Consider the following 272,551-nt stretch of genomic DNA (forward strand, 5'->3'; position numbering starts at 1 on the left):
TTCAGGATATGCAATGCGAAGAAAGGCAGAGTAAATTTACCTGAGTTATTTCATTTTCCCTAGATCTTTCCCTGCCTTATACTAATAAGATCACCTAACAGCTGATTTCTATTGTCTCATTTTTTATGCTTGTACAATTTTATTTTTCTTTATGTTCCATCATATGTATTGGCTTATACAGGTGTGTATATGTGCACCTTACCTAGCAAAAACCCCTTATAAAGTAATGAACAAATACATGGTGATGCCCTTCTATGTGCCTAGGTTGAGACCTGTAGTCCCCTATGCTTCAAAATAGATATTGTGAGAACCAAGATACCTTTTATGTATGTTCTAGGCAATTTTATTTTCTTCTGAGAGACATCCAACAAAAAAATGGGCAGAGGTCTTATTTTAGCAGACTCTTTTCATAAGATTGTTAACCTATGGGACAATGTTAAATCATCATTTGCCTTAAATTCCAAACGTTCCATTCATACAACTTTCCGAATTCAATCAGCAGAAAGGCTCCGTATTCAGTTAGGACAAGTGGGCAAGCATCTGAAATTAAGTGAGCACAGGAGCAGAAAACATGTACACAGATGTTAGCGCATCGCCACAATTTCTCTGGTAGGAAAATGGTTGCAAAAAGTTAGTTATCAAATTTCACAGGAGGGGAACCTAAGAGGCCTCGAATGTGTGTGTTCTGTTGTGAGTGTCCCAGGTTGCTTTTTGCCACTTAAATAACATAGGTTATGGTTTTTCTACAGTCCCTCAATTGACTTTTCTGAGACCCATTATATGCAAAGCATAGTGCTAGGTGCTAAAAGCCAAAAGAAAATTAAGATCAGATCTTGCCTTCAGGAGTTTAGCTGGGATGACAGTGCCAGACACTTGCATCAAGAATGCTGTGTTGTGTATTAAAGATGGGCACAAATTCTGTTTTGCTTCTCCCACCAAGGGGTGAAGTCGTTTTCCTCACTCCTTCAGTCTGGGTTGGCGTCATGGCTCCTTTGACCAATAGAATGTGGCAGAAGTAACTCTGAGCTGGTATCAGCTAGGCCTTAAAAGTTCTGGAAGTTTCTGCTTCCTTCCCTTAGCACCAGGGCTCTAAGCACATGAAAGAGGCCTGCTTGGACCTTCTGGCCAACCCAGCCACCAGCTGGGGAAAGCTTCCTGAATGACTCCATTAATTACCAAGTAGAACAGAAGAACCATCTAGTCAACCTACAGAATTGTGAGAAATAAGTTATTCTTGTATTATTACGTTAATTCCCTGGGGATCATTTGTTACACAAGTTAACTGATACAGCTTACAAATAAACATACACAACGAAATTAGCAGAGAGCCATATTGGAGTGCCAAATGGGTTTATGCAAGGAATTCTGAATTGACGTGATCAGAAGTCATAGGAGGCAGTAGAGTCTGATAGCTTTGGTAGTAAAACCTGTTTGAATCTCTGTCCCACAACTTACTGTCTTTATGATCTTAGACAAGTCAGGACCTCCCTTGTGATTCCATTTCTTAATCTATGAATATAAATAATGGTTTCTATTTCACAGCAGTGGAGTAAAGAGCATACATTTAGCCTCCTGTCCCTTTCCTCTACAGTGGTAAGTATTGGAAGATTCTTCTTCCTTGGTTTTGCCCAGGTGCCAGGAGAGAGCACGCCCACCTAAGCACCTTGCAAACAATAGATAAACTTCTGTGGGTGCTATCAGCACCACACCCATCTCTTTGGCTCTTCTGACTTCAGTGTGCTCCAGCCATCCTCCAACTCCCAATATTTCCATTTCTTTGCCCACAGCCATTTTCTGAAGCTGCTGCAAGACACCCTTCCTGTACCAGTGGCAGGACAGAAGTGCTGAGAAATTATCACTGAGTAAAATAGATCTTCAACCAATAATTGGTAAAAATTGGTATAAACATACACTAGCCTCTCCCCCACACTCCTTAGGTGGGGAACCTCTGAGCCCCACGTGTTGAAGCTTTTCCCAGAGTGGCCCAAGGTGGTATCCCATGTTGGTATCTTTCCCTCCTATATCCAGCTTCCTTGCACCTCTAAATAAACCCTTTTCACTCAAATCCTTCTCTCAAGGTCTGCTTTTGAGGAAATCCAAACTAAGATGATATTCAAAGGAAGGTGAGAGGGATAATTAGAAAGAAGGACAGACTTATAATACTAAAGACAACCAATATTTATATACCATTAGATTGTGAACTCCTTGAGACCAATGATTGTATCTTAATCTCCTATCCCCAATGTCTGGCACATACAAGGCATGTTTTACATGTTTTAACCTGTGTTTTACATAGGTTATTCCTTTGATATACCAACAATCCTGTTCAGTAGCTATTACTGCCATTTTTCAGCCAAGTATATTAAAGATCAATAGTTTCAATGAATCGCCCAAAATCACACAGTAAGTGACAGTGCTCAACCTGGTCCAGGGCCTCAGACTCCAGGTCCTATGCACATCCCTGTAGCTGGTGATGCTCACATGCTGGCCATGGTATTGACTTGGCTGCTGGCCTCATAGCAGCCCTCAGCAATGCCCACACACGCTCTGTGCACCAACCTCTACCTGACTGAAGAGGGTGAAGTGTGTTACTTATTTCTGCTCCTGGTCCATGTGATAAGTGTGTATGTTGTTAACCTCATGCAGTGGTTTCTATTTTCAGGGACCATGGCTCTTTATCTCTAGGCTTGATCTTCAGGACAAAATGTGGAGAAGAAAACAGTGAGTTCCTGGTTCCCCACCGTCTAATTTCTGCAAGTCACCATCTCTCCCAGACTTGCCCTGGGAAGCTCAAGGACATACATTATCATATTCTGTGCAGGACTTCCCCAGCCAGGCTGTGCCAAGACTCTGGAACTATCAAAAAGTGGGAGGAACTGCTGTACCTCAGGGATCACTCCAGGTTCTGCCCCTGCTCTCAATTTTTGAACCTTCAGTTGTCTGAATGTTTTGCTCAGACTTTGAGCTTGGTCCTTGATTAGGATTATTTTGGGAGCCGGGGAATGTTTTCCATTTATGGGATAGTGTGAAGTTTTGATCAAGCTGGTTGGTTCTGGAGAGAGAATGCCTGGATTAGAATGTATTTTGTAAACTTTACTAGGCAGTGAGTATGAGCCTTGGGCTAATTATTTTAAATTCTCTAAGCTTCAGTTCCTGATGAGTGGAACACAGATGATAATGAAAGTACTCACCCATTTTTTTAAAAAGTACCCGGAGGTTATGAGGATTAGAGGCGATAATCCACGGGAAGCACGCGGTACATTGTAAACAAGTTATTGCTATTAGATAGTATTTTTTATTGGCCACCCCGCTGCACGTGTCCTCCTTTCCCTCACCCTCATAAGTGCAATTTGGACCCCAGAAAACCCAACCTGTCATTGAAGGGCTTTATCTAGAAATGGGATTTAGATCAGTTTGCTTCCTCTTTCAGGATTGACAGGAAGTCTGGGTGTACAATTCCTCAACTGAAAGACATGCATTTTTAATGAGAGCCATCTAGGAAGAAAGCCCATTTTTGAGCAGGGTGCCGCAAGATGTAGGGACATTTGCCTCCACGTTCTGTTCAACTCCCAGTTAGTCACCAGACTGTGCTAAATGCCTGGTGTAGGTTAAACAGTGTGTCCTGTACATGGAGGTGGCAGACACATTCTGACCAGCATGAATGCCCATGCTTTTATAGCTAAACCTGGCCAAAAGGTGGGGGCGGGGAGGGCTTCTTCAAATAGAATAATTAAAGGCTGAGAGGCTTTTTAAAATAAAGTCACCTTGTGAGCTACATTATTTCTCTGTATGTGCTTAGCTGGGGGTGTAATACTGATTTCTTCTTTACAGACTTTTGTTTTTAAAGTGGAGATCGTATAAATCTATGATATCATGTTTCCTGAGCCAAAAATTTGGGCCCAAAGTCTGACATCAGTTTCCCCCAATTTTTATATTCATGTAAGCTGTCACTATTACAAATTCATAAGAATTAGATTCCACTTGGCTATATATTCAATGAAGCACTTAGTGAAAATTCATAAACATATGAAGCTGGACAAGCCCTGGAGGATCCGGGCACCACAGTAGAAAACCTCCTGTGATGCTGCCTTCATCTCCCTTTCTAGGCTTTTCCACAGCACAGCTCACTGCCCAGCTCACAGGCACTTTCAAACTGGCATGATTTCAAAGGAAACTTGGCCACCATCTTTCCTATATCCTGTGATAAACTATAGTCTCAGGAAAACAGGGATTTGGCCACACAACTGGAGTTGGCAGAAACATTTTTTCAGCTTCTTATTACCAAACGAGATGGAGTCATACCCCCTCCACAGAAAAGCGTGCCTGCAGGAGCTTGCCTTTCAGCCTGGTTGGTTTATAAACTTTTAACAAGCTGTCCTGAAGGTGGCGCCACGTGCTTAGCTATGCTACAACCTGTATCATGCTGTCATTGCTTCTGAAACCATCAAGTCCCTAAGAGCTACATAGATTTACAGAAAGATCTATAGGAAATAATATGCCTACACTAAAATATAAAAATCTTAGTCACTCAGGGAATGATGGGATTATATCATCTCTACATTTTCAGCTAAGAACAGGAATTAGAGGAAAAAATACAGCAAATGTTATTTGAGTTAGATCAGTGGCATGTTCTGAAAGCCCGAGTCCCTCTCTGAGCTTGTTCCTTCTCCTTTGTTCCCTGTTTGCTGTCAGTGGCCCCACTATCTAGCAGGTTACCAGAGCCAGAAACTTGAATGACACCTTTGATCCTTCTCTCTCCTTTGAACTTCCCCACCAGCAGTCCCACATCAATCAATCTCCCAGTCCTATCTATTCTAGTGCATAAATATCTTCCAAGTGAGCCGGTGTCCCTCATTCCCCTGCTAACAGTGAAGTCCAAAACCCCCTCACCTCTTCCCTGCATCACTACAAGAAGGTGTTACCTGTTTTCCCTTTACCACAGCTTCCTCCTCCCAATCTGCTCAGCTGGAGGGATCTCTCAAAAGACACACTCAATGAGGTAATCCACCTGTTTACAGTCTTCCATGGCTCCCTGGTACTCTCAAGGAAAGTCTGAACTTTGACATAGCCTACAATGCTTTTTATAATCTAGCTGCCCCTCAAAACTCCTTGTACACTTCTTCAACTTCATCTGGCCACACTGGCTCACTTGTTCCTTTGCCTTAGTCATAATAGATTCCTTTTCAGCTCTGGTATGTTCACCTCAGGGCTATTTATTCTTACTGTTCCTGCTTTTGCTCCCAACTACAGCTGCAACTCACCCCTCCCCAAACCCCGAGCCATCACCACCTTCACCCGTCTAAACATGCTCTTCCTGTAGGTGTCAGCATGAACGCCATTTCCTCATAGAAGAGGCCCATAGAGTATGTTAGGGCCTCCACTCTGATTCCACAACACCCTGCATTTTCCTACTTTTAACAGTCATCTCATTTTATCATAATTATTCATGCATTTTCCGCCTGCTAGATTATAAACTCTGTGACAGCAGGAACAGTGTCTGTCTGTCCTTACAGCACATTCTCACAATGACCTATAAGGCCTTTCATCATCTGCCTCCCTCACCTTATCTGTCAGCCCTTATGGCCTGCAGTTCTCTCTCATTCTCTGCTTCAGCCTCCTTGCTTGTTCCTCTAACTTGCTTCCTCTCACTTGGCCTCTTTGCTGCTTCTCTAACTCTCCAGGTACAATCCTGACTCAGGGCCTTGGCACTTACTAATCCCTCTGCTTAGAATGCACTTCCTCCAGCTTTCTGTGTGGGTCTCATCCTCACCTGCTTTAGATTTTTATTCAGTGGAGTCTTCTCTGATCATCTGGTCTATCACACAGAGCCCTAACATTCCTCTCTCTCCCTGCTTTACTTTGTCCTTGGCTCTCATCACTATCTGCTGTACTTTCATGGTCTATTATCAGTCTTTCTCCACTGGAACGTAAGCCCCCTGCAGGCAGGGCCTTTGTCTCTGTGGTTCATCACTGTGTTCCCGGCACCTGCATCTATGCCCAGCACAAAGGAGTCAGTCGAACTGTTCATCCCAGTGGGACTAAACTTAGTCTTTCATAAACTTTGTCTTTTCATCATTTTCAGTACTAAATTATTCCGGTTTATGGGTGGGGAGAATTTTATCTTCACCTGGAAAATCTTCCCCTACCTGATTACCATAGCTTCCTATTTCCAGGACTAGTATGTCTTTGTCAGGAAAGAGATGGAGAAATCAGAACTTGAAGTAAATATTCTCATTAAAATACAAAAGCAGAAAGTTATTGAATTCCTTTAGATTGCAGATGTTTCCAAAAAAAATATGTTTTCTGATAGCTAAGAGAATATTGGGTGTGAGGCCATAGCTTCCAGTCTTGTTAAAAAATGTCTCCACCCAGACAGATCCTAGGCTTATGGTTCCTTGTCATTCTGTTAATTGATGAGATACTCAGAGAAGAAGTCTGATTCCCCCCATCACTAGGGTACATTCTATATTGAAACCCACGGATATGCTGGCTGTACAACCATCTTGATCATTTGGATAAATATGTGAGGTTGCTAAAGGCAAGCCAGCTGTGCAGTCAGATTAAGTCCAGTTAGGATTTTCCTGAGCAGGAAATGGCAGAGAAGAATCAGGTTAAGTGACTGAAATAGGGGTATATGGTCATTTTGTAGAATTCCAACACCATGCAGTGATCAACAACTCTGGGGGGGAACAACATCTAGTCCCACACTATGTAGGGATGACTCATGGCTAAGGATTTATCACGGATGTTTGAGTCAATGTCCATTTTCAGAGTTCTAAGATGAGCCAACAGATGCTCACCACCCTCTAATTTCAAGGGACTATTATATTGCAATTAAGCACAGTTTCTATATGAACATGTGAAATACTGTTATGGAGAAAACTAAGAATACAAAATATAAGTGGAAGTAAATATCTTTTACCAAAATTTGAATTTTTGACAGAAGATAAAGATCCTAGTTAATTAAAGCCAAAGAAAAGGAGAAAATCTAATGCCATATTTGATTGGGGGTGTAAATACAAGATTGAACAAGCAGCTCATGCCATTTCAAAATAACTCGACTTAGCAACAAAAAGGAAATCATGTGGATTCAGTGATAAAAGAAGGCTACTATTTAGGTAGGCATTCTAATAATGGTTAGGGTTTGGGTGACAATTAGGCTGTAGATGGTGACGATAAAGATTGAGAAAAAAAGGAACAAGAAAACAGCAATCATCAATTGAGTATTTCTGGAATGAAATTCAACTGAAAAGAAAGTGAACGCCTGCATGGTAATTTAATTAAAATAGGCATCGAGACCAACAGAAACGAAGGGAAAAGAGAGAGATGTGGAACTAGAAAAGATGATTTCTGGAAGAATCTATACTAATAAAAGGGTAATATGCTAATTAGACAGGGAGATCTTCCAGGAGACCTTCTGGACGTCCTTCCAGACAACGCCATGGTGGCAGGACCAAGGCAGAGGTGGTTAGAGGCGATCAGGCCAGGAGGGGAGGGCAGTTGGTGGTGATCAGGCCAGTGGGAGGGCAGTTGGGGGCGAGCAGGCTGGTGGGGGGGGGGGCTGTTGGTGGCAATCAAGCCAGCAGGGGGGGCAGTTGGGGGTGATGAGGCCGGCAGGGGGGGGAAGTTGGGGGCAAGCAGGCTGGTGGTGGGGGGGGCAGTTGGGGATGATCAGACTGGTAGGCAGAGTGGTTAGGGGTGATCAGGCAGGCAGGCAGGTGAGCAGTTAGTAGCCAGCGGTCCCAGATTGTGAGAGGGAAGTCTGACCGCCCTGTGGGATGGGGCCTAAACCAGCAGTCGGACATCCCTCGAGGGGTCCCAGATTGGAGAGGGTGCAGGCCGGGCTGAGGGGCATCCCCGCATTCCGTGCACTGGGCCACTAGTATACCATAATTGAGAGAGATAAGGGTAAAAGAGCAGAGGCATAGTCAGGGTTCAAAAGAAAGGATGAAAAAGTGGCCAAGGAATGAGTGAAATCACATAAACTAAGCTACATAATTAGCTTCTTCATTCCAAAGGATGGATCTTTGAAATTGGTAAAAGGGGCTATATTTTCAAAGTTTCTTCAAATGAACAGAAAGGTAAAGATCAGGCAGAATGGAATAGACCTTCTGGAAAAGAAATGTTTCTTGAAATTCCAGAGGACATTCCACTCAACACACCCCTAAATTATAAAAGAAAGACTGTAATTAATAATAGGGAAATATACAGCCCCTCCCTCCCCCTCCCCCAGCGCTCAAAGGCATATATGAGTCCTAAACTTGGTTCAAAGACAAACTGATGGGAAGTGGAAAATCCTGAGAAAATATGGCCTGCCTAGTCCCATGTTGGAAAAACTCACCCATATATTGATACATTTTTTTAAAAAGCCATGGCAGATTTTGAACTGGAATGTAAATTTGTCAGTCTCATCAAATGAGTAGGTAATAATTTGAACATTATGTTTTTTAAAAGAGGCTTCTGTCAGCATCATTTTGGGGAGAAGGGGAGGAACTGATAGGCTATCTGGCAATTATTTTTCAAAACAACCTCTTTATTCCCTTGAGGACATTTTGGAGAGGTCCAAATAGGGCAGGCAGCTGCCGGGGCTTCATCCTCACACTTTCTGACTCTGCTGAATCCAGCCTTGCTGGTCTACTGTTTTTTATCAATGTGTGTGTTTGTTTTTGGAGCAGGGAACTGGGAGGTATGGCTCAATAATTCTTTTAATTATGACAATTTTTGCTTGAAAGGGATGCATATTCTAGTGCTTTGACTTAAGTAACAACTTTCTAGAAGCTGTTTATCACAGTTACTTAACTTATACATGATTTTGCTATGTTTTCATCACCATTTGGGGAAAGTTATTCAGAGAGAATGAACTAAGAGTTTCTGTACTTACTCTCTTAAATAAAAATAAAGAAAGAAGGAGAAGAAGAAGAAGGCTGTGTGTACTCAGTGCTCACGGCATTATACTACAAAGAACTGGGATTTTTCCATGAAAAAGATGTCTCTCCCTGGGGTGTTGACACTGCCCCACACACAGCAGACCTGCTGCTAGAGCAGGACCAGCACATGTCCCCTTACAATGGCACTGCAAACATCACCAGGCCAGATGGGCTATTGCAGGAAATATGTGAAATGTTCCAGTACAGCCAACTACACTTCTTTGTGTTTCATAACAGATCTAACATTATATTCTCTCTGGAAGAAAATATTCCTGAATCAACCAGCTCTCAGGTCTTGTGTCTTATTCAGGGCCATTGCCATTCACAGGAAGTCTCTGAATAATCAACAGGAAAGCTTGACCCTGGCTAGAGATAATTGTATAAAGTGCTGGGTCACCCGGACCTGATGAATTCTAAATCATCAGCCAGATGAACCATCCCGTAACATATTCCTCTTCTGGATTCCTACATGGTGAAAGTCCAAAAACACTGAGGAATAAATATCACTGCATATAGACTTGCTTGTTTTCTAAAATAAAATGTATCCAACCTATGAGGGAAGGTGGGGGTGAGGGGGTAAGAGATCAACCAAAGGACTTCTATGCATGCATATGAGCATGACCAATGGACAGACAGTAGAGGGGCGGGGTGAGGGCATGTGCTGGGGGGTGGGACGCCCGGGGAGAGGTCAATGAGGGAAAAAGGAGACTTATGTAATACTTTAAACAATAAAGAATTTAAAAATTAAAAATAAAATGTATCAGCAAACAGAAAAATAAGACTCCTTTCACTTCTGATTCCAGGTGTGGCTCTCCTTTGGCGCTCTTTTTATTCACATCACAATGTACTAGTCCTTCCAAGGATTTAACGGCATTTTCTGGCATGGGAAGGTCTTTTAAACATTCTGGATCATCAGTGCATTGACATTAAACCTACAATAAGTCACCCACTGGCAAATTATCACCAAAAAACGAGGAGTACATTTATATTACTTTCCAAAGTCTCAAGAGAATTTTTATAAAACATCTTCCTTTCACTGGAACAGATGGAGCAAAATATTTAGGCAGTGGACAGTTTTTGTTGCTTTCTTTCATTTTCTCTCAAGAAAATTTTTAAGGGGAAAATGCATGTTTAGTCTACTCAGAATTGAGTTAGTAGGAAAAGCAGAGGTTGCTCTTCAAATGCCACTGAAGTTGCACTTCTATAGCATAGCATCCCTTCTGTCAGGGCAGGTAAGCTCTTTTAATAACTGCTTCTTGCTGGTACCCAAGGCTGCTGGAATGCTCTAAGTCATTGCAGATGCCTTGTTTAGCTCAGAAAATTCACTTAAGTTCTGTCTCTTCTCCTGTTTCAATGTTTCTTACTCCTTTCTGGCTGCTCCCATGTGTGTCCCATGGCCTTCCTGGCTTTGATTCTGCTCATATTAGATGCTGTTGATGCCCTGCTGGAGCCCCCAGGACCTTGCCATGGTAGTACATGCTGCCTAGACTGTTAGCTGCTGGCACCTGCATCTCATTGCAGAGTCTGCTCTGCCCATGTGCATGGGAACAACCCTTACCAAGGACTGACAGAAATTGGTGTGTATAGCTTTAAATATCTGGTACTTTTATTTGTCAATCATACCTCAATAAAGCTGAGGGGGAGAAAGAAGAAAGTGGTGTACCTCAGCTCCTCACACTCAAGTGGGATATCTGAGGCATGTTCCACCATAGCTCCATCATTTCTCCAACAGTATTAAGCTCTGTTATCCACAGTAGCAATTACCTAACACGTCTTTTTATTAACTTCCTTCATTTTCCAATGCCACTTACCCATTCCCCTAACTTATGTTTTCTGGAATAACATCCCAGGCCTGCTTTTAGGAAATCTTAATCAAGATACTGCCACTGGACTTCCAAATTGGGCAGCCAGATACCATCCCAGCTCCAGCACCCTACATCCCTATATATCTTGGGGCAAGACTGAGAATTAGATGTCATATTTGTGCTTGGAAGGTATGTTTGTTTTCATATGCAATATACTTTTATTGTATCTTCTTAGATGCATTGATCTGTGATATTAATATGCTCATGTTTTATAAATCTGTGCCTACAGGCCAGAGCTCTCTCTCAATTTTGAACATGTATATGGAATGGCCTACTTGTCACTAGGATGTACCCACACCCATCACACTTAGCATAAACAATCTTTAGCCCAACAATTTCTTTTTAACCCTGTTCCACCCCCAGGCTTTCCTGCGCCATCTAATTGATAGACTCAGAAACCAGAAAAAAGTCTTCACAACTCTCATTTAGTCCAATATCGGAGAGGCTTGTGTGCAGCTACAACTAGAGGAAGTCCTCATGTAATGTTATTGATAGGTTCTTAGATGTTAAGTGAAATTATAAACAACAAAACCAGTTTTACTACAGGCTAATTGATGTAAAGAAGTTAACTTCCTGTGGCATCTCATCAACGTTATAATGAAATGATGTTGAATGAAATAGCATTATTCAAGAACCTACTACAATAGACAACTCAATTTCTACATCCTTCATTAACAGCAGCTTTATGATACTGCTTTATTTTTTCTCACATAACAAGCAGGTTCAAGATAGATGGCTGTGGTGTTGATTCAGAAACTTAGAAACACCCAGCGGTATTTCTGCAATTCATTGGTCTCCCCCAATGGAATTGAGACAGAGCTGCCTCATCTTCTCTTCCAAGGAAAACAGAAATAGAAAGCTGCAGGAAACAAAGCTTCCCCAGCAGACTTCACTTTATGGCTCATTGGTCAGGACAGAGCAGATGACAATCCTAGCTACAAGGGAGACTGAGAAAGGAGGAGACAGGATTGCTATGGCCAGATAACCCCATTATGATCCATTGACTTGAGATGGGCACATTGGCACCTCAACAACAAAAAAGGAAGAAAATGAGGCTACCACAGTGATGCAGTCAAAAGATAAAGATGGGAGCCAAAATGGGGTAAGAGAAACATGGACAGAAAGAAATGGGTTGATTTCAGGGGTACTGGGGGCACAATTAACAAGAATTTATTGGTGATTGACTTTAGTGGATTATAAGAGAGAGTCAAGAGTCAAGCTATGGCCCTGGACAACTGGGCTGGACAGGGATGGCATTGAGATGGGGAACAAAAAGGAGACAGACTTGGCTGATGCTGAGAGTGAGGGGACCTAGGGGGTTCACCTTCAGACACATTGATTTTCAGGTGCTTGCAGTGAGTCTAAGGGAAATTGTCTAACAAGGAATTGGGAATATAGGTCACTATTTCTGGAGACAGAGCTCAGAGCCACTCGCATACAGAGGATAATTAAAACTGTAGGAGTGGGATGATTACCAAGGAGAATGCCACAAACATTTATGATTTGTCTGCCGGCATATTTCCCTTGGTTTTTAGTATTTTGCACTGCCTCACTGACAGTCTGTGTACTTTGGGTGGGGGTTCCTCTCTGGCCCCAAGTATAGAACATGAGATCTAGTTGTAAGTAGAAGACCCCTACAGTGATTGGGGTATAGGAGTGGCAGCCTGAGCTAATAAGATAAATGGGAATCTAGGGACTGGTATAGGAGCTACTGATAACAAAAAGGCTTATTCTGCTTGATTCCATTAGACTGGAACCTGGAAAAATATAAAATTAGAGCTACTGGGACCATCTTGCTACCATGAGAGTGACAGTCACTGGAGGCCGTCACATAGAGCACAAGAAGGTAACTACCACATAGATTTGAGATGAAAAAAAAAAAAAAAAAAGAGGGAGAGGATTATTTTTATGTTATTTCAGTCCTGAATCTAGTCATGCTAGAAATAAGACCTAACCTTGGACTTTTCAATTATGTGAGCTAAAAAAAAAAAAAAAGCCTTTTTTTCTTAAGCCAGTTTGACTTGACTTTTCTGTACCTGCATCATAAGGCAGACAGACAGTCCTCATTTTTTTTTTATATTTTATTGATATTTTACAGAGAGGAAGGGAGAGGGATAGAGAGCTAGAAACATCAATGAGAGAGAAACATCGATCAGCTGCCTCCTGCACACCTTCCACTGGGGATGTGCCCGCAACCAAGGTACATGCCCTTGACTGGAATCGAACCCAGGACCCTTCAGTCCACAGGCCGACGCTCTATCCACTGAGCCAAACCGGTTTCGGCGACAGTCCTCATTTTGCATGTAATCCAGAACCATAACTATGGCCTTGCCAGCTGAAACCATACAACGATCTTAATAATTAATTGGTTTGTGACCTTTCAAGTGTTTTGTCAAAACATCCAAACCTCTCTTATTGCTGAGAAATGAAAAAGTGATAAAACTCATATTTATTTGGTACACAGAAATTTAAAACATCAGAAACACTGAGAATGAAAGTGTTTTTATTAAAATTTCTCTGTAATTAACTTTCAAAAGGCATTTGTTTCATTTTTGCCTTCTCACCACAACCTCAGATGTAGAGAGAGCACCTTTATTGTGCCTTTGTGACATCATACTCCTTTCAGGTTTGGACCGGCTTCCAACATTTTATCTTTTGTACTTTCCATGCTGTGAAACATCTGCGATTTCCTTTCATTTCAAGTTTCTTGCCAGCACCACTTCCTCTTCCACATCATCCTTTTTGTCACAGCCACTGTCCTCTACATGGATGCACTTCCCTTCATGAACTTCCCATGGCTGCGTGTCTAGAGTCTCTTGAATAGCAAGTGTCAACATTCCTACAGTGAGCTATTTCTTTTTAGCTCTACATCCAATTTGAATGCTGAAAAGTCTTGCTAATTTCTAGAACAATGAAATCAACTTTACGGCAGTGAAAGGTTCTTCCTGGTAATTACCATTTTCTTTCAATGCAGCACCTAACTTCAAGTGTTGGCCTAAATGCTAGCTACACTGATTGGATTTTTTTCATTATTGTCTTCAAAATAGAAGTAAACGATCCATTTCCACCATTAGCAGCTTCTGTTCTGAGTACAACTTAAACTAAGCAACATTGCAGCCACTTTGCCTTGTTTTTGATTCATTGGACTTTTTAAACATCATTCATTCAGTGGCTTCATGCAGCCCAGGTCTTGTCCTAGCTATGTCCAGCTATCTCCACCTTCAAATCTTCAAATCTTCTAACCACAACCAACTTCATTCCCAGCATCTTCACCTTTAATTTTTTTTTTTTTTGCTGCACTTTCATTTTTTCTATTATTAACTTCTGTAAAATGTCACATGTGTTTATTACTGAGAGACAAGGATTGTCTGTGCATGAACTGAATAACTGATGTGCAATGGCCAATCACCAGCAGATTTTAAAAGAAGAAGTGATCTGTTATTGATGTGGGGATTTGTGGAGCAAGCTGTGAAGTTTATACTTTAAGTTATTATAGTTAATACTATAGGCACCGGTGGGGTCCCTCGGCCTGGCCTACGGATATCCCTCAAGGGGTCCTGGGTTGTGAGAGGGTGCAGGCCAGGCCGAGGGACCCACAGGTGCAGTATCAGGGACGGGGAGAAACCGCAGGAGGGCTCCAGGGTCTGACTAGCCCATCTTGCCCAGTCCCCGATCGGCCAAACCCCAGCAGCAAGCTAACCTACCAGTCATAGCGTCTGCCCCCTGATGGTCAGTGCGCATCATAGTGACTGGTCTAACGGTCGAATGAATGGTCGAATGAATGGTCGGACACTTAGCATATTAGGCTTTTATTATATAGGATACTGTGTAACTGAAATGTGAACTATTTGGGGGGGGGGGACTGGTATTATTAAACTAAACCATAGTAAATGAATTTTGTGCGTATTAGAACTGTTCAAAGCAATGGCTGACTTACTACCTGATCTAGAGATTATATGAGAAGAAAACAGAAGAAAGCTTGAAGAAAACCCTCAGGAAAACCAAGATTTAAGGGAAGGTCAAAGAAAAGAATCCTGTACATAATTCATAAAGAATGGCCAGAGGGAAAAAAAAGGAACTTTTACCATTCCCAACAGCATGGATGGATCTAGAAAGCATTATGCTAAGCGAAATAAGCAATTCAGAGAAAGATAAGTATCACATGATCTCACTCATATATGGAATCTAATGAACAACATAAACTGATGAACAAAAATAGACCCAGAGACAAAGAAACATTGAACAAACCTCAGAGGGAAGGCAGAGGAGGGTGGGGGTGGAGGGTCAACCAATGAATTCATATGCGTATATGCATAATCCATAGACACAGACAATAGGGAGGTGAAGGCCTGGGGGAGTGGGAGTGATAGGGATGGGGGTAGGGAAAGAGGTCAATGGGGGGGAAAAGGGACTTATGTAATACTTCCAGCAATAAAGATTAAAAATAATAATCTATAATAATAAAAGCATTATATGCTAATTAGACCAGACAGCCAAATGACTTTCCTGACGTCCTTCCAGACAACCTTCTGGATGAAGTTGGGGCTGCGAGGCGTGAGCCCCTTGCACGAATTTTGTGCATCGGGCCTCTAGTAAATAAATAAAATAAAATAATAAAAAGATATGAGGCAAAAAAGAATGGCCAAAGAGGGAGGAGGAAAACCAGGTGCATATGGTATCATACAAGGCAAGAAATGAGATATTGCAATTGCATCTTCTACTTCTTTAACTTAAAATACAATTCTCATCCTATAAAATTCACCAGTTTAAAGTATATAATCCAGTGTTTTTTCATATATTCACAAGATTGCATAACCATTACCATTATTTAATTCCAGACTATTTTCACCACCCCCAAAAGAAGCAATCACTTACCATCCTTCCTTCTTCCCAATCCCTGGAAACTAGTAATCTACTTTCCATCTTTATGGCTATGAAGTAGTCTGGATATTTTATATAAATGGAAATATACAACATCAGCCCTTTGCATCTGACTTCTTTCATCCTATATAATAAAAGGCTAATATGCAAATCAACTGAATGGCAGAACGACCAGTCGCTATGATGTGCACTAACTACCAGGGGGCAGACGCTCAATGCAGGAGCTTCCCCCTGGTGGTCAGTGCACTCCCACAGGGCAAATGCTGCTCAGCCAGAAACCCAGAAGCTGGGCTCATGGCTGGGGAGTGCAGCGGTGGCGGGAGCAGCACTAAAGATGTCTGACTGATGGCTTAGGCCTGCATATATATATATATATATTTCAGAGAGGAAGGGAGAGGGAGAGAGAGATAGAAACATCAATGATGAGAGAGAATCATTGACCAGCTGCCTCCTGCACGCCCCCCACTGGGGATGGAGCCTGCAACCCAGGCATGTGCCCTGACTGGGAATCAAACCTTGACCTCCTAGTTCATAAGTCAATGCTCAACCACTGAGCACACTGGCTGGGTGGGACTTATTACTTTTAATGGCTGAATAATATTTTATTGTGTGGATATACCACATTTATTTCTCCATTCATCAGATGTTAGAAATTTGAGTTGCTTTTACTTTTTGGCTATTATGAATAATGTTACAATAAACATTGGTGTAAAAGTGTTTGTATGAACACATGTTCTCAGTTTTCTTGGGGATGTTCCTAGGAGTAGAGTGGTTAGGCCATATGGTAAGTCTAACTTTTTGAGAAAATGTCAGACTGTTTCTATAGTGGCTGTTCCATTTTGTATTCTCATGAGCAAAATGTGAGGGTTCTTTCACTTTTTTTAAAAAAAATATTTTATTGATTTTACAAAGAGGAGTAGAGAGGCATAGAGAGTCAGAAACATCGATGAGAGGGAAACATTGATCAGCTGCCTCCTGCACGTCCCCTACTGGGGATCAAGCCCGAAACCAAGGTACATGCCCTTGACCAGAATCAAACCTGGGACCCTTCAGTCCAAGGGCTGACTGCTGAGCCAAACCAGTTAGGGCTCTTTCACTTCTTATTTTAAAATCTTGTACATGAATATTACTTTCATTTTATTCTACTTGTCTAGTTTCTCATTTTATTTCACCAAGCACATTTTCTCCTTGCATCTTTGACTTCCATATTTCACATTCGTTAGTTACCTTCTAGCTTTGCAAATAATGTATCTTATTGATATGGCAAATAATTTATGGCTCCCTTATCCCATACTGTATACAATGTTTAAATTATGCAGAGCATAAGGTCTCTCACATTTCTCAAGTCATTTGTCTAAACTGCTTGTAACCATCAAAAGCATTTCCAAAGTTGGTTAACTATGGATAAGAACCATGGCTTTATTCACCTTCCCTTCCTTTTTAGTTGAATTTAATAGAATTCAAAACATTATTTTTGTTAATCCTCACCCAAGGATATTTTTTTCCATTGATTTTTACAGAGAGTGGAAGAGAGGGAAAGTCACACAGAGAGAGAAACATCAATGTGAGAGAGACACATCAATTGGTTCCTCCCACATGCACCCCAACCAGGGCTGGGAATCTAGCCTGCAACTGAGCATGTGCCCTTGACCAGAATCAAACCCAGGACCCTTAAGTCTGGGTGTCATGGATTACTATCATCTTCTTTAATAGCTTTAACCCGATTATATATTTTTTAAATCAACTAATCACATATTCCCATCTTGTTAATGTTCCATTGCCCATAAACTGCTCTGGTACCAATTACTAAACAGGAAAGGGTTTTTAATTACAGGCAGTGTAATCAACTTTATGTAGAATCCGTACAAATGAATTTCATGATGGATATAGCTAATTCACAAAAAGATTAAGAAGCCTGAAGAAACAGACTCTAGCGTGACATTCCAGGCGCAATATCTGAAACTATATCACAGAAGTAGGCTATTAAGAAAACTGCTGTCTTTCTAGAGTTGGGGGGCTAGCAAATTAGAAAGCCATCACCACATCTGCTGACTTCCATACTTGGCACCAGAATTTGTTGCAGCCAAGTAAATCCCCTGTCCTCTGACTCCCCAGGTAACCTGGTTCTGAATCAAAGCCTAATGCATCTGATTAGCAAAACATATACCACATCTAGGAAGTACAGGAAACATTTTAAATTTATTCCTTTGTGGTAGCTTTTCAGCCTGTAGAAAAGCATGCACAAACATTGTTAGGTTGGGTGCTGCATGAACTGACCCATTATATCTGCTATAAGTAGAAAGTACAGCATGTATTTTGTATGATTGTGGGTAACAGGCTAAAAGGTTATAGGAATAGAGAGGATCATAATGCTGAAAGAAAAGTGGGCCCAGGACATGGTGGGCCACAAAGTTTCCTGAACACCATCTGATAAGGGGTTAATTTCCAAAATATATAAGGAAGTCATACAACTTAACAAAAGGAAGACAAACAATCCAATTAAAAAACGGGCAAAGGACCTAAATAGACACTTCTCCAAAGGGGACATACAGATGGCCAAGAGACATATGAAAAAATGCCCAATGTCACTAATCATCAGAGAAATGCAAATTAAAACACAAATGAGGTATCACCTCACACCTGTCAGAATGGCTACCATCAACAAATCAACAAATGACAAGTGCTGGTGAGAATGTGGAGAAAAGGGAACCCTAGTACACTGCTGGTGAGAATGGAGACTGGGTGCAGCCACTATGGAGTTTCCTCAAAAATTTAAATATGGAACTGCCACTTGACCCAGTGATCCCACTTCTAGGAATATATCCTAAGAAACCCAAAGCACCAATCAGAAAGAATGTATGCACCCCTATGTTCATAGCAGCACAATTTACAATAGCTAAGATCTGGAAACAGCTCAAGTGCCCATCAGTAGATGAGCGGATAAAAAAACCTCTGGCACATATATACCATGGAATACTCTGCAGCTGTAAAAAAGAAGGATCTCCTACCCCTTGAGTCATCATGGAGGGACCTGGAGAGTATTATGCTAAGTGAAATAAGCCAGTCAGAGAAAAACAACTATCACATGATCTCACTCATATGTGGAATCTAATGAACAAAATAAACTGATGAACAAAATAAATCCAGAGACAGAAGCATAGAACAGACTGATGAATCTCAGAGGGAAGGCAGGGGTGGGGGAGGGTATGTGGGGAAAGATTAACCAAAGAACTTACATGCATAACCCATGGACACGAACAATAGTGTAGAGAAGGCCTGGGGACAGGAGTGGGGGTGGGGGAGGGGTGGAGAGGGTCAATGGGGGGAAAAGGGAATATCTGTAATATTTTCAACAATAAGGATAAACTTAAAAAATACTTGCTATTCTTCATGGTTAATTAATCTGAATAAAAAGTAAAAGAGCTCTATCTACCCTTTTCTAGATGTGTAACTTTAAACAAGCTATTTAACTTCTCTGTTTCCTCATCTATAGAATGTAAATAATAATTAAAGTAACGCCCTAACCAGTTTGGCTCAGTGGATAGAGCAGTGGCCTGTGGACCAAAGGATCCTGGGTTCGATTCTGGTCAAGGGCACATACCTTGGTTGCAGGCTCCTTTCCGGCCCAGCCCCTGATTAGGGCACATGCAGGAGGCAACCAGTGTTTCTCTTTGTCTTTCTCTCTCTCCCTAAAAATCGATGGAAAAATATCCTCGGGTGAGGATTAACAAACAAAACAAAAAAAAAAAAGAAAAAAAGAAAGAAAGGAAGAAAGAATAGTTATTTATAGAGCTATTTTGAGAATTAATGACATAATTTTCTAAATTATTTAGCATAATCCTTAACAAATAAATACTAGTTTAATGTTTGCTATGAAACATACAGTATAAAATTATTAAAATACAGCTGTCACTCAACACACACTACTGACCCTAACAGGAACAAAGCTACCTTGCATCTCTGACAGGAAGTGATGCTATTACCTACCTCAGATGTGGGAAGGAAAGATTCCTCCTTGCCTAGTAACAACTCAACTGTGGGAACCCCTTTCACGTCCCGCGTGGTTCAGGGTTCCGGTTCAGGGTTCGGGTTCTGGAGAAGGCCGCACACAAATGAAAAGAGACTTGGAAAAGTATTAATTTGGGAATATTGGGGGTCAGGTGGGAGCCCACCTCTAGTGGGAGGACTACCCCTTGCTCTGGCCTTGCAATCCCTTTTATTGAGACTATGGGATACGCCCATAACCTTTAGGCAGGAAATTCCAATAACAGAAATTTACATAGGAGAAACAGAGGTGGAGGCTGCTTCAGCTAACAATGTTTCAACTAAACAGTGAGTGATTAAAACATTTAAGGTTGTTGACCAGCCTTCCCAGTTTCCTGGCCACATCTTTCTATTAGTGGTAGAATGATTGGTTTCTGGCACTCAACCAATGGTAAATTGCCATAGCTCAGCCAATAAAAAGTCACTATACTTGAAACTTTCAGTTTCCTCCAATGGACTCTTCCTTTACAATAACCCCTCCCCCAAGACCATAAAATAGTTTCTCTCCTTTGTTTCACTGCATGTGCACCTGGTATGTCTTTACACAACATGTCTGTAATTGCAATTCTTTGTTGTTCCCGAAAAAACCCTTTTTGCTGGGGGGAAAAATTCTTAAAATACTTGTAAGTTTAGGATATTGATGGGAAGTCTCTCTTGAACATATTTTTTTAATTATTATTAATCAGGACATCCAAATCTCTCAGCAACCTTGGGGGAAAAAATGAAGTTTTTCATAGTAGTGTATCATTCAGGTATTGCTGCTTGGCAAAAAAACCCAAAACTTAGGGGATGAAAGCAATAAATATTTATTATTTCTCATGTATCTGTGGGTTGGCTGATGCTTCCGATGATCTAGGCTGTACTTGCCAGGATTCTCAGGTAGCCCTCTCTGTTTTCATGGTCCCTGGCTCACTCGCCTCCCAGAAGCTCAAAGCTCTTCAATGGGAAGCAGGTTCTGGGTCCTGTCTTTCTTTTTGCTACCTCACTGCTTACTAATATCCCTCCTAGTCCCCGGTGCTATCCTGGACATTTTTCCCGTTCTTAAACTTCCCAAGCTCCTCTTGTCACAGGCCCTTTACATATATTCTTCCCACAGCCCGAGGACTCTCCCTCAGGCCAGCCGCCTTCTCATTGCTTTAGAAGGCCACTGACTCCGGGAGCCCTCCCACATCAGACTTTGGCAGGTTCCTCAGCTTCTGTGGACTGGTGGGTTTTGTTTGCCTTCCCTACACTATCTCAAGTCTGATGGATGAGCACTCACTTGGGAGTGAATCTTATTAAAGTCTGTCTCTTTCACTAGATTGAAAGCTTTGAGTGGCAGCGACTAACGTCTGTTTCTATTTACTCCCGTACACCTGGCACAAAGTGGCACTCAATATAGATTTGCTGAATACGTTTATTACTCAGCGATTTCTGAAGGGAAGAAAATGAGGACATATGAAAAGAAACTCAATGTCACTAATCTTCAGAGAAATGCAAATTGAAACCACAATGAGATATCACCTCACACCAATCAGAATGGCTGTCGTCAAAATAAATCAACAAACAAGGGTTGGTGAGGATGTGGAGAAAAGGGACCCCTCGTGCACTATTGGCAGCAATGCAGACTGGTGCAGCCACTATGGAAAGCAGTAAGTATGGAGTTCCTCAAAAAATTAAAAATGGAATTGCCTTATGACCCAGAGATTCCACTTCTGGGAATATATCCAAAGAAACCCAAAACACGAATTCGAAAGACTATGTTCATTGCCACATTATTTACAATAACTACAGCAACTTTAGAGCCATTGCCCAGGCCTGGTCACTTCCCAGTGTTGTGAACGATAGAAAACACCGGGTGTGTTTTTTCCCCATCAGAGGATCCACCTTGTCCATCTCAAGCCATATGAAGTGGGAAACAGGAGTGAATTCGAAAAAGAAAAAACACACATATTTGACTTAAGAGAGGGCTGCTTTAAATTATATCTCCTCTTCTGACGTCATCTTAGTTCTTTAAAAAAAGTTTTCCATATCTATTGTAAATAGATAAAAGACCAAAATATGCATAACCTTTTTACTTCACCATCAAAGCATCTGAAATGTTTGGTACATGATGGCTAAAGAGAGCCTCCCTGGAGGCTGCATCTCCTCACCCCCAGCCACCACCACAGCCTGAGGACCAGTCTTGAAGGGAGGCAGAGAAACTACAACTGTAACAGAGCATGTGCCCAGCCTCCATCCAGAATACACCTCCCTTAGCCTTTGTTCATCTCTGAATGTCAATATCAAGTATTCTTCCTTTTTCCTGTATCCTGTGCTTTTGCAAGCACTCCACGTAGAGGCACAGATTAAGCATCTTTATCTTCACCGCTCTCATCATTTCTTCTCTCTTTTTCTCTCCCCTTAAAACTCATGAACTTTTTGCTTCAGTAGTAGGCATGAATCACAAAGGGCAAAAGGTTACTGGGAGCACCTGAGGGGACTTGGAAGGGTGTCACCAGTGACAAGAAAAGAAGGGCCTGGTTGGGGCACAGAAAGCCACCTTGGTCTAATTTATAATCTTGGAATATCGGTTTTAATCTGACTCATCGAATTAAAGGTTTCAAGGAAAGAGAAAGGAGTTGTGTAGAAGCTCATGTAGTTACCAATGGAGAGACGAGAATTTGTTCTATGTCAGGCAACTGTGGTGCCTGACCTCATAGTTTCTCACCATACACTAGGATGGAAGGGGTGGACAATTCCCTTCAAGGTGGCTCTTGCCATTTATACTCCTCCCCCTGATGATTTGCTGGTCCCACTTTTTCTTTTCAAAACTAGCCTGCCTGCCTAAGGAAAGGGTAGGCCAATGAGCAGATGTGATGAATGAGTCTCAGACTATCAGACCATCTCATAAAGGAGCAAAGATGTCACAGGAAGAAAATAGATGGAGGTATTTCATCCATAAACCAGGAAACTGTTTTAAAACATCTCGTCCGTTACAAGAAGATCCTCTGTTATAACATCATTGCCTGCAAAATACCCAGAGCTTAAGCACATTTGTGTCATTTAGCTATGTCTGTATGTGTTTATTTATTTGTTTATTACTGTAGTCTAACCTAATCAGACTGTCCTGGTTGGGCCCCCAAAGTGGCTTGTCACCAAGTGAAAGTAATTTCCCATGGCAGGTGCTCTCAGCAGGTGGCTGCTCACAGTACCTGCATTGGAAAGGTAGATTTAGTCAGAAATTTTATTTTAATATGAAATTCGTATTGCAGCCTGAGCCACTACTGGGTGATGTGCCAAAATTCATGTCTGCAGCATGATTTATTATGTGAAAATACCACAGAACTAATCAGTGGAGTTACTAATTAATACAAATCTGCATTTTTTGCATAAGCAATTAGTGCAAGGAGAAAGCAGTGAAAGAGGAAGTTTGACTCCTTTAATCTCAATGCCTATTCAAGCGGAAAGACCCACCAGGGCCAAACTCCAAGATCTACATTTGGAATTTTCCCCCTTTGATTAAAGACACAAAAGGTCAAATTATCAATATTTAATTCATGTGAAAATGTATTTGTTAAAGACTAACAAAAACATTTTATTTAATGACGGTGAAACTATATGAATGAATTCTTGAATTAAAAAATTATACTTTTCATTACAACAAAGTCTAAATAAAATTTAATAAGGATTCTGGTTGCTAATAATGATGAAGTTTGAAAATTAGATCAATCATGGGGGATGATGTATGGTGTAGATTTTCAAGATGTTTAAATTACCAAAGGTGCTTGTTCTTCTCAGAGTCACAACTCTATTGGACTTTTTCCAATATATTTTGTATGTCATGTGTATTAAGCTGTAATATTTTAAATCTAGTATGATTTAAATTCATTGTGTGGCTCACTAAATCTGAGTAGATGATGCCATTTAACTTTATTTATTTATTTATTTTTTGGTTTTTATTTTATTTTTTTTAATTGTTTGAAGTATTACAAATAGTAGTACATATGTCTCCTTTTTTTTTTCTTCCCCATTGACCTTCCCCCGGCCTCCCCTTCCCCCAGTACATGCCTTTACCTGCCCCCCCCCCAGTGTCTTTTATCCATTGGTTATGCTTATATGCATGATGCCATTTAACTTAAGCTGGTTTATTTCCCCCATTGATTTAATAAAAGTTGTTTATAATATGAAATAACTGGAGAGTTGATATGATGCTGATAGAAAAAATATTTATTATCAATAAAACGTGTGTTCCATAAAACAAAAGCAATATCAAAAACATGTTTAAATATGTTATTATTTCTGTGCACAGCAAAAAGAGTCCATTATGGTATTTGTGTGGCAAATACATGCAAATATTAGAAGAGTGACTCTTTGAAAGTTATTATTTCTTTTAGCTCAAATTATAGCTTAAGCCCTTCCCCCACCCCTGAACGTGGATACCTACCTTTGCAGGAAACTTATTCTGAAAAGAAGGTGCTAACTAAGTGCAGATTTACGGAGCTCTCTGATTAAAAGTTCCATTCGGTGCTCAGTCGTTTTGAGAAAGAAGGCAAACAGGAAAAAGCGAAAGCTGCTGGAAGGGGCGTGGTTTTGCTGAAGCTTACTACTGCGAATATCTGGGCTAGAGAAGGGGGAATTGTCCAAGGTGCTGATTCCTAGAGCAGCCGTTTCCCCTACAAGCTGCCTGGGGCTCTAAACCGGGCTTCCTTGGCATCTCAGGCCATTAGGAACTTTATGGATCTCCTTCCCCAGCTCACTGCAGCAGCATTGTTCGAGGGATGCCCAGGGGCTGTGGGTGTGCGTCTCTGCTCTCCATACCCGCAGCCACACCCAGCTACCCTGGATGTTTGCTTGTTGCTTTCTAAGGCAAAGGCTGGCACACACAGGACGCTTATCAGTTACCCGGCCCTTTGGTCCCCTGTGGACCGCAAACTGTTCCTCAATCCGGGAGAAAATAGGTGCGCGCCCTCTGTTTAGGCTCCTCACTTGAGAGCAGGCGCTCCCATGAACACACACACAACTCACTCATGCACACTCACACACACACACATAATCCACACACTCATTGACACAAATACTTTATACATTTCATACACATTAACAATCACACACACTCATACTTTCATATACTAGTACACACTCCCGTTCACACGCAATCTCACGTTTATACATCACTCTTGGATTCACACACGCTTGTACACTTTAGCACACTCAGTCACACACACAGCCCATCGGATGCACGAGGCCTTGGGCAGTCATGTGAGTGCTCTGAGCTGCGTGTTCACATTGTGGACCTGCGCGTTGGCTGGTTTAAGGAAAGCCCCTCCACTCCTGACCCGGATCCCAGATGAAATCCTTCAGAGGCCTGGAGGCGCCGTGAGGGGCGCCACCCAGGTCCCAGCGGGACCACGAGGACATAAATAATAAATGAAAGAGCCCGGGCAGACGGAGTTGGAGAAGCGCAGCACTAAATCATTCCCCAAATCACAGCCGCGTCGTGCTCCATCCAATAGCTCTAAGCGATTTGTGGGGTTGAGGGTTGGAATCAATTTTTTTCTGTTCTCGCAGGTGCAATATGAATCAATTATATTAATTAAGATTATGCCGCAAGCCCAGGAGATTTGGAGAGGACGGGTTTTTCGCTGGGGGCGACGGCGAGGCATTTTAATAGCTTCTCTTTTGCTCCGGGCTCTCCCCAGCCAACTGCCCGGGAAGCCAGGCGTCTCCAGCCTCTGTCCAGGGCTCCCAGTGGCCTCGCTGTAGGCGGAGGCGCAACCGCGGCGCAGGGCCGAGATCTGACGCCACCAGCAGCATCCTCCTCCGGCCTCCCGAGGGCCTGGGAGCTGCGGGGCCTACGAGGGACCTTCGGCTCTGGGCCCCAGGCTCCAGGCCACAGCGCCCTCGGTGTCTTCCGCCCCTCAGCCACCTCCCGCTCCAGTGACAGGCCCGGGCCAGGCGGGGGGCGCTGGAAGAGGAAGCGGGAGCCCCCTGGGGCAGCCCAGGCCACACTCGATTCTTTCACCGAAGGCAAACTTCCCTTTGCAAAAGCAAGCATCTGCTTCCCAGAGAAACAGGTCACCGCCGGGGACGCCGGCCAAGCCCTGCTCTTTATCTTGGCCCTGTGAGTGCGTCGCACACGCTCCGCTCCCCCAGCAGCCACACGCTTCCCAGCCCGCACGTCCCAGCCACACGCCTCCTCCCCACTTCCCCCGCCCGGGCCACACGCCTCCGCCCGCCCGCCACCCCGCCTTCCCCCCTCCCCAACCTCCCCCCCCCCCGCCCCCCGCACTCCGGCTGCCGCTCTAACGGCCGGGACCGCCCGGGCCGCGCCGCGCGCTGGGAGCGGGTACCCGGGGCGGCAGATTTGGGGCATTGCTCGAGGGCAGTGAATCATGAAAGCCGCTTTTGTTGCCCGCGCGTGCAGTGCGCGTGCCGCTCAGCCGCCTGCGGCGCCCAGTGGGGACCGGAGCTGGAGAGGGAAGGCCGCTAATGGGCGGCGGGGGCAGAGGACAGGGAGAGAATTAGGGAATCAGGAGGGGGACGTGTGCAACCGTCGAAACAAAGTTCAAAGAAAGAGAAGAAGGTGGCAGGACAAGGCTCAGCGTGGGCCTCGGTACTGAGCTGTCCTCTCCCCGCGTTCCACTACCTCCGGCCCCGGTCCCCCCGCCCCCAACCAAAAGCACTTTCATTTAGGCCTAATCTGGACTCCTGGACGCCTCCCTTCGGGGACTGACCAGCCCGCTGCAGCCCCCCAGGGTCCGGCTGACACTCGCTGCACCGGCTGCAGACGCGGGGGTTGGGGGGAGGGGAGGGGAGATAGACAGTCCCCGCACCGAGGCAGGTCGCCAGGTTTCTGGAACGTCCAGGAGTGGCCTTTTCTTTGTACAAATCCCCTGGCCTGGGCGAACGACGGGCAGTGGGGTAGGGATGAATTTATCAGGAGAGGGAGGGAACGAATCTAACAATTCCCGCACCTTGCCCGTTAGGATCTCGGCTGGTGAAACCCGGTTTACTTCCCAGCTCCAGCACAGCGGCTCCACCGAGAGTTCCCTGCACTCCACAGGATGTCGCGAACTGGGGGAGTTTCTTCTTCTGGGGGGTGGGTAGGAGGGGGTAACTCCCTAGGCCACCCTTGGGCCTGGGGGCAGCTGGAGCCCGCTTTCATTCCGCCCCCAACTTCTCCCCCGAAGACGGAGAAATGGGAGCCAGGACGTGAGTCCCACAATCCGGACACGCCGCGGGCCAGCCCGTGGGGCAGCTGCTGGGAGAGTGGCGGGGCCGGGTCGGACTTTGCCGCAACTGTCCTCAGAGGTCGGAGTGTGGGCCGGTCTCTGCAGGTTGTTCCTCTGATGCCCTTCAAGTTGTAACCCATCACTAAAGATACAGGAGTAAACACTGAGACCAGGTTCTTAAATTCTTTTATCCTCCTCTGTGCCCTTTGTATACAAATGAGAGGTCCAGAAAAGCAAAAACGCCGTACAGTTTGCTCCGGAAACTCAGCACAATTCATGCTTTGGGCAACGGGTCAAGTCACACACCCTTTATTCCCCCATCAGATTTGTGCCAGACTGGGAAGCTGCAACCTCCACTTTCCAGACACCAGCGACCTCCTTGGGACTCTCTTCGCCTCCCCTCCACACCCCACTCCTGTTCCCAGTTAATGCACCCAGCTCCAGCCCTCAACCCGACACTGTTTGCAAACTCAAGGGGCTTTTAGAGCAGTTGCCTTTAAATCAGCAGTTCAAGTTCCATGCGTTCATTGCAAGGGGCTACTGGGTCTGGGAGGGGATAAGGGGTTAGTGAACCGAGGATTAGAGGTGAAGCTGACAGAGAAAGAGTGGACAGGGAAGGGATGGGGCCAACGTAAAAAAAAAAAAAGTATCATGGTCTAACATGCCTTGCTGGAAACAAGTGAATAATGAAAGAACCGCCATTTAAACAGAAATATGGGTCCTTCCAAATCAGTTGAGAAGCTGAGTGGTCTTCACATGACCCTAAAGGTGGAGGTCACATCATGCCAGAGTCTTTGAGGTCTGAAGGAGTCCTGGCCTTTAGCTCTTCCCAGAGCTGTGCTAGTGGCCTTTCTCCAAAGAGGAGCCAGATAGACCCATTTGGCGCCGGCCCTTTGCCTCCTCCCCTTGAGAAGCCTCCTCTGAACCAAATACCTATTTACAGAGGGGATTAAAGGGATGAAGCAGCCTGTGGCAAGGAACCCGGGATGTATGGGTGAAGGCAACAATCCAATGGCCTTGGTTAAAAGGCAGAATCTACGTCAGAGAAATCGCCCAGCTCTCCAGCAAGAGAGCTCCCAGGCCACCGGGGCCAAGGCCTCAGCAAACGGACTAGCTCTCTCTGACGGTGCGCGCCAGAGTGGCCCGACCTAGTGAGGGGTCTCCAGGGACAAGGGTACCTGAAGGTCAGGGCTCACCGGGTGGGGGAGCATGACAGGTACAACATTACTATCCCGGAGGGGAGGGGAGGGGCTGGGAGTGGGCCGTCCAGTTCAGGGGGTTAGAGGAGCAGTCTCAGAGCTGCTTGGACAGATGAAGCCGTTCTAGGTGGCGAGTATGTTTGCTTCAGGGGCTGGAAGAGATTAGCAGAAGCCACCTTTGGGCGCCAACGAGCAAAGCGTCTGCCAAGAGATGGGCACCTCAGAGAGGACAGGGAGTCTGGGTGCCCAGGAGGGCAGTGCCTGTGCGAGTAATGGAAAGGAGACGGGACGCGTCGCTGTGCGCCCCAGGCTCCGCGTTTCCGACTCTCGCACCTAGGCCTTACTTCTCGCCCCGACGCTGGCTGCTCCCTCTGATCTGAACGTAGTCGGCTTTCCCGCTTCCTCTCCTCAAATCTCCCCCACCCCCTTCCCCAGCGGCGGCTCTCCCTTCTGCCGCCTGAGAGGGTTAATCTCTCCTGCGGGTAAAAACTGGTCCGCGGAGTCTCTAACTGGCGACAGATGGGCCACTTTCTTTGGGCCACAAAGGGGCCGGAATGAAGCTCTCCGCGGCATACAAATGGGCAGGTCACGTGGTTCCCGGCTCTTGGCCGGAATGGAAGGACCATATGGCGCGTGCTGGGGAGGATGGAGAAGGGGCGGAGGTAGGGTTGCGGGAGACTGGAGCAAGAGTAGGAGGAGGGTCGGAGAGGTGCAAGGCTGAAGGGGCGGGGGGTAGGGGGAGGCGGAAAGGAGCGCACAGCCTGGACGCATGCGCAGGCGCGGGCGCCGGGACCTGCTGGCGCTCAGCTCCCGGCCCCGCCCGCTCTCAGCATCACCACCTCGGCTATATAACCTGAGCGCCCGCGCGGCGGGGACACGAGGAATTCGTCCCGCGCAGAAGGCACGACGTCCGGAGGCCCCAGGGTTATGAGACCACCACTGCTCAGGACCTACTAACAACTACAGGTAATTACAATCCTTTCATTTTTGCTTGGAAATAAAAGCAGTAACTGAAGACCTAATGTCCCTGGAAATTCTGTATCTGTATCTGTGTGTCTGTGTGTGTGTTTGTGTGTTGAAACAGGCATTCCTCCCCATGATTGCTGGCACGTATACACACATTTTGACTACCGTCGCTCAAATACCTACTGCAAGCTTTCTGATTTTAAAATTTATTTTAAAAAATTGGGGGGAGGGCGGAGGAGGTGAAGAATAGAAGCATCTTTGGATTTTTAATAATGCAAATAACTCTCTGGTCATTTGCTAATGGTAGTTTCAAAGTCCTGAAAGCAATGCACTACTTTACTTTCTTACCTATTACAGTAAGAAAATAAGCCCTTGTTACCAAGATTTATTTTGTGTGCATGTGTGTTAGGCACATTGGAAGTGCCAAGTCATTTTTTCAGCGAATGAAAGGGACACGGATACCTTGGGTATACACACCCTGGAAAACAAATCGAGTTGAGAGAAAGTTTAATTGAGAGGAGGAGAAATGTGGAGAAAGGGAGCGGGACTCACTCTTACTACCTGTTACTGCTCCAGAGGCGTCCAAGTCCCCAGCAGCCACTGCAGAAACCAGAAATTCAGTTGTCTCACTAAATGCTTTTTCTTTCTCTTATTAAAAGCGCTAACTTCGCCATTGCCAATTGCTGATCATTATAATGACTCAATCTTTTAAAGGGAGGTTTGAGGAGAACTTCGAAAAGGCCCAATAAAGAGCGGGCAGCCTTTTCAATGGGCTGTTTATTAGACCGGAGCCTCCCGCACCTGATCCCCGGCGCTTGGGAGAGCGCTCTCGCCGCGCCCCCATCCCCAGCCCCAGCCCCAAACAGGCGCTTTTGTACAAGGTGGATTTTCAGGGGAGGGCCAGGAAAGAAAGGCGAGTGTGCAATGGAAGATCCCTGCCCACTTTTTCCCCCCAAAATGTTCTGTTGATGGTGAAATCATTTGGTTGAAAGTACTTTTGGTCCACCATGCATTTGCTCTTCAATCTCCCCGTAGTATAATCTTCTTAAAAATCACTGCCAGCGTTGGTAAATTACGTAATGGCTCTTCAACTTTAATCTCTGAGTGCTGAGAAGCCAGGACAGAGATGGGAACAGAACTGAGATTTTCAAACTCATTATTTTTGTGGAGTTGTGACTTTGAACTCATGCAGATAAGCATAAAGTCACGGAAATGTATACTCGTTTTCACACGTATTATCCTGCCGGGTAATCACCATAAAAAGACTTAAGTTGGTCACTAGGAAACATACACACATGAGTGTACATATACACGTAGTCACTCTCTCCCCCACCCCCAGCTCTGCCTTGTCTCCTACGTACCAGCGGGGCACACACATGCCATTATAAAACAGTGCATTTAACTTTTCCTTAGGGACATTCATTTTGTAATGAGTTGTACTTCCCATGCAAGTGGGAGCTGAAGGCATATGAAGTTTTTGAATGTAGCGTTTTTCTCCTTTTTTTCTTTCTGGTTTTCTCTCTCCCTTACTGAATGTAGGAAACCGAAACATGACCAAATCATACAGCGAGAGCGGGCTGATGGGCGAACCTCAGCCCCAGGGTCCTCCGAGCTGGACAGACGAGTGTCTTAGTTCTCAGGACGAGGAGCACGAAACAGACAAGAAGGAGGACGACCTAGAAACTATGAACGCGGAAGAGGACTCCCTGAGGAACGGGGGAGAGGAGGAGGAGGAAGACGAGGACCTGGAAGAGGAGGAAGAAGAGGAAGAGGAGGACGATGATCAAAAGCCCAAGAGACGCGGCCCCAAAAAGAAGAAAATGACCAAGGCGCGCCTGGAGCGTTTTAAGCTGAGGCGCATGAAGGCCAATGCCCGGGAGCGGAACCGCATGCACGGTCTGAACGCGGCGCTGGACAACCTGCGCAAGGTGGTGCCCTGCTACTCCAAGACCCAGAAGCTGTCCAAAATCGAGACGCTGCGCTTGGCCAAGAACTACATCTGGGCTCTGTCGGAGATCCTGCGTTCCGGCAAAAGCCCTGATCTGGTCTCCTTCGTACAGACGCTCTGCAAGGGCTTATCCCAACCCACCACCAACCTGGTTGCGGGCTGCCTGCAGCTCAATCCTCGGACTTTTCTGCCAGAGCAGAACCAGGAAATGCCCCCGCACCTGCCCACTGCCAGCGCTTCCTTCCCTGTGCACCCCTACTCCTACCAGTCGCCGGGGTTGCCCAGCCCGCCCTACGGAACCATGGACAGCTCCCACGTCTTCCACGTCAAGCCGCCGCCGCCGCACGCCTACAGCGCCGCGCTAGAGCCCTTCTTTGAAAGCCCCCTGACTGATTGCACCAGCCCCTCCTTTGATGGACCCCTCAGTCCGCCGCTCAGCATCAATGGCAACTTCTCTTTCAAACACGAACCGCCCGCCGAGTTTGAGAAAAATTATGCCTTTACCATGCACTATCCTGCAGCGACCCTGGCAGGGGCCCAAAGCCACGGATCAATCTTCTCGGGCGCCGCTGCCCCTCGCTGTGAGATCCCTATAGACAATATCATGTCCTTCGATAGCCATTCACATCATGAGCGAGTCATGAGTGCCCAGCTCAATGCCATCTTTCACGATTAGAGGCACGTCAGTTTCACCACCCCCGGAAACGAACCCACTGTGCTTACAGTGACTGTCGTGTTTACAAAAGGCAGCCCTTTGGGTACTACTGCTGCAAAGTGCAAATACTCCAAGCTTCAAGTGATATATGTATTTATTGTCGTTACTGCCTTTGGAAGAAACAGGGGATCAAAGTTCCTGTTCACCTTATGTATTATTTTCTATAGCTCTTCTATTAAAAAAAAAAAAAGTAGTACAGTAAAGTAAAAAAAAAAGTGCACCACAAATTTGGTGTAGCTGTATTCAGATCATATTAATTATCTGATCGGGATAACAAAATCACAAGCAATAATTAGGATCTATGCAATTTTTAAACTAGTAATGGGCCAATTAAAATATATATAAATATATATTTTTCAACCAGCATTTTACTACTTGTTACCTTTCCCATGCTGAATTATTTTGTTGTGATTTTGTACAGAATTTTTAATGACTTTTTATAATGTGGATTTCCTATTTTAAAACCATGCAGCTTCATCAATTTTTATACATATCAGAAAAGTAGAATTATATCTAATTTATACAAAATAATTTAACTAATTTAAACCAGCAGAAAAGTGCTTAGAAAGTTATTGTGTTGCCTTAGCACTTCTTTCCTCTCTATTGTTAAAAAAAAATTGCACAATTTGAGCAATTCATTTCACTTTAAAGTCTTTCCCTCTCTTTAAAATGAAAACCAGATCCACAACACTCAAGAGGATGAAAAAAAAGAGATGTATTCCCTAACAAACATATCAAATCATTGCTTGCACAAGCTTTTATATACATATTATAAACAAATGCCAACATACCCTTCTTTAAATCAAAAGCTGCTTGACTATCACATACAATTTGCACTGTTTCTTTTTAGTCTTTTCCTCCTTTGCATCCCACAATTTTACAGAGAATCTGAAGCTATTGATGTTTCTAGAAAATATAATGCATGATTTTATACATAGTCACACAAATGGTGGTTTGTCATATATTCATGTAATGAATCTGAGCCTAAATCAAATCAGGTTGTTAATGTTGGGATTTATACCTATTGTAGTCAGTTAGTACATAGCTTAAATAAATTCAAACCATTTAATTCATAATTAGACAATAGCTATTGCATGTAAAATGCAGTCCAGACTAAGTGCTGTTTGAGACGTGATACTGGTACCACTGCAATCGATCTGTACTGTAATCTTGTTTGTAATCCTGTATATTATGGTGTAATGCACAATTAGAAGACACGCATTCAATTGCAATAAAATAGTATTAAAAATCTGAGCAATTGCTGCAGTTCTTTTTAAAGTGATTTTTAGTATAAATAATTCCTAAGTGGAATAGTTGCTTTATTTGCTGAGTTAAGAAAGTACTAAGCAGTATTTAAAGAATAAAACAAAAAAGAAAAGTTTACTTTAGCATACTTTCTAGTCTGTTTATCTTGCTTAGGAAGTCATCAGATCTTTGTAGATAAGGAAAGGACCTACGTGATATTTCCATGATATTTCACTTCTTGGAATATGAAGCTGTGGGGGGAGGGGAGCGAGGGAGGGTTGTGGAGAAACAAATAGTTGTTTTTGCTTTTCTTTGCTTTAAGCATCTTCACATTTAGTTTTTGGGTTTTCATTCTTTTAAATTATTATGTTATGTGTTTTCAATTTTTTTAAAAGGGGCATTCAGTTAATTATTAACAAGCAAGATACAAACAAGTACCCTAGTTTAGTTTGCCAACATATTAAAAAGTATATTTAAAAACTTTACCATTTGCTTAGTGCTTTGTTATCTGTATATTTTCCTGAGCTGAAATGTCCTCTAATACAAACCAGTACTATCCCCAAAAGAAAGTTACAAACCTTTAGAAAATGCCTGGAAGAAATTATTTAATTAATTTAAAGAACCCAAGAAGTGGCATTTTGTAATTGTTCTATAAACACCTTGTGATGATTTCAACAATTTTTCCCAGAAAAAAAGGTAATGAATTACTTTTCCTGAAGAACATGCTCTTTGTACTATATTGTTGGAAGGTGCAATTGGAGCACTATTGTGCTCTTTCATAAACAAAATTCACTGGAGAAAGTTACAGATGATTCTGTCCATTGTTAAGTCCACTAAAAAAAAAAAGTTTGGCATTGTTGTTCCTCTGGATGTATTGACTGACACGAGAGATTCCTAGGGAATAACATTTTGGCACTTCTGCTCTGGCTCTACCCCGGTGCTCTGATTACTGTCATTAGTAACTCCATTGTTCCTCCTCTGATTCCGATGCCATATTGGATGACTACCTCCCTTCCCAAGCTTGTTCCTTTAATCTCCTTCTCATTGGTGATTTAGGGGTTCCAGAAAGCTGACCTCATTTAGCAAGCTGCTCCAGAAAAATGTGAGTAATCTAATGGACAGGAACAATTAGCCCTACTAATAACATTGCCAATGGGGCTCCATCAAGCTGTGACAGTAGCAGCAAGGAGTATTTCAACATCAAGAAAATGTTTGAGTGCACTTTATAATATAGTATTTTAGCTTGTTTTCCATCAGCCTTCATCACATGACAGAAATGCTCTTAAGTTAGTCCTAACCTTATCCAAAATGCAATATCTCATTCCAAGTGAATCAGAGTTGTTTTGGAATCAAGCTGTTGCTTCCCATATCCAAGATTGCTCTCTCTGCTCTTACTTTAAGAGACATAATAATGATATGGTATCTGAACTGTGCCATCCTCCCAGCCTAGGAGACCATGAAGTGAACATTCAGATCTGATGTGATCTATTCAGCAGCTCGATTTTACCTGTAATTAAAATTAGACATCTTCATGCCAACTAAAAACTGTTGCTATAGTGAACAAAAGAAATAAGAGAATGACATTATAAGAATCAAAATAATTTAAAACAGCAAGTAGAGAAATCTATTTTGTGGGGGTTGGTTTATAAGGTAAAAATGAAGACTGCAAGTTAGGTTTGATCTGCCCCCTGCTCCCTGCCCCCCCTCCCCTGCCTTTTTGGTTGTCTAACTTTTTTCTAAAACATAAGGATTCTTTCAGTCAGTCAAGGAGTAACTCACATGCCACCATCTTTTATTCAAAGGCAGGCACAGATGTTCCTTCTGCAGGGAAGGTTTTAATTTATGAAAATGATATTGTTTATGCATGAATGAACTGAATGCACTCTGCATAACACACAGCACTTCCATCTGATCAGAGAAATACCACAGAACCAGTGCCAATGTCAGGAACATATTCTGCAAATTTACTCACTTAAATGTTTAATGAATATTTGGAAGACATTTCAAACCACAAGAAACCTTTTCAATGATCTTTTTTATTTTCTTTTTGGGTTTCTAGCCATATTTAAAAGAGACTCTTGCAATTTTTATAGTAGGTTAATACCTATATTTAGCTCATAAGAAAAGAGAATGTTTTGCTAAGTGAAAAGCAACTAAAAGGAAGAAACACTGGCAAGTTTAGTTTCATTGGGAAAAATATTCCTATGAAATAAGATGCTTAGCTCTATTTATTTAATGTGAAATGTGAAAATGTTCTGAAGAGTTATTTCCAGAAAAAGAGCTGCAATTTTAAATCAGCGAATAGTTTTAAAATTGGAGATGAAATTTGGCTAAATATTTTAACTGGTGCATATTTCTTTTCAAAAAGAACACTGCATAACTTAGATAACATTTACATCACCAATTGCATTTATACATTATGATCTGTCTACTTTTAATCTTAAAAAGAAAATTAAAGGCAAATTAAATGAAGAATTATAATATTTTAAGAATGTTCTACTAATTTTAGGTTTATAATATGTTATAGTAAAATAACATTTGAAACAAATTGTGTTCTAATTTATTAATTTAAAAATACTCCCTGTTTCCACATTTGAAAGTCTATAATTCTTACAAAATTAATGCATTTCTGAATGTAACTAGCAACTACTAAAATGATATATGGATCATTAGCTAACAGTTTGAACCAAGCTGTTTCAATTCTAAAATTAAACGAGATTTAAAGTGAAAATATCTATTAAACAATTCATAAAACTGCGTTTCAAAACATAGACTGATTTTGTCCTAATGGGAATCATGAAATAGCAAAGCTATTTCTGAAACTGCACTAAAGTCTCCTGCCCTCTCCTTTCCTCTCCCTCCACCAGCACTTATTTTCTGGAAACAATCTAAATAAAATTTTTAATTCCAGGGTCTGACAAAGAATAAAAGAGCCAGTGCAACATCTTGTGAAACACCAGCACTGAGAACTCTTGTTGCCATCGCACAGAGGCGTTCTGGCGTCAGATGCACAGTGATTTGTTTGGTGGCAGAATCATTGGCTCCTGGCCAGGCATTATGTTTCAGAGGACACTATTGTCAAGAACCATTCAACTAGAAAGCTGCACTGTATGCACTCAAAAGTTGAGATCATCTGCCTTCCTATGTCAAAAAGAATTCTGTGCTGGCAATTGACTCATGGACTCTCTTCACACACACTAACACTTGGTTCAATGGCTCTGATGGAATTAGCTGTGTAACCTAACCAGTGGCATCAGCAAGACAAGGCCACAGCCTCTGGGGACTTCTGTTTAAATTGCTAATTTTAAAATATCTTAAAATGCACAGTATTATGTTAACGCTGGTCTAGATCTTCAGATACATTAAATGTGGATTTGGTCATCTGAACATTATCATGCTGTTTGCCCAGCTAATTCAGAGGTAGATGGATAGTGACAATAGCTATCTTTACAGATCATTAGGTATGGAGCAATCCAAAGGGATGGATCTGATTGTGAAATGACATCTAGAAATTAGAGAATAAGTTAAATCTCATATATGAGGTGATTCGGTAACTTACTTTGCTGTTAACCAGATTAAAATCTAACCCTGCTTTAGGCTTTGATGTCTTGAGGACAGCCAGCCAGAAAGATGCTCAGTAGGCTTCACATACTTACTAGGTCAGTGTTAAGTGCTTTCCATTCACTCACACATTTATTTCATCATCAAAGCAGCGCTGTTCCTTATTTTACTGATGCAGAAATTGCAGGACATTGGAAACTTGCATTACAGGTTTCCTTTCTTCATTCAGGTACTAGTTCAAATGCCACTTCCTCCAAGAAGCCATTTCTGATTCTTTATCTAAAGCAGCTGGCATGGCTCCGTAGTTGTGCCTTGACCCAGGAGGTCATGATTAGATTCCCTGTTGGGGCTCTATCCCTGTTGGGGCTCTATTGACTGCAGGAGGACGCCAATCAATGATTATCTCTTATCATTGACTAGAGACCAGGTGCATGAAATTTGTGCACAGGGGAGGGGGGGTGTCGCTCAGCCCAGCCTGCACCCTCTCCAATCTGGGACCCCTCGAGGGATGTCCAACTGCCTGTTTAAGCCCGATCCCACCAGCAGTCAGAAATCCCTCTCACAATCCAGGACTGCTGGCTCCCAACTGCTCACCTGCCTGCCTGCCTGATTGCCCCTAACCGCTTCTGCCTGCCAGCCTAATCACCCCCTAACCACTCCCCTACCAGCCTGATTGATGCCTAACTGCTCCCCTGCCAGCTTGATTGGCCCTAATTGCCCTCCCCTGCTGGCCTGGTCACCCCTAACACCCTCCCCTGCAGGCCTGGTCCCCCCAACTGCTCTCCCCTGCAGGCCTGGATCCCCCCCAACTGCCCTCCCCTGCAGGCCTGGTCACCCCTAACTGCCCTCCCCTGCAAGCCTGGCCCCCCCCAACTGCTCTCCCCTGCAGGCCTGGGTCCCTCCCAACTGCCTTTCCCTGCAGGCCTGGTCGCCCCCAACTTCCCTCCTCTGCTGGCTTGGTCACCCCTAACTGCCCTCCCCTGCAGGCTTGATTGCCCCCATCTGCCCTCCCTTGCTGGCCATCTTTTGGTGTCCATCTTGTGTCCACATGGGGGTAGGATCTTTGATCAGATGGGGGCAGCCCTCTTGTGTGTTGGAGTGATGGTCAATCTGCATATTACTCTTTTATTAGATAGGATAGAGGCTTGGTGCACGGGTGGGAGCCAGCTGGTTTGCCCTGAAGGGTGTCCCGGATCAGGGTGGGGGTTCCCTTGGGGCGTGAGGCAACCTGGGAGAGGGGCCTGTGGTGGTTTGCAGGCTGGCCACACCCCCTGGGATTTATTTATCTTCTATAATTGAAACTTTGTAGCCTTAAGTGGAGGCCTGGGCTGGCCAGGGTGTGCTTGGCTTCCTCCATCACCGGGGGCAACCCTAGCCTCCTGCTCTTTCCAGCTCCATGGCTGCCGCCATTTCTTTTTGGGTTTATGTATCTTCTATCATTGAAACTTTGTAGCCTTGAGTGGAAGCCTAGGCCGGCAAGGGCAGGCGGAAAGCTTGGCTTCCTCCATTGCCGGGGAAACCCAAGCCTCCCTCCTGCTCTCTGTGGCTGTAGCCATCTTGGTTGGGTTTATTTGCATATTCGCTCCTGATTGGCTGGTGGGCGTGACTGGTGGGTGTGGCTTGTGGGTATAGCAGAGTGATGGTTAATTTGCATATTACTCTTTTATTAGATAGGATGTTTCTATCTCTCCCTCTCCCTTCCTCTCTGAAATCAATAAACATGTATATAAAATAAATAAAAAATGAAGTAGCAACTACCTTCAACCCGACTAAATTCATTTATTTATCTGATGTTATCTTGCTTATTTATCTGTTTAGTTTATTTTTAAAATATCTCTCTCCATAGTAGAATGTGGGCTTCACCAGAACGGGAACTTTGTCTCTTTTGTTTGTTGCTGTTTCTCTGGTGCTTAGAAGACCTAGGAGATCCTCAATAAATATTAACATCCTAAGGGAATCAAACCACACTGATGCAAAAGCTTGTTGCCTTAACCACTATGTTACAAATCAAGTTAGTTGAGAATGGAGAGGGCCATAAATGATTCTTAACCCAGAATCTTAAATGATTCTTTTATAAACATGAGTTCTATAAAAAAAAAAAAAAAGAACAAGTGAAACATTGCCTATTGCACAGCATGACACTAAACTCCCCTCCCCCCACTCCTTTTGAGGATCAGGAATGAGCAATCAGTAATCTTTTTTTTTAATATATATTTTTTATTGGTTTCAGAGAGGAAGGGAGAAGGAGAGATAGAAACATCAATGATGAGAGAGAATCATTGATTGGCTGCCTCCTGCAAGCCTCACATTGGAGATCAAGCCCACAACCCAAGCACATGCCCTGACCGGGAATTCAACTGTGACCTCTTGGTTCATAGGTTGATGCTTAACCACTGAGTCATGCTGGCCAGACAGTAATCTTTTGTTTTTATTGATATCAATAGGTTAAATATAATTTGCAACTGGAATAAAAGGAGAACTAATATATTCTTAGCTCTTTCCAAACCATATATATTTTTTGTTTACGTTCATTAAGAACTTGAGTACACGCTTTTTTTTCTGTTCACCATTCTTCTAGCAATTGTTCTTGTTCTAGTATTATTGTTATGTAAAATTGTCCCAAACTTTCTTATCAACATTGAAGAGCTTAGATTACAGCAGATCTGAATCTAACCCATAAGGACTAAGTTCTCCAGCAAGGAATTTGGGAATTTGAACAGCATTCAACAAATTTAAAAGCAAAAATAGGCTACCTATAGGCAGATGAGTACAGAAATGGAAATCCACAATGTAAAGAGAGTACTTCATAGCCTTCTTCCAAAGTACCGGTTAGACTAGAAAAGTAGTAAGTTTATAGGAAATATGATATTCTTCGTGAATACAACACAATTAAAGAACATGGAGTTATATTTAACAACACCAGGTATTCACTTTTAGCACTACCCAGGAATTATTATGAGATCTGCTTTGGGAACAGAACATAGAAGGATCAGTATTCTTGGAAGAGCATGTAGTATAAAATCACTGAAAACTGAAGAATAACCAATGTTCTTTATAATAGTCATATTTATACACAGTATGTGTTATTGGTTGAGATAAATGCAGCTGAATTACCTAACCTATAATTTTTACTTTAAAATGTTCACTGTTTAAACTTAGCGCATCAATAACATTTCTTTAGTGTTCTCTCTCTCTGATGCCAGTTAGGAGATCATCCCCACTTTCAGTGACGTCAATGAAGGGGGATTACAATGCTTAAGAGAACTGTTAATTCCTTATCACTGGTGTCATCAACAATTGTAGGGTGGCAGGAAATCACAAATGTATTATCTGTGGTTGGTTACAGGTACATGACCAACTAATGTTCACATCAAGAGTAGAGAGGGTAATATAGTATTCTAAAAAGGAGCCTTGGGATAATATCCCTTGTCATTGTTAATCGATAACGGAATAATCTTTATTCCAACCAATGGTTAAATACACAACAAACAATAAATAAACAATAGTAACATGCATATAAATTATAACTAGAATCTAAGTAGGAATATTTATTAACATATTTCTTTACCAAAAGAATTTCTTAGTTAATAGAGGCAAGGCTACTGATTTACATATTTTTAAATCCCAACATGAGATTTTTGGATACAGACAATATATTTTAATGTTTCCTCAATACTACTGGCATATTAAAAATGTTAAGAGGTATTTTGCTTCCAAGGTTTCATTTTGCCTAATTAACTAACTTAAAATATCAAAGAAAAATATACTATATTGAGTTACTCCTGAAAATTCACAGTCAGCCAGAACCTCAGAATGGGATCTTATTTGGAAATAGTGTTCAAATAATACATCTTAAGGTGTACATTAAGATGAGGTCACACTGGACTAAAAAGATCCTTATAAGAAGACTGATGTCCTTAAAAGGAGAGGACAGGATAGATACACAGACACACAGCACACTGGGAGAATGGAGATGTAGACAGAGATTGGAGTGATATGTATATATGCCAACAGACTGCAAGAGTTGGCACCAACCACCAGAAGCTAGGAAAGAGACATGGAACAGATTTTCCCTCTGAATCCCCAAGAAGGAACCAACTCTACAGACACCTTGATTTTGGACTTCTGGTCTCCAGAACTGTGACAATACGTTTCTGTTATTTTAAGCCACCCAGAGAGTGATAATTTGTCATGGCAGTCCTGGGACACTAATACATACGTTAAAGTCTACAATTGATTGATATGTTAAATATACATAAATATAAGAGAGTTCATTTAATTCTCCTGAAAATATTACCAAGAAGCTTTAGTGACATAATATATAACTACCAGTGTATTTTAGATAGTACCAGCTTTGATTTTCTTTCTTTCTTTTTTTAATCCTGACCCCAGAATGTTTATTGATGGAGAGAGAGAGAGAGAGAGAGAGAGAGAGAAACACTGATGAGTTGATGAGTTGCCTCCCATAGGCACCCTGACTCAGAACAGAACCCACAACCTAGGTATGTGCCCCAACTGGGAATCGAACTGCAACCATTTTAGTGTTGAGATGATGTTCCAACTAACCAAGCCAACTGGCCAGGGCCCAGTTTTGATCTTTGAACAAGCTTATAAATAATAGCTTTTTAATAATCACTTGAATTATGTAAAAGTTTTATTGTTTTTTATCCATGTAAATAAACTAAACTGACATCTAGATTCAGGGACATGTGAATGCATCCACCCAATAAACCAACAATTTTCAACTTTTTTCATCTCAAGGCACACTTAAACTAATTGCTAAAATCTGAGAAAAAATAGGTATAAGTTTGATTCATTCACACTGGATAGTTATTGTTGTGTTGTCTGTTGTCACTTTTTAAATTTGACAGTCTAAGGGATAAGAGGCCAGTGCTCCTGGCTAAATAGTCAGGTATTGCATGTTTAAAAAATTCTTGTGGCACACAGGTTGAAATAGCTGTAATAAACTAAGGGTGCTTTTGTCTAAAAGCCTTGGCCTATATTTTATAAAGAGCATAATATAAAAACTACTATTTATTCTTCAGATGAAAAATGCCATATTTATTCTATTTGTGGGGAAACATATGTACTAATAAATAGACCTCTGAAAAAACAGGTATTGCTTGCTTTCCTGGTTTCAAAAACACTCATTTAACACGTAATTTTATAATGTATAAAATTACATAATTTTATTTTTTAATGATTGCGGCCCAAATGAATGTAAATGCAATCAATTCAAAAGCTCTCTCTATTTCAGGTTATGTAGGGCCTTGAACGAATAGTCTCCTTTGTGAGCTTAAAACACAAAGGCTAAGACTGCACTCTTACTTGTCTATGGCTGTACATCTGATGACTTAACTGGTTTGACTGCTCAGAAATACCAGTTAGTGGTTATTTCTTCTGAAGGTATTCAATTAATCAGGAGTTTTAGTTCCAGTAGATCTGGGCACTATCTTGTTGTGTGTAGACATTCTGGAAAGAGGATATACTGCTTAGAACTCCTGCAGCCATCCGGGAGCCACAGTGGTGTCCTTGTTGATACCTGGACCCAGTGGAATAGAAAGCCCCTGAGTTTTAATGACCCTCCCCGGAACAGCCTGACTCTGGGCCTCTGTTTATGGGAAAAGTTAAATCTTATTTCAAAACCACGTTTAGCTTGATGTTCTGTTATTTGTAAATTATTGACAAATAAACAAGTCTTGTGGTACAAAGGAAGAATGAAGAGGAAAGAATACTCAGAGTTGTTTTTATTGTCTAAAACCCATGGAATCATCTGGTGTGCTTGTTTAAAATATACGTTTCTAGGAATAGTTCAGCTATGGATTCAAAATCTGAGAGCATCAGGGAGGGGGACAGACTCTGACTTCTCATTTAGAACAAACTGAACATACTTAAGCACATCCACGTTTGAAAGGAGCAGGCGGTTGTGTCAGAACGAGTGCTTATTTGAGTTGAAGCATTCAAGAAGTCTACGAGGTCCAGAGGATATAATTATAGGAGCCAGCAATGGAGGGTACCGCAGAGAGTTGGGATGAGGCTGTCATGGAAATCTGAGGCCAGGGCATTATAAAGGACACCAAAGTGCCCCAAATGGTGACAGAAAATGATGTAAAAGTAAAAACCAGTGAGCCTAGTATCAAACTCTTTGATGTCTATGGGCAAGGGGCCTGAAAGCAATGGGCTTTTTTCAATAGTGAGAAGGGACATTGCCTCCTCTGTGTAATGCCTTTTTCACAGCTATAATAGTGTGAGCTATAGGAAATGAGGGTAGCTTTCCGATTTAAATTTTCTATTTGTGTATCTGGTTATACCTGATTTAAGATTTTACATTATGGCATTGCTAGTAGTTACTATGAGAGTCTCAAACTCTCTATTTGGTGGAAATACATTTCAAATAGTTTGTTCCACGTTTATAAACATCAAGACCTACCTGAAAGGGGATCTTAAAAACTTGAGGGAAAGGGAAGAAGGGCCTATTCTCCTTTGTGTTATTCATTATTGTTGCTTTTTGGGGAGCTACATGGTCATTGTCATCACATACTCAGGGGAGAAGTGTCCTGGAACACAGAGCTTCTAGAGTTTTAAACAGAGCTTAAATTTGAGTGTGAAAAACTGGCACGTGAAGAAAATATTCTGAATTGGTGGGACTTTAAAATTTCTTCTATTTTCTCTGTATTTCTTGTAAGGACATATGGCTCTCCACCTTTTAGGTGGAAGGAGCCAGAGTAGCAAGAACACTGACAAAATCTCCACTCACCATGTGAGGAAAGCCATCCCCTTGACACACTGATGATGTGCCCATGTAGCGTCAGAAATGACTGAAGATGGATGTAATCAAAGATCACTTCACCCAAAATGTAGATTGACATGAAGAAATTAAATGTCATGAATTTTTTTCTCACCCATGAGATATAACATGAACAATATCAGAAATACAGGAACTCAATTTAAAAAGTTATTCATTCATGCATTCAACAAACCCATTTATTGACCATCTATTTTGCTAAAAGTACTATTTAGGCACAATAAGTAGAGCCATAAACAAGCAGACTAGGTCACTGTTGTTGTTGAGGTACCCATCTAATGGGAGAAGAGAGACAAGAAATAACTAAAAAAATAAATCAATGACAAACTTTTAGATAGTGGGGAGTGTAATGAAAGTAACATTGAGTAGGGGTCAACTCTTTTTAAAAAAATACATATTTCATTGATTTTTTTACAGAGAGGAAGGGGGAGGGATAGGGAGTTAGAAACATGGATGAGAGAGAAACATCAATCAGCTGCCTCCTGCATACCCCCTACTGGGGATGTGCCTGCAACCAAGGTACATGCCCTTGACTGGAATCGAACCTGGGACCCTTCAGTCCGCAGGCTGACGCTTTATCCACTGAACCAAACCAGTTAGGTCAGGGGTCAGCTCTTGATTGGCCAGGAAAGATCTGGGAAAGTGACATCAAGTTGATCTGGGCCCCATGCAAAGTCATACCATGGTGATAATTGTTTTTGGCAGAGTAAACAACAACAGCAGAGGCCCTCATGACAAATGAACTTGGTTTATTTGAGGAATGATAAGGCCAGTGTGGTTAGACCTAAATATAATACGAATAGAAGAATAAAGGATAGGAGATGGTTTGAGCAGGTGGGAGAGTCAGATCACATGGGCTCTCATAGGTCAGGGTGGGAGTTTGGATTTCATCCTACCTGTACTGAGCAGTCCTTAATGAAAAATATTCTGTAAAGCTGAAGTTTGAAAAATAATTATGTTGATGGTAACCTGATAACATAGGCACTCAATCAGTTGTCACATAAACTCCAAACTTTGAAGCCAGTAGAGACTTTGAGAGATCAAAGGGAGTGACATAGAATTATCCACTGGCTAAAGCTCAGGCATCAGAATTCCTTGTCCCCTGCCCTTGAAGCAGGAGGACTGAATGCATCTGTTGGCTGTGATTTTACCAGCCTCCATCTGAGAGGAGGTGATCCCAAATTCAGGAGGCTATACCATCAGAGCTACACACCTGGGATTTGCCCAGGTACTTACTGGCCTCCTGAAAAGAATGTTAACAATAGCAGTTTTTTTTTTTTTTTTCCCCAAGGTCTGCTCAGATGTAGATTTCTTAAAAAACAAAACAAACAAACAAAACAAAACAAGGATGGAGACTGTGTTTCTAGACCTAGCCAAATGTCTTCCAAAGGGAAAGCAATTATGTTACTTAAAAAATATATATATATATATATATATATATATATATATATATATATATATTTTTTTACAGAGAGGAAGGGAGAGGGATAGAGAGTTAGAAACATGGATGAGAGAGAAACATCGATCAGCTGCCTCCTGCACACCCCTGCTGGGGATGTACCCACAACCAAGGTACATGCACTCGACTGGAATCGAACCTGGGACCCTTCAGTCCACAGGCTGATGCTGTTATCCACTGAGCCAAACCGGTCAGGGCCAATTATATTACTTTTAAGAAAGGACAGGTTATTGTTTAATGCTCTGGAAACCAACACCCAAGCTTCAGCTGAAGCAGGGAAAGCAATGTTCAGGAGAGCAATTTTCATGCATCACTGCATTATATATATGAGCCACTTATGGGGCAGGTGATCCTCAGAAACCCATGCCTATGTGGATAGATCCTGAGGACAGAGCCTCAGGGCACTGCAACCTTTAGAGCCTGGAAGAGGACAGCTCACCAAAGACAAAGAATGAAGCAACACCATTACTTTCGTCCTCAAGAAATGCAAAGCCTATGTTTTTGACCTTCTGACCTGACTGAATTTTTTTAAAAGGTCCTAAGAAGTAGCCACCTCGTTGGCCTGTTTGCCAGAGCGCTCAGTGAGCTTTTAAAGGGCCAGTGCGCTCTAATTGTGTTGATTGCCTGACAGCTGTGACAAGACGCTGACTCCAGAGCTGCAACTCCTTCTGCAGAGGCACCAACCTTCCCCACAGATGCCTCCTCCCTGGGCCACCTGAAGCCTGCGTGGGGTTAGCGGCAGCTGCACTTCTGCTCCAAGAAACAGCTCGCTGTAATCAGATCAATCCGAGGCTCTTCTCCGCTTTGCCTGGAAGCTTGGTGTTTGTTTTCAGAGCATTGAACAGCGAGAGTCCTAGCTTAACTGGCACACAGGTGTTTTATGTCTGAAAGGGATTTGGCTGGGCCACCAGACAGCCCACCTCCCTGGTTTTTTGAAATCCAAGTTTGAGCAGAGAACCTTGAGTCACTCCTGCAACCATAACTTTTCGGTGTGACCAGAGATGAGGATGTCATTGGTTAGGCACCAGCACACTGCAATTAGATTTACAATTCTATTAACTTAATTTCCTCTAACTCCCTGACCCCTAACTTTTTCTCCATACAATGATTCTGACCTTATAAAACACCTGCTGATTTCCTCCCCACTCTGCCCCCCTCCCCCATTATTACACTGCTTGGAGCAGCTTTCCTCAGCCCTGAACATTGGAACCACCTGGGGAGCTTTTAAAACTCCTGAACTCTGGGTCCCCTCCCCAGAGATTCTAATTTAATTGTCTTTGAGTGTAGCCTGGGAACCTGGATTAAAAAAATCTTCCCAGGAAACTCATGTGCAGCCGTCACTGCGAACCGCGGGGGCCCCAAGACTCCCTGCGTTTTCCAAATTAACTCTCAGCTAATGTCAGGCATCTCAGCTACCAGGAGAACGTGAAGGGTGAGTCCCAGGGCCCTCTCCACTCCAGGTAACACTCTATTGCAGCAGAGGCCTCCAGGAGAGCAAGTCCTGCTGCTAGTCGTCTCTCTCCAGGGAGTGAGTGCCAGATGCGGGCAAGGACTAGACAGGTAGGTATCTTGGGGCAGGGAGGCACCTTCCTTTAACACTACATCTGCCAGTTGAGAATGGGCCTATGCAAACCAAGGACTTATCTCTGACTTCCTCACAGGGCTTTTGGGAGTCGAGCCGGTCCCCATTCTATACCCGCTGCATAAAGATCAGCTAATTATTGAGGGTGTGCACGCGTGGTTACAAAGAGCGACCTCTGCTCCCCAGGAGAGGCCTCTGCAGAGGAAGGGGAGAACCGGGGGTATATCCTTGCAACTCAAAGTGTGTTCCGCGGCTTAGTGGCGTCAGCCACGCCGGGGAGCGTCTCAGCAATACAGTACTTGGGGTCTCCACCCAGACCTCTTCAATAAGAATCTGCATTTCAGCAGGATGCCCACGAGGGTGAGGATGAAAGTCAACAAAGTTTGAGGAGCGCGGATGTATTCAACTGCGGGCAACGCCACGCGCTACATTGCATGGAGTAGTAGGGCCTGGATGGGGAGAGCGACTTACTCCTCTTCCCGCACCTGCCTTTTCTGTCTGTTTGTTTGGTTTTGTGTATCTTGAGTGGCAGAGGCAGAGGCTGGCAGGCTGCGGTGCTGCACTGGGTCTGGCGGCCCCGCCCGCGCGCCCCGCCCCCTCCTGGGTCTCAGCCCCGCGTGCGGTTGCTGTGGCAGCGCGGGACGCGGCTAAACTCGAGACTGCCGGGCCTCCACCTTTTCCTTCTTCCCAAATCACCCTCCTCCACGACCCCTGGCCCCCGCCCAGCCCGCGGCTCCGTCATGTCCCGGGGGAGGCGCGGCAGCCGCGTGAGCGCCCTGGACGGCGGCGGGGAGGAAGAGGCGCCCCAGGCGGCGGCCGCGGTGCCCTCGGTGCCTTGGGCGGCCCCGCAGCGGCCCGAGGCGGCGGCCGAGCAGGTTCTGCTCCGGGGCATCTTCGAGATCGGGAGGAGCAGCTGCGACATGGTACTGAGCGAACGGGCTCTGAGGTGGCGGCCCATTCAGCCCGAGCGCCCCGCGGGTGAGTGTGCGGTCCGAGCCTTCGCCTCCTACTGCTCCCCCCTCCCCTCCCTTCCCCTCCCCTCCCTTCCCCTCCCCTCCCCCCTCCCTTCCTCTCCCCTCCCCCCTCCCTTGCACACGCCGCCCCGGCGCTGCCTCTCCTGCTGCTTAAGCTCCTCCTCCGCCCCGCGGGCTGCGGCGTCCTCCCAGCCAGTTGGGGGGGAACCCGAGCCACTCCCTGGGGCCTCAGCTGCTGGCCGCCTCCTGCCGCTCTTTCCCCGAGGGGCGCATTCCCCGGCCCACGTCACACTCGGCTTCTGCTCGGCGCCCAAGAGGGAAGAATTGACTCCCCAAGGGCAAAGGGGTGGTGTTTTCTGAAGGCGGGAGGGTCAGTCCTCCCCGCCAAGTCGATGAAGGTCTCGTGGCAGTTTCTGACCGTGCCCTGCAAGTGTGAGCCGTTTACCCGGCGTCCCGCCACGGGGGTTCTGAATGCAACTGTCCCTTTGCTGACTTCTGAGAGTTTAACCTCGGGCTTTGGAGTCTCTGGACTTTTCCATCCTTCACATCCGCCTGCCAGTGTCTCGAGTCAAGCCTTCTTCAGGCTCAGTCTGGAAACTTTTGATTTTTAAGGTTCACTTTAGAATCATCATCATGCTGTGTACTTGCATTTGACTTTTATGGACTCGAAACTTGCGTTATTTAGAACGTGTTATGATGCTGTATTTTACAATAGAAATTATTTCAAGTCAACCCTCGGGATGTGGTACAGCCTCTTCTAGTTAAATACAAACGTATGAGATTATAAATGGCCTCCCCTGTTGGAAAACAAGACGCAGTGCACTATTTATATTACAGAGTAGAAAAACAGCACTACTTAAAACTTTCTTGCACAAAAGTCTTAACAAAATGAAGTGGCTGAGCTAGGGACGCAGCACTGGTCATGAGTGTGAATTCAGCACCTGTATAAGCCATGCTCACGCCTCTAAAACCACCTTGACCTTAATTTAAATGTTTTCCGGCCTTTTGAAAACCAAGGTAGAATATCTTCTTGCACTTTTGAGTTAAAATCTAGTATGGACAGAATTGTTCTGCTTAGTTTTCAAGTCAGTTTGAATTTGGGGGATATAGAAGTTTACAATTAGAGTTCAGGTTAGTCTACAAGAGCCACTTTAACCTACAACGAGGCTGAAATTTGATAAAATTAAAATGAAAGATGCAATGAGTTGTTGTACAAATTAATATTGCAATTCTGGTAAACAAAGAGGCAAATAGTGACGTGAAAGAAATGTTATTTTCTATTGAGTGGTGATTGAGGAAAAGTAAGCTTAATTAGCATTACTGTTGGTAGCATTTAAAAAGGCATCTTGACAGTTACAACTCTAAAGGTTGCAAGTGTTGACTTTTTTTTTGTTTTGTTTACTTTGGCCCTAAAACCCTCTGGTTTTCTTTTCCTTCATCTAGATGTCCCACTTTTTCTTTGTAACTAACACCTACTATGCAGAACACATTGGGCCTCTAAATTTGAAGGTACAGAAGCACCTTAGTAAGTATTTCTATTTATAGGAGAAACCAAGAGATGCTCTACTTAGTAACATAAGATTGGGAAAAGAAAAGGAGGTATTAAGAGAAGTTTAAACGTGAGAAATAGTGCCTGATGTGGAATTAGTTTACTACATGTGAGTAGCAAAGGACAAATGAAATTGGTCCAGAAACTGGAGGAAAAACTACTTGTGAGGATGTGGAGTGGGAGGGCCAAGTGGGAGGTGCCCATTTCTATTGCAAGTTGGCTAGTGACTGGCTGTTCCAGGAAAGGGTGAGGGGGGGCGGTCACAGCATTATTAGATCACACATATGAGAAGTTTTTGAGATCACTGTTTTTAAACCTCATAGTACCTTAGTAGTTGTTTTTTTCAATAGACTTTACTTTTAGAGCAGTTTTAGGTTCACAGCAAAATTGGGCATCAATTTACCATCTACTTCTGTCCCCATACATACACAGCCTCCCCTGTTTTCAGTGTTTCCCACCAGAGAGATTTGTATGTTTCAAATGATGAATTTACACTGATGCATCATCATCGTCACCCAGAGTTTATAGACATTACAGTTCATTTTTAAAAAATCCTTACCTGAGGATATTTTTCCATTGATTTTTTAGAGAGAGTGGAAGTGGGGAGGGAGAGAGAGAGAAACATTGATGTGAGAGAGAGACATCAGTTGGTTCCCTCCTGCAGGAGCCCTGACCGGGGCCTGGGATCGAACTTGCAACCCAGGTACGTGTCCTTGATTGGGATTCAAACCTGAGAACCTTTGGTGCACGGGTCGACACTCTCACCACTTAGCAAAACCGTACAGGGCATTGTACTTCTTTTCATTGAGTTCAAGTGTGACTTGGAATAATGGCTGTGTTGCCCGTCCCCATAGAAGTGAGGACTGTTAAGGACAGCCTGTAAGTCAAGATGGGAGGTATAAAAGCACCAGCACTTTTTTTTTCTTAATGGAAGAAATGTCTTCAGTTTAGTAGAACTAGTCAATCAAGATATTAATTTGATTAACAGTCATTCCCTTAATAATTTAACTTAAATATTTCCATGCTAACTTAGTGGCAGAACACTTGGCTAGTTGCTATAACTGCAAAATGATGAGCTGGTCTTTGTCTTCAAGGAGACCTTACCTTTTTGGAAAGACTTGACTAAGCCATAATGTAAGACTGTATGTCACCAATCAGTCATTCACCAAACATTAAGCACCTGTATGTGCTTTGTGGAGCAATGTAAAGATCAGTTAGATGTGAGCTCTTAAGGATTTCTGTGTGTTCAGAGGAGGGAGACATATTCTTGACAGGAGTTTCTTCATGGAGGATCAATCTTGTTTATTTAAGTCTTCACTTCCAAAAAGAGCTGGAGTTGAAAGGTTAAGGTGTTGTTAGTTTTCTAGGGCTGTGCTAACAAATCACTACAAACGTGTCAGCTTAAAACAGCAGAAATTTATTCTCTCATTGTTTTGGAGGGCAGAATTCAGAAACCAAGGTGCCAGGTGGGTCATGTTCCTTCTGAAGGTTCTAGGAGAGCATCCTTCCTTGCCTTTCCCAGCTTCTGGCAGCTCCTGGCATTCCTGGACTTGCAGTAGCATGTCTCCAATCTCTGCCTTTGACGTCACACAGCCTGCTCTTCTTGCTGTGTGTCCTCTCTTTATATAAGGACAAAGTCGATACATTTAGGATCCACTCTGCATCCAGGATGATCTCCTCTTGAGATCCTTAACTTAATTCCATCTGCAGAATCCTATTTACAAATAAAGTCACATTCTGAGGTTCAGGTGAACCTGAATTTTTTTGTTATTTGGGGGAGTGGGCACTACTCAACTAGGTGTGATGGGAGTGGGAGGAAAATTCTAGGTTGAGGGAATTAAATGAAGGCAGAAAACGGAAGGTCATTTTCTGGCAATAGGGACTGGTAACATGTGAAAGTGTAGCAGGAGGAGAGAATTTAATAGGAAAGCAGAGGACAGAATGGGGAGAGGCCCGAAGACAAAGGTAAAGAATTTGGGTTTCATTTAGTAGAAAGTATGAAGGTACTTGCCCCAGTTTTTTTTCTTATGTTTGTTTAAAGCTGTGTTATCTAACTCAGTGTCTCCCTTTATCCCAAGTCCTGCCATTGGTGATCGTCATACCACAATCACGATCGAAGCTTCAGACTTCCTAGCCCTCTTCTATGGCAGCGACTTTCATCTTCATTCTGTGTCATTTGCCTCCACCCATGGGCACACGCTAGATGTTTGTCACCTCTTCATAACCCATCCCATTTCTACAGCCTCATCTAAAAATTTGTGTCATCTGTTATACCTTCTTCCTTATTTTTTTAAGCCCTTGCCCTGCTAGCTTTCACGTAAGCCCAGTGATGTGCTCAGGACTCTCCTATCCTAGCCACCCCTAGCCTTGATCCTGTAAGCTTCTCTTTCTGCAGGGGTGGGCAAACTTTTTGACTCGAGGGCCACAATGGGTTCTTAAACTGGACCGGAGGGCCGGAACAAAAGCATGGATGGAGTGTTTGTGTGAACTAATATAAATTCAAAGTAAAGGAGCGGAGGGGAGAGCAAGAGAACCGGATAGAACAGCCGGATCCGGCCCACGGGCCGTAGTTTGCCCACGGCTGTATCTAGCGGCTACTCTGCCTCTTTTCTCACGTTCTTGCATAGATTCCTAGCAAAATTTGTTTACTCTCACTGCCTTCATTAGTTCACTTCTTAATTAGTCCTCAACCATCTGAGACCTGGCTTTGATCTCTCTGCTAAAGATGCTCGGGCAAAGGTTAGCAATCGCCTTCTAACTGTGGACCAATATCAACCCTTACCTTTCTGGATTTCCCCTGCATTTGACTTTGACTTGGCTGCCTTGGTTTCTGTGGCAACACCAGAACCTAACTTTTCAGTCTCCTGTTTGTCTAATTTTGGTGTTCTCAAGGAGTCTGGTCTTGCTAACTGTTGTCACTCATCATCTACTCTCTGGGTTATATCATCCACTGTTCTCATCTACCCTCAGGCCAAACATTCAATCTCTGTCTTTAGTCCTGACCTGTATACATCAACTTGGGAGTCCCACAAATTAACACGCCTGCCTACAAGGAAAGCAACTTTTCCTGATGCTTAAAAATAACATCTGGTCTTGTATTTCCTCACGTAGTTTTGGAACTTAACTTTGCTTTTTAGGTGTGTGTAAGCTGTGGCACAATGCGTGGGACTCCTTGGAGTTTGTTGGATGGATACACCTGGTAGATTGCATATGTCAGTAGTGAACGTGCTAGCGTAATATGAGAAAGGGCATTTAGAAGACTATCTGGAATGTTATCTAGGCCCCGACTCACTCTTCCTCACTTACTACTTCTAATCAACCATCAATTCTATTCACGCTATTTGCTCTCTTCCTTCGCTGTCCAGCCAATCACTACCCAAACTCAGGCCATTATAACCTTCTACTTGGCCTACTTTGTCACCTCCCTTGAGCCTGTATTTTAATGTCACCTTCTCAGTAAGGCTTTCCCTCATCACCTATTTAAATTCCTTTCACTGCAAACTTTCTAGCTCCCATTACTCTCATATTCTTCCATGACATGTATTGTCTAATATGCTATATAATCCTTACTGTCTGTCTTCCTCACCACCACTCCAGCTTTGGGGGACCCAATAGTAAGTAAGTGGCACATAAATAAGGTTAACTTTATAAGAGTTTTTAAAAGGCAGTGTTTTATAAAGGTGTAAGCAAGAAGTAAGGATAGTGAAGTGCTCTTGGGACTAAAAATAGAGGGACAGGGGATTCTATTCTTAGGCCCAAAGGGGAAGAGTTGCCTGAGTCTGAATTCAGAGAGACTATGTAAAGAGGGTCACTAGACAGGGGCTATGACCTTTGCTTCAGCTTGGCTGATTTCCGCAACCAATTCCGGTCCTTACCGTAATCCAAAGCCAGCTAGAAGCTGGAGGGCAAGGGGACCACTTGATGGAGGTACAGAGTAGGGGAGAAGGGTGGAGACTGGATCTAGCTGGGGGAAAGGGAAGATGTTCAGAACATCTTCTTGTTTACTGTCAGCACCTTGAAAAGAGTGCCTCACATGTAAACAATCAACATTTGTTGAATGAATGAATTTGCTAACTGATCTCAGGAACTATTGCATCATAATCTGATTACAACACGGCTACTTAAGGACAGCAACTTTTCCTGATGCTGAAAAATAAATCTGGTCTTGTGTTCCCTCATATATTCTCATTCTCTCTCTCTCTCTCTCTCTCTCCCTCCCTCCCTCCCTCCCTCCCTCCCTCCCCTGTCTCACACTGAGAACTTTGTCATTTACTAATGGAAAGCACCCTAAAGTAGACCCTAAAGCACTGTAGCAGTGGTCGGCAAATTGCGGCTCTCGAGCCACATGCGGCTCACGAGCCACGGTTTGCCGCTCTGTTGACTAATGAGTTTGCCGACCACTGACCTGTAGGGTCTTTCTAGCTTCCTCCTCCAGCTGTCTGTAATGTGCTCCCATTAAGAGTGGCTTCACCTGGAAGAGAGCACTCCCTCCCCTCTTGTTAAAGAAGCATCAGAACTCTTTTTATTTTTTTAAATTTTTATTTATTTATTTATTTTTGGATCAGCAAGGCAAATTTACTCCTGCGCACAAGAGTGCTGTGGCCAGCTGGAAATCATGGGCAAAGCACCAGAACTCTTTTTAAAAATAAATTCTTAAGCTGAAGTTGGCCCACTTCTCCATTGTTAGCATCGTGGCCAGAGGTTTCATCTTACTCAGCGGCAGGGTAGAATGTACTGACCAGGCCACAGATTGGCCAGGATGTCAACTGTGTGCACCAAAGGACACAATCTGTTCAGAAAATACTGTATTGCTTACAGTGGTGCCTAGTGAACTTTAAATTGGAATCTCAGATTATAGTCATTTTACTTGTGGAATGACATATATGTTTTCTCAAGTTAATATAAAGTAATTACCAAGTTAACTCAGAGGAAGCAACATCCTAAAGAAATGGAAAGGGGATCAGGCTAGTTCTGTGAGACCAAATGAGGAAGGTAGACAAGACTGGATCATGAGACCCTGCCCAGGCAGAGCTGACCAGGAGGAATGCCACAGTGTGGGTAGTCCTCAAAAGAGTGCCCAGGACTGGGCGTAAGGTGTCAAAAATTGAGAATTCAGAAAGGGAACATGAGTGGGTGCCATAGACCAGTTTGCCTATTTTATAATTTAGTCCTCGGCTTGTGCTGTAACTGAATCAGATATTTTCAGTGTTAAATGATTTCAAAGCATCACTGATTGCTTGTTGGCATTATTCCAAATCTCAACCAAGGACAAACTTCTAGGAACATGTGCTTTCCAAGTGGTAAGCTTCGACCTGAAATGTTAGATTGAAATAGAAAAATACAGGATTTTTGTGCCTCCCAAAGCAGAATCTGGTTTATAATGTTTTTGTCTGTTTGCCACAAAGGAAAAACTACTGATGGGGAGAGTTAGTAATGGGTAGGATTGGACTATATTAAATTCATATTTTTGTACATTTAAGAATGATCAATTTTTGGGATCTCGGACAGGAATGCCAAATGTCCACAAGTCTCGTCCCTCTCCTTCCCTCTCCCCTCTCCCCTCTCCCTCTACGCCTCCTCTCCCCCAACCCCTCCCCCCTCCCCTCTCCCACCTCCTCTCACCTTCTCTCTCTCCTGTCTCACACTGGGAACTTTATCATTTACTAATTGGAAAGCACCCTAAGTAGACCCTAAAGCACTATAGGGTCTTTCTAGGCTTCCTACTCCAGCTGTCTGTAATGTGCTCTCATCTGTGGTAGGAAAGGTTTCAGGAGTGGGCACCAAAGGACCCTCGGTTTTGTCTCCGCAGTCACAGGGGTGTGACTGACTTTGGGCAAGTCATTTACCATCTCTGAGTTACAGTTTCTTCACCTGCAAAATGAGGCATTTGTATGATGTGGTCTCCAAGAAGCATCAACTCTGAAGTTGCATTGTAAAGAGAATACCCGTTTTTATAGACTTTAAGTGTTAGGATGGATATCTTCATAAATGAAGGAAGTCTGAGTAGGGTTTGAGTGACCAATGGGGTCCACCGTCTGCTGTGTGTGGAAGAGTGTTGCATTTTACAGCCGGAGCTTCGCAGCCCCTATGAATTTCTAATTAGAAGACCCACATGAGAAATACCAGCCAAGCCCCTTGCTCCCCTTCCCCAGCTTCGGGGCATAACGGTGAGAGGTGAGCCATCGCCTCAGTACAAGTCCTGTCTCTGGAAAGGAAGAAACCATTATTTATAGACAGTTGTTGGTCAAGACCAGACATAAGCAATTTTTCATAATGGACAAAAGGACTAGCGTATCCTTTCTTCCTGCTGTTGCATTTCCTGTACCCTCTCATCAGATTTCAGAGTAAGGATTTTATGTTTGCTTAGCATTTGAATATAATGTTTTAAGTATTTCTAAAAATAAAATGTGGGTTTCAAATCCTAATTATGGTTTATAAGCCTCTCTTTTTCGTAGACTTACTACCTCGGGTTACACCGTTTCACCTTATGTTTTTTCAAAGGGTTATTCCTGCCACGACTCTGAGCTCAGCTGACTTGGAGCAGCAACTCGACAATCTGCGGGAGCTGCACTGCAGCATGAGGTCTTGGCAGTGTTTCCTTGAGAAGAGAGTTAAATTGCTTCTCCTGTGCTTTAAGTTTATATAAACATTTATTTGCTAGAAACTTTCCTTAGCAACGTGAAAGGCGATGTGGAAAAATGTGAAAACGAGAAAAACAATTTTAAAACAAAAAGAGTTAGTGATTATATGGGACTTAGCAGAGCTGGGTGCATTCTAAGCACTAATCTGCCTAAGCTGTTGGGGAACAGATGTACGTGAAACAGATCCAGTCTTCTGTTGTGTACGTCCAAAGTGAGACATCTGTCGGGCGGCCCTGTGGTCAGAAATAATGGAAGCAGGGGTTAAACCCCAAAATGACCTATTACTCATGTGAATTATTGAAGGACTAATTACTCAGTAAAACATGATGCTTTGATTCACTGTGCTACATATTAAGAATAAAACAATTTTAAAACTTGGTAGTATGTTTCTAAGCTGTCAAATTGGAAGGAATTTGAAAAAGATGGTTGTGAAAAATCAAGCTTACCAAGTAATTGCGTGTTCTGCATATGAAGTTTTTAAATTTATTTAAATGCTTTGACAGGTCTGTTAACCTGTTGTATACATACTAGAGGTCCAGTGCACAGATTCGTGTACTGGTAGGGTCCCTTGGCGTGGCCTGCGGGGATCAGCCGAAACTGGCAGTCCAGCGCCCCCTGCCGTTCCTGCCTGCCGCTCCTGTTCCTGCTCATCCTGGCCCTGCTGCGCCTGCCACAGGCTCGCACCCAGTCAGTCCCGATGGGGAGAGGCTTGCGCCAACACCGTCAGCTGTGAGTCCAGCATCTGGCGCCTGTCAGTCAGCTGAGCGCCATTCCCGCTGTGGGCGCACACTGACCACCAGGGGACAGCTTCTGCATTGAGCGTCTGCCCCCGGCTGGTCAGTGCACATTATAGCGACTGATTGATCGGTCTTTGGTCACTTAGGCTTTCATATATATAGATTGTGTAAATCTCATCTTGTATAAATATTAGCTTTTTATTAAAGTAAAACTGGTCCATTTGGAACAACAAATGTGGAATGAATCTCTACATCATGACTGTTTGGATGAATGTTCTACAATGGTGGAATGCTTTGTGTCTGAATGTTGGAAACCATTGCCACCAGCCACGTGTGGCTATTGACTGAGGAACTGAATTTTAATTTTATTTAACTTTAATTTAAATTCAGTAGCCACATTGTAGCTAGTGGTAACTACAGCTTTAAAGAATGGAGAGTTGAAAATGTTTTATTTCCTTTATCCCAGGGAACTTAATCTTTATTTTAAAAGATATTTTTAAAAAATTTTAAATCTCTATTTCTATGGAAAGGTACAGTTTTCAAATGATTAACCTCAACATAGAAATGATCTGCGCATACAATCTGAGCTGCTGATTTAAAGGTAAAACTGATGAGTCCAGAAAATGGGAGTTTGAAGGAAATTAAATATTATACTCACTGTTTGCATGCAAACCAGAAGTTGAAGACCCTTACTTAGTGTAATGAATGACTGAACCCAGAGGCAGGGAGGCAGGCAAAACCCTTTAACATATTCTGTGAGTACAAAAAAAAAAAAAGCTTTATTTGTAATTGTGAATTAATTGGCTAATAGTAAAGTTGTTAAAAGTCATTATATTATTCTTCATGGTCACCGTGATTTATTAAACTGAAATTTAGTAAACTTAGTTTCTTTTTTTATTTTTTATTATTTCTTTATCATTTAAAGTATTACATATAGTATTACATATGTCTTCTTTTTCCCACATTGAACTCCCCCCCAGCCACCTCCCACCGCCCAGCACATGCCCTCACCGCCCTAGTGTCTGTGTCCATTGGTTATGCTTATATGCATGCATATAAGTCCTTTGGTTGATCTCTTATGCCCCCTCCTCCTCCTGCCTTCCCTCTGAAGACTTAGTCTCTTAGTGTAGGATTAGTATAATCAAAATGATAACTGTCCTAGCCTATGTACCCTGACCCCATTGAAGTTGGCATACTAATGTTGTTCTTAAACATTCCACAACCATGGACGCCATCTGAAGGCCAGTACTTTTAAAAACTGATCTACTTTTGTTTTCCTCTTTATCTTATCCCTCCCCCACGTGGTGTCTTTGGGGCTGAAACTGGCACAGAAATATCCTCCTAGGAGTGGGGAACAGCACTTGCATTGACGCCAAGGGCTATAGGATAAACAAATTGAGAGTCAAATGGTCTGGATCAAAGTCAGTAAACTAGAAAAGTTGGTCCAGGTGGGATTGTCCAAAGGAGGAGGACCTGAGGTACACTGCAGAAGTCTAAACATGATGAAACTAAAGAATTAAAGAGCCAGGGCAGTGGATATAGGAATCAATGGATAGGTTGGGTACATAGACTGAACTTTTTTTTTTTTTTTTTTTTTTTTTTTTAGAAACAGTTGCCCTTCTTGGTTCTCGCTCTCTTTTTTAAATAAATCTTTATTGTTCTGATTATTACAATTGTTCCTCTTTTTCCCCCCCATAGCTCCCCTCCACCCAGTTCCCACTCCACCCTTTGCCCTTACCCCCGCCCGCAATGTCCTCATCCATAGGTGTATGATTTTTGTCCAGTCTCTTCCTGCACCCCCCAAACTCCTTTCTCCCTGAGAATTGTCAGTCCACTCCCTTCCTATGCCCCTGATTCTATTATATTCACCAGTTTATTCTGTTCATCAGATTTTTTATTCACTTGATTTTTAGATTCACTTGTTGATAGATACGTATTTGTTGTTCATAATTTTTATCTTTACCTTTTTCTTCTTCTTCCTCTTCTTTAAGAATACCTTTCAGCATTTCATATAATACTGGTTTGGCGGTGATGAACTCCTTTAGCTTTTTCTTATCTGTGAAGCTCTTTATCTGACCTTCAATTCTGAATGATAGCTTTGCTGGGTAGAGTAATCTTGGTTGTAGGTTCTTGCTATTCATCACTTTGAATATTTCTTGCCACTCCCGTCTGGCCTGCATAGTTTCTGTTGAGAAATCAGCTGACAATCGTATGGGTGCTCCATTGTAGGTAACTAACTGTTTTTCTCTTGCTGCTTTTAATATTCTCTTTGTCTTTTGCTCTTGGCATTTTAATTATGTTGTGTCTTGGTGTGGTCCTCTTTGGATCCCTCTTGTTTGGGGTTCTCTGCGCTTCCTGGACTTGTAAGTCTATTTCTTTCACCAGGTGGGGGAAGTTTTCTGTCATTATTTCTTCAAATAGGTTTGTAGTATCTTTCTCTCTTCTTCTAGCACCCCCATAATTCGGATGTTGGTATGCTTGAAGTTGTCCCAGAGACTCTTTACACTATCTCCATATTTTTGGATTCTTTTTTCTTTTTGCTTTTCTGGTTGAGTGTTTTTTGCTTCTTTGTCTTTCAAATCTTTGACTTGATTCTTATGATCCTCTAGTCTGCTGTTGGATCTCTGTATATTATTTTTTATTTTAGTCAGTGTATGCTTAATTCCTAGTTGGTCCTTTTTCATATCCTCGAGGGTCTCACTAAATTTATCAGCCTTTTCTAGAAAATTCTTGAAAAACCTTATAACCGTGGTTTTGAAATCTGTATCCAGTTGTTTGTTTTCCTCTATTTCTTTCATTTGTGACCCGTTTCTTTTTTATTTTTTTAAAAAAATATATTTTATTAATTTTTTTTACAGAGAGGAAGGGAGAGGGGTAGAGAGTTAGAAACATTGGTCAGCTGCCTCCTGCATACCCCCCACCAGGGATGTGCCCGCAACCAAGGTACATGCCCCTGACTGGAACCGAACCCGGGACCCTTCAGTCCACAGGTCGACGCTCTATCCACTGAGCCAAACCGGTCAGGGTGTGACCTGTTTCTTTGTCTCTGCATTTTGCCTACTTCCCTGAGTTGATAGAGTGGCTTTGTGTGCTAGGTGTCCTATAGGGCCCAGTGGCTCAGCCTCCCCAGTTACCTGAGGTGGACACTCTTGGTGCACCCCTTTGTGGGCTGTGTGCACAGTCTTGTTGTAGTTAAGCCTTGATTGTTGTTGGTATCACTGGGAGGAATTGACCTCCAGGCCAGTTGGCTGTGAGGATCACCTGTGTCTACGATGGGAGAACTTCTGTGCTGGAGACACCCTCTGCCTTCTGCAGCTCCTGTGAGTCTCAGTGTGCTTTTCTCTTTCCTTCTATTTGTTGAATTTCCACTCAGCCAGCCTTCCTATGGTTCTGGATGATGTCTGTTTTATCTTTTAGTTGTAGTTTTGAAATTGTTGTGCAAGGCAGCAGTTTAGGTGTTTACCTATGCCGCCATCTTGGTTTCTCCTGGACTGAACATTTTTGTGCCCCCTGTAATTTGGGAAAGTGGGCCATCCTTGTTTAAAGGGCCAGGGATGTAGTAGATATAATTCATTGTGGTCTCAGTTACTAGAATACTCATTCTGAACCTCATTGCTTATCCCACCTAGTCTATTACTTGACTAGGTTATTAGATTACATTTCAAATATTGACAAATCTACAAACATCATCAAGTCCTCAACATGGGCCTCTCTAAGTTCTGCCATATAACTATATTTCTGCCCAAGTTTTAGGAGTACTGTGACAATGATGGGGGTAATATATGCTGAGCTAGTGAGGGATGTGCGCGCGTGTGTGTGTGTGTGTGTGTGTGTGTGTGTGTGTGTGGTGTGAGCGAAGGGGAAGAACTCATAGTAGCCATGGCTTTTTATATTCTTTTATATTTTCCTAAATCAGTACATGATGAAGGGGGAGATAAAGGGAAAATAGGGAAGAAAAATGGAGTTTGAAGAAAATTAAATCTTACACTCACTTTTTGCATGCAAACCAGATGTTGAGGACCCTTACTTAGTGTAATGAACAACTGAACCCAGAGCCAGGGAGGCAGGCATAGGCAGGCAGATATGCATACCAAAATAAATAAATAAATAAATAAATAAATACATGAATAAATAAATAAATAAATAAATAAATAAATAAATAAATGGCACAGTGCTATGGACTTATGGTAAGCCTAAACATAAGTATAAAATAATGTACCAGCTGTCATCAGGGAATTCCCATGTATATTCCAAGATTTTCATCAGAAACAGTGTTCTGGAAACTACCACAGCTGCTACACAACAGTGTCCAGTGTTTGACTAAAAATAGTGAACATTTATTGATGTTTACTCTGACAGGTCCTGTGCTAAGTATCTTATCTGTTTAATCCTCCCAACAAGACTGTGTAGTCTAGATAGGATTTTTATCCCCAGGGCCCAGAGTTGTTAAATAGCTTGCCCAAAGTCATGCTAGTAATGGAGTTGCTGGGATTCAAAGCCAAGCCATCTGACCCCAGAGCCATGCTGTACCCATTCGGTTATACTGTTTTCTCAGTCAAGCAAGAAAGAATACTCCCTCATGCCTTCAGGAGTCTGATGTCTGAGTTAGTGATAGTGTAGCATCATAGTCCAAACTAATATGAAAAAAAAAAACACACACAAAGAACCTTTAATACAATAATATCATCTGATTTCTTTCAGACCTTTAAGACAGTTCCCCCATATAGAGCATATTCCATTTCTCTCGGCATTTTTAAATTTATGAGTAAATGACCAAAATGGGATAGAGAAATGGGTATTTTTATTTATTTATTTTAAAATATATTTTTTATTGATTTTAGAGAGGAAGGGAGAGGGAGTGAGAGATAAAAACATCAATGATGAGAGAGAATCATTGATTGGTTGCATCCTGCATGCCTCCTACTGGGGATAGAGCCTGCAACCCAGGCATGTGCCCTTGACCAGAATTGAATCCAGGACCCTTCAGTCTGCAGGCTGATGCTCTATCCACTGAGCCAAACCAGTGAGGGCGAGAAATGGGAGTTTTTAAAGTTTTTTTTAAAAACCCCATATATATTACTAAAGGCCCGGTGCACGAATTTGTGCACAGGTGGGGTCCCTCGGCCTGGTCTGTGATTGGGGCCCATAGGGACCATCTCACCCAGTCCCTATTGGGGCTGGCAGGCCGGGGTGGGGGGGAAGGGACCGAGGGAGGTTGGCTGCCAGCCCAATTGGGGCCATTGGGGCTGGCTGGCTGGGGGGTGGGGTGGGGTGGAGAGGAACCATGGGATGTTGGCTGTGGGAGCGGACTGACCACCAGGGGGCAGCTCCTGCATTGAGTGTCTGCCCCCTGGTGGTCAGTGCGCATCATAGCAACCAGTTGTTCGGTCGTTTGGTCACTTAGGCTTTTGTATATATGGATGGAAAATGTTAAACATACCCAAATGTAGAAAGAATAACATAATAAGCTTCCATGTTCAATGAGAGGTGAAGCTCTATGTAATACATTGAGGTTAGATAGTTTTCAAGACCAGTCTTGTTTCATCTGTGACCTACCCATTTCCCTTCTTTCTCTGGAATAGTTTGAAGCAATTGTTAGACACATCTAATTACGTCTATAAATATCTCAGCATACATCTCTAGGAGGTAAGAATTTTTAAATTTATAATACACAATATAATCACAATTTCAGGATTTTATTAGTTTACTTTCAATATTATTTTGTATTGGTTTCAGCATAGTGGTTAGACAATCATATACTTTACAATTTGTTCCCCCCAATATTTCCAGTACCCACTTGGGACCATATTATAGCATTATTATTGACTCTATTTCTTATGCTGCACTAAATTTACATCCTGGTGACTATTCTGTAACTGCCAATTTGTACTTCTTAATCCCTTCACCTCTTTCACCCAGTCCCCCAGACCCCTCCCACACTATTCCAATGTAAAACCATCCTTAAATATCCAGTGATCATATTTTTCTGATTATTTATCTTTTTCTTTTTTTTTAAATATAAATCAACATTTAAATAAGGTCCATATTGCAGTTGGTTGCTGTGTCTTTTATTTTTCGAATCTACAGATTGTTCTCTCTCTTTTTTATTTCCTTGCAATTTATTTCCTGAAAAACCTGGTGGTCTGGCCTGCATTTTCCCATTGAAATATGGAGACAAATGTCTGTGAAAGATAAAAGGGGAGGAAGCATATTCAGAGGGATACCTTCAGACTGTGATGACACCTGTGTGTGTGTGTGGAGGGGGGTGAAGCAGGCAGGTGTGGAGAGAGCTTCAGTAGAGGATGCTTATCTGATAAACTCTTTGCTTATCTATATTGAGAGTTTGAGAGCAAAGACTGCCCCTTAGGAGTCTTGCCTTGGACAGAAATGGCCAAATCTCAGCAATTTTCATTCATAGGCTATGGAATGCTCAAATTGTCCCAATTCTAGATTTTTGGACCAATGGGAACCCCTTCAAGTTGACTTCTCTGAGTCCTCTGACCTTCTCTCAGCCATCTCTGACAGCTTTCTTTCATGAATGGCAAGATATTCCAGGCTCATCTCGAATATTTCATGCCTGAGACATGGCATTAACACTATCATCAAGGAAGCCTAGTTCCTTTTATTGGGTAGTGGTGTTTAGAGACCACAGTTTGAGCACCATGTGTGTTCATTGCTAATAATTCCTTTTTTATATGGTCTTGTTTCAATTTTTTCTAAACAGAAAATGTATGATGGAATTATGCTATACTTCCAGTTCAGGTTCAAGACTAAGAGGTTTTTTACTTTCTATCCTTTCTCCTAACCTTAAAAATCCCTAACTGTTGCTGTATCCTGAAATACGTGTACATCACAGAGTATATATCACAGAATAACAATACCAATGCTGCACCAGCAGTATAATTACGGAAAGCCATTTAAGATCATTCTGTACTTTTGGTTGTTGCTCCTAGAGTGTGTACCACTTTAAGTATATGCCATGTGTAGTCAAGTACTGTGTTTTATTTTATTTATTTATTTATATATTTATCTACTTATTTTTTTGCCCTTTAATTTTACTTTATTTTTTAAATATTACAAATAGTAGTACATATGTCTCCTTTTTTTCCCCATTGACCTTCCCCCAGCCTCCCCTACCCCCTGGCACATGTTCCCCCCTACCCCCGCCGTGTCTTGCGTCCATTGGTTATGCTTACATGCATGCATACAAGTTCTTCAGTTGATCTCTTACCTCCCCCCACCGCAACCCTCTTCAGCCTTCCCGCTGTCGTTTGACAGTCTGTTCGATGCTTCCCTGCCTCTGTATCTATTTTTGTTCATCATTTTACAATGTTCTTTATTATCCATAAATGAGTGAGATCATGTGGTATTTTTCTTTCACTGACTCGCTTATTTCACTTAGCATAATGCTCTCCAGTTCCATCCATACTGTTGCAAATGGTAAGAATTCCTTCTTTTTTACAGAAGCGTAGTATTCCATTGTGTAGATGTACCACAGTTTTCTAATCCATTCATTTGCTGATGGGCATTTGGGTTGGGCTGTTTCCAAATCTTAGCTATGGTGAATTGTGCTGCTATGAACATAGGGGTGCATATATTCTTTCTGATTGGTGTTTCTCAAGTACTGTGTTTTAAAGATATTTAGAATCATTCCCATTTGTGATGTTATACCTCCAACTCAATGTGCAGAATTATTTGTTTCATTTTGATTTTGGGCATGGCTTTTTAAAAATCTAATTTTGTTCTGTAATTATATAAAACTAGAGGCCTGGTGCACAAAATTTGTGCACCCTCTCCAATCTGGGACCCCTCGGGGAATGTCCGACTGCTGATCTAGACCGGCAGTCGGACATCCCTCTCAAAGTCCTGGACCGCTGACTCCTAGTCGCTCACCTGCCGGCCTGGTCGCCCCCAACTGCCCCCTCACTGCCAGCTTGGTCACTCCTGACTGCCTCCCCTGCCAGCCTGGTCACACCTCTCTGCCCCCCTGCCAGCCTGGCCGCCCCCAACTGCCCCCTCCCACCGGCCTGGTCACCCCTCTCTGCCCCCCTGCCAGCCTAATCGCCCCCAACTGCCCCCCCTGCTGGCCTGGTCACCCCCAACTGCCCTCCCCCCTGCCAGCCTGGTCGCCCCTCACGGCCCCCCCACTGGCCTGGTTGCCCCACGCAGCCTGCTTGTTCAGTTGTTTGGTCGTCCCTCACTAACCCCCCTGCCGGCCTGGTCATAGGCAGCCATCTTGTGGGGGTTTGAGGGTTAATTTGCATATTACCTCTTTATTATATAGGATTTTTATATGGTTCCAAAGTTAATCACTAAACAAGTCCTATTCTGAGAAGTATAACTTATCTGTGTTTCTTTCTTTTTTTTTTTTTTAAAGAGGCAAACATTTGTTTATTTCACAGATTATAGTTTGCATTTTTTTCTTGTGATAGTTTTAAAAAAAATTTTTTTTATTGTTTAAAGTATAACATGTAATAGTACATATATCTCCTTTTTTTTCCCATTGACCTTCCCCCAGCCTTCCCTAACCCCTGTCCCGTGTCCTCATCCCACCCAGCCAGTGTCTTGTGTCCATTGGTGTGCTTACATGCATGCATACAAGTCCTTTGGTTGATCTCTTTCCCCCCTCCCCAACACTCCCCTGCCTTCCCGCTGAAATTTGACAGTCTGTTCGGTGCTTTACTGTCTCTGTATCTATCTTTTGGTTCATCAGGTTATAATGTTCTTTATTTTCCATAAATGAGTGAGATCATGTGGTATTTTTCTTTCATTGCCTGGCTTATTTCACTTAGCATAATGGTCTCCTGGTCCATCCATGCTGCTGCAAATGGTAAGAATTCCTTCTTTTTTATAGCAGCGTAGTATTCCATTGTGTAGATGTACCATAGTTTTCTAATCCACTCATCTGCTGATGAGCATTTAGGTGTTTCTAGTTTCTTGGGATATGTTCCTAGAAGTGGGATTACTGGGTCAAATAGGAGTTCCATTTTTAGTTTTTTAAGGAAACTCCATACTGTTCTCCACAGTGGCTGCACCAGTCTGCATTCCCACCAGCAGTTCACAAGGGTTCCTTTTTCTATGCATCCCCACCAGCACTTGTCATTTGTTGATTTGGTGATGATTGCCATTCTGACAGGTGTGAGATGGTACTGCATTGTCATTTTGATTTGCATCTCTTGGATAATTAGTGACTTTGAGCATGTTTTCATATTTCTCTTGGCCTTCCTTCTGTCTTCTTTCAAAAAGATTCTATTTAGGTCCGTTGACCATTTTTTTATTGGATCATTTATCTTTCTTTTATTAAGTTGTATAAGTTTCCTGTAGATGTTGGAGATTAAAGCTTTATCAGTGATAACATTTGCAAATATGTTCTCCCATACAGTGGGCTTTCTTGTTGTTTTGTTGATGGTTTCTTTTGCTGTGAAAAAGCTTTTTATTTTGATGTAGTCCCATTTGTTTATTTTCTCTTTAGTTTCCATTGTCCTAGGAGTGGTATCGGTGAAGAAATTACTTCAGCATATGTCTGAGATTTCTCTGCCTGTGGATTCCTCTAGTATGTTTATGGTTTCCCATCTTATGTTTAAGTCCTTTATCCATTTTGAGTTTATTTTTGTGTATGGTATAAGTTGGTGGTCTAGTTTCATTTTTTTGCATGTATCTGTCCAATTTTCCCAACACCATTTATTGAAGAGACTGTCTTGACTCCATTGTATGTTCATGCCTCCTTTGTCAAATATTAATTGAGCATAGTGGTTTGGGTTGATATCTGGGTTCTCTATTCTATTCCATTGGTCTATATGTCTGTTCTTGTGCCAGTACCAGGCTGTTTTGAGAACAGTGGCTTTGTATTACAGCTTGAAATCTGGTATTGAGATCCCACCTACTTTGTTCTTCTTTCTCAGGATTGCTGTGGCTATTCGGGGTCTTTTGTTATTCCAGATGAATTTTTGGAGAGTTCTTTCTAGGTCTGTGAAATATGTCATTGGTATTTTAATGGGGAGTGCATTGAATCTATAGATTGCTTTGGATAGTATGGACATTTTAATGATGTTGATTCTACCAATCCATGAACATGGTATATTCTTCCATCTGTTTATGTCTTCATCTATCTCTTTTTTCAGTGTCTTGTAGTTTTCCGCGTATAGGTCTTTTACCTCCTTAGTTAAAGTTTATTCCTAGGTATCTTAATTTTTTTGGTGCAATGGTAAATGGGATTGCTTTTTTAGTCTCTCTTTCTGTAAGTTCACTATTGGTGCATAGAAATGCCATAGATTTCTTGGCGTTAATTTTGTATCCTGCTACATTGTCGAATTCATTTATTAAGTCTAATAATTTTAGTTAAATCTACTAAACAAGTCCTATTCTGAGAAGTATAACTTATCTGTGTTTCTTTTACCATTTTTCTTTCTATTATAGGTAAGATTCTTTTTTCAAGTTTTTGTTTTATTTTTTTAAATATAAGCAAATATGTACATATATTCCTGTCCTTACTCCACCTCTACCCACTTTCTTAAATGCATGTGGGTCTGAAAAAATAATTGGAGTTGGCTACACAAAGGAGTAAGGAAACATATCTAGAAAAATAGTATTTTAGAAAAAAAAATCTCAGGAGAGAATGCTTTGACCTATTTGGAAAATAAGACCATAGTCTGTAGTGTACATTAGTGGGGGGAGATGACAGTGTTTTGTGATAAGTTAATAGTTTGAATAAGGCTTTGAAGATCATACTAGGAAATTAGTGTCTTCACCTGAGGGTTGAGTAAGGGGTGGCAAAAGCCAAGTGTCAGAAGAAATCAAGTTTTTGTTTTCTAAAGTAAGTGAGTTTGGATTTTAGAAAGGCAATCATGGGGACAGGATGGATTTTAAAAGGGCCCTTCATTGTGTAGCCCCTTTCAGTGACCCATGTATCAAAAGATCCAGGAGGCAGTGTGTATATAGCAGGGAGAATGGAGTGGTGAGTCTATCAGGGGTCCTCAAACTTTTTAAACAGGGGGCCAGTTCACTGTCCCTCAGACCGTTGGAGGGCCGGACTATAGTTTAAAAAGAAAACTATGAACAAATTCCTATGCGCACTGCGGGCCTGGGACGAGTCGGCTGCTAAGCAGGACAGGCAGCGGCACCCGGCGGGCCGGATAAATGTCCTCGGCGGGCTGCATGTGGCCCATGGGCCGTAGTTTGAGGACCCCTGGCTCTAGATGAAGGAATATTTTCAAAGAATTTGAAGGATGTGGTGCTTGAGAGAAAGGAAAGAAACAATGGTGATGCTGAGATTTTTAGCTCAGACAATGAAATGAATAGTGGACACTGTTAAAGTTAATTCTCAGATTTGCAAAATGAGAAGCATTTTACTTGAAATGTATTCTACAAAGCATCAGATATGCCAGTGGCTAGCAAAATGTCCAAACAGAAGAGAAATTGACAGGTTGAAAAATACATAAGCTGGAGAAATCTCTCCTGAAGGATTGTAAAGTGAACCCTATGGAGTGTAAGATCTGTGTTTTCATGAGCCTCAGACTCTCTCTTCTGTGTCTGGTTTCTTTTAGGTTGAGACCACTTAAAAAAAAAGTTTAAATCTATTTTCAGAAAGCATTAGTCAATAAATATTGGTAAATAAATTTCTTTGTACAGCCATAGTATTTAGGTATTATTAAAATATAAAGTCAGTGAAATAATTTAAAGAATGTCAATTTTTATATGTAGTAAAACTGTTTATATATTTTAAACTAAAAATTTTTTTACTGTATAAAATCTCCATGCTTTTTTTTTTTTTGGTCTAATACAAATAATGTTTTCCAAATCAAAATTTTATGTTTAGTAAAGGTTACAAACACATAATTCAAAGTACTTTCTAGTGTCCATCTGTGTAGAAAGCATAAGATCAATAAAATTGAGCAGCTGTTAGGATGTATTAGTTTCCTTATATTTTAGGCGTGTTTTCATGTGTTGAAAGTGTAAAGGGAAGACAGTATATGTAGTGTTGTGGTTTTTATTATACAGATGAGAACTTACAGTGAAAATCTTGGTGAATATAATATATTTTTAAAGTCCCATTCATAGCGTACTTATTTTAGGTAATATTTCTTTTAAATACTCAGAGTAAATTAAACATTGTAGATAACGTTCTTTTGTCATATAACTTGATTTATAATAAGCTCTTAATTTTAAAGTAGAAATAAATTTTTCTCTAGAAATTGCATTTTTGTTTATTAGAATTAACTTTTTTCACATTTGGGGAAAAATATGTGTTGGTAGCTTCTGAATGAAAGACAAATCTAGCACTTTACAAGTTTGAATGTTTTACACTGGGACCAAACCTACTCTGTTATTGGGTTTCATGCCCTGGAAACTTTATGGGTGATCCTAATTTTACTCAAATCTGCTGAAAAATATGTGCCTTAACATGTAAAGTGGTCTTTCAAATTTAACTTTCCTAGAGTATAAGGTAAGTTCCAACAATTATTTTGGAAAGCTGTGGGATGTGTTTTGGCTTTGACTTTTCAAAAACCTTCAGTCAATAACATTTAGTTAGCATCAGTTGTGTACATTGTGTACTTTGGGGTGATATGACGAGTTCCAAATATTCTAGAAGATCTAAGACTTCTGTGGTTGAAACTGAAAATACACTTACTAAACTATGAGCTGCTTTACATTAAAATAATGATTCAGTTACCTATTGCTTAACTACTGCATATGGGACACCCAGTTGAAGTGGTTGATTTTGAAGTGAAGAATTCTTTTTTTTAAAAAAATATATCATTATTATTGACCATATTACAGATGTCCTCTTTTATCCCCCCTGTTAACCCGCATCCATCCTGCTCCTGCCCTTAAACTCACCAAGTATTATTGTTAGCTTTAAAAATAACAGCTGTCTTCACTGCCATTCTTGGGTAGACTGAAGAAATCAGAAAACTCACCTTGAAGGCCACTATAAACACTTTAGTATTCTTATTGGTTAATATGCTGCCTTCATATGAGTATCAATAAAATCAGTTAAACACAAACGCTGATTATTCAACATACTATCATGTTCACTTTACTGCTAAACAATATTATGCCCTCTATATAATATTCTAATTTCATTTTTTCTCCTTAATAAAAGCACTGGTCATTACTACTGCCACTGATGCTCATTTGTCCGCACATACTGTTGCAACATAATGTGTTGTGCATTTGATACGGATATTACCATATTGCCATAAGGAGCTGCTATTATTTTAGACACCAACTGATTCCATGATAGTGTCAGATTTCTTTAACATATGCTTATGTTTTTGTACAAATGACCCCGAGAAACATCTGCTAGTTTTGTGGTGGTATCTACTGTTTCTTTTTTAGAATTTGACTTGCCAGTCACTTCTTAATGTGAATATACACTATTTCATTAGAGTAGGCTCACTTTCGGGTTTTCATGCTATTGATACTAATTAACAATTTGAGTTAGCCTAATGGCATAATTCAGAAATTAAAGCTGCCTGTACACATTATTTTAAAAATAGCTTTAATTTTTTTCAGTCATTGATACTTTAAAATAGAAAAGTGCCCTTTTAATGGATCCTTTAGGATCCAAAAAGATAGGTCCAAAATTGCTTCCTAATGGGTCTGAATTTACTCATTGAATTTTACAAAAGTGTGTAGGAGTCGTGCTGTATTATTGGTAGGGGCTTAATTACAAGGAACAACAACAGCCTGTAATTATTGGAATCGAGAGTCAGCAAACTCATTAGTCAACAGAGCGGCAAACCGCGGCTTGCGAGCCGCAATTTGCCGACCACTGGGTTAGTTCATAACCTGTGCTGATTGCTAGTCCTTCTTAGTATCTTTGATGAGAGCGTAAAGGCTGACAAAGGAAAAGGAAGTGAAGTTTCTATAAAGTTGTGAAATCTTTGCTCCAGGAGACTGGAAAGCGTCTAGAGAGCTAAGCGTCTAGAGAGCTAAGCCACTGGTATCCCTCTTACTGGCTTTGTTATGACCTTGCCTAAGAAGCAGGGATCACAGATTTCTATGGTCTGGCATTTTCTTTTCTGTTTTCCTCCTTGTTTGCTCTGTTTTTAAAGACAGCTGTTTATTCAAAGGAAGCAATATGACTGTATATTTATGGACTGAAACCTGAAACATCAACAAAACGAAGAACAAACAAAACTTGCTTTGAATAGCAATATTTGTCCTTGCTTTCCAGTGGAAAACGTATAGATTCTTTCCAGTTCCCTGTATTTTTCTAGAGGACGTTATCCTAAAATTTTTATTACCTACACACCATACCAAATCTAAATGAAATAATGTAAATACTATACGTAAAAGCTATGGTCCTTAATCACACTATATACCTGTGTTGTTAAGATAATAACTAGGACATCTCGCTTCTATGTCCTACCCATCTGCCTCTGTGCACCAGCTGAGCTGTTGGGCTCCTTCAGACTCGAAGCATGTCATCATTCACATCTTGGTGCCCGCTCAGCTGCTCTCACTCTCCCTCCGTCCCCTGGGTGACTGATGTCATTAGGACAACCTTCTGTCTCCCACTTGTCATCACTTGGCTGAAACTGAGCAAGGTCTTTGCCAGTCACTTTAGGGTGCTGGATCTGCTGTGGTCCAGCTTTGGCCCCAGGGAGATCTGTGTGCCTTCCATGCCAACACTCAATTCTGTGAGGGGTGACAGGATGACAGAAAGGGTTATTTTCAGTGATAAAACCCAAGCAAGGCTGTGCTGAGTGCCTAAGTAGCTTTCTTTTAGGCCTGAAATAGGAGAGGTAGGTGCCTCAATGTCCCTTGAGAAAGAGGGATTTCCCTCAGCCTTCTGGGCTCAACATTCAACCATTTAAGTGGGCTGGTTGTTGGACCCAAAGGGGAATGTAATTTCCCCCCCACCCACTTGTGCTTTAGTTTCTCCCTCTGTATCTGATGATGAGTAGGACCAACTAAGGGAAGTCTCCGATGACTTTTCTCGTCTCTTGTAGAGCAAGCCATTTACTTTCAGTCATAGCTTCCCATTGCTCTTGTTCCTCCTACCCTGTCTATCCATGGCACTGGAGAAACCACAGGGATGAGGAGGACGTTCTTAAAAAATGATTTTCAGGTACTGGGTATATCTAGAGTCACGTTTGAAGTATAAGCAATTGAGCAATTTTCATTTGAATACTTACTGCTTCCTGTATGTTTTGTTATTAGTTTTTTAAAAAATATATTTTACTAGAGGCCCGGTGCATGAAAATTCATGCACTCAGGGGGGTCCCTCAGCCCGGCCTGCACCCTCTTGCAGTCCAGGACCCCTCAGGGGATGTCCACCTGCCAGCTTAGGCCTGCTCCCCAGGGGATTGGTCCTAAGTTGGCAGGCAGACATCCTTCTGGCAGCCGAGGAGCCCTTGGGGGTTGTCCAATGGCTAAAATTTTTTTTAAAAAATATATTTTATTGATATTTTACAGAGAGGAAGGGAGAGGGATAGAGAGCTAGAAACATCGATGAGAGAGAAACATCAATCAGCTGCCTCCTGCACACCTCCCACTGGGGATGTGCCCACAACCAAGGTACATGCCCTTGACCGGAATCGAACCCGGGACCCTTCAGTCCGCAGGCCGACGCTCTATCCACTGAGCCAAACCGGTTTCGGCTAATGGCTAAAATTTTAGCCATTAGTCAGACATCTTTAGCACTGTCGCAGAGGCTGGAGAGGCTCCTTGCCACTGCTGCTGCGCTGGCCAGCCATGAGCCAGCTTCTGGCTGAGCGGCGCTCCCCCTGTGGAAGTGCATTGACCACAAGGGGGCAGCTCCTGCATTGAACATCTGCCCCCTGGTGGTTGGTGCGTGTCATAGCAACTGGTCGTTTCCGGTCATTCCACCAGTAGGGTCAATTTGCATATTATCCTTTTATTATATAGGATTGATTTTTTATAGAGAGGAAGGGAGAGGGATAGAGTGTTAGAAACATTGATGAGAGAGAAACATCGATCAGCTGCCTCCTGCACACGCCGTACTGGGGATGTGCCCACAACCAAAGTACATGCCCTTGACAGGAATCGAACCTGGGACCCTTCAGTCCACAGGCCGACGCTCTATCCACTGAGCCAAACCAGTTAGGGCTGTTATTAGTTTTCATTTTTATTTTTTATTTTTTTTTAAATAAATCTTTTTTGCTCAGATTATTACAGGTGTTCCTCTTTTTTTCCCCCCATAGCTCCCCTCCACCTGATTCCCCACCCCACCCCATGCCATTACCCCCCACCACTGTCTTCATCCATAGGTGTAAGATTTTTGTCCAATCTCTTCCCACACCCCTCACACCCCATTCCCCCTGAGAATTGTCAGTCCACTCCCTTTCTATGTCCCTGATTATATTATATTCATCAGTCCATTCTGTTCATCAGATTTTTTATTCACTTGACTTTTAGATTCACTTGTTGGTAGGTATGTTTTAGTTGTCACTTTGTTGTTCATAATTTTTATCTTTACCTTTTTCTTCTTCTTCCTCTTCTTAAAGAATACCCTTCAGCATTTCATATAATCCTGGTTTGGTGGTGATGAACTCCTTTAGCTTTTTCTTGTCTGTGAAGCTCTTTATTTGACCTTCAATTCTGAATGATAGCTTTGCTGGGTAGAGTAATCTTGGTTGTAGGTTCTTGCTATTCATCACTTTGAATATTTCTTGCCACTCCCTTCTGGCCTGCATAGTTTCTGTTGAGAAATCAGCTGACAGTTGTATGGGTACTCTCTTGTAGGTAACTAACGGTTTTTCTCTTGCTGCTTTTAATATTCTCTTTGTCTTTTGCTCTTGGCATTTTAATTATGTTGTGTCTTGGTGTGGTCCTCTTTGGATCCCTCTTGTTTGGGGTTCTCTGTGCTTCCTGGACTTGTAAGTCTATTTCTTTCACCAGGTAGGGAAAGTTTTCTGTCATTATTTCTTCTAATAGGTTTTCAATATTTTGCTCTCTCTCTTCTTCTGGCACCTCAATAATTCGGATGTTGGTACGCTTAAAGCTTTCCCAGAGACTCCTTACACTATCTTCATATTTTTTGATTCTTTTTTTTTTTTTTTTCTGGTTGGGTGTTTTTTGTTTCCTCATATTTCAGATCTTTGGTTTGATTCTTGGGGTCCTTTGATCTACAGTTGAATTTCTGTATATTCTTTATTTCAGACAGTGTATGCTTAATTTCTGACTGGTCCTTTTCCATTTTTTTGGCATTCCCATTAAGGTCCTTGAAGGTCTCACTAAGCTCCTCGGAGGTCTCATCAAGTTTCTCGGCAGTTTTTAGAAGATTCTTGAGTAACCTTATAAATGTGGTTTTGAACTCTATGTCCAGTAGTTTGCTTTCGTCCATTTCTTTCATTCGTGACATGTTTCTTTGTCTCCGCATTTTGCTGCTTCCCTGTGTTGATGGAGTGGTTTTCTGTGGTAGGTGACCAGTGGTTCAGCCTATCACCCGAGGTGGACACTCTTGGTGCACCCCTTTGTGGGCTGAGTGCAAAGTCTTGGTGTAGTTAAGCCTTGATTGCTGTTGGTACACCGGGAGGAATTGACCTCCAGGCCAATTGGCTGTGAGGATCCACTGTGTCTATAATGGAAGAACTGCTATGCTGGAGACACACTTATGGGGCAGGACTCTATTCAGTGGGGCTTTGGTGCTCACTGAGTCTGCCTCTTGAATGTGTCACTTATGGATGTGAGTAGTTGACATCTGGTGTCGTCTCACACTGACCACTAGATACACTAGCTTCTGGATCTCCAATGGGGTGCAGGTCAGCTACTGTCTGAGGTCACCCAGCAGGAGCTACAGCGAGAACTACAGTTTTCTCCTCTTTGCTTGGGGTTTGGAGGTTTTGGGGCTGTCTGACCAGAGCTGCAGTTTGTTAGGTTAAGCTGTGATAGGGCAGACCATTTATATGCAAAAGCCGCTGCATGGAGCTTGGGTGAGTTTGTAGATTGTGCGGGGCGGGGTCTCAGGGAGTCACTAGGCTAGAGCATGGCATATAGCGATGGCTGTCAGTCAGCCGTCTCTGCGTCTCCGCGTTTCCAAGTCCCTGCATCCCGCGTCCCAGCACAGTAAACAATGATTGCTGCGCGCACCTCTGCAAGAAAGCCACCCTCACTTTCCGACCCGATGGCAGACAGTCCAGCTTCTCCCCTTAGGAGTTTGGGTCCCCAGCGTCTCCCCAGAAACTGGAGTTCAGAGTAATCAGGAGCTTGTCTCCCTTCGGGTTGAAAAAAGCAGTGCACCCAGTTGCCCGCCGCCAGCCCGATTCGTGTGCCTCCATACCTCAGCTTTTCAGTGCTTGTGCACGTCTCAATGCTCTTTTCTCTTTCTTTCTAGTTGTAGAACTTCCACCTAGCCAGCTTTCCCGTGGTTCTGGGTGATAGACGTTTTGTCTTTTAGTTGTAGTTTTGAAATTGTTGTGCGAGGCAGCAGTTTAGGTGTTTACCTATGCTGCCATCTTGGTTCTCTCCTTATTAGTTTTTAATATAAGGAATTTTGTCTGTATTATCATGGTGGGGGGAGGTAGGGAACAGAATGAAATAAATTTCCATTTACTTTTTGTGGTGTCTAGTATGATATCATGAACAGGTGGGCCCATAATTGTTTATTTGATGCACTTTTTAAGAAGTTAATTATATCATGAATAATAAAATTAATCTGTTGAAACATTCTTTAGGAAATCTTGCATGCATGTTCACTAGAGAAACTTGGGATTTATCCCTTAAAGGACAAGGCTCTGTCTTATTTTTAATAAGATACACTCTTTATAATTAAAACAAAATCCCAGTGTTAAGGGATTACTGTTTTAAATAATTAGAGTTATTTCCTTTTTTTCCTTGATATCTATATATGAGAATAAATCTAATGGTGTCTTAGGATAATACATATTTCTAGATTAAATAGTTCTGTTAACCACTGCATTTTAATAATGCCTCTCAAAGTTTTGGGATGAATACATAGAAAAAATGCAAGGTCAAGACCTTACTTTATTGTTTATTTATTTTTAAATTTATCTTTATTGTTGAAAGTATTACAGATGTTCCCTTTTTTTTCCTTTTTTCCATTAACCACCCCTCCACCCCACACCTGCCCCTCCAAGGCCTTCACCACACTATAGTCTGTATCCGTGGTCTATGCATATATGCATATAAGTTTTCTAATTAATTTCTGCCACCCCTTCCCTCTGAGATTTGTCAGTCTGTTCCATGCTTTTATGTCTTTCCCTCTATTTAGTTTATTTTGTTCATTAGAGTCCACATATGAGTGAGATCATGTGATACTTATCTTTCTCTGACTGGCTTATTCTTAGCATAATACTCTCCAGTTCCCTTACTTTAGATTTGGGAGAGGCAAAAGTACAGAAACAGGTTAAGAACAATAGAAGCTGTGGAAATACTCTTTTTCAATGATGATGGATTGATCTTTGCAATACAGTATTCAAAAATATAATTATTTGCATAATTTTATTTAACCCTACCCTCAAATACTATATTTAGAGCTACATATCTTTTTTTAATTTCAGATAAATGCTTTCCTGAAATAATATTTTAGTGTCTGAAGATAATTTAGTTTAAAAAATGGTTAGGGTTAAAATGTTGGGGGTGGGGGAGAAAGCGAATACAAATGTCCTGCACTATTGTTACTTTTAGGAAAAATTACCAGAATAAGCTTTGTTCCTCTGTCTTCTCTTTTTTGTCCCCATACTCCCAGCCCTTTTCTGAGACTCCTAAGTCATGTGTGAGCTCTGGAGAGGACAGCATTAGGGTAAGTGGTAAGAAGTGGAGTGTTTTGCTTGGGGCAAAGTTTTTCTCCATATGGGACCTTTTTAAAACCCTCCCTTCAGCTCCTTAAATTAGAACTTGAGCTCCCAGGAGCAGCGTTAGCAGCCGGCAGGGGGAGTGAGGGGTGGAGGTACGTGAAGGGCTGTTTTTCTGGTTGGTCCCTTCTGGGATTCTCAAACAGATCTGTTTCTCCACTTAATCCGGGGTCAGTCCTGACTCTTTTTTCTTAGGAGTAGCTGTACTGGGTCCTCCTGGGTTTGGAAGTTCAAGGAGGCACAGTTTCTAGTTCCAGTACAGACCTTTTTAAAAAACATGCTTTTATTCATTTTTAGAGAAGGAGAGGAAGGGAGAGGAATAGAGTTAAGAAACATAGATGAGAGAGAAACATCATTGATTGGCTGCGTCTTGCATGCCCTGACTGGGAATCCAACCGTGATCTCTTGGTTCCTGAGTCGACGCTCAACCACTGAACCACACCGGCTGGGCCAGTACAGACTTTTAAAGAACCAGGGGGACAGAAATATGAAGGACTTTTGAGAGATGCTCTGTTTGATCTTGCAGGAAGGCAACATGAGAAATATGGTAAATGCTACTTTCAGATCTTACACAAGTTTCTCAGTGACCTTCATCTGTCCTTTCTGGGCCTGATTGCATCCCTTGCTGTCTTGATTCATCCCCAAGATAATTGTCCTCCCAATATAACTCTAGAATTCAAATTAGTAATTAAGTGATTATTTGATGTTCTTTTCCTTTCCGTGTTAAATATTCAGTGTTCCCAATGGGAGATATTGGAACACAGAAGGGGGAAAAGGGGAATGGTCAGTTTCTTTGTTTGCCATATTTTGCTTGGTATGGTGATAAGACAGAAGGTCACCCAATATAGAAAATTCAGTGATTCTAAAGAAATTAAAACTTAAGTAAAGGAAATATGGTGCATTAGTCAGTGAGGCTGCCATAACAAAATACCACAGACTGGGTGGCTTAGACATGTACTTATTTTCCCACAGTTCTGGAGGCGGGGAGTTAAAGACAAGGCGCTCTCATACTTAGTTACTGGTGCGGTCTCTTCCTTAGCTTGCAGACGGCCAGCTTCTCCCTATGTCCTCGCACAGCCTTTCCTCTGTGCACGCATGGAGAGAGAGAGAGAGAGAGAGAGTTCTCTGGTGTCTTCCTTTTATTATAAGGACACCAGAACTACCAGATTAGGGCACCACCCCTATAACTTAATTTAACCTCAATTACTCTTTAAAGGTCCTATCTTCAAATACAGTCACAATTCAACATATCAATTTTGGGGAGACATAATTCAGTCATAGTGGGTGGATTACTATAGTTCTCCTTAGGCTAAACTTTTCCAAGCCTGAAAAAAAGTTTTATCCTCTCTTTCTCCCAAATTTCTGTTAACATTGAGGTGAGGTGTTTTTTTGTTTGATTCTCTTTTATTTATTTTTTTCAATGTAAAGGTAACCATATATTAACACTGAGATGTAAGAATTGTTAGGAGTCAAGTGAGCTACTTAAAATTGTTTGAGGAGATGGGTTATTTTTTCACTTATTAAGTGAACTTGGGTAATCTAATCAGGCTAGAGGCAACCCAAACAGCAATCTTTTAGTTATGTAATAGCAGCAATAGCCGTTCTGAAAGATGGTGAGATATACTTGAATATCACTAACACTGTCATGAGTTTGCTTGTCCTTCTAAAGTATTCTGAAAGCATGATGAACTCATAACTTCAGGGTATTTTTGGGTCTATGATTACTAATGTTTGTTAAGAGATGACCATGTCTGATTATTTCTCCCAGGTATTAAGGGATTATTTCAGATTTTGGTACTAAAATCAGTGTTCACTTATCTTCATATATTCCTGGTGTACCTTGCCAATAAATAGTTATCTTGCCCATATTGGGATGCTCTTAGGACTATCAGATTATTGGGGCAGCCTTAAAAGGTCATGCAGAGAAGTAATTTGGGTTAATATTGCTCTGCTTTTTTCAAGTCTGAACAATTCACTTTTATGGCACAAAATACTGACCTACATTTAAAAGTGCAACACTGTACTATCTGTTATATAAATCCATTGTGCTATAAAAGGTGAAATACAGAAAAGAGGTCGCTAGTATTATTTACTCTGATGACCTTGATTATTGGTTGCCTTTTTTTCTTTCCTTTTTTGGTTACATGGTCTACTTCTGAGAGATAACTGAAGTAGAAGAATCACTAAGATTCCTATATGCAATCAGAGTAAAATGATTCTCAAGATTACAAAGTAATGATATTGAAAAATATAATGACTATTAAAATTTAAATAAGGACTGAAATGTGTTAATTCTATTTAGAAATACAGGGGTAGGAAAAAGTGGGTTTATAGTTGTTTATGTGGAAAATAATACAATAATCCTATATAATAAAAGCCTAATATTCAAATTGACCGAACAGCAGAACAACCGGTTGCTATGACACGCACTGACCACCAGGAGCCAGACACTCAATGCAGGAGTTGCCCCCAGTCGGCAGGCCCCAGGCCAGCCAAGGCAGGTGCAAGTGGGGGATCCCGACCACCCTGCCAGTTGCCCCACAGATCGGCCCTGATCACCAGCCAGGCCTAGGGACCCTACCCATGCATGAATATCGTGCACCAGGCCTCTAGTTAAATAATAATACAAGAATAAACTCTGTTTTGTGTACTCACAACTGTAAACTTATTTTTGCCTATCCCATATTTATAATAGAATTAGCTGTAACTTTTGATGAATGCTGATTTAAAAAATTTTTCTGAGTATTTAAGCCTTTAATACTTCAGTCATTCTGCCTCAAGTCAACATAGAAGCCTGTTCTTACTTTGGTTTGGTAAGGCTCTGAACATGCAAAGCAACAGATGTTATACCCAGCCTAATTATATGTATCCTGGAAACACATCTTTATAGCGTGGGATTGGTTCTTGGGAAAACAAAAATTTGGCAAACAAAGGGCATTAAATTGCTGACCTCAGCAGTAATTACCTGGGATAGATTATAATAATCTTGTGTTATGTGGTAACTGCATTTATGTATTGGAAGAATAATGTAATTCTGAAATACATTAAAAGGAAAATGAACTTATATAAAAGTTATCCATCCCGTTAAAAAGCAGAAAATGCCCTCAATTTTACTATTTGGGAAAGTTACTTCAATAACTTTTTGAAGTTTTCCAGGACTCCAGATCCTGATATATTGAGACCGAAGCTTTTAATCATGTCTTTGTAGTTTACTGCTTTTGTTTTTGTTATTATTCCCACTAGAAAAAGAGCATTTTAAACAAATGAACTGATCCCCAATCTTTAGCACCCACATACCCTGGTAACTGTTGGAAACAAATTGGCACTGTGAGAACCATGCTTACCTGTATTAACAACAGTGCTAAAGCTGCGGTTTCTGTAATTCTGATCTCCTCTTCACGGGCATCTTAAGCGCCCTTCCTCCCTCGCCTCCATAAATAAAGCAAAGCAGAGCTACTTAGGTCCACGTCATGGAAGGTCTGGAAGGGTCTGGAGGTCAGTTTGAGAACCACTGCATAAACCATTTCTTAAACAGGTAGCAACAAAGTTGTGAGGATTTAACAAAAACTTCTTGAAGTTGATGGTGTTACTTGTTGGAATCTTGAAGCTTTTTGAATAAGAGTTTGTCTATAGTCATTTTCTACATAGCCAGTTAGCAGTAAGATAATCTAAATATAGGGTTGTTTACATATTTTTCACAAAAAAGACTTGTGAACACAAAAGAAACCTTCAGGAATAAGACATTATACTTTAAAAATACCCTGAGGTGATTGTGCTAGGGGTTTTATTTTGTGTATCTTAGATGATTGGCATGTATTTTTTGTTGTTTCTGATGATCTCCTCGTCTTGAATTCTTAGCAACTACTTTACTTGTAACGTGTTGCTATGGCACAGTTTTCAAATCTGTTGAGAAGCTGGGATGCTGAATAAGGAAAATGGCATATTCCAGGGCTGGTGCGCTCTCACGGTATCTAGCGTTTCAATACTCAGGGTGCTGATGTATGCAGTGTTTCCTTCTCGTCGTAGAGGGTGCAAAGCTTTTTCTTCTCAGCACAGTCTACATTTCTATAACAGAATCCAGGATCTAGAGAAAAACCACAAGATGAAACCAGGTGATTGTGATCAAATTACCGTTCCGTGTGGCATAATCATGGGTGTTTGTCAAAAACACCGTCATCCCATCCTGGGGTGGAATCGATGAAGAACTCTGCGTGTGGGGCACATAAACCCTTCCAGGATGAATACAAACAGAACTTGATCCATTTCCCACAATATTGGGACAATACTTGTGCCTGATGAGGATCAATTTGAGTAGCAGTGGAACATGAGTCAACATCTGGTAATTTTTCCCTCTTACTATTATTTCTAATTTATTTTCCCATTATTTTCAATACTCTCTCAATTTCTACTTTTCTCCTCCTAACCTAGTCCATAAATTTCTTATAGACCCTTTGTGCCAAGGGAGGTTTACTAGTCTGCTTTGGAGAAGGCACGTAGGATGCCCCCTACTCACAGGAGCTACCTTTATAAATTTGAAACAAGGCCAGAGCATTTTGTATTCTAAGTGTAAGATAGAGGAATACACAAATTATCCCTGCCTAGTACCATCCTGTCACAAATACTGATGTTCCTGGTTTATCTGATTCAGGTCCTGGTGTGGTGACTGCAAATGATTTATTGAAATTAGTTCAGATGACAATAATAATAGTAATAAATAATAACAACAATATTAATAAAACAGTAACAACAATAGCACCTTGTATGTGCCAGAAGCTGTTAGAAGCATCTTACATGTACACTCACTGAATCTTCACAACCGTCCATGGAGGGAGGGCTCCTCATCATCTCCAAGGCTAAATTACTTCGCCAAGGCCACACACGGAGTAACTTGGGCAAGGTTTTTAACCCCTTCCATAGGAGGAATGCTTTTAATCCTAATCTCTGTTGCTTCTCTTAAATATATATTAGAGGCCTGATGCGTGAAATTGGTGCAAGAGTAGGTCTTCGCAGCCCCACCGGCCTCGGCCCTCACAGCCCCGGCTTTGTCCAGAAGGTCGTCCCACTGTTCAGCTGTTCTGTCGATTTGCATATTATGCTTTTATTATTTTAGATTTTTTTATTTTTTTTTATTTCAGAGAGGAAAGAAGAGGAAGAGAGATAGAAACATCAATGATGAGAGAGAATCATTGATTGACTGCCTCCTGCACTCCCGATACTGGGGATGGAGCCCGCAATCTGGGCATGTGCCCTTGACAGGAATTGAACCTGGGTCGCTTCAGTGTGCAGGCTGACACTCTATCCACGGAACCAAACCGGCTAGGGCATCTCTTGCTTCTCTTTGATATCCTTTACTTAATAGAAACTTACATGCTGTTTTTAATCTGAGGTTTCAGGAAGACAGCAAAAGATAATCTGAAACATGAACCCATTCTGTGGAAAGTAGCATGTTCTCTCAAAGCCTAATTATGAAGTGGGTGATGATGCAATTGCAATGACAGAGTGGTTCTTTAGTCCCTCTGGTCTACAGAACAGAGGACAGGAGTATGAGATTTAATGTCTAGGGTTAGGCTGCAATTAAGGTTCCATCATAATCTGTACTTGATAAGCCTCTTCACCTCTCTGAGGATCTGTTTGGTCTTCTCTGAAATCGAGAAACAGGGTGCCTGTATCCTTTAATTCTACCATAACCTGGAGGTAATTTATAGTTAAATAGATGGTATCTGATTTAGTGCCTAGCCTGACAGGCACTTGGTCCTGCTCTCCATTCCCCGTGTTTCTGTACCACGCTATTTATAGTGAAAACTGGCTGCTTTCTCGCAAGGTGGGTGGCACATTAATGGAGGGAGGTTCAACCTCTTCTAGTTTCTGGCTTCGAACACTAAGTACTATTGACCTTCAAATTTGTATCTCTATTCCAGACCCCTGCTCAGAATTCTAGATTTAGAAATATAACTAAGTAAAATATCAGCTTAGAAGTCTAGTGGATGTCTCAAATGTATGTCCTAAAACAAACTCCACCTTCCCCCCTGCAGCCTCCAAATATGCACTTCCTATGGACCTCCCCCATCTCAGTACCTGGGGGACTTCATCCTTCTAACTGCCCAAGCCAAACGCACTTGGAAATCTGCTGGATTCCACTTTCTTTCTCACTCTACATCCAGTCCATCAACAAATCTTGTTGCCTCTTCCGTTTAAATACACCCCAAATTGAGCAGCATCACTGCCACGGCCTTGGTATGAGAAACCATTATTTCTCACCTGTATCATATTCGTTTCCATACAAGTCTAGTTCAGAGTTCCCTATCACTCTATTCTCCACGGAGCATATAGAGTGTTACTTTTAAACTATAGATAACACCCTTCTTCTACTTAAAAACTTCCAATGACTTAACATCACATTCAGGTTAAAATCCAAAGTCTGTGCTGTGGTCTTTATACTTCCAGCCTTTCTGTTCCCACGTCTGACCCCTCTCCTCCTCTTTCACCAGCTCCAGCCACATCTCATAGTTCCTTACCAAGTATGCTCTTGCCATGGGGCCTTTACACTTACTGTTTCCTCTGCCTGGAAATCCTTGGAATCATCTGTGCTATAATTAGATATTGCCTGATTTTAGACAGTTAACATAGGACATATATTTTGTAATGCCCATAAGTGGCCTTATGTAATCAAACAGTCAAATTTCTGAAATAAACATTAAGAATATCCATGATAAAGGGGATAAATAGAGCTTAAAATCTTACTGTCAATTCCAGCCCAGTTTTCCTACAACGTGAGGTCAGCTCACATTTTGCTGTTAAATGATTTAAGAAAAAAATGTACAGTTTTCAGAGCTTTGGGGTTTTGGAATCGCAGATGGGAGATGCTGGACCTGTACCCACATGGCTTACTCTCATTTATTTTTTCTGATCTTTATTCAATGATTATTTATTGGGTAGTCAGGGAGGATTTCTGTCTGTAAAGTCTGGCATGTGAAAAGGGTTTAGCTTCCAATTACTGAAAGAAGGAATGAAGCTCAAATCATTTTTCACTCAAGTATGTGTTTTTTTTTTAGAAGACAGTGTGATCAGTTTAAGAATAGTTAACTATTATTGAAAACAAAGTAGTATTTGATTAGTCAAAGTTAACTCAAATGCATATTAGTATTTGGAATATTAGAAATATGTAATGGAAAACTCATTACCTGCTTTAATGCCTGGTAGCTTGCCTAACTGGTTGGAATCTGTTTCATTGATCTGTTATTGATTTGGCATGTAACTGTAAGTTGAATATTAGTATAATTTGATCCTTTTCTGATTGCCCTCTGTATTCAAGTATTTTCAAGCAATTGATCAGGGATATTCCATCAATATTTCAATCTACTTAAAATTTTTAGTGCTCATATCCATTTTAAGTAACACTTTAAAATTAATTGAAAATTAAAGATTGTGAAAAACTTTTATAAACATCACCTGAAATTTTAACATTTATTTATATTCTTTACATAAAGGAACTTACTTCTCTCTAAAGAAAATGTGAGTAATAAAGTGCCATAATGATATTTGTCTTCATGTTGGTTGAACAGCCAAGGCAGAAAGTTAGACATGAGTAGGAATTACTGTAGTACCACCTTTGGCAATGGTTCTCCAGCAAGAAGGATTTTGTGTACTTCCAGAAATTAATCATTTTCTCTTCTGTTGAGCTTAGCATAATTTAAATTGCTAATCTGTTTTGAAGGCTACATAAATTGTTTAACATTTAAATTCAATCAAATTTATAATTAGCATAATATTTTCAGAACATTTGAACAATTAAATATAAGAAAATGAGAATGTGTTCTTATAGTTTTACTATATTTAAAAAATTTGGCTCTTGATCTATAGACTGCAATCTTCAATTATGATTTTTTATTGCTTTTCTATCATTGACTAGATAGAGCAGATGTGATTTTATTTTTTAAATCACGTTATGGGGATAGCTTTGTTGGGGTTTTATGGAAATGACTTTATTTATTCTGGTCATGAGTGATATTTCAGTTGTATAAGAAAAGCTATTTTAAATGTAAGCAGTAATTACTTGCAGCCTTATTAAACTTAGCAAACATGCCTTTAACTAGTCAGTATTTTTGAAGGCCTTTATATAGCTGATCACAATGGCTTATATTCAACAGTGCCATTAAATGAAATAAACATGGGCACCTCTCCTGTCACAGAGGCACAGGTGGACATCTTGGTAGCAAGCTTCATGCGGTGTGACACATGGCACAACCCACCATGGGGCAGAGAGCATGCAGCTCGAGCTAGGAGTCATTTTCTGGATACTTTGCCATAGACTTGTATTTTTCTGTGAAACTGCCATTATTGAAGACATTTGCATAGTATAACATTTGTTTTGTTATTAGATGATCATCATAATTTCTTAAAAATAGTCAAGACCTGCGTAGCACGACCAATTTAGAAGCCAAAGTTTCTGTACCCCAGCCCTTGCTACCTACATAAATGGTATTTTTGACTCTGCCCTTTATAATGTTGGCACCCTGTGCGTATTAGATGTAATCGGGGCTGAAGGGAAACTTGAATCCATCTGGAAGCAATAAACTTTTCTAAAAGACTGCACAGTGTTATTTAATCCTGTGACTTCTTACTGTGAGTGAAATTAAGGTTTGATGCAGTTGTGTCACATCATATTGATATCAAATTTATCTCTCTAAAAAAAAAGCCCTGACAGTAACATCACAGCCCAGAGGAGAAGACGGCTTGCTGTAATCCTATAAGCTGTTTTGCTTTGATTACATGTTACATAGGGTAGCAAAAATATATAAAATTCTTGATCTGAAATTTTTAAATTTTTAAAAAATTTACATTATCAGGTAATACTTTCTTACCTTTTCCTTTAACGTTGGCCTTTTATCATAGTACTAACTATCTTGTAGAAACTATAGGATGGTGAAAAACATGGAGAAGGAACTATTATTTTTTAAACTTTTTAATTGGGAACACACGTGTGTAAATATCATATAGGTAGTATGCGAAGGTCAAAACATTGAGTTTATTTTCATGTCACACTCTTTGAATCAATTTAAGTCTTTTTCAGAATAAACAAATTAACATTCTCTAATTTCTACTCCAAAATGGCCTTCAAAATTTTGTTTTACTTCTAATATGTAGGTGGAGGATCCTATTTTGTGTGAATAGGAGCCTAAATGATATCAGCCGACTGGCATAAATTTAGTATTTGTGTGTGTTTGTTAAGACTTAATTGTTCCCTTACATTTTGCCTAAGTTCAATTGAAAATAATTTAGAAAGTTGGGAAATTTGACTACATTTTGTAGGTAATTTTTCTTTTTTAGTCAATTGGATTCACTTAGCTAGTGTTTTAGAAATATTTTTGTCAAGTATATACTTTTAGTGGTGGAAATGAGATAAAGGGCTATAGCTCTCATGTGCCTAGCATATTAAAAATAAACATGAACTTTGTCTTAAATGTTATTATGTTGGATTTTTTAATAAAACCATGATAAGCTATATTAAAATTTTTTATCACTTTTCTTTTGTCTCCACCAAGTCTAGGACTGTAAATCCTCATCAAATAAATACATAAAGGTTTACAAATATTTTTTAGAACATCTTGAATTATGTGTATTTGTTTTTAGTTTACTTTTGAATGTTCAGTATATATAGCTTCCGGTAATTTCTCTTCATTCTCCCCCTCTCTCCCACACCCCCAGTGATTTCCTTGACCACAGGTGGCCTCCTCCAGCATCAGGAAGGTGGACTGGTGATTAGTTCAGATAACCTGGGGGTTGATTCGGTGAATCTTTCCCAGTTGGTTTCTGGATAGTGGATGGCATTCTGTTCCTAGCTACCAAGCTCCCTAAATGAACTTCTTCCTTTTTGGTACTAGGACTCATCTTCATCAATTAAAAATTTCTACTTCTTTAATCTCCCATGTAATGGTTCTGCTCCCTTTCAACAACACAGATCTGCCTTTGCCAAGTTCAAATACCATGGACTTTGGGTAGTTATTCTGAATTTCTTCTTAGGAGCAAATAGTGACAGTCTTCAGGGGGAAACTGAATGAGAGTGATATGAAAGTAAGCCTTTTAGTGTCCTTCAGGAGCAAAACTCTTCAGGTTAACTGGAGGGCTGTGTGGCATCGTCACTGTGACTGCTGTTAAGTCACGGGGATCTGACCGACACAGGCAGGGCATTGGTTGATAGTAGTGGTGGAGGTGAAAGCAAAGTCAGTGTGGCTATCTTTGAGGTCCTCAGAAGAAACGAGTGTCAGTGAGTCAGCTTGGACTGAGATGTAAGGGCCTATATCTAGCAGGAAGCCCATACCCAGGCATTGTCCTTAGACGGTGGCAATAGTAGCCGTTATTGTGGCTTAGATCGAGTCCTATTTCCACAGTCCAGTAACTTCTGGGCCATGAGAGATAGAGAACTCCTTAACCTTTGTGAAAATTGTTATATTAATAGGATAATTTTAATATATGCACAGAAGTGCCGGGAATGTAGTAGGTGTTCAAATACATTAAATGAAAGGACACCTTTGGGCTTACCCTAAACTATTACAGTCTTATCTTTCTCTAACCCTTTCCTTCCACCACCATTTTTGAAAACCATATTTAATTAGTATGGAAAAATATACCTATAACTGTACAGATTTTTGAAGACTTATGTCTTCACCTTTTGGTAACTTAGGAACTTCTGGTATCTGACTAAATCTCAACTGAGTAGCACTGTGTTGTAGGAGTTGAGAGGAACTGGGAAATGAAGGATGTCTCTTGGAAGGAGGGGCTTACCAGTGTTTGGACAGATGGTTAATGTTTGAAAAGATTGGAGTCAAAAAGGCTTTGCTGGGAATGAAGGAGCAAAGGTTCAGAGGTAGACATGCATATAGTATGGTTAAGATATTATCTGATTGATTGTAAATACAGTCAGCAACAAACTTTTATGGAAAGCCTAGCCTGTGTTTGAAGAATTGAGCTAAGTGCTGGGATACAGAGATTAGAGATGAGGAAGATGAGGGAGATATTGTTGAACCGAATTGCTGAGAAACTAGAAAAAGACCAATTACCATATCTTTGAGGTTCATGGGGGAATCTGTACAAAGATCATCTGGTATGCTGTATATGAACTATATATTATATATGAACTGATACACATACCTGAACTGGTCATGCCAAAAATGACTAGATTATAAGACTAAGAAGAATCAAATAAGGCCATATTTTCTGTCGTTGTCATTCTCAGAGACTCCCCTTTTATGATTTTCCTATGGAATTGGGATGGAAGTAGACATAAAAAAATGACAGAGGCAAATATATAGATAGTAAAATCAAAGAATAAATAGTCTCAACACAAGTAGCACATAGTACCGTTGCTGAGGTGAAAATGCCATTGCATGATAAAGTCATGCTATAGAATGTGAAATATTAATATGAAATATAGAATATGAATTTTGAAGTTTTTTTTACTATGTTTCAGATATAATAGGGACTTGTTGCATAAATAGTCTAAAATATTAATGTAATAATAAAACCTTAGTTATTTGACACAAGGCGATGAAGGATAAAATGCATGAATCATGCCATCTTCTGGCTGTGTTTTCTTAAGGTTATGCCTATCTCCACGAAGCTACCTACCACGGGTTCTCAAGCTTTTGGTCTTGGGGACCCTTTATACTCTTAAATTACTAGAAACCACAAAGAGCTTTTGTTTATGTAAGTTACAGTCATTAATATTTATTGTAGTAGACATTAAGTAAACATTTAAAATACTAATTCATTAAAAGTAACAGTAATATGTTTATTGCATTTTAACATATTTTTATTACAGTATTTTATAAAAACATCAAAGAAGCAATGCCACTTTACTATTTTTATATTTTTGTAAATCTTTTAAAAAATATTTTTATTGATTTCAGAGAGAGGAAGGGAGGGGGATAGAAGCATTAACGTTAAGAGAAAAATGTTGATCAGCTGCCCCTTGCACTCCCCCTACTGGGGATTGAGCCAGAAAACCGTGCATGTGCCGTGACCAGGGATCGAACCATAACCTCCTGGTTGGAGGGTCAACACTCAGCCACTGAGCCACACTGGCCGGGCTCTAATAGAAAAAATTTAAAATTAAGATTTATCTCTTTAATAGAAGTCATACCTTTACTAGAAGTCTTAATAGAAGACAGCTGAATTCTTCAGATAGCTTCTTCATTCAATCTGTTGTGAATATGTTATTTGGTTAAAGTATATAAGGAAAATCCAGTTTCACACAGAGGTGAGTTTAGAAAAATATTTTAATAATGTTTTCCGATAATTGTGGTTATCTTTCTTTGATACTACAACAAAACTTAAGTGCTCATATCTTAAAGGTTAGTTACAATGCAGAATTGGAAAACATACTACCTTTTGTAGTCTAGGTGAAAATTTATAGGCATGTCTTGCACTTTGAATAAATAGTTTACTCATGCATGATTTTATAACATCCTGAATTGGCTATTTGGAAAATTGGTGTACTGAGTTAAAAAGAGCTTCCAAATGTTGACACATTTCATTATACAATATTTAAAATATATCACATACACTAATATCACTACCAGTCTCATCAGAAAGTTCTGTCAAGTTCATGTAGCAGATACAGATTTTTAAATTCTAATTTTTGCTTTAAAGCTTGAATTTTATCACTGGCAACAGACATTCTCTGTTGTTTTTTCTTGACTGACTTGCTGACTCATTTCCCAGAAAATGTTTGCTAAATACTTGCATCTGAATACCATAGTCTGTTAGTTGATCTCTCAAATAAAAATGGTTTCCTACAAAAACTAGCTAGTTCAGCTGCAACTAAAATGGTGTAAGTGCTTTTCTTGGAGAGAACCATTCCTTTCGTATGTGGCATAAATTCTTTTTTTTTCTTTTAAGATACATTTTATTGATTTTTTTACAGAGAGGAAGGGGGAGGGATAGAGAGAAACATTGATGAGAGAGAAACATTGATCAGCTGTCTTCTGCACACACCCTACTGGTTATGTGCCTACAACCAAGGTACATGCCCTTGACTGGAATCGAACCTGGGACCCTTGAGTCCGCAGGTCGACTCTCTAGCCACTGAGCCAAACCAGTTAGGGCAGCATAAATTCTTTATGCATATTTCCCATATCATCACACATAATAGTAGAAAGAAATATACTCAAGCCTAGAGATTTTCAAAAGTTAAAAAAATTAAAGTGTCAGAACTGTTCATCAAGAACAGTTAAGTGAAACTTAAAATTGAATTTGAGGTGGTAAAGAAGGCAATAATTATTAGTAAAATTTGGTGTCATTGCCTTTATTCTTACTTATACCAAGAGTTTTAACTACAATTGCCTTTGCATTATTAGTGCAAATGCTAACATGGTGAAAAAAGAAAATATTATGATAAAAATCAGTGTGACCCTGTATACCCTCTAAGACCACACATTGAGAATTGCTGATGAAGCTGTTTTGGTTTAAGTATTTAAATGATTGACTTAATTTGCCAATTTCTCCTGATTATTTGTCTATATAAAACAACAGTATAAGTATACACATACCTTTTATTAATGGTAGACGTTTTTTGGGGAAAGTTGGTTTCTGAAAGCTCACTGAGATATTTGGAACATGAATAAGTAATATATCAAGAAAAAAACTTCAGAACAGAAGATTGCCTATGATTTAAAGTCAGCTTAAATTTTCAATTATACTGTTTGTTAAAATAGGTTTTATGTGGTATTTATGATTGGGCATAGACTTCATGATTTAAAATTGCTAATATCACTTTCTATCATAGGCATTAAATGTTGACTTGTATTACATGTTTATTGTCTACATTTCAAATCCTCAACTCAAAGAACAAAATTTAAGTTCATTTTGGATTTCATGCAAAAAAAAATCTTCAAGTGCTTAAATTCTTAAGAGAAGTATCTAAGCTACTTACACATGACTTAGTGGGGGAAAATTACAGATATAAATTGATCATTGATTTTTTTTAAATTTGGTGTGATAAAAAATATTTTTTTATTTTGAGTATTTGAGTATCAATTTCTCTCTGCTTCTTGATTTCTTTCTGTAAATGATAAATTTAAAGTTACCTCTATTTCTTTTACTAGATACTTGTCACTCCTGATATGTATATATTTAGAAACTTACACCTTTCTGCTAACAAATTCTGTGTCAAAATTCTTGAAGATAATAATGCATTGTGATGGTTTTTCAGTAAGCAACAGGAGCAGCCCTATTTGTTTAAACCCTAGTTTAACCTGATTATTAACAATTAAATTGTGTTTTCTTCTTACAATTAAAGTGTATTCAAATTTATTGGTCCCTTGCTTCACAGATTTATCTCAGTATGTGGTGTATTCAAACAGAATTTTGTATTTTTAATTAGGGGATTAGATAAGTAATTCTGGAGAGCCAAAAAAAATTGTTAGACATCACATTGCTTAACCATCTAATATACCGTGTGTGTGTACACTGTGCTGTGGGAGTCATCTCTCAGGCAGGGCTTGTGTTCCAGGCAGTATTTGAAAGAGTGGACATGTGCAGAAACTGTGAGCACAATTAGCGCCAAGCAGATAAATCCAGCTCTAATCCTGTTTACGGTCTGCATCAGACAGATGTGCCAAGATTGATTTAGACAAGCCCTAGGCTTACAGTAATATTTTTTAAAGTTCCATTCACTGTTCTATTTTTGTTAAACCTTTGCTAAATATTCTTAAGTGCTGCTGGTTTTACTCTCCTTGTTAACCACTGTAACCTACTTTAGGCAGGTTCTGCTTTGCTCTCATGGTGACAGGGTAACCTGCCAGGAGAGGCTATCTTTATTCCATGTAATTAAATTGACTTTCTCCCCCAAGAAAATACAACAATAGGAAGTGGGTGCTGAATTAAATAAATAGCATGATATCCAATAGATGTATACTTAAATCCCCTGCAAGAACAGATGGTCCCCAATATCTCCGTAAGTAATGTGAGAGGACAGTTAATGTTCTGAAAAAACTAGCTAGAACCAATACAATAGAAATGAACCCATAGATTTAAAATAATAAAACACATACCACAATGCAAAATTATATATCATCTGTAAGGCTTTAATTCTTATAATCTCTAAGAAAAAGTGGCCAAAGATGATTTCAATATTTTTATCCACTGTTACCAAGTGTCAATTTATGAATAAAGTTTTACTTTATATATATTTTTTACCAATTAAGATATATTTTACATTAATGTAAAATTAAAGTTATATTTAAAATACCCCCAAATTATGTTCTTTATTTTTTAATTCCTCCTTTAACATACTGCCTGCATGTGTTAAGTTGTACATGGAATTGTGGCTTTTGTGTACAATTATGAAAACATTTGCCTTTATTTGTGGCAGAAACTGGTTGTGCTATATCGGGTGGCTAAATTGGGGATCAGAGCAGCTATCTCACAGGTGAAGAATTTAGCAGAGATATAAGACCTACATTTTGTCAGCATTTATAAATTTATAAATAAAATCATTTATAAATAAAAAGCAGTATTTTTCTGATTCACATGGAGAATAAAGTGAATCTAAGTCCTTCTTAAGTTACTGCTACAAAGGGGTGTATATAAGTGCTCAATTTGTATAGACAATAGTCTTCTCCCTTAATGTGGTTTCTTTCCCCTCCTGCCCCTTTAATCTTACTTCTCATAAATATTTGTGTATTCTAAGAGTAAGTGTTTTGTCATGGGGGTTGAGGAGAAACAGTGACCTTCTTAGATTTTCAGTTTATCCTGTCAGATGATTTCCAGAACCTTCAACTTCACTGAGGGTTAACCTGAGGGCTTCCCAACGAGAAACCTGAGGACCTTTCGCCTGAGCTCTCTTTCAAGTCCAGGAAACCAAGGTCCTGCTGCCCCACGGAGCCAGCTGGTCAGCTGCTCGTATCTATCGTAGGAACTTCAAAAACCAAACAGAGACTAGAAAAGCACCACCTAATCTGATGAGCGATTAAACAATAGCTAGACAGTTCCAAGCCTTCAAATTAAAACATTTTAAATTCAAGTTCACAGAATCGAACATGCTTTATTCCTGAATACAATTTTATCTAAAATTAATGTTATAAAATTTTATCTAAAACTAATGTTATACATATCTTCACATGTTATAAAAGTTATATTGAAAGTCAAGTGAATCCCTTGATTAGAGAGAACTGGGCAGATGTACTCATGTAATGGAAATGATTAACGTTGCAGAAATAAATGATACATCAGTGTTTCTATGCAGGAAATTGGCAGCTGAGAGATATATATAGCTCCTGAAGAACATTTGCCTATAGTTAGAAATCGGTAAAAAACTATTTTATTCATAAATATATTATCCTTTTTTCCTTTCAAGTAGAAACAAAATGTTTGTTCTAAATCTGTTTCTTCTCGTCTCTTCTTGTAACACTGGCAAAGAGATCATTTATGTAAAAACTCCGAATTTGAATTTGTGGGCAAATGAGGAAAAAGAAATTGGAAGCCTGAGCAGGGAAAGCAGGAAATAACCTTTCAGAGAGTTATGGAAATTTTCAGAATTATTTCTGGGAGCTCCTGGTTGCTGCAATCTAACCTTCCATCTCCTTGAAGGATACCTCAGTTTCTGATGAAATACTACTCAGTTAATTGACACATATTTAAAAATTGATTTTAGAGAGAGAGAGGAAGGGAGAGAGACATGGATCCACTGCCTCCTACAGGCCCCCTACTGGGAATTGAGCCTGCAACCCAGGCAAGTGCCCTGATTGGGCAGGTGCCCTGATTGGGCATTGAACTGGTGAGCTTTCGGTGCATGGGACCGTGCTCAACCAACTGAGCCACACCAGCCAGGATGACACATTTGCTGTCTTACTCTTTTCCTAAGGACTACTTAGAGACAGAACAATGGTTGGCCAACTCTTTTAACTTTGACTATTTCAGTCAAAGCCAGAGGGTCTGATGAGAGTGTGTGTGTTTACTTGAAGGTCCTTACTTCCCGTTCAGCATTGGTAAGGAGTTGTGAAGACCAGCCAAAGTGCTTGGATTTAAATCTTGGATCAGCCTCTTACCAGATGTAAGACCATGGGAAAGTTACTTCAACTCTGTTCTGAATTTCTTCTCTTTTAGGAAATCGCATCTACTACATAGGGTTGTTGTGAGGATTAAATGAGATAATACACATAAAGCTCTTAGGTCAATGTCTGGCATATAGCATATTCTCATTAAATATTAGCTACTCTTACTTTTTAGGGAATGGGCTTTTAAAAATTAGAGTAAGTAGTATCAGGAACTATTTTAGGATGAGCAAAGGAAATAATCTTTCAACTAATTGCAGAAATATTTTTGTAGAAAATTTTTAAATTCATATACACAAACTATATCACAACCTCACTATCCTTCCAATTTTTCATATGCACATTCATATATGTGTGCATATGAAAATCATTACACATACATTATGTATTCAATAAATATATCCAAAACAGTAATGGAATTGTGCTATACTATTTTAGATAATTTTCTAGTCGGATTTCTACATTTTAATGGCTGAATAGCATTCTTATATGAATATATTTATTTTACAGAATCAATACTCTGTTCTTGCACATTTAGGTTGTTTCCAAGTTTCATTCATATAATGCTTGGGTAAGCATTCTTTTAGCTAAATTGTGCACATTATTTTCTTAGAGTAAATTACTGGAAGTAAATCACTGGATCAAAAAGATGCTTTTTTTTTACAGTCATATTTTATAACTTTATCATATTTACTAAAAGATGCATATTTTAAAGCATTTACCTTTTTCTACATTTGTAAAAAGTATCCTATATAATAAAGAGCTAATATGCTAATTAGACGACCTTCCGGAACGACCTTCCAGGACAACCAGTGGGCGGGGGGCGGGGCCGCAGGGCCTCAAAGCAGCCTGGGCTGCGAGGGCCGAGCCCCATGCACGAATTTTGTGCATCAGGCCTCTAGTAAAATATAATGCTGATTACAGAAAGGGAAAATTATGGAAGTTTATAAGAAAATATTAATCTCATACTTTCTACAGCATTTCTCTCTTTTAATAGGTAATCAATGTTAAGTTTGTTATGTGTTTTCCACTGGATTTATTTCTTTTCTACTTTTAATGGGAGTGAGGTCAAATCCCTCAGGTTTCTTTGTAACTGCTTTTATTCCACTAATTTATATCTCTTAACATAAATACCTTTCCATATCAGAACACAGATCTAATTTGCTCATTTATGAGCTGTAATTCAACCATCTTTCTATTGAAGAACGTGAATATTGCTTCAAGTTGTTTGCTATTATAAATACTGCTGCAATTAACATTTTGAAATCTTTTGATACCTATTTCCAACTTGTTCTCCAGCAGTTACCATTTTTGCATTCCCACCAGCACTGGGACAGGCTGCCTTTACCCAAATCATCATTGAGCATTATTTTTGATCTTGTGCCAATCTAAAAGGCAAAAAAAATGGTATCTTGTTGTGTTGATTTGCATTTCTTTGATTACTAATTAGATTGAACTTTCTCATATGTTCATTGGTCAATTTGCATTTCTTCTTTTGTGAAATTCCTGTCTTGGGTCTTTTATGTACTTTCCCACCAAAGTGTTTCTTTCCTTGATTAAATAGATTATTTAACTGTCATATGTTGCACATATTTCTGCCCAGTTGGCTGCCTTTGCTTGTGACTTCTATTTATAGGTCTCCAGGACTTTATAGGCATTAAATAACTTTTATGTTAAATATCTCAGTCTCTGTATATCTGCCTATACTGTCATGCTTAGGGCTTTACTAATTTATGGTTATACATAGTTTTATCTAATCTAGATATATTGGTGTACATTAAGATATAGGGCTCTGTTTTCTCTTTTCTTTTTAAAAAGACTAACTAGTTCTAAATCACCATTTACTCAGTATTTCCAACTGAACTAAGATGCCATTATTGTCCCGTTAGTGACATTTAAAATGTATGAGTGTTGTTTCTTTAGACCAGTCACTTATACAATCCAAATGCTTTCATTATTATAGCTTTATAAAATATTATATCTGATCAGGCATGTACTCCCTCTCATTACTGTACTTTAAAAACATTTTCTTCATTAATGTAATATATTTATTTCCTAAAATTTATAATCATTTGATTAGATTCCTTGCCCCTTCCATCAAAGAAAATACTAATGAGATTTTGATTGGGATTGCATTTATAGTAGTTATTAATAATGAGAATAGAATAGAAACCAAGATGGCGGCCTAGGTAAACACCTGAACTTGCTGCCTCACACAACAACTTCAAAACTACAACTAAAACACAAAACAGACATCATCCAGAACCACAGGAAGGCTGGCTAAGTGAAAATTCTACAACTAGAAGGGAAGAGAAAAGCACATTGAGATTCAGAGAAGCTGCAGAAGTAAAGTGCAGAGGTACAGAGGTGCGCGCGCAGAGAGGGCTGGCAACTGAGTACGCAGCTGGCTTTTGCAATCCGGAGGGGGACACAAGCTCCCGACTGCTCTGAACTCCAGTTCTGGCGAGACTCTGGGGACCCAGACTCATACGGGGAGAAACTGGACGGTCTGGCAGTGGACGGAACTCGAGGGCGGCTTTCTCTCAGAGGTGCTTGCGGCGATTACCAAGGGACACCGAGACCTGGGGGCCTCTTAGGGCAGGGTTGACAGGAAGCCATTGCTGTTTGCTCCACCCTGAGACTCCGCCCCATCCAAGCTGTGCACAGAGGCTTTTGCATATGAATGGCCTGGTCCTTTGAAATCTAAACTTACCTAACAAACTGCAGCTGAGTCAGAGAGACCCAGAACATCCAAAAGAAGGCCCAAGGCCCCACAGCAGTTTGCATTGCTTCACAGCTGGGCCTCATCTGGGCACCTCCAAACAAAGAAGAGGAATCTGCAGATCTCTCCATAGCTCCTGCTGGGTGGCCTCAGGCAGAGGCTAAATTAGCACCTCCTTGGAGATCCGGGAGCCAGTGTACCCAGGGGTCAGAGTAGGACCATCCACATTACAACTCCTCAGATCCATAAGGGACACACTCAGGGGGCAGACTCAGTGAGCACCAAAGCCCCACTGAAGTAAGTCTTGCCTCATAAAGGTGTCTCCAGCACAGTTCTCCCATCGTAGACACAGTGGATCCTCACAGCCAACTGGCCTGGAGGTCAATTCCTCCCAGTGATACCAACAACAATCAAGGCTTAACTACAACAAGACTGTGCACACAGCCCACAAAGGGGTGCACCAAGAGTGTCCACCTCAGGTAACTAAGGAGGCTGAGCCACTGGGCCCTATAGGACACCTAGCACACAAAGCCACTCTATCAACTCAGGGAAGCAGCCAAAATGTGGAGACAAAGAAACAGGTCACAAATGAAAAAAATGGAGGAAAGCAAACGACTGGATATAGAGTTCAAAACCACGGTTATGAGGTTTTTCAAGAATTTTCTAGAAAAGGCCGATAAATTTAACGAGACCCTCGAGGATATGAAAAAGGACCAACTAGAAATTAAGCATACACTGACTGAAATAAAAAATAATATACAGAGATCCAACAGCAGACTAGAGGATCGCAAGAATCAAGTCAAAGATTTGAAATACAAAGAAGCAAAAAACACTCAACCGGAAAAGCAAAAATAAAAAAGAATCCAAAAATATGAAGATAGTGTAAGGAGTCTCTGGGACAACTTCAAGCGTACCAACATCAGAATTATGGGGGTGCCAGAAGAAGAGAGAGAGCAAGATACTGAAAACCTATTTGAAGAAATAATGACTGAAAACTTTCCCCACCTGGTGAAAGAAATAGACTTACAAGTCCAGGAAGCGCAGAGAACCCCAAACAAAAGGAATCCAAAGAGGACCACACCAAGACACATCATAATTAAAATGCCAAGAGCAAAAGACAAAGAGAATATTAAAAGCAGCAAGAGAAAAACAGTTAGTTACCTACAAGGGAGCACCCATATGATTGTCAGCTGATTTCTCAACAGAAACTATGCAGGCCAGAAGGGAGTGGCATGAAATATTCAAAGTGATGAATAGCAAGAACCTACAACCAAGATTACTCTACCCAGCAAAGCTATCATTCAGAATTGAAGGTCAGATAAAGAGCTTCACAGATAAGAAAAAGCTAAAGGAGTTCACCACCACCAAACCAGTATTATATGAAATGCTAAAAGGTATTCTTTAAGAAGAGGAAGAAGAAGAAAAAGGTAAAGATAAAAATTATGAACAACAAATACATATGAACAAGTGAATCTAAAAATCAAGTGAATAAGAAATGTGATGAACAGAATAAACTGGTGAATATAATAGAATCAGGGGCATAGAAAAGGAGTGGACTGACAATTCTCGGGGGGAAAAGAGTGTGGGGGGTGTGGGAAGAGACTGGACAAAAATCGTACACCTATGGATGAGGACAGTGAGGGGGGGTAAGGGCAGAGGGTGGGGTGGGAACTGAGTGGAGGGGAGCTATGGGGGAAAAAAGAGAAACAATTGTAATATTCTGAAAAATAAAGATTTATTAAAAATAAATAAAAAATGAGAATACTGTCCTGAAAAATATGTAATCTTGGAAACTTGGTATGTCCCCCTTTATTCAGTTCTTTGTCTCTCAGTATATTTTAAATGCTCTCCCCTCCCATGTTAGTCCAGGATTATTTTATTAAATTTATTCTTAAGTATAATATGCTAGTTTTTATGGAATGTCTTTATCTCCATTATACCTTCTTCCTGGGTATTAATATATTTGTAAATAGCTTCCTTTCTGGTGTTAAGTTCCAGTGATTTTAAGTTGATTCTTTTTGGGTTTTACAAATATATTATGATATCATCTATAAATAGTTATAGATAATATTATATCTGTTAGGCATGTACTCCCTCTCGGCCCCTCCCACCACCAATGGTCATCTTTTATTTCATTTTTCTTACATCTGGTATTGTGCAGAATGTCCCAAATAATTAGGAATAATGAGAGTGATGATAGGTATTCTTTCCCTATTTCTAGGAATTCTTGTTTTCACTACTAAGTTGGATCTTAGCTGTTGGTTTAGTATCTTTAAATCTGCACTTTATAAGAGGTTTTAAATTGGAACAGTCAGTGACTTATTTGTTATTAAAGTAAAGCACCCATTGTAAAAAATTCAGACTATAATATAGGACTTCGAGTGAAAAGAATTTCTCTCTCCCATGTTTTCTCTTTCCCAATGGTTCTTTGTTCCCTCTCCAAGTCCTTCCTCCCTTCTCTTCTTCCTTTCCTCCTTCTTTTTTTCTATATGTCCTTCCTTCTGTCCTTTAAGCTCCTATTTGTTATATGTTTGACTACATAAAAAAATAAAATTTATCTGAGATACAGGGTCATAACTAATATAAGAGTAGCCTAGAAGAAGTTATTTGCAATATATATCAGACATATATTGTAAAGAACTGATTTCAAGAATATCTGAAGGGCTCCTACAAATTAGACAGGCAGCATCCAAATAGAAGTATGAAAATACCTGTGTAGAGGAAACTCTCTTAATACATAACACTGCTCCAGTCTGAGAATATCGTTGAGCCTGCTTACGGGCTAAGGAAGCTGAGCAAGGGCCTCTGCTTTCTGGGACTGTTTCAGCACTGTTGTCATTTCTGCATTGGTTTCTTTCGATTACTTTTTTCTCCTGTCATGTGTCATATTTTTTCTGTTTATTTATATTCATAGTAACTTTTGATTGACTGGGAGATATTATGAATTTTACCATGTAGACTTACTGATTATTTTGGTATTCCTAAAAATATTCTTGAGGTTTGCTCTAGTCTAGAATATAGTTAAGTTACTTGGAAACAGTTCACTCCTTTTGAGACCTGCCTTTTAGATTTGTTGGGTGGAATGAATGCGGGCTTTAGTCAGCTCACTAATGAGACAGCTCTTCGAAGTACTCTCCCCAGTGTCCTGCGAATTTTAATATTTCTTCACCGGTGGGATCTGTGAGCATTGTTCTCTTTAATCCTCTGGGTGGTCCTTCCCCTGGCCTCACACATGCTGATCCACGCTCAGCTGAAGACTCAAGGGGCACCTGTGCAGATCCACAGAGTTTTCTCTCTGTGCAGCCCTCTCCTCTCCAGGAACGCGCCCAGTGAACTGTGGTCGTCTTGGCTTTCCTAGACTCCTACCTTCTCCTTAGTCCAGGGTCACAACAAGCTCTCCTAGGGGTGCCCTACTGTGGCCTAGAAGCTTCTCAAGGAGTCAGCAGAGGCAATCATATGGCTCCTTTGCTGCCCTTTTCTCAGCAATCACTGTCCTGCGCCACCTCTCGTATGACATCTGAAAACTGAAGCTTCAGCTATCTTGTGTGTTTTTTAAGTTGTTTCAGACAGAAGGCAAAATCAGTGCCTGCCATTCCACGTTGGCCAGAGTAGAAGTTTGGAATTACTTTTGCAGAAGTAAAAGGACACTCCTACTTTGAGAGTCAATTGGAAGGGTCCTTGACTACAATAATTATTTTCCTATCTGTGGTTAAACAATAAAATTTCGAGCCTCTATAAAATAAAGCCCGATTGTGGTAACATTCCAGTGGAACCTTCTTTCCAGATCAGCAGGGATTCATATTTTCTAATCATGATAATCTTACTCTGCCTTCTTTTGTACATGTGTTACTTTACCTAGAATGCACATTTTCTTTCCTTTAAATGTTGCCTTCAACAACCTGTCATAAACTGAGTTCTGTTAGTGCCTTCTGTTCTTTCCACTACTTTCTCTGTCCATATTAGCAGCACAGAGACTCTTGTGGGATACCCATTTTTATTGCTGAAATGTTGCTTTATGTTCTTTTTTTAAAAAATATATATTTTTTGACTTTTTACAGAGAGGAAAAGAGAGGGATAGAGAGTTAGAAACATTGATCAGCTGCTTGCTGCACACCCCACAATGGGGATGTGCCCGCAACCAAGGTACATGCCCTTGACCGGAATCAAACCCAGGACCCTTGAGTCTGAAGGTCGGTGCTCCATCCACTGAGCCAAACTGGTCAGGGCTTGCTTTATGTTCTTATCCTCACGTTTTGAATGTCCTAGGCCTTGAGTGGCAGAGACTGTCTTCCATTTTTCTATTTTTAATTCTTGGGAAAACAGACCCAATTTTTCTTGTCTTTCCTTCCCATCTATATAGAGATTGACATAAAGGACAATCAGTAAGATTATAAATGAGAAAGATTTTCTAGGTTTTTACTATGATTTGTACATGGTAGATATGGACACAATGGTTTTGATTGGAAAACTTAATTTCTTTTCAGGTGATTCCAAGTATGACTTGCCATGTAAAGAAGAACTTATTGAACTCAAGGACATATTTTCTGTCAAACTGAAACGGCGTTATTTTGCTAGTGGGAATGGCACTTTATTGGGTATCACACTCTTCATCTGTTTGAAAAAGGAACAAAATAAATTAAAGGATTCTACACTTGATCTTATTAATTTAAGTGAAGACCACTGCAACATATGGTTTCGACAGTTCAAGAAAATTTTGGCAGGTAAGTGCTCCTTATGGGAATTTTTAATGAGTCTAGTTTCCTTGATGTGAGTTATTAATCTAATAACTCAGAAACTCTTATGTTGATATAGTTTCCTTCTAATCCCAATTTGTTGAGTGTTTTATGCATGAAAGGGCATTAAATTTTATCACATGCTTTTTCTACATAGATTGAGATCATATGTTTTTTTCTTTCATTTTGTTAATGTGGTGAATTACATTTTCATATGTTGAACCATCCTTGCAATACAAGAATACATCCCACTTGGTCATGGTGTATTCTTTTAATATGTTATTGAATTTTCTTTGCTGGTATTTTGTTGAGGATTTTTACATCATTATCCATAAGAGATATTGGTCTATAGTGGGGTTTTTTTTCCCCTTGTAGTATGTTTGTCTGGCTTTGGTATCGGGATAATACTGGCCTCATAGAATGAGATAGGAAGTAACTCTTTTTTTAAAAAAAATATTTTTATTGATTTTATAGAGAGGAAGGGAGAGGGTTAGAGAGTTAGAAACATCTATGAGAGAGAAACAACGATCAGCTGCCTCCTGCATGCCCCCCTACTGGGGATTGAGCCAGCAACCAATGTACATGCCCTTGATGGGAATCAAACCTGGGACCCTTCAGTCCACAGGCTGACGCTCTATCCACTGAGCCAAACTGGTTAGACTATCCACTGAGCCAAAATGGTCTCTTGAAAGACGATTTCTATGCAGAAGCTTCAATAATCTGAAATAATACAGTTCTTAAATAATTTGTTCAGTTGAGAGTTGTTTTTGAAAGCATATTTATTTTTCTATTAATGTCTCGAGTTTATATTAGAATTTATTTTCCTTATACCTATACGATGATGGCAAGTGCATATATGTACTGTGTGGCTTGAGAATAACAGCTTTTTTTTTGCAGATAATATTTAAATTGTTTATTTCAGGATAGATTTTTCTAAAGTTAAATAATCAGAGAAAAGAGAACATATTTACTAGAATATTAACTCCTAATGAAGTCAATGTATCTGAAAATATGTTATTTGTATTTTATGTCCTAAATAAAATGCATGAATTCAAACATAGTGCAAGTTGGATTTTTAGAAGGTAACTTGTTAAATAACCACACTGAGTTTTGGGATTTTTTTTTCTCATAGATTTGTAAACCTTGCTTTCTTTTTAGCTCATTTCTTTCTGTTTGCCAGATTGATCAGGGTAGAGGCAGCTGGTGTGGTTGGTGGTGCAGTTTGGAGGAAGATGACACAGGACAGAGATGGGTGCCAGACAAAGAGCAGGCACATGGTGATGTTAGGCCGTTTCAGGCCAGGCATCATTAATTAAGAAGACTGGGTGTAGTGCCAGGTGCATACTAGACTTATTGGGAGGATCACTTCACAAATTATAGAAATGTCTGACCTCTATGCTGTACACTGAAACTAATATAAAATAATTTTCAATGTAAATGTAATTGAAAAAAAAAAAAAAAAAGACTGTGGACCTAAGTTGGTCAAGGGCAGCCAACTGATAGGTTACACCTATAAAAGATAAGCTGATGTGACATAGTAAAACTAGGTGACCCTGTTACTAAGGCCCCTATGCTTCCTTGTTAGCCCCTTTGGGACCTTTGAGGATACCTGATCCTTTTAAGAAGTAGAAAACCACAGAAGCCTTAGTTTAGTTCTCCACCCTGTATATTTAACTTAAAGCTTTCCACTTTAACAGTGGGTCTTTCATGGTGTTATTTTAAATTCATGTCAGAAGAGATTTTTTAAATCTAAAATAAAAATGAAACATTAATGAGATCAATTTAATAAACTTCTCTAACACTGGCAGGTACTCATGAGACTTGCCTGGTGTATAAAATAAGAATGTGTCCTTTTAGGAGAGGCAAAGCTCTTCCTTGCACTGAAGGTCTGAGGATATCTTTTCTCATGGAGCTTATGAAGGGCTAGCTGAGTGAGGTGTGAGAGGCAACGTCCTCAATATATCTCACCCATCAAATCAATAGTGAGTAAGCATAGGACATCACAACAAAGTTTAATTTAGTAAGAGCAATTTTATAGGAATAGAGGAGCTTGTCCAAAAAAAAAAAAAATCCAAAACAGTGTTCAATTTTTTTTCCCATCTTAATGAATGATGTTTTGGCTTGGTCTAGGGTTAAAATCTAGGTGAATTACATATATTTTAGGCTCTCATCTTTTGGGAATGTTGCTTTTTGTACCTTTGATTTTGATAAGAGTTAAAGGTATTATAATAAATGCGGTCATATTCTCTGGCATGGTTCTGGAGTACAGAGTGATTTATTGGTGAAAATAAAATAGATTGATCCACTTGTCTGTTGATGGGCATGTGGGTTATTTCCATATGTTGGCTATTGTAAATAATGCTGCAATGAACATAGGGGTGCATATATCATATATTCTTTTGAATTAGTGTTTTCGGTTTCTTCAGATATATTCCCAGAAGTGGAATTGCTGGGTTCTAAGGCAATTCCATTTCTAATTTTTTGAGGACACTCCATACTGTTTTCCACAGTGGTTGAACCAATCTTCATTCCCCCTAATAGTACACTAGGGTTCCCTTTTCTCCACATCCTCACCAACATTTGTTTGTTGATTTATTGATGATAGCCATTCTGATAGATGTGAGGTGCTATCTCATTGTGGTTTTAATTTGCATTTCTCTGATGATTAGTGCTGTTGAACATCTTTTCACATATCTATTGGCCATGTGTATATCTTCTCTGGAGAATGTCTATTCAAATCCTTTGCCCAGTTTTCAATTGGATTGTTTGTTTTGGTGTTGAGTTGTAAAAGTTCTCTATAAATTTTAGATACTAACCCCTTATCAGATAGATGTATTATTGGAGAATATGTCCTCCCATTCAGTGGGTTGCCTTTTTCATTTTATTGATGGTTTCCTTCACTGTGCAAAACTTTTTAGTTTGATGTCCCATTTATTTATTTTTTTTCTTTTCCCTTGCCTGACGAGATATATCAGAAAAAAAATATTGCTATGAGAATTATCTGAGATTTTACTGCCTATGTTTCCTTCTAGTATTTTTATGGTTTTGAGTCTTACTAGTAAGTCTTGAATCCATTTTGAGTTTATTCTTGTGTATGCTGTAAGAAGGTGGTCTAGTCTTATTTTTTTGCACATGTCTATAGACAAATAAAAAAACAAAAAAACAAAACAGGATTGAAATCATCTAATAAAAATGAAGAAATCTAACTAAGACAGACTGAATAAATGTCTGATCCATCTGTACTCCCAAATGGATTCAGCAGTTCCTGTGGGAGGACCCAACTCCTTCTCCTCCCTAAGCCCCACAAAGACAGTGTCACCTTCATCCTGTATAAATGAATGGTGGAGGCTCCAACACTCTCTACCAAACATTATGTTCTACCTATACTTCACTTTTAAGGTTAGAACATTTTTCTTGATTGTTTTTTTCACTTTCAAATCCATGTAATCTAGGTGTTCATTCAAGTGCCTGTCATCTGAGAGACAAACAATTGGCTCAATCCACATGCCATACATGCCTTCCTCTCTGGTTCTGATTTCCACGGGGTTTGGTCTATTTGTGGATTACCTTCCTGACTCACATCCATGTCCCTGCTTTGTACTACATGCATCAAGTTTGACGGATGGTGATTGTTTCTTGGTTTCCAATTTTATATTTTTAAAGTCCTCATCCAAGGAATTTGTGTTTGAAGCGGAGTTGACTTAAGTTTGAGGCCAGGGGCGGGGGTGTGGGCTATAAAAATGACTCACAATTGAATATTAGACATCACTATTTAAAATCCAAGACCTTGCTTTTAACTGGTGCTGTGGCAAGACCAGTAGATTAAAAAATATTTTTTTTGCATTTGTTTATTTGAATGTTGTCTATAATCAGCAAATTGAATTTGTTTCCTGCCAGCCTTTTGCATCTTTCCCCACTTTCCCCCTCTCTTAAGAAAATCATGAAAGCCTCAACTTTATCTTTTAGTTTAAGTAGCTTAACAATTATAATTTTACTATATTTGGATATTGAGTTACTTTCAAATATGTGCATTTATATGTTGAACGGGAGCAATGAATAAGATGTGATGAATTTTTGAGGAAAGAACAAATTGGCAGCACTAGAAGGGGAGAAGGCAGGCAACTTTCCAATACTTTAAGTTTACAGGCTAACTGACAAAGACTGACCAGAAGAAAGGGGGTTTATAAATATAAAAAAAGCAGTTTCAACATGGTTTCTGTTTTTCTTGGAAAATATGTTAAGTCCTTTTACACAGTTAAGCATAGCATTTCTTTTAATTCTTAGTAGTAGAAAAGTTACCATAACTTTATTCACTAATAGGCAATATGGGTTAATTTATCCAACACACGTTTTGTAGCAGGCACTGTGTTAAGTGTTGGGAGTACAGAAATGAATGAGATATAATCCTGTATAAAACATTTTTGCCTTTATTTATTTCCAAAACTAAACTGGAAATCAAGGGACAAACAAGGAAACTTATATTATAAATGTATTAAAGACCACAATGAAAATATGAACAAACTAGTAAGGTTTATAACTATTGATTGTTTATTCAGAAATTTAGGTCTTTAAAAAGTGTGACTGAGCCCAGCTGGCATGGTTCAGTGGTTGAGTATTGACCTATGAACCAGGAGGTCACAGTTTGATTCTTCATGAGGGCATATGCCCAGGTTGTGGGCTCGATCCCCAGTGTGGGGCATGCACGAGGCAGCCAATCAATGATTCTCTCTCATCATTGATATTTCTATCTCTCTCTCCCTTCCTTTCTGAAATTAATAAAAAGATGTATTTTTAAAAAATGTGATTTATTAAGGCTGATATGTAGTGAGTGATAAGCCTAACACATAGTCATTGTGGTGAAACTCATTTAAGTCTTTCCTGCTTTTTTTTATACCTGTGGTACAAAGATAAACATGCACAACCTTTAAATATAGCATGTGTGTACACTAGATATGTTAATTTTTATTCAATTAGAGTGTGATCAGTCTCTGCATATTTGGGTTTCCTAGAAATGGTGAGTTGCAAGTTCTTCTGGATCCTGAACCAACCAACCTTCTAGACTCTGAAATCTATACTTTAAAGCATATTCATATTTGAGAATACATGAAGAGGTGAAGAAGAGCTAATGTGATGGCAATAGATGAAAGCTTGCAAGGAAAGTAGTACAGAGTTTAAAAAAAGCAGAGGACTAAATACAGAATCTTGAGGATACTCATATATTAAAATTAGAGAAGATAATAACTGGAACTAAAAAATAGAAATAATCAAGGAAACAGAAGAACCCTTATAGCACAGGACCACTGAATTTTGCTGGTATATGTAGGTTTTGCAAATTATTTATAACTAGTGGCTCGGTGCACGAAATTTGTGCCGGGGGGGGGGGGGGCGTGTTCCTCAGCCCGGCCTGCACCCTCTCCAATCTGGGACCCCTCGAAGAATGTCCGACTGCCGGTTTACAGGGATCAGGCCTAAATCGGCAGTCAGACATCCCCCTCACAATCCGGGACTGCTGGCTCCAGCTGCTTACCTGCCTGCCTGCCTGACTGCCTGATTGCCCCTAACCACTCTGCCTGCTGGCCTGCTCGCCTCCAACTGCCCCCCACTGCTGGCCTGCTCAGCCCCCAAATGCCCCCCCCGTCAGCCAGATCACCCCTAACTGCCCCCCGTGACAGCCTGCTCACCCCCAACTGCCCCCCTGCTGGCCTGCTCACCCCCACCTTTCCTCCCCACTGGCCTGCTCACCCCTAACTGTCCCCTGCTGGCCTGCTCACTCCAAACTGCCAAACTGCCCCCACCCCCCCGCTGTCCTGATCACCTCCAACTGACCCCCACTGACGGCCTGCTCACCCCCAACTGGCCCCCCTGCTGGTCTGCTTACTCCCAATGGCCCCTGCCATCCCATCCTGGCCTGATCACCCTCTGGCGACCCAAGGTCCCAGCCCCTCCTTTTTTTCTTTTTCTTTTTTTTTTTCCAGCGCCTCCTTGAGTGGAGACCAGGGCCAGCTGGAAGCAAGTATCTAGGATTTATGTATCTTCTATAATTGAAACTTTGTAGCCTTGAGCAGAGGCCAGGGCCCACCAGGGCAGGAAGCTCGGCTTCCTCCATCACCGGGGGCAACCCAAGCCTCCTGCTCAGCTCCAGTTCCATGGCCACTGCCATTTTTGTTGAGATTTATTTATCTTCTATAATTGAAACTTTGTAGCCTTGAGGGGAGGCCAGGGCCAGCCAGGGTGGGAAGCTTGGCTTCCTCCATTGCCGGGGCAACCCAAGCCTGCTGCTTGGTCTAGCTCCGTGGCTGGCCGCCACCTTGATTGGGTTAATTTGCATACTCGCTCCTGATTGGCTGGTGGGCGTGGCTTGTGGGTGTAGCAGAGTGATGGTTAATTTGCATGTTTCTCTTTTATTAGTGTAGTACTTAATGGTTACCCAGAGACAATTAACAAAGGTATTTTTAGCACTCACTTGTTTGAGTTATTTCTGATAATTTTCTGTTGCATTTCTACCTGGTAATTTTATAAATAGGCAAATATAAATGAGCCATATTTATTTAAATATTTTGTCCTTGTAATGAAGCCTGCTCTTATCTTCTCACTCAACAGCCTCACTCAGTTTTCAGCTATGAAAAATAAGGAAAATGGAAAAATTATTTACATATGAGTAATTTTTTCTAGTTTCCCACTAGATGTCAAATCTGTTTTCCATGTGATAATAATTTGGTCTTAATTGGATGCGTTCCTTGATAGACAAAACTCAGATGTTGTAAAAACATTGATTTTTGCTTAATACTTATGTTGTCTTATGTAAGAAAATCATGGTGTAATATATTTTGGGTTCTTTAAAAAAAATCCAAGCTATGTCATCAATCATATTTTTGTGAACCAGGAAGATATTTTTTCTTAGCAGAAGAACAGAATGATGTGGAGTTTTACTTGGATATGCTGCCAAATGATGTACTTATAAGCAAAAATAAACTGGAAATCAACATTATAATGATTATTTAAAATGAGCAGTTGTTAACATGTCAAAAGTATGATAGCTTCAGACATTTGGTTGTGCACTCTTTGAGTTGGCAACACTTGTCTCCTTAGGGACAAGTTATTTACTGCAAGAGCATTATTTCTGAAATATGGGTAGTTTCTCTCTTGAAGCACTGAAAAAGTGATCCGAGACTTAGTTTTATGACCAGTTGAGTTCGACATTAAAATCATGCATGCCACTTCTGAATATGTTTTTACTAGCAATGTATATTATAGTAATGTGAAAACTGATTAAATATGTATTACCTCATTTACATGTAAATACTGAAGTCCAATCCCAGTTGGAGTACTCTGTCCAACAGAGATCACGTGACGTCTGCCTCCTGTAGCGGTTTCAAACTGCGCTCTGTGGAGTGTCACCACCATCCCCCAGGACATGCCTCACTGGGTAGGACCCACACCTGCCACTCACTCCTGAGCCAGTGTACCTCCTCATTGATCTGTTTTATATTTAGTAGTTCTCAGTAAGGCCTTGTTTACAACTTTTAAAGCAAAAACATTTGAAAACCTCTGCTTTAGTCATTTCTAGGATGATAACCTATCAGTATATTTTCACCTTGTCATGCCTGTTTTTGTTCACCTTCAGGCACACTGAGACCTCATGATTTTGTTAGGTACTCATTATGGCAATCACAGAGGTTGAACTACCAGAGATTGTCCATGTAACTTTATTCTTTTCAATAGAAGTTACTTGTTAAATATGCAGGGTGTCCCCCCAAAAATGTATACACACTGTAACAGCTGATAGCTCAATTTTGAAATGAAATGTATTTTAATAAACACTGACTTTATAATTATTCGAAGTGTGTTATACATTTTGACACCCTATATATTTAAGTATTTTCCTTTCTATAACTTTATGAGATATTGCTTTTCAATCAATTTGCAAATAAGAAAAATGTATTTTATCAAATGAAAGATTGAAATTGAGTTAAAGAAAGTTTGCTTTGAAGTTTTCCTGAGTCTGAAAATTCTGGGGCTTTGATTAAATACGTCTGGATGGACAGAGGCATGCGTTGCCTTTAGAAGTCCCTTCTGTGATCCTAAAGTGTTGCCAGGGCCAAGAACCACAGATGTCAAAAATTTGAACAACACAAGTTTGATTTAATGAACATATATAAAACTCTGCACTCCACTCTTACCAAAGCTGCCTTTGTAAGGATTAATTGTGGGTGCAGGACAATTATATATTCTTATTATATTAAATAGTCTTAAAGGTTAGCCAACACCTATTCCTGGTCTTGTGATATCACACTTATGCCTTGGGACTGCTTCGGAAAAGCCTGTTAAAGACTGACAGAGGCATGCCTAGGGTTTCTCTTGTCACTTGAAATTTCTTTTCTTAATAACATCAGCTCTAACTCACAGCCATTACTCTTTTAGCTGAAGTCAAATTACAATTTTCCCTTATAGACTATTAATGCTGTGTATACTTGGAATGCATGATACAAGCCATCTCCCCAAGTGTTTCTCACTGGCCTCTACAGCATTTTTGTCCTAACGAAGGAATCTATTTTTGTACATAATTCATTATAATAAATTATATTTAAAAACAAGTAATTGGTGTCTGATAGAAGACAATTGTATTCCTGCTTTAGTCACTGAGTATATTGAAAATAAGAGTTGAGGTGGATTCATTCTCAAGTTGTTTCTGGTATATTTCACAATCTTTTTGCTAGATAAAAGTCCTTTGACTATATATTTTGTGTAACAAAATTTCTCCTCTGGAGAAAAAAAAAATTAAGTGTGCTTTGCCATATCTTAAGTGATTATATTCAAAAGGCTAAATAAGGAATTCTTTAAATGTAGCCAGTAAAATGTTGAATTGTTTTTATGCTGTTAAATAAATTAAACATTTTTTCCTTTGCTGAATTACAGAGAAGTCCTTATTTTAAAAATTGAAATCTTAATAACTGACATTTATTAATCATTTACTATGTGCCACTTTTGTACGCAATTTTTATAAATTAGCTCATTACATCTTACAATACTAGCATCAAGAACTACAAATATGTTCTCATAAAAAAGAAATAATACTTGTGTGTTTTGTTAAGTCTGAAGAATTAAAATACCATATGGTTTAGCAAATAGTAGAATTAAGTAAATTATTATTCTCATTATCATCTCTTAGGTTGTACATGAGAAAACTAAGGCTTAATATAGTTTAAAAATTGGCTAACCTGAGGTTAAACAGCTCGTATATAGTAGAGGAACTGGGGACAAATCTGTGTGTCTGAGTCTGGAGCATGAGCCCTTAACCTCTGTTCATTCTCTTGTCTACCAGGCCAGTCGAATATTCTACCATCGTTAAATATATTATATATACTGGATGGTTTAGACTTTATCCCCCCCAAAAATTTTCACTTTTCTTGTTAGAAAAGAGCTACATCATCTTATTTGAAGATTATTCCTCTCTTGCGTTATTTTTCCAACATTAATGATTCAGAACTCTACAGTATTTGAATTCTACAGCTCACGCTCAATATTTAGGGTGAGCCCTGGCCAGCGTGGCTCAGTTGGTTGAGCGTTGTCCCTTGCACCAAAAGGTTGCTTCCATTCCCTGTCAGAGCACATGCCCGGGTTGTGGCTCGATCCCCCTACTGGGGTGTGCAGGAGGCAGCTGATCCATGTTTCTCTCTCACATCAATATATATATTTTTTCTATCTCTCTCCCTTTTCCTTTCTCTCTCTAAAATTAATAAGAACGTATTTTAAAAATATTTAGGGTGAGCAGTAACAATAAAATGCATTTCTTAATTCTTAAAAATTTCTCATCATGACTGTCACCATTATAAATTAAGGTTTCTCAAATGCCTTAGAATGAATTGAGCATGCACTATGAAAAATTTGCAGATATTTCTTTTTACTAGCTTAAAGGAATTTAAAAACACATATTAATACACTGATTTGTGACTGATTTCCAGGCTTTATCTTTAGCAGAGTTTTGCAAAACACAAATGCTTACAGCCGTGGTCGGCAGACTGCGGCTCGCGAGCCACATGCGGCTCTTTGGCCCCTTGAGTGTGGCTCTTCCACAAAATATCACGGCCTGGGCGGGTCTATTTTGAAGAAGTGGCATTAGAAGAAGTTTAAGTTTAAAAAACTTGGCTCTCAAAAGAAATTTCAATCGTTGTACTGTTGATATTTGGCTCTGTTGACTAATGAGTTTGCCCACCACTGGCTTACAGCATGCAAGAAAGATAGAAATTGGATCAATTCTAGGATGCAAATATAATGGATTATCATTTAACGACTTTTTCACTGGAAAGAAATGAAGTAAAAAATAATAAAGCATCATTCTTAGTTTGTATAAGTAGAAAATACATATTTCATATTAAGTGACAAATTATTATTAATCTCCGTGGCATTCATTAGACTACCATTAATGGTTTTGAAATTGTGTCATATTTAGATACTATATTGCTTGTAGAATTTTATTGTAATCTTGTATAAATATATTTATTACAACTTAAGGCAAGTAGGTGGATATTGGCAATCACTATATGCTGTAGCATTGTGATATTTTCAAATCAATCATATTTTCTCATCATTCAAGAGAAAACATCTATTTTTAAAAATTTTATTCTTTGAAAAATTAATGCAAGTAGAACATTATGTATCTTGAAGAATTATGTTTTCTGTTTTCTACTAGTCAGACACTTTAGTTATTTTTCCAATGAAAAGAGGAAAGGTGAAGGTGAAGCCTACTGTGTGGTCAGGCTCCTGGGCTCTGCCTGTGCTCATCTGTGCCAGCTGGGTCCTATGGTACCTCAGTGCCTTCCCACTTGCTAAGTGGCAAAGCTAGGAATCTGTCTGTTGAGAGTGTGTCTCGTCTCTTGTTTGCCCAGCGAAGTTCAGTTTGCAGTTGAAGGCCCTGTATGACCAGCAAATCCTCTGCGAAGTTGAGCCACACAGCAAAATCAGGCCCGTCCTCCATTAGGTTTGGTGGCACTTTTCAGGCCTCTTACACAAAATATCACGGTCCCTCACTTTCTAATTGTTGGCTTAATAGGTGACACCTTATTAGACTGTAATCCAAGCCTATATGATTCTTTCTTGTTTCTCTCCTTTCCATATTTGTATCTCCCCTCTTCCATAAGTGAGAACTCTGACTCCCAACAACAACATTTGTCTATTTGCCCAGTCACATAACATACACAAAACAGTTTCAGAACCGCTGCGACCATACCTCTATCAAAAATAAACCTACTAAAATTAGTTCAAGGTTTGTTGGTGGTTCTTTTTTCTATGCCCTAGACTGAAGGCATATATTTCAAGTTCTGCATTCACAAATTATATGGATTAATTTTTTCCCTTCCTAATATTAATAGTTTTGTCATTTATCTGAAATGTAGTTGGTTTGGTTTCTGTTTACTAGTATATTCAGTTTTCGGTTTTATTTTTATTTTCTCCATCATCCTCATTGATTTGATTTTTTTTTTTTTATTGTGTAGTGCAGAAACATGTTTCCAAAGGAAAAAATACTTCTTCTAGTGTTCTTTCCACCTCATCCCTCTATAGGTAACTAATTCTACTAGTTTCTGGTTTATCTGAGCTATATTTCTTTCTTTCTTTTTAAATATATTTTTATTGATTTCCAAGAGGAAGAGAGAAGGGAAGGAGAGATAGAAACAACAATGATGAGACAGAATCATTGATTGGCTGCCTCCTGCATGCCCCCAACTGGGGATTGAGCCCGCAACCCAGGCACGTGCCCCAACTGGGAATCTAACCGTGACCTCCTGGTTCATAGGTCGATGCTCAACCACTGAGCCACACCGGCCGGGTTGAGCTATATTTCTTTTTGCAAAATTACCAGATATGTGCATTTAAAAAATTTCCTTTGTTACATAAAAAGTTACCATAAAAACTCTTCTGCACTTTACTTTTTTCACCTAACTACATATACTGAAAATCAGTCCATAGTACTTCATAGAGTGCTTCATTATTATTATTATTATTATTATTTTTACAGCTATATAAGACTCCATTGTGTGGTCTGTACCATACTTTATTTAATACATGTCAATGTTTGGACATTTTTATTATTTCTCATATCTTCAATCACAAATAATGCTGCAATAAATACATTTGTACCTATTGTAGCTTGGGGGTAACTTTATAGAAGCAGACTTCTGGGTTAAAGTGTAAGTGCATGTGTAGTTTAGTTAGATATTGAATAACTTCCCTTCCAGATGATTTGGACCCTTTTTTTCCATGTTCACCAGCCAAATATGGAAATGTCTTCCAAAATAAATTAAAATTCACTTTATAGATTATAAAAATCTGGTAAAAATAAATGGATGATATATTTGGTTAGATTTTTTTTCCTTCTTCTCTCTTTGATCTCCTTCCTGCTTGTGTACTTTTGCTCTATCTACATAGTCTTGACCCCTTTATTAATTAATACTGAAGTATTGAGGTACTACCAACCGGTGATTTTTTTCTATTAACTGGTATTCAGTCTTGCAGCTGTTAGAAAGATATGTCACATTGGTGGGCTGTGTGTGAAGTTAGTGGGCTTGTTTGTTACTTTAAGTAAACCATATAGCATTGAGTTATTTTCATCTGTATGTGTAAAGATGCACATCAAGAAGCTTTTGCTGATAGTAAAGTGAAATTGGTGCATTTAATATAAATCACTTAATATAAAGTATCTCCAACGCTGAGCTCCACTGGGAAGTTGTCAGATCTTATGTGTGAAAGGCTAGGCTTTTATCAACACTGTTACACATTAACTGAGTATAGTTTAATATTAATAGCTCCTGAGATTTGTGGCAAAAGGGAGGTCTTTATTTCCTGTGTTTGGCTTTGTTCTTTGCAACAACTTGCTTGCTTTTCTGTGTAAAATGGCTGTGAGGACACACAGGACTATGACAAGGTCCTGGGCTCTTAATTTTGATGAACGAACGCCATGCCATTTCCATCGTGCTGCACTCAAAACAGCACAGATGTGTGTCTGGGAGTGGCGTCCCTGCAGCTCTCAGGAGCCTTTGTTTGGAAAACACCCTGATTAACCCCCACCCTTCATGGTTCATTGACTCACTGATAGATCAAGTTTAAACTAGTACATATTAGCACATTTGTTACTAACGGAGGAACAGTTGGCCATTCTGTTTTACATTGCTGGTTCATTGGAAACCGGCGTGCTAAAAGGTCTGTACTCTAGAGTATGAATTGAGCGGTTACCAAAGGACTGAGGACCAAGTCAGTTGCGTATTCATGTTGAATCATACCTATATTTTAATCATCGATGATCTATTTTGGGGATGTTTATACTATTGTAAAAATTATGAGTAAATGGTAATTATCACTCTGGGATTCATTTTTTTTCCAGGAGTTCAGGGAATTCATGTCTCAATACAGCTTTTGTATTAAACAGTTTGTCATTGTATAAGAGAAGAACAAGGTTGTCATATTTTAAAAATATTTTTCATAGGGTTCTTTGTAGCCAGTGATTTTACATAAACCTTTATAGTGTACTATATTTCTATATTATGTGGAAATATTTATTGTTTGGGCAAGAGGGCTAGGATGCACATATCTATTTTCCATGTACAAAATTAAACTTTTTATTAATAAATTAATTAAATTTCTTAAAGCTCAAAGAAGTTTCTCCTATTTCTTACCTTCCTAACCTAGTTTTCAAAGTCTCCGAAAGCTTTTCTCTTGTTACATTTCTTTTCACGGAAGATAGGTTTACCTATTCATTTTACAGCCTCAGCTGGTGCGTTTTATCTCGACATCATCTTCACTCCCCTGTGCTACCCCCTTGGCTACCTACTTCTCTTTGAATTTTCCTTTCTCCTGTGAGATGATGAAGCTCTGAGTGCCCTGATGGGGCTAAGGGACAGCACTGAGTCCACGCCTAGGATATGACTATTGAATTTGCTTTTCAAAACCGATCAGTGCCATGTAGACTAAAGTCAGTTTCTTCTAGGGACACTTTCTGATTTTTATTGTAACATTATTTGTTTCTGGAAGGCAAACTGATTTATTTTAGATTCTGAGAAAAAAGGTCAGTATTTGTTTTAATTGCTGCTGTAAAATTGAATTTAGAAAATATTTCACCAGCTTTTAAATATAGTTCTTCTATTGGTTTTAAGTTTGTAGCTATAGAGAGTAAGTATGAGATATAGGGATCAAGTTTTTATTTTTTAAAAGCTCAACTTGGCAGCAATGAGGTTATTAGCTTTTCCATGTTTAATAATATTTCTTTCAAAGGCTTTAAATGTCTATTGCAAAACCTATTTTTCTAAATAAGTCTTTGGTTCTTTGTGAATTATTGGCTTTAGCCCTTTAGCTTGATTTTAGGAATTAATATAAGTGGTTTCATTTCTGGACTTATCACAGCAAAAAAGAAAAAAGCTTTTTGCTTCAATGATTGTTTTTTCAGGATTGATATTTTTTTAATATAAGTGGAATTGTAGTTTTATAATTTATTATACTTTAATTTTTACTTTATTATCAAAAGAATATTAATTTAGTGTATATACATACACGGCACACAGTAGCTAGTATAGATATAGCTACTAATATATATGTATTATAATAATAAAAGCATAATATGCAAATTGACCGAACAGCAGAATGACTGTCGGGATGACCTTCCGGATGACCACACTATGACACGCACTGGCATCAGGCAGCCAAGGATTGTATGATGCTATTGGTCGCGGGGGGCCCCGCCATCGCCCCACGATCACCCCGCAGAGGGGGGCTCAGGCCACCCTCTGCAGGGCAATCAATGGGAGGGCTCCACAATCAATCGCCCCAAAGAGGGAGGCCCAGTACACCAGCTGGTTGGGCCATTGATGCAGAGGGGGAGGTCTCCGTGATCACCCCACAGAGGGAGGCCCAGGCCACCCAGCTGGTGGTGCCACGGTGGGTGGTTAGGGCCTCCCTCTACAGGGTGATTGATCTGGGGGTCCCGTGATTGATCACCCCACAGAAGGAGGCCCAGGCCACCGGCCAGTGATGCTATGTTGGGTGTGCATTGCTGGCCAGCGATCACCCCACAGAGGGAGGCCCAGGCCAGCCAAGTGATTGCACCCCATGCCTGTCACCCGCAGAGGGAGGCGACCAGTGGCGGGGGAGGGGGAGCAGCACTGTACAGATGGCAAGCAGTGGCAGCAGTGGGGGCGGGGCCAGCTGCCGGCACCAGGGGAAGGAAAGCCTGGATAGGTCCTGATCACCAGTCAGGCCTAGGGACCCTACCCGAGGGGTCCCAGATTGCAAGATGGTGCAGGGTGGGCTGAGGGGTCCCCTCCCCATACACGAATTTTGTGCACTGGGCCTCTAGTATATATATATAGTAGCTACTGTGTGCCAGATACTATTCTAGGAGCTAGTAAGATAGCAGAGAGCAGAACCATAAAGTCTTTGACCTCAAGTAGCTTAAATTCCAGTGGGGTGTCCTAGACTGTTTGGGCTGCTATAACAAAGTACCATAGACTGGTTGGCTTATAAATAATAGAAATTTACTTCTCATAGTCCTGGGGGCTGGACGCAGGTCTGAGCGCAGGGAGTCAGCATGGTCAGGTTCTGGAAAGAGCCCTCTTGTTGTGTCTTCTCATGGCAGAAAGAGAGGTAGAGAGCTCTCTGGGGTCTCTTTTATAAGAGCACTAATCCTATTCATAACAGCTCTACCCTCATCACTTAATCACCTCCCAAAGGCCCCACTTCCTAATACCTCATGTTGGGGATTAGGATGTCAACATATAAATTTTGAGGGGACACAAACATTTAGGCTCTAAGAAAAATTGAAAAATATCAAACATATTTTCTGTGATGTCAAATGATAGGTACTACCAGGCAATGGGATGGAAGTATTTGCTGTTACACAGAGCTGATCAAGGAAGGCTCCATTGGCTGTGATGTTTTAGAAGAGAACTGAAAGCAGTGGGGAGAGGGAGCCATAGGATATCTAAGGAAATGGGCTCCAGCAGAGGGAACAGTAGGTGCAGAAGGTCGAGCAAGAAAGTTCTGCTCAGAGTCAAGTCAGCAGGGAGCAAAGTAATGGGAAATGAAGTCACAGAGGGGGCTGGGCATAGAACATGAAGGGTCTTGCCAGCTTTGTATGGTTTTTAACTTTTATTCTGGGGAAAATGGGGGGGGGGCATTTGGACATTTTAATCAAAGGAGCAACATGATATAACTCACTTTTAAAATAGATATTCTGGCTGTCAAGTGGAGAATAGACTCTATGAGTGGGAGAAAAGATTGAAGTAGGAGGCCAGTTAAGTGGAAATTTGTATAATCCAGGTGAGACATGGTGACTTAAATCAGGATAGGAGCAGGAGAGGTGGTGTGAAGAGGTCAGATTTTGGACTTGTTTTGAAGATAGAACTGGCTGGGTTTATTGACTTAGTGGATATGGGCCATATTGAGAGAAAAAGTCAAGGATGATACCAATATATGTTTTAGTATATTATTAAAAAATGTCAAACAGAAAATATAAAAACAACATTACAATTGGCACCTATATTCCTATCACCTAGATTCATTTTTCCATATTTGCTTCAAACATTTTATTCTGTCAATGTGTTTTAAAGTAAATTGTAGACATCATGACATTTCTGCCAGAAATAGTTCAGAATGCATCTTTAAAAACAGACATTTCACAAATAACCAAATATCATTATAAACAAGCTGTTTGGTCCCTATTGAAATTATCCTCATGTTTTCCAAAACGTCTTTTATAGCAGATTTGTACCAGTTAAGTGTCCAACCAAGACTCATTCATTGAATGTATTTAAACGAAACATTCCCTCCTCATCATCTTTTTCATTCTGACATCGACTTAGGAAAGAGATTGGATTACTCATCAAGTAGACAGTCCTCTCAAGTGGTGGCTGTTTTCTTTGCCATGTGTTTCATACAACTGGTCCTAGGGGTGTTGTCAGTGTTTTCACGTCTTCCTTGCATCTCACTGCTATTTTGGGACCATTTTCTCACTGTATTCTCTTTAAAATCCTCATCATTAAAGCTCCATCCATCAGCCACCGCCAGCTCTACTTGTAGTCTTGTGCAAACTACCATGTCCTCCCAGTTCTGAAGATTTAGTTCCCACCTCACCTCACTCCTTCTAACAGTCCTGCTGTCATAATTCTGGGTGTTTTGTAGAAGTTCTCTCAGTTTTTGGCCTCTTCTTCAAAGATCTTGACCTGCGCTTCACTTTACCCACTTCCTCCCATAATCATATTTCTCGATCAGTGGTTCTCAGAGTATGGTACCCAGAGCAACATCAACAGCATCTTCTGGGAGCTTGTTATAAAGGTGACATCTCAGACTGCACCCCAGACTACTGAGTCCAGAACTCTGGGGTTGGGACCCAGAAATCTGTATTTAAGAAGCCCCTCAGGTAATTCTGATGAATATGGAAGCTCATCAAATCTTATTATGATTAGCTATAACTCTTTGTCTCAATTTCAAGCATCATAACCACTATATGGCTACTGCCTTCTGTCTTCCTAGCTCACCTGTTCTACTCTCCCAACTCCTAAAATCCTTCAGTTTCACTAAGACCACAATTTATTGACTCTATAAGTTTTTCACTAGTCCTTACTCTTCTTATATCCTCACTTTCCTTTTATCCAGCCACACATTTGATTACTCTTTGACTGTTCTCTTACACCTACCATATCCAAAAAGTAAACAAGTCCTGTCATTTCTCCCTTCAAAATATATCTGGAATCTAACTTTTTTTTTTTTTTTTTTTTTTTTAGTTTCCACTTCTCTCCAGTCCAAGCACAATCATTTGCCACTTGGAATATTTCCACTGTTCCTACTTTGTCAGTATTTTCCCTCACTGTGTCTACTTTCCACACAGCAGCTGGAGTGATCCTTCTAACACCCCCGATTATGTTGCTGCACTGCTCAGAATTCTCCATGCTTCTCTCACTCAGAACACGAGCTATAGTCACAACACCCACAAGGTTCTGGGTGATCGGATAATCCTGGCCAGCAAGTCACTTCTGTCTTTGCCTTCGCTCTTTCCCATTACAGAGCTTCATTTTTATCCTTAGGACTTATTACCACTTGACATACTCTGAATTCTCTTGGTCATTTCTGTGTCCCCTCATTGGCATGAAAGCTTCATGAGGGCAGAGGTTTACTTCATTCACTGATAGAGCCTCAGCTTCTAGTACCCTGCCTGGCAAATAACAGGCATGCAGTTTTTTGTGTGGATAATGAATGGATATTATTGTTTTCTATATGGCCCGAGGGTAACACTACCCTTCTATTCAGTCATCAAATATTTGGCCATCTATTGTATACCCTCAATAAGGGGATATAACATGGAAGAAAACCCCCAGAGAGTTTCCAGTCCAGTATGGGAGAACAACTAATAAATAGATATAAAATTACAACATTGTAGGTATCAGGATTGGGATGTGTACGAACCTATAAGAACAAATAGGGGGGAATAACCCAGCCAAAGTTGCACAGCCAAGGAGGCCATGTGGGATTTCCCAGGGAAGTGGCTAAGGTGAGTCAAAACAAGGAGTAGAGGTTAATTGGACAAAGTGGGTATGGTGGCAGAAAGTGTAGGTGGGCAGATAAAGGGGAGGGCAGGTGCAAGGGCACTGTGGTGGGGGAACATGGTGAATTCCAGGACCTGAACAGAACAGAGGAGGAAGCATGGGAGGACAGAAGGTTGTAGACTTTTAAATGATATCTCTTTATTCCATCTAATGAAGAACATGTTTCAAAATTCTGCTTTATTCATAGAAATCCCCCACCTGATCTCTAAATTGGTATCAAATTGCCACCTGATATATATACACTTAGACTGTAGCCTCCTAATCATCATATTAAGTGTACCCAAAAGGAAGAGAAACGAGAAAATGAATTCAGGCTCTGGTGGAAAATTAGCTTTGTTGATTTGTGTTAAAAAGACCTCAATTTACCAGAATACCTAAAGAATGGAATATTCTTATGAATGTATTTAGTTTTTATTGCTATTGTTAACTGAGGCTTATTGCCAACTGAGGCTTAAGAATTAAATTATTTTGTTTAAATCTTTTTGGAAAATCTTTAAACAATAATTTTACCCTCTTTCCTGCCTTATTTAGGGGATTATTTCACAAAGGTTGGATGGGACATTTTTTTGTGCACTTTTATACATACATGTTCAAAGGCTACAAGCTTTCAAGTACAATGAGCTTATCCCCACAAGCCCATCAACTGTTTCTCACTTTCACAAACTTCTGTTCTCCCACGGTCATGATGCAGGAAGAGGGAGAGACACAAGTTGCTTTTTATGATAACATCTGGGGACTGTCATTTGGTGCCTAGATACCTTCTGCCTGAGAAATGAAGCAGAGTCCTTTGATAAATTTACCAGGTGAGGCAAACTTAATTTTGATATTTAATCTGACACTCAGACTCCAGGGTTTAGAACGAGTTTCTTGTCTTTGTCATGTTTTCAATAAAAGTAAGCCCTGGACTTAGGTGCCTAGTTTTCCTGGGCAAAGGACAGCAGGTCTGTCCTTCAGGGCTTTTTTTTTTCTTTTTTCTTTTTATACCTGATTTGGAATCACTTGTCATCCAAATGATTTACATTTACTTGTTATCTCTTTAACCTCCTCCATGGGAATAGGTCCTTTGCCTTTCACAGCCTTGACATTAAAAAAAAACAACACATGTCCTTATTGATTTTAGAGAGAGGAAGGGAGAGGGAGAGATAGTTAGAGGCATGGATGAGAGAGAAACATTGATTGGCTGCTTCCTGCACGCCCCCTACTGGGGTTTGAGCCCAAATCCGGTGACCTCTTGGTGCATAGGAGGAGGCTTAATCCATTGAGCTACACCAGCTGGCAACATTTTTTTTTTTTTTAAAGTTTAAGGCAGTTATTTTAAGAATGCTCCTCAGTTTGTGTTGTCTGAGTGTTCCATCATGTTTGATCCACATTATGCACTTTGGGAAGAAGTACCACAGAAGCGGTTGTGTGTCCTTCTTGGTGCTCTGTTGCATGTTATGAGGCATATGTATCGCTTGTACCATAAAGGGTGTTGTGAACTGTAAATGGAGACATTTTACCCTTGGTAATGAGAATAATAAGGGGAGACAGAGTTTAAGAATAAGTAAATATTTTATTCCCCAACTCACTGGTGGTTTTAACTTCCATTGCTAATTCTTGCCTGGATCCATTGTTATGATGGTTGAACATGGAGATTTTTCTAACTCTCTAAGTTCTTCCATATTTATTAGTTGTCATACTACTATAAGACAGAGTTTCCTTTCTCCCCTTTAGTATGGCATATTACTGTCTTTATTCCATTTTGTATTGTTCAGGTTTGGCTAATGAGAATCCTGAGATGAGATAGTGGGTATTTCACCAGAGTTTTCTGTATTAAGCGAGAAGCCAGAGAGGTGAATTCTGCTGGTGAATGGGAAAGGCGAGAAAGTGGTATTTGAAGTGAGCTTTGGAAAAGCGGTAGAATTTTTAGAGAAATGGTGATAAGGTGGAGTACAAAGGAAAAACCGTCGGAATAAGGAGGGGTGGGTGGAATACCTGCTATTTGGCAAGGGTGTGGGTCTGAAGCATGATGGGGAAGCTGAAATGGAACAGAAAAGCTCCTGCACTTACCTTAGCGTTGTGCATTTGCCAGGCTGGTTGCACTTCTTAGTTTTCCTCCACCCCCCACCTCTGCTCTTTTGCTAAGGGGTAGGGTGAGGTGTAAGGAAGGAGGGAATTTTAAGTAGTGAAAACAGCATGAGTCCAAAACCACGTTCAAGTACTCCTTCTGCAGGGAGCCTTTTCCGGGTCCCTACTAGGAATTCACCACCCTCCTCTCATACACTCCCGTGGCACCTTGCAACTCTGTGAACAAGTCCATTCTGTCTTGCCCTACTTCTATTGGTGCATCTTCTTCCTTTAAAGCCATATCTTCATTGCTCCGCCCCTCTACCCAGCACTCAGCACAAATGCTCAATAAATGTGTCTCAATATGTGTGAGAGAAGAAGGGCAGACACCGGGTAGGAGTTTGTTGAGGGAGGGCTCTGAATGTCAAGTGAAGGGCTTTGGGCTCGCTCTGCCTATAGCCATGAGCCATGGCAGCTTTTGAACAATGCAGGGCTGGTCAAGCTGGGCGGGAAGGAGAACATCAAAGTGCCTCCGTGTGTCCTGGAGAGCACTGAGCCAGAGACCACGGCCAGGAGAGGCAGAAAGGAGGGGAGGCAGTAGTTAGCACTGCTGAACCTGGGTAGCCATTTGAATGGAGGAATTGAAAAAGAATGAGGGACTTGCACATGGCTTTTAGGTTTCAGGCCTGGGTGACAGAGGCCTCTTACTGAGAGTGGGACCCCAGGGGCCCCATTACAGAGCACATAGGGGTTCAGCATGGTCCTAGCACTTCCTCATCCCAAACTCTCCCTGAGTTCAAAACAATATGTGCTGTTGAAAGATTCAATTGTATCAAATATGATGGGAAATGAGATACTGTCTCTACAGGAGGCACAAAAAACTGACTTTCGTGTAGTGAACATTTTTCACTCGGCTTTAGTACTGGTTTTATTAAAAACGGATGCTAGTAACAGCTTTTTTAACCTTGACTCTTGGCCGTGTCAGAGCAGCTAACCATGAGACGGTCAGCAGCTTTCTTTTGGCTCCTGTGTCCCTCCTGCTCCCTTCCTAACAACAGAAAATTTGCTTTGCACCTGCTCCAACTGGGTTCTAAGTGATAAACATCTTGCAAGCCCAGAAAATTGTAGTATCAAATCTCAGCCCCAACTGTGAGGTAGCACTCTCATCGAATCCCGCCGAGAGGGGCTGCTTTCCCGGTTCCCCGGGGGACAGTCCTTTCTCCCCTGGCCCCTTCTCAGGCTTGAACTATGACCCAAACCCAGTTTTTAGCTCCCAGAATGCATTGCTCTGGCTGCAGGCCCTGACCCGGCCCTGCACGCTCTCCCTCACCCTGCAGGTCAGGCCTGGGTAGCCCTGAGGTCCCCCAGAATGCCCAATTCCAATTCTGAGCATATTTATCCAAGGAGAGGAAGTAGGCTTTTCTATTTGTTACAGTTCATCGCTTTTCTCCCCAGAAACACACGCTAAAGGAACATTGGATATTTCATTTGTGATTTGGTAAATATATAAAAACCTTGCCTAATAATCACAATGTTTCTTTTATTCACATATTCCTTCATAAATTAAATGCTTTGTTATAACTCATGATTTATTTTAAGAGGGCTATTCCTATTTTCACTGCTAAGAAATGTAAATGTTTTAAGCTAATGCCATATTTAGGAAAACTCTTGTAAGGATTTCAAATAAAATTAGCAAATACTCTTCAGATAGGTCCTTAACATTCTAATTGGATTTAGTCTATGGCTTTAAAGGGAATAAACAAAGTGCTGACAGAGACTGTGTAACATTATGTTTATGCTTGCTTCTTAGGTTTTTCAAACAGACCAAAGTCATTAAAAATATTCCTTAACCCCCAAAGCCACAAAAAGGAAGCTAAACAGATATATTATGAGAAGGTTGAACCACTGTTGAAGATCGCAGGAATTAAGACTGATGTAACAAGTAAGTGATTTTCAGAATATAATTTTGCCATTAAAAAATCACACTTTAAGGAAACAAAATAACCTGAATTTGTTCTTGATCCAAATTTAGGAAGCTACTTGTAATATCAAAAGCTGTTTAAGTGTTTCCTAAGCTCTGCAGCAGCCAGCTTCAGGATGATAAGTTTAATTATTTTTTCTTTATTGTGATATTTTTATTACAGTATCAGTATGTTCTCTTTAGAACGTTTTCCAGACTTTAAAAGTCACTAGGTATTGCTTTTTGATATCTTCGTTGACATGTCTTCTATTTACACATCATTTCTGCAACTTGGCAGGCAATGGACATTTGTTGACTTAAATGTTGGATGTCTTTCCATGGAATCCTTCCTTAGGTGGTTTTTGTTCTGACTCTGACCCCTGCTGGTTAGGTCAATACTAAGCACTTAGCTGCTGGTTTTAGATGAATTTAAAGAAGCCAGAAGCTTAAATCCATTGTCTAAAGTAAGAAAGGTGCTTAGGTTTGTGCCCAAGAAAATAGAAACTTGCTACTTCTGAAGTTAATAGAAAGAAGATTAGTAAAATCTTTTTCAACTTTTTGAATTTGGTAACCAAATTATTTTGAGACAAGATTATTTTTCCCACAGGGAGGTGGGACTGAGAAGGAGGGTTGATGCTACTATTGTTAAATATACCCTCATTTTTTTCTGGTTTTACTTCTATGTAGCTTTACTAATACACAGTGTAAATTTGTAGCAAATTTTAATTTATGAAGAGTACTGAGTGATAAGTCTGCTCAGAGGCAAGGCTGGAGTGCGCTTGGAATCACCTCATTCCAGTGATAAATTCCTGAGTGACCTGGCTTTGCTCAGCTGTGACCACAGCATAGGGGTTTCCCAATGTTCCTAACGTTAGTGAAGCCCACACCTCATGATTGATGAATTGGGGTAGAAGGAAGTTTCTAAGAATAAAAAGAAAACAAGAAAGAAAAGGCAATCATTGTGGGAAGGTCAGCCACCTGAAAAGGCTACTACAACAAAAGAAGTTCAAGAGAAACGAACATAAAAAACACAAGAGAAATTTCTGAATTAAAATTAAGTTGGAGCCAAAGAACCATAGCCCATAGCCACTGACAACAATGTGGTGATGGCCAGAGGGAGGAGGGAGCGGGGGCTGGGTGGAGGTGGGCAAAGAGGGGCATGGAATGGGGACACCTGTAATAGTGTCACCAATAGAAATAAAGTTAAAAATTAAAAAATGTGCTGGTTGGTAAAGTCTCAAAAATTAAAATAAGAGGTAGAAATAACCCTTTCATCATGTGGCTTTTGGCTTACTTAAATGACTATAAGCAAAAGAAACAATACAAATCTATCATTCTTTCCCATTGAAGATGTTGAAAGTTTGGCAGAAGGAACAGTTTGAAATTCATATTAGGATGAGTGGAATAAACTTATTGGCAAACTCATTAAAATTATTTTGTTTTATATTATTTTGATTTAATATCCAGAACAGTTTTATGTGGATATTACTATATATCATTCAGTTCAAGAAGCTCTTGTTGAGTTTTTGTGTTAAACACTGTGCAGAATGGGAGATGAATAAGATAGACAACCTGTTCCGGAGTGACCTGTATAGGTCATTAGGGACGCAAATAGGTATTTACATAACAGAACTATGGTGCCTCAAAGGGCGATATTAATTTTGACCAGAAGACTCAAAGTATTTGAATTGGGCAGTTTTGGAGGGTCAGAAAAGGCAAAGAATGGTTTTCTGTGCATACATAGCAGAAGAAAAGTGAGGGAAGGTAGGCCAGCTAGCAGGCACATACAGGTGGTGTGTGTGTGTGTGTGTGTGTGTGTGTGTGTGTGTGTGTGTGTGTGTGTGTGTGTGTGTGTGTTGTACCCATAATATCCAGGGAGTACTTTTGCTCTGCCTTTTAGTTTTGACTTTATCTTAAATCTGGTAGTTTCCATCATCATAAAATGGTTGCCAGTGGATTGGATTTTTCTTTATTCAAATCTAGTGGGGTGGGAAGAGGTATGTGTATGTGAGAGATCCAAAATGCTTTAATCCTGAAAAAAGATTCAAATTTCTTCCTTTTAGATTGACTGTCCCAGTGTAGTATGTATGCCCAACCTGGAGCAATCGATCTCTTAACTCTCTATAACCTTCCCTTGGGCTGACGGTGGGACCCCATTTTCCTGAAGGCTGAGAATACCTGAACTGATCCTGGGACCTGTTAGGGAGATAAAAAGGCAAATGGGCATCTTTGAAGGCCCCCAGGATTGAATACAAGAGGAAGTTTGAGTCCGGATTATGGATGGATCTTAATGCTACCCTCAGGAGTTTATTCATCAGGCATTGATCCGGAATGGGTATAAATGTTTTATAGAGTTGTAATCTGGTTCAGCAAAAATGATTCTGCCAGCAGAATAGAGAGTAGGAAGACAGAGAGACAGATAGGAGGATCGGAAACTGGTACAGAGGCTTGACCTAAGGCAGAGTTAATGATCGGAATATGGTTTTCTTCTTAAAACAATTGTGTGGGAGAGAAAAAGATTATGTTCTTGGGCTTTTTTCCCCTAAATTTGTAAATGTTATTGAATATTATATTTATTTTGACATAAAATTAGAATATTACATATTTGTGCAGAATGGCTAATTATTGCCTAACACTCCCCCCACAGGCAAAATTATAAAATTGCATCTTTTGCTTATAGAACCATTTCAGTATATATATTTACTAAATATTTATATAAACATGTTTTCTATTTTGTGTGAAGGGATGAATAAACATGTGGATACTTGAAAGATTTTAGAATCCTCCTGCCTAGTCTCATAGTGTCATTCTGTAGTATGAATAAAGTAATGTATTTGAAACTACCCTTTGTATTAGAAAATGCTATAGAAATGTCATAATGCTGTGCATTTCAGTTTTATAAAATTATGCAACAGTAAGATTCAATTCACACTTCATTTGAAAGAAAACTCATCTTAAAGAGTAAAGCAGAAAGAGTACATATTTTCTGCATGTCCAGTGTGATTCTTATTCAATGCATCTTGCACACGTTGCTGAGTGCAAATGGAATTTGAATTGCATAATAAGTTCTATACAATGATTAACTCATTAGAAGATAGTGCTATATAAATGAGTGCTATATAAATTATAGCTAGATATAGTCATTATAAAGTAATTTTTTCTATAACTTTCTTCATCTCATCACATTAATAAAAATATACTTTCTCCTTTCATATTGCTAGTGCTGAAACCCTAACCACTTCTGGAAATACTTCAGCATCTTTAGAAATAGATGAGCTGAAGTTGCATCCCCTCCCCTCCCCCATCACCAATGTAGTATCTTATTTTCATAACTAGAGACCCGGTGCATGAAATTCGTGCACGGGTAAGGTCCCTAGGCCTGGCTGGCAATTAGGGCCGATTGGGGAATTCCGGCTGCCGGCTGGGGCCTCCCTTCCCTGGCTACCAGCGGGGCCTCCATTCCTCGGCTGCCAGCTGCCTGCCGGGGCCTTCCTTTGTTCTGCACCACCCCCTGGTGGTCAGCGCACGTCATAGCGAGCAATCAAACTCCCAGTCGAACTCCCAAGGGGACACTTTGCATGTTAGCCTTTTATATATATAGATGGTTCAGAAAAACTTTTGGAAGAAACTGAAAGAAGCTGATTTATTTTTCCTAATAATTTGGCATATGAATCAAGGAAAAGCATATGTGGCAATCCCATGCAGGCATATGATATCATTGCTCTCACTTCCTACCAAAACAGAGGAGATTTTAGGAATTAGACTATTAAAGGGAAGAGAAATTTTGAGAGATCCTTAATTCATAGGATTCATAGGATAATTCTGAAAATAATGAAGTGAAAAAGTTAAGACAGCAGAGAAATCAAGCTGGAAAGAACTGTAGAGGCCATCTAATTCAATTTCCCCCATGTGGTAGAGTGCAGGGGTGTGACATTCCTCATAGGGGAGCACCCAGCCTTGACTTGGGCATCCTATGATTGAGTCAGTGTGTGCCATTGATGGTGGACAGTCTTATCTTGAATTTAGGGTCACTATGATTTTGGGCAGATTAGAAAACGACGTCTCCTTTTGCTGAATTACAAAAAGGTGCCCTGATCGGCTGGCTCAGTTCAAGATCACCTAGCATGTTGGGTACATGCACTGGCTGGATTGCAAACCCACCTGCTTCTTTGCCTAGTTGCCTTTGTGCAAGACATAAACTGCACAGCACGGAGAATTTGTGAGCTGACATTTGCCCCCGTGTCATTTTTATCTACTAGAGAAAATGATATCCTTTGTGGAAATACATAATAAGTGACATAAATGTATCCCATCTTCTGTATAAGAGTCACTGAGATATTTGAAAACAGATATAACTATCCTTGATCTCGCTTGTTCATGGCATGCAATTCCATCTGCTCCAGTCAACCTTTGTATTAAAGCACCGCTAAACCTTACTGTGCTCATTATCGTTATTATGGTCCAAGTTAATGCTGGGTACAGCCTCGACCTTTGCCAGCTCAGGGCCCCCGGGAGTGCCCCGTCACCAGGTAATTTTTACTTCCTGGCTGGCCCTGGGCAGAATAGTCAGGAAAGTAGTTTATTGTCACTTCCCTCTTTTTTCTCCTCCTTATATCTAACTTTTACCAACTCTACTCTTTGGACTTTTCATGTCTGGCTCTTTGTATCTAACTGAAGCCTTCCCTCTTTGGAGATGCCGCTTGTTATTCCTTCTATGAGCCTGTGGAAAGCTAGGCAGTTTGAAAAAAAAACAGAGTCACTAAAGATGGTAGCAGGCTGAGGCATTGCTCCTTTCCAGCATCACCTGCTTCTTATGAAAAGTCTGGAGAGTGACTATTCTTACATCATAGTCAGCTGGCAAGAAAGAAAATTCTAGGTGAAAGGTTCTTTTCATTATACCATAAGTAATTGTGAATGTAAATGGCTGATCCCATTTCATATAATCAGATGTCAGTTAGGAAGTCGGAACTTTATCCTGGGGACAGTGAAGAGTCATGAATGGGGTTTATGTAGGGAAGTGATGTGATTAAGTTTGTGTTGTGAGAAAGGTCAGTCTGGCTAGAGTGGGATAAAGGTTGGAGAGAGACGGGAGAAGAGGCTGTTGTAACATACACATTAAAGATGGTGGCGCCTGTATCCAGGGCATTGGCTGGAGGAATGTTGGGATGCTGTAACACAATTAAAGCCAGAAACAACTGACCTTGACCATGAGATGGTGGTGGAGAGTGAAGGAGAGGGATAATCTAGGGAGAAGTAGTTTTCCTGTCTTGAGCAATGGGGAGTGGATTATGGAACACAAACAGAACAAACAATGAATGTATTTGAGAGGAAATATATTTAAAGGTGGAAAGGATGCGTTCCTTTTTGAGTTTACTAAGTTTGTAACACCTATAAGATAAGAAAGCAAATGACATCTCAGCATTTAATCCAATTATAGAATTTTATCGCCAGATAAAAAAAGGTTTCCTTTATGTCCAAAGGAAATCATCCGTTTGCACTTTAGCCCATTTCCTCATCAACATTCAATATCAACCTCAAGACAGTACTCTCTTCAGGTTTGCCTTCCTGGGGAAGTAATTTAAATTGATCCTTAGGGTAGGAGATCCCAGCAGTGAGAACTGTTTGAAGACTTGGAAATAATAGAGACTCCAAATTTCCTCTATAGAAGGGGTGCAGGGTATCAGCCTCATTGAAAAAGGATGGATGAGAAAAGAGCAACCTTTGGATACTGCATCTGCCCAGTGGGTCTACTCTTTTTATTTATTTTTATTTTTTATTGTTATGTTCCTTTGGAGTGGCATGATTTGAAGCTGTTTTTTTTTTTTTTTTCTGATTCCAGAGGCTGTAATATGCCATCTAAATACCTATTTTGAGTCCTTCTATTATATTTAAATAGTAATCCAGATTATTCTCTATCATTTTCCCTTAAATTATCTTTTCCTTAAAATAACTTATTACTACTTTATATTGTACATTTATTTTTTTTAAATTAGTATACATTGTTGGTATCTGGAATGTGAAGACCAAGGACTTTATTCATTTTGTCCTAATAAATTGTGGTTAGGTTTGTTTCATCTTTTCTGTCTTTTTATTTCAGCTCAGTGATTTTATTTAACTTACATACAGTGTCCCTTAAAATTGCTCTTCTTGGATGGTTTGCATCCATGTATAATCAAATTCTGCCTGCAAGATAAAAGGAAAAAATAAACTGTTATTTCAAATTTTACCTAAGTAAAAAGAGCATTCAGCCATGACATACTTTTAAGCTAATTTTGTACTGGGGTTGAGAAGCTTTTCCAAAGTAAGTGTTGGTATAAAAGTGAGACTTGATAAACTGATTCTCAGCATAAATATTTCTTCATAATATTCTTAATTATTTTTAATGTGTGTATGTAGATATTTTATTACTTTGCATTTAAGGCTGTAACTACTTACTGAGGCTATGAATAAATGATCAACACAAAATCATTTATGATAACCTAAACTTCCAAGCTTGTAGCCTTCTTCTGATTAGAATTTAACACAGAGAGGTTTCACTCGTGTGAATATAATGGCATTTGAATAAGCTATGGGAGAATTACAATGTAACGCTGCTGGATACAGAATGATTCTTTTAGACACCAAGACTAATAATATCTAAAAACACTGTAGGAAAAGCTTGAACCATGCTGGCACCAGGGACAGACAGGCATGAAAGATTAATGTAATCTTGCATATAACGATGCACATTCTTACACAAAAAAATCCATCTGCAATGTCACGTCAGTCAGCAGAAATCTTTGATGGGTGGCTACAGCTGGGCTGTCTCTTCTGGCAGAGCTGCCCCAGAAAATGCTAAATGTGGTTGGGATGCTTGGTGCCATCTGCAGTGTGCCAGTTTATCCTGTCTCCACTGGCATTTACAATACTGCACGGGGCATCATCACTGTGGAGACAGCAATAGGGAGTGACAGATTCATTTCCTCAGAGGACCAGCTCTGGTGGGCCTGTGCCACCCTCCTTGGCTTGGATCTGTTATCACTGGTGTTGGCTTTGCTTCACATTTTCACATCCAACTCCTCCTCCTTGTAGTCTAGCAGTTCCAGATACACATTCTTCTAGTATGTAAATCTTACACTAACCTTTCAAGTAATTTATTCATGTGAGGTTGCCAAAGCGATTTAACATTGGCGGCTTAATGCCAGCCAGTATGCCTTATTTTCAAAATACTCCTGCTCTTAGGCTTCTGATTTAAAAGAAATGTGTTTTATTTAGGGAACGCTAAGTAGACCGGCACCAAGATAAATTATCCAACCGCTCTGTGCGGGATATCCCCAAATGGCTTACGTAGTTGGAACAAATATATGACCCTCTTTTACATAAAGCTGTACAACACATCAGGCAAGTAACAGTCCTCTTTCCCATGATTAAAATATAAATATTCAAGAATAAATGTTGTTTTGTGACCCGACCATATGTTTATTATATTATTTTGCCAGACCCAGTTAAAAAGTATAGATCATTGTTTAAAACTTTCACTTGTTGTGTGTTGTTTTTTGTTTTTTTTTTTTTTAAATAGTAACAGAATATGAAGGGCATGCTCTGTCACTGCTAAAGGAATGCGAACTACAGGGATTTGATGGGTAGGTTACATTATCAATATATGTATTTCATATGGTTTATATTATTAAATGTTTTCATTAGTTTTTTGTTGTTGTTGTTAATCCTCACCTAGGATATTTTCTTCCATTAATGTTTTAAAGAGAGTGGAAGGGAGGAGGAGAGACACAGAGAGAGAAATGTGGATGTGAGAGAGACGCATTGACTGGTTGCCTCCTGCAGGGGCCTGCAACTGAGGTACATGCCCTTGACCGGAATCGAACCCACGACCCTTCAGTCCGAGGGCCGATGCTCTAATCACTGACTAAACTGGCCAGGCCTATTCTCATTAGTTTTTGGCTATATATTTGGGACTTACAATTGTTCAGTATTTGTGATGTATATAATTGAGCACTATTTCTTCATATCCGTGTAATGACAGTTAATGGTAATCATGATAACAGGACATAGTCATCACCTGTCAAGATTACGCATAGAAAGCAAAAGGGAGAAATGTAATTACAAGTTCTGGGAAGTCACAGGGTACCATGCTGTACAGAGCTAACATGCAGACATTGGATCTGCAGTCCTGAATTCTTGCCTTTACCCATGTGAGTTTCTAGAAAAGCCCTGACGGAAGATATTATGTTGGTCATACAGCATAACTGTACAGTGATCCTCTCTTGCGAATTTATTGAGTGTGTTAATAGCAACCCACTAGTTATTTGACTGTGATTGACAGAGGGTAAATATTTTATAAAAACAAATGTATTATTTTCATAATTAATAACATAAATCATCTTCTATGATTCGGTGGCTACCTAATAATAGTGTGTCATTCACCATGGGCATCGGAAACTGTTGTTTGCAGTGCACTGTGGGAGTGTGTAGAAAGTGTTCAATGAAATGCAAACATTAGAAACAAGGCAAGTGGCATATAGTTTAATAGCCATTTTTAAAAATCAGGTGAATTAATTTGCTAAAGTGCTGGGTTGATGTATAAGATAAAAACATTCTTTTCAAGGGTGGATATTTCATAGTTCTAAAAGGTGGCGAGTGTGTGAATTTTTTGTGTCATGTGGCCATGTGCAAGGGGGACAACAAAAGACTCATCATGTCGAGAAGGGCAGGTGGGTCTTTCAACCAAAGTGAAAGGCTTGCCGTACAACGATTAGAATGTGTGAGGGAGGAAAGTGATCTAATCAGAATGGAGCAATAGAAGGGCTGTTTTTCAAAGTGCTTAATATTTTTTTTTGCTGAGAAAAATATAAGTGGGTGAAGAAAGTTTGGCAAGTAAAATTATTTTTCAAAAAGTAATTTAATAGAGAGGAATAAATCTAGATAGCAATATTATATAAATGATGAGGAATATGGGGCAGGCAATTCAGACTTAGAGCTAGACAGGTTAATTAATAGGCTACATTTAGGAAATTATCAAGTTTACAATTTAAGAAAGTAATTGGGGAATCATGCCCACTAACTACATACCTTAATATACTGCATAGTCCTGAATCACAGCTGGGGGGTAAGTGTAAGTGTGGCTGCATTTCAAATAAGCTCTTGCTTCTAAACATGATAATATGAATATGATAGATATTATAGGTATTAGACCTGGTCTTCACCTTCAGCATTATGAAGTGTCCGGCTAAATGTGGTACCTATGAATAAGTTTCATTGGTAATTATATTTTGCAAGGATCAAAAATAGCTTTGCAGCCCTAACCAGTTTGGCTCAGTGGATAGAGCATCGGCCTGCAGACTGAAGGGTCCCAGGTTCGATTCCCATCAAGGGCATGTACCTTGGTTGCAGGCACCTCCCCAGTAGGGGGTGTGCAGGAGGCAGTTGATCGATGTTTCTCTCTCATTGATGTTTCTAACTTTTTATCCCTCTCCCTTCCTCTCTGAAAACATCAATAAAATATATTATTTTTTAAAAAAAGAATAGCTTTGCAGAATGATGAAAGATTATTGCTCAAGCGTTGTACAGTCACCTTTTCCTCTTTACCTGAACCTACTTAATTTTTGTTATTAGTTTGCAGTGTGGCACTAACAGAATATATAGATCCTTTAGTTAACACCCACATTTTTTAAGCAAATAGTTTGGCCTACTCATTATATGAACTGAGTTCCAGTAATTAACTATTTTTAAACTCTAGCATGCTGATTTAGTTAGGACTTACTATAATTTGAAAGTTCTCTATTTTATAAGATCCTTTAAATAGCTCATTTATTTCCTTGGGCTCAATTTTTTCCCCCAGTAGAAACTGATATGGTGGTTGAGATCTTAATAAAATGGTCACTTTAATCCTCTACACTTAGAATTACCTGGAGAGGTCTATGAGGAGGACAATGGAAATGTCATTTCTTAGGCACTTCCAAAGAACCATTTTCTAACAAGTGGACCATTTGAAAATGCAAATGCCCTACAGTCCCGAGTTCCCTGTTCCTCAACCTGTTCAAAGAGTGCCTGTATACGAGCAGTTTTTGAGGAATATATATAAAGTCTCCAGGGTGGGATAAGTAACCTCACTCTTCTATGGGATTTTGATGAGAGAGGGGCTATCATTCCTCCAAGGATGAGCTCTGCCCGACTCTGGAGGGGAGCTATTTGTAGACACAGAGAGGTTAGGATCCAAGAAATATTCTATGTGTATTTTTCGGTAAAGCAAAAATGGTTTGTTAAGTACTGTTTAAAAAATGTTATTTGCTAGGATTAATGAGTTACATATGTTTCTGGAAGACACATTGTGACATATTTCTAAAGCCAACAAGAACAGTGTACAGTACTCATGACAGCTGGTGTGCAACTCCAGTGTGTTCTAGAAAACAGATCCTGTTGCTGAAATTTTAGGAGCGTCAGTTTCTCTATTGGCCCCTATATTGGGCACAAATAGGAAGTTTTGCAAAGGCAAAGAAAAGATGTGAAGCAGTAACAGTTGAATGTATAGTGTAAATATGGTTAAGCAAATCTGTAGCTCTTAGGCAATTATAAATATACTAATATTTTCCTATTATGTTTGACAGTATTTTTATTTGAATTTATTTAATTATGTATTTTTCTTATTCTGTTAATTTCACCATTAACTAGAACCACAATAATTTAAATATTATTTGGCTCACATTGACATTTTATCACATTGACCATGGTATCTGTATAGTAAGGTTAGAGAAAGGTATCTCTTTTTCAAAAATGTTTTAAATGAACAATCCAATAATATAGTGAATAATTAAAAATGATAATGGTTGATAGATAAATACACAAACATCCATGTTATTTTATTTTATTTTATTTTATTTTTATAAAGAGATATAAGATAATAGCCCCCAGTTGTACTTTTCTAGACAGAATCATTCTACTTCGGACCATGGCAAGAAGAAATCGACTTATCCTAAAAACATATGACAAGCCACATGCCAAATATTAGTTACTCTAAGGGTTATGTTTTAGGTTCTCTTAAGTGTGGCTAAATTAGCTCATTATAAAAGGTCGATTTTCCCCCTTTTCTTGTAGTATCCAGCCCCTTGTGATATGTTTGTATTAAGTATATTTGTAGGTCTAGTAACTACATCTGGAAATGATCTTAATGATCTAGTTAGTCAACATAAATAAATACATTTCTCCCTAACTCAGTGGTCGGCAAACTCATTAGTCAACAGAGCCAAATATCAACAGTACAGCGATTGAAATTTCTTTTGAGAGCCAAATTTTTTAAACTTAAATTTTTTCTACCTCCACTTCTTCAAAATAGACTCGCCCAGGCCGTGGTATTTTGTGGAAGAGCCACACTCAAGGGGCCAAAGAGCCGCATGTGGCTCGCGAGCCGCAGTTTGCCGACCACTGCCCTAATTCATTTAATTTCACATTAGTTATCCGGGTAAACTGATTTTCAAAGCAATAAAACTCTCATATGGCTATCCTCAATGAGGTTTTACATAGTGTAGGAAAGGAAAATGATATCTTGAATAAAAAAGTGCAGTCTCCAAGGCCAAATTGTCTTATTTCAAATCCTCATTCTATCACTTACCATGGTATGGCCTTGGGAAAGTTACTTAATCTTTCAATGCCTTAGTTTTCTAATCTGTAAATTGAGTGTGAATGTATATCTGTTGCATACAGTTATTGTTCAAATTAAATTAGTTAATATATGGTGAGTGCTGAGAACAGTGCCCGGTACATAGTAATTATTCACTAAAAGTTATTTTATTGTAATTATCATTTGTTATAGTTTCAAAATACGTAACACAGCATGTGTGATGATAACATTTCCAAGGCTTATGTAGCAGAGCGTGTTCATAGAAAGGCCATCTGTACTAACTCCAGCCACGCATTAATGTGTACATGATGCTCTAACTGGATGCAGGATCCCAGGGGCCAGAGGCTGCTATGCTGTACAAAAGAGTCAAGATCTTTGGTATTAAGTTAGATGCTTTGTTAGATGACTTTACGAGCTCCTTTTGGGCCACACACACCTCAGGAGGTAGACAGGCATGGATCTGAAAATTGTAAGTTTATACAATGTTTGGAAATTTGCTCATAGAGATCTTTAAAATCATATAGGTAAGATTCACATCAAACCTTGGCTTCCCCATTTACAAGGATGAGGCTAATGCCTAGTTTACAGAATTCTGAGGATTTACTAGAAAAGAGCCAAGATATCATCTGACATAAAATTGTCCCCGAGTAGATAAAATCACTTCCGATTCAGTGGCCGCAATGTGAACCCATGGAATCAGCTTAGAAACAAAATAATACCTGAGCCCCAAAATGGCCTGGGTCCTATTGCATATCTGAGAGCCTCTTCTAACTAGAGTGGACCTGGATCGCTCAGGCTACGTGCAACCAAAGGGCTAACCTCAGCTAGGTGAGGGTCAGCCAGGCTGAGCACAAGGCGGAGAGAGCTGATGGAAAAGCTCCCTCAGCCTCTGGATTCATCAACATCTGGAGCTTAGGGAACCAGTAAGCCCTGCTGACTATGACCTGCAGGCTGTGGGGGTTTTTATTTGTTTGTTTGTTTGTTTTGTCACATAGTGTTTTAAAACAGATAAAATGCTAGTATTTACAGATGAAAAGACAACCCCAAATCAGAATCTGTGGCTTCAGAAGATGTGGTCCTCGAGGCCTGCCCCCACAGGATGTGTGTGGGTGGGAGCTGAGAAGTGCCTCTCCTTTAGACTACACACTCTTCTATTCTTGCTCCGCCCTTGAGTTGTGACACATGCTTCCAACAACAAAGTCTTCCTTTGGTGGCCCTGCCGGTGTTGCTCAGCGGTTGAGCATCGACCCACTCACCCAGAGGTCACTGGTTTGATTCCCAGTCAGAGCACATGCCTGGGTTGTTGTGGGCTCAATCCCCAGCGTGCAGGAGGCAGCTGGTGGATGTTTCTGTCTCTCATCGATGTTTCTAGCTCTCTTCCCTCTCCCTTCCTCTCTCTCTAAAAAAACCCAATAAAAACATATTTAAAAATTTTTAAATCTTTCTTTTGAGAAAATTGAGGTGATTTTGTACTTAAGGTCATTTTGAATCCTTTAAATACATATGATTATGAAACAAATGTCTGATGTCTTCTATATTATTTTCATGGAGTCCCACCTCCAAGGCCCTATAGTCTGCTTTTCATGAAGTCTTACAAAGATGAGCAGTACTGACTAGGGTCAAGGGGTAGTTACACTAATTTTGGAAGTGCCATTTAGCAGTAATGTCCAGGAGATGAAAACCAGTTCAGCTTTGCAATCACTACAGTCATATACTAATGATAATTAGCAGTTCCTTAAATCAAAGCCTCATATTTTACGGGACTTTTATTTCGGTCTTTTCAGAGCTATGTTGAAAATGAGCAGGATTTTATGATTTTGTTTTGCATTAGTGAAAGGAACTGCCCATCACTAGTATTAACAAAATGGGAATAATGTGATTTTGGATATTAACAGAGCAAAATGCAGGTCAGATGTGAATTTGCACCTTGTTACCTCTTTACCTGTTTAAAAGTATTTACCCTATGGGTATCATCTAGGAATTATATTCATGGAGGAAATGACTGAAAGTATTATATTCCAAGCAGTGCAAGTGTCCTGTCCACTGCCACACACTAAAATGTGGGACGGTGTGTAGTGATCATGTACATAGAATATAGAAGAGTAATAGTTAAAGTCTAGGTCGCATGAATTATTATCAATCATGTGGAAGTCTTGCATTGTCTCATGTAATTTCTTGTTTTCTAGTGTCGTCTGCATTGGTGGAGACGGTTCTGCCAGCGAAGTAGCCCACGCGTTGCTCCTTAGAGCCCAGCAGAGTGCCGGCCTGGAAGCAGACCGCATCCTGACCCCTGCCCGAGCCCAGCTGCCGCTCGGTGTGATACCGGCAGGCAAGGGAGCGGCCACGGCTTTGCTAAATGGACCCTCTCCTTCTATCCTTCCACCCTTCCCTGTTTTACTTCCTAACCCAGACAGGGTAATATAGAGTTAAACACGTAGGCTTTGAGTCTGAAAGACCCAAGCTTGGCATCTTCACTAGCAAGGACGTGAGGCTTGGACAAGTTATTCAATATTTTTGAGCCTCATTTTTCTAATCCACAAAAGGGAGGTAACCCACAGAGTATTCACTTCAGTACAAGGTTATTGCAGTATTAAATTAGGAGGTATATGCAGAGTTGAATACATAGTGAACCAATCGATAAATGGGATTGTTGTTATTCTACCTTTCCGTGCGAAGGTCCAATGATCACACGGTCCCAGATCATGAAATTTCAAAACAAGGCCACTCCAGTCAAACTGCTGATAACTTCATGTGAGGGAAAGTGTGGTACCCCCCTGAATCAAAGTGTACCCAGATATTCTTGACAACACCGAGAGGATTTATTCTGATTGCTGCTTCTCCAACAACTAGAACAGAATAGAACACGACACAGCGAACACTCAATAATTAGGTTTATTAGGTGAATGAATGCGAGGGTGATGTTATAGAGTAAGCAACACTTGAATTGGGCCTAAAAATGGGTTCGTTAGGATCTGGCCTGAAAAAAAATGAGAATGAGTTGGGTTTTTGCCTGCAAAAGTAAAAAATGCTAAGGTAAAACCCCAGGAATGTTGAGGAATAGAAAATGGATCATTTGTTGGGTGATTACGGTATCAAAATAGGCTCAAAATATGGTGGCTCCTGGATGCCATTGGAAGGTGTCAGGATGGTATTTGATAAATAGGAGGAAACAATGGGAGGTTCAGAGCAAGGAAGCGACCTGCTGGGAGCCTGTTCTAGGAAGATTCCTGATCAGGGGAAGGGAGCAGGAGAACCTGGGGGTCAGAGGCAGGGAGAACAGCTGGAGCACACAGGGATTCAGAGGGAGGAGCACACAGGGATCCAGAGGGAGGAGCACACAGGGATCCAGAGGGAGGAGCACACAGGGATCCAGGAGGGAGGAGGACACAGGGATCCAGGAGGGAGGAGGACACAGGGATCCAGAAGGGGGGAGCGCACAGGGATCCAGAGGGAGGAGCGCACAGGGACCCAGGGGGGAGCACACAGGGATCCAGGAGGGAGGAGCACACAGGGATCCAGGAGGGAGGAGCACACAGGGACCCAGAGGGAGGAGCACATAGGGATCCAGAAGGGAGGAGCACACAGGGATCCAGAGGGAGGAGCACATAGGGATCCAGGAGGGAGGAGCACACAGGGATCCACATGGAGGAGCACACAGGGATCCAGAGGGAGGAGCACACAGGGATCTAGAGGGACGAGTGCACAGGGATCCAGGTGGGAGGAGCACACAGGGATCCAGAGGGAGGAGTGCACAGGGATCCAGAGGGAGGAGCACACAGGGATCCTGAAGGGAGGAGCGCACAGGGATCCAGAGGGAGGAGCACACAGGGATCCAGAGGGAGAAGCACACAGGGATCCAGAGGGAGGAGTGCACAGGGATCCAGAGGGAGAAGCACACAGGGATCCAGAGGGAGGAGCACACAGGGATCCAGAGGGAGGAGCACACAGGGATCCTGAAGGGAGGAGCATACAGGGATCCAGAGGGAGGAGCACACAGGGATCCAGAGGGAGGAGCACACAGGGATCCAGAGGGAGAAGCGCACAGGGATCCAGAGGGAGGAGTGCACAGGGATCCAGAGGGAGGAGCACACAGGGATCCAGAGGGAGAAGCACACAGGGATCCAGAGGGAGGAGTGCACAGGGACCCAGAAGGGAGAAGCACACAGGGATCCAGAGGGAGGAGCACACAGGGATCCAGAAGGGAGGAGCATACAGGGATCCAGAGGGAGGAGCACACAGGGATCCAGAGGGAGGAGCGCACAGGGATCCAGAGGGAGGAGCACACAGGGATCCAGAGGGAGGAGCACACAGGGATCCAGAGGGAGGAGCACACAGGGATCCAGAGAGAGGAAAACATCTTTGGCGAGTTTATGATGTTATGTGAGTCACTCCTTTAAAAACATTAATAGTGAAGGAAAGTGATTCTTTTCATTTTAAAAAATCACACATTCCTCTAAAGAAAAGCAGAAAGAATTACTTTCCTATGAAAATGGAAAATAATGTACATGATTGAGAAAAATCGATCCATTTGATAATCACATTCATTTAGTATAGATTTCAGTATATTCAGCATTGACAAAGAACAAAAGATATTTAATGTCCTTTTAGAGTATAAAGTCTGTTATACAAACAAGAATTTAAAAGGCTACTTGGATATACCCGGATAATTGTCAAGCACATGGAGAAAAATCTGTGGTAGTCTTTAAGAAAAAGAGAACAAAACCTCAACTTAGAAAAAAAAAAGATGCATTTGGGGCCAGCCACTTTGACCTTTTGTGCTGCGTTAGTAGCTCTCTGTCTAGAACGGTGGAACTTTTCAGCATTTTCTTCCATGCAAAGGGGACCTGCGTGGGTCACTGTTTTTCTTCTTTAGTACTGTCACTCATGAGGTCACTCTGACTCCTGAGAATCAAAAGTGGAAAGATGGCTGTCTCCACAGCTCTGCATTTGGCAGAAAGTGAATTGTTGGCTAGAAAAATTGGTGGCTCTGCTTATTTTTTAAAATATGTAAGTCAGATTTTATAAAGGAGTAGCACCAGGTTTTATCATGCTTTTTAAGCATATCTGTGATTGAAAGCATTTTTTATGCACAGTGGCCATGTAGAACTGCCATCTACATACTCATTGTTTAGAAGATACAGCCTGTTTCCCAAACACTGGTCATTGTACAGGACTTGCAGCGTGTGGATGCCATCTAACAGGAGGAGGAAGGCATGTTAGGATGTGTTTAATGTGAGGACTCTCTGCCTACTCAGGGCTTTGGCAGTAGAACAGGAGCGAGGCAGGAAGTTTGCAAGCTGAACACAGAAGACAGTTTGCCTTCGAAGCCTTTTGCCTCCTGGAGAGAGACACCCAGAGGGAGGGTGTTTAGTACATTACTACACTGAGCCAACAGACTAAGCTGCTGAATTATGGTCAGACCCAGGTAGATCAGATGTGGAGAAGCCTGTATTTGAACTGCTGGCCATTAGCAATGGTGTTTGTTGCTATGGGAACTGGTGCTAAGGAACTATTCCGAAGAGATTTGGATTAAAGGGTGTGCCTGTGTGAGGTGGGGGAGAGGATAGAGAAAAAAGCTTGAGTGGACATAAAAATAAAAAAAGCAATCCAGTTGTTGTAAAACAAGGCTCAATTCACATACTGATGGCTGCAAACCATATCTTCCTATAGAATTCACATAAATAAATTCATGCTTTCCAATTAATTTGAGGAAAATTAAGTATTGCCAAGGGACTGTTAATTTCTAGGATATTTCGGGCATAGAACCAACGTGTAGGTGCAGCTTTCCTGAGAATTTTAGATATGCTTGACTAGGAAGTCATTACATCACATTTATCTGTTTAGATGTGGGAGACATTAACGGCCTTATGAATATTCATGGTGTCTGGTTAATTAAGTTAATTGTTTTGCAGAAGTGCTTGCACTTCCAAGGACAATTTTTTCCCTTTTTTTCTTTTTGCCTCCTTGGCTTCTGCCTGGAGCTTCCATCAGTCATGCTCTACATGGACCCCTACTTCTGTCCTTACTCTGTAGCGGGCACTTTTTAACAGGTTTGGGGAGGTGGTGGTGAGTGAGCTGAGTTGCTGGTAACGTTAAGAAAAGAACTTTTCAGGCTAATTAAAATGTTTACCGTAAGGTAGACCGTTTATAGTTTTTGTGAGGATGCTAAAATCACATAGTTGTTATTTAAATGCAGCATGTTCTTTTAGCATGTAGACTTTTCAGATGAGTCACATTTTGTTTCAGCACACTGTACTCTATCTTTTAGATTATCCAAATAAAAATATAAAGCAGTCTATAGTTTTACAATTTGCATCCACTTTCCTCATGAACACCTTCCGCCCCCATGGACTTCATTTATTTATTTATTTTTAATTTTTTAAAATCCTCACTCAAGGATATGTTGTTGGTTTTAGAGAGAGAGGAAGGAAGAGGGAGAGGGAGAGGGGGAGAGAAACATTGGCCAGTTTCCTCCCATACATACCCTGACCAGGGAACCAATACTCAATCTGGGTATGTGCCCTGATCAGGAATTGAACCTGTGACCTTTCAGTGTACAGGAAGATGCTACAACCAGCATCTGGCCAGAGCATACAAAGTGTTCCCCCTGATATTTCCAGGACCCCCCTGGCACCATGCATAATTACTACAATATTATTTCTTTTTAATGTAGCTTAAAACACCGTTCTTAAGGACTAAGGCACAGGTTAATTAGAGTAGAAGATGACAAATAATTTTCTGACTTCTGGTCATGCCTGCCATCACTGCCAAGTTCTATGGAATTAAGGGAAGGTTGCACAGTTGAAAAGCCTTAGAAGACATAAAAATAAAAATAGTGATCTCTGGCCTTCAAAAAACATTTGTGCTTGGGCATGCTTAGCATACTTCCACTCACAGGGAATAAACAGGCTTTATTTTCTTGAGTCGTGATATGTGTCATTCTCTATTGCACATGACAACATTACATTATGCTTTTTAATAACCTTTCTAGAGGAATGCTTTTATGGCCATTCCTAATTAACCATGGTAATGGAGGGAATGTGTTTCATGGAGTACTGTAATCCATTGATAATCCTAAATATCCCCCTCTAATTATGTGGCCTCCTCTAAAATCTTCCCCATAAATCTGACTGGGAAGCAAAATAGACTGATCTGTTTTCTCCCCTCCCCTCCGCCAGTCCAGATTCAATAGCAATAAGATGGCCAAAGGGCAGGCTGTGAGGGTCACAGGATTGTTAAAAAGGACTAGGTATTTGACTCCCAGGTAAAGGTCCACTGAGTAGCAGGTGAACCTTTTGTTCTGGACCACTTGTTCTCAAACCTTAAGGTGCATACAAATCAACTCGAGAACTTGCCAAAACAGGGGCACCTCCCTGGCCTGGGCCTTCCTCCCAGACATTCCACCTCCATGGGTTGTAGGTGGAACTCAGGAATTTGCCTTTTTAAGAAGCTCTCAAGTGCCGATGCTGCTGATCCCTGGACCATGCATTCTAGGAGTGCCTCTCTAGGTTAATGTGTACACACATAACCTGAGGATCTTGTACAACACAGACTCTGACTTGGTCGGTTTGGAGTAGGGCCTGCGAGTAGATCTTACTAAGCACCCTGGAATTGTCATTTGCTGCTGGACCCTGGGCCATATTCTGAGTAACAAGGGTCAGAGCATAACTTGCCTTTTGCTCAAGCCATTGGAGCCAGTTTACCAGTTGGTTAAGGTGGAGTTCTCTTTGCACTGGTATTAGTAGAGGTCTGGAAGTCATTAATGATTGTATAGATCCCTAATGATTATTATTATTTTAATGGCGGTCTGTTACCTCAGCTTCTCCAACTGAGCAACGCAAGCACACATCGGTTCAAAATGATGCAAATTGGAGAGAGTAACAGGGGACCACACAGGAGTATTCCTGATTCACAAATCCAGGGACAGACCTTTGCCTTGAAAGCCGCAGAACATAGCACATCCATGTTTTCACAGCCCTCAGCTTCTACTGGATTTCTTTCTCATATTCTTTAATTAAAGAAAAATTGTAGCTTCTTAATTTTAAATGCTTTTTGTCTCGTGGGAATGGCAGGGGCTAGCTGGTATTTTCCCCTTCAAAAGCAGACCTTTACCCCAGGATCTCAGAGACATAAATGCTGTAGGGGCCTGACTTGAGAGAGCTCTTTTCTTCTGTAGGTAAGAAAAACGCATGTGGATTTTAAATTATCTTAATGATTATGAAAATCAGAAGTCTATACTGTCTCAATACAGATTTCATACCATGGCAAATACCATGGAATTAAATATTTTCTTCATCTAGGATACCATTTTCAGATGAAGGGGAATCCCTGTTTGGGTGAGAGCTTATCTCTGAGATTCATTAAATGTATTTAAAACATGCCCTTTGGACTTCATAGTGATCTTGTATGCTTTTTTTTCTTTTTCTTTTTTTTTTATTAAGGTGTTATATGTGTACATATCTTACCTTGTATGATTTTCTTAGCTGCTATTGGGACTTTTATTTTTTATGTATTTATGCATTTGTCTCTGCTCTCCAGAAACACCCTTTTGCTGTTGGTGCTCCTTTTGGTGTAGAAGTTAGCCCATTTATTAAAGCTGGATGGAGTAGACTTTGATATAGCTGGTAGTTTTGGGTAGAAAATAGACATTCATGATGGAAGAAGCTGTAAGTAAGGAGATACTAATCTTTAAGTTGTTTGAAGATTAAAGAATCATTCATTTGATGTGCATCTGAGCTGTGAATGGAAACAAATTTCCATTAATTTGTCATCTGAATATTACATAATGACATCTGCACAAAGAGCAAATGGTTGATTTGTAACCTAGGCTACATTGACTGTGCATGTTTTAAAATTGATTTGGCAGGCTCTACCAACGTACTGGCACATTCTCTCCATGGAATCCCGCACGTGGTAACTGCAACTTTGCACATTATAATGGGTAAGAATTATTTCAAAGGAGTGAGTTTTATAAGCAAGTTTCTATATTACTATAAGGGAGGCTATTTTATTCCTGTCAGACTTGCCTGAGGAAAAGACAGGTTCTTTGTCTCTTAAAGCAGAGAAATGTTGAATTAAAACACAAAGGTCAATTAGGCAACATTTCTCTGTTTGGACTGCCTATCTTTTCAGAATACAGATGCTATAAAGAGCAGTAAGTAAAGTTTGCTATAATACATTGATAGAAAAAATACATTGTAATGATGTGTAAGATCACGATTTTATAACCAGGTCAAGAAAATCCATGCACACTATTCCAGTATATCAGATACTGTTGTTGGACTGTACCAAGACTCTAGGGCTAGCATTATGCTATTAAAAGAAAGGAAAAAAAGCACATGATAACACTTTTCAGCCACTGTACATCCACTTGACCTTTTATTATCCCAATTGATGGAAAACATGTACACTCAGATAAATGCAATGCAAAACTGCTGCTAAATCTGTTTACTTTTGACACATATTACAACATCACATCCTAGCCATGCTTTATGGGAAATAGCTATAAGCTGCAACATCTGCTGCTTTGTGTTTCTTTCCTAGAACCTGAAAAAGTTGCAAACGGCAATTCCAGTAGTTGTAGGTAAAGATGGAGAGAAAGCAAAGATATTTATTGTGGTATAAAGTAGCTTGAGATCTAAAAGTAAATAAACGTGCTCTTCTGTGTTTGCCATTTTGACAACCGGCACTCTTGCACAGTTGACTAATATTTAATATAATATTCAAGGGCACATACAACCGGTCGATGTCTGCACCTTCAGCACCACTGGCAAGCTTCTTCGTTTTGGGTTCTCGGCCATGTTTGGCTTCGGTGGAAGGGCTTTGGCTCTGGCAGAAAAACATCGATGGATGTCCCCTACCCAACGGAGGGATTTTGCTGTAATTAAGGCACTGGCAAAACTTAAGTAAGTCTTTTTTTTTCTTCTTAAACCAAGAACCTTATATCTCAGAATCAGTGAGTGTTAATAACACATTTCATTGTATTTTAGGCCAGAGGACTGTGAAATATCATTTTTGCCATTTAACAGCTCTCCAGATTTACAAGAAAGGTAGGTAGAAAGCTCAAAGCAATATCTATATCTGTATCTCCCTTTAAAGCATAAAATAGTTTGATATAAACGGTTTGTTCAATTGTTATCTTTGGTTGCTTTTCTAACATACTAGTGAGTAATATAGAATCATGGAGTCCTACAGATTCTAGTAGGCCATGTAGTTTGGTTTCTGTCTCCAGATACAACCATTAATTCATTCCATCCATCCACCCCTCCCCACACCCAACAGCTGTTTATTGAGTGCCTACTATATTCCAAGCACTTTGGATACATGAACCAAAAAAAAAAAAAAAAGACAAACAAAACCCATAGTTTCTGTCCTCATGAGAGTTTGTTGGGTGTGGAGTATAAATATTAATCAAAGTCATACAAAGGAAGTGCTGTAGTCTTTAAAAAAATGAAAATCATTTTTACTGGTGATGCTATCTAGAAATGAATCAATGCAATATAATTTAGTAATGGAATTATTCACAGATTTTTACTTACTGTCTAATATAAGAAAACATTTAATATATATAATGTAGGAGTCTATAATTTTCTCACATTTAATAGATGTTATTTTTGTCTTTATTTTTTCCCTTTGTTTTCTTATTTTCAGGAGGGCACAGAGATCTCCCAAATCTGGTGAGTCTAAAAGCATCTCCTTGAGAACTGACCCAGGTTCTAGTGCCTTTTTGCTGTGGTGAAGGAAGGTAACTGTCGCTTTCATATCTTTAGACAGTAATGCTCAGTGGCAAATGATCCAGGGTCAGTTCTTGAATGTCAGCATTATGGCAATTCCTTGCCTGTGTTCAGTGGCACCTAGAGGCTTGGCACCGGATACCAGGTTAGTAAGTGTTTTTATTGAATCATTGATACTTTCCTATAAACCAAAATTTTCTTGCAGAATACCTGCCCCTCCTTGCCCCAACTCTTGGCTACCTAGAATATTATGAAGAGGTATTCTGTCCTTGACTGTATAATATCAGAGATTTTCAGGAATTTGTCATCAGAGTAGGTTCAGAACAGCTGTTAAACTGGGAAAATGATCATGATCAGACAGTTACTTTGATTTTTTAATATCACTGAGGGTAAAATATTCCTTGGGTTTTATTGACATTCTGTTACGTTATTTTATGTCACTTTGCTTGCTTTATTTATTTAGGTTTATTTACCAGTTGTTGAGAATATTATATTTAATTCTGGTTTCCAATTTTAGTGCAGACATAAATACCTATAGCATGAAAAGCATGTATTTGTGTATATCTGATACCTTTAATCAAAAGAAACATTTTTGTTACACTTAATGTGAATAGTGGTATATCTGAATGAAAATCTACTACCCACATTTTCTATAAAATGAGACATTTTATATATTGTCTCATAAGATATATTTATCCATAAGATACAGATATTTCATCTCTTACACATTCTTTTCAGTGGTTGTCCATTATTGGTATGAAAATTTCTCTCCCTTTTCTGTAGAGCATAGAAGAAAAGATCATGAATGTTGTATAATGCAGTCAAATCTAGATTTTCCCTGGAGGTGGAATAAAAGAATGACAAATGTACTTTGGCAATCTACAACATTATTGTAATGATTAGTTTCAACTTCCCTGCAAAATATTTAACTAGAATGATTCTGAGTAAAAGTTAAGCCCATTGAAAAATACTGTTTCAGTGTTGTTTATTTTTGGTTGGGAAGAGATGGCATGACAAGTGAAAGCAGCACTGCGCCCTGAGAAATAAGAGCTCTGGTTCTGTGATCAATTTTTCTTTGTGTGCCTCTGAACAAATCACTTAAGCTTGTGGTCTTCTTTTCCTTCTACATAAACTGAGTGAATGATGGGCAATCTCCAACGTCCCATATAGCTCTCACCTGAGCTTCCATTAGATTTAAAGAACTTTTTTTTGTTATTCTTAGAATAACTTTGTATTTCCACGGAAATTGAGCTAGAAGTCATTCACATGTATTTCTGCAAATGACCTTCTAAAGCTACATACGTTTGTGAGTGGCTTTTTTGGCACTGAATCACACATGCTAAATTTACAGTCTCTTTTATATTGAACCAAACAGCTATGCAACATCAAAATGCTCGGTCATTTAACCTAACATGTGTGGCAGCATTTGTTCATTTCGTGTCATCCACCCAAGGGCCAGTTTGATTTAGTTTCCTGTGTCACTTAGACCTGCCCATAAATATTTAAATCAACGTTAGATTTTAGAAAGCGTTGAGCTGTTTGTTACACCACTGGTACATATTAGCTATTTTACAATACATCTTTAAAAAACACATGGTTTCACATGTAGAATCCTTAAGTAAATACATTGGATTTTAAATTGCATCTTGATATATGGACAGGGTGCATGATGGTTCATTTTATAAAAAGCCCTGAACCGAAGAGCTTGCTGAGAAGGAAGGCAATTGTTTAATAAAAGCATTTTGAAAGGCTGTGTCATTTAAAAATAACAGCAAAATATGATTTAAGAATTTTAAATAAATTTAATATGATGATGATTTATCTCTCTTGCCTAAAACTTCTAGTAAATATTATATATTTTAGAAAGATTGATATAGAGTCAATTCTGATGTAATCTCTTAATAAACTTAATGTCAAATACAAATATTTAATTTCAGATTAAATAATGGAAGTATGGCTCTTATCATTGCACGGAACACTTCTCGACAGGAATTTATAAAACACCTGAAAAGATACGCCAGTGTTAAAAATCAGGTAGGGTGAGTTCTTTTTGTTACTTATATGCAAAGCTATTGAGCATGGACAGTGATACGTTGCAAGAGTTGACATCAAGTCTTGCCTCATAAGAAGGCTTTATTTTCTTCCGAATACATTAATTTTTTTTCAACTTGTACTTCCTTTAAATTTTGAAAAGCATCCACTAGTACTAATATAGATTGGCCTTTTTTGAGCTATGGCTTGGTGGTTATATATTTGTGTCTTCTTGGTTTGTTTGGATTTTTGTGCAAAAATAGAAAATTTAGTGTTATATTGAAATTATGAAGTAAATTAAGGTTAAAATTACATACTAGGATGCTCTTCAGAATGAGAAGTAGTGAACCATCTTTAGGTTGAACTGAATGCTCATATATATGAACAATGGTAGGGCATATTGAAAACCATCGTTTGCGGGGTGACTCATCTTACCTCCCCATCTCTGCGTACAGTCCATGGAAGGTAAAAATTCCATTTCAGGTTCTTTCGACTCCATCCTCTATCTGGACAGTTCCCGCTGTCCATGCATTTCTACATTCACATTGACCATCATTTTTGGGAGGGATTTGTTGGTAGCCTCCTTGTCTTCTCAGGACACCTCCTCCAGGGTGATCACATGCCCCCTGTTTTGAACTGAGTATTGCCCACTTTCAAGAGTTCTGTCTTCTCTTCTGACCTCAGGACCACTGTGGTTTCCTCTGTGCTGCGGTTACAAAACTCACAGGCATCCTGTGTCCATAGCTGACCTTATTGTCTTTTCCCCTAAAGGCGCCCCTTCCATGGTTCCCAACACAGGTCAGTGGCATCTCTCCACCCGTCCTAGAGTTACTCTGACTCCTCTGTCTTCCTCATTCCTCACAACCCACCCCCCACGCAGGTCTGTTTGTTCCCCTCTTAATGTTTCTGAAATTGCTCCTTCTCTTTACTTCAACTCATTCCTTCTTGCTTCTAATAGCCTTCTTTCTGGTCTTCCTTTTCCCTGGTCTTATCTTCCAAACTTCCTTCTAAGGGGCTTTCCCTAAAACAGACATCTGATTTCTCTTCTGCTTAATTCTACAATGCCTTTCTCATCGTCATCAGCCTAACATCTAATGTCCACAGCATGTGCATGGCCCTCTGTATTCTGTTCCTTGCCCGCTGAGGCCTCACCTCTTTACCATCCTCTACCAGAATTCCTGTTTTTGTCCTTGTATCAGTTTGCTAGAGCTGCCACACAAATATTACAGACTGGGAGGCTTAAACGCAGAAACTCATTTCTTTACAGTTCTGAATGGGAGAAGCCCCAAAAGGTGGGGTTTCTCCTGAGGCCCCTCTTGGCTTGCAGAGGGCTGCCTTCTGGCTGCGTCCACAATGGTCTTTCCTCTGTTTGTGCACATCCCTGGTATCTCTCTGCGTCCCAGTTTTCTCTTCTTACAAGGACACCAGTCCTATTGGATTAGTGCCCACCCCAATGACCTCATCTTAACTAATTACATCTGCAGAGACCCCATTTCCAAAGAAGATGACATTCAGAGATAGTAGGAGTTAGGACTTCTAGATACCTTTATGAGGGACACAGTTTAGCCTATAATAGCCAGTTAGTAATGACTCATTTCAAGCTCATTTTTACAGTGAATGACTATGTAGACAATGAATGATTAAGGAGAAATTTTTACTAGTGCACAGTATGAAGGATGTCTGCAAGGCACCCTGAGATGGGAAATCTGATGCAGAGACTTAAGCATTTTTAGAGAACTGCTTGGGGCCCTCTAATCAGAACAGCCGATGCCACCATGTAACCCCAGCGTAATCCACTGAAACCCAGTGTATGATACAGTATAAACTGGGAAATCTACTGGACTGTGTTTTCTACTATGTAAAATAAGGATGTTTGGAAAAATTCCAGTTTTCTGTCAACTTCTGAATTTCTGTGCTTTATTGAGGTTTATATGTGGAAGGAGGAAGATAGAACATGTAGATAATATGAAGAATAAACCTCATGTCATTTATCTGAAAACTAAGAGTAGTTACTCTGCATTTCTGTTAGAGTAAGTAGGTTATTTTTTCACTAGTTTCCATAAACAATAAAAATTGAAATTTGAAGTTTTACACTATTCTAAACACAAGTATCTTGCAACCTTTAAAGTGGGGATGAAGCAGGCAAACACCTATGAAACATTCAATTGAATTTTTTTTGCCTTCATAAGTTTAAGCCTAGGTTCTTCTTAAATTCCAAGTGTAAAACTTACACTAGACTTTGCTTTATATCAGCTAAACTAGTTGACAAGTTACTAATCAAGTCGGTGGATTATATAAATCTTCTGTATCAACAGACCAGTATTAAAGATTGTCTTTAATTGGAAATTCTACAATATCATTACTGTGTACAATTTCATAGAGATTTACTGTTTTGTCATAAAACAAGTTTGGCCAGCTGCTAGATCTAAATGAGGTAGGAAAGTCTCAGAAGGGTTCCTTCTTCCAGAGAAACTGGGGAACCCTGGTTATAATTAGTTTCAAAGCATGCATGTTGATATTTACTTGCAAGAGAGAGCACAGTGAACTTTCTTAATGTGCACTAGCATTTACGGATAAAGGAAGCACCCTGATTATTTGCATTTTTAAAATAGTTGACAGTATTACAGATGTCTCCCATTTTCTCCTTTTTGCACCATCTCAGACCTTCACCATGCTATTGTCTGTGTCCATTGGTATGCATATATGTTCTTTGGTTAATTTCTTCCTGTCCCCTCCCACCATCTCCCCTGCCGAGATCTGTTATTCTATTCCATGCATCCATACTTCTGGACCTATTTTGTTCGTCAGTTTATTTTGTTCATTAGATTCCATATATGAGTGAGATCATGTGATATTTGTCTTTCTCTAACTGGCTTAGTTTGCTTAGCATACTACTCTCCAGGTCCATCCATGCTGTTGCAAAGGGTAAGAGCTTCTTTTTTTACAGCCACACAGTATTCCATTGTGTAAATGTACCACAGCTTAAAAAAAAAACTTTATTGTTGAGAGTAGTACATTTATATATGTCCCCTTTCTCCCCATTGACCCTTTCCCTCTCACCCCCCACCTTCACCACCCTATTGTCCGTGTCCATGGGTTATGCATATGTGCATACAAGTTCGTTGGTTGATCTCATCCCACCCACTCACCCCTCCCTTCCCTCTGAGATTCCGCAGTCTGTTCCATGCTTCTATGTCTCTGGATCTATTTTGTTTGTTTATGTTGCTCATTAGATTCCACATATGAGTGAGATCATGTGATACTTTATCTTTCTCTGACTGGCTTATTTCGCTTAGCATAATACTCTCAAGGTCCCTCCATGCTATCCCAAAGGAAAAGTGATTCTTCTTTTTTACTGCAGCAGAGTATTCCATGGTGTAAATGTACCACAGCTTTTTTTATCTATTCATCTACTGATGGGCGTTTCAGGATTCTTAGAAGATATTCCCAGAAGTGGGATTGCTGGATCAAATGGCAGATCCATTTTCAATTTTTTGAGGAACCTCCATACTGTTTTCCATAATGGCTATACCAGTCTGCATTCCCACCAGCAGTGTACTAAGGTTCCCTTTTCACCATATCTTTGCCAGTGCTTGACGTTTGTTGATAGCCACTCTGGCAGGTGTGAGGTGATACCTCATTGTCATTTTAATTTGCATCTTTCTGATGATTAGTGATGTTGAACATTTTTTCATATGTCTTTTGGCCATCTGTATGTCCTCTTTGGGAGAAGTGTCTATTGAGGTCCATTTGTTTTATTTAGTTCAATTTTCCATTCGTTGAGACTTACACTGTTGAAGAAGTAAAAGTTTATCCAAGGAATAAAACCAGTGCACACAGTCTAGAGGAGGAGGATCAACCACATGAAACTGCTTCAGAAAACAGTTTCCCCTGGAATGTAGATGGTGATTTAATGGAAGTTACATCAGAGGTCCACGTTAAGTAAGTCTAATTATTTCACTGCCTTCTATGTCCACCAGTAGACACAAAACTACTAGTATAACGGAAGCTTTCTTCCTGTAACTATCAAAGTAAGCAATTGGCTAGATTTTTTTTTAAATTAGCAAATCAGGGAAGGATAAACAGATAAATGTATAATTTTAATAAAGTATGACTTTACATTTATTCATCAATTGTTTTTGGAGAGTTAACACATTTTCTTTGGTTATAAGTCGACACTATACAGATAATGCATGTCTACAATTTGCATTTTGAATTTGAAAAAAAATGAGTCAAAAGTTTAAACTTTGTGACACTGAGTAGCAGATTATTATAATTTAATCCATTAGTCTTATACTATAAAACTTTGTATTCAGCAGTTCCATGTAATTTACATATCATTTAATTAAGTAACAAGAGCAATTAATGGTGAGCTCTCTATATGTACAATTGCCTGCATTTTACAAAAACAATGGAGAATATTAGTCAGTGAAGGCTTTATACTAATTCAGTGCTGATTTATTACACATCCTGCCCCAGTTTCTCTAGATTTCATCTCTGCCATGAATGTGTATGTTTTTGTTGGCTATCATTAGACTTGCACTTGGTATTAAGCACTGTACTCAATTGGTATATGTGTGAAAAAGAACAGAATGATAGGTTGATAAAATAATCAATTACACATATTATTTTATTCTTTGCAGATTACACCCAAGACTTATCAATCTTTATGGTGAAAGCATGGAAGAAATGAATGATTCCAAAGTAACATGTAATTGTTTATAACAGAAACATATGAACTAAAATTTCAATATGAATGGACATATTTTAAACAGATATGCTAACAGGTTTTTTAAAGAAATTAAAATTGCTTGCTACTTTTGACATTGTTAAAAATTAGCATTGAGGGTTTGAATATACCAAAAATTATTTAAATTCTGTTTTTTTTAATGTCTTTATATCTACTTTTTAACCTAGATAATTCCAAAGTGAAATAATTTACATTCTTTCATTTTTCAGGATTTGAGTCCATCAATTCTGATGTTAAATATCCTGTAGTCTGGTACGAATAGACCACAGAGTTCATGTAAGAATGCCCTGATTTTCCTAATGAGGTACCTGTCCAGTGAGGTTAAATTTCAAAATTATACAAGTCAATCTAACCAGAAATAGAACTACTAGTATGACTTTTCAAAATTTCTCTAATAACTAAACTTCCCCCCCGAAAGACTCCCTCCTATTTTTAAGTTGTTATGGTACCAATTTTGTGAATATTCTCTGAAAGTTGAAAACTCAAGTTGATTTTCTTACTTCAAAGTGGTAGGGTTTTAAAATTCATAGTTTATTAAATTTTATTTTAAACTATGCAAAATATCTAACTGGGAAGAATCTGGCCCATTAGGGTGCTGTGCTCCCCTCTTGTTCCTGATAGTCATGTGTTCTGGCCATTATAACATTGTTTTCAATAGCACCTGAAATGCTGTCATTTCTGAATAGGAAAGAACCAAATTTAAATTTCCTCAGGGATCATCCTTGGGAAAGAAATTCTAAATTTGGGCTTCATTTTCCGCCAGTGATTCTAGACATTCTCCTGAATAGCTTCTATTAAAAAAAGTATAATTTAAATATTATAAATGTAATTAGATTGTATTGGCACACAGAATTCACAGGAGGTTTCATGTTCATGCATCTCTGTGCATTCCACACTTTCCACCCATCACAGACTTTAGGCTTGTGATGGATAACTTACACAGCAATTAGGTAGTCTGAGGAAGATGGCTTTTGGCAGGGACTTCCTATAAATATTTCCTATGGAATATTTTCCATAATAGTAAAGACTGACCTCTAATTTATCTATTTGATCACATCTTGTAACGGATTTTCAAAATTTGGCCATAGTCTTCTTTTATATATAAAGACAGATTTAGCCCAGTTCAGATGAAATTATATTCTAAGATCAGCATCTAGTTCATATGTATGAATAAATAATATTATCTTTAAATGTCTTAAAATTTGAAAATATAAATTATATAATTATAAAAAGGAATCTAAGATAACCAATAAAAATTTAAAATGTTTCACTGATCACTAAAACATATACCATGGAAATTTTGATGTTATATTCACTGGATATAAGCTAAATCTATTTTAAAATTATAAATTATGTTTCCCCAATTCCATGCAGAAGAGACTGATCTTATAAGCATTTAACACTTTAGAGTAATATCCAGTTACTATTTACAGAGTATCAGTATATTTCTCCTTAATCACTGTTTTTACAGAGCTTTGATTTTAAAAAATTATTTGTGAGGTACAGTTCTCATATTTTACATATACCAGTTAAAGTGCAACATTCACAATCTGTTTCAGAATATAAATTAGAATTTTAAGTACTGTTGTTTTGTAAATAAGAAAATTGACTAATGATAGATTTTTAAAATTTACTCTGGGGTACTCTTGAAGAAATTGTTACAGGAGAGACTTATGGATTTATACCTATGTGAACATAGATGTATATTTCAAAGTTATGTATATACAGAAAAAGAAATCCATAGTTGTACAACAACAATTGCCCAGAAGTCATCCCATTAAGCTCAAACCAGTGTATAAAAGTTCAGTCTGAAGTTTGCCCTTCAGGCCCATTAATCATAGACTGCTGAATGGTTGTTGATCAAAGCCCATAGGAAATGCATTACAAGTAAAGGGCTTAAAGGTAAAATGCTTTCTTTAAAAATATTCAGCGGAATTTTTTCAAAGAGCTGTTTCATTCATTAGGAAACAGCTCTTTGAAAAATTCTGAATATTTTTAAAGAACATAATTCAAGTCTCAAAGATTAGGAATTTATTTTGCTGAAGCAAGCACATATGTTGAAGTCCAAGACTTCTTCAATCAAGTTTATGATTTAATTCAGATGCACTTTTATTTCTGAATATCTTCAAGGGATTATCTTAAATGTAATGTTTTAGTGTTTTCTATCCATTTAATAACTGAAACAAGACCTTTTTCATTGCCTTAAGACATAGTATGTCACAAGGTTATGAGTAAAAAGTACATAAAAGAACTCTGGGCAAAGCAAAGTTCATGGTTTCTTGTATTGTAAACAATGTCTTAAATTCTTTATTATATACCTGAGTCTTGGTTTTCTCAATTTAAAAGAAGTCTTTAATCAGCATCATCATTGCTTTTACTGTTAATGTAATTCCAACTGTCTCTTCTGTTTTCTTCTTGTAGGATGGATTTGTACTGTCTTTTAAAGAAGCCAGCCTGAAAAAAAATCATTGTATAATCACTAGTGATTACACTCAAATAAAATATCTAGACAATCAATGGCAACTTAACATCGGTGATACTTTCTATGACTTTAAGTAAAACAATGTATAACAAAACCAAATTTTTCATAGGCTAATTGATAATTGACACTATTTGAGGACCTGCTATAGTTCTTAATCTGTGTCTGATGTAGTCAGTAAAAATTAGTTTGGAAAATATGGGATTAAAGAGCAATTACTGCAGGACTTACTAATGCATGTGTAAAATCTCTAAAGTTGACATTCAACATAATGTGTGGTGTTTCTCAAAATTTTTTTGAAGATGAGTTATCTTTAAAGAAGGCATATTTTTCTAGAACTTTGATATGGAAGTTAGGAGAAATATGGTGAAATCAGTACTGTATATTCACTTGGGAGGCACAAATTGGCTTTAAGAAAGTCAAGGGTGGTGTTTTGAGTGGGTTAACATTGGTAATTATTAAAGAAAGGCTTACCTTCCACATAACATATGAAATCAACAAAAGTAAAATAAGTCCAAGTATCAAGCTACTTGAAATAATTGCTAAGGTCAAATGACGTGAGGGTCTTTGATGATGTAGTCCTTCGAGCCAAACCTACATATTAAGCAAAATAAAGAACCACCAGTTTAAAAGTTTGCTACTATGTCCTTTGCAGCCCCTCCTCGATCCCCATAGTATTTAGAACAACCCATCCCATTCTCTTGCTGGTTCGAATATAACCATAGGAAATGCTGGTAACTGATCAGCAGAAACAGTAAACAGTAAGTACAATGGATTTTTTTCTGTAGTTCTTCCTCCAATATATCCTAAACTCCTTAAGAAGCTGTCATTCCCTCTTTCCAGGTGTGGAAAATACCAACTCTCAGGAAAGCATTTCAAGCCCTCCATGATCTAGTAAAAAATCTATTTTCCTGACTAAACACCCTAGCAATACTATTTTTCCTACAGTCTTAATGTTTCAGTTTAGCTTACATGTGCAACATTGGCATCCTTGTTTAGTTCAATAATTTTTGGATGTGGCTCTGGAAAAGCTGTCGCTCTTATTTCAAACTTGAGTGCTGAAGTCTCATCCTGTTTAATAAACGAAAGATATCTATTGATTCATAGTTTTATTTCATGAAGACATATTAACAGAATTTCTTATGATCCTTACCTACTATCTAGAAGTTTTCATAATTAATCTTCCCCAATTTACTTCACCATTTGTAATTAATTGCAATGCTTCCTTTGATTCTAAAGGCATGGTCTTGGTATTAATTTATATGGCACCATTTTGTTGAAATTCTTTTATTAAACATAGCCACTTTGCAGATAACTTGATTTAAATATTATGTATTAATTTGGAGTGTATTTTCCCCTGGATATTGAATTTTTAACCCCAGAATAAGACTTTCTTCACTTGATAAACTTTTCCTAAAATTCATTTTATTTGGGTTTCATTTTATTTCTAAGTTGTGTTGTCATCTTGCTGCTCTGATCAAATACACACAGTCTACCTAATACTGTAATGTAAAAATCTGGTACAAATAAGTTATAGCATTCAGATATCAAATCAGCAGGTTGATGAACTCAGAGCTTTACTATTTCATGCAGAGACTTGTAAGTGAGAATCCCCAGACGCTAAGGACTTTTGAAATTGTATGCAAAATTGAGGTGTTTTAAGTATGTGCATTCATTGGGGAAGATGAGAATATATTCTTGAAGGTCTTAAAAGCTTTTTTGTTATTGTGTTTTAAAGACAATTTTACTTCTTAGCTTTATTAAATATTAGATTTTAAGCATAATTTAAAATAGTTTGGAAAGAACTTTAAGGTTATACAAAATGTTAAGGTAGTCAATTTCTTTGATTTAATCAAGGTCTATAAATAGTTGAACATACTTCCTAAAATAAACATCTTAATTATCTATTTAATTACTAAAAACCATGTCATTTAAACAATGTATTCAGCTAAAGTAAAAGGGGAGAGATCAACCAAAGGACTTGTATGCATGTATATAAGCATAACCAATGGACACAGACACCAGGGGGACAATGAGGGGGGAAGGACACATATGTAATACCTTAATCAATAAAGAAAAATAATTGAAACAGTTAAGTTTCACTTTAAATTTTATTTGTATTAATCCCTTCTTAATTTGTTGAATGCTTCCCTATATACCATCCCACTTAGGTATAGTTTGCAGATTCTGTATGGACTTACCATTTCTAAGATGGATGGCCGGCCTTCTAGCTGAATGTGAACACTGGCTTCTTTCCCACTTTCCATTTTCCCAAAATTGCATAAGAAATTCAAACAATGTGGATCAGCTTTTATGCAGTACTTGAAAGAATACCAAAAAAGCTACATTAAAATTTCAACTTTTTTTTAGAAGATGGCTAAAATAATTTACATGGAATTAAAGATCTGTTTTTGTTAGTGGCATTTTACAATCTTACTTTAAACAATTTAAACAAATGTTTGTTTTATAAAATAAAGTATTTGAACTGCAGCATGTGTTCTTATGAACCTAACCGTCTGGGATAGATGTTAAAAAGAAAGACTCCTAATCAGAATTTTGCCAAGTTGGATGTTGTCTGTTTATTGTAAAAATTGAATAATTTGCTAAGATTGCTTCTTGTTTTTTTGGTTTTTTTTCCATAAATTCACTAAACTGAAAAGAGTCCAAGTTCTTCTGAGTAGCCATTGTGAAATGAGATTAAGAGGGTATGGAGAAATGCCTGGCTGGCACAGAATGGGCGTTTGTCAGACAAATAATTAAAATGTATATAGTTAACCCTGGTCTATCTCAAATGTCCAATCATGTCTGTTCCTCACATGCAAGAATATTACTTGTTTCTCTCCTAATCCAACTGAAGCTCAAACACATTGATTTTAAGCGTTTCAGTTCTGTATGTGGGAAAACAAAAACAATGAAAAACTGAAACTTACCAATAGCCTCTTATCAGTCCTCGAAAAGAATTTATATATGTCTCTTAGGGCCGCCATTGCATCTTTTTTCTTTTCTGATGTGCACATTCTTTGATAATTTTTAAAATGGCATTCTCCTGAACTAGTCTATAAAGATAGGAAGCAAGAAAAGTGTTATAATTCAATATTGGAAAGAACAACAAAAGCTACATGGTTTTAAAAGTTCCAATAAAAAGTTCCAATTGCTTGATTACCTTTTCTAAAAATATCAAGTACTTCTGAAAGTGTGAAAATATTTTTGACAGATTTACTTGGGAGAGATTAAATCTCTGCAGCAAAAACACAAACTCAGAAAAATTTTAGAGGGTTGGATATAGGTCCTAAACTAATCAAATGGCCTTAACCTTACAGAAATTAGGGCAATGTGAAAAATGGGCATTTGAGCATTAGCATGAAATTCAATATTTCTCGGGCTTTAGACACCATGTCCTACCATCTAAATTTGGAATTCAAGCAAGATTTTAAAAAAATTAGATCTCAGACCCAGTTGGTAGGCTTACTGATTGCTTGTCTTGAAACTGGGAGAGTAAAAGCAATTCTGATGGAATCAACAATATAAGAATACTTATTCTTAAGTAGTGATTTGAACATTCTTTCTTTAAAAAAGGCTGAAATACTAATTTTGTTCCCCAACAGTTGTCTCAAGTTTTATGGCAAATTCTATCAATCAAATTACTTCCACAGGTCCATATCACAAAGAAAATGTACTGAAATAGTAGAGCATAATTCTGTTATTGTATATGTCAAATGCAGAGGTTCTAATGCAATGTATAATATTCAAGGTGTACTCAATGAGTGCAGGGTGAATTTACAGCTGAGTGTAGGTGTGATTGAAGTTAACAGACATTTCAATTTCAGCAGTATTACTTACAATAAAGGAAGGAACAGATTTTTACCTGGACATCCAAAATGTTGAACAACTTATCAGTTTGGGGGATAAAAGAATTTGGGACCATTATTTCCACACTAACATTTGGAGCCATGCTAGGGCCAGTGTTGATAACCTGATAAGAAGAAAAAAAATTAACCTTTTAAATGTTTTCATAAATGTTAAGTACAGATATAAATGAGCTCTTAGGTGAGCCCATCTGTATCATGGAACACTTCTAGTGGTGGAGATTTGTAGTTGGCAGCTACACTGCAAAGGGAGACAGAATGTTGACAGTGAGAACTGAAAAAAATTTGCTAAGAATTACAACCTTTAGTCTTTACTCCCAGCTCTGTCCTTTTGCTATTAATTAGGCCAGAATGTCCAGGCAGATGTTCTATTTAGTCTAAAGAAAGAGACATCAACAATGTACATGTGTATGGCACATTCTGTATCTAAAATGCCATGACCAATTGGTCCTCATCATTATCCCATCAGGTGGAGCAACATTTAATTATTTGCCAGCTCAAAAAAAAAATGCTAAGAGGTGTTAGTCAACGATGTGCCCAATATAAAAATGACAAGAATTGGGACAAAACCCAGGTATTCTAATTTAAATCCTATGATGTTTTCACAAAACCACTCTGTGCAGAGGGGATGTCAGCAGTAAGTGAATAAAATGTATTTTAATTCAGGGTTATTATAGTGCTGATACACTCAGAAAATCACAAAGGGGTAGGTTATTTGGTTTTAGAAAAAATTCAATAGGTTTTTAAAGAATAATGCATAAGGGAGTGATATTTCATTATTGCTGATAAATTTGGGGATTAAAGATCCCTGTAAAAAGAAATTGGGCCAAAATATTACCTCCTGAGAGCTTCACTATAAAACCAATACAAAGTCATAAATGAGATGTACCACAATACCTTAATGAAATAGCATGACTCACAGATTTGCAATACTTTTTTGAATGCATATGATATAAATGAAGAAAGTGTCCCTGGTTTTGGGACATATGGTAATTGCTCAGCCACGCAAGCACGGGGCAGTTTCAAAGGCAGTGCCCAGACCTTTAGACAAGTCTTCCTGATGCCTGCAAATAATCATTCTAACCTACAATACCTTCCATCCTTGTTTGCCGCATAACATTGGGACCTCCAAGAATGTATTCATATTTACTCAGACTCACCAAACCTACAGGACTTCAAAATAGAGGGCTACATTTTTTCAATACTGCTGTATACTAGCATAACAAAAACTTGACTGTACGTACACTCAACAGGACTTCAAGGTCATTTTTCTTCCACAGATCTGGGGCAGGGCCCAGGAGTCTGCATTTTGGACAAGCATTCCAAGTGATTCTGATATACATTTTGAAGAGCATTGCCTTACAAACCATCAAAATGTACTGAAATCCAGACTCACACCCCATAGATTGTTACATAGCTTTAAGGATATTTGGGCGGTACTTTTGGTTCAAAAAATATTTTTGTGGACATTATCTCAAATTATTTACTAATCATCAACATCCATGATGCACCAGAAATATCAGTTGATAGTAAATAAACATTTTAAAGTTGTCTTTATATTAGTATACTAATATTTCTGGATAATGACACTATTCTTTACTTTTTAAAAAGATTATTGAGTAAATGATGCATCGCTTGCTACAGGTAACCTGCCTATGGCCTGAAAGGCTGACCAAGCAGACCTTAAACCAGGGGTGGGCAAACTTTTTGACTCGAGGGCCACAATGGGTTCTTAAACTGGACCGGAGGGCCGGAACAAAAGCATGGATGGAGTGTTTGTGTGAACTAATATAAATTCAAAGTAAAGGAGCGGAGGGGAGAGCAAGAGAACCCTCCGCTCTTTCGGCTCCGCGGGCCCGATAGAATAGCCGAACGGGCTGCATCCGGCCCGCGGGCCGTAGTTTGCCCATGGCTGCCTTAAACGGAGCTGACTTTACTTGGTCCTTTTAGGGCTTTTAAATGCTTCAACTAAGATGAGAGTTCACCGATTTGCACCTAAACATGCTTTCCCTTGGCCTATCCTGTTTTTTCCTAGGCACCTCTAGCAGATTCTCTTCCTCCCAAAACTTTGCCAGTTTCAAGTGTTACCTCTGTTCCTGCTAGCTCATTCCCACCTGCATCATAAGGAGATGTGGGCTTGAGTAAGAGGGACAAGAACGGTGGGAGGAAAGGGCCTGGGTACCCGTGTGGCAGCTCCTCCCTTATCCTAACCAAACTGTGCCGGCCCAAGGCTGAGGGACGTCACAGGGAAACGAGGTCCTCTCGAGCAATGCACCAGTCACATCCTTTCAGTTCATTACAAATATCAACACAACCAACTTTTCTTACATGGAAAGTGAAGTTCATTTTCTCTGTCATGCACGTTTCGGGCTCATGGTCCTCCTTTGATCCATACACAAGTGAAGTTGGATTTATAAACCTGATAGAAAGAAATTCACATTTAGTGTGTTCTTCGGTGTTACAGTCTCATTCACTTACTTATGAAGTTGAAGTATATATGGGCTGTGTACCAGGTGCCAGGCTGTGCTAGGCGCAAGGAAGCCAATATTCATAAGACACATGGCCCCACTCGAGATTTGTACAATTCACTTGAACTTGGTTAATGGTCTTTCTTTTGATGAGGTGTTATAAGCAGTCTTTCTCTACAGTTTGGATTATAGCTGGTCTCTTAAATATGCTATAATTTAGACAATTGGCACTTTCTTAAACACAATCAAATACTTTCAGTTTCTTGGTAAGATAGTAATTTTAGTAAAGATGTAATGAAATTAGAAAGCCATGTGCTCTGACGTGGGTGACAGTATCTCTTCCTAACACTGTATGGCTCATTCTACTGATTTATGTAAATCTGGCAAATAGGATACAAGTTCTTAGCTTTTCCCTATGATTTCAGTATGTTCCTATAACTTCAATCTACCTTACCTATTTTTGAGTTATTTCTTCCCATCTCTTAATTCCTGCTGGCTATTTGTAATGAACCCAGATCTGGGAAACAATTCAAGCACCAATAAGTGATTATACATATGTATGGTCAGTAGTGAACTCTAAGAAATACTTTCCTAGGGAAATCCTGACTCCACTAGTTGCTTATATTTGGCAGCTGATATGAGGCAATGCAAATTAGGGACCCATTACCAGGAAAGAAATTAGAAATATTCAAATGTCGAGTAGGCAGCATAATAGTTGCAGAACAGTCCTTGCTCAAAATATAAGATGTGGATAATGAAAAGGGAGGACGCTCATTATAGGAAAATGAAGGAGGGCAGGCAAGACAACATTCAAAACGAGTAAACGTGCAACTGCTTTTCTTTGCTTCCCACTGATTTTCTAGGTCCTCATCTCCCTTGAACTGCTGCCTGTATCTCATGCTTTTGATATCTCACAAACCTGTTACCCTATTTCATCAGTTTCAGACACTGATGTGTTTATTTTTATATAATTCTAAGCCATCCTATGTGTGGCTAAAAGTTATTGGGGATGGTTTAATATTTAGAGCAACAAGAAAAACTCACTTGTCCATTTTGTATTTATCTTCAATTGCTTTAAAATGTATTTTTAAACAAAGATTAATAGCTTAAATAATTTCCGATAAAATTATTAAAGGTTTTCTTAATACTCCTTTCATGAAGAATACTCAATTCTTCATACATGTCTTCCTTGCATCAGAGTCAGAACCACATAAACAATTACTAAAATTAGGAGGAATCAGTGACTACTGGCTCTGGGGCTGTGGGTGAGGAACTCTGATTCGTAGTTATAAAGAGCAGAAAAGAGCTGCAGACAGCTCTCTCCTATGCAGGTCCCAGAGAGTGGTCATTTGGTCAAGCTTGCGATTCTTGAAACATCGCACTTGCCACAGCCACTGAGTATGATCAAGTGAACTGTGCACTGCTCCACTCCTGGGGCCGGGCCTGGCCTGTGCTGGGCACCTCCAGACGTGGCCTGAGCAGGCTTTTCCAGGAAGAAATCCCCTCCAGATGGGGCACTAGTGTGATGTGGTCTCAGTGACACTTATACGATGGCAGTGGTCGGCAAACTCATTAGTCAACAGAGCCAAATATCAACAGTACAACGATTGAAATTTCTTTTGAGAGCCAAATTTTTTAAACTTAAACTTCTTCTAACGCCACTTCTTCAAATTAGACTCGCCCAGGCCGTGGTATTTTGTGGAAAAGCCACACCCAAGGGGCCAAAGAGCCGCATGTGGCTCGCGAGCCGCAGTTTGCCGACCACTGTGATGGGGTAAAATAACTAACAGCTGGGCAAGGGACTGCAATGCTGCAGTAATTGTTAAGAGAGAAACAGCATCGGATCTTAAAGAAATCTTTTAAATATGGTTTAGACTAATAATGGACGCAGCAACGAGATTTAAAATGAGCCCTCCTCTCGAGAGGAGGCCTCAGTGTCTACTTACCCGTGCACAGTGAGCATGACTTCATACCTCAGAGGTACTGCTAACGTCACTTCGTTATGCTTCAGACGGTCCATCTCCCCTTCGTTTTTGCTACGGAAACAAACAGAAAACGCCCTGTTAGAATGCATCCGGCACAAAAACCATCTTCAGCGAGAACTAGTTACATACCACGTATACCTTATAAACTTGGAGGTGGGTTTAAATAGCGCTTTTTGGGGAGCGGGGATAAAAGTGGATGTGACAGACATTTTTATGAAGGGTTGGCAGAAATTTGCTTTCTTTATTCACACTGTTATTTCCTCCTATGCTGGTTAAAGGTTTGTGTCTTAGATCCCGTCAGAGGAATTTTCTCCTGCAGGCAATGGGGCACAACGCCATGGTTTCCCTAAGGTCCCCTCCCAAAAGTGTTAGGGGTCTATTTCTTTCCGCACCATTATTTCTCACAGTGAACCTACCAGGAGGCAAGCACTGTGATGCTGAGGTCCTCTTCTGCTCTGCCCAGGGAGCTCGCATCCAGCAGAAAGCTCACATCTACCTGCACACAGAGAAGGGAAGCTCATTTAAAAAGCAATCTAATACATGTTTACCATCTGAACTTTAATGTTTCTTAATAGTTTGCACCCTGAGGAATGCCCAGCTGTATAAACTATGTTCTAGAAACACAGGCTACCCCTCATTCGGACAGCGAGCTACAGGGAAGCTGTTGGGTTTGTGGAGACTTGAAAGCACCAGCATTTCCACAAGTGACATCCAGAGACAAAGCCTCCTCCGAATGTAAAGATGGGCAGGTCCAGACGGGCAGAATCAGAGATGCTTTAACAACTTGAGGGGGGACTCTTGCCAGAAACACCTTTCTGTATAGCAGAGGTAACATACCTGGCAGGTAGGACCACCTGGGGTGGGGTGGGGGAAGGGGTGACACAGGGGAGAATTCTGATCGACACATTCACGTGCCCTCCCCACCCCCCGCCCTTTTACAGTGAACATTGCCAAGAATATAAACACAATCTCAAAGGTCTCAAGTTCAGTTGGTTTTGGTTTTATCACTTAGCTATTTTCCCTAAGCAAATAATAATAAATTATATATTTGTATGCAACATAAACATAGAAAAAATAGAAATATTTTGTATTAAAAATTATAAATGCTAAATGCTTACCCTTGAGAGATGATCTACAAATATATAACCAACATTACAGTCAATTTTTACTATGCCAGAGCTGTCTGTTACGTCACAGTTTATTTGCTTCTCTTCCTAAATAAACAAACAAAATCAGTTGGTTTAGGTAGAAAAGGGAACAAGAAGTTTGTAACCCATGTTTTAAGGATGGCTTTTGAAAAAACATCCCCAAAGAATTTAGTTTTCTAGACAACTATTTTTGGAATAAACAGAAATGTAATCAAATTATATAATATATACATGTGTGTCTAGGTTTATTCTAACATTCATGTAAATTCTCCACAGAATAATTCCTGGACTTGCGGCTTTCATCCAGGTTTGTGTATCCCTATTTAATTCAAGGCCCAGTTCGTTGTAAAATCATGAAGCAAGGAACTCATAAGGTCTGTGTTTCACATCCCTCTTCTGTGGGGATGTGAGAATGTGTTTAAGGTATATAACTGCAATAACTGGAATCATAATAGTATAAATACACACATATACCTATCCCAACATTTCAGGGAGATATACATCTCTGTATGTATTTGTACAGATATGTATTTCCCTCAGTATTTGAGTTTTCCCTCTTACTAGTGCAAACAGGCTCTTAACGCTGTAGAGAAAGGGGGAATAGGTATTTGTGAGAGGTCAAAGGCCTCTCAAAATGCCCTTCATGTGAGGAAATGGCCTCTGGATAAGATCTGAGTAAGATTGCTAAGGAATAGAGAAGCATCAAAGGAGGATGAAGTTGAGGCTTTCATCTTTGAAATTCAACCTTATAATACCTCACTGGTGGATTTCAGTGCTCACGACTGAGGCACGGAGGTAAGAAAAGATATCCAGGGGCTTTGAACCCTTCCAGGGAAGGAAAAACTTGTCTAAAACCTGGTCAACAGCAGAATTTTGGATTTGTGGCATGTTTAAAGGTCCTTTGGGAACCAGACTGGGTGTATGAGCTTCAAATGCAGAGGGGTAACTCTGGGAGTCCAGCAGGGAGGACCAATATTGCTTGTGCAGGAATCCAACCAAGAGCAGCAGCATCAAGCACCAGGAAGATGTACTAGTGAGAAAAGCAATGGCACCCAAGCAGCTTGCTTGGATAACTAGGCAGTTGTTTCTTGGAAGTAGGAGGCTGACTTTTTTGATCTCAGATTCTAAGGAATTTGTCATTTTGATCAGGGGCATGAGAAAGTCTTAAAATTACTGGAAGCCACAGGGATGTCTAAAGAAATGCCAGATATTTAGATCTCAAATTGACGAAGTGGATGATGCCATTTACATCTTTAAAAACCTAAGCGAAATATCATTTAGTATCATGCTATTGTGGTTTTCAATACTTACCAGATCCAAAATCTTAATGAGGTAAAGACCAGTGGGTAGTTTGATATGCAGAGTTGTTTCATATGCATCATCTCCAGCATTAAACAAGGACACATTCAACATTAATGTCTTCATACTTCCAACAGCAAGATAGGTTTTATTTTCGTGCGGCCTAAAAATTAAGTACAATTATTTAGTTCTAATTTGGAAATAAAAATCCCATCTCTTCATTTATTTATCCCAAACATAAAATATTAATTTGAGAAAACAATCAGAGGGAAATGACCACATGCAAGTAGATGCAAATCTATTTTTAAAAGAACTGTTTCCCTTAGTTCAAATAAAGTTGGTCAGGTATTACTGGAGAAAAGTTTTTAACTTAATTATAATTAAACTAGTCTGCTTTCTGTTATACTTTTTTTTTTTTTTTTTTTTTTTTTTGCATTCATTGGTTGGTTCTTTTTTAAATAAATTTTTATTGTTGAAAGTATTACATATGTCTCCCTTCCACCTCCCCCCACCCCTCATTGACCTCCTCCAGCCTGCCCTGCCCCAGGCCTTCACGATCCTATTGTCTGTGTCCATGGGTTTGGCATATATGCATACAAAGTATTTGGTTGATAACCTCCCACCCACCCACCCTCCCCTGTCTTCCCTCTGAAATTCCTCACTCTGTAATACTTTTTTTTTCTGCTTAACTTCTTGGTTCTATAATTTTAACATATTTTCCTCATTATTTTGCAACATATTTCTAAAAGCAAAATATATTTTTCCTATCTTTTTTTATTCTTGAATAGACATTGAATTAGCTGCTTCCCAAACCAAAGGTCACGGCGGGGGGGTGGGGGGGGCGGGCAGGCGGGTGGTGGTTGAGAGGGGTAGCTGGAAGAAAAGGAGAACAGAGAGTATTTTCACCAAAATACAACATGTTTTGGTGGAAGTGAGCACGGCTTAAGAAAGGACTGCTATTCCCAGCAAGTGAATCCAACTAAGATCTGTAGAGTAGAATCCATTTCATAAGACAGGCTGGTCACCTCTATGGATAATGAGACCAAATTAACAGACTTGCAGAAGTGCTTCAACTGTGCTGTGAACTGGAAAGCGAAGATCGCCCCAAATCTAGACACGTGAGTGAGATCAATTTCTGGCTCTGGCCCCCATTCTTCTGGAGGGGGGTGGTGTAATTAACATTTTTAAGCCTCAATCACTTCACCTGTAATAACTACTATTCATTGAATTTTGGGTCATGGAATCCTCAGAGCAACACATTTATATATGAGGAACTGGAGGCTTAAGGAACTTATTCAAGGTCTCTCACAGCTAAAAAGTTTTAAAATTTCAAAGCAAATGCAAATCTCTTTGCCTACACAGCCCATTCTCTTTACCAATGAAAGACTGAGAAGAGCTTAATGCTAAAGAAAACTTTTGCTACACTAAGATTCTATAATCTTCCCTTAAAGACAGATGTTCCTACATATCCAAGAATTTAGAAATAGTTCAGCCAAAGAAGGGTGTGACCCAAAGCAAAAGACCAGATGAGAATAATCATAACTACACAAAAGGTAAAACATTCACTTAGCACTTTAAAGTTTAGAAAGTTTCCTTAAGAAAGTAAGCATCTTCTATACTACATTCATGTGATCTGTACCCCACATGCACAACTACTCAATTGACCAAGAAATTAATGGCAGCATCAGTACTAACGTGTATAGTTTTGAGGAGTGAATTATTAATTTCCATGAACTTCAGAATGAAAACAAAATTATAATTTGGGGCACATTTCTCCACTTTTATACCTTCAGTATAACTCTAAGAAATCGAACTGTTTACTTAATATCTACTAGTAAAGGTCTTCCCCTCTTATCTTGATTTTTTTCCTGTTTTAAACTTACTTATCAAGGTAGAACATACATAGAGCAAAATGCACATATTCCAACTGTGCAGCCCAATTAATTTTTACAAACTAAATACACATATGAAACCAGCACCCAGATCAAAAGAAAGGTATTATCAGCACCATAGAAATCAGCACTTCCCTCCAGTTACTTCCCCCACTGACTACCTTGCTTTTACCAATACAGACTGGCTTTACCCACTTTTCTATTTCATATCAGTGAATTCATAAACTATGTAATTTTTCTTTACTCAAAATTTAAATAATCAGGACTTCTTTACTTAAAATTTTGTTTGTAAAATTAATCTACATTGACTTGTGAATTGTTTATTCTCATTGGTGTATATATATACTCCACTTTGTAAATATACAACATTTTACTTACCCATTCACATTGTATTTATCCATTCAACTATCTGGCATTTTCTAGTTTAGCTCTATTCTAGTCTCTTGGTGAACATATCTATGTAATTTTGTTGGGTCTCTCTATCTAAGAGCAGACCCTTATGGTTTCGTAACCCAGAATTAATTCCTTAAAATGCTACATCTTGGTTTATTTTAGCAACCAGCTTAAATTAAACTAACTAACTGTATTTAAATAACAAAATATACCATAAGGAACCATATTTAAGTAACCAAAAATAAAGATATACTACAGAACTCTCATATAAAAAGCAAGCATACTATAGAGTAGAGGTTCAAACACTGCTGCCAGAAGGCCCAGTTCAGACCTCTGCCTGGTTTTGTAAATAGCGGCTTCATGGAACGCAGCCATGCCCGTTCATCTGTGGCCGCTTTTACACGACGGATGCCAGCAGAGTTGAGTAGCTGAGAGAGATCTCTGTCCCACAAAGCCTAAAACAGTCACTACCTGTCCCTTTATGGAAAAAGTTTGCCAGCTTCTGCCATAGAGCAATCTGATGGATAAGTAGAATTAGTTTCAAAATAAGCATACAAAATAATATTACTGTATTTAAAATCTATTCTGTGTTCTTCTGACAACCACAGAGGCTCATTTCAAACAGGCTGGGATACAGAATTAGAGAAAATTACTCTCTAGGCCTCACAGCTCCTTGGCTGGTACTGGAGACATCAAGGGGAAAGGAGTGAAGCACGTGCCCATATGCAGCCTCTCCAGCTCCGGACCCCTGGGTCTGAGAAGCTGGATGTTGTAGGAAGGATGTGCAAGGACTAACAAAGCAGTCATTCTAAACCTTTTCAGGGTGGAACAATTTGACTCAGTGATGGTGTGTTTTAGAGAACAGCTGTGATTCACCCATTCCTGTGTTGTAAACCGTGTTACATAAGCACGCATCTGCTTGGTGGCACTGTGTTAACTGGCAGAGAAGAAATGCGCAGGAACATGGCCATCCTGCATTCCCCCCACCGATCTCTCATCACGTTACAACGGAAGGAGCCTAAGACGTTCTAAAAGTGAACTTCAGCTTGACATTAAAGTTTAATTAAGACTTGAAGAAGAGCTGCCTAGAAATAGACATTTGTAAAATATTCTGGCATGTAACCAAAGCATTAGTCACTGAACACCTTTGGGAAAGGAGTTGGCACTTAGACAAGCAACAGAAGGTGAAAGCATTGCATAAACAGCCAGGTTCCCAGACAACAGCAAATTAAAGAGAAACACAATGTTCACATTTCAGCAGCCAGACTCCTGGTTTAGTTTCCGTTTTTAAGCTATTTTGTCACACAATCATAATTATGATTCTACTCTTTTTGTTAAAATATACATCGTATTGTATCTTGATTCGTTGACAAGGTGCCGTCGGAATGATAGCCACCAGCTTTGTACGGGAGACATAATAATAAAGGACCAGGTGCACATCTGGAAGTGCGACAAGGCTGCACCAGAGCTCTCCCCAGAAATCAGAGTTCATTTTTCATTAAAACATGCATAATGCAGACTTGAAATTTACAAAACAGCCTAGAATCCATGGAATTTAAACAAATCAAGGTACTGTGTACATACAGAATCACAACTTAATAAGTGAGAGAGGAAAGATAGAAAAATGATGTATTTTAGCACCAACGCACTATGTTTTTCTTGAATGAATGACATTGTTTTATTTTGCAAGAAATGCTCCCCAAGTCTTAGTATAATGAATCTACTTTGCCTAGATAACACAAATTAGTGCAGTCCTGGCTAACTTTTTTTTTTTTAGATGGTTGGATAAAGTATAATGTAAGCTGATATGTACCTGTGTCAAGATGCATGAGTCACTTATTTGACAACACGTAGCCTGCTGCAGGTGGCTTGCAGGTCCAAGTAAAGATAACTTTTCTTTAAATTTTACTACTGACTTCAAGGGGAAAAATACTGGAAAATTCTTGTTTACTGGAATACATCAGTTACCCAACATTTAAGAAGATTTTACTGAATGAAGGCAAACTCATTGAAGTCTAGAGGAGTACAGCAGGCTGCACTGGATTAGAAGATTGAACTAGGAAATAGCATGTTTTCGTGTACAAGGCATACAATTCATCTTCCCCAACCTCTGTGAGACACACAGGGGTGGGTAACAGTAGGCTTACAGTTGTGAGTACATGAAACACTGAGTTAATAAAGCGATTGTAACGGTCATATCCTGCATGCCTTTTTCTATACGAACACCTGTAAGCCTACTTTTGCTCACTCTGTATATTCCTACTATCTCCATTTCAAAAATGGACACGCTTATTAGACTAGCTCTTTCAGGGGCTAACAGCATTGTGGCTGATGTTGACAATTGTCTGCTGTCTAGTCAACAGATTGCCCTTTTTAGCTGTTAACAGACCCAGCATTGGGCAGCATTCCCTTGATACTGCTGATGACAAGCCCCTAGTTCACCTTCAGGGAATGAATTATGAGTGCACTAATCTGATCACAATGACTCCATTCTCCTCCAGCCACAAGGGGCCCAGGGGTGAGTATGTGATACAGGTCTGGCTGATCAGAATAAGTCTGCTCAGGCACTGCCCTTCCTGAGGACACAGACTTTTGCTCCTGTCCCTTTTTTTCTTGCTGGGAACCTTGGTGCTGCTGCAGCCATCTAGTGACCGTGAGGGAAAAGCCAAGAGAACTGGAAAGATAACCAGGAATGTTCAGATTTTGGTAGGTGCTCACTAACCCTGCCACAATAATTAAATGCCTTTATGTAAAAGCCACTATTGCTCAGATATTCTGTTCCTTGCAGTTAAAGGCATTCCTAAAGGATGGGAAAGCCATTGTTTCACTTGCGCCGTAAGCGTGGCTGAGGAACAGAAGAGAACTATCATTTACGTCAGAATCTCTATGCAAGACTCCATTTCAAAATACCTCTGTGATGACTAACACCAGCTGTTATATTTGTAATCTTGATAGTCATATTTGTTCATCTTCATTTTGCAGTCGGTAAGTCCATTTGAACATGATTTATTCTCCTGAGAGTTTAGTCATTCAGGAGAAAGCCTCAACTTAATGAAAACACTAAGCACTGTTTAGTTTGCTGTTGGCAGTCTATTACTGCCGTCTTCAGCCACGCACGTTCTTTACCGAGTAAGTGCATTTACCTAAAGCGGGTGTGTAGCTCTGGGGCACATAAATACCATTAGTGCCAGTAGAGTTATGGGCAGGAGAATGCACAGAACATATGGTCACAATTTGCCTACTACTACAGAGAAGGGAGAGAGGACACCTATGTGAGACAGGCATTTATCTGTCTGATAGAGTATAATTTACTAAAAATGCAAAGCAGTTTGTCAGAATCTTTTACTGTAGGCCTAAAAAATTGATTAGAAGAGTTTTCATAAGAGAATTTCTTAAATAAGTTATTTCCAAAGTAGAAACCTCCTGGAACTCTCCTAATTGATGCAAATGATGCAGGGCTTATATTTCACACCAGCATTCATGCCGCTTCAAATCTCATAAAACTAAAAAAATAAATAAATCTCATAAAACTGAAAACTACTGACCTAGTCAGAGTCAGCAGCATTTTGGGGACATAAGAGACAAACTCTGGACAAATAACTAGTATATATACAGAAAATGTTTAGACTTCAATGGCAACATTCCATTTTATGGCCAAACTAAAACTTTATTATAACCTATAAATATTCTAACCATAATTTATCAAAAATAACTTTTATGAAAGTTTCATGCATAGCAGGTTTTGTGCTATGCACTTGGGCCAGCATTACTGCATTATTTATCTTTAAAACACCTTTCACAGAGTAGGGACTCTTTTACCTCCTTATCAAGGAGGAAAGTGGTCTATAGAGCTTAAAAGGCTTCTCTGCAGCTAGCAGAGGGTAGATACAGAACTTGAATCAGGTTTGTTTGATTTCAAATCTGAAACCCCCACTACCACATTGGTTCTCAGATCTTAGTATAATAAGAAACCCTTGGAGCCCCTTAAATAAACAACATTTCTGGCCTGGTCCCCATCGCTTCTCATTCGGATGGTCTGAGGGTCTAGGAACCTACATTTCTATTAAGCATTCCAGATGATTCTCGTAAATGTGACTCAAAGGCCACAACTCGAGAAACACGGCTGTACCCTCAGGTGCCTGCCATTTAAAATTATAATGGGCTTGATACTTAGATGTTAAGATATAGTATCATTTCAAATTAATGATAATGTAATAGCTTATTGTGAAAAAATATATAATGAATAAAAAATAACAATTCAATTATATTAATATTTGGTCTCTTAATTCAAGATGTATTTTCATTATTCAGAAAAGAAGCATTCTTGGTAAATTTTTGTACAAATTTTAATAGGTCAGAGGGATTGCAATGAAAGATGACCAAGGTGACAGTGGGAGTTTCTGATTTAAGAAAGTAAAACATTGTTTATTTGTAGCTGAGATAAGCTTTCCCACACACAACTCTACTTATCAAAGGCCCATGGCAGCAAAAACACCAAGAACACTAAGCATTTTAGGAGGAAAATAAATACACGAATGGGAAGGTTATACATTTTTTAGCTAATACATCAACAAAGGCACCACACTACATGCTGGGATGCAAAGTAGTTAGTAGTCACTGTTTTTGGACTAGCTGAACAGCCAATCTGGATAATTAAGTATAAAGTCCAATTATTAATCAAATAGGTTAGGGCTTCTTGGCCCTCAATTGTGGATGCTCAAGGCTATACTGGCATTGCTTAAGTGAAAAGAATTAATTTATTCTCTGCCATATGTGTTCCTACCCAGCAGGGTAGTCAACACTGTTTGTCAACCTTTTTACTCATTCCTAGTTGACTTTCTATCCCATTTATCCTAACACTATTTTGAGCCTTTCCCCATGCCTTTCATATTCCCAGATCTATCCTAAAGACCTCCATTTTCCATAGATGAACCTGCTTTTTTGTATCCTGGCCATCCATGAATTCTCTATATTTTATTTCCTTCCACACTGAGTTTCTTAATCAATGTCAAGCATCTTTTCATACCTGCTCAGCTCAAGATAAGGACAATTTTAATTTCTTTCTAAAGCGAACTCTTCCATCTGAGTTGATCTCATTATATACTGGTGTTTTGTTTTTTAGAACCTTGTTCCATTCTCAGCAAACACCTATTAGTCACTGACAGTGTTCCAGACATTGTTTTGGGCAACATCAACACAAAGATGAAAAGACAGGAACCTGCCTTGAAGCAGCTTACAGGATGGTGTGGAGACAGACAATAATGGTAGTGAGTGGCAAGTGCAGTGGGACTAGGGGGCACAGGAGGACTTAGGTTTATGTACCTGGAGACAAAAGGGACTTCACCTAGGAAACAGCTGAGATTTGCAAGATAAATAAAAATTAACCAAGTAGATATGTTGGAGAAGTGAAACCAAGAAGTGAAACTATTCAGAGTTTGGGAGAGCATGGTGTGGCCAACCAACTCTAAGTAGTCTGCCATCAGTGAAAAAAGGTCATAGGGAGTTGGTGAGAAAGAACACTAAGGAGTTTAGAGTTTAGGTTATAATGACCCAGTGAAGCACTGTTATCAGAGGTGTATATGAGAAAGCTCCCTCTGGAAACATCATGGTAGAAGGATTAAAATAATGTTAAAATATGAGACCAGTAGTTGAGAAAGCAGGAAAGCCTGTGAGCTATGTAGAATATTCAGTGCTTGGCATGAAGCAATAGTAGTAGAGACAGAGAATTATGATGTGGGGAAAAAACCCAACAACATCGAGGTGGTTATTATAGGACTTACTAACTTATTGAATAGTAGGGTTAAGAAAGGGAGAAGAATGCAGATTGAGCTCCAGAGAACATGTCCAATAGACACCTGGATGTGTGGGTGTGGAACTCAGATACTGATTTGGGCACTGGCAGTGTAGGCAGACCAGGTGAGGTCACAGCTGTAGGTACGATAGCCAGGGAAAATATGGGAGTGTGAGAAGGGGGTGAAAAAACCATTTGGGGAATCAACAGAGCCAAAATCAAATATCTCCAAAGACAGGAGAGATTGAGAAGGAGAGGCTAGAAAAGGAGAAGGGAGTAGGGTGTCATCATGGAAATTAAAGCAAAAGACATTCAAAAGAGGAAGTGAAAAGCTGTCAAATGCTTCAAAGAGTTCAAATAGGTACAAAAATTGCCCCCTGGATTTAAGAAGAAAAATTCTCTCTCCAATTTCTTTCTTTCCCTGCCTTTGCATGATTAAATAACATGATAAAGCCACTTGTTCCCAGTCTATTTTCTTCCAAAGCACTTACCCTGTCATTCAGCCACTATTGCACTGAAATTTCCATCTTACAATTTGCCAGTGATGTTTTTTTCCACAAGTCACAAGTCATATTTTAAATGCCAACTCCCATGAGCTTTCTCAGTCATTATGCTCTCTGATCTCTCTACAAAATTTTACAATATGAAGTCCCTCTTTTTATATTGGTATTTCACAGTGCACTCAGTTTTCCTTAGTTCTCTTCGGTCTCCTACAGGGACTCCTTATTTTTGTTAAGCTCTTTAAATAAAACTGTCCCCCCAAGTGTTAATCTTTAGTTCTTTTCTCTGTGAAGTGCACATTTCACCTTCTCCACCCCCAAGCATTCTCACAAGTCAGGAATGTGTAGAGCACTTCACAGTAATCCGGGGGAGCTGAAGTCCCACCAGATTCAACATGCCCCCATTAAACTTGCTGCCTTTATAGATTACCTCCCAATATAATTTCCCACTTTGCTGTCCTGTCACCGATGCCTCCTTCTCCTCCTTCATTTCCCATATAGTCATCCCTCAGCCTGCACTGTGCATTCTATCCCTGATCCTCATTTTCATGTCTGCCCTCTGATATGCAAAATAATTTCAATATCGGGGATCTAACAGGACAAAATTATAATGGTTTATTTCCCATAATAAAATAATAATAGCCATAGACATTTATCTAGTGTTCTCTATATGTTAGCTACTATTCTAAGCACATTGCATAAGTTTTCTTCTGACTGTTGCCCCTTCTGTGAATTTAGAAGAACAAGATGGTTTATTCCCTCTCAAAGGTGTCATATATATTTAGGAATTTCTTTGTTTTATACATCAGTCTGAATTATGTAATCATTTTTCTGAGTGACACAAAACTAAGCATCATGTAGTGAAGGTTAGCTCATTTTGCCATCAAAACTCTAGTAAGAGGCACTGACAAATGTCTAAAATACAACTAAAATTCTAATGATGATGACTTAAGGCACAGTCAAATCCTAAAATATCTCTTTAGTTACCAACAAAAGATTAAGACATGCTTCATAAAGCCTTGGTGTTCACATATTCTTGTTCTTTCGAAAAGCGATAATCTCTCTCAGTTTAATCTTGTTCTTCTCTAGTTCTTTAGATGCAGCTAACCTCCAAGTATTAGTTCTTAGGCATTTTATCTTTGAAACCCATATGCACACCCATTATCCCATCTTGATGAATAACAAAGAGTAAACTAGACTTACTTCAAAAATCCAATTTTCCCAGAAACTTGTAAATCAGCAGAACAATTTTCATGGGCACAAAACCTTGCAAAGTTTATCTGGAAATAAAATATGACAGTATTTTATTTAGTTCAGTTAGTAGGCATATTTCTGTTTTTTTTTTAAAGACAGATATCTATGATACATGAGAATAAAATTAATAAATCAGATAACTCCTTTTTTTATCATTTTTGAGTTAAATATGAGAATTAATTAGTAGGTTTAAATGAAAAATAATTATTGGGCTAAAAGAACTGAATTCTTCTAATAGGCATATTTAAAACCTAATTTGTTAGGTGGGAAAAAGGATTTTTTTCTTTCATAATAGTTGTAAGAAAAAATTTTAAACCAAACTTTGGTGGTAATCTATGTAAGTATTTAAAACCCATGCTGCCAAGATGTTCTTTGTCAGGTTCCTCTCAATTTTCTGATGCTTTGATTCCACTTACTATATATGAGCCTGGCACTGAATTTTGCAGCGATTTTATGTTTGTTGAAAAGAACAGATTGTAGAAATTTAGAAATTTCACTTTAAGAACACATTGAGCAAAAGTAAATGATAGTGTATCATACCTCTGAGCATTTTAATAGGACCAGGAGAACCTATAAGGTACATGGAAGACCCGAGTTTAAAAAGCTAGACAAAGAAAAAACATGGGAAGAGCAGGGAGGGGTGGGGAGAAGAAAAATGAGAGGCAAAGGTGAAAAACCATGAGATGCAGAAAAGAAAGAACTCTAGAAACTCAGAGAAGGAGCCAGGTACATGAAATGGCAAAGGACTAGAGAATTGTCAAATTGCATGTCAGATCACAGACTGCCTATACTGGGGGAGCACAAGGAGAGTGTAAATCTTTCTCTAAATGATTAGGTAAATACGATTTTTTCTATCACTTTTAGTTATAAAACAGGTTGTTCTAAGAGTCAAAATGTTAATTATTATAATATAACTACAGACTGCTTAGGTTTTGGCTTGTGGACTTACAATAAAACACATTTAAAGGTACTTGCTTTTGAAAAGTGAAGTCAAACAGAAGATTGAAAAAACTAACCTCCAGAAATATTTTTATATATGGGTATAAAGAAAATTTGCTCTTAAGTTATTATCTTTATTCAATCTAATATTGTAGACTAGACAGTGGTGATTGTAAGCTCAAATATCAAAGTGACTTAGGGGCAATTTTGTTGGGACAGGAAATGAACTAGACCTTAACATGTCCCTTTTATCTTTTACATTCTGTGTGTCATTAGCGAACATTTTAATGAATGCTTTTACCATACCCCCAAACATCCTGTTGACTATGTCTTTGTGTTGTTGGATAGAAAAGTTATGAACTGGACTTCCAGAAATAAACACTCCGTCAGTGAATCTGATATATTTTGAGATAATCTGGAAAGAGTAGTTCACTGGTTAGAATGCAGGATCCATCCCAAAATGTAGTCAGTGCTGGGATGGAACTGGAAATCATACAGTTAAATTTTAAAAGTGAAACTATTGTGTAACATAAATACATACGCCTATAAAACTCAGCAAGGGAATTTGACTAACAAGACATGAGTGAATCATGGGTGAGTGAGAGGGAGACACAAATGAGAGAGAAGAAACAGAAAAGGAGAAAGATAAACTAAACACACATGATGACACAGAATAACCAGCTCATGAACGCAACTCACTCCCACTATGAGTGCTCTCTAGTAATATACTTTCTTCCCTGGCAAGACATCAAGAGAGAAAACTAACATTTTATGTAGTATACTAGAGGCCCAGTGCATGAAAGTCGTGCACTTGGGGTTGAGGGGAGAGCTCTCGTAGTCTGGGAGCCCTCGGGGAATGTCCGACTGCTCAGCGCTCCTGCTGTGGGAGAGCACTGAGCACCAGGGGGCAGCTTCTACGTTGAGCGTCTGACCCCTGGTGGTCAGTGCATGTCATAACAACCGGTCATTCCACCAGTCAATTTGCATATTAGCTTTTTATTATATAGGATGAGAAACCACTGCTATGACTACATGCACATTTTAAAATATCCAGTTCAATATCCTGAAGGAAATCCTATCTAATAAAAGACTAATATGCAAATTGACCATCACTCCAACACACAAGATGGCCGCCCCCATGTGGTCAAAGATGGCTGCACCCATGTGGACACAAGATGGCCGACACAAGATGGCCAGCAGAGGAGGGCAGTTGGGGGTGACAAGTCTGGCAGAGGAAGGCAGTTGGGGGAGACCAGGCCTGCAAGGGAGAACAGTTGGGGGGGGGGCCCAGGCCTGCAGGGGAGGGCAGTTGTGGGGGACCAGGCCTACAGAGGAAGGCAGTTGGGGGGACCAGGCCTGCAGAGGAGGGCAATTGTGGGCGATCAGACTGGCAGGGGAGGGCAGTTGCGGGGGACCAGGCCGGCAGGGGAGGGCAGTTAGGGGTGACCGGGCCAGCAGGTGAGGGCAGTTGGGGGCGACCAGGCTGGCAAGGGAGGGCAGTTAGGGGTTACCAGGCCTGCAGGGGAGGGCAGTTGGGGGGAACCAGGCCTGCAGGGGAGGGCAGTTAGGGGCAACCAGGCCGGCAGGGGAGGGCAGTTAGGGGCGACCAGGCTGGCAAGGGAGGGCAGTTAGGGGCAACCAGGCTGGCAGGGGAGGGCATTTAGGGGTGACCAGGCTGGCAGGGGAGGGCAGTTAGGGGCAATCGGGCTGGCAGGGGAGCAGTTAGGCATCAATCAGGCTGGTAGTGAAGTGGTTAGGGGTGATCAGACTTGCTGGCAGAAGCGGTTAGGGGCAATCAGGCAGGCAGGCAGGTGAGCCATTGGGAACCAGCAGTCCTGGATTGTGAGAGGGATGTCTGACTGCCTGTTTAGGCCCGATCCCACTGGGCAGTTGGACATCCCTCAAGAGGTCCCAGATTGGAGAGGATGCAGGCTGGGCTGAGGGACACCCCCCCCCCCCCGTGCACAAATTTCGTGCACCGGGCCTCTAGTATAAAAAATAAAAATGAAAATGAAAAACCAGATATATCATAAATCTCTTTTTATACAAAAGTTTTATACAATTTTTAAAAAGATTAGTTCATTTTTCTAGAATTATGTAATACTTAAAAAAACAATTTTTAGTTACATGTCACAATTTTTGAATAAAAGAAAATATTCCTACTGTTTTTTCAATTATGTCTTTTTCTTTCTTCTGCTGAAGAATTGGCTGGAGTGGTGGGAATTCCTCTATACTTCGTTTACTGGTGATATCATGCCCAAGGTGGTAAGCAGCAACAATCTGAATTGGATTGAGGATGTCTCGCACATCTTTCTAAGGAAATTTAAAACCATATGAATTAAAAATAAAAAGAAGAATGTAAATTAAAAAAACAGAAAGCTCCTCCTTTCATGCATAAGGCCAAACACAACACACGGAAATAAAAAAAATCTTACCTTTTAATCTAAATTATTTTTAAAAAATGTGAATGTCTGTATTTTTCACATTACAAAAACATTCATGTGTTTAGAAAAAAAACAAAAATAGCATAAAAATAAAAAAACTATAACCATCTAACAATATATAAAGGTCTACATTGAGCATATTTTCTTCCATGGTATTTTTTATGCATACTTTTTATAACTTGACTTTATAACATAGCAGTTTTCATTATAAACTCATTGTAGATCATTTCAAAGTACTAATGAACATTTTATTCTATTTAACATTGCCCTCTAATAGACTTGTAGAAATATAATCTCTCAATTTATTCAAGTTTCCTTTTTAGATCTTTCAGTGTATTTTTATATAATTTGATTCATTTGCTTTCATTTATGAAACATATCCTTTTATGGACATTTCCAATTATCCTTTCTAACAGGTTATGGATGGTAATAGCAAAGTTGCTTGTTTTATATATTCAATATTTTATCCTATTCACTGTACTGAATCTTCTTGCTACTTGTTTTATAACTTTTCTAGGATTATTGTTTTCACACTTCACAAGAAAAGAACTCGAATTTATTTATCAATTATACAGAAATAGTAGCCCATTCGGAATCCATTATATTCTGTATGCATTCTTATAAATTTAATCTTACTAATTTTTAGTTGTAATTGACAGCCTTTCTAGTGAGTAATGTCAATGGGCCAGTTTTCTATTTATCTATAGATACCCCAGGATAGGAATATGGCTTAAACATAACTGTCTAAGAGCAAACGCAAAACCAAAACCAAACAAAAATTAAAATAAATAAATAAAACAAAAAACAAATTATTTTCAAAGCTCACGAATTAATAATCTCTAATGGATAATAAAATAACAACACCCTATCGTACTGATTAATGTTGTACTAATTACATTTATAGTAACTTGACACTATCAATGAAGTAAAATGAATACACATATCACATGGAAAAGACATCTATTGTATGTCTTTATTTAATGATAAAAAAAACACAACTACATCTATTCTGTTTTTATGTAATTTTTCCTCTTTCTTACCAGTCAGGACATTATCAATATACGGAGGGAGGGAGGGAGGGAAGGAGAGAGAGAAAAATAGCAATAAAAACATGAAAAGCAAGTGGTCTGGAGGCAGACTACTGGGGTTCAAATCTCAGGTTCATCACTTATTACCTGTGTAATCTTAGGCAAATTACTTAATCTCTCTGTGGCTCAGCTACCTCATTTGAAAATGGGAATAACGATAATGATGATAGTGATGATACCTACACCTTATTGTTGTAAGGATTCAATGGTATAATGTACATGAAACACTGAGCACAATACCTGGCACTTATTAAGGTATCAACACATGTTAGACATTATCTTTATTATGTGCATGTTGCTTTCAAAATGTAGCTATATAAGCCAATAAGGACTTACTGAATTTTAATTTCTTATAAGAAATTCTGGTAAACATTTAGAAGAAATAAGAAAAAAAAATTCAATTACTGACAACCAATAAACATTAAAAAGCAAATGAATTACATAACAAGTATTAGACTTGCATTAATTAAGTGGTTCCTGAAAGATTTGGAGCATGAATCAGATACTCAAGAGCTCTCATTACTTTTCTAATCTTATACATGGAAATGATTTTATTAAGTGATCATCTCAACATGAAACCTTGACCATATAGGAATGCTGCAAATCAAGGCCCAAATCCCAAGTTATCAACTTGTGAAAATGGAACAGCTTGAAGCCCCGAGTATTACAATAGCAAACTTGATTAAATTATCCCTGAGGTGTAGGAGCTAGACAGCCATTGATTGTCCCTCCACATGTCCACTGTTTTAATTTTTCTCAACAAGCTTGCTTTGACCAAATCACATGTTACCTAATTCATACTAATTTTCCACAAGGTCTTTTCTACATCTGGTGTATATTACTTTCATTATCCTAATTAGCTATTAATTATGCTTTTCTCACAATATATAAAATGTACGTGTACTCTTGCAAGAACTGTACTTGACAGATATTCACACTTATTTAACTTTAACAGCTCTACCTAAGGACAAATGCTATAATATCAAAAATGTCTTAAAGTGACTAAGTATTTAGGAGGGAAAAAGGAGACTTGCTTAAAATTTTTAATTTGGATGGGTATGTGCTATCTCTACCAAAAAAATAATGAAGATTCCATGCCACATTTTTATGGACAATTTCATAAAATAGGGTACCCACAAGCATGCAAATTACCACATGCTTGAAATTATACAAAATCCTCCTTCTCATTTGACTTTCATGAACATTTGTATCTATGGCCAACTGAAGAACTGAGCTGTAGGCCCATGCCCTCCTATTGTGCTTATGTAGTGAAGGAATTTATTTATTGGGGCCAGAAATATTTATAAAATATCACTTAATGAAAAATGACATTGAGGTATCAGCATTTGAAGATATCTATTCATAGATCTAGTGTGTACAACACAGGCTTTGAGGACGTAAAACTGAAAGGCAATTCCTATGTCACAGTCTATAACCCATAAATCCACACACAGTAGGGAGAGGAGTGTGGTGACATATGCATACACAAGTACAGAAGAAGGAGGGCCACCCAATCTACACTTAAAAGGGGATAGAAAGGTTCTTATACAGAAGAATTTTGAGCAAGAATATGATCAAGTTTTAGGTTTGAGGTTTTTAAATTTATTATTATTATTTTTAATTCTCACCTGAGGATATTTTTCCATTGGTTTTTAGAGAGAGTGGAGGAGATAGGGAAAGACAGACAGAGAGAAACATCAATGTGAGAGAAACACATTGATTGGTTGCCTCCTGCTTGATCCCCGACCAGTGCCTGGGCTGGGGAAGAGCCTGCAACCCTGCAACTAAGCCAGAATCGAACACGGGACCCTTCTGCCCGCAAGCCGATGCTCTATCCACTGAACCAAACTGGCTAGGGCGGTCTGAGGTTTGTTTTCTTTTTTTATATATTTTTTATTGATTTCAGAGAAGAAGGGAGAGGGAGAGAGAGAGATAGAAACATCAATGATGAGAGAATCATTGATGGGCTGCCTCTTGCACACCCCTTACTGGGGATCAAGCCCACAACCCGAGCACATGCCCTTGACGGGAATCTAACCCAGGACCCTTCAGTCCACAGGTTGCTCTATCCACTGAGCCAAACTAGCTAGGGCTGAGGTTTTTTAAATGCTCCTCTAGTACTAATGTTGGGAAAAGGTTGGAGAGGGAAAAGGTAAAACTGAGGCATAGATTGGAACCTAAGCCAGTAGGACCATGTGTAATTATAATCACTTTATCTAGCAAGCTTGAATCAGAAGGCAGAAAACTATCAAACATCCAGTGCTACAATTTCCTGAAAAAACACACCATCCCCAAGACAGGTGTCCTAACCATTTTATCAGTAGAACATGCTCAGATTTTCCCTCACAGAATTCTTTAAATAGCATCGAGAAGACATTACCCATAAATTGATTAAATATTGATTTTCTGCTTTATGTAATGTATTAGTTCTAAAAAGAATACAAACATGCGTAAGACAATATTCTGTTTTCAAAGACCTTACAATCTATCAAAAGAATTAACATATGTTGGGATAATCAATTCACTTCTAGAATAGTATAATCTGAGTATAGGTATATAGTTTGCTTGCACTTAAATTTTGAACAGAAATGTATGCATTGATTGATCCATAGTGTGTGGAATTAAAAATATAACTGCTTTGGAGCAAATGGCACTTCACTAAACTATGTGCTTATATAAGCAAATAAAATATGTAAAATAAAAATAAATCAAATACTCATTCATTTCCTTGACATTATTATAAAAAAAAGATGGGCTTTAGAAATCACCCACAGAGCTACATAACAAAACTCCCTTATTTCAGAAACTTAAAATCTAGAAATTAGGAAAAATAAGGGAAAGAGAAGAATGAACTAATTCACTAAACAGGCAGTAGGCAGGTTGATTTAATGATTTTTACACAACATGCTAATGCCACTGTACTCATTGGCTCTCTGGATACCAACAGGCATTCCTGGTCTGACTAAGCTAGATATTTCTAATTTTTATTGGAAATACTACATTGGCAGGAAGGGAATCCTGTTACTTCCTTTGTTATCCTGATGTAGCACCTTTTTACTCTTCTCAAACATCAGTGAATATTTTGATGCAGAGATTCCATCAAATTCAATGAAGAAATGTCATCTAGGAAAACCTCAAGGGGCATCTCACTTCCATGGCTGCTCCAATATTTCCAAAAATTGCTGCCAATTATCGATCAGGTTTCTCTAAATCAAAACAACCTCAAAAATTATCCGTTGCCCTAATATATCTTTAAGATCTAATAAAGTTGTGTATTTGAACACGGCAAAGACAAAAATTCATTTCATATATTTACATGGATGGGAAAACATTTTCATTGAGGGAAAAGCGATCGTCTAGTAGAAGAGAATTTCAGTAGAAAAAACACTTGAAGGTATAAAAAAAGGAATCATTTCTCTAATATCACAGAAACTTTTTATGAGCTCTTCAACTCTAACTTCTAGGTTCTACTTTCCTAAAAATCAAATTTTATGGCTCTAGAAGCAAAAAGTTAAAGCTTGGCATAATTATAAGCAACTGAAACACAGAGTTTTGTAAGAGAAAAATAAACAATTTCTGCCCTCTTTTCTGTTTTTTTTATTTTTTATTTTTTGGTAGAACAAATTTTGACCATACAAATAAAACAATCCTATATGCTGTTTTATTTATGATTAGGTTAAGTAGACTTTAGGAAACTGGTGTGTTTACCAACCAGATAAATGACAGTACAGTCTCAGAAAAATAACACTAGAAAATGGACACACTAGAGATGTAGATGCTTATTAGATTGTTAAAAATGTCTCCTATATTCCAAGATCCAATACATGAAACTAGAGAATGTATGATTAAAAAAAATATATAATGAAGCCCAACTTTTATGAGATTTTGGTTTTTTAATAAATTATCTGCCATCAAAGAATGTGATGGTTTTTATAAATGCAGGTAGGCTGAAAGACTCATTTACACAATATAACCAGGAATTGTGACCAAGTATAAAATAAAAATTCAATCTTTTCTTCAACTTTAGGTCCCTAATGGCTGTTAATGTAATATTGGTGATATTTTTCCAGCTTATTCCCTTTAAAACTCAATTCTAACAGTTTGCTGATCCCATTAGAACCTCCAATTTAACTTAGTTCCCTGTTCCTCACCTTCTGATGTCCTCCCCTCTCCTTACCATCCTTAAACTTTATGGTGAACACTCCCTTGCATACTTCTTTGACTCTTTGGCCCCTTTGTTTTACTTCTTGGACAAACCACTCCATGGTTAATTATTACTACTGTTTCATCTACTTTCACCTGTAAGATTGGATGTGATTGGAAAAACCCATCACCATCTGACTCCTCTCACTTTACGACCATGGGCACAAGTTGGACACTAATACCATCTCACAACCATATTGTGCTTCCTTACTCTCCCACTCTCACAAAAGACTATATCATATCTTCTTATCTCTTGCCTTCTCAAGATATTTGTTCTAACTGTTCTTTCATCTATATCATAAATGTTACGCTCTACTGGAACATACCCATCATTATAAAAACATGCTATTTCTTCTAGCCTTCTGAAGGTATTTGTTCTAACTGTTCTTTCCTCTCATCTATATCATAAATTTTATGTTCCAATAGAGCATGGGTGGGCAAACTTTTTGACTCGAGGGCCACAATGGGTTCTTAAACTGGACCGGAGGGCCGGAACAAAAGCATGGATGGAGTGTTTGTGTGAACTAATATAAATTCAAAGTAAAGGAGCGGAGGGGAGAGCAAGAGAACCAGATAGAACAGCCGGATCCGGCCCGCAGGCCGTAGTTTGCCCAAGGCTGCAATAGAGTGTACCCATCATTATAAAAACATGCTATTTCTTCTATCTTAAAAAAAAAAAAAAAAAAAAAAAAGAACTCTTCATTCCACTTCTCATGTTAGCTACTAACTCCCAACCCCATTTCTTTGGTCCAGGTGGAGCAAAACTTTGTGAAAAATCACCTATCCTCTCTGTCTCAAATTCTTCTCCCTTTTCCCTAATACTCTTCTGAAGTGCTGTTGCCACAGTCACCAATGGCATCCACATTGCTAATCCAATGCCCAGTTCTCAGCCCTTTTCTGATTTTACCAAGAGCAGCTGTGAAAACATTGTCATGCCCTCCTCTTTGCTCTTTTTTTTCCCCCACTTCACTTGCCACAGATCTTGCTTTTATTCCTTTCTCACTTCTCATCTCCTTTGCAAGCATTCTCTTCTCTCCAATCTCTTCATGTGGTAGTACCCTAGTGTCAGACCTCCACCCTCTTCTCTTCCTGTGGTGGCCTCAGCCATCTCATATGGCTTTAAAAACCATCCATATGCCAAAGGTACTTTAAGCTATATTTCCAGTTCTATGCCTCTCCCCAACCCCAGACGAGTGTATACAAATGTTTAACTGATATTTACACTTGTAAGCAAAACAGTTAAACAGTTATCTCCAACTCAGCAGGTCCACACACAACTCCAAAATTTTCCACCCAACACTTGTTTCCTTGCATATTATCTCATGATGAAAACTACATTATTCTAGTTGCTTTGGCTAAGACCTTAGAGTCACCTCAGAGCCCTTTTTCAAAGGTCAGACATCCCATCTGTCAGCAAACTGTGTAGGATTTTCTTCAACTACCTCTTATCATATCTATTGCCACCACCTTTGATGAAGCCATCACTTCTCACCTGGGTTATTGCTGTAGCCTCTTCTCCCTGTGTCATCTCTTGGTCCCCTACTGTTTAGTCTCAACACAACAGCTAGAGTACATATTCAATTTTATTACTGAGTCAGGGAGATCCTCATTTCATTCAGAGAAAACGTCACAGGTCCCATATGATCTCTTTTTCCCCTTTTCCATCACTCATATGGTCTTCTAAAATACTATACACTTTACATTTTGACCATGTTATTGTTTGTCTCATCCTCACAAGACTATAGGCTCTCTGAGGGTAGTAATAATTTTATATTTCATTAAGTGATCATAACTCACTAAATAGGGAGAAACCAAGATGGCGGCATAGGTAAGCACCTAAACTGCTGCCTCGCACAACAATTTCAAAATTACAACTAAAAGACAGAATGGACACCATCCAGAACCACAGGAAATCTGGCTGAGTGAAAATTCTACAACTAGAAGGAAAGAGAAAAGCTCACAGAGAATTGGAGGTACGGCAAAGGGTCTTTGTGCACACAGAGAGGAAGGTTGGCTGAGAGCCTGGCTGACTTTCTCTGGTGGAAGGGGGAAGGAAGCCCCCGACCGCACTGAACCCCAGTTCTGACTGCACTGAACCCCAGTCCCGGGCGAAACCCTGTGGACCCAGGCTCATACAGGGGGAGTCTGGACTGTCAGGTAGAGAGAAAGGCACCCGGAGACTCGGAGACCCGGAGGAGACCCGGGGGAGCCCCAGCAGGCAGGGTTCTGGAGGCGTGCGCGCCAGTGTGCACAAAGGCTGCGGAGGTTGCCACAGGCTTTCCCTAGCAGAAGGGAGTCCGAAGCTACTGACTGCACTGAACCCCAATTCTGACTGCACTGAACCTCAGTTCCAGGCGAGCCCCTGGTGACCCGCACTCTTACGGGGCGGGGCGGGGGGGGGGAGACCTGGACTCTCGGGCAGAGACTCGGGAGCCGGGGAAGGCAGAGGTCTGCAGGCGTGCGCATACCAGTGCGCACAAAGGCTGCGGAGGTTGCCACAGGCTTTCCCTAGTGGAAGGGAGTCAGAAGCTCCTGACTGCACTGAGCCCCAGTTCTGACTGCACTGAACCCCAGTTCCAGGCGAGCCCCTGGGGACCCACGCTCTTGTGGGGGGAATCTGGACTCTCGGGTGGAGACTCGGGAGCCGGGGAAGGCAGAGGTCTGAAGGCACACACGCGCACAAGGGCAAGGCTGACTGGAAGCCAAGACTGTCTGCTCCGCCCTGAGACTCCACCCCATCCAAGCTGAGCACAGAGGCTATTGCAATCTGGCAAGTCTAATCCTATAAGGCTGTCTCCAGCACCGAACTTCTCCCAGCGTAGACACAGCTGATCCTTACAACCAACTGGCCTGGAGGTCAATTCCTCCCAGTGATACCAACAACAATCAAGACTTAACTACAACAAGGCTGTACACACAGTCCACAAAGGGGTGCACCAAGAGTATCCACCTCAGGTTAACTGGGGAAGCAGACCCACTGGGCCATATAGGAAACCTAGCACACAAATCTACCCTACCAACTCAGGGAAACAGTGAAAATGCGGCATCAAAGAAACAGATCACAAACGAAAGAAATGGAGGAAAACAAACGACTGGATATAGAATTCAAAACCACGGTTATAAGGCTTTTTAAGAATATCCTAGAAAAGGCCGATAAATATAACGAGACCCTCGAAGATATGAAAAAGGACCAACTAGAAATTAAACATACACTGACTGAAATAAAAAATATTATACAGAGACTCAACAACAGACTAGAGGAAAACAAGAATCAAGTCAAAGAATTGAAATACAAAGAAGCAAAAAACACTCAACCGAAAAAGCAAAAAGAAAAATAAAAAAAATCCAGCCGAAACCGGTTTGGCTCAGTGGATAGAGCGTCGGCCTGTGGACTGGAGGGTCCCGGGTTCGGTTCCGGTCGGGGGCATGTGCCTTGGTTGCGGGCGCATCCCCAGTGGTAGGTGTGCAGGAGGCAGCTGATCGATGTTTCTCTCTCATCGATGTTTCTAGCTCTCTATCCCTCTCCCTTCCTCTCTGTAAAATATATTAAAAAAAAAAAAAAAGAAGAAGAAAAAAAAATCCAAAAAGTTGAAGATAGTGTAAGAAGCCTCTGGGACAACTTCAAGCGTACCAACATCAGAATTATGGGGGTGCCAGAAGAAGAGAGAGAGCAAGATACTGAAAACCTATTTGAAGAAATAATGACTGAAAACTTCCCCCACCTGGTGAAAGAAATAGACTTACAAGTCCAGGAAGCACACAGAACCCCAAACAAAAGGAATCCAAAGAGGACCACACCAAGACACATCATAATTAAAATGCCAAGAGCAAAAGACAAAGAGAGAATATTAAAAGCAGCAAGAGAAAAACAGTTAATTACCTACAAGGGAGCACCCATATGATTGTCAGCTGATTTCTCAACAGAAACTATGCAGGCCAGATGGGAGTGGCAAGAAATATTCAAAGTGATGAATAGCAAGAACCTACAACCAAGATTACTCTACCCAGCAAAGCTATCATTCAGAATTGAAGGGCAGATAAAGAGCTTCACAGATAAGAAAAAGCTAAAGGAGTTCATCACCACCAAACCAGTATTATATGAAATGCTGAAAGGTATTCTTAAAGAAGAGGAAGAAGAAAAAAAGTAAAGATAAAAATTATGAACAACAAATACATATCTATCAACAAGTGAACCTAAAAATCAAGTGAATTAAAAACCTGAGGAACAGAATAATCTGGGGAATATAATAGAATCAGGGGCATAGAAAGGGAGTGGACTGATAATTCTCAGGGGGAAAGGGGTATGGGGGGGGGTTCAGGAAGAGAATGGATAAAAATCATACACCCATGGATGAGGACTTTGGGGGGTTGGTAAGGGCAGAAGGTGGGGTGGGAACTGGGTGGAGGGGAGCTATGGGGGGAAAAAGGAGAAACAAGGAGAAACAATTGTAGTAATCTGAATAAAGATTTATTTAAAAAAAAGAAAAGAAAAAGAAAAAAAATAACTCACTAAATATCTACTGAATTAATTGAGTAGATGGATAAGTGGGACTTGGTATAGCCAAAGAAAACAACTATACAAGGAAAGTGTGCCTAACTGGTAAGCTAGGAGTCCTCTGAGAGGAGGTGTCTGTGGCCTGAGTAAATCATTGACAAGCAACACCTAGTTTCACTGTAAGGGTGCCAACATAGGATGCACATGTATATTAACACTGCTGACACTGGGCATGTTTGACAGAACAAAGGAACAACCCCAGCATCCTGACTGGTGGTCATTTTTTTTTTCTCTATTATTAGGAAGGTATCTTGGCAGAATTTGGGTTGCGGCTCTATTCTTTCAGACAGTAGAAGCATAGCCATGTTAATGTTGCCGAATGCCTCCCATCAGGTGCCATGCTGTTGGGGGTGAAAGGCACTCATTGCATTACTATACTTTCCTAAACAGCCGCTAGTGCTCCCTGACGGAGGTTGGGGAAGCTGCTTCTGTGGTTCCTACATCCTCCCTGGAATGTGGTGGGAGGGTCACAGTACCCTTTTGCCTTTCTATAGCTGAGTGTTAAAATGTCCCAAACAAAAGCAAGAAAATTTAGGAAGGGGGGAAAAAACACAGTAAAATCACATGTGTGTTTTTTTTTTAATCCCCACTATGTTCCAACCCCAAAGCTAAGTGTTTTTGTTTGACATTGACAATATGGCCCAAAGTCAATGGTTGATACCATGGTAACATTTATAAGTATATAAACAACAAACACAGAAACCTCTGCTAAAATCTCACTTCTACTACAAATGTATTCTGAAGAAAATGTACAATTTTGAAGAACACTTACTCATAGGAACAATGCCAAGAAACACAGGCCTAAATAACTCAGATCAATTTACTGCCATTTACACACATTCAACACAATATGTTTCTTTGTGTATGTCTAATGTTGGCCCTTTTATTGCCTTTAAAATGGTCTCCATGTTAGTCTCTCAAATTGACTAACCTAAGTGAAATGACTATGTAAAATTTTTAAAAGAGAACCTCTTTAATCTCTAGCATCTAAATGATGGCTACATTAATATCATTCCATACTTTTGGCTCCCGACCATCTGATTGCTTTTTCAAGTACAATAAAAACTGCTCAGGGAAATGAGGAAACAGCATAGGGATTAGTGTTCTTAGCATGTAACAGTGTATTGGAGTCCTGATGCTTGTTTGCATTTGCTTGGAATAAGTATCAAAGGGACAATTAAGTTCTAAGCTGAGGCTACTATTTGAAATCCCAGAAACGGCTCCTGGGAATAGTTTGGCTTTTTTTGTGACAATAGATTTTCTGATGAAGTACACCATTCCCTCTTGAAAAAGACCTGGCACTGCTTCATCTGATAAAATTTGACCAATGCAAGGAACATGATGATCAGTTTGGGAACGGGTGTTTTAATAAAAGAAACATGAAATCGGCTGTGCTTTGGCAGGACATACCCCACACCATCATGCGAGCCGTCCTCCTGGCCCACAGCTGATCCCTATCCCACTACAACTGTGCACGTTCCCACTGACATCACTGACAATGCTGGCACGGAGACAATGACATAACCCAAGAGCAGTCATGTTGCATTCTGCTTTGTTAGAGGCACACGAAAAGCAAACCAACTTTCCCACCTCCTGCCTGCCCTCCCCACTCGCCACCCACCTCCCTCTGCCTCCCCCTGCAAAAAAAAGCCCTCCTCAGGAATAGATCTGAGGCTCAGCTGAGCTGTTCAATATGTACATTTCTAGGTAAGGGTATAAACAGAGATAAGAACATTGCAATTGTAGAAAGGAAAAGGCAATTCTTTTAAAAACAGTGATGCAGTAAAATGTAATAAATGTGAAATAAAGGAGGTGCAAAAAGTGGACTTTGAATTATCCAGGTCACAGGTTATTAAAGGTTTTGAATCTGGAGCAATAAAATAGGTCAGCTAGTTCAGGAGGAGATAGCACTGGCTTTTAACTGTATATTATAAAAAGATACCAATGTCCTAGGTCAGTGGTCGGCAAACTCATTAGTCAACAGAGCGGCAAACCACTGCCCTAGGTGGTTTGGCTCAGTGGATGGAGTGTCGGCCCGAGGATTGAAGGGTCCTGGGTTCATTTCCAGTCAATGGCAGGTACATTTGGTTGCAGGCTCAATCCACGGCCCTGGTTGGGATGTATGCAGGAGGCAATCAATTGATGTGTCTCTCTCACTTTGATGTTTCTCTCTTATCTCTCTCCCTTCCTTCCACTCTCTCTAAAAAAATCAATAGAAAAATATCCTCAGGTGAAGATTAACAACAAACTACACCACCACCACCACCACCAACAAAAAAATAGATACCACGTACTAAGATTTTTACTGTACTGATAATATTGAAGTTTATACATTAATAATACAAACTAGTCTACATTACCCGCATAAATGCTTGATGTGTTCTACAGTTAGCGACTGTGCTTAATACTTTCATGCTTCCTGTAATCACATCGGAAGTTCCATTAGAAGAGAAGTAAAACCTCGATGGAGACTCCGCCTTTCTGCTCACATCCAAACTCATGTTATAAAACAAAACTGAAAAAATGTAGAGAGAATTGCAATTAATTTCTGAAAGCATTTTGTTATTTTTGAAGTGATCAAAGTTATAGAGAATATTGGAAATGTCTTAAATTCTATTCAACAAATAGCTTTTAAAAACTAACCTGAACTATGAAAGAGAGAACAATTTAAAATACAAATTACAAAAGTTATTTTTATAAATAAAAATGTATAAAATTTTCTCTAGGTTTCTAATTTTAACCATATTAAAATCTTTAGTTATCTGCTTAATCCACTTTTATGTAAATGTTTCAAAACGACAGTACCAAATTGTTACTAATAATAAAAGTCCTGAGTAAAGTTTCAAATTTCTTTGGAGTCCTTTTTTGTGCTTAGAAAACCTGTCTACAGGAGTACAGGCAGAGTACTGTGCTCAGATGTCATCTGGAATACTTCTGTCTTGTGTGGTTGTATAATTCACTTCATATGTTGTTAGGGTCACTTATTTGCATTTGTTTCCAGTTTGAGGGGTTGATCTTTTTCTTTTGATTTGTTATTGTTTTTTTAATGTAAAGTGAACACACGATTCAAAAGTCAAACCTATATAAACAGTTTACTCAAAGATGTCTTCTTTTCCAGCCCTGGGCCCTGATAAGTCAGCTCCACAGTTTTATTGGTTTCTAGTTTGAACTTCAAGTGCTGATTTGGGCAAAAATAAACAAATACAGACAGACATTCTCTCAATAAATATTTTGGCAGTTCTGTAAGAAGTTATTTCAGCAGTCACCAACCTTTCGGACCTCACGGACCACCAGTGGTCTGTGGACCACCAGTTGGCAACCGCTGACTTATTTCAAATCTGACATAGTTACATAATCATCTGCTAATGATCTCCAGTAAGCAAAACAATAAGGAAAATTTACAAGCAACTTTTTAAAAAAAGCTCAAGCCAGATCTTATCAAGAAAGAGCCATTTCTTGACTCTAAAGAGGTCTTTGCAAAACAAGCTGCATCTAATAGTTTGTTGAGGTGTTACTCATATAGGAGCTATAATTCATTAAGTGGTAATTTATGTAACTCCTAAAGTGTTCACTTATATTTTAGGCATAACAAACTCCTCTGAAAGTATTTTATCTATTTATTTCAGGGAAATCTACACTCCCACAAATTTCAAATAAATTTGTCAATCTTCCTTTTATTTAGAAAATAAATAATAAAGTCCAAATCAATTGGCTTCAAAATCATAATAACTGAGATTCAATTCCTTAAAGATATTCAGACAAAAGTAAATGAAAAAAGGTGAATAAAAATCCACTCACAGTAAGAGGCAAAAATGTTCTGGTTTCATTAAACACTAGTGGCCCAGTGCATGGATTAATGCACATTGAAAGGAAATTAATTAGAAGTATTTTAATATCACTATTCACTCTTTCTCTATAATAGAAGTGTCAACCAAATTCACAATCAACAATGACAGATCGAAACACATGTGTGCGATTGGCGCCAGCAAGAGCTTTACATGTATCGTGCATGTTCAAGTCAACTTAGCCTTTTATAGATATAGAATAAACTTGCTTAATTAGATCTGCTTTCTGATGTAGCTAAACTTTTTCCAGTCCAGTGAAGCACCCCAACTTCTTTTAGGTAATTGTCAGCAACACAGCAGTAAATATCAACACGAAGCAGATTATTATTGTAGACCACGCAGGGAGAACAAAGGGTAAACTATTTAACTGCAGCAGTGTTTGGCTATATTCTGCGCAGTGAGAAAACCTGAAGTCATTTTCAAGGTCCATCATTTCTTACTTCTTTTCAGTTGGGTCAAGTTTCTAAATCTCTGTTTTCTAGCTAATGAAAAGAAAATAGGATTTCACCTAGTCTCCTATCTACCTACTCTAGGTCTTCTGTGAGGATCAAATCAAATGAGGCACAGGAAAATGCTTCACAGACACTTGGTTAAAGTGTGAAATGTTTGCAGCTGGCTATAAAGCAAGTCATGTTCCTGGGCTGAAGAAACTGCAAGGAGGCTAGTTGTCACTAGGGAGATGAAGCCAGGCATTGCTACATGACATCATTACCCAGACGGACACTTAGCATATTAGCCTTTTATATATATAGACTAGGGGCCCGGTGCACGAAACTTGTGCACTGGGGGTGGTGGGTCCCTCAGCCCAACCTGCCCCCTCTCACATACTGGGAGCCCTCAGGGGATGTCCTACTGATGGCTTAGGCATGCTCCCCATGGGGAGCAGGCCTAAGCCGCATTCTGGTCTCCCTTTGTGGGAGGCGACCAGGCTGATCAGGGGAAGGCACCAGCCCCATCACCCCGCTGCTGCAGCCACTGCCAGTCACCACAGCCACCAAGGTGTTTTCATCAACATGGACTCCAGTCCCTTCACAATGAAAAAATGACTTTCTTTAGGCATTTTTAAGATGTGTCTTTCATAGGATATGACATTTCTCTCTTTCTTGTTTTTTATCCTCACCTGAGGATATGTTTCCATTGACTTTTAGAGAATGTGGAAGAAAAAGGGAAAGACAGAGAGAAACATCAAAGTGAGAGGAACACTTTGATTGGTTGCCTCCTGCATGAGCCCTGACCTGGGCCCCACCCAGGAAGGAGCCTGCAACCTAGGTACATGCCCTTGATCAGAATTGAACCTAGACCCTGCGGTCAGCAGGCCGAGGCATTATCCACTGAGCCAAACTGGCTAGGGCAGGATATGACATTTCTTAGCCCTCCAGCAGCGGACCTTCGTTTTTTTCTCCAGAAGTGTGGTGGAAAAACCCTAGATCACCTTTTTGGATTCTTATTACCCAAGTTACTAAGAATATTACCAGTGGCATACAGGAAGCTTAGCCAATGGGCAGTCAGAAAAGGTGTTTCCTCTGTAGTTCACACCAATCGCTGGCTGGGCCCTGCCCAGGCCTAAAGCCTCTGGCCGAAGCTTTAGGCCTGGGCAGGGGACCCCCAGCTCCCTCTGATCGCCAGCTCCACACCTGCCCAGGCCTAAAGCCTCGGGCCAAAGCTTTAGGCCTGGACAGGGGACCCCCAGCTCCCTCCGATCGCTGGCTCTGCCCCTGCCTCCTCAGCTCTGATTGCAGGCTTGGTCCTGCCCAGGAGCCCCCTGGCTCAGGCCCTTCCCAGGCTACTCAAGGGCCCATGCGGGGCCTACCTCAGAGTGACCTGGGTGACAGGATGTTCCCGGGACCCAGGCGCTGGGTGCCTATGTATGCAAATTAACTGCCATCTTTGTTGGGTTAATTTGCATACTCACTCTGATTGGCCATGGGTGTAGCAGAGGTACAGTCAATTTACACGTTTGTCTATTATTAGGTAAGATACTTAATGTGAATTATTTCTCCCAAGGAGTCATTTTACAACTATAAAGCATGTTTTTGTAACACTGCTGTGGTTATTTATGAATTTCAAATATTTGTTTTCAACCAATTAAAAAATATCTGGTCACAAAGGAATTGGTAGTACAACATATACTGATTTTACATAAAAGGGAAACAGTCCTATCAATTGAGCACCTATCTTTTGGATAATCCATTAGCTTGTCTGTGCTCTTGTGTTACTGGAGTCACACTCTCAAACTGCCACTTCTTCCATCAGGAACCAGATGAAGGATGTGCCCACAGTCCTATCACTGCATCTCTAGCCAGGACTTTTGTGGAGTGCTATAAAAAATGAGTCTGACCACAAGTAGAGATGCTAGGCTCCTTCTGTACTTCTCACTACAGGCTAATTCAGGCTGGAGCATCTGTTACACATCTGTTATTTGGTTCAGTATTTGCTGCCCTACATGATGTTTAGATGAGGGCAGCCTGTAGGGTCATGAGTACAGTCAACTGTTAAGTGTGGGGCTCATAAATTTTGTGAATTATTGATGTCCAAATGATAAACCCAGGTCTCTATCATAGGCTAGTTTCATTAGTAGTCATTCCCATATTAGCCTTAGTATAACATAATTAGAAAAATTAACTTTTTAGTAAAAAATGTAATATTTATCAAGTTACATATTTGGATTTGGGATTAACCACAATTTTGGATGAGCCATATCAATGCTACTTTTTGCAGAGAGGAAAACTGAGTTACCTACATATAGAAAAATATGCACAAGCACTCAGGAATCGAGAGCCATAATAAATCCTTAACAGATGTGTGTTATTTATGAAAAGTGGAATCAGGGTCTAGACTTTAGAAAGGTTCTTCAGTTAGTCAAGCAAGACAGAATATAAAGAAAAGAACCTTCTCTCTCCCTGGGTTTCCAACTTAAGCTAACACCACGCTTTAAGGAGCCCAGTAAAACCGAGGAGGAACTGTGGTGATGCTTTTTCTGTTCTAAAGAGCTGTTACAGATTAAGCTCAGTTGGTTCACTTTAAATAATACAGCAAGTGATACACTTGATTTGCTTATCATAACCTCTAAACAATAGTAACCTCTTAATGTGTCCCACTCGTAGGTTAGAATAATGAGAGAATCTGAAAGATGGGGAAGAAAGGTGTATCAGGTGACTGCTCTCTCCTGCCCCAAAGCAGTCCTCCATGGTGACACAGAGTGAGGGCTCAAAAGATGACAGTGAGATTAATGGGTAAAGTACACATTCTATTAATTTTGTAAGGGTGCCCTTACCAATATAACCTGGAACCTCTTTGCCCTTGTATGAGAAACAGAGTGTTAGATCCATGCACACAGAAGGCAATCCATTTTCAATGCAGTCAAAATTTGTTCTGTTTACTGACTCAGGATGGTTTAAAGAAGCTTCGACAATCACTACAGGTCTTGTCCTAAGGAGGAAATAAAATTAGCAATATTAACTACAGAATTATTTTTCCTTAGGAAAAGAATTGCATTGGTTTTGTCAGTTTCCATTGACTAAGTAATTTCATGCAACTGTTTTATTAATAGTATGTGCATATAAACTCAATTAAATTTCCATGCATGAACCAAGAGGAATTTTCATAAAATATTGACTTTGTCTGATTATATTAATTATATCTATGTAAGGTGGGAAAAGTATCCTAAAGTTCAATAATTAAATTTCGGACTACCAAAAAGAGGGTTATGAGGTCACCACCACTGCTGATTTTAAAAATTGCCTCCCATCATTTACAATTAAGCCCAATTGTCATTAAGCAGCAAAATGTATCAACCTTACCTTAGCAACACAGCAGAATCAGACCGAAAAGCACCAACTGCTATATCTGGAGAATAAAAACAACACGGATTAATGATCATCATTAATCAAAGAGATCTACTTTTCAGTCAGAAATATTTAACTACACATCACCTTTTGACTATATCAAAACACTTTACAGAAAATTAGAAAAGGTATGCTTACATCTTAAGATTTATTCCACATTTTTCTGAATCTACTCAGTTGCAATGACATTCATCCTTTTATAATATAAACATAATGTGATATAAAATGAAAACCCAATTTTTAGACTAGAAACATTCACCCAGAAATCTTTCAAATTACAAAAAAGAGAACCCACAAAAACAGTCTTCTTTCTTTTCATCATCATACGAGAGGCCCGGTGCACGACATTCGTGCCCTTGGAGGTGGGGGCGCTCAGCCCAGCCTACGCCCTCTCGCAGTCCAGGACCCCTTGGGGGATGTTTGCATGCCACGGAGGCAGGAGAGGCTCCCACCACTGCCATTGCGCTCGCCAGCCATGAGCCCATTGGCGAGCCCAGTTTCTGGCTGAGCAGCGCTCCCCCTGTGGGAGCACACTGACCACCAGGGGGCAGCTCCTATGTTGGTGGTTAGTGCTCCTAACAGCGACCTGTCTTTCCGCGGTTCGGTCAATTTGCATGTTAGCTTTTTATTACATAAGATGGTTCATTTACTTTTATGGTTGTTTTTAATTTTATAAAGAATAAGGAGTATCAAGATGGCGGCATAGGTAAACACCTAAACTGCTGCCTCGCACAACAATTTCAAAACTACAACTAAAAGACAGAACGGACACCATCCAGAACCACAGGAAAGCTGGCTGAGTGAAAATTCTACAACTAGAAGGAAAAAGAAAAGCTCACAGAGAATTGGAGGTACGGCAAAGGGTCTTTGTGCGCGCAGAGAGGAAGGGCGGCTGAGAGCCTGGCTGACTTTCCCTGGCGGAAGGGGGAAGGAAGCCTCCGACCGCACTGAACCCCAGTTCTGACTGCACTGAACCCCAGTTCTGGGCGAACCCCTGGGGACCCATGCTCTTACGGGGGGAGTCTGGACTCTCGGGCGGAGACTCGAGCTGGGAAAGGCAGAAGTCTGAAGGCGCGCGCGTGCCAGTGCGCACAAAGGCTGCGGAGGTTGCCACAGGCTTTCCCTAGTGGAAGGGAGTCAGAGGATTCTGACTGCACTGAGCCCCAGTTCTGACTGCAGTGAACCCCAGTTCCAGGCGAGCCCCTGGGGACCCACGCTCTTGTGGGGGGAATCTGGACTCTCAGGCGGAGACTCGAGCTGGGGAAGGCAGAGGACTGAAAGCGCACATGCGCGCAAGGGCAAGGCTGACAGGAAGCCAAGACTGAGACTCCACCCCATCCAAGCTGAGCACAGAGCCTATTGCAATTTGGCAAGTCTAATCCTATAAGGCTGTCTCCAGCACCGAACTTCTCCCAGCATAGACACAGCTGATCCATACAGCCAACTGGCCCGGAGGTCAATTCTTCCCAGTGATACCAACAACAATAAAGACTTAATTACAACAAGGCTGTACACACAGTCCACAAAGGGGTGCACCAAGAGTGTCCACCTCAGGTTAACTGGGGAAGCAGACCCACTGGGCCATATTGGAAACCTAGCACAAATATCTACCTTACCAACTCAGGGAATCAATGAAAATGCGGGGTCAAAGAATCAGATCACAAACGAAAGAAATGGAGGAAAACAAACGACTGGATATAGAATTCAAAACCACGGTTATAAGGCTTTTTAAGAATATCCTAGAAAAGGCCGATAAATATAACGAGACCCTCGAAGATATGAAAAAGGACCAACTAGAAATTAAACATACACTGACTGAAATAAAAAATATTATACAGAGACCCAGAAACAGAATAGAGGAACACAAGAATCAAGTCAAAGAATTGAAATACAAAGAAGCAAAAAACACTCAACCGAAAAAGCAAAAAGCAAAAAAAAAAAATCCAAAAAGTTGAAGATAATGTAAGAAGACTCTGGGACAACTTCAAGCGTACCAACATCAGAATTATGGGGGTGCCAGAAGAAGAGAGAGAGCAAGATACTGAAAACCTATTTGAAGAAATAATGACAGAAAACTTCCCCCACCTGGTGAAAGAAATAGACTTACAAGTCCAGGAAGGACACAGAACCCCAAACAAAAGGAATCCAAAGAGGACCACACCAAGACACATCATAATTAAAATGCCAAGAGCAAAAGACAAAGAGAGAATATTAAAAGCAGCAAGAGAAAAACAGTTAATTACCTACAAGGGAGCACCCATACGACTGTCAGCTGACTTCTCAACAGAAACTATGCAGGCCAGACGGGAGTGGCAAGAAATTTTCAATGTGATGAATAGCAAGAACCTACAACCAAGATTACTCTACCCAGCAAAGCTATCATTCAGAATTGAAGGGCAGATAAAGAGCTTCACAGATAAGAAAAAGCTGAAGGAGTTCATCACCACCAAACCAGTATTAAATGAAATGCTGAAAGGTATTCTTAAAGAAGAGGAAGAAGAAAAAAGTAAAGAGAAAAATTATGAACAACAAATACATATCTATCAACAAGTGAACCTAAAAATCAAGTGAATTAAAAACCTGAGGAACAGAATAATCTGGTGAATATAATAGAATCAGGGGCATAGAAAGGGAGTGGACTGATAATTCTCAGGGGGAAAGGGGTATGGGGGGTTCATGAAGAGAATGGACAAAAATCATACACCTATGGATGAGGACAGTGAGGGGGAGGTAAGGGCAGAAGGTGGGGTGGGAAATGGGTGGAGGGGAGCTATGGGGGAAAAAAGGAGAAATAATTGTAATAATCTGAATAAAGATTTATTTAAAAAAATAAAAAAAATAAAAAACAAATAAAAAAAAGAATAAGGAATAATGTTAAATAACTAACAGTGTAAAGCTCAGGAATTACTTAACCATGTCAGAGACATCCTTGAATTCAAAAAAGCTTTAAAAATGAAGGAAAAAGTTATCAGTAAATCAGAACTTTCTTATGTACTTCTCAATAAATAGAATCCACAACAGAGCATATCCCAATATAAAAAATAAGGTAAATTTTATACTCACCCATATATCCATTATTATCTGCATCAATTTGGCCAGATATGGACTGTCCAAACATACTTAAGGATTTGCTGATTTGAAGCCCTTCAATTCTCTAAAAAACAGGTAAGTTGAGTGAGAAGTGCTTTTGAACACCCTCTATTCTAGAGAAGCAATGATTTAGTTAAAAAGCCTTCCCATGCCCTGGCACATTTATGAACAAAATACATTTTAGCTAAGTCAAACCCTTGTATCTCAGAGAAACAAAATTTTCCAGCTTTCCCTGGGCAGTTGACATCTAAAAAATTACTTCATTTTGTGAGCAAAGGGAAATCATGTAGTACAGATCTCCTATAATGGTCCTGACCCCTCTCCCCAGTCTTCTCTTTGGTTCTATATTCATTTCCCTGACCAGCATGAACTACCAAACAAGTAATCTGGAAAATAAGACACTTCTGGTCACTTAGTGGAGCCCTCAACTCAGGCTTATGAGGAAAGCCACCCGTTAGCAAATTGCATCCTAGCATTTGACAAGGACAACTCAAGTCCTGTGCTTTCTATTCCATGGGTCTCATTTCATGTCTAGATAGTGATTTATTAAGTATCAGGCCTGCTACCCAGTCTTAGAAAATCAGTATTTTTTACTAGACAAATACACACCTTTCATGTTAAATATGGAAAGCCACATGCCTATTTTTGCCTAATCAGAAATAACAGTATGAGCTAATGTTTTCATAAAAGTGTCTTTGGAAAAGCTTTTCTTCTCTGCATGTGCATATAGTTGTTTACTATGCATTGAAATGGCCTATTTTTTTCAGATTACATAGAAGTGAAGTCAGAGTTAGATCAGGAACTTTATGAAAGTGCTATCATCTTACTGCTTTGCACTGAAAGAACACAGAGTAACATATAGAGTGTTTGCTCTCTCTGTGCGTTCTCCACGACATATGGAGCTTTAGCCACAAGACATGATTGTTAATCAAATCCAAATGGGCTCATTTGGAATAGTATAGATATTACCTCAGAACATAAATTTAATGAAACACAGAGAGAAATCTTTATAGCTTAATGACAAGCTAGGATGGAAGTGAACTAGAACTCTTATTTATGGGGGGAAAATGGTTCCAAAGACTTATTAATACCCTTACAAATGAGACCACCTATTATAGTGATAAAAATGGTGAAATAGGATATTAAGTATTTGAACAAACAAATTAAGAAAAAGAAGTCTCATTAACACCGGAAATGTTAAATAAGCTTTTATTACCAATGCTTCTTTAGAAAATAGAATCATCTCCTACCTGTGAGAAGGCTGACGAGATCCCATCTGCTCCACCATTGTAAATATAAATGGCGCCTCGCAAGTCATCTTCCTGTGGAGCTCCAATAGCAACATCTATTCAAGAATGTAAGTGGTGGAAAAATAAATCCTTGATGCAACTCTGAAAACTAACCTGCATACTCCTTAATCACATCAGATAACACAAGAAACTCCTTATAAAAAAAACTAACACTTTTTTCATTAGAAAAAAAAAAGATTACAAAATACTAATATCATCACAACAATGTACAGTGTTGTGCATGAAAGAAGCAGAGTAAATGGGTCTGAGAGGCAGTTTAACAGAATGGTTACGGGCATGGGCTCTAGAGCCAGACCCCCGGGGCGGACCCCAGCATTGCTGCTGTGCTGTTATACTGGACACAATTCTTAACCCCTTTGTGTCTCTTCTGTTCCCTCACCTATAATACAGGGTCATAAGAAACTCAGTCACTCAACACAGAAGGACATTATTCATCTGCAGTGCTCAGAGCAGCACCTAGATTAGAACCTAATAAATTATCATCATCTATGAAAAGCATAACCAAAGAATCCTTACTTTGAGTTTTTGAGTTCTAAGATTTACTTTCTTTGCAAAATGACTTCTAAATTAACTCATGTTCCAATGCAAGTAATTAAGGTATTTGTTCAGGCTATCTACACACACACACACACACACACACACACACACACACAAGATTTCAGAAAATAGATATGTTCTATAAAATAATGACTGCATCACCTTTATGACTTTATTAAGATTCACATCAGATTATGACATCATGAGAAAAGAAAATATTTGATCAACTCACATAAAAAAAAAAAGCCAAGTGAAAATAGAAACTATGAATGACATGGTTGGTTACATGCTGTAAATATAGAGTACATAGAAAAAAAATTCTACATTTTTCTACTTATTTACTAAGTATTATGTCTATTTATTTGGGTATATTCATATTTTTGTTTATATGCAATGTTTTCTCATTACTTTAATAGAAATCTAAAATATAGCAAGTTTGCTTTTATGATTTTCATTTCTTATCACTGTTCATCAGACCTAAAAATTTTTTATAAAACAAGGTGGCAGTTTTTTACTGCCATTTCAATGCAAATAAAATAATCTTTAATATATAACTTTAGACCAAATACTGTGTAGTTTTAAAACTGCAAGAGCTTTTCTATTTTCATGTAAAAATAACTGGTTGATACATCTTGTATTTTTGTTTAGACCTACTAAGGTTACCCTCCTGGACTTGTACAAATTATTTTAAATTTTCATATACAAATACACCCATTCATTTGTTCATTCAGTGGGCAACTATTGAGCACCTACTAAATTTCTGCTGAAAAATCTGGAAAAAATACTGTCTTGTATTGTCAGCTCCCGACAAATGTTTGGAATACAGTATAAAAAATGCTAGAGGGACTTATTTAAACCAAAAAAAGAGAACTAATTAGTAATAAGGAAACATATGAAAGATGTTTCCAGTAAGAGTAAATATATAGTTAAGGTAGTGGATTAGGCACTTATAAAAATAGTATGAAGGTTAAAAGACAAAAGTAGTAAAAATAAAGTAATTAGTTAAGGAATAAACAAAACGAATAATTAAATTGTTACAACAAAAATATAAAATGTGGGAAAGGGGAGTAAAAATGTAGAGTTTTAAAATTCATTCAAATTTAAGTTGCTGTCAACTTAAAGTAGACTGTTTTGTAAATCTATATACCGTTATTTATGAGCCTCTTCATAACCACAAAGCAAAAACTAATGGTAGATATACAAAAGATAATGAGAAAGGAATCTAAACATAACACTAAAGAAAGTCATCAAACCACAAGGGAAAAATAAACAAGAAAAGAAGAGGAACTACAAAACAACAAAATGGCAATAAGTATGTACTTATCAGTTAACTACTTAAAAGGTAAATGGACTAACAACTTCAACCAAAACAGTGGCTCAGTGGATTAAAGCCAAAAAACAAACAAAAACAAGACCCATCTATATATTGCCTACTAGAGACTTAATCAGATGTAAGAACACACACAGACTGAAAGTGAAGGAATGGAAAAAGATATTCCATGTAAATGGAAACCAAAAGAAAGCTGGATTTATATAAGACAAAATAGACTTTAAAACAAAGATTGTAATAAAACACAGAAAAGATAATTACATAATGATAAATGAGTAAATTCAAGAAGAGGTAATATTTGTAAATATTTTTGAAGCAAACATAGAAGCACCTAAATATATAAAGCAAATATTAACAGACCTAAAGGGAGAAATTGATAGCATACTATAATAATAGGAAACTAGAATACCCCATTTACACCAATGATTTCCATACAGAAAATCAATAAGAAACATGGGCTTTAACACAGTAAACCTGATAGACTTAGTAAATATATATAGAACATTCCATTCAAGAACAGCAGAATACAGATTCTAGTGAAGTACAAATAGAACATTCTCCAGTGCAGATAGTTAAGCCACAAAGCTTAAGAAGATTGAAATCATACCTAACATCTTTTCTGACCACAATGATATATAACTAGAAATCAATTATAGGAAGAAAACTGGAAAAATTACAAATATATGGAAATTAAACAACATGCTACTTAACCAATGAGGTCAACAAAGAAATAAAAGGAATCAGAAAAGATTAGTATGAATAATTATATGCTAACAAGTTGGACAACTTAGAAGAAATGGATAAATTCCTGGAAACATACACTCATCTAAGATTGAACATGAAAAATAGTAAACCTGAATAGACTGAATTGGTAATTGAAAATCTCCCCAAGAAACACAAGCCTAGAACCTGATGACTTCACTGGTGGATTCTACCAAACATTAAGATTTAAATACCTATCCTTCTTTTTATTTTACTTTATTTTATTTTTTATTTTATTGTTTAAAGTATTACAAATAGTAGTACATATGTCTCCTTTCCCCCCCACCCCATTGACCTCCCCCTGGCCTCCCCTACCCTCCAGTACATGCCTTTACCTGTCTCCCCCCACACCCCCCAGTGTCTTGTATCCATTAGTTATGCTTATATGCATGCGTACAAGTCCTTCAGTTGATCTCGTACAGCGCCCCCTCCAACCTCCCCTGCCTCTCCGCTGTAGTTTGACAGTCTGTTCAATGCTTCTTTGCCTCTGTATCCATTTCCCCCCCCCATTTCTTTCCTTTAAAAAATCTTGCCTCGGCAGACTAGAAATAAACATATAATAACAAAAATTTGTTTCCCGTGACTCGTCTCCATGCCCAGGCAGGAAGGCAGTCCTGAATTTGAGCATAGGTGCACGACCTTGGGGAGATTGTTTTCTGCGACCAGATCCTACGCCCACGCAGGGAGACAGCACTGAATTTGAGCCTGGGGGTGCAAACCCGGGGAGTTTGTTTCTCATGACCAGCCCCTGCACCTTAGCAGGGAGGATGCAGTGAATTTGAACCTGGATGTGCCGTCTTGGGGAGTTTGTTCCTCATGACCAGACCCTGTGCCCACACAGGAAGGCATCGCTGAATTTGAGCCTGGGTACATGGACACAGGGAGGTTGTTTTCCACAGTGCACACCTGCGTGACCAGACCTCACACCCACACTAAGGGGCAGAGCCACCTGACTTTGATTCAGGGCAAGCACACACAGAAGGCTGTTTACTGCAGGGCAGAAGTGGACCTCCTGCCAACACAGTGCGACTGAGCAACCCAGTCTCCAAGGCAGATCGAGGACCCTGAATCTCCACACAAGAGGCAGCATTGACCACCAGTGACTAGACTCCATTCCTCATTACGTGCGCCTGAGATCCCTGATTTCCAGTACATTCACACTAAGAGCCAGTGACTCCAATTCTTGGTGCATGTGTACACAGGGACCTGATTCTCAGTGTGAGGTAGCTCCAAGAAACAGAGACTCTGATACTCGATTCTCGGCATGGATACAGGGAGCCTCTGACTCCTGACACGCAATAGGGGACTTTGATTTTTGGCACACGCCAGTGGGTTCTCTGTTTCAACATGGCCCAGGCAGGGTCCCTGATTCTAGGTGCACATACGAGGCCACACTAAGTGCCTGTGACTTTGACCCAGGGCGAGCGTGGCTCCCACCAACCCACAGCAACCGCATGTCTTGGTATCAGAGCTCTTCAGTGACACTTGGGGGGTGCAAAACTCCCACTGCACATGTTCCAGGCTCCTGCAACTCGACATCTGAACCTTTTGGTGATAGTCAGAATGGAGAGACAATGAAGCAATCCCCAGAGGAAAGAAAAGGAGGAATCATCAACTAAGGAAATAAGTGAAATGGAAGGATGCAATATGACAGAAAAAGAATTTAGAGTAATGGTCATACAGTTCATACACCAGATGGATGAGAAAGTCAACAACCTATGCAAAAATCAGGAAGAAATAAAAAATGATATAGCTACAATCAAAAACACCATGGAAGGCTTCAACAGTAGACTAGAAGAAGCAGAGGACCGAATCAGCAAGTTAGAAGATCAGGTACAGAAACAAGCCCAATCTGAACAGCAACTAGTAGAAAAAAAACTAAAAAGTAGGAGGAGAGCCTAAGGGAGCTTTGGGACAATGCAAAATGAAATAACATACGTATAATAGGGCTGCCAGAAGGACAAGAAGAGCAACAAGGATTAGAAAATTTATCTGAAGAAATAATGACAGAAAACTTCCCTGATGTGGGGAAGAAAAAAGTTACTCAAGTACAAAGAGTCCCAAGCAAGATGAATCCCAAAAGACCCACACCAAGACACGCCATAATTACAATGGCAAATGATATCGACAAAGAGAGAATCTTAAAGGCTGCAAGAGAGAGACAGAGTTACCTACAAAGGATCCCCCATCAGATTATCAAATGATTTCTCAACAGAAACACATCAAGCTAGAAGGGAATGGAAGGAGATATACAAAGTGATGCAAAGCAAGGGACTCAATCCAAAAATACTCTATCCAGCAAGACTATCAATCAAAATTGAAGGGGAAATCAGGAGCTTCACAGACAAAAAAAAGGCTAAGGGAGTTTATCACTACCAAACCAGCAATGCAAGAAATGCTAAAGGGAATGCTGTAAAAAGAAGAAGCAAAAAGGTAAGAAGGAACACAGCCTCAAAAGATAAAAATGGCTACAAATAAGTACCTTTCAATAATAACTTTAAACGTAAATGTACTAAATGCGCCAATCAAAAGACATCAAGTGGCTGAATGGATAAAAAAACATGACCCATATATATGCTGTCTACAAGAGACCCACCTCAAAACAAGGGACTCACACAGACTGAAAGTGAAGGGATGGAAAAATATCTTTCAGGCAAATGGAAATGAAAAAAAAGCTGGGGTAGCAATACTTATATCTGACAAAATAGACCTCAAAGTGAAGGCCATAATAAGAGATAAGGAAGGCCACTTCATAATACTAAAGAGATCGATACAACAAGAGGATATAACCCTGGTAAACATATATGCACCCAATGCAGGAGCACCCAAATACATAAAAAAACTCCTGGAAGATATCAAGAGAGAGATAGACAACAATACAATCATAGTAGGGAACTTTAGTACACCACTGACATCACTGGATAAATCCTCTAGACAAAAAATCAGCAGAGAAACAACAATCCTAAATGACTCACTAGATCAGATGGACTTAATTGACATCTTCAGAACATTTCACCCCAAAGCTGCGGAATATACGTTCTTCTCAAGTGCACATGGGACATTTTCAAAAATAGACCACATACTGGGTCACAAGCAAAGTCTCCCCAAATTCAAGAAGACTGAAATCATACCAAGCATCTTTTCAGACCACAATGGCATAATATTAGAAATAAACTACAATAAAAACATTCCAAAACACTCAAACACTTGGAAGCTGAATAGCATGTTATTAAATATTGATTGGGTTACCAATGAGATCAAAGAAGCAATTAAAAACATTCTGGAAACTAATGACAATAAAAACACAACAATCCAAAACCTATGGGACACAATGAAATCAGTCCTGAGAGGGAAGTTTATAGCTCTCCAGGCCTACCTCAAAAAACAAGAAAAAATGGTAGTAAATCATCTAATGCTACAACTCAAAGAATTAGAAAGAGAGCAACAAGAAAAGCCCAGAGTGAGCAGAAGGAAGGAGATAATAAAGATTAGAGCAGAAATAAATGACATAGAGACCAAAAAAACTATACAAAAGATCAACAAAACCAAGAGCTGGTACTTTGAAAGGATAAACAAGATTGATGAACTTCTAGCCAGGCTCACCAAGAAGCAAAGAGAGAGGACTCAAACAAAATCAGAAATGAGAGAGGCGAAACAACAGACCCCACAGAAATACAAAGGATTATTAAAAAATATTATGAACAACTCTACTCCAACAAACTAGACAACCTAGAGGAAATGGACATATTCCTAGAAAAATACAACCTTCCAAAACTCAATCAGGAAGATTCTAAAAATCTCAATAGGCCAAGTGCAGCCACTGTGGAGAACAGTATGGAGTTTCCTCAAAAAACTAAAAATGGAACTCCCATTTGACCCAGTAATACCACTTCTAGGAATATATCCCAAGAAGCTAGAAACATCAATCAGAAAGGATATATGCACCCCTATGTTCATAGCAGCACAATTTACCATAGCTAAGATTTGGAAACAGCCTAAGTGCCCATCAGCAGATGAATGGATTAAAAAACTGTGGTATATCTACACAATGGAATACTATGCTGCGCTAAAAAAGAAGAAATTCCTACCATTTGCAACAACATGGATGGAACTGGAGAGCATTATGCTAAGTGAAATAAGCCACTCAGAGAAAGATAAGTATCACATGAGCTCACTCATTTGTGGAATATAATGAACAACATAAACTGATGAACAAAAACAGTTTCAGAGACAGAGAAACATCGATCAGACCATCAAACCTCAGAGGGAAGGTAGGGGAGGGTGGGGGTAAGGGGGAGAGATCAACCAAAGGACTTGTATGCATGCATATGGGCCTAACCAATGGACACAGACAACAGGGGGGTGAGGGCATGAGTGGGGGGGATGAGGGAGTAATGGGGGAAGAAGGACACATATGTAACACCTTAATCAATAAATAAATTAAAAAAAAATAAAATAAAATGTCCATATTACTGAAAGCAAGCTACAAATTATTGCAATCCCTATCAAAATTCCAGTGGCATTATTCACAGAATTGGAAAAAATATCCTAAAATTTGTATTGAACCACAAAAGGCCCTGAATAGCCAAAACAATCTTAAGAAAAACAAATCCAGAGACATCACACTCCCTGATTTCAAACTGTATTACAAAGCTATAGTAATCAAAACAGTATGATAGTGGCATAAAAACAGACTCATAGATCATTGGAACAGAAGAGAGATCCCAGAAATAAATCTATACATATATATGGTCAATTCATTTAAGAAAATACAATGGAGAAACACAGTAATAAATGGTGATGGGAAAACTGGACAGCTACATGAAAAAGAATGAAACTAGACCAACTACCTTATACCATACACAAAAATTAACTCAGAATATCTATCATAGTGTTTTATAAACTCTTTAATGTAAAATGTTATTTGTGTAATCATAATCATAAAAATATCCATCCTTTTATTTTTAATATAGTAAAAAAATTCCAGAAATGGTAATGTTTGTATACCAAATTACACTATCTTACATTAAATGGGGTTCATTGAAAGCATATGTTCAACAACCCACTAACTTTCTCCTTGCAGAGTAACATTTTAGACATCTAAAGTAGAATGAAGGAAGCACTTAGTCATAAAAAGAAATCAAGAAAGTGAGAATTCACAGTACTCACTTCACTAATTTTTGATATCCATATAAGTTTTGACCTAATATTACCATATACCAATCATCAATGACTGTATCAAGAAGACACAATTCTAGCTCTGAAAATAAATATCCAACACTTATTTGCTGAACTTCATGAATCACACACATTCTCTCAAACCTATTCATCATTTTATGCCCAGTTTTAACAGACTTGGTAATCAATCAGGGATAGATTGGAGAAAGCAAATTTTAAGAGGGAAGGCTGGTAGAAACAAGTACTTCAGCAGCTGGGCTGATTTCCAGGCAATAGGCACAGTTATGATGGTACCATCTATTCCATAATTGAAATTGGTCCATATCAGTTGATAAATAGCCACTATTCTTGAGTCTGCTAGTTGTACCCTCACCACTGCTCAGGACTCAATCATGGGATCCCTCAGATCCTCCCACAATGCTGTGCCAGCTCTGCAGCCAGCCTCCACTGGGTTTTGTCAGAGTCTTTATTGTACTAATAGTGAAAGAATAGGGTCCAATGAGTCCATGATATACATTTTCCCCACATTTTAACATTTCCAAAATCAGAATCCTTTTTACAATAGAAAAATGGTGGGTCACAATTTAATAGCATTTTTTAGGGGCACAAAAAATGCCCCTCATAACCAATGGTGCCTTAGAATCAATGGCATATAACAACAGTAAGAATCAATAGCTGACAACTAAGGAGAAGTCAGGTGTGACAAAAAAAGAAAAAAACTTAGCCTACATTCTGGCCCCATTTTCCATAGAAAGACAAACAACATAAAACTCCAATCATATTTTCTTCCATGTACCATTTTAAAAACGGAAATCAAATGCTAAATTGGATACTTTTATTTACCTTCAAAGCCATCATTATCGATGTCACCAAGATTAACTATAGATTCCCCAAATCTTGCAGCGTATTTGTCACTTCCAACGAGCTCTGTTTCCATTTCATTCATTACTGCTCCCTAGGTAGAAAGGGGGAGAAAGGTGTCATCATAACACTCCCTGACAACTTTACACATGATTTACTGTTGTAATTGGATATTGATTTTTTCTAATGCTTCAAACAAGTTGGACAAACTACAGACTGAGCTGTAGTACACACATCTCGGTTCAATTCAATAAATATTTATCAAGCACATGTCAACACATAATAGTATGATTAGAGCTCAAAGGATATAAAAAATTGTCAAACTCATGATTCTTAGTTTTGAAAAATCCAATAAATCATTTTGATAATTCAATTTAGCAAATATTTATCAAGTTCCTACTGCAGGCACTGCACTCTACAGACTGAACAAGTGAAAGGATAGGCAGTGTGTTTATATGACACAGGCCCTTTCCTAGAGAAGCCCAGAGTTACAGACAAGGCTACACACCAGCATGTAAATGACTTAGAAGTATAGACTGCTTGGTAATATCAAAAAGCAAGGAGAGTATATGTCATTGTGAGAGCCAGGAGAGATTTCATAAACAATATTCAAGATAACTATTGAAGGATGGGCATAATTTTGACACACAAATTATCAGCAAAGCACAAATTCCAAAGCATTTGGCTATAATGAACAGTGTGTATAATGAGTGAGAACAAAATACTCAGATTGGGTCCTTGAAGGGTGGGACTGTGAACACTGGGGGAAATTTACTCTCAATTTAGGGGACAATAGGAAGCTGCTGAAGGTTTCTGAGTTGAGTTATGCAAACGAAGCTGGCCTTTGGAACCTTATTCCAGCAGCAATGAACATGGATTGGTCAACCGCTATCCCTGAAGTGGGGAGATGAGTTACTACAATAAGACATTCAATTATGTTGCGATAATAGCTACCAGACTCTCTACATGCCAATCATGTCAAACTCTTGTAGAAAAAAATATCCATGCGCTACTTACTCATTCCTCTGCTCAAAGAAGTCTATTCATCATTTCCCAAGTACACGCATGTTCTTCCCCTTGGCAAGTGCCCTTCACCTTTTACTTTCCAACTAAAAAACTCCTGTACTTGTTCTGCTCTCAGAGAACCGCCTAATTTAAAGAGCAGAAGGCAGAAGAGACTCCAACAAGGATGAGACAGTGCAGACCTAAGGAAATGCCAAGGCACTGAGGTTCCAGGGGAGAGTCAAAAAGCGGTAATCACTCTTCTGCGAGCATTCTCCATTCATAGAGAACAGTGACCAAGAGTTTGCTGGGGACCCCTGAGAGCTATTTTAGTAGAAGTAAGTGGAAGCCATATTCATTCAAGTACCAGTCTTTCTCGAGTTCATTAACAAATAGTTACTGAGCACCCACTTGTCCAGGACTCTTTCAGTTCCCGAGGAAACAGCAGTAAACAAGACAGATGATCCCTTTCCACAGGGAGTCTACATTCCAGGAGAGGAACAGATATTAGCAAACCAAACTAATAAGTATATAATTCCTTTGTGGTAGTGGTTAGTGCTTGTAAGAGAGGTATAAAACAGGAAGTTAGAAAGGAGCAAAGAAAGAATAATCAATGCCAGAGCAAGCTTTAAAACCTGAAATCAATTACGATTTTTTAACATATATTTCATTTATTTTTTTACAGAGAGGAAGGGAGAGGGCTAGAGAGTTAGAAACATTGATCAGCTGCCTCCTGCACACCCCCTACTGGGGATGTGCCTGCAACCAAGGTACATGCCCTTGACTGGAATTGAACCTGGGACCCTTGAGTCCTCAGGCTGACGCTCTATCCACTGAGCCAACCGGTTAGGGCTCAATTATGATTTTTAACTCGTGTTCAATAGTGGTGCCTCAGGGCAGGAGTGAGGAAAGAACAAAAGGGTAGACTTGTGGGTACAGTTCCTCTTTTGCCCTTTAAGGAAAGGAGCGCCACTTTTATCCGGCTTTCATATTGGGATTGCTTAAGATTTCAATGGGAACAACAAGGTCCTATATTGCCTTATTTTAGGTATAAATGCTACTGTTCAAACTATTCTCAAAAAGTTTGGTTATACAATGGATACAAGACACTGGGGGGCAGGCAGGTAAAGGCATGTACTGGGGGGTAGGGGAGGCCAGGGGGAGGTCAATGGGGGGGAAAAAAAGAGACATATGTACTACTATTTGTAATACTTTAAACAATAAAAAAATAAATTAATTAATTAAAAAAATGAAAACTAAAAAAAAAAAGTTTAGTTATAAAGAGAAGGGAAAGAGAAGAATGCAGAATGAGGATGTAGTTAGTCTAAGGAAGACCATTTATGGATAGGGAAATGTGAAATAGCTCTGCCAGAAAAAGTAATAATACCTGACATCACTATTAATGAGGTGTGATCACTTTGTAGATAATAAGCTTTTACTATTAAATTTAGTTTAAAACAGTATAGAAAATTCCAACACATACATAACTTTTTTGCTCTACATCTGGAACTTTCAGAATCTCTCAGCTTAATAAGATAATTTCCTCTTAAATTTTAAAAAGTTTAACCTGATGTTTAAGATAGAAATTTATTAAAAGACGTGGAATCATTGATTAAATAAGATTACAAATACCTTCTTGAAATAGATTTTACTTTGTTGAGTCCTGCCTGTGCCTTAAAAAATGAACTAATGTTCTTACAAACCCACTTGTGCTCTTAAACCAAAGGCAGGCCCAAAGGACCCCATGAAGGCCCTATCAATTCTCTGCTTTAAGGTCAAGAAGATAGAGTGGCAAGACAAAGCCAGCAGAACTCTTTTAACTGACCTGTCCATAATTTAAAACTCAACAATCCTATCTAATAAAAGAGTAATATGCAAATTAACCATCACTCCGTTACACCCACAAGCCACACCCACAAGCCAATCAGGAGCAAGTATTCAAATTAACCCAACCAAGATGGCTGCAGCCATGGAGAGAGCAGGAGGGAGGCTTGGGTTTCCCCGGCGATGGAGGAAGCCAAGCTTTCTGCACACCCTGGCCAGCCGAGGCCTCCACTCCAGGCTACAAAGTTTCAATTATAGAAGATAAATAAATCCCAACAGAAATGGCTGCTGCCACAGAGTGAGCAGAAGGCTTGGCTCCGCTCCAGGCTACAAAGTTTCAATTGTAGAATATAAATAAATCCCAGATACCAGGGCCTCGGTCGCTGGGGGGCGTGGCCAGCCTGCAAACCACCACAGGCCCCTGGCCCAGGCAGCCCCATGCCCCAAGGGAACCCCCACCCTGATCCAGGACACCCTTCAGGGCAAACCAGCTGGCCCCCACCCATGCACCAGGCCTCTATCCTACCTAATAAAAGAGTAATATGCAGATTGACCATCACTCCAACACACAAGATGGCTGCTCCCATGTGGTCAAAGATCCTGCTCCAATGTGGACACAAGATGGCCACCACAAGATGGCCAGCAGGGGAGGGCAGTTGGGAGGGACCAGGCCTGCAAGGGAGGGCAGTTATGGGTGATCAAGCCTGTAGGGAGGGCAGTTAGGGGTGACCAGGCTGGCAGAGGAGGGAAGTTGGGGATGACTGGGCCTGCAGGGAAGGGCAGTTGGGGGGTACCAGGCCTGCAGGGGAGGGTAGTTAGGAGTGACCAGGCCTGCAGGGGAGGGCAGTTAGGGGTGACCAGGCCTGCAGGGGAGGGCAGTTAGGGGCAAACAGACTGGCAGGGGAGCAGTTAGGCATCAATCAGGCTGGCAGGGGAGTGGTTAGGGCAGCCGTGGGCAAACTACGGCCCGTGGGCCAGATCCGGCCCATTCGGCTGTTCTATCCGGCCCATGGAGCCAAAAGAGCGGAAGGTTCTCTTGCTCTCCCCTCCGCTCCTTTACTTTGAATTTATATTAGTTCACACAAACACTCCATCCATGCTTTTGTTCCGGCCCTCTGGTCCAGTTTAAGAACCCATTGTGGCCCTCGAGTCAAAAAGTTTGCCCACCCCTGGGTTAGGGGGTGATCAGGCTGGCAGGCAGAAGCAGTTAGGGGCAATCAGGAAGGCAGGCAGGCGAGCAATTGGGAGCCAGCAGTCCTGGATTGTGAGTGGGATGTCCGACTGCCCATTTAGGCCCAATCCCACGGGCAGTTGGACATTCCTGGAGGGGTCCCAGATTGGAGAGGGTGCAGGCTGGGCTGAGGGACAACCCCCTGCTGCATGAATTTCGTGCACCGGGCCTCTAGTAAGCAATAATTATGTATTTCTACAAATCCTATATCCACTGTGGAAGAAACTATGTCAATTTTATATTCTTATCAATCTATATTAATTGCGCAAATTAATATTTTATCAAAACATGTCTTGTTTCCAATGGTCAAATCAAGAAATTGAAAATGTGAAATATTTTTTTCGTCTACCTCAAGTAATATTTTGTAATTGTTAAATTGTATAAGGACAATCACTACAATAAGAAATCCACATTTTGAAGGATGCAAACATCATGCTTTCAAATTAGATTTGTGTCACAATGAAAACTGAAAGAAACGTCATATATTGGGGTGAGTACCTCCCAGCTGTGAATAGAGAAGCTCTGGAATGACACACCTCCCCTTCTGGAACGTCAACATGGGTCAGCGGCCCATTTAGCATCCTATTCTATGTCATGTTGGGAGCGTCAGCACCGTACCAGAATTTTTATTTTCATCATTAAAGTAAGCCTAAGAATCTGTAGTCTCAGAACTCCGGAATCAGTTCCCAACGTGACCCCCGAGGGGCTCCCAGCCCGGGGACCCTTGGACTTACTGAGCCGGAGTTGATGTACACGAACACTCTGCCTTCCTCCCTGACGCTGCTCTGCATGGGAGCTCCCACCAGCAGGTCCGAGAAGCCGTCCGCGTTGAGGTCCACGGCACAGACAGAAGCTCCAAAATAAGAGCCAAGCTGCTCCAAAAACAAACCAGACCCAGTCACTGAGAAAAGAGCAGGGCCCGGCACCAGAGCCCTCAGGGATAGCAAAGGTAGAGACATATTACCTTTTTACCTTTCATTTCTTGTAAGATCTTTAGTTCTCTCTCATCAGTTCTGAATATGTATGCCTGCAATTGTGAAAAGAATTAGAAGAGGTTAGACTATGACATTTTAAAATTATTTTCATTTGATCAAAATATCATTTTTCATAACTTGTAATTGCTCAAATACAGTCTTAAAGATCCTTTTCAGAGTGATCCCAAAGGTTTAGAAAACCACGTTCAGGCTAACTACCTTCTCGGGAGCTACCTCCTGGCCCCTGAGACAGAGCGCAGAGAGAAAGCATTTTTGCCTCACTTTTCAAAGTAAGGCTAAGAAAAATTTAGTAACCTTTATGCAACAATGTAACAAAAGCTAAAGCCAAAAATAGCATCTTATTCTTCGTAGTCTTCCCATAAAACATGTTGCCACCTCAATTTTCCTTTAGTTGTAAACTTGTTACCCAATAAATATATTCCCCCGACACTTTGAGACAGTTCTCTCAAAAACAGTTTACTCATAAGAAAGAAAAGCTTCATTTGACATATAATTTTCCTTAAAGCTTTTCTGCCCAATTTTATCTAAAAGCCATACGATGTTCACCAATTCTACTAAATGTAGCACATGGCTCATCATTTCTACCTTTCATTCCTTAGCATGTGTGCGCTTCCTCCTTTAACCTCTCCTTCTCTCATGCAATCTATTTGAATCCTCGTAAAGAAATAAATATAAAAACGTAGTTCTTACTTTACCAATCTGTTCATGTTGAGGGGCTCCTCCGACGACTTCGGTGGTATCCCTACTCCGAAAATGACCAGCTCCAACTGAGTACCCTTCAAGAAAACGGAGACAATTGTGAGGCTCGTCATCTGCCATGGGTAAAATATATCATCACGTATCCACTCAGAATTAAGCGAGACTGAATACAAAGTGACTACACGGAACAGAATTTTAATAATATTTAGCAAAGCAATACTAGTACACACAATTGGTCATTCATTTTATGCTTTAATTATTAATGTGTGTGTTATGAAACTAGTCACATGGCTTATCTATCCAAGCCCTAGAAATTGAAGATAGCACCTTTACATTTGGTTTGTTAGTCTCTGTGTAGTATCAGGACATGCAAGCTTCTGGGATTACAACAGAAATATTTTAGAGCATATAAAATATGACATTTTAAACTTTGAGTGTAAAGTTTCCTAAGTTGCAATTTTTTTGCCATGAAATCTTTATTATGATAAAATTTTATGATGATAGAAATGAGGAAATATTTTTGTTTTATTATGTAATAGAAAGGGTAATACCAAGTTATATTTTATAATACTTGAAGATAACCTTCAACTCTAAACAAGTAAACGATGAATTGTAAATGAATTCCCTCTGTTTGAAAATGAATTCCTTCTGTTCAAATGGGAAAAATAGTACTGCTTTTTCTTATCATTATTTCTGAGTATAGAATGCTCACATTTGAAGCACATATGGCTTAAGCAATTCTATACTTTCTAAGAAACTATCGGAAAAGCATTCCTTTTACTATAACAGGGAAATTAATGCCAGAAAAATCTTGTGTTTCTATTGAAACAGACTATAAATAATCCCACTGCTGAGTCATTAAACAGTAATAAGATAAATAAGAATAGGAAGATAAAAATAGTTAAGCTCTGAGAAATATTCTAAGAATTTATGAGGCAAAGGTCAATGAGCCGTTTTTTTAGACCCATATGCTTCATAATGTTACCCATTGTCTAGAACGCGGTCGTCAACCTGACTGATTTTCAGCTGGTCCTTTAAGAAACTATACTTACTTACTCTTATATAATTAAATGAGTTAATTAATGTAGAGTGCAAAAGTTCCTCGCATATGGTAAGCACTCAATCAATACTACCTTAATAGTAATAAGTAGACTACATAAAGACACAAGCTCACAAGTTTTACTCCAAATAATAAGCATTTTGCAGTAAACCAGGAGTTCCAGTCTAAGAATTCTATACTGATGACTGTAGTTACATTATATTAAATGTGAAATTAACTAAAGTTTCACAGATTGTATTCTTAAACAGACAAACTGTCTTTTTAATAACTACTGGCCATTTTGATCATTTTTTTTTTTTGTTTTACTCCTCACCCAAGGATATTTTTCCATTGATTTTTAGAGAGAGTGGAAGAGAGAAGAAAAGACAGAGAAATATTGACATGTGAGAGAAACAATGGATTGGTTGCCTCCTGCACACACCAGGGAGGAGCCTGCAACCAAGGTACACGCCCTTGACCAGACTCGAACCCAGGACCCTTTGGTCTGCAGGCCGATGCTCTATCCACTGAGCCAAACCAGCTAGGGCCATTTTGATATTTTGAAAATATAATTTCCCTTATTTATAATCACTAGTATCTGTAAGAAAGATTATAATTTCAGTTTGTCAATTTTTACAGTACCTAAGTAACTTCCAAATTTTACTTGATTGTCTTTGTCTAAAAAAGCCGTGTATTTATTTGCAGTTATATTGTAGGCAAAAATAGAGCCAGTCCAATAAGATGATCCTGGAGCTCCCATCACAATTAAATCCTGTAAGAAATAAAAAATTTAGCATCCTTTAAAAGTTTAATCTCACCACCCAAAACCTCTTCCAGATATACGTTTTAAGTAAATAGTGACAAGAATGCATTTTTTTATAATAAATTTCTAAAACCTGAGCATTTTATGAACTTAAAAACACACCAGGGGAAAAAAAAGCCAGAGAAGCTAGCTAATGGATTTTCACTAAAAATAGAGTTTTAGAAAAGAAACTTTCACTTCACACTTATCAGTGGACTTAGAAATCAAAGGTAGAATCATTGAACACTAGAGTGAGCTTTCAGGAGAAAGGCAATGTGGTTTCTATTAAAGTAAATCATATCTGGGAAATTCATTAGTGCTCATTACAGAGATAATCATGTGTTGTCAAAGAGTGAAAAAGTAGACTTATTTCAATTTGCAAAAAGCCATTAACTAGTTTCCTTAACAATGTTAGCTTAGAAAAAATAATCCAATAAAATCTTGGGCTTGCGATCAATGATTCTCTCTTATTGATGTTTCTCTCTCTTTCTCCCTCTCTGAAATCAATTTAAAAAATCTTTAAAAATTTTGGGGGACATATTTGATGATAAATATGAATTTAGAAAAAGCAAACAGAGGAAAGGTTGAAATAAGCAGATAGTTGTCTAGTAAAATATGAAAACTTTCTGCAATCAAACCTATTTAACATATTTCTAAATTTCCTAAACAATTCTGAATTTCAAAAAAGACCAATTTAAATATACACTAAAGAAATCATTGCTTTTTTTTTGTTTTACGTAGTCGGTAATATTTATGGAAATTGTAAACCTAAGGCTTTCTACATAGATTCAGAAAACATTCATAAATTCATAACTGGTTTTAAAGGGAAACTGGCAGCTTTGAAGGTTGAGTACAACTGTGATCATTCACTGGGAGTTACAGAATGACTAGAGTGGTGGAAAAAGAATAATTGAGTCTGAGAATATATCTGATCTAAGAGATCTAAGAGGTTATTAAGTTCTTCAGTCTCCCAATGCTCATCATTTTAATTGAAAGTGTGAATTCATATGTTTACTCCCCTCCTCAACAAGTAAAAATAACATACTTAGGTGTTTTCAATGCCTAAGTTAACAGAACAAATAACTATAGCTACTTTTAATTTCTATTAAATTCTTTTTTTTTTTTTTAAATATATTTTTATTGATTTTTTACAGAGAGGAAGGAAGAGTGATAGATAGTCAGAAACATCGATCAGCTGCCTCCTGCACACCTCCCACTGGGGATGTGCCCGCAACCAAGCTACATGCCCTTGACCGGAATCGAACCTGGGACCCTTCAGTCCGCAGGCTGACGCTCTATCCACTGAGCCAAACCGGTTTTGGCTCTATTAAATTCTTAATGAAAGTAATACTCTTTAGTATAGACTTTTAGTTGCACAGCTATCTAATATTAGGTATTTTCTCAAAATATACGTCAAATATTGATTGATAAAAAATAAGCTATACTACTGTACTTTCAAATATCAGATATTATATAATTTTTACTGTAAAGCATAATATCAGTCTTCGAAGTCTTCAGAAACATTAAAATTCTATATGTAAACATTCATAGCAGCTATTTTTTGGACTATTACCTCCATGTGGAAACTAGATATTCCAACTTGACATGATGCAAAATTGTCTCCAAAATTTTTCACGTAATCTAAAATAAAGTAGAAAAAACAATTCAGGATTTCACATAAAGACAAAATCTGTATAATTTTATTTTATGGAAGATAGGTGACTAGGCCAGGACACAAATTAAAAAATACTAGAATGGAGGCTCCTAGCTCTGCCACCAGCCAGTGTTTGACCAAAGGCAGAAAAGGGGGAGAAAAAGCTTTCACAGACAATGACTATTGTCCTCATTTCATAAGCCCCCCCGACGTCCACATTAACTTGTAAATATGGATAGACATTTGGGATAAGAAATAGCATAAAAATCTGAGGTGGCGGCCCCTTCTGCTACCAGAGGGCTGACCCTGATAAAATTAGGTGATATCCCTTGGTCACTCACAGTTTTCTCCTCTATAAAATGAAGGTATTTAACTCAAAAAATTGCCAGAATTTCTCCCACATCTAATATTCTAAGTTCTACTGCCTAATTTCATTTACTTTTCAGTATATGCGATCACCAACCAGAAATCACACATATTTCATTCCCATTTGTGTTTTTTTTATAGTTCCTCCATTTAAAAAACAAACAAACAAAAAACAAACAAACAACAACAAAAAAAAAAACAGAAAAAAAAATCCCACATACAGGCTTCCTAGATTTTTCCCAGTAGAGGGTCTCTTATTATGAAGCCCCCATGAATGGATGCTTTTGGAACTTGCTATGAACACAAAACTTTGCTTCTGAAACACCGACATCAGTAAACCTCTATGAAAATAAGAATCAGGACCACATCTTTGCTTTGGTTTTACTAACTAGAAAATTTAAAAGGATTGCTGTCATTATAATTACTATACTCTGTCATGATTTTCACTCATTTTTATATCTTCCCCGAGCCTATTTTTTCCATTTTTATAAATTTCCCCATAATTTTAGTTATCTTATATTTATGTCATCTTGAATTTTTTGGTAGAATGTGACTAGGTATATCTGAGCAAAACTAAAAACAATTATGAAAATGTTTCAAAGTATAAACCATTAGGAAGAAGAGGATAATAAAAATGCAGAAAACTAGACTGAATTTTACTGCAATTAAGAATTCAAAATTCACCTTTTATCTTCTTGCCATCCAAAGGCCAATCAGGAATATATATGATATAAGCTTCTCCATGATATCAAATGCCAATATTAATAGTGTCAGTACCTGAATTTGCTTATTTGTTCAAAATTTTGTCAGGTGACAGATATTTTCTTGAAGACTGGGGTAATCATTTTGGTTAGAAAAGTTGGAATGTATATTTATTTAATGCCGAATTTTCCAAATTCAGGTTTTTAGAATTTGTTCTGTTGCAGATATATTTTTAATGCTCTATTGACATTCACCATGAACTTTTTTCACTTCTGTTGTTTATTTATGTCCTAGCTCAGTGTGCAGTAATGCTACCTATGGCCTGGAATTTTTATGGGAAAACCTTTCAAACTTAAGATACCAATCCCTTGCTAGTTCAAGAAAAACAAGTGAATTTGAAAAAAAAAAGTGAAAAATATTTGCTTCCATTATACTTGAATCTTTCTGAATATTCTTTGCAGCTAAAGATAAAGCAAGTGACCTAAGTAGTTTTCTTTTTCTCACTGATAAGACGTTTCAATGTAATTTCACAATTTTAAGTGTCCTATAATTGTTGAGTATTAGACTCACATATACTGAATTGAAAATGAATTTAATGCAAAAATGGGTAATTATCAACTAGATTCTAGAATTATTCAAATTAAACTGTAGAATTTCCTAAAAACACAAAGTGCATTTATGAAAACCAATAAAAAAGGAAAGGGTACTTTGAGTATTTATAAAGAACACAGCTATTTCAAAAACCCCCTCCCCACACATCTAAAATGGAAAATAATTTTAAAAAATTAAGTCATCCACTTGTTTCTTTTGATCCAGTTAATATTAAAATCTTCTCTTACCTTGATAACATGGAGCTAGTCTTTTACTCAGTTCTGTTCGTAAATTAGAGGGCATTCTATAGCAACCACCCGTGGGGAGCTTATTTTCATTCTTCATGTAATATATATTTTTCCATCTATGCCCACAAGTCTGAATAAAACATAAAAGTAGACTAAATTATGTGAAAGTCACACCCAGAATATCTGATGTCATGATGTGATCAGTGGACCAATTCCAATAACCTACCACGATGGATCCATTTTCTCCTGGCTGTCTGGAAAGCGTGACCCCCAACCACTGATTGTCTCTTTCTTCCAAACAAGTCTTTCCACAAGGGTCTCCATGAGGGCTACCTACCACATTTGAAAAGAACGTTATCATCAGTTACCTTGAAAACTATGTTATTCTAGGAGAGCAGAGAAAATGAACACATCATGCTTATCCCCAATGTTTTTTTCCCTTCAACCACGTGTGAAGTGCCCAAATCCATGCTTATGTGTCATCTTATATTCAGTGCACAATGGGGGGAGGGATAACTCTGAGTTATGTAACTGTGAGTTACTTGGTACAAATGTGTTTTTCTCGAAAGGCGATTTTTATTTGTAGAAATGACTGGGAGGGGAGTGACCAGTTTACACCAACATAGGCTGTGCAAAATCAATGGCAATGTATAATGCTTGGTGAAGAATTCCCACCTTTGCTTGGACCCGTGGTCGGCAAACTGAGGCTCGTGAGCCACATGCAGCTCTTTGGCCCCTTGAGTGTGGCTCTTCCACAAAATACCACGGCCTGGGCGAGTCTATTTTGAAGAAGTGGTGTTAGAAGAAGTTTAAGTTTAAAAAATTTGGCTCTCAAAAGAAATTTCAACCGTTGTACTGTTGATATTTGGCTCTGTTGACTAATGAGTTTGCCGACCACTGGCTTGGACCATTTATCTAGCATTATTGACAACATTATCAGAGCACTTTGTAAGACATACTTTGTGTTGAGACATCTACACTAATAAAAGAGAAACATGCAAATTAACCATCACTACGCTACACCCACCAGCCAATCAGAGTGAGTATGCAAATTAACCCAACAAAAGATGGCGGTTAATTTGCATATGCAGACAGAGTGAAGACTGAAGACAGCATAGAAGAGGGAAAGCGTGGGGGGCGGGTGAGGGGGCGGCAGCTGCGGGAGGGAAAGTGGTGGGGGTGGCCGCGGTGGCGGCAGAGACGGCGGGAGGAAAAGTGCAGGGCGGCAGCGGGAGGGAAAGCACGGGGCAGCAGTGATGGCGGGAGGGAAAGCGTGAGGTGGGGGGGCAGAGGCGGTGGGAGGGAAGGGAAAGCACGTGGGGTGGGAGGGGTGGCGGTGGTGGGAGGGAAGCCCGCTGGAAGCCCTGTTCTTGCAGGAATCTTCCTGCAATGGCCTCTAGTTAACAATAAAAGACAGTATGGTCTTCAGCACTGAAGTCAGTTTCTTGAAGCTGGAAGGGGATGACTGAGCATGTGGAAATCAGCAGTGTATAATGAGCATGGTGACACTGACTAGCATTGAAAGCAAACTACCCTGTGGTTTATATTTAGTTGATCATGACTGCTCTCAACAAGGGAAATAAAATGTTAAAAAACAGATTATCTCAATAGTTAATAAAAAAACTTTGGTAGCACTTTGGCAAATACGTGAATAGAAAGAAAACTAAACATAAATACTCCTAAATTGTACGAAAGAAAGTCATCTACACAGTGATAATGTTTCCCTTTTGTTAGAGTGACTTCTTTGCTTTAGAGCTAGGATCCTGTATTCAAGGGAGTTCTATTAAGTGATTTTAGGGAAGAATAAGATGCAGTACCTTAAGATTCCTTTTGCTGTCTGTATTTCCACCCTCTTCAATTGCCACGTGATAGCCTATTCCACCTGGGCTTCCTTCCAAAGGCAGGCCAATGTATTTGCATTAATTTGATTGGAAGAATGTGGAACTTGGGTTTGTTTACTGCATTTTGAACACTGGTCACTGTGTTCATACATTTATAGGAACCATTTTCTAAATTAGGCACTGTCTCCTCCTATAACCTTAACCCCTCAAGTTTTCTGGGCAAACACAGAATACCTATATCAATAAGGCTAATATTTTGAAAGTGAAATTATTTGCAGAAAATCTCCTGGGTAGGAGAGATTTTGTTTTAAGGAGTATAGGAAGACAATTGTGTATACACTTGTTTGTTCTCCAAGATGTTGATCAGGAAAAACAGCAAAACCCTTAACACAGCGGAACTGAAGAAAGCGTCCCAGCCCCTGGAAGATTCTGCTTTAGTAGGTTCAGGTGAGGCCCTGACTACCCCAGATGGTGCCCATGATCTGGAAATTGCTATAAAAGAATTAGCAATTCTTATGGATTATGTTGTTCTGGCCAGGTGTCCTGTAGAATAGTGACTGGCAAGCCCCACCTATTGGCAGTGGCTGCTTGGAGCACTACCGTGAGAGGAAGACACGTAAGGATGGGTCTGGAAGAAGAATGCTGGGGTTGATTAGAAATGTCTATTTGGAATGGGAAGAATCTTGCTGCAGCCCAAACCTTGGCCAAAGATAGTCCCAGTGGAAACGTAAGGTCCCTCTGTTAAGACTAATAAAAAGAAAAAGGAAGAGGGAAGAAGGGAGAGAGAAGGAATTGTACTCTGTGCTTCGGTAGGTAAGGTCTCATACAGTTTGATTGTGGCTACATGATGTCAACATAATGGACGGAAAGTGAAAGAGACTGACATGAAATTTTAATTTTCATTGTGATGCAATTTTCAGTTTGACTTTTCACTAAAATTGCCAGTTTTTTTCTTTTACTAATGTCAAAAACAGACGATAAATGATAGACCCTGTTTACCTGAAGTTCAAGTTCTTATTATTTACAATAGACACTTCAATGAAATATCTTCTAAGAAAATACCAAAGTCTTCTAAATTTACAGTCACTAAGGCAACCAAGTAAAAGAAAAACTAAGAACAGGAGAGGAAGGAGGTCACAAATAACACACATCTCTATTAAAATGTGGTGTAATATAATGGACACTTTCACCAAAATTATACTCAATATTTAGAAACAAATTTACTGTTCTAGAGATGCATCCCAAAAGTTTGAAAAAAGTAAACATACAATAGTTGAGAACCACACAATGCTATGTAAGTTGCTTGAGAAAAATGGCCAAAAATTTTTTATCTGCAAAAATAGTGAATTGTTGTCTGTTTCTTGGCCGAGTCTTTAAATTTAAAAATGAAGACTAGAGAAACACCTGTGTGATTCAATGGTTTTCTGGAGCCATCGAGGATTCCACCTTGTATCCTCTGTTTTCGTTTTAGCTCCACCAGGATGTCCCCACTGCTCAGAATCTCACACTTTAGGCTCACACACATCATAACCAAACTACTCACTTTCCCCCTTTTTTGGCGTCACTTCCCTCAAACATCTCTCTCTCCATGTCTGAGTACGTCTCAGGTCTTTGGGACTTATAACAATGCACCATGCCCCCCCCCCCCCCCCCCCCCCACTTCTCAAGCCTTTGGCCTGAATTACACCAGCGTTCCTGCTTCTTCAGTTTGCCCATAGCAGGTCATAGGACTTTCTCAGCCTCCATAACTGAGGGAGCCAATTGTGAATCTCCTTGTAGATAGATTGAAAGGTAGATAGATGGATAAATCTATCTAGCTACCCTGTCGGTTCTGTTTCTCTGGTGAACAGGCTCAGTAAATAATGACCTACTTCATCTTGACCAGTACTAAGTCTTGTTCATTACTAGCCCACCCCCGGCACAAAGCCTGGAAACATGTGCTGAAAATGGAAGTTCAATAAATGAAAAGCAATTCAAAGCTTTGACTGGTTTGTTTTGACTGAGTATCTTATCTTCTATTTGTGTTTTGTATTTTAATGTGAAATGTGGGTACAAAAGGATAAATGCCCCGGCAGAAAGGAAATTCACAAACCAACACAGTCATGAAACAATTACCCTTCCACACAAGAAATAAAAATGAATTCTAATCAGTGAACAAACACACAGACTCACAGTTATAGAGGGTTCTCCTTTTCTTCCCAACACACCTTCTGCCGCCACGGTAATACTTTCTGCACCGGTTACAAGACGGGATCAGTTCAAAGAATGCCCGTAAGTCCCCACTACCACTCTAGGTCTTTTCTTAATTTCCAGGGACTTTTGTTTATGGTTTTCTTCTTTAATGCCTACAGAATCTTGGCAGAGGAATAAAACCTTCTCATCATCAGCTTACACTCGGGGCCTTCTCCAGAGCTTTTCCTTAACCTGGCTTGCTCCTAAGTCCACTCTTTTATCACGTGGTTCCCGGCCTTGACTGGACAGGAGGATCACCTGGGGAGAGTTCTGAACAAACCCTGACACCTGCTTCCTGCTCCCAGAGGCTCCGATGTGACTTGTCTGGGTTGAGACCCAGGCGTCAGAATTATCTGAAAAGCTCCCTGGGCAGTTGTAGTGTGCACTTGGGCTTGTGAGCAACTGCTCTGCAGTGTAAATGCTATGCCTTTCCTGCATTATGTCATATCTGTAAAGAAACTACTTCCTTTTAAAAATAATACTAGAGGGCAGGGGCGGGCTATAAGGAGTCAATGGGGAAAAAAAGGAGACACATGCAATAGTTTCAACAACAAATATTTTCATAATAATATCTTTTTTCCTCCTTGGTTTTGGCTAGATATTGAAAAAGGATATCAAATGTTAAGTAAATTTTTTTTGTGTGTAAATTCAGTATTTCTAATGTGGCCAGAAATGATGATGATTAAAACCGGCATGAGAAAGTTAATGTCAGGAAACTGAACATCATAAACAAACTCAGATTATCTTTATTTTTGACTTAAATGTCAGGCTGAGATTATTTATAATCTGGTTTTCAACTCAGCTCATTTATTACTAATGTAAACTCAGTCAATTAAATCAGCTTCATAATTAAAAAAGTACTTTACATGGTTTAATATAAAAGAGGTCAGCAGAAATTAACATGTGATAATTTTCCAAGCTTTTATACAACTAGAATGACTAATCCTTAGCACAGTTGAATGCATTTTCCCAATAGACATTAAAAATACAAAGCTATATTCTAAAAACTGAAACCCATCTTTCTCTTTTTTATTTTTTATTTGGGAAAGGAAATATAAAGATGTATGTTTACTGCTTCATTTTTTAAATTTTCATCTACTGATTTTTGTATCAGTATACATACATCTACGTTAATATGAATAAGTAGTAACTCCAATAGATGAATATAAACGATGTTAGTACAAAGCCAGTTAGGTACACTTTTGCCACCGCCTTTTGTTGTTATTCTTTAGTCATTGTTCCAAGTCCAAAAATATGAGACTATGGAAGGATATTCGATCTTGAATATCACCTCCATGAGGGCAGGTACTGTATTTTGTTGACTATGGCACTCCCACAGTCCAGAACAGGGCCTTACCTGCAGAAGGCTGGAATGAAATACGTATTTGCTGAGGGAGGGAATCCTGAAATACATTATACCACCACAAATCCTTTACTAGATTTACTGATCATTCACTGCAGCGATTTTCAACCTTTTTCATCTCACGGCACACATAACCTAATTACTAATATTCTGCAGCACACCAAAAAATATATAATTTTCCTGATCTGATAAAAAAAATAAATAGAATAGGTATAATTTTGATTCATTCACACCTCTTGTGGCACACCGGTTGAAAATTGCTGCTTTGCTGCAATAATTTCACCAAACTCTCAGGGATCTAAGCTTTGGAGATCTTCCTTCACTACTATTCTTCCTTACTTCTCTTCTAAGATACTGCCTTGAGTTTTAAGATGGTAATAGATGGTCTGAAGGAAAACCGTGTTTGCTGGTTTGAAAGTCTTTATAAAGTGGGGTATATGAGCAGGACTATTTAAAACGGAGCGTCAGCTGGGCCCACAGGAGGTGCCTGCCTCACAGCCTTTGCACAAGGATTATGGGGAGTAAGTGAGATATGTGTGAAGCGCTTGGGCCAGAGCTTAGCAGAGAAAGCAAACAAATGTTAACTGATGTTAGCATTGTTATTATTTTAAGGATTAATCTAAACACGTGATTAAACTAAACATATGTCATGGAATATATCCTCCATAAAATATCTGTGGCACTTGTTGTCACTTAATCCTTATCTTACACTTTAACTCATTTACTCTTCACAGTAGCAGCAGGGAAGACTAGTTTATCAATGCTATTTTACAGATAAGAAAATTGAGTCTTAAAAAAAAATAACTTGCCCAACCCCGTGGGGCTGGTAAATGGAAAATATTAGAATAAAAAAATGTCAGAAATAGAAGGTCTGCTACTTCCCACTACCCTATCTATATATATAAAAGGCTAATATACGAAGTGTCCCCTCGGGAGTTCGACCGGGAGACCAGGAGTTCGATCTCTTACTATGATGTGCACTGACCACCAGGAGATGGCGCAGAACGAAGGAAGGCCCTGGATGGCAGCCGGAAGGAAGGCCCCAACCAGCCACTGGAAGGCCCTGATCAGCCCTGATCACCGGCCAGGCCTAGGGACTCTACCCGTGCACAAATTTTGTGCACTGGGCCTTTATTAGCATATAAAAAAGAAGTCTACAAATATTTCAGATGTATGAATTAACTGAAGTCATGTCACTAAGTTTTTTTCATCATAAAATGTGTAAAATATCACAAATCTGCCCCCAGACTATATAGTCAACTCTACAGTGTTCACGAAAAATGTCATTTACTTGGTCCCTATCTTGTCCTGTGCTTTCCCTCAATTTAGATCAGTTCTCAGTGTCTTGGCATTTCCATCAAGGAAAGACCAAAAGGAAAAATCAGACTCACAGTTCTTCTTTCATCACTTGTTGACAGCTTGAGTGAAACACTCTGTGGGTAGGGGTGCCTGGGACTTTTGGTTCGAATGACATGTTTGCTTTATCTGCCTGTGTACTGTGCTGTGATTTCCCCATCACTTCAGACATTTGATTGGGGCACTCCGTCTGGCTGTCTAGCTACGAAGATATACATGTATCTGATCTTTCAAAACATGTGATGTAATTTCAAGTTTCAGAAAAATAGTGAAAGTCCTTACTCCCACCAATTACTTTTTTTTATGTTGAAGTTCTATTCCATTTAAAAAGTCTTATATGTTTTAAACTCTTCCACTCTTTTTCTTAAATAACCCTGAAAAATGAATGACTCTTGTTCTATTCAATGTTATATAAAGAGTCATTCATTCAAGATATCTTTATTTGTAGAAGCAATAATTACTGAGTGAAAATAATTATACAATTCTTTCCTCTAACTAAATTAAGAATATTAGAAAAACATGTGTGATTCAAGGTGAACAAATCAATTCAAATATGACAAGATGATAAGAACTACCATTGCAGGGTTATGAAGATTACAGGACATTTATGGCTGTGCATGCAAGACTGCCTGGCAACTAGTAGGTGTTCATTAAGTGGTAAATGCTTCTGCTCCCCAGCATACCCACACTCTGTTGCTTTGGACTACACCAGCAGAGGGAGCTCACAGTGCTGAGAGATTTGACCAGCAGTCAGCTCTTTAAGCCCAGTGGCCCCTTCTTTTAGTTTTTCTTATCAAACCCTAACTACTAAATCCATTATAATTAGTTTATCATATTAAACTTTCCCCATGCATCTAATAAAACATGATGATGTTTCTAAAAGATAACAGTAATGTGTATGAATTCAATAGCAATAACAATCTTAGATAATAAAGAGCTAATATGCTAATTAGACCAGATGGTGGAACAACCTTCTGGAACGACCAGTGGGTGGGGCCATGTGGCCATGAGGCAGCCAGGGCTGCAATGGGCCGAGGCAGCAGGGGCTGCGAAGGCAGAGCCCCTTGCACGAATTTTGTGCATTGGGCCTCTAGGGGAGTAATAAAGAGTAAAATGCCCATGTGTTAGAGGTGAAATGGGCCTCGAGAGCACTAAACTTCCAAACCATAGCCTCCAGCTTGTGTAGTGGGAACAAGAGTCAAACTATCAAAATAAACATCAACATTGGACACCATTCTCAAAGTAGTTTCTTCCTGGAAAAACGGGTATTGAAATGCCAGCTTCTCAGATTTCCTATCAAAATCTGATAATGACTAATAACCATTCTCAACTTATGTGAGAAACAGCTTATATAATCTCAGGCCTGAAAATGCCAGTATTTCAGTCCTCTTTTTCATTTTATTTTATATACTTTTTTAACTTTAGACTTTTATTTATTTTACTTTATTGTTTCCAGAAAGAAAGTTGAACACTGAGGTAAACATCTGCAGAGGGTAGTGTCAAGTTTAGTGTTGCCTTTTTATAAATCGGGTTTGATCCTGAGCTACCACGAGGCCCCAGAACTGAAAACCTGGACACTTGTGAGCTTGATTCTAGGTTTAGCGTCTCTTCCAGGGATCTTAGGCCCACACTCTTTCAAAATCCTGCAGAAAACCTACACAAACCTTTCTACTAACTACACCAGAAAAATATACTGCAACTTGTCATATTTGAACATGAATGAACATAATTTAAAGAGGGAGCATTGTCTTACAATAATTGCTAATATTTATGACATGCTTCCTATGTTTATATTAACTCATTTAGTTTTCATTCCATCCCTATGAGTAGGTATTATTGTCATTATCCCAATTTTACAGGTAGAGAAGCTGAAACAAAGGGAGATTAAGTATCTTGCTCCAAATCACAACCCTAATTAGTGGAGGAAGAAAGGATTCAACCCCACACGGTTAATTAGCATCTATACTACCTTACAATGATCTGCTATTAATAATTTTCCCTATTAATGTGGGAAAAGAACCCAAATATTAACATTATTAATAATTCTATACTCATTTTATTTCTATAATAAACCTACTAAGCTGGTAACATTAATTTCCAACATTAGAAAATTCTCTACTTCCATGGTTTCCAGTTAATCTCTTTGTCTTCAGGATTCACTTGAAAAACTATCACTAATATATGAATACCACTTTGAGTGTCTTTGAAATAAGAAAACATAAGAATGTTAATAGAAACAAACTCTGGGGAAATCTGCTCTGGCTTAATGCTAGGTGGGCGATATTGAAGTTCTGTGCCTGGTTTGGGAATTCACAGGGCAGAACAGAGGATGTCAGGAAGACAGCAAGGTTTAAAAATACGTGAGAGAAGTAACCATCAGTCAGGGAGTGTTTGGCATTGTCCTGCCCCAATGGAGGGTTGGACTGAGATGAGGAGTTACAGATATTAGCAGACATGTCTCCATAAAAAGCTTCAAGGATGGGATAAAATGTTGCAGAGATAATGATTGTGAAAAAAACCTACCAAATACTAGAAAACATCCACAGGAAAACAAAGAATGGTATCGGGGTGAGGTAGACCTAGAAAGATTTCACAAGACAGGGTATGCCTGGAAAGAGTCTTCTATGTAGGGTGTCTAATCCACCTCACACATTATTTCCCATCAGAGATCTGGCAACTAAGTCTACATGGTTACTCTTCTCATTGTGCATTACAGAATTTCATATAAATATTTCCTATCTTAAAAAAAAAAAGATTTTTGGAGTAAACTGAGAGCATCAGCACAAACACACTGCATTATTGAGCCCAGTCCTGTCACTTGTAAGACCACTTCCATGTTTCAATTTGATGTTTTAGCTACTTTTAAAGTAAAAAAATCCCTTTTTTATTTATTTAAAAAATGTATTATTGATTTTTTATAGAGAGGAAGGGAGAGGGCTAGAGAGTTAGAAACATCGATGAGAGCCCTAGCTGGTTTGGCTCGGTGGATAGAGCATTTGCCTGCGGACTGAAAGGTCCCGGGTTCGATTCTGGTCAGGGGCACATGCCTAGGTTGTAGGCTGGATCCCCAGTAGGGGGCGTGCAGGAGGCAACTGATCAATGAGTCTCCCTCATCATTGATGTTTCTATCTCTCTCTCCCTCTCCCTTCCTCTCTGAAATCAATAAAAAAAAAAAATTAAAAAAAAAGAAACATTGATGAGAGAGAAACATTGATCAGTTGCCTCCTGCACAACTCCTACTGGGGATGTGGCCGCAACCAAGGTACATGCCCTTGACCGGAATCGAACCTGGGGCTTTTCAGTCCGCAGGCCGACACTCTATCCACTGAGCCAAACCGGTTAGGGCAAAAAAATCCCTGTTTTTAAAGATGGTCAGGTCCAAGCTCCCATCTCTGGAGTGAGTGTTATTGTTTAGATTGCCTGGTACAAATTGATGGACACCTGGGAACCCAAGGCTGCCTACACTTCTTGGAATGATGCTGAAGTGTGCAGCAGAGGATCCCACCCAATCGGAGAAATGTATCCATCCATTTCACATGTATTGAGCTTTTACTATGTGCTCATTAAAACTGGTAAGAAATGGCTCAACTACTCAGGGGTCTACTCTTCCAGGAAACCATCTCTCATTATCCAATTTCTCCCCCTAACCCGCACTGTGTATGTCTCTATTATCATGCTTAGGATATTTTCTCATCATTAACTGTTCAACTGAGTTCTTTGAGGGCTTCAGACATGTCCTATTCAACTTTCTATTCCCAGTACCTAGCATAAGTAATTGACAAAATTTTTATAACTAATGCAAAACCCAATTAAAAGAGTTATTGAGACTTGCTTTCTCACACCAACCTGATTTCCTTCCCATCCCTTTGGCTTCTTCTTGGGCATTTTTTTGGGCTTCTCTTCTCTTTTCCAGTGGTTCACAACCGTGGAGAAGAGATGAATATTCGTATCATTTGGGAACCTATAGAGAATCCTGATGCCCTACTAAGGATTCTGCACTCTTTTCCAATGAGTTCATCAACCTGGAAGCTCTCCACACGCTATCCTTTGGGTTTTTATGGAGGCTTCATTATATAGGCATAATTGATTAAAACATTGGCCATTCATAACTGATTCCACCTCCAGCCCCTTTCCCCATCTTGGAGCTCATGGGAGTGGGACTGAAAAGTCTGCATGCTTTAATCATCTGGTTGGCTCCACTAGTAACCAGCCCCCATTCTTTTTTCTTTTATAGTTGCCAAAAAATTTTTTATTGGTTTTAGAGAGAAAGGAAGGGAGAAGGTGAGAGAGATAGAAACATCGATGAGAAAGAAACATCAACATTGATCAGCTGCCTCCTGCACACCCCTGCCAGGGATCAAGCCCACAACCTGGGCACGTGCCCTGACTGGGAATCCAACAAGCGACCTCTTGGTGCATAGATCAATGCTCAGCCCCTGAGCCACACTGGCTGGGACCAGCCCCCATTCTTAAGTGAGGTCCAAAAACCACTTCATTAAAATAACCATAGATATCTTTGTCTTCCATATCCCTCAGAAAATTCTAAGGGTTTTAGGTGTTTTGTGCCAGAAACAGGGACAAAGACTAAATATATATGTTTTTCTTTCTATAAATTACAATATTACACTTACCTAGACCCACCTCCCAACATCTTGGGGAATAAACAGCAGTATTCTTAAAGCTCTGCAGGAGAATCTCAATAGCAGCCTGAGTAGAGCAGCATTGCTCCAGCCACTTCTCAAAGGGTAGCATCCTCAGGGATCTATCCTGGGTCCTCTAATCTTTTCAGGATGGAGATTTCCCAGATTAAACTCATTAAACTCGAGGGCTTTGACTGCCATCTCTGGGCTAATTGCCTTCAACTCTGAATTGGTGGTACAGACCTCTCCTGCCCGCCTGACCCATACCTCCAACTGATGACTAGATATTTACTTCTGCCTCACAGGACACAGCACGATCATCCAGACAACAGACCACGTCAGAACCATCTTTGAAAACTTCTTCTCTGAATACTTAAAAGTTAAAACATACTTTCTTTATATTAACAGTTCTCAAGTGAAGGCGATTGGGTTGGAGGTCACATATGAGAATCAACTGTGGAATTTTTTTGCTACACCTACCTTTTGTCTGTATAAATTAGTGTATCGTTTTGGGTTAATTTAAAAATAAATTATGTCCTAGGGGTTAAAGAAACTTTCCTTCATCTCTCATTTAACAATGATCACATCCTGCTGAATCTGTCTTTTAAAGAATTTCAGAATCTGTTTTTTTTTCCCATTCCTACTGCCACTATCTTAACCCATTTCCTCCAAAGCATTCGCTACTCTGCAACCAGAAGTATCTAAAACACAAATGGAATCATGTCACTCCCCAGCTTTAATTACCATAGGACAAATTCATAATCCTAAAGAGCGTTTAGGAAGTTGTACCTAAAATAATCCTTGCTTACCTCTCCAACCTACCCTCCAATTTACCCTCCACAGTCCAACTGCATGCATTTTTCTTTCAGTTCAAAGATGCCATGCTCTCAAAGACCTCAGGGTCTTCATGCATAGTTTGCTCTGACACCTTTTCCTGTAACCTCTATCTAACTCCTGATTTTCATTTAGTTCCCCACTTGAACATCAATTTCTCAGGAAGACATCACAATGTTCTCCTACTTCAGATCTTCTCACCATACTTTGCAATAAGAACCCAATAGACTGTGAACTTGCTGGGGCAAGGACCATGTGTCTTCTGTTTGTCCAGGTTCTGGCCCTTCGTCACCCCTCAATAAATGACTGAATGAATAAATGACCTCCATGTACAATGGATTACCATTACTGACACCAGCACATCACCATCAGGGGAGATATTTTTAGTCATTAGGAATATTACACAGTAATCAAGTAAACTTAAGGACAAAAATAAATGCATTTAGAAAACCTCATCTCTCCAATTAGGTGGAAACCATTCTTTTAGATGGAGTTTAGGAAATTGCTGGAAATCAGAGAACTTAATTATCTTAATGCTACAGTTTATTAATGAAGCTCTCTGTCTTGATTTTTCTGCATAATTACCATGACAACCTATGTTCACAGATGATTTTTGAAAATGACCAGTCTGTATCAACTCAGCCTCATAAGCTACAATTTAAAGAGCAGTGCAAATGAAAAAGAAAATTTATCAAGTACATATTTAGAGTTTCAACACTGGGAGGTTTGCCTTTTAATGTTAAGCTAATAATTCCTGTAAATCAGGCAGAAGTGAGAGGTAATCATAAGTTTAATGATCCAATGCTAACTGACTTAGCTTCTTTCAAACAGGTTATCCTATCTAATAAAAGAGTAATATGCAAATTAACCATCACTCCACTACACCACAAGCCACACCCACTAGCCTATCAGGAGCCAGTATGCAAATTAATCCAACCAAGATGGCTACGGCCACAGAGAGCAGGAGGGAGGCTTGAGTTTCCCTGGCAATGGAGGAAGCCAAGCTTTCCGCCTGCCCTGGCTGGCCCAGGCCTCCACTCCAGGCTACAAAGTTTCAATTATAGAAGATAAATTAATCCCAACAAAAATGGCGACAGCCACGAAGCTGGAGAGAGCAGGAGGCTAGGGTTGCCCCTGGCAATGGAGGAAGCCAAGCTTTCCGCACACCCTGGCTGGCCCAGGCCTCCACTTAAGGCTACAAAGTTTCAATTATATAAGGTAAATAAATCCCAACAGAAATGGCTGCTGCCACAGAGCGAGCAGAAGGCTTGTCTCCGCTCCAGGCTACCAAGTTTCAATTGTAGAATATAAATAAATCCCAGATACCAGGGCCTCCACTTGGGTCGCCGGGGGGCATGGCCAGTCTGCAAACCACCACTGGCCCCTGGCCCAGGCAGCCCCACACCCCAAGGGAACCCCCACCCTGATCCGGGACACCCTTCAGGGCAAACCAGCTGGCCCCCACCCATGCATCAGGCCTCTATCCTATCTAATGAAAGAGTAATATGCAGATTGACCATCACTCCAACACGCAAGATGGCTGCCCCCATGTGGTCAAAAATCCTGCCCCCATGTGGACACAAGACGGCTACCACAAGATGGCCAGCAGGGGAGGGCAGTTGGGAGGGACCAGGCATGCAAGGGAGGGCAGTTGGAGGCAATCAAGCCTGTAGGGGAGGGCAGTTAGGGGTGACCAGGCCAGCAGAGGAGGAAAGTTGGGGGCAAACAGGCTGGCAGGGGAGCAGTTAGACATCAATCAGGCTGGCAGGGGAGTGGTTAGGGGGTGATCAGGCTGGCAGGCGGAAGCAGTTAGGGGCAATCAGGAAGGCAGGCAGGTGAGCAGTTGGGAGCCAGCAGTCCTGGATTGTGAGAGGGATGTCCGACTGCCCGTTGGACATCCCTCAAGGGGTCCCAGATTGGAGAGTGTGCAGGCTGGGCTGAGGGACACTCCCCCCTGTGCACAAATTTCATGCACCGGGCCTCTAGTATATAATAATAAAAGCATAATATGCAAATCGACCGAATGACCAAACAACAGAATGACCATCCAGATGCCCTTCCGGACGACCACGCTGTGACGTGCACTGGAGCCAGGCCATCCAAGGTGGGTGCAATGCGATTGGTCGGAGGGGGGCCCGCCATCACCCCATGATCGCCCAGCAGAGGGAGGCCCAGGCCAGCCTCTGTACGGTGATTGATTGCAGAGTCCCGGCCAGGTGGGCAGGACTTCCCTCTTTGCAGCATGGATTGTGGAGCCCTGGCTGGGTGGGTGGGGCCTCCCTCTGCTGGGCAATCGATCTCAGAGCCCCACAATGGATCACCTAGCAGAGGGAGGTCCAGGTCACTGATGCTGTGGTGGGTGTGCGAGGCCGGCCAGCAATCTCCCCGCAGAGGGAGGCCCAGGCCAGCCAAGCGATTGCACCCACACCTGTCCCCAGCAGAGGGAGGATACTGGAAGCAGGGGTGGGGGAGGCAGCACTGCACAGATGGCAAGTAGTGGCAGGGGCAGGGCCAGCTTCTGGCAGCCAGGGGAAGGAAAGCTCCGATAGGCCCTGATCACCAGCCAGGCCTCGAGACCCTAGCCGAGGGGTCCTGGATTGTGAGAGGGGGCAGGCCAGGCTGAGGGACACCTCCCCCACCATGCAAGAATTTCATGCACCGGGCCTCTAGTGTAATATAGACCAGGAGGCTGGCGAATGTAATATAATTTTCAGAAAGAAATCCGAAAGGGAATAATGATGACTGAATTATGATGGACTATTCTTTGTAGCAAGAAAAAGATAGGCACAAGCAGGGATCTTAAAGATCTAGTACTTGTACAATACTTGGTCTGGAAAAGAAAAGTGAAAATATTATCTATTTATGCATAGACACCTGCTAAAAAGTTAGTGTTAGTTTATGCAGGAAAATTATGTTTCTCTAGATTAGTGCTGTTCAACAGGAATATAATACAAGCCACATATTAAATGTTTAATTTTATAGTAGTAACATTAAAAGAGTAAAAAAAAATAAGTGAAATTAATTTTAACAATATATTTTATTTAACTCAGTACATCCAAAATATCACTTAAACATGTAATCACTATTAATTTTTAACTATTTATTTCAACATGTAATCAATATCTAAAAAAAATAATGGAGCCCAGCCAGCGTGGCTCAGTGGTTGACATCGACCTATGAACCAGGTCATGGTTCGATTCCCGGTCAGGGCATATGCCTGGGTTGCAGGCTAGATCCCCAGTGTGAGGTGTGCAGGAGGCAGCTGATCAATGATTCCTGCTCATCACTGATGTTTCTGTCTCTCTCTCCCTCTTCCTTCCTCTCTGAAATCAATAAAAAATATTTAAAAACAAAATAATGGAATATTGTATTTTATTTTTTGTACTATCTTTGTAATCCAGTATGCAATTTATAATATAGCACCTCTCACTGTAAACTAGCCAAATTTCTTGTGCTCAGTAGCCACAGGTGGCCAATGACTATTGTATTGGGCAGTGTACCTATGTAACTTTAGACTCAAGTAATTGTGTGTGTGTGTGTGTGTGTGTGTGTGTGTATGTGTGTAATGCTATTAGGGACAATTCCAAAGTAATGAAAGATCTGAAATATTTTTTGAATAACCAATTAAATGAAACTTTTAAAGTATGATTTTATAATCCTTTATGCATTTTATTATATTCTAATTCTTTGAATATTATAATCCATGGATGGACTATAATTAACTATAGTAATACAGTCATGATTTATAATGCCTTATTTTAACAACCATCTGCTATCAAAGTTTCTTTTTAAAAAGCCTCAGTAAGGATGCAGACTATGAGTAGAAAAGCAGCCTGTCCAGTGTGGCTCAGTGGTTGAACATCAACCCATGACCCAAGAGGTTACGGGTTCGATTCCCAGTCAGGGAACATGCCTGGGTTGCTGGCTTTATCCCCGAGTAGGGGGTGTGCAGGAGGCAGCTGATAGATGTTTCTCTCTCATCCATGTTTCTCTCTATCCCTCTCCCTTCCTCTCTCTCTAAAAAACCAAACATAAACAAAACACCAAAAAAATGAGAAGCAACTGGATGAGCAGCGAGCCTCCTCAGATATGATGTCTCCGTGAACAAGTCTAGGCTCAGACCCTCCAGATGGAAAACTATCTTCCTTTTGGTTCATCCAGGGAAGTACCAGTGGAGTGAGAGGAGAGACACTTCTCAGGCAGGCAGAGAGATGAGCGAGTCTGCATGCAGGATGAAAGGGCCTCTTCTACAGTCAATTCACTTCCCTGAAAGGGTATCTTACTCTCAACATCTCATACCCTGAACATTCTAAATAAATGGGCATTTGCTGCTCACTTTAGATTATAGCTACAGTAAATATACCACATATGCAACAACATTATCCACAAAGATAGGGGAGGCATGGGGGGGGTGTGGATATTGAACTCCTCTTTTATGGGCAATTGTCTATTTGAATCAAACTTTGATCTGAAATTCTGAGACCTAAAGGCTATTCAATGTGGGTAGTATTTTGAATTGTGCAGGAGATAGGCACCATTGTAAGAGATCTTTTAACTTCATCTATGGCCTTTCAAGTTAAGCTATTTTAAATGAAAGAAAATACCTTATTGACATGGCCATCATAGCTCCATATTTAGTTATTATAAGATTTTTTGGTTCAGCCAACAAGAAAATATTTTTCATTTCAACTGTTACCTTTTAATTAGTACACTTAACTTTAAAAAATTATTGAATTTATTGGTGACATTGGTCAATAAAATTATATAGGTTTCAGCTGTACAATTCCATAATACATCATCTGTACATTGTATTGTGTGTTCACCAACCCATCCATCACCAAGTCTCCTTCCATCACCATTTATTCCCCCTTTACCCAAGAAGAGGGTAAAGGGGAGACACATAATCCTATATAATAAAAGGCTAGTATGCAAATCCACCAAACGGCGGAACAACCAGTCGCTATGACGCGCACTGACCACCAGGGGGCAGATGCTCAATGCAAGAGCTGCCCCCTGGTGGTCAGTGCACTCCCACAGGGGGAGCGCTGCTCAGCCAGAAGCAGGGCTCATGGCTGCCGAGCGCAGTGGCGGTGGCAGGAAGCCTCTCCTGCCTCCACTGCAGCACTAAGGATGTCTGACTGACGGCTTAGGCCAGCTCCCCTAAGCCGTCAGTTGGACATCCCCCAAGGGCTTTCAGACTGTGAGAGGGTGCAGGCCGGGCTGAGGGACACCCCCCACCCCCACCCAGTGCACAAATGTCATGCACCGGGCCTCTAGTTTCTTTATAAAAGGAAGAGAAGATGCACTGTTTAAAACATTGCATGAAAAATAATTTTAGTCAATTCTTTTGCTAATATGCAAAGCTAGTACTACAGCCATTAGTGTTGCAATCAGTGATTGAATAGAAATCTTGTCTTCCTTTTTGCCTTTAATTGACCCAAAATTTAAAAGTTAAAAATATCCCTTTGGCTTGTTATTTCTAATTACTTCTCTTATTTACCAATCAGGTTGACAACAAACTTTCGCTTTGCTTTTATTCGTTCATCTATCAATATATCTTCATTTAATTTGTGTTTGTTGTACATTTACCATGTGCTCATTTCTCTAAGGATATTTCTGTAGTTGATCCCTATGTTCCAAATGCCCAAAGAATTTAGATTTTCCTTCAATTTTGACAGGCATTATTATCTGAAATTTTATATAATGCTATGACATCTTTCCAGTTAAAATACAGACATCTAGATGTAGATTCTGTGACCTTCCAGATAGGAATTGAGTGCTAGGTACCAGCAGTTATAATGTCATGGATCAGAAAACTATGACAGGATAAAAGAAATGACATTTCCACCACCTGAAGTCTCGTCAAGATCCTCTGGCAGGTCAAGGTTGCCTGCTTCACTCGTCAATTCTTTACCCCACAATCCCCTCATGCAATGAAAATTATGTTTTACAGGATTATTCCAAATAGATAGGTCTACGAATGTGTTATGCTTTAATAGTCTGCTTTGGGGGATGGAAGAGGCTTCTTGAGTGACTGGGGCTTATTCTACATGCTACTGACAACTCCTAGACTTTATGGATGCTCTCTGAGTTAAAAACAAAGATCCCATTATATGCATACTCTATTTGAATTCATTCTAAATGAAGAAAACCAGCTTCCTAGTTTGAGAAAAAGCAAAAACTACTAGAAAAGGAGGTTAAAGGTGTAGTAACTAGCTTATCACAAAGTCTCAATATGAAAACGGTACCAATTATAACCTTTTATTCACCATTTACACATGACTCATCAGCTCAGCAGGCAACATGTTGGACTCTTCATTTAATTTCATTTGCACTGAAGATGGGTACATAAAAGAACAGGGCTTGGAGTTTGGACCCAAGCAGACCTGACTTTGACTTGGGGTCCCATCTTCCATGCACTAGCTGAGTAGCCTTTAGAAGAAGGACTTGCAACCCCCTGAGTCACAGAGTCCTCTGTGCGTTAAGTAGGAACAATGCCCACTGTGACCCAGTGGTGCTGAGAGGAAAACATTAAGCAACCTATATAGCAGTGCCGAACAGTGTTTGGAACAAGATAGGTCTGAATTAGTATTAGTTCCTCTTTCACACCCCACCCCAAGTGTCTGCTCAAAGCAAATTTGCTTTGGTGCTTTGAAACATGAACTTTCTCCCCTCCCCCTTCAGAACGCATTTTCCAAGTCATCACAAATCTAAGAAGAGACCTTAAGAAATGACTTCACATAGAAGTAGCTATTTAACATGAGCATTTTTGGAGATAAAAACTAATAGTTATATGTTCCGGCTAATTTAATTGTATTAACAATGAAGATGCCAAATTTTCCTGTGCCCTTCTTTGACATTTTTATATGCTAAGTAACACTACACCGTTTTCTGTTTTAGAGAGCCCTCAGGCTACTTGACAGGATGTGGGATCAATTCCAACCGCTATTCCTGATGTGCCCCCTAGCCCCCTTGTTCTCTTAATAAGGCTGGTGGGTCAATGATGGAAATACAATTCTTTAGTCTTGGCTTAGCTGTATCCTGTTCTTAATGTGCTGAGACCTTAAAATGTGTTTTACAAAAGGATGGGGGAGGGGGAAGGTACTATAAAAATGTCCCTCTACATAGTTTAGTCATAGTTATGTCAGAGTACTGCAAGCATTGCTACAAGGCTTAGCACAGGGAGGAGAATGGTGACAGAAAGAAGTGTTAAGAAGTAGAGACGGTGTGGAGTTGAGTGAAAATCGTTTGCTTTACACTAGAAGCAGAAGGCACCATGCGTTCTTCCGGGACTTGTGTGACTGTGGAGCCCCCAAGTTGGGGGGAGGGTGTGTGTGCACCCACTCCTGGTCCCAGATCCTACTCACCCAGCTGGAGCTGTTGACAAGTCCGGTTTGGGTTCTTTCCGATCTGGCATCTGTAAATGGCCCCGGGATGGACCACGGAGGCATTGGCGAGCCAGTCGGCGGTGGGAGCCCCCACGACGAGCCTACGGAGAAACGCGCACGTGCGCGCAGGCTTGAGCTGAGCTGCGTGAACTCGGGTCTCCACCGAGGAGCAGCTGGCAGCAGGCCCGCTGCCCCCCTCCTCCGCCCGCCACCCGCGCACCCACGGGCCACCCTAACTCGCAGCTCCAGGGCCTGTGCCAGGACGCACCCCGGGCGCTGCCACCCGGAGATAAGTTAGTTTCCCGGTCAGCTGTCCAAGGAGCCAGCCATCGCCGCGCTCCCCTCTGCCGCCTCCCGGGAGAGGAAAGTTTGAACCGGCAGGCAATCCGAGGCACCCTTCCCGGCTCGGAGATGCCCAGCGCGCCCGAATCCCACTCCTCACCATCGCTTAGGCCCGTGGCTGTGCAGCACCACCGAGTAGCCGAAAAGGGTGTTGTGGGGGCCCTGGTAAAGCAGCGCGCTCTCGGTGTCCACGTTGTAGGGGCGCCCGGTCGGGACCCCCAGGCACAGCAGCAGCATCACCGCCTCCCGGACGGCGCCCCTTCGGGGGCCCGGCCCTCGTCTTGCGTCCTCAGCCATGAGCTCTCGGAGGGGAACATTCAACACCAAATGGCACAGTCCCGACGTCGTACGGGATGAGACTCCGCCAAGGGGAAGAGGGCCCCCAGAGAAGAGGTTCAGCGTGTCTGGTGCCAGCAGGCAGGAGGGAAGGAGGGAGGGAGGAAGGGAGGGACGCACAGAAAGAGGGAGAGGAAGTCGGCCTCGGGCGGAGCCACCGCCGCCTGGGATGCAGCGCGCCCGCCCTCAGGACCCCACGCCCGGTTTCTGCAGCGGGGAGGTGCGGGCGTTGGTGTGATCCTGGGCGCGGGCCGCTGGGTGGGGTCCCGGGCGTGGTGCTGAGGCGCAAGACTGTGTGCCGTCCCCCCTCCCCCACGAGGGGCTGTAGGGGGCGCTAGGGGACCTCCGCTGCTGGACGCGTGTGTCCGGACCTCCCGGCCTCCTCCGAGAGCAGGATGACTTGTCTCTGGGGCTTTGCAAGAGTGGAGCTGGAAGGAGCATGGTCTTCCCCTTTTGACCGTGGGTGGGGCCTGGCTGCGGAGCGGTGTGGCCCCAATCCGACCCGCGTGGACCCCACTAAGAACGCGGAGCTTCCGCGACCTGCCCCAGTGTGGCCCAAGGGCCAGCCACAAACCTGGGCGCCCGGCTGCGGGGTGTGGGGGGGGGGGGGGACAATCTCGATCTTGCGTTGATAATCGGCGCTATATCCGATTTTTGCAGCGTAGGAATAACCAGAGGGCCACAATGAAAAACAAACAAAAGGGACTCCTGAAGGCGCCGGAGGTCCTTTGGTCACAAAGACGTTAGGGTTACTCACTTCAGGACTCAGAGCCCTGCGAGGTCGGTGCCCAGGACCTTCCCCCCACACTTCCCCTAAGTCCTGGGCTGCCTGGGGAGGACACGGATGAGCGGCCAGCCTCAGGCTGAAGGGCAGGAGGTTGGGGCTGTCAGAGTTCACCAGCGAGGCTGGGCTGAGAAAGCACTGTGGCTTGCCTCACTTTAACCAAGAGCCCAGTTCTTGCTGCTCTCCCTTTCCACGCATCCACTCACCACCAGATAGCCAGTGTGAGGTCAAGACACAGACAGCATAAGCCTCTGAAGATGTGCTGGGGACCCAGGGCACAGCACATCCGAAGGGGTTAGTTAGACTCTCCTTCTAATGCGATCCAGATGTGCCTCAGGTTTCTTTCTTGAGCAACCAGAGAGACAGCCATAGGTGATTTGGCTGATATTTGGAGATAAGTCCAATTATTAATTACTGCTATGTGAAAAAAAAAAAAAAAAACGAAAAAAGAAAAAGGGCTTCTTAAGATGTGTGAGTGTGCATATCTGTGGGCGCACGGGTGCACACTCAAACCATGCACACTGAAATATCACATCTTACATTGTAATGGCAGATACGTCACTAAAATACTTGTTCAATTAATCAGCGCATTCACTGAGCCAGCAAGTTGCAAGACCCACAATACCACCGTGAGCAAGGCAGGATAAGCCTTCAGGAAAATGTTTAGTCAAGTGGTAGATGGACAAACTTACACTTACTAGAGAAAATTCTGAATGCTTAAGGGACACTTAAAGAGAGATTGGGAGGACAAGGAGGGTGGAGTTAGACAGTTTGAGAGGAGGAAGAAGGGTGGGCTCCAGCAGGGCCAGGTAGAGAAACTGGAAGAGGTGGTCTTGGTGGCACATTTAGTTGTCTACGCGCAGGTTGGTATAATATGAGGCTGACTAGAGAAACAGGGACACATCACGAACCTCCTAAGCCAGGTTCGAACATTTCAACCTCTTCTGGGGCTGATAGAAAGCTGTTGAAAGGTTTGTCTTGGTCAGCCGTGTGTTTCAGAAATGTGAAGAAAAGGTTGGATACAGGAAACCTAACTGTGGAAGCTCCTGTAGTAAATGATGAGTAGTGAGATTGATGGCCTGCACTAGGAAGTAGCAAAGGAGGAGCAGAGGAAATAAGACTCAAGAGATATGAGAGGCAGAACCCAATAGAACTTGGTGATAGTATTGGTAAAGACAATGATGGAGCTGAGATGAAGGAGTCAGGATGATGCCCCAGTCCTGAGTTTGGGATTTGAGTATATGATGCTAATTCATAGAGAAAAAATACACAGGAGGAACAAGGTTATGCATGTGTGTATGCACAGGAATGGGCATGCACATGAGCCATTTAAGTATTAGATTTGGAGTTTGAGATATTTCTGGAATAGTAGGATACCCAGTCACTTTTTACTCTTTTGTAACAGACAAAAGAAGAGCAATAGTAATCCTCTCCTATTATTTGCAACAAAGTAAAAGGCAAACAATGGTGCAAAAATGAAATGAATGGCTTCTAGAAAAGTAGCTCACAAGGCCCATGGAGAATGGTCCTGTTGCTCTGTTTTTCCACTCCAAGCTTCTTTCTTTCTGAGTAGATCCACATGCTGATTTCAACCCAGTTCTGCGACTAGCTCACATTGGCATCATTATAAATAAGCAATCCCTCTTGTTTTGCAGCCACATTTCCAGTTGGGGCCCAGGAAGTAGTTGTCTCACAGGCACTTCCAGACTCTCCAGACTTGGGCAATGTCAGAGCCACAGATCTGAACCCATATCTTTTTATTTCTCTCCCTCCTTATGTGATAAAATCCACTCAACACAATTCTGTTCATAGCCTAATTAAGGTGTGTAGCAGCTAATAGAGCATTCATGGGGCAGGACCTTATTTCTTTGACTGTGGTTATAGTTACGATTTCACCACTTTTCAAGAACCAACCACCCTGTGTTAGCCCAAGTTTCCTTCCTCCAAGGCTTAGAGAACAGTTCACTTTTCCTAAGTCAGCAGAAATAAAGGGTGTTTAATGTAGCTTTGACAAAGCCTGTAGATACTGCTCTCTCTTTAATCAATGCTTTTGTAGGCAAGTGTGAGAATCTGATAGGAAAGGGGTATGTGGGGGGGGGGAGAAAAGGAAGACTTTTAAAAACTCCCCATGCCTATCTGTAACCCTCAACTGAACATAAATATCCAATGATTCAATTAATATGTGTCATTTGATTAATATGTATCAAGTTCCCACTCTATGCCAGGACCTACTTTAGGGACTCAACAGTAAAAGACTCTCTATCCCTGATAAGATGTAGAGAGGATCCTAATATGGGCTCACCCAACTTCTCAGTTGCTATCAAGAGTGAACATTTCTCCTTCCTGAAAGCCTCTCTTTTTGTGATAGTATTATTTTAGTCCCCACACAACCTTCCTATCTAGCCATTCTGAGTCTCTTTGCTGGCCTCTTTCCCTTTACCAGAGTGTTTGAGAGTCCCGGGGCTCTGTCTGGGTCCTCTTTCCTTCTCTTTCCATATCTCTCTCTTTAGGAGCTCTAAACCTAAATGTCTTTATGTCTTATGTCTTTAAATACCAGCTAAATAATACCATTAAGTCCCACATGAGTCCCAGTCCATGTTTCCAGCCTGGCCCTCTCTTCTGAGCTCCAGGGTCATAGGTTTACTGCCTTCCTGCCATCTCTACCTGGATATCTAGCGGGCATTGGGCATATAACATACCTAAAAAACTGAGTTCTGATTCTCTCATCCCACATCTAAACTAGTCTTCCATTCAATGTCTTTCTTTTGAGAAAATAACAATCCATCTGCCCAGTTAGTTGTTTGGTCCAGAAATTTGGAAAATAATTCATGATTCCTCCCTCTCTATTCCCTACATATAATCCATTTACCATTGTTATAACAATTTGACCTTTGGAATATAACTCAAGTTCATCTGTTTATCTTCTTCTGCCCTGCTCCAACCCTCTTCCAAACTGCAATAATCTCATCTGACCTGTTCAGTAATCCGCTACCTGGCCTCCCTATTTACTCCTCCTTCACACTATCAATTTTCTACATACATGTCAAAGTGAACTCTTACAATTCTAAATCAAAGCACACATGCCACTCTCTTGCTTCAGTCCTATATGTAGTGTTTCCCATTGCTCTTCAGTACAGGATTCAGGTGGTCTACAAGGACCCAATGATCTGGTCTCTGACTACCTTGCCAGTTCTCCATTGGCCATGTCCTTCAGGATCACTTTGCTTTAGCCACATCGACCTTCCTTAATTTCCCTAAGTGCATTGTTTTGTTTTTCCACCCATGGGGTCTTTGCTCAAATTGTTCCCTCTGCTGGAATACACAACCCGTGAATTTTCACGATTCTTCTCTTTCTTTAGTCTCAACTGAAAGGTCTCCTCCTTACAGAGGATATTCCTGCTCATCCAGTTAAAATAGGTCATCATATTATTCTCTGGAAGACAATCCTGCTCAGTGTCTTTGGAGCTCTTTAGTTTCTAATCATACATATATTTACCTTTTCATTCTGTCCTCCTCTCTAGACAATGAGAAGAACTCGTGTTGTGTTCTTATTGTTCACCACTATATCTCCATCAATTGATATGCTACCTGGCAAATAGCAGGTGGTCAATAAGTATTTTTTGAATGGCCTTTACATGAATTTGGACTTATGATGTCATAAACTGAGATAAATCTGGATATTTCTATAAATTTAGGTTGATACATTATTACATGCAAAACAATATATTAGGTCCTCTGGTAAATTCAAAGATGTATAAAACATGGGTCCTACTCTCAAACAGCTTATAATTTACAAGAGAGAGATGATATCCTTAGAAGACCAGAGAATGTAGTCAATGTGAATGTCATATATATTAGGGTAAGAAGAGACAGTTGGTAGCTAACCATGGTGTAGGCATAAAGGGCAGTCTTGAGACCTGAATTTGGATAGGATGTAAGGCAGAGAAAAATGAAAGAATTGATACAATACATTAGGAAAAACTGATATGTTGTCAGGTGTAGGTGATATGGAAAAGTAAAATATGCCTGGCATTTTTAGGCTAGTGGTACCATGATAAAAACAAAACAAAAAGCAACCAGAAGAAAGAGCTGGAATGGGGGAGGGCATGAACAATGTGTTTGGATAATGCTGACTGGATTTTTAGAGATGAGTCTGAGATGTTGGTGGAATTTGCATAGATTTGTCTGGCAAGTATTGTTTGTTTGTTTGTTTTTTAACTAAATTAAAGCATGTAACATGTGAAACATTTAGTGGTGTAAAAGGAAATGTTTCCAACCTTTCCCTGCCTTCCTCTAATCCGACCTCTTGAGGCTCTCCCCTTCCCCATAAAGTGCTTGTCCCAAGGCCCTCTCTTGAGGGATTCAAACTAAGATCCTTTAAGACAGGATCCAATCAAGAGAGGAATTTCTTTTTTCACAGGAACAAAGCTACCAATAAGAAACAAGCTCTGAGTCTCTTATCCCGATATGGAGTATTAGCACAATTTTCCTGATAAAATATCAATGATAAGCTTGCTGTAAAGGAAACATAAAGCAATGCCTTCCAAATTACAGGAGTTCTTAAACCTGTCCGTTGGTTTGGCTCAGTGGTTGAGCATTGACCCATGCACCAAGAGGTCGCTGGTTCCGATGCCTGGTTAGGGCACATGCCGGGCTTGCAGACTCGATCCATGGTGGGGGTCATGCAGGAGGCCGCCAAAAGATGTGGATGCTACTCTTTCATTGATGTTCCTCTATCTCCCTCTAAAATCAAGAAAACCATTAAAAAAAAAAAAAAAGAGTTCTTAAACCTGCTGAGAAACTGCGTGAAAACACACCTCAGAGTCCCCCACCTCTGCTAGACCAGGAGGCCGGGGCATTTATCTAAGGACTCGTTCTCTTCTGGTGGAGGGCTAACCCCGCAAACTGGCAAGCAAGCACACTCCCAGGAGCCGGAGTCGTCAGGCGGAGAGGAGAGACAAGGGTGCTGGGAAGCTGCCAACATGCTGAAATTGTCTGCCCAGCAGCAGGGGAGCTCAGAGAGTGGAAGGGGCCAGGCATTGACAGCAGCTGCCACAACTGCCAATCAAAACCTTGTTCGGTTTGCTAGTGTTACTCCAACTTGTGTTGTTTTGTTTTGTTTAATTGAATTTGTTCGGGTGACACTGGTTAATATAATTGTACAGGTTTCAAGTGTGCAAATCTATAATGTATCACCTGTGTATTTCATCGTGCATTCACCACCCATTTATCCCCCTTAACCATCTTCTACCTCCTCCTACCCCCTTCCCCTCTGTCAATTACCATACTGTTGTCTGTGTCTATTTTTTCTTAATCCCTTCACCTTTCTCACCCAGCCCCGCAACTTCCCTCCCTCTCTGACATCTGTCAGTCTGTTCTCTGTATCTATGAGTCTGTTTCTATTTTGTATGTTAGTTTATTTTGTTCATTAGATTCCACATATAAGTGAAATCATATGGTATTTGTCCTTGCTCATTTCAGCATTATTTACGATAGCCAAGATTTGGAAGCAGCCCAAGTGTCCATCAGTAGACAAGTGGATAAAAAAATCTGTGGTACATTTACACAATGGAATACTATGCAGCAGTAAACAAGAAGGAAATCTTACCTTTTGTGACAGCGTGGATGAATCTAGAGAGTGCTATGCTAAATGAAATAAGCTAGTCAGAGAAAGTCAAATTTGGTTTTTAATCTCTTAGTTTTCTCTGGTTGGATGGGGACAATGAGTGGCTGTGGGTGTACTTAATACAGTGCTTAGCTCATAATTAATACTGAATATATTGTAACCCTTTCTCCTTTATCCCTCTTTTCTTATCATCATTATCAGTAATGATATAATTTGTATAGAAATATACTACCTACAGAAATAAACTATGTATGGAAATCTGAGCTCAGGGTGAATGACCCATATGTAGAAGGTTTTTTAAGTTAATAAGAAGCATTCTCTGTCTCTATTTGTTTATATTTATTTACTCACTCATTCAACAAACATTTATTGAGCACCTATTATGTGTAATTTAGAGATGCTGTGTGTAACATGATAAACAGAGTGGAATCCTTATCCTTTTTACATGTGCATTCCAATAAAGCGAAGAGGCAATAAACAATACTCAAAAATGTTTCCTGTTTTTAGTCTTGTAATTTTTCAGTATACTGACATTTATAGGCAGATGATTTTTCTACAGCACAACTATGAATATGTCATATCCCCACACAGAGACTGGTAATGTCTCCACTCCCAATCCGACCCAATTAGAATGTCTTGCCTGGGGCTTAATACACTCCACATTTGGTCTCAAACGTTCTTCCTTCCCACCCCAAACTTAGAGCCTATTTTTTCCCTTTCCTCTGGCAATGTTTCCTTTAGTTTGGGAAATTAATAGATCAAGAAAGGATTATTTAAGCCAGTAGGTAACAAATGCCGTGCAAATAGCGCATAACAGAGACATGCAACAGACAGGTTTGTGTGTGGTTTTTTGTTTATTTTTCCTGGTTGAAGTGTTCAGGACAATTTTTCTGAAGCAAAGGGCAATTTTGAGAAATTTCACTTTTCTCCCAGTCTTTTCACAATTCCTGAAACCATTGATACTTCATAACTTAAACCATGTCTATTTCATGCTTCAGCTCAGAAGAAGAAACAATTGCTCCTCTTGTTACTGCATAAAGGACCGGCATAAACCCTCTCCCCTCAAAGCACATAGTTATTCTATGACATTTTATCTCATAAGTAATCTGATCTAGAAGATTGGATTTGTGTGCTGGAATGATTTAACAACTGGTTCAAGCAAAAGTGCAAAGGTGTACAAGACACAGATAGTTTCCAGCATCACTCTTTATTTTTAGAAGTCAAACTCCATGTAAAAGTGCTATACAACAGTGTCTTATCTGAAACCTCTCATATGCACGACCTCATCTTGAAAAACAGAGTTCCTAGGCATTCTGGAAAGGGGCCTGGTGAATACACAATGTGAAACTAGTTCATCATGGATACAGTTACATCACACAACCAACCCTGATAGACATATGTCCCAAGCACTTTGCAGACACACACACACACACACACACGCACATACACACACACACAAAACATTACTAGTAAAGACATGTTCTTAATCTTGAATAGCTGGCAATTGAATATCAGACAACACAAACTTGAAACCAGAAAACAATTTCAAAGCAACTTACAAAATATGTTGTAAATATAGCACGAATTATATAATGTTATAATGATGTCTTCAGAGTGGCAGCATATTTTGTGGGAAGACTTAAAGGAAATACATTTAGTTTAATCCTAGATTTATTTTTCTTTTCTTTTGTTTTCCCAAACCAGACCAAACTGGGAGAACACAGAGACTAGTCTTTGTAGGCCAGATAAAAGAGATAAGAAAACATCAGAGACTGAAATATCATCAGTAAATAGGAGAAATGTAAACATCAAAAGAGGCTACACTACTTTGCAAGGACAATAGTGGGAAATAAGAAAATAATGCAGTGCATCCAAGTTTCCTACATTGTTTAAAATCCTGGAGAAACTTTGGAAAAGGAATTCTAATTTGGATTACTGAAATAGAATAAATAGTACTGCAAATACAAAAATAAGTTCAGCTCTATCTCACATCTATGCATTGCAAGACCAGCAGAGCACTTAGATATTCTATTTTTGGTGCATACTGAATTTCAGCTTTGTTTATGTCAGTTGCACAGTATACTGACCTAGTAAAGTAAATTTCCTCTGTTTATAGAAATTAGAAAGACTATTTTGGTTTTGAAAACCACAGTTTTTCATAAGAAACTCGTTAGAATTGTGGATAAAAATGAAGGGATCAATTTCAGACTCATTTTTTAATGGATGGTAATACTAATTCAATACAATAATAATATAAACATTATATAGAGATATATCTTACTTTTCATGCTTCACATAAAAATCAGCAGGCTTTTTAAAAACCAGTTTTAGAAACCATGCAGTGATTGAGGACACATGAACTCTGGCAATGGAACTGACCTTATATTTTTACAGCTTCTTTGTTAATAAAATGAGTGAGTTCCATTAGATTGTCACCGGAGTGATTTCCATTACAACAATGTTATTGTTTTAAGCTGCCATCCAGAGCTGGAGATCCCAGTTCTTTCAGAACCTATGATAGAATCAGGGAACCACACAGACAGGTAGGCAGGGCATTTCAGTGGATAACTCTATTCAAAAAGTCAAGCTGATGCAACTGTTAGGAGAAAAATAGGAACTTTGAATAAATGTGGACAACTGTATGTCTGTATGTCAATACCCCTAATTGGCTATCTATCATTTATCTTATCATATGTGGGCTTGGTTAAGGATATGCAAATAGAAATGTTTAATTTTCCTTTCCAGAAATGTTGGATAACACTCTTTTCTAGTTGTCACATTATGATATAGTAAGAATTATATATTTTGGTCTTCATCCCCAGATCCTGACCAGAGTTTCTAAAACCTTGTAAATTCCTAAGTGATAAAGGTGAAAGTAGCATCTTTTGTTATAATATTTGGGTTCCGTCCCCAGTTCCTGAAATAGCTTTGGAGAGACAGAGGTGACTTTTGGAAAGCCTGTAAGATTGGGGGGTGGGGAAAGAGGGCTGGTTGCCAAGGGGAACCAATCATGTGACCAGAGGGTTAAAACTTGCAACTCTATCCTCAGCCTTTAAGGAGAGAGGAGAGAGGAGAGGGACTGCAGGGGTGGGCAAACTTTTTGACTCGAGGGCCACAATGGGTTCTTAAACTGGACCGGAGGGCCGGAACAAAAGCATGGATGGAGTGCTTGTGTGAACTAATATAAATTCAAAGTAAAGGAGCGGAGGGGAGAGCAAGAGAACCCTCCGTCCGCTCTTTCGGCTCCGCGGGCCGGATAGAACAGCCCAACGGGCCGGATCCGGCCCGCGGGCCGTAGTTTGCCCACGGCTGGAGAGAGTGAGTTCAGCCACCATGGCCAATGTTTTGATCAATTGTGCCTATATAAATATTCTAAATGATGGGTGTGGAGAGTTTCTGGGTTCATAAACACTTTGAGGTTCTGGGAGGGTGGCGTGCCCACAGAGGGCATAGATCTCGGAGCTTCTCCCTGCCTTCACACTTTGCCCTATGCATCTCTTCCATCTAGTTATTCCTGAGTTTTATCTTCTATAATAATCTGTTAAACATAGGTAGTGTTTCTCTGAGTTCTGTGAGCCATTCTATCAAGTTTTTGAACCTGAGGAAAGGGTCTTGGGAATCCTCAATTTTTATTTGGTTGGTCATAAGTTCAGGAGGCCCAGACTGTGACTGGCATCATTTTATGGGACTGATCTCCTAACCTGTGGGGCCTGCTAACTCTGGATAGTTAGTTCAGAGCCAAATTAAGTGATAGTAAACCAACCTGGTGTTTGCAGAAAATTGAAGAATTACTTGGTGTGAAAAACTCACACATTTAATGTCAGAAGTGATTAATGAAGAGAAAAGAAACGTGTAGGGTTTTTTTTTTGTTTTTTGGTTGACTAGTGTTTTACAGTTGCCTTCTCTAAGACTCATTTCCCTTTGTACTCTTATAGTGTGGTCTTCAGGTAAATGACCAAAAAAAAAATTGCACTTGTATGGATTTTACCATTCACAAAGCACATTTTCCAAGATGCACTAAAATAGATGTGAAGTGATTATCAGTAAAGCTTGAGATCCCAGAGGCATTGTAAAGTGCAAAGAGAAATTATATAAAATGTACCATGAGAGCCAAGACTACATGTTAAAATTAAAAACAAACAAAATATTCCTGGGGACAAGATTTTCACCATAGGCTTAATCTGGAAGTTATGTTTCTCATCAATAAGTGAGCAAGAAATATCAGCATTTCAAAAGTCAGAGACAAAATGTCAAAGACACCCAGACAGATCACAGATCTCAGGGATAGCACATTCCTAGAGTGACACACCCTGATTAAAGATAATTTTATAGTATAATGGCAGAACACTAGAACCTTTATTAAGGGAGACTAAGCTTGGAGTAATTGTATTTGAAAAACTGAGAAGCTTCTGTATTTAGAATGAAGTATCATAATAAAAGGAAGTGCCACCCCAGGTCCCATTAACATCACACGAGTACTAACAGGGGCATGAACAGAAAGGATGTAGAGAACCAGGTCAAGAGAATAGATAAGAAACAACAGTGACCATACTAGCAACAACTGTCTTGGCCACAACGGAGTAAAGATTATTACTGATTCTTCAGAGAGGAGAGATTGACATCAATATCAGAAGACTACCTCACTGATTTTTTCAAGTTTATATTTATAGTATTATAAGTTACTTGTAGCTCACATTCCTCTGCTAGTTTAGTCAGTCCTAGTTAATGCTTTTATTACTAGTACAAAGTACTAAGATACCAGTTTTAATATATAGAGTTTTAGAAGCAGCTTAACTAAAAATTGCAGTCAATACTCTTCTACTTAGAATACTTACCAGTTAGCTAAGAGGTAATGCTGTCTTATAAAGGAATATTCCTGGCTTCTTAAGTAAACTATATAGGTTTGCTGCATTGTAGGTTTACATGCAATAACTTCATTGATCCTTGGAAAAAAAATACTGAATTAGGTAGGATGGTTTCTTTCATTTTAGAGATGAGATAATGGCTTACAAAGTGTTCCTGACTCTCTAACATTCCCTTAGCAGGAGACCGAACTGGCCTATCTAGCAAGACGACCGTAAGAGTGGGTCTCTGGGAACAGAATTGGACAAAAGTAGAAAGACCTTCCTCAAGTTTGAGTTAAAGAAACCAAGATTAATCCATTCAACCAAAGAACAGAATTGAGGAAAAAGAAGACAAAGCTAAGGTTCAGGAAACAGATGGAAACTCACAAAACAAGAGCAGCTCTGAATGTTCCTGGGCAATTGCTATGAGTGGAATAGAGCACCTATGGCTTGTCTAGACTGGCTTTGGAACCTTAAAGCTATGGAGACTGCTGGGGAGGATGTTACAGTGTTAATAAGCGACTGAGATGAAATTCAAGGAGTGATCTGATATTCAAATGCACTGTTTCCCTCACCCCTCCCCCCAATTATTTTTGCCCAATACATACCAGGCCTAGAGAAGAGAATCTCAGTATATGAAGACACCAGAAAAGGACCCTACTTTAAGAATTCATCCATCATTCTTCCAAGAAATCTTGTCTTTAAATGTTGACAGTACCTACTTGTTTAATTTTTAGCTTAGTCGGTTTCAGATTCACAATTTTCTTCCTTGTAAATGAAGGAAGCCGTGGGAATGCAAACTCTGAACCACTCTTTCTCTCAAGGCAGTTCTGAGGAAGTCCTCTGCCCAGCCTATGGCTTTTCACATGCATGAGTTAAACATTGAAAATGAGGCTGAAGACAAGGAATTAAACAGAATGACTTTCTAGATCCATGTAAGTCAGATCTTAATAATGAGACTTTATTAAAAACTAGAGGCCTGGTGCATGAAATCCTTGAACAGGTAGGGTCCCTAGGGCTAGCTGGTGATCAAGGCTGATTGGGGCCTTCTGGCTGCCGGCCGGGGTCTTCCTTCATTTTGCGCCACCCCCTGGTGGTCAGCACATGTCATAGCAAACAATCGAACTCCCGGTCTCCAGGTTGAACTCCCAAGGGGACACTTTGCATATTAGCCTTTTCTATATATAGATAATCCCTAGACCATCTCTCCTACCTAAATTCAGGTAGAAATGTAAAAATAAGCCTATTCCAACTCTTATTCAGAACAATTTTCAGGTTATTTACACTTGACTCATAATTACCCCTCTATATTTCTGCCAATAATTAGGAGTGGGTTTTACTAACATTAACTTGAACTCTAATAAGTTAATAGTATAAAGACTGCACTCCCAGGCTTCAGCAAGCTAGCATAATTATTTAGGGGCAGCAGACAGACCTGGATTAGCAGCAGAGCCACGGGCCCTGAGGCAGACAGAGCAAGGGCTGGGTGGAAACAATCCAAATCTAATCTCACTGCTCTTTTACAACTGTCACTTCTACAAGCCTCTCATTTTACTCAGACACAGAGAGGTTACTATATGGCTCTCAGCTATTAGGTGATTTTGGAAGCACTCATAAATCTTTATGAAATCCAATTCAGTTCCCAACTATAACAGTTTAGGGAATGCGCAAAAATACTTTCATAGCTCAATTGAAAAAATTTTCATTGAGTCCAATGAAATTTTAGTGGCTTGACTGACATGAATCCTTGTTTGGGGATCAATGTCGATATTGACAGTAATTACTGCCAATGGACATTTTAATAGACTTTGACTGTTTATAAAATAAAAACCATAGAGCAGAACGGGGGTAGGGCAGGATTAAACCTCTTCTGCTGCCCTCATAACAGACTCACATTCTAAGCCACACTATCAGTAGCACCAGACTATTTTTTAAGCCATGAGAACTGTCTTCAAAAACAACAAGAACAACCCTGGTTTCATAACTTCATTTGATAATCTTTCACTGACAAGACTTCCAAATGGCTTTTTCACTCCAATTTAGGGGAATTCCTTGTTTCCACAAGAGAGAACTCAGCTAAAAGGAAAGGAGGTGTACACAGGCTACGGATATTGTTTGAAGTGAGATCACAGTCTGACTTGTAAACAACATCAAAGGTCTCCTGTAAGGGAATTAAAGTGAAGAAACATTTGTCTGAGCGTAAGCCTCCTTGTTCTTTTATGCTCCTCTGTATGTGTAACTCAGACGTCTGTTAACAGATAAAATCTGCCCCTCTTCTTTCGGACCCCTCCTGACCACTTGTCAGTGCCCATATCCTTAAGAGATCTGCTTCCTCTCATTTCCCGGCACAAGAATGACTGTGGTAGCACTCTTTCAGGCCATGCTGCGAATGCTGTCTGGTCTACCAGAGGCATTTCATTTTAAACCAGGCTTTGTTCTGATACATTTAGGCACCAGCAAGTAGACTACAGACAAGTTCCCTGTTTTGAAATCACTCCATGCCTATAAATTTATTCTTCCTCTCAGTGAATATGTACTGACATCTAGCCTATGCCAGGCAATGGGCTTGGTGCTACCAATACAAACATAAATGAGACAGAATCCCACACTTGAGAAAATTATTATATACACCAGAGGCCCGGTGCATGAAATTTGTGCACGGGGGAAGGGGGTGTGTCCCTCAGCCCAGCCTTCACCCTCTCCAATCTGGGACCCCTCGAGGGATGTCTGACTGCCTGTTTAGGCCCAATGCAGGACTGCTGGCTCCCAACTGCTCTCCTGCCTGCCTTCCTGATTGCCCCTAACCACTTCTGCCTGCTAGCCTGATCACCCCCTAACCACTCCCCTGCCAGCCTGATTGATGCCTAACTGCTCCCCTGCCAGCCTGATTGCCCCTAACTGCCCTCCCCTGCAGGCCTGGTCCCCCCCAACTGCCCTCCCCTGCAGGCCTAGGTCCCTCCCAACTGCCCTTCCCTGTAGGCCCAGTCGCCCCCAACTTCCCTCCTCTTCCGACCTAGTTACCCCTAACTGCCCTCCGCTGCAGGCTTGATCACCCCCAACTGCCCTCCCTTGCAGGCCTGGTCCCTCCCAACTGCCCTCCCCTGCTGGCCATCTTGTGGCAGCCATCTTGTGTCCACATGGGGGCAGCCATCTTGTGTGTTGGAGTGATGGTCAATTTGCACATTACTCTTTTATTATATAGGATAATAATAGAATACATAATATTATCATATAATAATATATATAAAACAAAGGAGTGGCCAATGCTAGGAGTCAGGAAAAGTTTTATCTAGGGGTTGGGGAGGGGCATCTAAGCTGAACCTTTCAGTACTATTAGGTGTTTACCGAATAGGTTGGTGGAGCACTGGGATGCATGAGAGTACATGGTACATTCAGGGAACTTCGGGCATTGGTCATAGATCAAGGAGTGGTAGGAAAAGAAGCAGAAGACATAAGCAGGTTTAGATATGGAAATCTCATATGCTATGTTAAGGAGTATGAATTTTTATTGCATTCAGAAAAATATTTTATGCAGTAGAATAACACATCTCAAGAGTTCACAGTGATAAGAAATTAGAAGCAGGTAGTCTAGCTAAATGACTGATGTATTAGTTTCATAGAGAGATGCCAGTAGCGCAAAATAAATGAGTCTGAAAGGGCTGAAGAGAAAGGGATGGGGTGAGGGCATGGGGGAATTGAGCATGGCATCCACAGTTCTTGGGTGATGGGGTCTTGTCATTCATTGTGATAAAGTGTGAAGGAGAGAAGCAGATTGCAATGAGAAGATAATGATGGCAGGGTTGACTGTGCTGAGTTTTCTGAGAGACATACAAGAGAATGTGTTCCAGAGATAATTATATAGACAATTTCAGAACTCAGGAGACACTTGTGCTAACAATATTACTTTGGAAGCACATTAACATATAGGGGAGCATGTGGAAAGAGAATAAAATAGAGCTTGGAGAGAATCATGAAGTATACCAAAGTCTGGGTCAGGCAAAAAAAAGTAACTCACCATGAGAGCTACATGGGAATCACCAGAGAGGTAAGAGAACCAGGGTAATGTTATGGCTCAGAGGACCGAGAGCAGAGAATGTTAAGAAGAAAGTGGCTTATATGTGAAATGGGACTGATAGGCCAAGTACTATAGGGATTCGCAATTAGGGGGCTCTTAGAGACATGATTTAAAAGACTGCTTTCATACAGTAAGGGTGTTCAGGGAAAGCTGGGTGAGAAAGATGGGTCTTGAGGGCACTCTAGAGCTGCATGTCTATTCCATCTAAGCAGGGGGCCTGAGTGAGGGTCCTCTGATATCATCACATGCTATACTCAGGACTAGCATTAAGGCCAAATTAGTACTGAAAAAGGAAGACTGCTTCCTCTAAATGCTGGTTTTTCCATACAGCTTGTTTCTCCATTTCCCTACCCACCTTTTCTGCCAGCACGTACCTCATCTTTTTTTCCCCATGTTACTACCGGATACCAAATGTTCTCTCAAATTTACACTCCACTGGCCTTGGTGCTAACATTTAGTTCCCTCTCTTCTCTTCTAAGGATGGCAAGTAAGGATGACCACTGCCCCAAATTCCAGCTACCCCAGTCTCCTCAAATTTAGGAGATGTTGGTTTATTATAGGAGGTGATGGGCATATGAATCTTAGTGCTTGCAAACCTCACAAGGAGAATGTAGCTTTAACACAGAGTGTTGGAAAATGATGGGAAGCAAGAAGGTCTACATGGGAAGGCCAGTGTTGTGCTCCTCAGGAGAAGAAAGAAGACAGCCAAGAACATGGTTGTATTTCAACCTAACACACCAGACCTTACTGCCAGATGCCAAATCTTCCCAATATCACTGCCCCATGTTATGGTGCTGGGCTGAGTGATCAGCATATAATTGAGTTGCATGGTAGATTGGTGTGTAGAGAAGGTCAGGCTCTGAGAAGATCAGAAGTTCTTGAAATTTTATGTGAGTTCATGCTACCCAGGTAGTCTGGTGATGTGCTTGAGAGTGGGCTGAATTTTTAATAACCTTGGGGATTTTAGAAAAATTTGGTTCAGAAATTTCATTTAGAATCTAGGATGGAAGCTGCCGGGGCTGACCAGCAGACTCTGAGCAACAGATGAATGATTACTCTGACACATTTCTGTGCAAGAGAGGGCTAAGGGACTGCTTGGCTATAGGAACCAAACAGCCCCATTTGCCTGCCTCCTTAGGCTTTTATTGTAACAACAGCTTGAACTAAAATTAACTACTAGATACTATTAGCAGGGTAAGTATCCTTGAGAAGACACATGTGCCTGCAGTGTCCTTTAAGCAAGGGCATCTTAAGACAAAGCATAAAGATTCCAGTAAACACCCTGAGGCTCAGACTTGTTTGGAAAAGGCAGGGGTGGTTGCCTTCAGCCAACTCCTGTTCCACACCTCCCTACATCTCCCCCTAATTTGTTTTGCTGTATGCAGAAGACAGAGGCACGTGGGGAACTTTCTGCTTTGGAATGTTGGGGTCCGCGAATTGCATTTACGGCTGGAGTTCCAATTTTTACAGAATTTAAGAAAAACAAAGAGAATTACAATGCCAGTAATGGTTAGTCTGATTAAGAAGACAGGGCACTTAAATCCTGCCTTCTAGCAAGGTGTAGGGGACAGGATTATAAAGGGGGAAGGGGCTAGGGTGAGGAATGTAGCTATGTGCAGCCCCGGGGGTCCACAGATGTCAGCTATTGTAGTCATCAGGGGATGAGATGATGCTGATGAGATGATGTTTTGACTCCTGGTGGGTAGGTCTGATGCTACTTATTGGTTCTGCTTGCTGGATTCATAGTTGAGTCACCTCCTCAATTGCTTCGCACATGCCTCAAAAAGAAAACTTTAGGAAAAACTTAACCCCCTATTCACATACGTATATGTGTTCTAAGATTTAAAATAATATGATTATTTTCTAGAATCAGGGGTCCTCAAACTACGGCCCGCGAACCACATGTGGCCTGCCGAGGACATTTATCCAGCCCTCCGGGTGCCGCTGCCTGTCCTGCTTAGCAGCCGACTCATCCCGGGCCTGCAGTGCGCATAGGAATTTGTTCATAGTTTTTTTTTTTTAAACTATAGTCCGGCCCTCCAATGGTCTGAGGGACAGTGAACTGGCCCCCTGTTTAAAAAGTTTGAGGACCCCTGTATCAGGTGCTCTATCTACCAGGTTATATGCACCCCCCCCCCATTTTCCCCCCTCTGATTAGGTAAATTGGTTGATATCTATCAATCTTGTACTATAGTAGTAAATTCCTTTGTAAAGAAGCTTTCCTTTTTAATAGACTGGAAAAGAACCAAACAAATTCTGTATTAGTTTACATTAGATTCATTTATCTAATTAGATTTATTATTCAGTATACCTACAATTTCCTTTTAAGATTTCTCTTTATAACCCTTCTATGACTTTTACAAATATTCTTACAACTTTAACTTTTAGAAATAACTGATTTAGAACCTACTTTCTTTTCCCTTTAAAATTCATCTCTGTGCCGCATACCCTCTATTACCAGTAAGTATTCCTACTCTATTTTTCTTTCTTTTTGTTATATCCCTTTATTTTTATATTCCTTCTTACTATTTTTACTTCCTCAACTCTAATTCTTTACAGATCCTCTGCAACTTACACAAACCCACTGCAATTTACACAGACTTTTATAATTTACCCAGTTTCTTTTTTTAAACATTTTTAATGTATTTATTTATTTATTTATTTATTTATTTTATTGATTTCAGAGAAGAAGGGAGAGGGAGAGAGAAATAGAAACATCAATGATGAAAGAGAATCATGGATTGGCTGCCTCGAGCCTGCAACTCAGGCATGTGCCCTTGACTGAAATTGAACCCAGAACCCTTCAGTCCGCAGTCCAACGCTCTATCCACTAAGTCAAACCGACTAGGGTTACCTAGTTTCTTTTAGTTTGTCTATTTTATTTTATTTTTTCTTTATCTTTATGCCTTCTATTACACTAAAACTATAAATTCTTTCCAATTAGTCAATAGAATAATTCTATATATTATCAATAGGTGTCCCAACTCCTACTCAGCAAAATGTAAAGGTTAGTTCTACACAGGTTCCTCTATTGCTGGCTTCAGAGCAGTTGGAGTGGTGAGAAGTACGTCTCAGAGTTCTTTCTATTTCTCCTTTAGTTTGCTCATCATCCTTGCCCTGCTCATGTCTGTTTAACTGCCTATTACATCCCCCTCAAGGATCTAGGCTCTGAATTCTTTCAGGGAAAGGGACCGCTGGGTTTCTTCTGAAACTGCTTCCTGCTGATCGGGGGGTTGGAGGTTTCTCTCAGAACCAAGAAATCCTTGCTCTCATCAGAGGGACAATGAGACCTGGTTACAGAAGAAGGTGGCAATGGTGCCTAGGGGTGGTGGTATTCCCTAGGTGCAAGTAGGACTTTTAACCTGGTGGAGACAAACTATGCTATAAAACTTAGCATTGTTTGGCAAAAGTTAGAACAGCAAGAATTATGACAAATGGTCTGGTGGAAGGAAAAAACATTTCAGTTCTAATAATTTCCTGTTGAAACATAATTTTTCTCCCTAAAATCACCCTCATTTTCATTAAAGAGCCAAATTAAGACTAATTTATTTAATGTATTAAGTTTAGTTACAATTTGGTCTGTTCGGTTGCATGAACACAACACAAATAACAGTTGATCACATAGGCTACTTAAAAAATATGTTTTGCTGGAATCTCATGAGAAAGTTTACCATCAGGGCAAAGAAGCTAAGACACACAGTTGCCCTCAGGCTTTGCCTATCATACCTCCTTCATGATATCAGAAAGCACCTGCGGGTCTCCAACCCCAGGGCAGGGACTAGTGCCTTTCAGAAAAGCAACCTTAGTTCCTTACCTGAAAAGACTGCCATGAATCACATGACCAAGCAAGGTATCAGGCTATTTATCCAAGAGGCTTATCAGCTTTAAAGTCAGTCATCATTCCTGGGGATCATTCTGGTGACACCCGGAGTCCTGGCGTGCCTCTCTTTCAGACATGACATTCTAGTAAAGTTCTGGTTAATAAAACCACAAATGGAAACTGGCCTACGTCCTCTTATGAAGAAATCAGATTCTTATTGGATTCATGCAAACAAACACATTGCCATGAGAGCAGTAATACTTACTCATTACGAGTTTCTATAATCTGAAGGGATCAGATAGGAAAAAAATATCAATGCCTCAATATTGCTTATTAAGGTACAATTTACCAAACTGCTTTAAAATTTAAGTTTCCTCCTGTCTGGAAAACAAGATGGTTAAAAATAAGTAATATTTTAAATAAAAGTTACAAAAGCTATACAATTATTTTTAGCTCATTCAGTTCTATAATCAAATTCTGTTTCTCCTGATTTTTTTGCCAGTATTTCTATAAATCCAGATATTCTATAGAGTTCTAATAATTTTAATCCAATTCAAGGGGATGGTCTGAAAGTTTATTCTCAGAGATATGTAGCTTAAAATAAATTAGAATCCTTTCTATGGATCTCTCAGAAGATATAACATTTTTCCAAATGCATCATAACAAAACAGTGACTGTCTCCAAATGACAAGAAATTTAAAATGATACAGTTATTGATTTGATTATAATGCAAATGACATGGAATCTTGTCCTGAAAAACACAATATTCCACAATATTATAACTAATAACAATTAATTATAAATGAAAACATATCAGAATCTATTTAATATGCATATGTAAATAGAATATAATTATTATTTCCTTATTTGGCAGAGCTTCTCATATACCTTAAATATAAAATTTTCCTTCATTGGGAGAGAAAGCAAATCCTTGAGTCATTACGGGACCCATTGGAATGACCTAATGCCAATTCTAGGTCAAGGAAAAGTTTCTTAAAATTCAAACCCTGGCAAGATAGTCAAACACATTAGACTAAAAGATTATATATTATTATTATTAAACAGCATTAAATAATCTATTCATTTAAAATAATCAAGTTCCGCCGAAACCGGTTTGGCTCAGTGGATAGAGTGTCGGCCTGCAGACTGAAGGGTCCCGGGTTCGATTCCGGTCAAGGGCATGTACCTTGGTTGCAGGCACATCCCCAGTGGGAGGTGTGCAGGAGGCAGCTGATCGATGTTTCTCTCTCATCGATGTTTCTAGCTCTTTATCCCTCTCTCTTCCTCTCTGTAAAATATCAATAAAATATATTTAAAAAAAAAAAGCCATATGTAAAATAATCAAGTTCCTGTTAATGTAACGTAACCATTTTAATAATATATATAAAACCTTTGCTTCCTAGGCAAATACAGGAAAAACGTTTTTCCCCATTACTTTCAGAAATAGGATTATTTTTCCAATGGGAAATATACTCACATTCTTAAGAAGTATAACAGAGATAGTGAATTCCGTAGCTGAGAAACAATCCCCTCGAACTTGGAAGTCCCAGCGGGTTCCAATGACTCACTGCACAGTTACTTTTGTTTCCAAGGTTTCTGCCATGTCTCCTTGTGTTCCTCTGTCCTCACACAGGGCACCACTTGCCCTGAGCAACAGATGAATGATTACTCTGACACACATTTCTGTGAAAGAGAGGGCTAAGGGACTGCTTGGCTATATGAACCAAGCAGTCTCCTACCGCCTTAGACTTTTATTATAACAACAGCTTGAACTAAAATTAACTATTAGATATTATCAGCAGGGTAAGTATCCTTGAGAAGACACATGCATTTGTATTGTCCTTTAAGCAAGAACATCTGAAGACTAAGCATAGAGATTCCAGTAAACATCCTGAGGCTCAGACTTCTTTTGAAAAGTCAAGGCAGGGGCAGTTGCCTTAAGCCAACTCCTGTCCTGTGCCTCCCTACAGGAAGCATTTAAAAAAGGCTAAATGCCAAATACTTCCAATAAAGTCGAGGTATTGTACTGGGGAAGTCAGTGGCAACAGACTTGGCTGTTTGCAATTTTGCTAATTGGTGAACTTGGAGCCTAGGAAGCATACTCGCATACTTCCATGTACTTCCAAATGTGCTAGCACTTCTCTCTCTTTCTTTCTTTCTCTCTCTCTCTCTCTCTCTCTCTCTCTCTCTCTCTCTCTCTCTTTCTCTCACACAGACACACACAAACACTGCTTTGTAAATTTGTGCCCTACTAAAGTGAGCATAGATAGATGCGTAACTAATTATTATTCAGCATTTGCAATCCAGATCTGCACAAAGCATGGTATTTGTTACACTCTGAAAGTATTTTTGGTCTAATGCAAATAACACATTTCAAGTGGGTGTACCATAAAGGGGATGAGATGGAATCCCAGTGTCAGGTTCTTAGTAAAACCTGCTGTACACCCCAGGTAGTGGCAGAACAATCTCTATATATAAAAGCCCAGTGACAGAAATGGCAGAACGACCAGAATGACCAGAACAACCAGTGGCTATGATGCACACTGCAGCAGCCAACCAGCCTGATCTGGGCCCCAATCAGCTTCCATCCCAGCCAGCCTAGCTCCCGATTAGCCCCCAATACCCTGAACGGGGGTGGGGCTGGTCGGCCAACTGCCTGCGGCCCCTCCCCCCTGCTGGCCCAGCCCAATGGGCCCCTATTGGGGCAAGCCAGCCGGACCCCACCTGTGTATGAATTCGTGCACCAGGCCTCTAGTCTTCAATGATAGCAAAACACCTGGAGAATGTATTAGAAGGCAGTGCTTCTCAAACTTTAATATGCCTATGAATGACTTAAAAATCTTGTCAAAATGGATATTCTGATTTAGCAGGTTTGGGGTGGGGCCCAAGATTCTGCATTTCTAACAGGTTCTCTGGTAATCCCAAAGCTGCTAGGCTATGGATAACACTGTAAGCAGTAAGGCTTTAAGAGAATATTCTTGATTGAGTTTCATTACACACTTATACCAGTAAATATAAAGTCTACTGTCAGAATTGCCAGCAGAGAAAATCAGAACTGAGCAGCTGAGTGTAAATCACTCTTTTCTGCCAATGTCTTGTAGTTGAGAAATTAAATTAGACTATGTAATGAAAATATATTTTGACATTTAGTTAAAAGCCATATTAATCCTTTTTTATTATGAGATAAAATTTTGCAGCATGTGATCTTTTACTAGCAGTCAATGAATTATAGTTTGAAATCCTCTCTCTATATAACTATAAATTGTCATGTTAAAATTTCTAGCGTAGCTCAGATTTTTTATTTAATTAAATGCTTTTAAGTACTAACAGAATGAACTACTGTATTTGTAAAGAAGACTGTTAACTGTTTCCCTCCTTCCTTCCTTCTTTCCTTCCTAAATGGTACACCAACAATTTGAAGACTATTATTTGATTCTACAAAATTCACTCCTTTGTCCAATATTATCATAATGGTGTTCTGAAGAAGATTAATTCTGTGAACCAGGTTATTAATCCCCAAATGGGAACTCTATGGTTACATACATTTAGGAAAATCTGGGTTCTTTATTTTTCTCTTGAACATACATAAAGCACATAAATACTTTTAAATATAGAGAATAAACGTATTGCACTCTATCACAGTGTTTTTCAAATACATTTGTTCATAGAGTAAACTTTAGAAAATGTTACATTTTCTCATTTTCTAACTTTTTCCATATCATTCAAGAGTTTGGTTTGAGGGAGAGCTGGACAGAATGCCTTTCCTTCCATCCTCAATCAGAAGAAAGCCCTTGCAGAAGTGTGCCCAGATGACTTTCTCTGAAGTCTTTTTGGATCATCAGGATACTCTGAGCTGTGTTGGGCAAGTGAAAATCTAACAAGGGGAGCCAGGATCATCAAGATATGATTAGACCAATCATAATTCATTACCAGGGGTTGGCACACCAGATGGGAGCCCTGTTAGCAAACTATGAAAGTGGGGATCGCTTCTGAGAAGGCAACTAATGACACCTATAGGAGATTAAAAAAAATGTGTTTACCACCTCCACCATTTTCAAACTGGTTTAAGTCACCATCTTTCCCATTTCCGTAAATGCCTTTTTACCAATGCTTCCATTCTTGTCCCTTTACTATCAGTTCTCTACAGGGCTGCCAGAGTGATCATTTCAAAACATAAACCAAGTCATGTTACTTCCCTGCTCAATCCCTTTCAATGGGTTTCCATTTCATTTAGCAATTTCATTTTGCATAAACCTTACCTCATGCTTTGTTCAATTCATTTCTAGTCCTGGCCTTTTTATCATTCCTCCATAATGCCACAATTTTTTTTTTAATGTTGTGCCCTTGGCATTTTCAATCTTTTGCCCAGATTTTTCCCCACTCAGATTTTCACTTGACTTGCTCCCTTATTCCCTGCTCATATGTCACGCCCTCAGGGAGAACCCTCTTGATCAGGCCCTGTAAGACACCTACTTTATTTTTCTGATGTATATTTTTTTGTTACAGACTTTTATACTTAGCTTTTTATCCTGCTGCTTCCACTAGGATATAAAAGCATGAATTGATCTCATCCATAGTTATATGCTCAGCACTTAGAACAGTACATCACACAGTAGGCTTGCAATTTGTGGAACGAATGACTGAAATTCACAAAGTTAAAAGAGAAAGCCAGCACAGGCAGTTAAAAGATAAGGTGATGGGTTGTTTGGAAAGAACAGTGCAGAGTAGTAGAAATGATTTGGGGACCTTCATAATGAAAACAGAATAGCAAAGCCCTTGTTGACATCGTTGATCTCTTTTAAAACCTGGGATAAGGATAATTCACTGAGTGTTAGAAAGGCTAAAAAATTGCATTTGCAAAGCTTGAATTTGAAGTTCTACCAGTATGCCTTTGATTCCATTTGAAACCCCACCTGAGTCTTCTGCTATCTCTCACATCTACAACACGATCACATTGATGTTAGAATCAGACTTTTTCTCATCAGTATAAGAAAGAGCTACCTAACAAAGATATAGGACTGGAGCACTGATTCTGAGAGAATGTCATAGATTAAAATGGACACACACACAAAAAAAACACACACCTCTAAATTGGACAGAATCTACGGTGTCTTCCACATTTTGGGTTTTGAATTCCAGTTTCCCACTTAGCTAAAAACTGATCCTTCCCTTACATTCAAATTCTATTTGAAGTAACCCTCCTTAAAAAAACAAAACAAAAACAAACAAACAAAAAAACAAACAAACAAACAAAAAACATCTTCAAAGACATTAAAATCCAAGGCTAGATTATTCATAGACTTATCAGACAATTTTATCTGGGCTGTGCACTGTTTTATATAGAAAGAAGCCACATTAACTTTCCTTATATGCAAGAACATTTTCAGTATAGATGGCAGTGTCATCTTTGGCCTGATTTCTGTTCAAACCAATATTTTTAAAATGTATAGCTTATCTATCATACCTTGTCTCTTACAGTATATATTAAATTCAAGGAGCAAGATTTATAATAGAATTTAGATTGAAAATCTGGAACTGATTAAAGACATTTACTTTTAACTTATGGCTTTAGTCCCAGAAGAATTGTAAAGCATTCCAAGCTAATAGAAAAATTGGATTACAATTAATATGAGGTTATTTTTCAAAAGGCTTTGTAGTTATGTCAATGACCTGATAATAAATGTCCAAGGGAAATTTGCACCATTAAGAATGCTTTATACATAGTCCCAGAGTCCTAGTACACCACAGTCTGCCTTTGGACAGCAGACAGAAGTATTCTACAAGCCAGGGCTGAGTAAGAGTAGCTATGGCAGGGAATGCTGGCTGGTCACCAAAGTTCATTTTCCCCTTATTCTCTAGGAATGCAGTTAGGCCAGGGCTCTCCACATCAAGCCAGGGCCTACACTGGATAGCACTGCCACTGGCTCACCTAATCCTTGCAGCTAAACAAGGCTATGTGACTTCATGAGGGGAAAATAAAAGGAGGTGCCATGTACCTCTTCCACTCCTGGAGTTGAAACATGGAACACATGTGTTTTTCCTTCATGCATTTTCTCCTGCAAACAAGCTGGAACAAATTTTACTTCTAAGAAATCTTCCTTAGAAAACATTCCTTCTGGGAATAAGGGAAGCACCCCAGATGCTAATGGAGAAAGAAGATGGAAGGAGCCTGGGTGGCTGACTGTGTGCAGCATAGCAGCCTGCTTCCTTGCCCCAGATGGAGACGTGAGGAAGAGAGAGAAGTTATTTTTAAAGGCTCCCTATTGCTAAGACGCACTGGGATAGCATTTATGGCAGAGTTGCTTTTTACACTTGATAACCCAGGGGTTAAAGCCATCTCTGGCGCCCTCCCACTACCCGTTCATGCTCTGTGAGTCTTCACGGTGCCTTCTGAGTCCCCAGGACCCTCAGGAGCTATGCGTGTGTTCTGTTCTGGGGTCTTTCCTTCATGCTCTTGGCTTGTTGGACATCTACGTCCTGAATCCTGTTGCATTTATTTTCAGTGATCTGACATTTTCAAAGGACTCACATAAACTCAGTCAAGTGTTTAGAAGCTTATAGGCCACTACTTCTCCTGTAAGTACTTATCTTTCTTGAAAGTTGCGACTTAACCCAAATTGATGAATTTTTTACTGGCAGAAGTTCAGGCAGAAGCCCAAAGACCCCTCAGGTGTCTGTCCAGTTATATCCTCTACGGCTAGACTGAAGGGAAAGAATCTTTTCCTCTCAGATTCTCAGGCTAGAGCAGGGCTCAGCCGCCCCTTCAAGAGAGAAAAAGAGCAAAAAGGGAGGCCAGCCTCTTGGTCTCATCTCTTTACCACTGTTTTTTAAGGTAACTAGTAGCAAGAGACTATCCAAGTTTTTAATCTGAGAAACATGGGCTTAATTTATAATGTCAAATGGTCATGAATTTAATAAATATCAACTACTACCTTCTCTCTGAAAGTAGATTTAACTGAGATTGTGTGACTCAATGCAGGTTTTCATTTACTTGTCTAAATGAATCAGACATTCAAAGTTTCTGAGTACTGTCTTAGATACTCCAACTTAATCAGTCTTTGTGAGGCCAAAAGTGAAAGAATTTGTAGGCAGCACTGATGAAAGGAAGTTCATGTTCTCTTGCCACCTGTACTTGGAAACTGGAGAATAACAGGTGCTCATCGTCCATGTCATTCTTCACAGTGCACCTTGCCCGGATTTCCAAAATCTTTAGTGTGACATGATATAACTTATTGGGTCATGATTAACATAGAAAAAAATAGAATGAACAGAATAAAATAGTGAAATAGTGCTTTGGCTATAATTTTAATAAGTATCATTTTATGTAATTTAGTTTTTCTTTTTAATTTAAAAAATATCTTTTTATTGATTTCAGAGAGGAAGGGAGAAGGAAAAAAAAAGATAGAAACATCAATGATGAGAGAGAATCATTGATTGGCTGCCTCCTGCACACCCCCGACTGGAGATGGAGCCCTCAACCCGGGCATGTGCCCTGACTGGGAATCAATCCATGACCTCCTGGTTCATAGGTCGATGTTCAACCACTGAATCACACTGGCCGGGTAATTTAGTTTCAACTGTATATAAATGTGAGGGTGTGATGGTGTGATGGTATGTGTTTGTGTGTGTTAGTATGTACTGGGTTGTGATGCCAAATATTTCTTACTATTAAACAAAGTTTAAAGATTTGCTTCAGCCCATCAGCTCATTTAGAAAACAGAATTGCTCCTCTTTTTGGGCGCCTGCCTCTTGCCTTGAGACTCCTCTTGAATGGAGTCTCTTAATAATCTTGGAAGTGCTCCAGTGCCACGGAGTCACAGACTATACATTATGTACTAGAGAGTAGGCTCCAAGGCCATTCTTCTGCAAAATTATTTAATTCTCTCTTATTATGTAAACATCAACCCTCAAATCCTAACACTGCCCCCGCCTACTAAGAATTATGCTTTAGAGAAGGAAAAAGAAAGTCCCCACCATATAAATGTATCTGTGGTCACTAACTGAATTAAACACATGGAATAAATATATGGCCTCTAATTTTAACTTTCCCTAATCATGGATAATCTCATGCTGCCCTTCCTCAAAGTACCATGCAGTTCCTTTCCAAGAAAGCGCCAATATACAAATGAACATCGTAGATGAGACATTCTTTATTGCAATAAAAGGAATGTGGTCAGCTTTATGCTCAAATCCATTTGCAGATTCTGCTATATATTATCTTTTGGGAAAAGGAAGTTAGGGAAGTATTTGCATTCTAAATGCAAAAAAACAACAACACACAAACAAACAAACAAACAAACAAACAAAAACAACAAAAAACCCCAACACATTTAACTTGGTAGAACTCAAGCATCTTATTGTAAATTGCTTACTGTATTTAGATTTTAGATTTTTAAGTATAACATTGTTGATATTCCAGATGAAATTACTTATAGCTAGATGCATTTGTTTAATTATTGTACATACTAAAATGTATAAAACATTTGCCAACATACTCAAAATCATAAATCAAGGGAAAGAAGAAATTCCTGACTGATTGCCTTAGTTAGAAATACTGACACACTAGTTTATCTTATGAATGATCGTATTCAGTAGTCTAACTCATAACCTGCACCATTGTCTATTCTATAGTGGGGGAAAAAATTGAGCATCAAGATGATTGAACAATGAGCAGAAGAAAATACGTATATTGCTATGAAAAATGGTTTAACTTTTTAACTCCAAAGTATTCTGCTTTTCAGAAATCAGTTTGAGAATGATCTATAAACTCATTAATTTGCTCAAAGTACCGATTTAAAAATGAAAAATAAAACATATATAGTATCAAAATTCATGTCCTAAGAATAGGTTATAATAATTTTAGTTATTCTAAGATCATGGTAGTAATACTTCATTTGAAAGCTCATTATGGTATATTTGAAAGTTTTATGAAACTGCTTTCCCCTTTTTCTATATATTATTGAAAAATGGTCTCCAAATAATCTACAGGCTTTATGTAATCCCTGAAACTTCACCATAAAATAAATCATTTTGTGCTGACACTCAGCTTTTTGTAAGCTGAGTATTTAAAAATATGCAAAAAAAAAAAAAAAAGAAAATAAAGTGTATTTTTTAGGCTCCTCTAACGTAAAATTTGTGATTACTCAGATTTGGCCTAGAATGCAATTTATCTTTTCTTGTTGTCTTTTGAAGAGAAGGGGAGGGGAGAGGAAGGAGAGTAGCTTGTTAAGCAAATGAATAGTGCCGGTTTAGTACTGGAGGACCGTTTTGAAACACTTGAGAAGTGTGCACACACTGTGGTTGCCACACAAAGACCACTGGGCTCAGCAGAGCTTGATCTTTGATATGGAAACTACAGGTCAGTTCTTCTTTTGAGGAAGCAGGATTTCTAGACAGTATCCTTTGGGTCTTGCTGGTTTATGGAGTAAAACACCTCTACATTTTCAGACACATTCCTCCTAAGAAATTTGGATCACAGGTGGCTATTAGTGTCTTGCCTTGTGCCTTCCTTGCAATACAATATACCAAGGAGGTTGATGCATTGGCTTCCCAACCCAGGGGATCATTAAAACCACCAAGGGCTAGGTGGATGGATACATGGAGGGATTCCCAAAGTTGTAGATTCTTTTTCTGTCAAAAAAAAAAAAATCCCTTAAGCTTGCCTTTGAACTATGAACGATAAAAGTACTCAGAGGCTCCAATGACCAACCCAATGAGGAATTCGGCAAACAGAAATTTTCTATGGAAAGAATGGCCTCAGTATATCAGGAAAGGAATGTCACACTCAAAAAGGGTAAATAAAGATAATTTAATCAAGGGACTACTCGAAAGTGTGAGGTCAGGGTTGCAGGTAGGTAAAAGAGATGGCAGAGCAAGTATTACCACTAGACTTGAAGGTGAAGGCAAGAAAGCAGTTATTGGGTAGGGCAACCCTATAGGAGGATTTTCTTGTTGAAGAAAAAAGCTGCTGACAGCCCAAGGTCTGCCATGAAATAAAATCCCCAACTTCTTTCCTCTGAACTCACTAATCTACCAGAGCCTCCCAATGGCTAAGGCCAACCGAAGCCAGAGGACAGGGACATAGTTGATGTGGCCTATAGAAGGTGGCCACCCAGCACCCCAACAGAATGGAGATACTTTATGGAAAAGGCTGGAGGATCAAGACTGTCCCGCACACTCACATGTCCTAATATCCAATAGCTTGAGAGCTGTTTATAAGAAAATCACTGAGTAAAAGCATGTGGAGAGCAGTGCCGACGTTTCTCCAAGGGCTTTTGTGAAGACATCAGCCCAAGTTCTTTAAAGAAAAAGTCAGGGCACCTCCATCCTGAATACATGGGATGTCTTCATGTCTCAAAAAGCAGCCTCTTCACTCCTTCCTTCTCCCTTACCTCCTTGCTCAGTCTATGAACATGGCCTACAGATTTATCATGGAACAGGCCAATGAATTAGTGGTCAGAGTCATATATTCAAACCCTGTGTAGATCTAAACACTTCTTCAGTGGTTCCAAGGAGACAGATTGTGTCATTTATTTTACTAAATCCTTCTTACATCATCAGTGTGTCAGATGAGGTGCCGGGTATGGTTGGGAACAGTGCAAATTCAAAGGTAATGCCTTGAAAGGTCTTCAAAAGATTAATCCAGGGCTCTCCATCCACTGGAGAAACACTTATTCATAAGTGTTTAAGGAGAAACACTTATTCATCCTCTGGAGGACCATTGTCTCTGGAATTTCTTTCATCCAACAGGGTCCTGGTTTGGCCACATGCATCTTTGGGCAAGACAAAATTGCAACATATGCAAGGTATCTTGTTTTGTTTGGACTATTACCAGAGTGATGTAAACACTATCACCAGTTCTGCAGATAGTTCCTATGAGGAACAGAGAATCTTTATTTTTTAAGCAGCATTATCAACATCATTTGCAAGAAAAACATTTCACATTTTAAGTGTACAATTCAATGATTTTCATAAATTTACAGTGTTGTAAAACCACCTCACAACATGATTTTAGAATATTCTCATCAGCCCATAAAGAAAGACTCCTTAATTTTTAAGTTTGTAAAAAAAGCACAAATGACGACATCTATTTAAGATTATAATGTAAAAATATGATTATAAATGGTCTAATGTGAACAGTTAGTATTTAATTTGTGGATTTTTATTGTTAGACTAATACCTCAAATTCTTGGTTGTCATTGAGTTGGCAGACTGGGTAATGTAGTTGCTGTAAATATACTGCTAATCCATGGCAATAATTAAAATTTTAACTGAATTATTTCTATGCTGCATCAGAATTTGCCCCTAAACTAAAGAATTTCCATCCTTTAATAGAAAAAAAAAGCAGATATTTAAAAAAATTCTCTCTACAGATAATTTTATTAGGTGCTCTTCCATCATTCTGAGAAGTGAGATTGTTTTCCTTTATGACTGCTCAAGAGTGATGGGGCTTGGGATCTATTAAGATCAACAACACTCAAGTCAGAAAGGACAAGACCAGTTACTGAAATGAAACAACTGCTTCCAACAGTAGTCAATATATTAGCACCAAAACTCCCGAAAAAGACAGACCATCAATTCAAGCAACTTTCTCACTTACACAGTGGAGCCCAAATTTCATAAGAAACTACCTTACAGTTTCTACATTTGCAACTAAAATGTTCTTTTTCTGTGTGTTTTATTTTCCTAGGGCTGCCCTAACAAAGTGGGCTTAAAACAACAGAAATTTATTCTCACAGTTCTGGAAGCTAGAAATCTAGAATCAAAGTGCCAGCACGGCATGCTCCCTCGTTGACAGAGGACAAACTCCTGCCTTGCCTCTTCCTAGTTTCTGAAGGTGACTGCCCATCCTTGGTGTATCTTAGTTTGCAGCTGCATCACTCTAATCTCTGCCTCTGTCATCACGTGCATTCTCCCAATATGTCTGTTTCTTTTTTTAATATTTATGTACTAGAGGCCCACTGCACGAAATTCATGTAGGGGAGGGGGCGGTCCCTCAGTCTGGCCTGCACCCTCTTGCAATCCAGGATCGCTGGTTCCTAACCGCTTGCCTGCCTGCCTGATTACCCCTAATCACTTGCCTGCATGCCTCATCTCCCCTAACCCCTCTGCCTGCCTGCCTGATTGCCCCTAACCACTCTGCCTGCCTGATCACCCCTAACCACTCGCCTGCCTGCCTGATCACTCCTAATTGCCTCTGCCTGCCTGCCTGATTGCCCCTAACTGCCTCTGCTTCGCCCCTTGCTGCTGCAGCTTCAACCAGAAGGACGTCCAGAATGATGTTTGGAAGGTGGTTCGGCTGTTCAGTCTAATTAGCATATTATGCTTTTATTATTATAGATAAGAAATATTACTGATTATTACCTTTATTCTAAAAAATTCAAATGGGAGCAGATCACCTAGAGATGGAAATAATGACTGATGAGGCCTTGTGCCTCTCTTTTGGGAAAGTGACGGCATCTTCAATTATTTAAGGGGTATTTGTGTGACCCTGCTATTGTCCTGGAAGTTTAATATAGGGTAAAGGGTGAGAATAAATGCCGAATATGCAAAGGGTAGG

General features: G+C 39.9%; 3 protein-coding genes across 3 annotated transcripts; 2 read left to right on the forward strand and 1 right to left on the reverse strand.

The window, feature by feature from the left end:
* Positions 1–28,827: 28,827 nt before the first annotated feature.
* NEUROD1 (neuronal differentiation 1) lies at positions 28,828–32,991 on the forward strand. The gene is made up of 2 exons (XM_080667907.1): positions 28,828–29,075; positions 30,615–32,991. Exon 2 carries the CDS (start codon positions 30,626–30,628, stop codon positions 31,697–31,699), a length of 1,074 nt encoding a protein of 357 aa, XP_080524033.1. The 5' UTR covers positions 28,828–29,075; positions 30,615–30,625; the 3' UTR covers positions 31,700–32,991.
* A 14,139-nt stretch (positions 32,992–47,130) lies between these two features.
* Positions 47,131–155,118, forward strand: CERKL (CERK like autophagy regulator; the record flags this gene model as incomplete). Its single annotated transcript, XM_080670800.1, has 13 exons — positions 47,131–47,368; positions 100,333–100,569; positions 123,022–123,153; positions 130,730–130,793; positions 136,969–137,111; positions 143,649–143,723; positions 144,510–144,687; positions 144,772–144,831; positions 145,433–145,458; positions 145,552–145,660; positions 147,453–147,549; positions 151,310–151,488; positions 152,190–155,118. 13 exons carry the CDS (start codon positions 47,131–47,133, stop codon positions 152,269–152,271), a joined length of 1,620 nt encoding a protein of 539 aa, XP_080526926.1. The 3' UTR covers positions 152,272–155,118.
* ITGA4 (integrin subunit alpha 4) lies at positions 150,735–241,172 on the reverse strand. The gene is made up of 29 exons (XM_080670799.1): positions 240,608–241,172; positions 240,145–240,266; positions 220,738–220,844; positions 220,512–220,641; positions 218,524–218,591; positions 216,791–216,920; positions 215,101–215,186; positions 214,380–214,442; positions 214,150–214,287; positions 209,341–209,452; positions 200,631–200,725; positions 199,354–199,444; positions 196,246–196,291; positions 195,720–195,874; positions 190,961–191,115; positions 178,474–178,623; positions 175,321–175,397; positions 165,554–165,704; positions 164,213–164,308; positions 163,511–163,590; positions 163,056–163,145; positions 160,970–161,060; positions 158,641–158,748; positions 157,706–157,831; positions 156,977–157,096; positions 155,748–155,846; positions 155,250–155,369; positions 154,615–154,750; positions 150,735–151,437 (listed from the first exon to the last, which is right to left on the reverse strand). Exons 1-28 carry the CDS (start codon positions 240,802–240,804, stop codon positions 154,649–154,651), a joined length of 3,105 nt encoding a protein of 1,034 aa, XP_080526925.1. The 5' UTR covers positions 240,805–241,172; the 3' UTR covers positions 150,735–151,437; positions 154,615–154,648.
* Positions 241,173–272,551: the final 31,379 nt, after the last annotated feature.

Source organism: Plecotus auritus (genome assembly GCF_963455305.1).
Source record: "Plecotus auritus genome assembly, chromosome: 5".
Lineage (NCBI taxonomy): Eukaryota > Metazoa > Chordata > Mammalia > Chiroptera > Vespertilionidae > Plecotus > Plecotus auritus.

What these genes read in the sequence shown, in the direction of transcription:
- ITGA4 (XM_080670799.1), bottom strand. Translation starts at nt 240,804, where the DNA reads ATGGCTGAGGACGCAAGACGAGGGCCGGGCCCCCGAAGGGGCGCCGTC. An exon ending in AGAGGTTCCAGGTTATATTG is followed by an intron (nt 191,116 to 195,719) that starts GTAAGGGCACCC and finishes ACATTTTTTCAG; the next exon opens with TTTTGTTTTATAACATGAGT. An exon ending in ATCACAGTGCTTGCCTCCTG is followed by an intron (nt 163,146 to 163,510) that starts GTAGGTTCACTG and finishes TTGTTTCCGTAG; the next exon opens with CAAAAACGAAGGGGAGATGG.
- NEUROD1 (XM_080667907.1), top strand. Translation starts at nt 30,626, where the DNA reads ATGACCAAATCATACAGCGAGAGCGGGCTGATGGGCGAACCTCAGCCC.